Raw genomic sequence first — 240,462 nt, 5'->3', positions numbered from 1 at the left:
AGCCTCAGGACCCACGCCACCAGGTTTAAGAACAGTTACTAACCCTCAACCAGCAGGTTCCTGAACCAGAGGGAATAGCTTCATTTCACTCATCTTCATTTGCCCCATCACTGAACTGTTCCCACAACCTATGGACTCATTTTCAACGTCTTTTCATCTCATGTTCTTGAAATTTATTGTTTATTTGTTTATTATTATTTTTTTCTCTTCCTTTTTGAACTTGCACAGTTTGTTGTCCATCCTGTTGGTGTGGTCTCTCATTAATCCTATTATGGTTATTGGATTTATTGATTATGTCTGCAAGAAAATGAACCTCAAGTTTGTATATAGTGACATATATGTACTTTGAAAATTTACTTTGATCTTTGACCTTTGATTAATCCAAGCCCCACACACCAACAGATACCCAAAGGTTTCTTCACCCGAACTTGTCAACAGCTCCCCCTCCCCCATTCCCAAACCTGGAGTTAATTTGCTATTTGCTGCTGATGTTCTCCTCTTGCAGACAATGCTTAGTCTCACGTCCATCAGTTTCCTGTTTCTCTCTTTAGCCAGCAGCCATATTCAGCAGAGATGCCCAAGTGCAGCGGACTGGTGCAATCCTCTACAGTAAAGTCTGCCAGCTCCCTAACTCACTGTTCTGCATAGGTTCCCTGCCAGCAGGCACTGGCTTCGTGCCAGAAATGAAGATCAGCCCTTTTGCTTCCAGTATTCCATGTGGACTTCTCGGATTGATAAAAAGGAGAGCCATTCCACAATCTTGTCCTCCTACAAGAAACACATCACTGGAACTCATGAGTGTTACTGTTCGTTTTTTTTTGTTTGATACTTTGAGTGGATGGAAATATCATGATATATGTGCTCAGACCCTTTAGTAATATCATGATATATGTGCTCAGACCCTTAAGGTACCCTTAAGTACCTTATGTGAGCACTGTTTCCGGCTGGGAGCATGTAAATACAGAATAAACAGTAATATGTTGATAAATAACTGTAGCATAACAAGATTAAGCTTTAATATCAGATGCAGAGATTAATATTTTTCAAATGGCAAGACCTCCTTATCAGATTTGCTCACCTGTATAATTTATATAAGACATAATAAGATCATAAGATATGGGAGCAGAATCAGGCTGTTCAGCCTGCTCTGCCATTACACCATGGCTGATTTATTATCCCCCTCAAACACATCCTCCTACCTTCTCCCTGTAACCTTTGATGTCCTGACTTCTGCTTTAAATATACTCAGTAACTTGGTCTCCATAGCTGCCTGTGGCAATGAATTCCACAGATACACTCGCTCTGGGTAAAGAAACTCCTACTCATCTCTGTTCTAAGTATTCACGAGAATGAAAGGGTTAGCGTATGAGGCGGGTTTGATGACTCTGGGCCTGTACTCGCTGGAGTTTATAAGAATGATTTGGATCTCATTGAAGCCTCTCAAATACTGAAAGGTCGGGATAGAGTGGATGTAGGGAGGATGTTTCCTATAGAGAGATGTTATAAGGAGCCTAAAACTGCTCACAATACACCAAGTGTAGTCTGACCAGTGCCTTATAAAGTCTCGGCATTATTTCCTTGCTCTTATATTCTAGTCCTCTCAGAATGAATGCTAAACTTGCATTTGCCTTCCTCACCACTGACTCAATCTGCAAGTTAACCTTTCAGTTTATAAGCCAGTAAAAGTGTTATCTGCATCCTGGCAAATAAGTGAACAGTATTCCATCATTGGATAGATACAGTTGTAGAACACTGCAGCTGCCAATATTTTAAAAAATGCGCAGAATTTTCTTTAGGGCTACCTTTCACTTAGTAGACTTTTTTAAGTACTTCTTTTCCCACAGCAACAGAAATGCAACTCATAAATCACAAGCTGAATGTAATTGAGTATTTATATATTACAGAGTAGATAGTAAATATCAATCTCCATAAACAAATTTGGTTAAAATAATGTCTACAATCTAGTTTTGACTACATTTTATTTTAGTTATGCAATTATTCCACTGGGACCGGGAAATTATCAAAGAAAAACATCTACTTTGCATGGCCCAATGGAATACATTTTTATTGGAAATTCTGGCATTTTTCATTTAGGGCAGTCATTTTCCAATGCTTTTTAACATTGAACTAGTAAATTTAAAACACCCCAATATTTCTAATTTTCCAATAATTAATTTTCAGCTGAATTTAAACAAACTCTACCTACCTTATCTGGTTTTGGGTTTAAACAAACATCTCAACAATACTGTGTTCAATATCTTTCCAATACATATACTTTTCACAATGTGAAAACCAGATTTTTTATTTTCCATGCCATCATGAAAAATGCCTGAGAGTCATAGTTTTGTGTATTTTTGAAATCCTGGCATTGCCAGCAAGGTCAACATCTCTGGCCTTTTCCCAATGATAGAACCAATCTCAGACTGGCTCCTTTTTTATTGAGAGAGGATTCCCGCAAATTTAATTCCATACCGATACTTTTCTCTTGTTTAAAGCAATACCACAGCACGTGCTTTGTAAGCCGGGGCTGTACGTCAGTGCTGATGAACAACAAGTTGTAGAGAATATGTCATCCTGTAGCATTATAGATGATCTGCTTCATCTGGACCCAAATGAGGTGTGAAATTTCTTGACTGGCAGGTGTGATGCCCATCCAGTGTCAGATTTTGCTCCTTTCAATCATTCCATTTCATTACGTCAACCCAGCACTTTGAATTCCTTTCTAGGAATAAGCTTAATTAAGCACCAAAAAAAGCAAAAACTACCAGTGCCTAAATATATCAACTTTTTTTTGGGGAAGTTCGGTCTGCCTTTGGACCCCCAAATTTATTACACATGGCCGTCTCTGGGTTCAGTCTTCAGCTGGAAGTCTAAATCACTACACCTCTACAATCCACTCCCATAGGCCAATTCCTTCCATTCATTTGAAATGAGCAGCTCTTCCTGCCCCAGTTTTAACCTGGAACAGGCACTCAGAAGATGGGTTCCACCCAACTAGATAGCTGAGAAGAACAAAGCATTGGCTTTGTGGTCCTAAGCCAGAATGAGCCATCAAGACAGCTGAGTCAAAATGTGATTAAGTCCCATTGGGAAATTCATCAGAAGCACTCCTGCTTTGAAACAATAAAAACTGAAAATTCAGGAATAACTCATTTGCTGAGGCAGTATCTGTAAAAAGAGAAACTTTTAACTCGTCAGGTCCAAAAACCTTTGTCAGAACCATGAAAAAAACAAGTTATGCTTAACAGCAGAGAAGGTTGGGAAGGAATGGGTGGACAAAAAGAAACATCCCTGACAGGCTGTGACAAAGTGGATAGAGGTGCATTTCAAAACCCATTGTACGACTTTGTTTGTGTTATGAACTGTAAAAGGTAAAGCTGAGGGACACTATAACAGAGAATTGTGTCAAAAATGATGACAGGCAGAAATAGACAGTTCTTATACAGACATAAAGAAAGGATAAGTTACCTAAAGGTATATATTTGATATTGAGTCTGGTGATCTGCAATGCACCCAGACAGAAGACAAGGTGTTGTTCTTCAAACTCACATTGGGCCTTTTTGTAGTGTTGCAGGAAGCCACAGACAGATGCATCACAGTGAGAATAGGGTCAGAAATTAAAGTGGTGGGCAGCCAGAGGTTCAAGGTCACACTAGTGATCTCTGGACAAAGTGATCACCTTTGGTTTCTCCATTGCAGTGGAGCAGACTACATTATACCTTAGAGCAGACTTGACGAAGTGCATCTGATCACCGCTGCTCCTGGAAAGACTGCTTGTATGGTAAAAAGGGAGAACATGAAAGCTTAGTCACCCAGGCATCTCCCATGCCCTTGATTTCTACCATGAAGAAGAGCAAGCACTGGGGGCTCATAAGAACACACCTAGCTGTGGGACACCTTCCAGGTTGAACACCATCCTGACTTGGAAAAGTTTTTGAATGTCAAGGGTTGGTGGTTTCTTTCATTCAAGATGATAACATGCTGCAGGATACTAAATCACTGGACAGAACCTCTAGCCATGGTATTATGAAGCAGATCCAATTGAGCTTTTTGCCAATGATGTTGATAATCAGAAATTAGTGATTGGAATACACCCTTGATCTTGATATTGGAGATCATGGGTTTGGAAGATGCTGACAGAGTACAACATCACTGGTCTAAGCTTTGGAAACTGGTAGACTAGGGCAGCATCCAAGCAGGGGACTGCAAAAGAATTCTGCATTGCCAATGCTATGATTGGCACTAATTACTGCTGAATTGATCACAGCATGCTCCACTGTATTATCTCTTCTGCAAGATCAATGTTAAAGCTCCCATGAACCACACAAAGCTGGTTTGTCTCAAATAATCTGTAAATAATACAGAAGCTATAAAATTATCCACAACATATTGGCTGCCCTGGAATTCACCAAAATTGGCATCTGTGAGGAGATTCTTGGCACCTATAACAAGAAGGACCAGGAGTAGTTTAATGAGAATAACCTGGAGATCTAGGAGATAATTAACTACAAGCATAAAATATTCCTGGATTAGAATTTCCATCTTCCTCAAGGGGGAACAAATAGCTTTCCCTGGCACCTGAGGGAAGAAATCCAGTAGAAAACTGAGAACCTATTAAGTGAATTGAAAGCATGCAGGAGGCTCAGCAAATAAGCAGCAGTATTAAAATGCCTAATTCAATGCTGTAAAAGCCAACTGCATCCCAAACTGCAACAATATAGTCTTGTTTGCGATGACACTACGTTGATTGACCTAATCTTGGTGTCAAGATCTCTGAGGATCTACCCTGGTCCCAACGTATTGATGCAGTTATAAAGAAGGCAAGACAGTAGCTATACTTCATTAGGAGTTTGAAGAGATTTGGTATGTCAACAAATACACTCAAAAACTTACACAGTTCTGCCGTGGAGAGCACTCTGACAGGCTGCATCACTGTCTGGTATGGAGGGGCTACTGCACTGCAAGAAGCTACAGAGGGTTGTAAATTTAGTCGGCTCCATCTTGGGTACTAGCCTACAAAGTACCCAGGACATCTTCAAGGAATGGTATCTCAGAAAGGCAGCATCCATTATTGAGGACCTCCAGCACACAAGGCATGCCCTTTTCTCTCTGTTGCCACTGGATAGGAGGTACAGAAGCCTAAAGGCACACAGTCAGTGATTTAGGAATAGCTTCTTCCCCTCTGTCATTCAATTGCTAAATGGAGATTGAACCCTTGGACACTACCTCACTTTTTTATATATAGTATTTCTGTTGTTTGCTCAATTTTAATCTGTTCAATATACATATACTGTAATTGGTTTAGTTATTTATCTATTATTATTATTTTATTTTGTTTTTTTTCTTCTGTATTATGTATTGCATTGAACTGCTGCTGCTAAGTTAACAAATTTCACTTCACATGCCGGCGGTAATAAACCTGATTCTGATCTCAAACAAGATCAAAGTGGCCTACAGGGAAGAAATCATCTCTCTGACAAAGTGGTGTCAAGAAAGCAATATCGCAAAAACAAACGAACTACTTGTGGATTACAGGAGGAATGGAGACAGGCTCACCCCTATTGATGTCAATAGACCTGGGGTTGAGAGGGTGAACAGCTTTAAGTTCCTCAGCATCCACATCACCGAGGATCTCATGTGGTCTGTACACACCAGCTGTGTGGTGAAAAAGGCACAACAGCGCCTCTTTCACCCTCAGACGGTTGAGGAAGTTTGGTATGGGCCCCTAAATCCTAAGAACTTTCTTCAGGGGCACAATTGAGAGCATCCTGACTGACTGCATCACTGCCTGGTATGGAAACTGTACCTCCCTTAATCATAGGATTCTCCAGAGAGTGGTGCAGACAGCCCAGTGCATCTGTAGTTGTGAACTTCCTATGATTCGGGATATTTTCAAAGAAAGGTGTGAAAAAAGGGCCCAAAGGATCATTGGGGACCTGAGTCACCCCAACCTCAATCTATTCCAACTACTACCATCCAGGAAGCAGTACTGCAGCATAAAATCCAGGACCAACAGGCTCCAGGACAGCTTCTTCCACCAGGCCATCAGACTGATTTACTCATGCTGATTTGAGTGTATTTCTATGTTACATTGACTGTTCTATTTGTTATAAATTACTATGATTACACATTGCACACTTAGACAGCAACGTAACGTAAAGATTTTCATTCCTCATGTATGTGAAGAATGTAAGAAATAAAGTTAATTCAATTCATTTCAATCCAAAGCACCCAAAGCTCAGCCTTGGAGAGCCAGGGTAAGGGGTGAACATCTCATCAACAGTGAGGCAACCAACACATAATGGAAGGAAGACTTCAAAGTCTCGTCAACTATGACTGCACGTTGACCTAAGTGCCCTGCACTCTGCTGAACAGAAACCTCTTTGGGTCAGCCTTCCTACTGCTCTTGACTGATAAGAACTCAAGAAAGCAACATCTTAGCTCAAAAGTAACAGAGTTGCAGGAGCAGATGGCAACCATGTCAACACTGTAAATGTCGGCAGTAAAGAGCTTCAGCGTCAAAGTCCTCTAATGAATATCAAGGCTCATTTGGAGCCTGTTGGTGAGCCATATTGTTTGCATTCTGATGTTAAAGTAAAACAATGGCACAGACAGTAAAGCTACTGCCACACAGCTCTAACTCTGATGTCTGGTGCTCTCTGCGTGGAACCTGAACCTTCTCCCTGTGACCATGTAAGTTTCTTCTGGACATTAGAGTTTTATTTTTCACATGTACATTGAAACATACAGTGAAAACCATCGCTGTTTTAGAGCCAACGATCAGCACAGTCCAAGGATTTTGCCAGCAAGTATCACCATGATTCGGGTGCCAACATAACATGCCCACAACTCAGTAACGCAAACCTGCATGTCTTTGGAATGTAGGAGGAAACCAGAGCACCCGGAAGAAACTCACACAGAAAGGGGGCGAATGTACAAATTCCTTACTGACAGCAGCAGGAATTGAACCCTGATCTGTGATTGCTGGTGCTGAAAAGCATTTGCGTTAGCTGTTACACTACCAAGCTATCCAGAACGGCCCAGATATGTGTGGCTTGGTTGGTTAATTGGCCACTGTAAAGTTCCCCTTTTGTAGGGTTGAGTGCAGGATTCAGGGGAAGTAGATGAAAGCATGGGGAGAATAATCTGACAATGCTGTAGATGGGTACTTGATGGTTGGCGTAAGCTCTGTGGGCCAAAGTACCTACTTCAATGCTCTCTGAGTGTCTGTCAAAGCAAACATTCTATTCTGAGTTCTACCATGAGAAGAGACAACCAGAGTAGAAGTAAGTTAGTCATATTCAATCATGAGAGACTGCCTAAGAATAAGAAGGTTAATAAACTAGACTGTGGTTTGGTGATAAAACTAGATGAGGTCTACTTGTTAAAAGGGACCTTTCTTTCATTCCAATGTTAAATGTACCAAAGGTGTCCCTATAAATCTGCAATTGAACTCTGCAATAATTGTCAAATGTTAACTGCAGAATTGCTGAAGATATGCTTCTCTGGTGAGATTTGTTAGAGTAGAATTTCCCTCTTTCAATCTGCATCTGCTGCTGGCTTATCCAAAACTAAAGGATCTTGTTATTACCAGTAACCAGTAATACCTACCACAAAGAACAGAGAACAAAATGTTTCAGTATTTCATTAGCAACTTTTAAGATAACAGGCATCTGTGGCTACAGATAATGGCTCAGCAGTTCCATCATTGGTAGATTTCTTTGTGCCGTGCATTGGAATTACATCAATCACATTCTGACTGTCAGCAGCCCACTGTCTGAACTGTTTCTGAGGCTCTTTGAACATACGATGTGTTTGTGCACAGAGGCTGTCATATGGTGCCAACAAATGGCATAGTTCTCAGACACTTTGACTTGCAAATTACTTGAATTGTGTCTATAATGGGAGTAAGCATTGTAATGGGTGTTTTCATGTGTCTTTACAAAACCTGTAAATGATAACTGTATTTTATTCTGAGCAATGCCCTTCTGTTGATCCAAAGAGTGAAACACAACAGTCTGAACTTAGTTGTTATTGCATCAGCATCATAATATAAATATGGTGACTTTTTTACATTTATATTTTTGATCAGGGTTGGCAGTTGTAAAAATAAACTCCAGATATAATGAGCATTTTATGTATTTTTATTGCTTTGAGGCTAGTTTTGTAATTAAGGAAATTTCTAATCAGTTTTGGATCAGTGGATTGGAGGTGGAGAGGGTCAGCAGCATTAAATTCCTCAGTGTTATGATTTCAGGGAATCTGTCCTGGGTCCTGCACGTAAACAAAAGCATGAGGAAAGTATGGCAGTACCTCTACTTCTTTACAAGTTTGTGAAGATTTGGCATATCTTAAAAAACTTAGATGTGTAGTGGAGAGTATATTGACTGGGTTGCATCACGGTCTGGTATGGAAACACCAATGTCCTTGAATGGAAAAATCCTACTAAAAGTAGTGAATATGGCCTGGTCCATCATGGGTAAAGCCCTCCCCACCTCACAGCACATGAACATGGAGTGCTGTTGCAGGAAAGCAACATTCATCATCAAGGACCCCCACTACCCAGACCACGCTCTCTTCTCGCCACTGCCATCAGGAAGAAGGTACAGGAGACTTAAGATCCACACCACCAGGTTCAGGAATAGTTATTACTTCTCAACCATCAAGCTCTTGAACCAATGATGATATCTTCCCACACCCCATCACTGAAATGTTCTCACAACCTATAGATTCATTTTCAGGGCTTCTTCATCTCACGCTCTAGATATTTATTGCTTATTTTTTTCCTTTTGTACTTGCACAGATTGTTGTCTTTTGCACACTGATTGTTTCAGAATCGGAATCAGATTTAATATCACCAGCATATGTCATGAAATTTGTTAAGTTTACAGCACGCTTTGAAAGGGAGAATACAACTACAGCTGTGAAGATCCCTGCTGCACCTGATGACCCTGTAATCTCTGTCTCAGATGCCAATGTTAGGCTGTTTTTAAAGAGAGTGAACCCTTGCAAGACAGAAGGTCCCGATGGAGTACCTGGTAAGGCTCTGAAAACCTGTGCCAACCAACTAGCGGGAGTATTCAAAGGCATTTTCAACCTCTCACTGCTACAGGCAGAAGTTCTCACTTGTTTCAAAAAGGCAACAATTATACCAGTGCCTAAGAAAAATAAAGTGAGCTGCCTTAATGACTATCACCCGGTAGCATTCACATCAACAGTGATAAAATGCTTTGAGAGGTTGGTCATGACTAGACTGAACTCCTGTCTCAGCAAGGACCTGGACCCATTGCAACTTGTCTATCGCCACAATAGGTCAATGGCAGACGCAATTTCAATGGCTCTCCACACAGCTTTAGACCACCTAGACAACACAAACACCTACGTCAGGATGCTGTTCATCGACTATAGTTCAGTATTTAATACCATCATTCCCACAATCCTGATTGAGAAGTTGCAGAACCTGGGCCTCTGTACCTCCTTCTGCAATTGGATTCTCAGCTTCCTAACCAGAGGACCACAATCTGTGTGGATTGGTGTTAACATACCCTCCTTTATATACACATGACTGTGTGGCTAGGCATAGCTCAAATGCCATCTATAATTTTGCTGACAATACAACCACTATTAGTAGAAACTCAGGTAGTGATGAGAGGGTGTACAGGAGTGAGATATGCCAACTAGTGGAGTGGTGTCGCAGCGACAACCTGGCACTCAACGTCAGTAAGACAGAAGAACTGATTGTGGACTTCAGGAAGGGTAAGACGAAGGAACACATACCAATCCTCATAGAGGGATCAGAAGTGGAGAGAGTGAGCAGCTTCAAGTTCCTGGGTGTCAAGATCTCTGAGGATCTAACCTGGCCCCAACATATCGATGCAGTTTTCAAGAAGGCAGGACAGCAGCTATACTGTATTAGGAGTTTGAAGAGATTTGGCTTGTCAACAAATACACTCAAAAGCTTCTATATTTATACCATGGAGAGCATTCTGACAGGCTGCATCCCTGTCTGATATGGAGGAGCTACTGTACAGGACGGAAGGAAACTGCAAAAGGTTGTAAGTCTAGTCAGCTCCATCTTGGGCACTAGCCTACAAAGTACCCAGGACATCTTTAGGGAGTGATGTCTCAGAAAGGCAGCATCCATTATTAAAGACCTCCAGCACCCAGAGCATGCCCTTTTCTCATTATTACCATCAAGTAGGAGGTACAGAAGCCTGAAGGCACACACTCAGTGATTCAGGAACAGATTCTTCCCCTCTGCCATCTGATTCCTAAATGGACATTGAAGCTTTGGACACTACCTCACTTTTTTTAATATACAGTATTTCTGTTTTTACACAGTTTTAAAGATCTATTCAATATATGTAATTGATTTACTTGTTTATTTATTATTATTTTTCTCTCTCTCTCTCTCTCTCTGCTAGATTACATATTGCATTGAACTGCTGCTGCTAAGTTAACAAATTACACATCACATGCCGGTGATAATAAACCTGATTCTGATTCTGATTCAGCAGTACAATGAAATACATATAAATAAATATAAAGAAAAATTAGTTACAATAAGTATATGTGTATATATATAAAGAAGTGAGGTAGTGTTCATGGGTAAAAATGTCCATTTAGAAATCAGATGGCAGAGGGGAAGAAGCCATTCCTGAATCACTGAGAGTGTTCCTTCAGGCTTCTTTACCTCCTTCCTAATGGTAACAGTGTGAAGGGGGCATGTCCTGGATGGTGGGGTTCCTTAATCATGGATAGCACCATTCCTTGAAGATGTCTTCAATACTATGAAGGCTGGTTCCCATGACAGAGTTGACTAATTTTACAAGTTTCTGCAATTTATTTTGATCTTGTGCAGTAGTCCCCTGATACCAGACGATGGTGCAGACAGTCAGAATGCTCTTTATGGTACATTTGTAGAACTTTTTGAGTGTTTTTGTTGACAAACCAAATCTCCTTGAACTCCTAATGAACTATAGCTACTGACTTTATTTGTCTGTCCTGTGGAGTACCATCTTTCATTGATTCCATTATGTTTCTTGGATTTACTGAGTATGCCTGCAAGAAAATGAATCTCAGGATTGTATATTGGTGACATATATGCACTTTGATAATAAACTTACTTTGAACTTTTGAATTTTGAAATTTGTTGAACAAATGAATCTACTCAACTGCACATAATAAAACTTCAATCTATTGAGTATATGGAGTACATAAATATTAATTCCATCTTTCAAAGTGTTGCATTCTAAAAAAAAAGCCTTATTCTACAGGGTATAGGTTTAATATCATATGAGTTGAATCTACACTCCAGGACATGAACATAACCTGGTAGACATGTTTGTGTTGTACCATGAGAATGCTGCACGTATGGAATACCTGCCTTCAGGATAAGATGCTAAACCAATTCTGTCTTTTGGTTCAGTTGGATGTAAAGATCCCAAAATTCCTTGTTAATAGTCCCCTTAAACTAAAACATAAATCAAATCACAGGCTGTACAAGAACTTAGAACATAGATAGATCAGTAAATCTCTTTTGTGCTTACCCTCTCTTAGCTTAATTATCCTGACGCTATCTGGAAGGAGTCTGTACATGCACCCCATAACCGTCTGAGTTTCCTCCAGGTGATCCAGTTGCCTCCCACAGTCCAAAGATGTACCGGTTGATAAGTTAATTGATCCATTGTTAAATGCCCCGTGATCATGCTAGGGTTAAATCAAGGGATTGCTGGGCAACATGGCTCAAAGGGCCAGAAGGGCCTATTCAGCACTGTATCTCAATAAATAAAAAATTAAATAAACATGCCCTCCAGGACTAGAGACTTGAATCCTGGGAAAAACATTTAGTAGGTAGAATAAAGATTTAATAGCCTGTACCAAGATTTGTACAAGTTGCCTACATAACACAGTGTGAATTTCGGAAGTGATTAATTGGCTATTAACTCCTTTCAGGTGCCTTAGAAATTTGGTAAGGTGCAAGCATTATCTTTCACATAACCTGTTTAATTCAGGTCTCATCTTCCTAATAAAGAGGAACGAAACAAAGTTCTAATAGAAATAATGGAAGAGTTATTATCAGGTCTGAGATAGCATTCCTCCCTGAATTAACTGTTATTCAGAAGTGGGTGTAAGTATTTTTGGATGTCCTGAGGATGTGATTAATGTCATATAGATGTATGTTTTAACTTTTGTTTCTTAACAATACTGATTCATTGGTTCCAGCCTAAGATATATATAGTCTTAAAAATTACTGTTTCTGCACTGTTGAAGACTTAATTGAACATTGCTTAGAGCTGTCAAAGTTGTTAAGCCAGGATTGTTGATTCTCCTAAATTTACTTTTTCCTACAGCTGTGCAAAAATCTACATTTTAACACCTACACAGTAGACAGGCCAAGTAAAATATCAGAACCAATAATCCAAGCTAAAAGCAAGCATTTAAGAAGTCATAAATACAGAAAGAAAGCTTTCCTTTTTGAATAGAACTTTGGGATTAAGGGTAATTTACTTCCATTTTCTCTTTGGGGCCTGAGGTAGCTGGTGACTCCTCCATAGATTGGACAGGAAGTGCTTTTAATGTGCTCAAGTTATGATGTAAGATGTTGCATTTCTGCTGCTTATATACAGGGCTTCAATGTGCTCATTTTGAATGCTTTCACGGCTCTTGTTAACATCCCAAATACACCTTCTTAGTGCCATCTATAGGTAAGACCATTAATACAGGAGCAGAATTAGGACATTTGGCACATTGAATCTGCTCTGTCATTTCATTATGGCTGATTCATTTTCCCTCTCAACCCCATTCTCCTGCCTTACTCCTGTAACCTTCATGCCCTGACTAATAAAGAATATATTGACCTTCACCTTAAATACACCCAATGACCTGGCCTCCACGACCACCTGTGGCAACAGATTCACCACTCACTGGCTAAAGAAATTCCTCCTGATCTCCATTCTAGATGGACATCCCTCTGTTCTGAGACTATGCCCTCTGGTCCTAACTCCTCCACCATATGAAACATCCTCTCCACAACCACTCTACCTAGATCTTTCAACATTCAATAGATTTCTAAGTTCCAGCAAGTACGGGCTCAGAGCTTTCAAACACTCCTTGTATGATAACTCTTTCATTCCTGGAATCATTTTCATGAACCTCCTCTGAAACATCTCCAATGTCAGCACATTCTTTCTTAGATAAGGGCCCCAAAACTGCTCACAATACTCCAAGGGAGATCTCACCAGTGCCTTACAAAACATCACATTACATCCTTGCTCTTAAATTCTAGTCCTCTCAAAAAGAATGCTAACATTGCATTTGCCTTCCCTACCATTGACTCAACCTGCACGATAACCTTTAGGAAATCCTGCACAATGACAGCAAAGTCCCTTTGCACCTCAGATTATTGGATTTCCTGCCCACTTAGAAAATTGTTCATGCTTTTGTTTCTTTTTCCAAAGTCCATGACCATACACTTCCCGACACTCTATTCCATCTATCACTTCTTTGCCTATTTTCCTAATGTCTAAGTCCTTCTGCAGCCACCCTGCTTCCTCAACACTACCTGCCCCTCCACCTATCTTTGTATAATCCACAAATGTGGTCTCATAGCCATCAATTCTATCATCCAAATCATTGACATATAACATAAACAGAAGGCATCCCAATACTATCCCCTGTGGAGTAGTATCCACTACTCACTAGCAGCCAACCTGAAAAGGCCCCCTTTATTCCCATTCTTTTCCTCCAGCCAATCAGCCAATCCTCTATCCATGCTAACATCTTTCCTGTAATTCCATGGTCTCTTATCTTGCTGTGCAGCCTCATATATGGCATCTTGTCAAAGGCTTTCTGAAAATCCAAATACACAATATCCACTGATTTTCCTTTGCCTGTCATTTCCTCGAAGACTTCCAACAGATTTGATAGGCCTCCACAATCTCCCCAGACAGCTGTAAGAATGCTACAATATAATCTATCTGGTCTAGGTGACTTAATCATCTTCAGACCTTTCAACTTCCTGCTTCTTCTCCCTTGTAATAGCAATTGCACTCACTTCTGCCCTGACACTCTTGAAATTCCAGCATACTGTTTGTGTCTTCCTCAGTGAAGACTGATATAAAATACCTATTCAGTCCATCCACCATCTCCTTGTCACTAATTACTACCTCACTAGCATCATTTTCCAGTGGTCCGATATCTACTCTTGCCTCTCTTTTAGCCTTTATATACCTGAAACAAACTTTGGGTAAATGTTCAATATTTTTGACTAGCTTACTTTCATATTGCATCTTTTCACTTTCTGTGGCTTTTTAGTTGCCTTCTGGCGGTTTTTAAACATTTCCCAATCCTCTAATGCCCAACTATTTTTACTCTGTTATAAACACTCTGTTTTGCTTTTATATTGTTTTGGACTTCCCTAGTCAGCCACAGTCGCATCATCCTGTCCTAAGAATACTTCTTTGGGATGTTTCTATCTTGTGCCTTCAAAATTTCTCCCAGAAACTCCAGCCGTAGCTGTTCTGCTGTCATCCCTGCTGGTGTCCTCTTCCAATCAACTTTGGCCAGCACCTTTCTCATGCTTTTATAATTCTCTTTACTCAATTGTAATACTGACCTTAGTCTCTCCCTCCCAAATTGCTGAGTGAAGTCCATCATATCATTGTCTCCTAAGGGTTCCTTTGCCTTAAGCTTCTTAATGAAATCCTGTTCATTACACAACACCTAATCTAAAACAACCTTTCCCTGAGTGGGCTCAATCAAAAGCTGCTCTAAAAAGCCATCTCATAGGCATTCTACAAATTCCCTTTCTTGGAATTCAGCACTGATATGATTTTCCAAACCAACCTGCATATTGAAATCCCATATGATTACCATAATATTGCCCTTTTGACATGCGTTTTCTATCTCCCATTGTAAATTGTAGCCCACATCCTGGCTATTGTTCAGAAGCCTCTATGTAAATTCCATCTTTTTACTCTTAAACTTTCTTAACTCTACCCACAAGGATTGTACATCTTCCTATCCCATATCATTTCCTTTTAGGATTAGATTTCATTTTTTACCAACAGAGTCACCTCATCCCCTCCGCCTACCTACCTAACCTGTCAATACAATGTGTATCCTTGAATGTTAAAGTCCCAGTCATGATCTTCTTTCAACCATGACATAGCCCATGTCATACCTACCAATCTCTAACTGCCCTGCAAGATCATCTACTTTATTCTGTATATTGCATGAACACCTTCAGCCCTGTATTCCTCACCTTTTTAGATTTAGTCGCCATGTTACAATGTAGCTTAGCCTGCAGACTGCAATTCTGCCCTGTCATCTGCCTTTCCTTCCTGAGAATCTCACTGCACACTGTATCTAATTGTATACCAACTGCCCTATCCTCAGCCCTATCACACTGGCTCTCCATCCCCTGCCAGTTTACTTTAAACCTTCCCCAACACGAGCAAACCTGCAGCAAGGATATTGGTCCCCCTTGGATTCAGGTGTGACCCGTCCCTTTTGTACAAGTCATACCTTCTCCAGAAGAGATTCCAATGATCAAGAAATCTGAAATCTGATTAATCTGCCAAATCATCCTATTCTTCCCCTTACTGGCACATGGCACAAACAGTAAGCCAGAGATTACTACCCTGGAGGTCCTGCTGTTCAGCTTTCTGCTACCTCCCTAAATTCTCTCTTCAGGATCTCCTCCTTTTTCCTACCTATGTCATTGATACCAATATGTGCCAAGACTTCTGGCTGCTCACCATCCCCCTTTAGAATGCTGTTCTGGTCTCAGAAGCAGAAATGTACACAGGGTTGCTACTGCCTGGTACAGCTTGTGTTTTATGCCAGGGATCTGAGATCTTGGTCTTCACATACCCTTCTGCACACAGGCTGTGTTAGCAGATGAAATACAATGATGAATTTCTTCACCAATGTCTTTCTTCACCAAGAGGTAGGCCCGGAGGTGATGGGAAGTGGCTCTACATTTTCCAGGATCTTGCCATGAACTTTTTTTTTCACTGTTCGCTGTTTGTTTTATGGATGTTAAGTGCAAGGCCCATTATGGCATATGCTTCAGAGGAAAGCATCAATGGTGATTTAGAGATTAATCTCAAAGTCTGTGCAATGTAAATGTTGTCTGTGCATTCAGGAGTTTCTTCATTGAAGATTGATCAGTTTTCAATGAGTTTTGAAGATTAGCTCTACCCCAGTATAAAATGTATACTGTACACTAAAACAAAATAAGCTACTTATTGAAAAAAACTTAATAATTGCAACCAGGCAGATAAATGAAATTTGGATATATAATAAGTGTCAGAAGATGTATTGGAAGAAGTCAAAAACAGGAAATGCTTTATGAAATGTGTAACCAAATTCATTTCTTCATCAGCCTGCTTTAGAAATGCTTAATGTAAAGGCGTGGATGTAGGAAGGCTGATTGCAGCGTTAAGGTCAATTGGAGATGAGTCGGTATTAATTAAAAAGTGATCAGGTTATAAAATATTCCAAAGTAGTTTAATTCACAACTACCTGCATCAGTTTTGCATGCAAAAGGAGCCTTGTTCTATTCACAATATTATTTTTTGGTATTTGAGAGATCTGCAGTCCTTTTCATCGTGAATTCTTGAATGCAGAAGGACTCACTGCTATTTTTGTACAAGTTCACATCTCAAAATACACTAATGACTGAGAAGGTTTAGAAACTCTACCTTGCTGATGATTGGAAAAGAATTATGGGGCGAGTCCGGTGCACAGATTAAGTGGCATTGGATTCCCAAAGCTGGACAGAACAATTTAGCCCTGCACTGATGCATGGTTATGTTAATTTACACTGCAAATTCTTCCACAGCTAAATAATTTGCCAAACCTATAGAATTTTGCTTCCGGTAGAAATGGTAGAGGCAGGTTCGATTTTGTCACTTTAAAAAAAAATTGGATAGGTATATGGACAGGAAAGGATTGGAGGGTTATGGGCTGAGTGCAGGTCGGTGGGACTAGGTGAGAGTAAGCGTTCAGCACATACCAGAAGGGCAGAGATGGCCTGTTTCCGTGCTGTAATTGTTATATGGTTATATCATTATAATAAGCACATGGACAACACTATTTACTGATCTGGAAAAACAAAGCAAATTTTACTTGCACTGCAGTCTGTCATGGAATAGAGGTTCTTATATGGTTTCTGCTTCAGAACCTGATACTGATCGTGGAAAAACAGATCTATCTCAAGCATATTGGTACTGTAGCTTTTAGCTACAGGCACTGAGACATGGAATGGAGACAACCTGAGGTATGGAGTCAATGTCATTACTATGACTTGAAATTGTCCTGCCTGCCTACTTGTCAGGTACAAATAAGGAAGGAAACGAATATTTCCCTTTCTTGTCAAAAACAAAACAATAACCAAGGGAAGAGGATGTAGGCCAACCATATAAAATACAGATTTTAATTCCCCACTGAGAATTAGGGTACTTTTATGAAATCCCAGAAAAAGATAAGAGTAGATAGTTATTTGAAAAGCATGCAGGAATGCTTGAAGATGATTTGTAAACTAGCTTTCTAGAGAATGTAATTGAAACCACTATATAATGTTGGAACTCTGACATTCATGGCAACCAATTCTGAGAGATGTAGATGCATAATTTTGATTGGACATTTTAGAAGCGATTTTATTGTTCATTGTTTGATCTTTTGTTTCTTTCATCATTTTGATTCTTTGGCCTGAGTGGCATGGATTTTATTTATTTGGCAATATGGCGTGGAACAGGCCCTTCCAGCCCAATGAGCTGCACCACCTGTTAAACCGCCTATTTAACCCTCGCCTAATCCCAGGAATATTTACAATGACCAATTAATCTGCTAACTGGTAGTCTTTGGACTGTGGGAACATCCAGAGGAAACACCTGTTGTTCATGAGGAGAGCATACAAACTCCTTATAGGCAGCGCTGGAATTGAACTCCAAACTCCGGAGCATCCCGAAGTGTAATAGCCCTAACCACTATGCTACCAACTTTTGCAGAGAGAAGTTCTACACAGTGTGATAGATAAACATTCACATTCCACTTCATGTGAAGTTGTTGGTGGTGTTGCACGTTACTTCCCAATTTTCTGAGCTACCAACTCTTTAGTACTACTGTTGTTATACCAGTTTTGCCGATGTCCACAGAAATTGCATGCACCCAACTTTGTTTCACCTCACCTAACAATTAAATCTAAATCTAATAAATCTAAACCTTCGCCTCTTCTTGGACACTCCACTCTGGTTTTCTGCCTGCTCTGGATCTTTCCACCGCTAACTGTCAATGTGACATCGACTGTCTTGACTTCAGCACTCCGCTCTCTTCTTCATACCTTACTCCCTCTGAATTACACCCATGCTGACCTCATCAACATCATCAACTTTGCCTCCAACTTCCACCCTGCCCTTAAATTCAGTTGGTCCATCTCTCTCCTCTTTCTCCATTGCTCTTTCTCCGTCTGTGGAGATTGTGCACCAATAACTGTCTACTGATACCTTTTATAAACATTCCAACTCCCACAGCATGAACGTCGATTTCTCCAACTTCCAGTAATTTTTTCCCCTCCCACTTCCTTTCCTTTAGTTCCCCACTCTGCCCCCATTACCTCTTCTCCTCACCTCCCCTGATGACCCTCTCCTCCTCTTTCTCGTTTGGTCCACTCTCCTCTCTTATCAGATTCTTTCTTCTTCAGCTTTTTACATTTCCAACACACCTGGCTTCACCTATTACCTTCTAGCTATCCTCCTTCCCCTCCCCTTGTCTTACCTTTGTTTATTCTGGTGTCTTCCCCCTTTGCTTCCAATCTTGATGGCTGGTCTCAGTCTGAAATGTCGACTGTTTATTTATTTCTAAAGCTGCTGAGTGACCTGCTGAGTTCCTCATTACTTTGGTTCATTCAAGAATGTTTATTTATTTAATTAGTCATTGATTCTAATTCTCCTGATTTATTCATCACATTTTGAGCATTGCTATACATGTTATCTTTCTTTTGCTCATATGAAAATATATTTGTTCAAGCAAATACTTTGCCTTTTCACCCTTCTTCTAATTTGATGTTTCTCCTGCACTTTCATACAGCATGCTGCTTTCAGGAGTATAATCAAAATTCTAATAGAAGTTCCATTTTTCAAAACAGAAGCAGGTTATTATCAAAGCTGTGTTACGGTTGTTTTTAATATCTACTTCAGTTCTTGGGTCTAAAACCACTTTTAATTTATTTATGTTCTCTAGTGTTGCTGGAAAATAGTACAGTTGTCAATACTGCAACAGTATTTTGACAGAAATACAGTATCTACACTACTGAACTAATCTATAGAGAGATATTGTTGTACAAAATGACTTTACCTCCTTGAGAAAGAATCTCTCCATTAAGTGACAAGCAACCCATTCTTATTGCCAGTCCAAAAACATTGCAGCTAGGACAAGTTTGTTATAATAAATATTAATAAACATTTAAAGAATCATTCAGAACATACTATGAGCATTCTGAATGTCTAGGAGAAGCAGCTAACAAGATTTTAATATTTGGGGCATATGGGTACATTTAAATTCTTTAGAACAACTACTTCAGTTTTCAACAAAACAGGATTGCAACCAGACACACGAAACAAATTGATTTTATGAAAAAGTATAAACATGAATTAATGATTGACAGTTGTTCAATGGCTTCAGTTTTTGGATACAATTTGAACATTCACAGTTTGTTGACATAATTCAACGGGCTATGTGCCTTTTATTCAAGTCATGTATACAATAATGTACATCTTCCTTCGATTAGATTGGAAAACTAAACAGTTTATCCTATTTTACTGTTGTTGTTGTAGTAGTAGTATCTTATGTGTTGAAATACATTTTATGTGCAGTGAAAATGCCATCTTAGCAGTACAGAGTGAGGAAGAGTACTTCTTCAAATTAGCCAAAACAGCTTGCACAGTGTTGATATTTAGCATGAAAAAGAAGTATTATGCTAAATATTTTGCTCTATAAACTTCATCCCAATCTGTTATATTTTCTCTAATTTATCCTTGCAATGCAAAATTTAAAACTTGGTTTATACAATGATAATGTCTGACAGTAATCTTTGGACTTTAAATCCTGTCTGTCATCTTCTTCATTACAGAAACTTGCCCATCTCCTCTCATCTAATCTGATTCTACTTCCCTCATTTGTCATCATTCCTTACAGGAAATTCTTCTGGGCGAGTCCCCATACTATTAGAAAACAAATAGGAACTGCCGAAATGCAGTTCAAAAAAGAATATGTTTGACAAACTAATCAGTTTTTTTGAGAACCTGATAGATATGGTGAATGAAGAAGTAACAAAATACACAGATTTTCAGATAAGGCACTTCACAAAAGAAGAATAGGGGGCAAAAAATCAAGGGAAGATTCAAGTACTTTTATTTTCAAAGAATGTATAAATTATACAGCCTTGAGATTTGTTTGCCCACAGGTAGATACAAAGCAAGAAACCAATTAAGAAAAAAAGTAATTTTTAAAAAATTAGACCAACACCCAATGTGCAAGAGAAAGGAAAAAGTGCTAACAATTGAAAAGAACGACAGGGAAGTACTGAATAAGAAGCTGTTTAGATGGGCAAAATCAGATAACTGGACTACAAGGTAGGTTCACAAGGCAGGTGGGAAGTGATTCTGGTCTCTAACACACTTTCTTTTCTAAAGCTGCTCCACTTCATTCTGTTTAATGAGCAGAGAGTTGTGTAGAAAGTTAGATTAGTAAATAGTAAATCATCCTGAGAGCCGAAGGAAACTGCAGTGAAATACAAATATTATGGTTGTGCAAAGCCCAAAGATTTCCAGGGTTTTTTTTCTCAATAGTTTTCCCTCTGTCAAAAGATCAGAAGGTTGCACAGGCTTGAAACTCTCGAGCAATGAAGCAGTCTGTGTTTGCATGCAGCACAGTTCAATAGTTCTGTCGAAGTAACTGTCATTGCCAATAATAAAAATCTAAAATAACTGGGCTCAGAAAACTCTTACAACTCAAATATTCTTTTTTTATTATTTTACCCGTGCAAAAAGAGAACAAAGTGAGCCCCCGTCGTTCTGAAATCCAAACAGAAAACCTCTGTTTTTATACAGAATTGGCTTATCAGTTACGGATATTGATCATTGTTAATTGTATATGTTTGATTCCTTACTTGCAAGATCAATCACCATTCACAATAGAGGTGCTAAAATCAGTTGAAATTAGAGAGGACAGCTGATGATATTTTTAAGTTAGTAAATATAGTTGCTGGCTATGTTTCACATCCTTCATCTGTCTCCTACACCCCTGTTGTGTAGAGGCACTTTGAGGAAGATCTTGCTGGAAAAGTCTCACTAGTGAGGCTGTAGTAAGCAGAGGTGTGTTTGGCAATCTCACTACAACTGCCCCAAGCTATCACTGTCTTACGCTTCTACACTCCTTTTTCTTTGTCCTGTAGAGGAGACACAAATCTTACTGATTTTCAATAATGCAGTCTCCAAAACTCTGTTTCATCAGGGTCAATTGGCTGTTGATATCAGGGAAGTACAGGCAACGTTTCTGGCTAATAATGGAACAAGTAAAACCTCTCTTAGACAAAAGAAAGTCTAGTGCTAGTTCATTTTGAGCGGTGGGCGGAGTGGGCACAGAGAGGATTGCAGCATTTTGACCGTAAGGTCATTAATGGCCTAACTCTTGTCATGTAGCACTACAGTTGTTTCAGTAGCCAAGTTCTCCATCAGTACTGAGACCATTTTAATGCTTTTATGAGCCACTGGCAGGTTCTCAGAACAGGAGCACTGCAATCCAGAAACACTGAAGTCTCCATAGTCCTTTGACGGCAGCCTCACACAGTGGGATGTAGAGAGAGAGAGTGGATAGGTGGTACATCTATGGTGCTACATAGGCCAGATAACAACAACCCCTCCATGGATTCGGTACAGATCAAGATCCCGTTTTGGAATGGGTGTCCCTAGCAGCTGGTGATAGGCCTGTCAGCCACATAGACAGTAAATACTGTTAACGGAAGTCAGAGAGTCACCAGTAGTATAGTATAGACATTGCATGTACTGTTACCCAAGTCTAGTCCTGTCCCTTGACGGTTACGGTAACATAATTCACCCTTTTCCCAATGTAGCAGCTTCATGCAATTGTTGGAAGTAGACGGATAGATGGATGCTGACCCTCAAAACAGTTGCTTTGGCAAGAATCATTCCCATGGGCAGTGCAATTTTGTGCTCCCTTACAGTTCTAGTTTTATTGCCAAAGTATGACACAGAATCAAACTCCCTTATTCAAGGGTAGAAACACATTGGCTAGCTACCTTCTGAATATATAGACCACATCCAACTACCAGACTGGTTAGTACGCAATGCATGTTCATAACTAAGGCAAAGAGAAGTGTTAGGAGTATCAGTGGCATGAAATATTTCTGCATTTAGGTGGAAAATGCATGTCCAGATAACCAAAATTGTATAATACATATTGGTTACTTGAGGTGGCAGACAACAAAGGTCAAGAGTTCAGTCCACCATCAACGCTCTTCAGGCCACCTGTTCCCTGGTCCAGTAGCACGACTGGCTTAACCGCATCAGCTTTCCTTGGACATTTAAAGCAGTGTATGTGGTCAGCAGCACTTGGAATGGATCTTCCAGTGTGGCTCCAGGCAGTTCTTTCACCATTACCCAATCTCCCAGCTGGTAAGTTGTGCAGCCAGTCAGCATGATCTTCTGGGCTTCAAGTAGCTGTTGGTAGAAACTTGTGTTAGTGCTATACAATAATGCAACAGGCTTTTGTAACACCTGTGTAGCATTTGTCTTTTCTTCTGTTACTGGTCGCCACCGTCGTTATGAGAAAATGAAATGACATAGTAATACACCAGGTGCTAGTAGGTCATCAGAAGCTCTAGGCATCGGAAGGAGACAGTGAGTAGAAAACACACACTTCTGGAAGTAAGTTTTGTTTTTTTTAAAAAAAACGAAAAATACAAAATATCTATATGAGTAAGAACAATTCAAAATTTCAACATTCTGTTTTTATATATATATACACAGTTTAACTTCTTTCATAACAATTCTCCAACAAGTTAATCTCATTCAGTAACATCACAGTCTTTGAAACAAATAATCAGTTCTTGCAGAAAATCAAATTCAGATCATTCGAATGAAAATAAACTTAAACATCCAATTGTATTAAATCCTCTACATCATTAAATATTTTGTTCCTGCGCTGGTTCTTCTATCTTGGGTAGCTCATTGTCTTGTTTCTTGTTTTGTTGGATGAAATAGTTGATCAACCACGGAAAGTCAATTCACAACCTTATTCAAAAAAAAAACATGACCAAATCCCTTGGTGTGATCTAACGGAACTAATTCCCGGTTACACGGTAGAGATCTTGGACCCTCGTCTCGGCCAATATTGCCTCGTTGCAGCTGCTACTTGTTATAGCTGTAGTTTAATAGATCTTTTATTGATATCAACTGTCTTCCAGGGGTTTCACACTGGGGTTTTAAAGTAAGTAGGGTTGATATACTAACTACTAATTCCAATTTTAACAGTTATATATTTAGTTAGTAATATTTTGCTGCATTTCTCTTGCTTATCCATGCCTGCCCCAGTCAAGTCTCATTCTCGCATAGCATCCCCCACCCCACCAAGTTTTTTTTTAAATTCGATAAACCTCGTGTTCATCTCTCCACAGGTGGAACATTCTAACTTTACACTTGTGGGTTTAATTAACCTGGGTTACACTTTTGCTCATAATATGGATGTTCACTTGTTTAATTAAAAAGAGAGGGTGATTTGTAAGTGCATGGGATGTCTCAAAATTATCTCATAAGGAGATGGGTCTTTACACAGTTTGGAGCGTAGCACATTGTTACGAAAGCTAGTGGATGTGAATATCCACTAAAATTTTCCACTATTTTCCCAGTATCTGATCAGGAGGAAAAACCATCACAGAAATATTATACAGTATACGGTCTTACATCAGGTGGCATTTCACAATGAACACATCCAAAATGCTGGAGGAACTTTGCAGGCCAGGCAGCATCTATGGAAAACAGTACAGTTGACATTTTGGGCTGATGCCCTTCAGCAGGACTGGAGAAAAAGATGAGGAAGTAAAGTAAAAGGGTGGGGGGAGAGGAGGGAGAAACACAAAGAGATAGGTGAAGGGGGGAAGAGTGAAGTAAAGAGTTGGGAAGTTGGTGGGTGAAAGAGATACAGGGCTGGAGAAGAGGGAATCTAAAAGGAGAGGACAAAAGGCCATGGAAGAAAGTCAAGTCAAGTTTATTCTCATTTTGACCATAAACCGCTGGTACAGTACACAATAAAAATGAAACAACATTCCTCCAGGACCCTGAAGAAAAAGGGGGAGGAGCACCAGAGGGAGGCAATGGTTAGGGAAGGAGATAAGAGGAGATAGGGAAATGGGAATGGGGAATAGAGAAGTGGGGGAGCATTACTGGAAGTTTGAGAAATCGATGTTCATGCCATTAGGTTGGAGGCTACCCAAACGGAATATAAGGTGTTGTTCCTCCAACCTGAGTATGTCCTCATTGCAACTGTAGAGGAGGCCATGAATAGAAATGTCAGGAAGGGAAGTGGAATTAAAATGGTGGCCATTGGGAGGTCCTTCTTTTTCTGGCAGAAGGGTCACCCAATCTACATTCACAATGGGCAGAATTAAAATTGTACAAGTTCTTAAGTACAACTCAGGAACAGATTATTTAAAATACACTGCAAAGTCTATGGGGCTGGCGGTGCTGGAGGCAGAAAATTATCATAGTTGCCTTGGCTCGAGGACATTTTTGAACCCAGTGACCAAACTGTCTGAAGGCAAAAATATACACTTTGCAGACATTTCCATGTTTACGCTTACTGTGCCCACCATCCCATTTCCATGTTTGTTGGATCAAAGAGCTGTAAATCCATACATTTAGAATAATATTATCTAAACTACTACACTGTTCAAAACAAAAATAGGCAGTCACAAGTGGGTCACATGGCCCATGTGTATATAAAACAGGTCATGTTAAAACCCGCTGGTAACGATTGTCCAAAATTTGGTCACTGTCAATTTCATTAAATATAAAACAAAGTTATGAGTTAAAATAACATCCAGAGAGTTCTCTTGGAGCACTAGATGGAGTAAGGTGCATTTTGGCTTTGCTCCATTCATCTTTCAATTTTTTTACCACCCTTTCACTATCTATATTAAAGTGTTTATAACACTTTTATATGCCTGAACGTTGATTTTTAATCACTGGAAATGGATACCAGAGGACAAAAGGCATCAGCCGAAGCCAAGGAACCTGGAAATGGAAGTGGAAGGAAAGAAAGTGATTCTAAACAACTTAAACAGTCTCCATTCACTTTGGAGGTTATGTCAAAGCTCCTGGATGATAAATTCGATTAAAAAATTTCTACTTTGGAAGTATTGTTAAAGGAGATCGAAAGTAAACTGGAAGAGTAAACATGTAAGTGGGAGAGAGAAAAAAAACAGCAGCAAATTTCTGAACTCAATGAAGCTGGAAGACAGAGAAATCATGAACTGGACGCATTGGAAAAGAAATTAACTTCGACAACTCAAACACTGGAACAGTATAAACTCAAGATTATTGACCTGGAAAGTCGCAGTCATAGACAGAACCTGCGAATAATAGGACTCCGTGAAGATGTGGAGAGTGGTAACCTTATTTAAATTCTTTTCTCAATTTTTAATGGACGTGTTCGGCTCTGAAGCTCTCTCTAGTACCCCTATACTTGATTGTACCCACTGTGCTTTAAGAGCAAAACCTCCTAAAGGGTTGAAGTCTCGACTTGTTATACTCCGATTCCACAATGTGCATACCAAGGAGCATTTAATTCAAATTGCCCATCAGAAAGGGGTTATTGAACAAGGAAACCTCAAGTTTCATCTGGATGAAGACTACTGTCCCGAGATAATGCAAGAAAGATCACTTTTTAAACCAGTGATGTCCAAGCTTTATCAAAGAAAGTTTTAACCAGCTCTGCTATTTCCAGCTCGTTTAAGGGTTGTTCTGCCTGATAAATCACGTAAATGGTTTAAATCCATGGAAGAAGTTCATCAATTCTTTGAGGATCAACGTTCGATCTCAGCTGTCTAATAAATTTACTGTTTCTTCATGTCTGTATTCATCTGGTTTATAAGTTAATAACCAGTTCATAGATCTAGACTTTTAAAGTTTGAAGATTTTTGCCCTTGGTTTGATAACACTCGTACTCTGTTTTGGAGTATGGATGTTTATCATGCTTCTATGTTAAAGTTCCTTTTTTTTCTTTATTATCTTATTTTATTATCTTCAGTTGTTCATTTTTGAAAATAATTAAGAATCTGATCTGGTGATTGATTGTTTTTTTCCCCCTGAAATATTAATAAGATTGTATTCTGTTTCACTTTTCAAGATCTTGTCTTTCAAAATGTTTTACAAATGGCTGTTTTTTTTTAACATTTGTTTGGTGTTTTTTTTATGGCATTCTTTTTTCAACGTTTTGACTATGGGTGGTACTTTGCATTTTTTTTTCAATTTTGGAGATTTGCCTTCAAGGGAGTTGGGGGTAGGGGAATTTCTAGTTAGCTTTTTGGCTGTCTAGAAATTTTTTCGGGCTTTTGTGAGTGGGGGGGGGGCTATTTTTAGTTTAGTTTTTTTTTCATCTGGGATTATCTGAAACTACAAATATGTCTGAATTGTCGTAACTTCCAGTTCCCCTTTAAACTTTTTTCCATCTTCCTGATTTATGAGTTTCCTATGAGTAAGGTTAACCCTTTACATACCATATGGTTTATTCAAATAAAATGGATAATATTATTAACTTTGTCTCATGGAGTATGAATGGTTTGAATCATCTGATTAAATGGAAGAAGATTTTTAAAGTTTTTCATAGATTGAATGCTCAGATTATCTTTGCCCAGGAAACTCATGTGAAGAAAGAGGATAAACAGCATTTCTTTAGGTTTTGGAAAGGACAATGATTTCACACCAACTCACAAGCTAACATGAAAGAAGTCTCTATTTTTATGGACTCCTCGATTTCATTTGTTCATTATGAAACTATCTCAGACCTGAATAGTAGATTTCTATTAATTACTGGTTTACTTTATAACCAAAAAGCTGTTATGGTTAATATCTATACACCAAATGCTGACTATCCTGAATTCTTTAAGCATCTATTTGCATCTCTTCCTAATTAAAATGAATATACGTTGATAATGAGCGGAGAGCTTAACTGTTGCCTGAATCTCTTGATGGACAGGTCTGCGTCCAAACAGGTACTTCCAAATAAATCTGCTATTTTTATTAATTCCTTTTTGGTTGACTCCGGAATTTTAGAAATTTGGAGGTTTTTACATCTTAATGATAAAGGGTACTCATTCTTTTCTTATGTATATCATAATTACTCTAGAATTGACTACTTTTTTATCGACTCTCGATTAGTCCTGTCTGTTACTGCCTGTGAGTATGATGCAGTCGTCATTTCTGATCATGCGCCCTTAAAACTATCAATCAAATTAACTGATATAACTTATAGCGCTAGACAATGGTGGTTCAATTCTACTCTCCTTCAGGACTTAAACTTTGTTAACTTTATTAAAGAACAGATTGCCTTTTTCTTTTCAACCAACTTTAGGGAAGAAATTTCCAGTGAGATATTATAGGATACTTTTAAAATATACATCCATGGGCAAATTATTTTATATTTTGCTGAATTGGAAAAAAAAGTTAACAATGAAATACGTATATTGGTTAATAAGATTAAAGAAACTGATAAAAAAATATTCTGCTGCTCCTAGTCTGGAACTTTATAAAAAGAGAGTTGAACTTCAGATGCAACACAGTTTGTTATTAACACCCCCAATTGAAAATCAATTACTTAAAACTGTCAATTTTATATATGTTGAGGAATCAGGTAAATTACTGGCCAACCAAATGAAAGTTGCTTCGGGTAAACGTCAGATTATTAAAGTTCGTAAATGGGACGGTATTTTGACGGTTGACCATGAAGAAATTAATAAATATTTTCAAGAATTCTATGCCTCTTTATACCAATCAGAATTTCCTGATTATTGCATGAATTTTTAAGGAAATTGAATATTCTGAAATTACCACTTAATGAAAGTTTAGCATTAGATGCACTCATCATGGAAGAAGAAATAAAGAAAGTCATTTCTTCAATGAATTCTGGTAAAGCACCTGATTTGGATGGGTATACAGTAGAATTTTTAAAATCTTTTTCAAATCTACTTTCTCCTTGGTTATGTAGAATTTTAAGTATGTCTTATTTGTTGGCAAATTACCACAATCCTTTTATGAAGCATCTATTTCTTTAATTCCTAAAAAAGGTAATGACCCCACTGAATGTGCATCATACAGACCTATATCCTTGTTGAATGTGGACTCCAAAAACTTTTCCAAAATATTGGCAATTAGATTTGAAAATGTATTGCCACAAATTGTCTCTGATGACCAGACAGGATTGATTAAAAATTGTTATTCATATTTTAATGTCAGGAGGTTAATGAACATTGTATATACTTCTTCATCTAAAACTCCAGAATGTGTTATTTTGTTTGACACTGAGAAGGCATTTGATAGAGTTGAATGGGAATATTTATTTAACATGCTTAAGAAATGTAATTTTAGCCCAAAATTCAAATCTTGGATTAAATTGATATACACCTTTGGCTTCTGTACTTATCAATAATCAGAGATCCCCCTGTTTCAGGCTTTTTCGAGGTACTAGACAGGCCTATTCTTTAAGTCCTTTACTATTTGATTTTTGCCTTGGAGCCCTTGGCAATCGCTCTTCGTGATTCACCCAATATATTTGGCATTATTCATGGGAATGGGATGCATAAATTATCACTATATGCAGATGACCTGTTACTATATATCTCTAACCCAGAGAAATACATCCCTGCAGTAATATCTCTACTTGCTCAGTTTAGTAGTTTTTTTCTAGTTATAAATTGAATCTTAATAAGAGTGAGCTTTTCCCATTAAATATGCAAGTTCCAATCTATAGACAATCACCATTCAGACTGGTTATTGATTACTTATTTGGGTGTTAAAATTACTAAGAAGCATAAAGTTAACTTTTTACCCATAATTGATCATGTTAAACAACTGCTTACTAAATGGTCCCCATTGTCCTTATCATTGATTGGTAAAGTTAATGCTATTAAGATGATTATTTTATCTAAATTTCTGTATCTATTTCAGACGGTACCAATCTTCATTTCTAAATTCTTTTTTGATATTATTAATTCTAAAATTTCTTTTTATATATATAGCAGAATAAAAATCCTAAGTTAAGTAAGAAATATTTACAGGAATCAAAAAAGGATGGCAGTTTGGCAATGCCAAACTTAAGATTCTATTATTGGGCAATTAATATTCGATATTTAATGTTATGGACACAAGATCTGGATGAAATTCAATGTCCACGATGGGTGAACCTCGAGTGCGAGTCTGTACAGGGGTTCTCATTGCCTTCTATTATAGGGGCTTTGCTTCCCTTTGCACTTACTAAACTGAATAAACAAATGACTAATCCAATAACTAAATATACAATACGAAAATGGTTTCAATTTTGTAAATTTTTTGGATTGAATAAATTTATCCTATCAAGTCCTATTATATCTAATTTTTTCTTCCAACCATCCAGAACTGATCAAGCTTTTCTTTTATGGAAAATGAAGGGAATAACATATTTTTGTGATTTATTCATGGATAACTGTCTCATGTCTTTTGAACAGTTGTCTAATAAAAATAATTTGCCTAGATCACATTTTTTTCAGATATTTACAAATTAGAAACTTCCTGAATGTTATTTTACCTACTTTTCCGATATCACATCAAAGTGAAATTACAGAAAAAAAGTTAGGTTTAAACCCCTATCAGAAGAGCTTAATAGCAATTTATGATCTGATTACGAAAATACGTCTAGGTACACCTGATAAAGTTAAGAATGAGTGGGAAAGAGAACTTCAGCTATCTTTACCTATAGAGAAATGGAAGAAAATTCTCCAACTAGTTAACACTTCTTCAATGTGTGCTAGACACACTTTGATACTACTTAAGGTGGTTCATAGTGCCCATATGTCTAAGGATAAGTTAGCTCGTTTTTATTGCCATATAAATCCTGTCTGTGACAAATGTAATTCTGAGATAGCTTCCTTGACACATATGTTCTGGTCTTGCCCTCTTTTGAAAATATATTGGAAAGACATTTTTTATATTATTTCAGCAGTTTTGCGTATTGATTTACAACCTCATCCTATTACTGCAATTTTTGGATTACCAGTGATGGACTCTAGTCAATTATCCCCTTCAGCTTGCCGTTCGATTGCATTTGTTACATTAATAGCCAGAAGATCCATTTTATTTAAATGGAAAGATTCTAATCCCCCAAATACATTTTAACGATTTTCCCAAACTATAAACATGTTTAAACTTGGAAAAAATTAGGAGTGGCACAATCGACCCTTCGGTTAAATTTGAAGAAACTTGGAGACAATTTATTCAACATTTTCATATGATGTAAGCTGACCTTTTCTGAATCCTTCTCAATCATTTTTTGTTCGTGTATAGAGGAGCGGAGTTAATGACAAATAATGATTTTAACTGATGAAACATGGCAGCCCAGCTTTTGTTTTGTTTTTATTTTGTTTTTTTTTAGTTTAGGGGGACTTTTTTTTCATGTTCAACCATTAAGAGATTGGGAGGCTTAGATTACACATGTTACTCGGAGTCTGTGTCTGTATACGTTAACAGTTAGTAATGTAATCGCCATCTCTTTGTATCATTATCATTGTTATGTTTATCTATTCAAAACTTAATAAAAAAGATTGAGAAAGAAAATAATATTCAAATTATATACGATAATTATGGCAATACCTTTAAAACAATGTACAATATTGCCTAGAGGCTATAGTGGAGCAGCCCAGGAAGACTCACACAAGGATTATCCTCTTTCCCTTTAACAGCTGTTTAAACAGACATTACATCCTGTGATGTAATTGGTTTTGACAATATTGTAAAACACTCACAATTTTATTTAACTCTCTCATCTCATGCACATATCAACCTTTAACCTAGGTCGTAACTTACTTACAATAACATTTCCTAAGAAGGGTGTACCCACACGTAGAGTTAATCCAGATATTTTTGAAAAAAAAATTACACACGTGTTCAATGTCAGTAAGATGAAAGAGCTGATTATGGACTTCAGGAAGGGTAAGACGAAGGAACACAAACCAATCCTCACAGAGGGATCAGAAGTGGAGAGAGAGCAGTTTCAATTTCCTGGGTGTCAAGATCTCTGAGGATCTCACCTAGTCACAACATATCGATGTAGTTATAAAGAAGGCAAGACAGCAGCTATACTTTATTTGGAGTTTAAAGAGATTTGGCATGTCAACAAATACATTCAAAAATTTATATAGTTGTACCATGGAGAGCATTCTGACAGGCTGCATCACTGTCTGGTAAGGAGGGGCTACTGCACAGGACCGAAAGAAGCTGCAGAGGGTTGTAAATCTAGTCAGCTCCATCTTGGGTCCTAGCCTACAAAGTACCCAGGACATCTTCACGAAGCGGTGTCTCAGAAAGGCAGCGTCCATTATTAAAGACCTCCAACACCCAGGCATGCCCTTTTCTCACTGTTACCATCAGGTAGGAGGTACAGAAGCCTAAAGGCACACACTCAGCGATTCAGGAACAGCTGCTTTCCCTCCACCATCCGATTCCTAAATGGACATTGAACCTTTAGACACCACTTCACTTTTTTTTAATACACAGTATTTCTGTTTTAGCACATTTTTTAAAATCTGTTCAATATACACAATTGATTTACTTGTTTATTATTATTATTTCTCTCTGCCAGATTATGTATTGTATTGAACTGCTGCTGCAAGAAATTTCACGTCACATCCCAGTGATAATAAACCTGATTCTCATTCATTTACATACAACACAGACAAAGTACTGGAGGAACTCAGCAAGCCAGGCAACGTCTATGGAAAAGAGTACAGTTGACATTTCAGGCCAAGACCCTTCAGCAGGACTGGAGAAAAAAGGATGAGGTGTAGATTTAAAAGGTGGGAGGAGGGGAGAGAGAAGCACAAGGTGATTGGTGAAACCTGGAGGGGGAGGGATGAATCAAAGAGGTGGGAAGTTGATTGGTGAAAGAGGTACAGGACTAGAGAAGCGGGAGTCCAATCGGAGAGAGCAGAAGGCCATGGAAGAAAGGAAAGGGGGGAGGAGCACCAGAGGGTGTCGATGGGTGAGCAGGGAGATAACATGAGAGAGGGAAAAGGGGGTGGGGAATTGTGAAGGGGGAGGGGGGCATTACCAGAAGTTGAGAAATCGATGCTCATGCCATCAGGTTGGGGCTATGCACACAGAATATAATGTGTTGTTCCTCCAATCTAAGTGTGACCATCACATCAGTAGAGGAGGCCATGGATTGACATATCAGAATGGGAACGGGAAGTGGAATTAAAATGGGTGGCCACTGGGAGATCCCGCTTTCTCTGGCGGACAGAGCATAGGTGCTTGCCAAAATGGTCTCCCAGTCTATGTCAGGTGGCCTCCTGTATATCAGTAAGACTTGCCAAAAGAAGGGGGATCCCCCAGAGGCCACCATTTTAATTCCACTTCCCATTCTGATATGTTAATCCGTAGCTTCCTCTACTGTCCCAATGAGACCACACTCAATTTGGAGGAATAACACCTTATATTCCGTCTGGGTAACCTCCAACCTGATGGCATGAACATCGATTTCTCAAAGTTGTGGTAATGACCCCTCCCCCTTTCCTTCACCATTCCCCATCCCCTTTTCCCTCTCTCATCTTATCTCCTTGCCTGCCCATCATGCTCCTCCCACTTTTCTTTCTTCCATTGCCTTCTGTTCTCTCCTATTGGACTCCTCCTTCGCCAGCCCAGTATCTCTTTCACCAATCAACTTACCAGCTCTTTACTTGATCCTTCCCCTCCCAGTTTCACCTATCACCTTGAGTTTCTCTCTCCTCTCCCCCACCTTCTAAATCTAATCCTCATTTTTTCTTCTCCAGTTCTGCCGAAGGGTCTCGGCCCAAAACATGGCTGTACTCTTCCATAGATGCTGCCTGGCCTGTTGAGTTCCTCTAGCATTTGTGTGTGTGTGCTTGGATTTCCAGCATCTGCAGATTTTCTCTTGTTTCTGATAATCATTTACATAAATGTCTCCTGCCCGACACTTCTTGTCGCCGATCAACAGTGAGGGGAACATTTTCTTAGAGCTCCTACTAGATCAGTTCAAGGTACATTTAAACCAACATTTTGCTTGTCCCCTTGGTACCTCCAAATCCTGTAGTGCTATTAGGAACCGCCGGCCTCACCAGGTACTCGAGACATCACCTGCCGTGGGCTTTATTGGCACCGTGCTGGGAAAGGCAAATTGTGCTAATTGTTTCTTTTCAAACATGGAGATAGTTTTATCCTTTGCCCATTCTTTCTGTGTATTTTCTTTCTTTAACTTTTGCTCACTTTTTCTCTTTTTTACAGGATTCATTTGACCATTTTTGCATTTCACATCTACATTGAACAGTGACAGACAACCATACAGTCTTCTCACATTTGCCTTTATCTAACAACGTTTGCAGACACTCACTTTGATTCATAATGTACCAACATGCATGCCACCAGAGTCCTTTAGAGGTCCAGAACAGGGGACTTCCACTCGACAGTTCACGCAGACACACACACATTTTGGATATTTCTAACACACTTACCGAATTTTCCTGTGCTTCGAGCAGAACCCCAACCCAGCCCATGGCAACACTCGTGTTTTTAAAACAAAACGCCGCAGCTTTCCTGTGTCAGTGACTAAGGTAGTGTACCTTGAATGCTCCACACTGAAGGGAATTTCCGTTCCTGTGGCAGACTCAGTCCCTTGCTCAAATATGAACAGCCTAGGATTTAGGATGTTTGGCTACCAGGCTTGAATTGCTTTCTCCCATGTAATGAAGCCAAGCGTTAGCCATCTCGGATCCTCCAAGTAACTGTTGTCACCGAAAACAAAAACTAAAGTAACTGGACTCAGAACTCACACACTCTTACGACTCAAGCATCCTTTTTTTAAAAAAATACTTGTGCACAAGGAAAACATCAGAGGCTGTGGTGAACTACATATACCTGTCTGGACTGCTCCTGTGGCTCCTCCCACAGACCCCTGTATAAAGGTGTTTGAGGCCTGAGCCCGGCCTCATTCTCCAGGATGTAGTGTTGTTCATTCTTCCAGTCAATAAAAGCCGATATCTTGCTTCTTACGTCTCAGAGTGAGTTATTGATGGTGCATCAGAGGCCCCTGGTCACCCACGCGTTTCGGAAGTCAACAGAAGACCACTATGTTTGTACAGAATTGGTGTATCAGTTACGGATATTGATCATTGTAAATTGTGTATGTTTGAATTCCTTACTCACAAGATCAATCACCATTCACAACAGAGGTCAATCAAAATTCAAGTGGACAGTCAATGATGTTTTGAAGTTAGTAAGAACAATAGAGCTTTTTTTGTTGGGTACGTTGTTGGCAATCAGGGCCGCCCCAATAATAGATTCAGAGACAATTTGAAATCATACATCAATTGGGCAGACCTCCAGCCTCGACAGCTTGAGGCGTCCGCAGCCGACAGGGCTGCGTGGTTCGCCCTGACCAGAAAAGCTGCATCTGACTTTGAGGATGACCGAAATCAGCGCCTTGCAGCAGCACGAGACCGACGCCACGTAGCTGTGTATGCACCTGTTCCAACAACCGCCATTCCATGACCAGCCTGCAATCGGATGTGTTCCTCGGCCTTCAGCCTCCGAAGCCACATGCGTATCCACAGATGACTGCACAATGTTTAGTCTTCCTCGAACCCCGAGAGACAACCACCATGTTTCACATCCTTCCATTATCTGTGTCCAGCACCTATTGTGTAGAGACACTATGTTTTAGGAAGACCTTTCTGGAAAAGTCACTACTGAAGCCTCACTCGTTTGGCTTGAGAGCATACTGCCATATTCTACCCAGTCTATCCCATCTGTAGAAAGCAGAGGCATCTGGGGGGGGGGGGGGGGGGGGGGAGGAGGAGCTCATTTCTAAGGTCTTGTTTGACTGCCACTGCCCCAGGTTATTATTGTCTTACTGCAACATTCACCCCACCAGACATGCCAACAATAACCAATACCCGCAGGAGCATAAAATCAAAACACAAAATGCTGGCAGAACTCAGCATCTATGGGAGAAGGTACTGATGACGTTTCGGGCCGAAGCCCTTCATCAGGAGCATAAAATCATTTGTTTTTGACATGCATTGTCATTAACCTTGATGTGCACCCACCATGAACAACTCTCATGTAGTACCCTTTCTGAAATTGCTCATGTACATGGCTGCCCCTAAATAATAAAACTATAAACTGTTGAATATGAAATATTGAAAAGCCCAAACGCACCATGGGATTATCTTCTCCACAAAGACTGCTGCTTCATGAAGGCAGCGCACCATCACATTTTCAAGGGCAATTAGGGTATGGCATGAAATGCTGGCTCTGCTAGTGAAAACTACATCCTAAAATGTAAAACAATATGGTGGTGAGATATGAAAAATATCAGTGGTGATCAGGACTATGTAGGCCACATTATCTCAGCCCACCTTTTATCTGGACTGGCAGGGCTGTCGATGTCCATCAGGGTCGGGGGGCGAGGCAATCTTTCCCCCATCACCCATCTCACCTTGCCCTGAGGGTCTGCACGTAGGCCAGTTCCTTATTCCACAAAGGTGTCTCCCAAGACAATGGCTATTTCCAAGGCTTTTGTCTTGTTGAGCGACCAGCCCATGTTCCAAACCGTAAGGCTCTCTCTCTCTCTCTCTCTCTCTCTCTCTCTGGCGATTCTCACAAAGGAGGGGGCTGAGGTCATAACAGTAGGCCACATTATCTTAAGCAATTATTACATGTAGCATTATTTATTTCAGTGCCATGTTTGCAAAGTGGTTATTTGTAGAGTGGAACTCAGCTTCAACACTTTCAGGGTCAGATCACATCATTCTGGACGTACTGTTGCAAACTGTGCTTGTGCTGGTAGTATGACTTTGTCAAAGTGGTATTTTGTCATTTCCCACACAAGTCTCTTTAGAGCCCATTGCTCTTGCCTTCCTAATTCTGGCCTTAGCACCCCATCCACCAATCACCTTCGACTACAAATCTTGCTAAGATTCTGGTCCCATTCATTGTTATCCCGTTAGTTTTGCTGCAGTTCCCGTCACCCAATCGCACTCAGCTCTTACTTTGACCATTTCCGGACTCTGCCCCAATGCTGAAAGGTACCTAGCTCAACCACACCTCCCCAATCCAATTCCCAACTAAGGTCCCAAAGCATCGAACCAGGCACCCACTGGATTGTTGACTAAGACAGGCATCTGAGCCCTGACACCTGACAGAAGGTCTGCTGAACTGCTAAACCATGACCATCACTTCCTCCCTCACGTGCAGCTTCACTTGCTTCTGGACCTGCCAGGGGCTTTCTTTTGTGTAATCGCCAAAGGATGGACTGTGGAAAGGCACGTTCTGTGGTATATAAAACCTTAGATCTTATGTAATCCTAAATTTTAGTTGGGACATGAATGAAGCAATATTGATGCACTAGGCCATAACCCTTAAGTCTAGCTTCTCCATCACCAATTAATTTCTTGGACATAGTTTCTTAAAAGAAGGTAATAACTATACCTTAAATAGCGGGTGGGGATTTTATCTGGTGATATGGGTTAAGGGATTGCTTTATTGGCAGCTTGAAAATACATTAAAACACCTCATACAGCTCAGGAAATGTAACACTGCACTGGCTCTCTTAGCAAAAGTTATATTTGTTGTAATGAGCAAACAATTTTTAAACTATAGTAAAACCACAAATAGATCTTTTGTGCTCAGTTGTTGGCATTACACAATTGGAAGTACTGCAGTGTTGATGAATAGAGAAGCAAAAGAAGAGGCAGATAAAGGGAAATAACTTTTGTACATCTTTTGGATTTTTAGAAGATGTTCAAAAGTATGCTTATTAAGAGGCTTAACATGAAACTGACATAGCAAGGTAATTAAAGGAAAGATGCTACATTGTAAGCAGCAGCAAGGAAATGGATAATAGTGGCGTTAAGTTGTAGATTTGCATGGCACAAAAATGGGCTCTTTGACCCATTAAGCCTGTGTTGAACTTATTGCCATCTTCTCTAATCCCATTTCCTGTATGAGGTCTGATACAATCAAAGATCTGCTACTCTCTATATTGGCAAGATTTGGATAGTTGTACACAAGTTTTCTAGGTTGGAATTTCCCTTATTTTCTATTTTGAACATAAAAGAAATAGGAACTGATACAGCCAAAGCTAACGTTGCAAGACATAACCATCTCTGAAATTGAATATAGAAATTTTTGGGAGGACGGAAAACCAGTTCTTCAAGTAGATTGACAAGTTGTGTGATTGCCAATTCCAGCTATAGAATGAACATTAAATATTACTGTTTGTCTATTTAAATGTCTGTTGGTGATTAAGCAGTCGTGCCACTTAATACAATTCAGCTAGCATTACTTCAACAAGAGGTACCACTCAAGATACTCTAAGCTAAAACTAATAGCTGAAATGGAAATAAGAAGCTTAAATATTTTGAAAATACCAAAAAGTGAAATAAAGAATACAAACACAAGTTCAAAAATTTATTCTGGATCCAATATCCTTTCATGTCTGTTAGAGACATTCTGAACAGTTTGACTTTATTTGTTGGTATTAGTGTGACACTTTCAACTGTACTCTGAATACATTGATGGAATTACAAAGAAGACACTAGAGCAGTAGTATTTCATTGTAAATATATCACCAAAGACACTAGCAAATTCTACTGATGTCCCATGGAGAGCATTCTAACTGGTTTCATCACCGCCTGTAATGGTGGGGCCACTGCACAGGATCAGAAATAAAGCTGCAGCAAGTTATAAACTCAGCTAGTTCCATCATGGGCACCAGCCTCCTCAGCATCCAGGACACCTTCAAAAGGTGATGCCACAAAAAGGCAGCATCCATCATTAAGGACCCCAACACCCAGGACATGCCCTCTTCTCATTGCTACCATTGAGGAGATACAGGAGCCAAAAGGCATACACTCAACGTTTCAGGAACAGTTTATTCCCCTCCACCATCAGATTTGTGAATAGACAATGAACCCATAAACACTGTCTCAGTATTTTATTTTCCCTGCCTTTTTGCACTACTTATTTAATTTATTTTAAATATGTACAGTACTTCTTATTATAATTATAGTTTTTATTACTATGTATTACAATGTACTGCTGCTGCAAGACAAGGAATTTCATAACATACTCTAAGCCAGTGACATTAAACCTGATTCTGATTCTGATTAAATTAAACAGGAAATCATTGAAATACAGAAATAGCAAGATGCAGTCACTAAATAAAAAGTTAAATGAAGACTTTTGATGTTCTCTGCCTGTGTAAATCCTTTTTTATATGTATTTTTAAACTCTTCTCTCACTGAGCCCTTATTATGTTGTCTCTGTTTTGCAATGTACATACATTAATTCCTATAAAATGCACTGGCGTTTCCACTGAAATAACTCTTCTTTGTGACTTGTTTAAAACAGGGAGCTCAGTGCATGGTTGTGTTTACACAGACTGATAATTCATATATTGGCTCTTGAATACTAGAGCAAAATGGCACAATTGTTTCAAATCAAGTTGTACAGCCTAATTCATACAGTAGTTACGATCATAGATCAAATAAGAAGAATAGTTTATTTTTCCTTACGTATTTTTCAGTACATGGGTGTCTCAAACCCTGTCCTTCTTGCTGACAGAGGTCACAAGTGTGGGAGAAGCTGCTGGGATCACCGAGGCATAACTGCAGTTTGAAATTTGTAGGTTCAGCAGTTGCAGCCAGATTGCAACAGCAGAGAATTAATGTTTTGGATGGTAATCACATCTGGCAAGTGGAGTTAAATGCGAGAAAATGTGACGTTGAAGGAAGATTGATAAAGCAGGTAGTTATTTAAATGGACAAAACAATAACACAAAGGCATTTGAGGATCACAGAAAGTAAGTACACAGGTACAAGGGGTAATCAGGAAGGCTCAGAAAATGCTGGCTTCTATTTGAAAGGGGCTGGAGTATTAAGTAGAGTAATATTATCATGCTATACAAGGCATTAATGAGATCATATCTAAAATAGTACAAACAGCTGTGGTCCTTTTATTTAAGGGTTATTTAAGAAAACAGATTTAGAATTTTAATCAGTATGAGAAGCATCGGCAAAGGCTAGGAAAGTGGTCTTTGGGGAACATTTATCTTATTGAATAGCTTGAGAATGTGAATATTGTACAGCTGTTTCTGATTCTATTTCTTACATCTTATGTAAATACTATCTAACTCAGAATAAATAGGCTGATTTAAAAAATGTGGGACTGCAACAAATAACCATTATTTAAGTTTTCAATACTTTATTATTTCCAATAAACTATTAAAGCAATACTGTATTTGTGCAGGTTATTCAAAAAATTCAAACTATAATTTGCGTCTGAGAATGTGCACCCTGAAAGAAAACTCCTGTATACAGCTGACAGGCACTTAAGGTATATGATAACAACCACTAGAATACCAAAACAGGATAATTTTTCACCTAAAGTCCTTAGCACGTCACGTGTTAATTGGAAACACATCAAATTCCATTTTGATTGAAAATACATTTGAATAAGTACAAAATTATTGATGTAATTTATCTGATTTAAGTCTTCTTAATATATAATTTTCTAGACAACTGTGTTTTTATTTGCCTTATTTCAGCTATTCCTGGTAAATAGTGTACCTCTGCAAATTAATAACCATTCATCATTTTATAAGTTGCAATAGATTGCAAGTCCTTGGGGACGTTTATAATTGTCACGTTTATAATTAATAATGTTTCATGGGTTCTGTGTGGTGCACTATCAGGTTATGTTCATGAAGTAAATTAGTAATGAAGATCCTATTAACTTGATTGGAAAGTCAATAATAATGTTTTAAAGTGGAAGCAACCATCTACATTAAAAAGAACTGTGCCACTACTTCCAGTATCAATTTTAATTTAGGTATGGTTCACTGTTACCCAACTGATCAAAATTGTGCCATTTTAGAGATGTGCATTTCAAAGGTTCATTTTATTAACAAAGTATACAACTCTGAAATTCCTCCTCTCCAGATAGCTATGAAAGCAAGAAGGAAAAGAAAGGCAGAATGATCATCAAACCCCCCCAATCCCCCCTCCGGCACACAAAAATGAACAAAAACTGAACAGACACATCAACCCCCAAATCCCTCCTCCTGCACAAAGAAACAAACAAAAATGGAACAGGCACATTGACCCCCAAATCCCCATCCGCACACAAAAAGAATAGAAAGATCAGGCAAAAAACACAGAATATAAAAGAGTATAAGATTGAAAAAAAATCTATAGTCCAAGTCCATACGCAAAACGCAGAAAACCTGGGTAATATTTTCCAGGCACAGCAGCAGGCTCTCCCCTCTTCGGTAGTGTAGCAGAGCGATCCTCAGTGATCAAAAGGCAGGCAGCCAGTGCTCACCTTCTGCATTCACCTTGATGTTTCAATCTCACACTTCGCTTTAATCGGCGCACAATGGGAGCTTTACTTGGCGAAATAGAGTCAAACGTCAGCTTGTGCCCCATCCTGCGGCCTGCCTGCCAGGTGGTTCGCACACCAGGGAGACTGCAGAGCGCTGAAGCACCCAAACCATCTCCAAACTTCCGCACTTGCCTTGATGTTTCAATCTCCCTTGTCGCTTTAATAGGCGGACAAAGGAAGCTTTAATTTTAAAAAATAATAATTTAGAAGATGAAGGAGTAGAAATTTGTCCTTACCATTTAAGTTATATGTGAAATGCATTTAAAATCTTCTGTTTATTTCATGCTGCTCAAGAAATTTCATTTTGTTGCAGTCAGAAAAATAAGCAAGATACAAGGGGTAATTGATATCTAAGATATCAATTTAGCCTAAGGTAGAAGGAGTCAATTTTAGAAAACCTAGCACATTTATTTTTCAACATAGTCCCCTCCTACATTTACACACTTAGTCCAGCGGTCATGGAGCACACGGATCTTGGACCTCCAGAAAGTGTCCACAACATGGTTGATAACAAATCTCCTTCTACCTTAGGCCACGAACTTATCAATCACTCCTGATGAGTTATTAACTTCAAACTTTCCGCATAATCACTCGAAGAGTTGAACTGCATGTGCATGTAACAAGAGCTGTATAACTTATCTCCTTCTACCGTAGGCCATGAACTTATCAATCACCCCTGCTGTGGACACTTTCTGGAGGTCCAAGATCCATATGCTCCACGACCACTGGACTAAGCGTGTACATGTAGGAGGGGACTATATTGAAAAATAAATGTGCTAGGTTTTCTAAAATTGATTCCTTCTATCTAAGGCCACAAACATATCAATCACTCCTTGTACACAAGCTAAAAACTGCATACTTGGTCCACGTGACTGAGCGCAAGTTTTAACCCACGTCTTTTTAGACCAAGTTGCCTTTTATTTCAAAATTGATTGGACCATCAATTTTATTGAGAACTTGGCTTTATTTGTAGAATTTAAGTAAGTGGTAAAGGCATGTGCAATAACGATCATCTTGCTCCTCCCCAAAATAAACCAAACAAGCCACTGAGCAAGTATAATTGCCAAAAAAACCAAAGTTCACAATGTTTGTCAGAATTGCAGAGTGGTTAGCAACATGTAGATTTTATTTTAAAATCCTGGTGTCCCTAAAATGTTTTGGTAGTACATCTTCTTGAGCTGGAAATGCATTATAAGCAGTAATAAAGAAAAAAGGACTCAAGCCCATGATTCATTTTGTTTGGAGAATTTAGAAATAATAATAATTGTGTTCCACTTAACCTTTCTGTGCTCTTAGAGTGAAATGTGATTTCACTATTGGTGCTTAGACAATCTCCAAATATACTGTACATGCATCAAGACAATATGAATTTAATTTTATTCTTGATTTCTTCCAGAAACAAATCTGACAGATCCATGACATGCATGAATCAACATTGTTAAAGATCAATGAAAAGGTTGCAACTAAATACAATAATAATAATAATAATATATAAATAAAGGAAAATAGTCCATGACATGTTATATGCAAATAAATGCAGGCAACCCAGCACTATGGCTATTTTGGCAATGGAAATTCATTCTTATAGAATTCACAAATCATTATCCAGGTACTTGTGATATGAATTTACATGAAATAAAAGTTAATAAATAAACCCAACTCTTTTTTATTTGCATTTCTTGACACCTGATAACACAGATAACAGAGCTTCACATTAGAAAAAAATTCCACAATACCACCGTTTCCTGGGTACACAATCGCATCCCCTCCCATTCCATAATACGGAATTGGCCTGCACATTGCATTAAGAATTCACAAAAAGCAAATGGCATTGTCTTAATCCTTAATATCACACCATTTCGATCACACCAATACAGTGCACTCAAACAGCTGGCTCCATAAGTGAACTGATCAGATGTCAATCAGGAAGGCTGCATTCAAAGGCTCTGGAACATCAAATGCTGATACCCATACTTCATGCTAATAGGACATAATATTTGTCTATAAAAATTAGCACAAACTAATTTAATGAATTATTTCCCTCCACAATTCTATTTAATCACTCTAGATTAATACTTAGAAATACTTACCTGTGTTAAGATAATTAACTGAGCATCTCAATGGAAGTTAAAAAAACAACTTGCTGATTCTGTTCTGCAGGCATGCCATTCTGCAGGAGCTCATCCTGCAACTATTTGCCGTGTAAGGAAGCTGCATAGCACCATCAACTGTGCGTGAATGGTATGGCAGTGTCATGGGCTCAGAAACCTGGACTAATCACCAAAAGACATGAGCCAACCTTGGTATCAGGAACTGAATTCAGTTTTACACCTGGTAAAATTTTGATCAAGCTAGCCAACAAACCATAGGGATGTAAAATTCAGTTAGTTTAATCATTCTGGGAGAAAGAAAACCCGGAGTTTGCTACCTTTAACCTATATGCAACCATTCCAGTTACAGTAGTCTGCTCTTAATATTGTAGTTACAATGGGTTCTACTTTACCTATTTTCTAACTTGGCCAACCACATAATTCCACTGAATTATATCAATTTAAGAAGATCAGCTCCACCACCTCTCAGAATATCTAGGGAACAAAATAACTACCGTTCTAACCAGCAATATCTAAATATTTGTATTTTTTCCATATATTGCATTCAAATCAGGCTGTTATTTGATTGTACTCCAATAACACTCTGTAGGATGACACTCTAAAACTGACAATATGATACTTTGTGGAAGATCTGCTTTGCCAGTTTGGATGATTGAAAGGTGTTAAAATTATTAATAACTCAATTTAAAGGTAACTGGCAAGAACATTACCGTTTGGCTATTATTTCTCCCTTCACTCACAACAAAAGCAGAATAAGCAGTCATTTATCCCAATGATAGTCCTGGGACTACAGTGTACATACATCACCTACTGCAACATGAACACTTAAATACTCTTATGATAAAAAAAACTCGATTGGGATACCTTCTGAGGTCATGAAAAGTTTTGTATAATAAATCCAAGGTCTTTTTTGAATCTGATACCCTTCTGAGCTAGGATAAGATGACATACATCAGGTGGTTCACTCACCCACTCAGATATTAGGACAGCTGTTAAACAATTCTTGAGATTTTTCTGCTAAGGAGCTTTCAACAATATCATTCCCTCTTAATAATTTAACAAACAACAATACACAGCCATTGTGATTCACAAGAACTGGGAATAATTTTTCATACTTAGGACAAATTGACGATAGCTTACTTCATATAAACAAAAGATGAAACAGGCATTGCAAAGGAAATAATTTGTTTACCGCCTGACATTTTTCAGCATTGTGACATGTGAAATACATCAATTCAATGCAGCTTTTGCTATGTTGCTCAAGTTTAGAAGGAAGAATTTTAAACACCATTTTCTATTGCTTGCATTAATTTATCATGAGTTCTATTTTTGATTTAAAATTGGACATTCCTCATTGTATTGCACAACACTTCTACACTTGAAATGTGACAGATCATTTGATTTTACATTGCCAGTACTTGGAATTTAATTAATTTCAGAGAAATTATAGAAAAGAAAATGTTCTAAAATTTCTGGTCCAATATTAGACCATAAGACATAGGAGCAGAATTAGGCCATTCAGCCCATCAAACCTGCTCTACCATTCAGTCATGGCTGATATATTTTCCCTTGCTACTCCATTCCCCTGCCTTCTCCCACACCATTATTAATCAAGAACCTATCAACCTCTGCCTTAAATATTTCCATTGACTTGGCCTCTACAGCTGCCTAGAGCAATGAATTCCAGATTAATCACCCTCTGTCAAGAGAAATTCCTCCTCTTCTCTGTTCTAATGAGACATCTTTCTATTCTGAGGCTCTGCCCTTTGGTCCTAGACTCTCCTACTATTGGAGATACTCTCTCTCTGTCCGCTCCATCAAAGCCTTTCAATATTCTGCAGATTTTATTGTCAATCTTGGAGTAGATTTTACCCAGAAGTAAATTTCTGGGATATTGAAAATCTGAAATAATAATAGTAAACATTAAAAATATTTTAATTTTTGCTTGTGGATGTTGTCTAAGTGGACTTCAGAAAGGCATTTGTCAAAGCCCCTTAGATCATTCAGAAGGTTATTGGTGATGTCCTAAATGAGAAGTGGCCAAGCTGAACCTGATGTTGGGATATGAGCCCATCCAGATGGCCGACCTTGCATTGGGAGAACAGTTAGGGAACAGAGATCACAACTCCTTGAGCTTTAAGATAGTTACAGATAGGGATAAATGTGGATCTTATAGGAGAGTATTAAATTGGGGCAGGGCAGAATATTAGTGTATTAGGTAGGAACTAGGGCAAGTTAATTGGGAAAAGCTGGTTTTTGGACAAGGCAACACCTGGAATGTGTAGGGTACGCACAGAGTGTACACTAGTAAGGAAGGACGAGGATGGCAAGGTAAGGGAGCTTTGGATCTCCAGAGAGAGGTGTGAATTTAGTTAAGCAAAAGGAAATGTGTGTAAGGTTTAGGAAGCAAAATCAAGCAGAGCCCTTGAGGATTATTTTAAAAAGTCAGAAAAGAACTCAAGCAGGGAACTAGGAAAGCCAGATGAAGCCATAAAAAGTCCTTGGTGTTGCAATATGTATCCATCTTACTTCTGGATGTTGTCTACATCGATTTTTAGAAAAGCATTTGACAAAGTCCCTCATAAGAGAATGTTCATTGAAAGCCATTCACCCATGCCAGCTAGGAATTAGCCCATTTAATGAGCACTGCTACCTCTTCCACCAGCTGCCATTTAGCTGATGATATCACGGCACTGGTACAGTATAAATCTTGTGCATGCTAGCAAATAATATTAAACTGGATAGTAAAAGTTTTTTCAAGTATGATAGAAATAAAAGAGAAATGAGAGTGGATATAGGACCACTGGAAAATGAGGCAGGAGAAATAATAATAGGGGACAAGGAGATGACAGATGAACTAATTGAGTATTTACATCAGTCTGTGGAAGACACTAACAGTACGCCTGATGTTGTAGTGTGTGAGGGAAGAGAAGCGGGAGCAGTTACTATTACAAGGGAGAAGGTGCTCAAAAAACTGAAAGACCTAAAGGTGCATAAATCACCCGGACCAGAGAAACTGCACTGTAGGGTTCTGAAAGAGGTAACATTAGAAATTTTGGTGGCATTAGAAATGATCTTTCAAGAATCATTGGACTTCTGGTATGGTGCCAGAGGACTGGAAAATTGCAAATGTCACTCCACTCTTTAAGAAAGGAGAACAGCAGCAGAAAGGAATTTATAGATCAGTTAGCCTGACCTCAGTGGTTGGGAAGATGTTAGAGTCAACTAAGGATGAGGTGATGGAATGGTTGGTGACACAGGACAAGATAGTACAAAATCAGCATGGTTTCCTTCAGGGAAAATCCTGCCTGACGAACCTGCTGGAATTCTTTGAGGCGATTACAAGTAGGATAGATAAAGGGGATTGTGATGGACATGGACTGTGCCTTTAAAAGAGAGAGCGAGAAACTGATTACAGTACTGCTGCCTGCTTCTGGGTTGCTATGGCGAGAGAGATGGAGTTATATGATGGACAGTTGATGTTTACAGACGCTTCGCAGCGTGTTTATTTAAGCAAGGTCAGATGACTCTCTCGCAGACACACAGGGTGAAACACTGGTTCAGGTGACCGGTCAACGAAAAGGGAGCCAGTGACAGAAAAGTCACTGGGTGAAAGTTTCGAGTGCCCACAACGGTGGGTTGAGGATAAATCAGGGATATCGATCAGTGGCTATCACTGTGTGTGGAAGGGCTGACCCTGTGGTGGGTTTACCCTTGCCTGTGTGGTCGTTTTCCCTTGAAGACAGTACCCTTTGTGATAAGCTACGTTTGGCTAACTCAAGAGTGGATTCAGAGTCCGACAACGGAAGACCAACGGCAGCTGTTTATTCGTTCTTCTCCTATTGTGGATTTCACCTCGGCTTACAGACACCTCTCTGTCACCCCCACCAACTCCGTGCATTGAACTGAACTTTCTTACATTACCATTGTAAGACTTTAAAACTTGCCACTCAAGCTTGAACGAGTCTGGGAATTACATTCACCCACATATATATGCATAACACTGCTAACTTTAGATTTACCTGGTTTAAGTCACGATATTAAGTAGTTACTAATAAATAGTGGTTTTTAATATCAAAACCAGACACCAGGTGTATTCTATTGCTTCTGGTTCTTTTAAATCATTGCGTGTACGTAACAGGATGCAGTGGATGTTGTATACTTGGACCTTCAGAAGGCCTTTGACAAGGTGCCACACATGAGGCTGCGTACCAAGATAAGAGTCCATGGTATTGCAGTAAAGTTACTGACATGGTTAGAGCATTGGTTGATTGGTAGGAGGCAGTGAATGGGAATAAAAGGTTCCTTTTTCTGGTTGGCTGCCAGTGACTAGTGGTGTTCCACAGGGGTCGGTATTGGGACTACTTCTTTTTATGCTGTATATAAATGATTTAGATGATGGAATAGATGGTCTTGTTGCCAAGGTTGCAAATGATACAAAGATTGGTGGAGGGGCAATGTTGAGGAAACTGGTAGGCTGCAGAAGGACTTAGACAGATAGGAGAATGGGCAAGAAAATGGCAAATGAAATACAATGTTGGAAAACGCATGGTCGTGCACTTTGGTAGTGGAAATAAACGTGTGGACTATTTTCTAAATGGGGAGCAAATCCAGGAATCTGAGATGCAGAGGGACTTGGGACTCCTTGTGCAGAACACCCTGAAGGTTAAATTGCAGATTGAGTTGGTGGTGAGGAAGGCAAATTCCATGTTAGCATTCATTTCAGGAGGTCTAGCTTACAAGAGCAAGGATGTGATGCTGAGGCTTTATAAGGCACTGGTGAAGCCTCACCATGAGTATTAGGAACAGTTTTGGGCCCCTCAGCTTAGAAAAGATGTGCTGGCATTGGAGAGGGTCCAGAGGAGGTTCACAAGGATGATTCCAAGAATAAAAGGGTTATCTTACAAGGAACATTTAATGGCTCTGGGTCTGTACTCACTGGAATTTAGAAGGATGAGGGGGGATCTCATTGAAGCCTTTTGAATGTTGAAAGGCCTAGACAGAGTAGATGTGGAAAGGATGTTTCCCATTGTGGGAGAGTCTAGGACAAAAAGGCACAGCCTCAGGATAGAGGGGCACCCTTTCAAAACTGAGATGCGGAGAAATTTCTTTAACCAAAGGGCGGTGAATTCGTGGAATTTGTTGCCACATGCAGCTGTGATGGCCAGGTCGTTGGGTATATTCCAGGCAGAGATTGATAGGTTCTTGATTGAACATGACATCAAAGGTTACAGGGAAAAGGCCGGGAACTGGAGTTGAGGAGGAAATTAAGAAAAAGGATCAACCAGAGCAGACTCAATGGGCCAGATGGCCTAATTCTGCTCCTATGTCTTAAAGTCTTATGGTCTTATACCAAGATGTTGCTGGTGAACCACAGTGATGTAATGCGGGCTGCTTACAAAACTCCTAAATATACCCCTTCTGAATAGCTCTCACTGCAATCTGCAGCCTGCAATTTCCCTTTAAACAATGTATTTTTGAACCATCTTAATTAACTGGCGATTTCATAATCTTTTGAAGGACTCAGCAGACTTGACTCCCAAGCAGGTACACCTTCTTTAATTGGATGAAGCTATGTTGCGATAGCCAAAAGAGAGGGAGGAGGGGAGGACTGCAAGCCAGGCTGAAATGCCAAGCAGTGAAAGTTCCTCTAACCAGCATCTTGTTAGCAAATTTCCAGGCACTGGAGAACAGGACTGAGGACCCTGTTTTCAATTCTGAAAAGAGGAATTGCCGTGTTCTGTGTTTCAGAGACATGACTCACTCCGAACACACCAAATTTGGTGATCAGACCCGAGGGCTTCTCGATGCACAGGATGGACTGAATTGTTGATTCAGCGATGGCAAAAGGCATGGGGGGTGGGAGATTGGTATATGTTTGATGACGAACTCTGTGGCACTCAGACATAGTGGTTTTGGACTTGTCGCGCTCGTTTCCCCGAATGTCTGAGGATTAAGTGCCGACCATTCTATTTACCAAGAGATTTCTCCTCCATAATCCTGACCACAGTGTACATTTTGCCAGATGCCGATGACAACTAGGCACTCAATATATCACCAAACAAGAAACTGCCCATCCTGACACAATTAAAATCATAGTCAAGGACATTCAGTCAGGCTTATTTGAAGAAATCTCTGCCAAATATCATCAGCATATAATCTGCAGCACCAGGGGTCCCAACACACTAGACCACTGCTAAACTATGATTAGGAATGCCTACTGTTCCATGCCTAGACCACACTTCAGGAAATCTGATCACTTGGCTACCTTCTCCTTCCTGCAGGGGTTAAAAAGCAAGGCTCCAAAGATAAGATCAACAAAGAGGTGGCTGAGGGAGGCAGAAGAGTGTCTAAAGGATCACTTTGAGTTGGTGGGCAGGGCTGTGTTCAAGGTCACATCAGTGGATCTGAAAGAATGCACGGCAGTTGTCACAGCCTTTATTAAAACAATCACGGATGAGCGTGCCCCACAAAATCATTCAGAGTCTTACCCAACCAGAAGCCCTGCACGTCATGAGATCCACAACCTGCTGAAGGCCAGATCAGACACATTCAGGTCTGGTGACCAAATAAGATACAAGCTGTCCAGGTACGATCTCCAGAAAGCCATCGCATGTGCAATGTGGTGATTCCAGACCAAACCTGAGTCAGTAGGAAATGCTCGACAGCAGTAGCAAGGCTTGAATGCTATTACCTTTTACAAAGTGGAACCAAGTGACATAGGGAACAATAAGGCTTTGGTCCCGGATAAGCTCAGTGCCTTCTAGGCTCAGGTTGTCACCATGGTTTAGATATGGCCCAAGTGCGGAGTGAGAGACACTGAAGCAGGTCAATAGTTTACAGACTTTAATTCAAAAAAGGAAAAGTAAAACAACAAATGCTAGGCCAAACAGGGCCGTTAACTAAAACTCTCAAAAGGGAAACTTACTCTACTTCTTTAAAAGTTTGGGAAGATTTGGCACGACACTGAAACTTTGACAAACTTCTACAGATACGTGGTGGAGAGTTTATTGATTGGTATCATGCCTGGTATGGAAACACCAACACCCTTGTACAGAAAATTCTGCAAGTAGTGGATACAGACCAGTCTATCATGGGTAAAGCCTCCCCACCATTCGGCACGTCTACACGGAGTTGTCGCAGGAAAGCAGCATTCATCATCAGGCACCCCTACCACCTAGGTTACGCGCTCTTCTCACTGCTGCCATTAGGAAGAAGGGACAGGGACCTCAGCACCCACACCACCAGGTTTGGGAATAGTTATTAACCCTCAACCATCAGGCTCTTGAACCAGTAGGATAACTTCACTCAACTTTACTCGCTCCCATCACTTTATTCCCACAATCAATGGATTCACCTTCAAGGACTTTTCATCTCATGTTCTTGATATATATTGCTTATTTATTTATTTACTTGTTTGTTTATTTTTCTCTTTTGTATTTGCATCTTGTTGTCCTTTGCACTTTGGTTGTTTGTCTGTCCTGTTGGGTGTGATCTTCCCTTGATTCTATTGTTCCTTCGATTTCCTGTATACGTCCACAAGAAAATGAATCTTAGGGTTGTATATGCTGACATATATGTACTGCAAATTTACGTTGATCTTAGACTGAGAAAGAGAAGAAATTGCACTCTATGTTTGAAGGTAGCCACCCCAGCCTGAATTGGGAGTGAACACAAATGTGCTGGGCCCTTTCAGTGGTAGTGCCAATGATCGAAAGGACAGTCTGGGAGGGGTGCCACTAGGACAAGATCCTTGGAGCTGTTTGAATAGAAATCACCCCAAACCCTTCTGTAGATCAACCAAAGAGACTGAGAGACTGATTTTTCAGGTCATTCTGATAATTATCCGTTATGGAAACCTGAAACAAAGTTACCTTGCTGTGACCTTGCTCCAGAGTAACTACCCACAGCCACTACTGATAGCTTTAGTTATCGGAGATTGAAGGGGCGAAGATAAGAATGTGATCAAAGTATCACGGCCAGTAAAGAAAGTGGCAACAAGCACGACTGGCACAGCTGCAGTTTAAAGACTGGTTGAAATCGACAAGACAAATATGCCCAAGAAGAGGATGTGATCAATTTCTGGAATGTTTTATTGCACCCCTGCACAGTCTTGTAGATAGAAATTAAGGATGTTAGATAGTATGTATGTGGTACCCAAAGGGTCATGATCAGTTAGTACCAGAATCTGAATCCCGTTTAATATCACCAGCATATGTCATGAATTGGGGAAGGGATCTGAAGTGAAGGGCATTTTCACTGCCCTACTTAATTAGATCCTCCTTAAGGTCAGGCCTTCCTGGGGCAATTTCTGTCCATGGGCCAAGAGCAGGATATGTTAGGGAGTATTCTGGAGTTATGTGTACAGTATATAGCAGATATTAATTCAAGAAAGAACCAGTCTTCAGTTCTTAATGTAGATAGTAAAATGCAAGTAAATTGAAGTTAAAAGCACAACTTTGCAAGATGGTGGCAATAAGATGTTTGCATATACATCAGACAAATGCTACGCCAATGGTGCAGTAGAAGGTTGCTGGACTATTGCAGTACACTGGGCAGCAAATGGCGGGCTGATAATTCTGGGTACCATAGTGTTATGTTTTGTATGTAGCAAAGTGGGGCATCCACAGGGATTACACTAGCCTTCGGACTGAGTGTCACAGTGTCTCCTATTTCGAGGGATGGAATGTTACCTGTTCATCAAAGGCCACCCCCACATACTAGGTGGGGATTGACCCCTCCCACCAGCTGCATTTAGCTGTTGATGTCACAGTGCCAGTGGAGTATGACGTCTTGCACACAGGAATCACATGATCTCTTCTGCTCTCTGGCTCTCCACGGAGCAGGTCACAGATAGTGTTCCAAACGTAATGTCACGGTGTTGCAGTAACACAGCACCTGAGTGCACACTTTAGTTAAGCTTTTATAAATGGACGTAACTTGAATGGGAACCGAATTTTAGGGTTAGTCTTTTTCTGTAGATAAATGGGTCACTTATCTACCGGTGTTGACTGTCCTCTGCCCCACTTACTGAACTCACAAACCTGATTTCACACAACACTTGGCAAGTAGAATTAAAGGGAATCCTCAGGCATTCTATACTCAATCCAGAGCAAGATGATAACTCGGGACTGGGTGGGACCACTCAAGGATAAAGGAGGGATCATGTGCATGGAGGCGGAGGATGTGGGTGACATCCTAAATGAGTATTTGCATCAGTATTTACCAAGTTGAATGATATGGAGGACAAAGAGATATGTATGGAGCAGCCCAATATGCTAGGGCAATTTGAGATAGAGTGCTGGGTCTCTTAAACAACAGTAAGGCAGATTGGTCCCCAGTGACTGATGGGATATAGCCTGGCTTATTGAGTGAGACAAGAGATCTGATTACTGGAGCCTTGGCCAATATCCTTGTGTCCTCCCTAGCCTCAGGTTAGGTCCCAGAGGACCAATGAGGAGCAAACATTGTTCCATTATTCAAGAAGGTAAATAAGGGTAATTCTGGAAACTATAGACCAGTAAGTCTCACATAAGTTGTCGGGAAGTTACTGGAGAGAATTCTTAAGGATAGAATTTAAGAGCATATGGAAAACCATGGCCTAATTAGGGACAGTCAGCATGGTTTTGTGAAAGGCATATCTTGTCTCAATAACTGAGTGTTTCAAAGTGATGAACATGATTGATGAAGGTAGAGATGTGAATGTTATCTACATAGATTTTAGTAAGACATTTGACAAAGTCCCTCATGGGAGGCTCATCCAGAAGATTAAGATACAAGGGATCCTGGTAAATTGGCCATTTGCATTGAGGATTGGCTTGCCTATTGAAGACAGAGGAAAGTGCTCGATTGGATTAACTCTGGCTGGAGGTCTCCAGTATGTGTTGTTCCACAGGAATCCAAACTAGGACCTCTGCTTTTTGCAATATCTATTAATGACCTGGATTAAAACCCAAGCACAAAAGATTCTGCCAATGCTGAAAATTCAGAGCAACACACACAAAATGCTGGAGAAGCTCAGAAGGTCAGGCAGCATCTATGGAAATGAATAAACAGTAGACATTTTGAACTGAGACATGTCATCAGGACAGGAAAGGAAGGAGAAAGGTGCCACAATCAAAAGGTCTAGAAGCAGAAAGAGGACAATCTAAATGGTGATAGGTGAAGCCAGGTGGTGGGAGAAGTGGGTGTGCAGTAAGAAGCTGGGAGGTGACAGCTGGAAAAGGTAAAGGGCTGGAGAAGAAGGAATTTGATAGGAGAGGAGAGTGGACATTAGGAAAAAGGGGAGGAGGAGGAGCACTAGGGGGAAGTGATAGGCAGGGGAGGAGAAGTGGAAGCAAAAAAGATTACCAGGTGTTAGAGAAATTGATGTACCTGCCATCAGCTTGCAGGCTACCTAGACAGAATATGAGGTGTTGCTCCTCCACCCAGAGAATTCCCTCATCATGGCAGAAGAGGAGGCCATGGCCCAACATGTCGGAATAGGAATGGGGATAGGAATTAAAATGGTTGGCCACCAGATATTCTACTTTCTGCAGATGAAGTAGAGGTGATCAACAAAGAGGTTTCCCAATCTGTATCGGGTCTCACCAATGTAGAGAAGGCTGCATCAGGAGCACTGGATACGGCTGACAACCCCAATAGATTCATAGGTAAAGTATTGCCTCACCTGGAAGGATAGTTTGGAGCCCTGAATGGGGGTGAATGGGCAGGTGTAGCATTTCTGTCACTTTCAGGGATAGGTGCCAGGAGGGAGGTTGGTGGGGAGAGATGAATAAACAAGGGAATCACAGAGGGAGTGATCCCTTCAGAAGGTGGAGATTGGGGGAGGAGGTAAAAATGTGTTTGGTGGTAGGAGCCTAATGAAGATGGTGGAAATTGCAGAGAATGATGTGTTGGATGTGAAGGCTCTTGGGGTGGTAGGTGAGGACAAGAGGAACTCTGTCCCTGTTAAGGTGGCAGAAGGATAGGGTGAGGGCAGATGTCCAGGAAATGGAGGAGATGTGGATGTGGTCAGCATCAATGGTGGAGGAAGGAGGACATCTCTGATGTCCTGGAAAGAAAAATGTAGGTGTGTGGACTATTAAATTTGCAGATGATACAAAGATCGTTGGTATTGTGGAATTTGTAGAAGTTTGACAAAGAATACAACGGGATCTACTGTAGATCAGTTGCAGATATGGACAGACAGTTGCAGTTTGGTGCAGTTTAACCTAACCAAATGTGAAGTATTGCACTTAGGGAGATCAAATGTAAGAAACAGTACACTATTAATGGCAAGACCCTTAACAGAATTGAAATGCAGTCCAAGTTCATCGATCCCTGACACTGGCTACACGGGTTGAGTTGTAAATCAGGCATATATCATGCTTGCTTTAATCAGTTGAGGAACCATGGTTCAAGAGTCAGAAAGATAAGTTGAGGCTTTACGAAACTCTAGTTTGGCTGAACTACACTCAGTCTGGTCGCCCCATTGTAGGAAGAATGTGGAGGGTTTGGAGAGTGCGCAGGAAAGGTTTACCAGGATGTTGCCTGGATTAGACGATATGAAGAGTTTGGACAAACTCGGATTGTTTTCTCTAGAGCAAAGGAGGCTAAGGGGAGATCTGATTACAAGCGGCATATATTGAATGAACAGCCGGTATCTTTTTCCCAGGTAAGTTGTTTTTTTTTACACAGAATGTGATGGGTGTCTAGGCTGCACTGACCTGGGTGGTGGTGGAAGCAATTATGACAAAGATGTTCAAGAGGTTCTGAGGCAAATAGATGTGCAGGACATACAAGGATGTCGACATCAGATCAGATAGTTGGGCATTTTAGTTAATTTGGCACAATATTGTAGACTGGAGGCACTTCTCTTGTGCTGTACTGTTCTATATTTAGCAGGCCAGTGAAACAGTGAATCGGATTCCTTTTTGATGTGATGTTCAAAGATGAACCAGTCTGCTTCACAGACATATTCTTAGATCATGATATTTATTCCCCAAAACAAAGGTAAAATGTTAAATAATCTAATGTAATAAAATAAATTTAATACAGTCTCTGATAGTAAATCAGCAGGTTCAACAAAACCCTGGATGATCTAATTTAATGAAGGACCTTTCAGCTGCATTTATAATGGAACACGAATTTGGTTGATTATTGAAGTCACTGAAATGATACAATGCAGCTAAAATATGGATCCTAACTGTAAAGACCTTTCTGCTCTAAACAAGCTTTCACCAGCGACCAATCGGCATTTGAGATTGACTAGCAAGAGCAAATTAAAGGAAGGCTTTAAGACCATCAGACACAGGAGCAGAATTAGGCCATTCTAGCACGTCTGATCCCGGATCCCACTCAAGCCCATACACCTGTCTTCGTGCCATAACTTTTGATGCCCTGACCGATCAGGAAACTATCAATTTTTGATTTAAATATACCGATGCTACTGGCCTCCACAGCTGTCTGTAGCAAAGCATTCCACAGATTCACCACACTCTGGCTAAAAAAAATTCCTCCTTACCTCTGTTCTAAAGGGTCACCCCTCAATTTTGGGGCTGTGCCCTCCAGTTCTGGGCACCCCTACCATAGGAAACATCCTCTTCACATCCACCTTAACTAGCCCTTTCAACATTCGGTAAGTTTCAATGAGATCCCCCTACATTCTTCTAAATTCCAGTGAGTACAGGCTCAAAGCTGCCAAACACTCCTCATATATTAACCCCTCCATTCCTGGAATCATCCTCATGAGCCTCCTCTGGACTCTCTCCATGACAGCACATCATTTCTGAGATAAGGGGCTCAAAACTGTTGACAATACTCCAAGTGTGGCCTGACTAGTGTCTTATAAAGCCTCAGCATTATCTCCTTGCTTCATATTCTATTCCGCTTGAAATAAATGACAACATTACATTTGCCTTGTTACCACAGACTCAACCTGTAAATTAACTTTCTGGGAGTCTTGCACAAGGACTCCGAAGTCCTTTGACATCTCTAATGTTTGAATTTTCTCTCCATCTAGATAATAGTCTGCATTTTTATTCCTTTTACCAAAAAGAATTGTCATACATTTCCTAACACTGTACTCCATCTGCCACCTTTTGCCCACTCCTCCAATTTATCTTAGTCTTGCTGTAATCACATTGCTTCTTCAGCACTACCTATGCCTCCACCTATCTTCATAGCATCTGCAAACTTTGACATAAAGCCATCAATTTCATTATCTAAATCATTGATAAAGAATGTGAAAAGTAATGATCCCAATGCTGACCCCTGAGGAACACCACTGGTCACTGGACGCCAAACAGAAAAGGCCCCCTTTATTCCCACTCGCTGCCTCATTCCTGTCAGCCATTCCTTTATCCATGCCAGTATCTTTCCTGTAATGTCATGGGATTTTATCTTGTTAAACAGACTCATGTGTGGCACCTTATCAAATGCCTTCTGAAAATCCAAGTAAATGATATCCACTGCCTGTCCTTTGTCCACCCTGTTTATTACTGCCTTGAAGAACTCTAACAGATTTGTCAGGCAAGATTTCCCTTTACAGAAACCATGCTGACTTTGACTTATTTTATCATTAGAACCATAGAACATTACAGCACAGAAACAGGCCTTTTGGCCCTTCTTGGCTGTGCCAAACCATTTTCCTGCCTTGTCCCACTGACCTGCACCTGGCCCATATCCCTCCATACACCTCTCATCCGTGTACCTGTCCAAGTTTTTCTTAAATGTTAAAAGTGAGCCCGCATTTACCACTTCATCTGGCAGCTCATTCCACACTCCCACCACTCTCTGTGTGAAGAAGACCCCTCTAATGTTCCCTTTAAAATTTTCCCCCTTCACCCTTAACACATGTCCTCTGGTTTGTTTTCTCCCCTAGCCTCAGTGGAAAAAGCCTGCTTGCATTCACTCTATCTATACCCATCATAATTTTATATACCTCTATCAAGTCTCCCCTCATTCTTCTACGCTCCAGGGAATAAAGTTCTAACCTATTCAACCTTTCTCTGTAACTAAGTTTCTCAAGTCCCAGCAACATCCTTGTAAACCTTCTCTGCACTCTTTCAACCTTATTAATATCCTTCCTGCAATTCGGTGACCAAAACTGTACAGAATACTCCAAATTCGGCCTCACCAATGCCTTATACAACCTCACCATAACTTTCCAACTCTTATACTCAATAATTTGATTTATAATGGCCAATGTACCAAAAGTTCTCTTTACTACCCTATCTACCTGTGACAGCACTTTTAGGGAATTTTGTATCTGTATTCCTAGATCCCTCTGTTCTACTGCACTCCTCAGTGTCCTACCATTTACCTTGTATGTTCTACCTTGGTTTGTCCTTCCAAAGTGCAATACCTCACACTTGTCTGTATTAAACTCCATCTGCCATTTTTCAGCCCATTTTTCCAGCTGGTCCAGATCCCTCTGTAAGCTTTGAAAACCTTCCTCACTGTCCACTACACCTCCAATCTTTGTATCACCAGCAAATTTGCTGATTCAAATTAGTCTCCAAGTACCCTAAAACCTCATCCTTACTAATGGACTCCAACACTTTCCCAACCACTGAGGTTGGGCTAACTGGCCTATAATTTCCTTTCTTTTTTAATCACTAATTTTTTATTGCAGCACCAACAAATTACATTCAATACAACCAGCTGCCGATTACATTTTGACTGTTTAACCCAACCACCCCCCAACCCTCATCGCCATCCCCCCTCCACCCCTCATCCCCATTCCCCTCTCCACCCCTCATCCCCATCCCCCTCTCCACCCCTCCCCCCTCCATCCCTCTCTCTCCACCAACCAACTGAATAGTAGTGCATACACAGACAGAGCATTCCTATTTTAACAGAAGATCTTCTAAGTTAGATATTAAATCTGTCCACATTAAGATTGTGTTTGGTCGTGCATCATTTACTCTTGCTGATGATAATGTCCAAAAAGCTCTGAAGCCAGTGAGTACTTAAAATATCACGAGGAGGTTTCCAACGCTGGACTGCAATCTTCTTAGCTGCAGTCAGGCCTGCCAGCCAGATTTTGTGTGTTTTTTCCGTAAGGGAAAGGTGGGAGTCATCATTTAGAAGATGTCAGCGGGGTCCATTGGTAATTGTACTCCCTTTAGTTCTGTAAGAGTACTGATAACCTTCCCCCACAAACCAAAAACCCCTGGACCAGTCCCATTTGATGTCCCATATGCCCTATGACAAAATTTCAAGTGTATATATTGATGATTTGGGTTTTTCAAAGCATTGGCAGCATTATCCCAAATTACATCCCAGTCTAAGTCTTGTCCCAATTCAGATATGTCCCTATCCCAGGCTTTCATTCCTGATGTGGGCAAATAATTCTGGGAGTTTAATTTATCATAGATATATGACACTATCTGTCTTGGAGCACTCTGTATCCAACTTAAAATGGGATGGTCCTTTAAATCTGACCCCCAGGGAACCCTGTAAGCTTTACAAGCTGATCTTACTCTAAAGTAAAGAGAGTGTTTATCAATATTATATTGAGGTACCAGTTCTTGAAGGCTAAGGATAGTACTTGTCCCATTAATATCTTGAAGAGTAGTAATACCTTTCTCCTCCCAAGTTCTGTTAGTGAATAGTTTCCCCCCAGACAGAAGATAATTATTGTTCCATGATGGAGATGATTTGCACGTATGCCTTTAAATTTTAGGAATTTTTCTGCTGCTCGAAACACTTGTAGCATATGGGTTAAAATTGGACTGTAATACAAATCACATTTTTTGGTAGACATACCTATAAGGAGAAAGTCCTTCAACCTTATTGGTGCTATTAGCTCTTGTTCTATATTTTTCCATGACAAAACTTTATTCTCCTCCATCCAATAGCTAAGACTTTTTATTTAAATGCTCAGTGATACAATTTAAAATTTGGGCATGCCAATCCCCCATCCGACTTTGAATTGTAGAGCTAACCACTTTATATTGGGTCATTTACCATTCCAAACATAACATTGTTATAAGGAGTCCAATTTTTGCCAATATCCTGCTGGAGGCACAAGTGGGATCATTGAGCTGATAAAATTAATGCAGGGTAAGATGTTCATTTTAATGACTGATATACGGGCTGGGACTGATGCTGGCAGGTGTCTCCATCTATAAATATCTTCTTCTCTTATAATTTCCTTTCTTTTGACTTCCTCCATTCTTAAAGAGTGGATTGACATTTGAAAATTTCCAGTCCTCCAGAACGATGCCAGAATCAAGTGATTCTTGAAAAATCATAACCAATGCATTCATTATCTCTTCATCAACCTCTTTCAGAACTCTGGGATGTGGTCCATCTGGTCCAGGTGACTTATCCACCATAAGACCTTTGAGTTTGCCTCACACTTTTTCCTTTGTAATAGCAATGGCACTCGCTCCTGCTCCCTGACACTTATAGAAACTTTGGCACATAGCTAATGTCTTCCACTGTGAAGAATGATGCCAGGTTCTCAAGTTCATCTGCCATTTCTTTGTCCCCCATTACTACCTCACCAGTATCATTTTCCAGTGGTTCAATATCAACTCTCACCCCTCTTTTACTCTTTATATAACTAAAAAGTTATATAAAGTATAACTTTAGTATCCTGCTTTATATTATTGGCTAATTTGCCCTCAAATTTCATTTTTTCCCTTCTTATGGCTTTTTAGTTGCCTTTTGTTGGATTTTTAAAACTTCCCAATCATCCAACTTCTTGCTCACTTTTGCTGCCTTATATGCCCTTTCCTTGGCTTTTATGCAGCTCTTAACTTCCTTTGTCAGCCTGGTTACCTGCCTCTGCCATTTGAGAACTTCCTCCTCTGTGGGACATTAGAATTCACAAGAATTCAGAAGGGATGACCTCTTGGAAACCTATTGAATGGTGAAAGGCCTCAGTGGAGTGGAACTGGAGAGGGCATTTCCTTCGGGGGAAAGTCTAAGACCAGAGGACACAGCCTCAGAATAGAGGGGTGTCCTTAAAATGGAGATGAGGAGGCATTTCTTCAGCCAGGGAGTGGTGAATCTGCAGAATTTGTTGCCACAGGCAGCTGTCGAGGCCAAGTCATTGGGTATATTTAATGGTCAATATAAATTCTTGATTAGTCAGGGCATGAAGGGATACAGGGAGAAGTCAGGTGACTGGGGTTAAGAGGAAAATTGGATCAGTCATGATGAAATAGCAGAGCAGACTCAATGGGCCAAATGGCTTAATTCTGCTCCTATATTTTATGGTTTTATAGTCTTATTGCTAATTTAATGAAGATATTTTCTGACATACACCAATAAGTACCATATATGATTTTTCCTAACGTTTTGACCACTCTAATATAAATAATATTAATATTGTTAATATTACAAATTCTTAAAATTAAATACATACAGTTAGAACACTAATGATATAATTTTCCCAAGATTAATATAGTCTTATGAATTTACAATTGCTGAAATACAACAGGGCATGCATTGCATAAGACCATGTGCTGATAGCTCCCTCTACTGTACATATGTATCAACTGCAGCCACAGTTTCACAATAGAAACAAATCAAACGTGTAATCAAATTGCCCTCTACTGACAAAGAAATTCCATTGCAAGTGTTCAGCTTCCACTGAATTTACTGAAGACACTGTTCCTCTAAAATTAAGATGATTAACTTTGAGTCCTCTGACCATACCAGCCGAAACCAAAGGAAGCAATCACATAGGAAAACCACCACTGCAGCTTCCCCTCTCAGTACCACGTAAAATCAAGATTTATTTGTCATAAGTACATCAAACATACAGTGAAATGTGCCATTTGCGTCAACAACCATTGTACATGAGGGTATGCTGGGAGCAGCTCATAAGTGTCACCACAGATTCAGGTGTCAACATAGCATGCTCACAATGCTCACAGAACAACACAAAACACACATAGCAGAGCACAACAAGCAACAAAACAACAAAAGCAAAACAAGTTCATATTGCTCCCTCCCAACCATGTGCATACAGAGTCCTCTAAGACAGACCTCCACCCTCCAGCAGATTCGGAGGTTGGACATGGACACTCAGACATTGGGCCTTCAACTACCCCAGCGAATGTGAAGAGATTCACAGATCCCAGGCTCCATTCAATGAAGTCTTAAGTTCCAGATGTCCGGTTCAACCCTTGGGCCTCGGTCCTAAGAATCAACCTAGAAACCAGTGACCACCGAACACCAGACCTCAAACTGCAGATCCAACTGACCATCCTGACCAGTTCATTCTCACCCAGTTAGCTGAAGTTGCATGGAAATAGTTATAAAAGTATAAAAAGAACCAAATACCATTTAACTGAGCAACAAAATATGTATTAAATGAAATACAGAACAGTTTAGAAAACCAGCGATACTATTACAGTATGATAAAACTGTGTACTAGTTCCTATAGTTACAAATGGAGGAATTCATCTGTGTATTCTGCCATGTTCTTTTGATTGACTGCAAATGAACAAAATCAGCCCAGTGCAGGTTGCTGATTGTCTGTCATATCCAACAGTGACAGGAGACCTGTCTGGTAGAGTTTTTCAAGTGGAAAAGTCATTGTACTGAGACAGTTCCACGCTCTTGAACTTGGAAGTCCAAGTCCAGTGCTATGAGCAGTCGGCACAAACTGGGGACCTCCTTAGTTGCAGTGGATGACCATGACTACTGAGCCTTGTCATGCCCTTTGCTCTCCATGAGGCATTGCAGAATTACCCTCCTGGCCATTGGAGCTCATTGTTGATCTCATCTGCCCAGTTCTCCAGAGCTGACTTCACATGCTAGGATAGAGATGTCCCTATCTCACCAGGGTACGAGGCCCACTGGCCACCCTCAGCAGGCTCAGCCCTCCTGTCGAAGGAGTGCACCCGATGTGGCCGTGGTTACGTGAAACAGCTATTAGGAGCTGAGTGTCTGGTGGGAACGAACATGAGTGAGCTCCCCCAGGATGTACACAAGCCCCTTCATCAGATGTGCTACCCCTCCCTGAATGTTTGAAAGCACTGTGAGCAAAACAGTTCTGATTTGTCTTACTGCTTGTTTCTCAGCAACTACCGGTGACAAAATCACAGTTTTTTGCGTACAATTGAATTGATTTTATTTCTTACATCCTTCATATCTATATATGAGGAGTAAAACTCTTAATGTTATGTCTCCATCTAAATGTGCAATGTGCAATTTATAGTAATTTATAATAAATAGTACGTACAACAGGACAGTCAATATAACACAAAAATAAATGTGTCAGGATGAATTAATCAGTCTGATGGCCTGGTGGAGGAAGCTGTCCCGGAGCCCGTTGATCCTAGCATTTATGCTGCGGTACCGTTTCCCGGATGGTAGTAGCTGGAACAGTTTGTGGTTGGGATGACTCGGGTCCCCAATAATCCTTCAGGTCCTTTTTACACACCTGTCTTTATATATGTCCTGAATAGTGGGAAGTTCACATCTACAGATGCACTGGGATGTCCACACCACTCTCTGCAGAGTCCTGCGATTGAGGGAGGTTCAGTTCCCATGCCAGGCAGTGATGCAGCTAGTCAGGATGCTCTCAGTTGTGCCCCTGCTGAAAGTTCTTAGGATCTGGAGGCCCAGACCAAACTTCTTCAACCGTCTGAGGTGAAAGAAGCGTTGTTGTGTCTTTTTCACCACACAGCTGGTATGTACAAACCACGTAAGATCCTCAGTGATGTTTATTCTGAGGAACTTAAAGCTGTTCACCCTCTCTGCCCCAGGTCCATTGATGTCAATAGGGGTTAGCCTGTCTCCATTCCTCCTGTAGTCCCCAACCAGCTCCTGACACAACCTATTTAAAAACCGCTTGCCCAAAGCACGCTGTAGTGTCTAACAAGTGTACGTGACTAGCGCTAGTTAGAAACTTTTCAACAATAATCTCTTGTGCCAATTGAGCAGCAGAGTTTTCCAAATAAAGAAAGGGAGTCCTGGCTATTTTCTCCATTAGTTTTTGTTCTTTAAGAGTTGTCCCAATTAACCAGCTGCCTCAATTAACCGATGGTTTAATTAACCGGAATCTACTATAATCAATTTTGTAACAGTGCCAGCTTCTCCCCAGTTAAATAACAGAATTTTCATTTAATTGTCATGAAGGCTTCATTGATAATTTCTTGGTGATCGTATAAATTGCTGAGTCAAAAGAATCACCTTGAAACCCTACAGTTTTTCTATTTGGGCACCAAATTTATTTCCCTGTTTCTAACTAGTTTAAACAAAAACATATGTCCATTGTTCTTTTATTAGACTTCAGATAGTGAAGTCTTCTAACTGATTGCTGATTTGAGAGGATGCGTATAAAATACTTACCCAAAAATTCTGACTTAAAACAAGTTTACTGTTCTCAAAAAGTAAATAGAAATAGATAATTATATTATTACAGTTCATGGTCCTAAATGGTACACTCCTTGCTTTTACAAAGCAAGATAAGTTTGTGCCTATATCTAAGTTACTTGCAAAACAATACTATCAGATCATAAACACTCTGTGGCCACCTAATTAGGTAGACTGCACATTAATGCAAACATCTAATCAGCTAATCATGTGGCAGCGACTCAATGCATAAAAGCATGCAGGCATGGTGAAGAGGTTCAGTTGCTGTTCAGACCAAACATCAGAATGGGGAAAAAATATGGTCTAGTGACTATAGCTGTGGAATGATTGCTGGTGCCAGATGGGATGGTTTGAGTATCTCGGAAAGAGCTGAGCTCCTGAGACTTTCATGCACAACAGTCTCTAGATTGTACAGAGAATGGTATAAAAACAAAAAAAAAACATCCAGAGTGTCAGTTCCATGGGCAAAATGCCTTGCTCATGAGAGATGTCAGAGGAGACTTGTTCAAACTGGCAGGGAGGTGACAGGAACTCAAATAACAATACATTACAATAGTAGTGTGCAAAAGAACATCTCTGATCATCTATATGCACTGTTTGATGACAAACTTGAACATGTCAAAGCTTGAAGTAGATGGGCTTCAGTGACAGAAGACCATGAACATACAGAGATACACTCAGTGGCCACTTTATTAGGAGTACCTGAAATGCATATCATATTACAAACAACATACACACCAGCACTAATCCCTGCAGCACACCACCTGCTACAGGCTTCCAGTTAGAAGAACACCCATTGACTAATATTCTTTGCTTCTCATTACCAAGCCAATTCTGGGTCCACTTTTCCAACATTCCTTGGATTCCTTGTCTCCGAATACTTGGACCAACTTATCATGTAGGACTTTATCAAAAACCTTACAAAAGCACAAGTAGACCACATCCACTATGCTGCCTTCAATAAATTTTTTAGTTATGTTCTGAAAAAAAATAATCATATTTGTGAGGGATGATCTCCCCTGTCTCTCCGAGTGGAAAGAAATCCTGTCCCTCAGACCCTTCTCCAACAAACGATTAAACTCTTCTCAGGTTTCCATCCGGGTACAGGTATCGATTATAATTGACGTTTTGATGAAAAATTCCACCATATTCATTAGGGATGATGCACCTGGGCATGTCTAGTCCAGTGGTATTTATACCCCCATAGTCCATCCCTCCTGATTGGTTAGAACTCATCCAAACAGGTTTCTACTTCGTCACCTTGTTTACAATCGAATTCCAGTTCTTACTTAGAATGAGACCTTCATCTCTGTTAAAATTCTTTTCCTCTAGTTATATTTCAAAGGTTTCCCTTACCAAGCGGTCTCAGAAGCCATTGGTGTGGCAAGATAGTTAAGGTAACTATTTAACAACCATGCTGTCCCCCTTTGTTGGGGGTTGTGAGCATTTCATCATGAATTTGACTAACTTCATTAAAATATAACCAACATTCAGCTGAACCTGGAGGAAATAATGGTCAGTTTTGAGCTGCTGTCCCTGTTCACAAGAGTTCCCATTAAGGACAGCTTGGTCGTCCTGCAGTCAAGGATTGAGAAGGGTACCACTGACCTTTTTGAACACACTCTTACATCAATGTTTTTTCTCTATAAGGGGAACTACTATGAACAAATGGATGGAGTGGCCACAGGTTCACCCGTGTCAGTAACTATTGCTAATTTCTACATGGAGGACTTTGAGGAGACGGCTCTGAGTTCAGTGTCCTTATGCCCCAAATGCTTTCTCAGATATATCAATGACACATTCATAGTGTGGCCTCATAGACTTCAGGCACTCCAACAGTTCCACAACTATCAGACCAGAATACATCCAAACATTCAATTTATGATAGAGATAGAGAAGAATGGTTGCCTCCAGTTCCTGGACATTCTAATATGACGGAAACCAAATGGAAGCCTCAGACATGGTGTCTAAGAGAAACTCACTCACACTGACTTATGCAATAACAGCCACCATCAAACCTCCCAACTTAGTGCCGTTCTTTCTGCTTTGATTAACCGTGCAAAAACCATGTTGGACCTGGAGAGTCTCCTCAAGGAAATCAGATGATTAAGCATGATGTTCCTACAGAATGGCTACAAGGTGAAGGAAATCAATTGGACCCTTAAAAGGGCTGAGAGAAAAACCAGGAAATTAACAACGAGGAGGAACCCATCCCTATCGCCTGTCTTCCTTATATTTCCATAGTTCCTGGCAGGATCACCAGGATCCTGAGGAAATACTGGATTAATACCATCCACAAACTCATAAGGAAGTTCAAATCACAGCTTATGTTTTGTTCACCACAGGCTTGGAGGTGCCAGAAATGGCCAGGAGTGAAAATGAAACAATTTCACTACCTTAACAAGTTAGGAACTATAAATAATTTGAAGATATCAAAAATCATCTTGAATGTTGTAACAAAAAAGAAGATTTGAAGGATGCAATCATTGATGGCATTGCTTGGAGGCTGTCCATTATCTACATTCAGAATTGGCTTGCAGAAAGCAGAGGGTCATGGTGGAGGGAGTACATTCAGATTGGAGGGTTGTGACTAATGGTGTCCCACAAGGATCGGTTCTGGGACCCCTACTTTTCATGATTTTTATTAACGACCTGGATGTGGGGGTAGAAGGGTGGGTTGGTAAGTTTGCAGACAACCACAAAGGTTGGTGATGTTGTGGATAGTGTAGAGGATTGTCAAAGATTGCAGAGAGACATTGATAGGATGCAGAAGTTGGCTGAGAAGTGTCAGATGGAGTTCAACCCAGAGAAGTGTGAAGTGGTACACTTCAGAAGGACAAACTCCAAGGCAGAGTACAATGTAAATGGCAGGATACTTGGAAGTGTGGAGGAGCAGAGGGATCTGGGGGTACATGTCCACAGATCCCTGAAAGTTGCCTCAGGGTAGTTATGAAAGCTTATGGAGTGTTAGCTTTCATAAATCAAGGGATAGAGTTTAAGAGTCACAAGGTAATGATGCAGCTCTATAAAACTCTGGTTAGGTCACACTTGGAGTATTGTATCCAGTTCTGGTCACCTCACTATAGGAAGGATGTGGAAGCATTGGAAAGGGTACAGAGGAGATTTACCAGGATGCTGCCTGGTTTAGAGAGTATGGATTATGATCAGAGATTAAGGGAGCTAGGGCTTTACTCTTTGGAGAGAAGGAGGATGAGAGGAGACATGATAGAGGTGTACTAGATACTAAGAGGAGTAGACAGAGTGGACAGCCAGCACCTCTTCCCCAGGGCACCACTGCTCAATACAAGAGGACGTGGCTTTAAGGTAAGGGGTGGGAAGTTCAAGGGGGATATTACAGGAAGGTTTTTTACTCAGAGACTGGTTGGTGCGTGGAATGCACTACCTGAGTCAGTGGTGGAGGCAGATACACTAGTGAAATTTAAGAGACTACTAGACAGGTATATGGAGGAATGTAAGGTGGGGGGTTATATGGGATATATGTGGTTATATCCACCCCCATATCAGACAGTGATGCAACCTGTCAGAATGCTCTCGATGGTACATCTATAGAAGTTGTTGAGTGTTTTTATTGACATACCAAATCTCTTCAAACTCCTAATGAAGTATAGTCGCTGTCTTGCCTTCTTTATAACTGTATTGATATGTTGGGACCAGATTAGGAACTCAGAGACCTTGACCTCAGGAACGTGAAACTGCTCACTCCCTCCACTTCAGATCCCTCTATGAGGATTGGTATGTGTTCCTTCATCTTACCCTTCCAGAAGTCCACAATCAGCTCTTTCGTCTTACTGCCTACTCCACTAGTTGGCATATCTCACTCCTGTACACCCTCTCATCACTATCTGAGATTCTACCAACAATCAGCAAATTTATGGATGGTATTTGTGCTATGCCTAGCCACACAGTTATGTGTATAGAGAGTAGAGCAGTGGGCTAAGCACACACCCCTGAGGTGCACCAGTGTCGATTGTCAGCGAGGAGGAGCTGTTATCACCAATCTCCACAGATTGTGATCTTCCCATTGGGAAGTCAAGGATACAGTTGCAGAAGGAGGTACAGGGGCCCAGATTCTGTAACTTCTCAATCAGTATTGTGTTAATGATGGTATTAAATACTGGTCCCGGTGTGTCCCAATAAATCATAATCCATTGTGCTTCCTTCTTTTCTGTGATCAAACCTTCAATATCCTTCTTTAACTTATCATCTTTGCTTCTTACCTTACATGAATCTACTTGCAATCTTGAACTCTTTACCTTGCTCTAAACTGCCTCCCACTTATCAGATGCTGTTTTCCTCCTGAGCAGCTGCTCCCTGTCTTCTTCTGCCAGGTCCGGACTTACACTATTAAAAATTTACCTATACCCAGTTTAGGACACTACCTCTGGGACCAATCTTATCTTTTTCAAGATTACCTTGAAGCTTGCCAAGCTATGGTCACTGTTCCTGAAGTGTCTGCAAAAACACTTGTTTCACTTGCTCATTCTCATTCCTTAAGGTCTAGTATAGTGCCACCTACAGTAGGACTCTCTACGTACTGCTTAAAAAATACATTTTATTTACACCCCATGACTAAGGAATCCCAATGAATGTAGGGATAATTACAATTCCCCACAATTACAACCCTATTACTTTTATATCTTTCTACCTATATATTATTCTTCCTATATATGCTAACTTTTGGGAAACTTTGATGAGAATATAGGTAGACTGATTAGTAAGCTTGCAGATGCATGAAAATTTATGCAGTTGTAGATAGCAAAGAAGTTGTCTAAAGATACAGTGGGACATAGATCAGATGGAAAGTTTGGCAGAGTGGAGGCAAGTGCAATTTAATCCAAACAACTGTGAGGTAGTGCACCTTCGGAAGTCAAATTTTTTGTTAAAGAGTATATAGACTAAACATCAGGGAACTTAGAAACACTAATATACAAAAGGATCTTGGGGTGGAAGTCCGCAGCTCACTAAAAATGTTGACAGGTGCATAGGGTAATAGAAAAACACATTTGGCATATATTCGTTCATACTCTGAGGCATCAAGTTTAAGAGTTGGGATGTCATGTTGCAGCTTTACAAAAATATTGGTTGAAACATTTGGGAGCATTGTGTACAGTTCTGGTTGTCACTCTGCAGGAAGGATATTGTAGCAATAGAGAGAGTGCAAAAAGGAATCGCCAGATATTGCCTGGAATGTAGGGCTGAAGAGACATTAGATAGGCTTGGTTTATTCCTACTGGAACACAGAAAGCTTGTGGTAATTTTATGAAGGTTTAATTATGGAAGGCTTAGATAGGATTAATAGTGAGAGTCTTTGTCCCAAGACATGGGAGTGAAGAACTGAAGGGCACATGTTTAAGGTGAGAAATTTAAAGGAGACAGAACATGGTACAGCACTGGAACTAGCCCTATGACCCACAATATTGTGCTGAACTACTTAAACTAGAAATTAAACGCCTAGCTAAATTCATTCTTTCTGCTGCACAATGTCCATATCTCTCCAGTATATGGATTGAGAAGTACATTTTTCACACAAATATTGATGATATTCTGGGACAAAACAGCTGGATGAAACAACGTGAGGAAGTGGTAGAGGCAAGAACAATTACAAATTTTAAAAGGAATTTGCACTGGTAGTTAAACAGGAAAGGCACATGGGCCTAATTCAGGCAAACGGATTAGCACAGACAGGCATTCTGGTTGGCCTGAAAGAGGTGGGCCAAAGGAGTCCATCTCTGTGCTGTACAACTCTAATATTTTATGCATATTGGCAGTAAGTCACATCAACTGTTCTCTCAATAACCAGCAATGCAGAAACATTCACAGAAATACAATTGTTTTCATTATTGTGCCATTAATTTGTATCAACAAAATATCTATTTTGGAATAGCATAAAAATGGTCATGAAATCTTTTAGTCGGGTAGGTAGGTTTACTTCACTATTGGTGAAAAGCAAGCCGCTGGAAACTGGCTTCAGATTGATGGTGATTTAAGTGCCAGACCAAATTGAGGCAGCGAGGTCCTGGCCCCAGAGCACATCAAAGTGACAGAACCCGATGTTTGGACAACGATTTAAGTGCCGGGCCAGATTGAAAAGGTCAGGGTGTCAGGGCCTGAGGCATAGGGTGGGCCAGTTCAGCTTCGCACAGAAACTGAGGCTGTGCTTCATGTCTGTGAACAGACTCTCTTTTGAAATCTTCAGTTCTGAATGCTATTTGCTTGTTTTAATTTGCATGATTTGGTTTTTTTTAATACTCTGCACATTGGGTGTTTGATGGTCTTTTTTAAAATGAGTTCTTTTGGGTTTCTTTGTTTTGTGGCTGACTGTAAAGAGACAGATCTCAAGGTTGTATCATATATACATACTTTGCCAATAAGTGTATTTTGAACTTTCAACTGTGCATTTAGGTGCCAGTATTTCATTAATGCCATAGCAGAAGGCAAGAAGTTGAGGCACCTTGCTTTGTGAAATTATGATCGTAGTTTGTTCATCTTTAAAAATAGCATCTCTTACTTCTTACTGAAGTGGGTTGGTACCATAGGGATAGAAAAGCAATGAAAGTGCATTTTTGCTTTTAGGAGCAAATATCTCCTCACCAGCCCATAGCAAGGCGAGGGCCTAATACTATCCTATGATCACAGATGATCACAAACTCCTTTGATGAGCAGCAAAATTGAATCCAGATGTTGAGAGTCTATGAGCAACAGTTAGCAGTTGACAGATTTATTACTAAGGACAGTGACTCCAATTTTATTTTGTAATTTTAAAAGCACAGGGGATATTTATTTACATATGACAATAATGTACCGGGTCATTTCAAGACAGGCATAAGTCACTCCATCAGCATGATGTATTCCTTTTTTTAAATAAAGATATTTATAAAGCACATAAGTTACAATCTTTTGATCCAATTTCAGTCATCAAGTCATTAAAAGAATCTGCATATGCAAATGGGTCATCTTTTATGTGAAATATGACAGAAATTAAACTTATGTTCAGGTGATTTGCAACTGCAAATTCTCATTCCAATTTCCCAATGAGTGTGACTTCAACAGGAATAGAACACAAACACATACAACAGTCACAAAACACTTTTTATACACAAAAATCCATGTCAATAGGTCTAATATTTGGACAAAAGTGTACAACAGCACCTTTCATAGAAAGTCTCTCACTCCAAAAGCACATTTTCAACTAAATTTGGAATGGTTTTTAACATGAAAGTAATAATTTTGGTGCAGCATTTCTTATTCTATTTATATAGACTGGATATGCTCTTTGTCATTTACAATCACAATGCAAAATTAATTACCTTAATATACTCCAATCACAAACAAGAAAATCTGCAGATGCTGGAAATCTGAGAGACACACACTGAATGCTGGAGGAACTCAGCAGGCCAGGAAGCACCTATGGAAAACAGTATGTCAACTGAAAGCAAATTTACAGCTGTGCCATATTCTTTTCATTTCTTGATGATTGATTTAGCTGTACTCCAAGGGATATGCAAGTACTTGGGAATTTTCTTGTATCCGTCTCCTGACTTGTGCTTTTCAATAACCCTTTCATGGAGTTGCTTAGAGTGTTCTTTTGTCTTCATGGTGTAGTTATTGCCTGGATACTGACTCACCAGCAGTTGGACCTTCCAGATACAGGTGTATTTTGACTACACTCAATTGAAACACCTTGACTGCACACAGGTCTCCAAAAAACAGATCTCAATTTAACTAATTATGTGACTTCTAAAACCAATTGGCTGCACCAGTGATGATTTGGTGGGTCATATTAAAGGGGGGGGGGTGAATACTTATGCAATCAATTATTTTGTGTTTTATATTTGTAATTAATTTAGATCACTTTGTTGAGATCTGTTTTCACTCTGACATGAAAAGTCTTTTCCTGTTGACCAGTGTCAAAAAAGCCAAATTAATCCCACTGTAATTCAATGTTTTAAAACAATAAAACATTAAAACTGAATACTTTTGATAGGCACTGTAAATGTAAAAGCAATCCTATAAACAACAGTGTACAAGCAACTGTTACATACACATACTGATTGCTTCATTTATTAAGCAAGGCATACCATATTTAATCAGCCTCTCGTTTTCTCAATAAGCTGTAACTTTAAAGTTTAATTTCACTCTTTTCCAAAATTGAGAAATTAGTAATAATTCTGGCTTACTTCATCTGTGAAACAAAAGATTTGTAAACAACCAGGTCAAGAATAAATATACTGCATTGAAGAAAAATAAAATCTAGTGTTAATATATATCTTTAACAATAGTAAAATATATCAAAATGCCTTGTCAGACAAAACCTGCCTCATGTATCTTAAAGAAAGAAACGGAGGCAAAAGAACAATATTGTTTAGGAATATGATTCCAGAGTGACAGCTGAAAGTAAATCAGCATATGGTGTTTTTATTTAAATCAGATTAATGAAAGGAATAAAAAAGAGCACAGTATTTGGAGAATTGTGTGGCTGAAGTACAGTGTATTAAAATAACAACAAGATAAAACTAAGAAAAAGAGGATCACCTGAAACCTGGTTTGTTCTCTCAACGAGGTCTATCTGACATTACTTCAACACCACTTGCTAGCCTAATATCCATATCTGTTCTTGCCTTATTTCCAATAAATCTATCAGACTGAACTTTGCACATATTCAGTAATTAAGCAGACACAGCCTTTGCAGTTTGACCATTACTAACCTTCTCAGTGAAGAATTTTCTCTTAATATCAGCCCCACATTGACATTTTGTTCAGAAGAAAAAAGTTGCAGGGATAAACTCAATGGCAACAGCCAAATATTTTGGAAGCAAGAAATATTTAAGAAACAATAATCAGCAACATACTTAAAAGCCATCTGAACCTCCACCTTACCTCCATCCTGTCAATGGATTGATTAGGGGAAGTCAGCATGAATTTAATGCAAGTCAAATTTAAGTAACTTAGAAGCGTGGGTCAATATAACTGAAATGGAAAATAAGTGACCTTAGTGAAGAAAGATGGTCAGAAGATCATCTTCAGTAACAGCTAGGGAATAAAACTGATTCTACCTCACATAAAGCATATGCCATAAAGAGGGATAGATTCGGTAGTAAGTGAAAGAAATTTATGAAAGGGACAAAAGAAAGTGGCTTTGGTCGTCTCAGTCTTTAGATTGATGGAATTCTTGCTGTAACAATTGAGAATACTGGGAGTGGACGGATCGAGAGTGCTAAGCAAGATTGAAATGTTGTTAATTTTTTGCGGCAGAGCACAATGCTAATATGTTCTTTACAGTAACCAAGATATGGAAATATCTTTGAACTCGTGGAGAAAATAGATTAATTATTAAACAGTTTTTAAAGTGTGTATACTTGAATATTTATAATGCATGAGGATGAGATACATAGAAAGCAACTATTTGAAAATGAGGATATACCATCACAAAAAAATTAGAGAAGGGCTGTAATATCTGATTTAGTTCACATTTAAGAATTCTGAAATTAAGTGGTTGAAATCCAGGATTCAAGACAAGGAGCAAGGGCGAGAACAGGAAGGTTTTAAAACAAAGAGTCTCATGGCTGATGAGTTTCATTTTGCAGGGCTGAGAGTGAAAGCAAGAAAAATATTAAAACAGCATTTCTCATCAGCTTATTGGCTAATTGGACAGCAGCTGTCAATGAAAGGAAGGAAACCTTCAACTGAGTAACCCAATGTCAGTGTGATGCATTGGATGGAGACCCTTAAGCTTCCTCCTTCAATGACTCAGACTAATTACTTAGTGAGCTTGCAGCTGAGACTTAAATGAGGTTACTGATAACATAGTAATTGTCAAAAAACACCAGATTACAACTAAAGGATGCAGGATCAAGTGCGTTGTAGGGGGTATGAGAGGAGTGGCAGTTGGTGATGTTGGGAAATAGTGTAGGTTCGGCTAGGGGGAGGATCTGGAAAAGGAACTGGAAATGGAGGGTACAAGAGACTGCCAGTTGCCAGGAAGAGGTTGGGATGAAGTTGAATGTAGATCTGGAAAAAGGAAAAGTGATGGAGAGAAAGGATGGGATTTTTTTTTAAAAGGAAGAAGTCAAGGTATTAATTACATTTGACCCAGAACAGCCTTCTTCCATCAATCCCTTTAAATTTACTAGAGAACTGAAATTTTCTATAGGGGATATAGATTGTGCTTGTACTTTAACAGGAGGTAATGTGTTATAATCAGTTGTAAGGATAAGAAACTGTGAGAAGTTTTCACATTTGAAGACATTACTTGGCAAAAAGTATCAATGCTGCCTAATGAAAATAAAGGTATTAGGGGTGTTATAACAGGTGTTCTGGTGGAGATTTCTATAGAAGAGGTTAAATCTCATTTATTGGGAGGCAAGATTAAGGAGGTAAAGAGATTGCAAGTAGTTAGAAGTGGAGAAAGGGTGGAAAGTTTATCTGCCTTGATTTATTTTGATGAGGTGAGGCTCCCTGATAGAGTTAGTTTAGGATATGTTAGTTATAATGTATGAGCTTATATTCCACCTCTGCTTAGATGTTTTAAATGTCAGAGATTTGGGCATGTTGTGGTAGTATGTCAAGGGAAACTAAGATGTAGTAAGTATAGTGGAGAACATAAGTATGAATATTGTGAAGAAGGTGTAAAATTTAACTGTTGTAATTGCAGAGGAGAACATAGTGTAGCTTAAAAATGATGTGAAGTGCTTAAGAAGGCAGCTGAAGTTCAACAGGTGAAAGTACGGTTAGGTCTGTCTTATGCAGAGGCCTTGCAAAAAGTTAAACAGGATGTTGATAAAGTATTACCAGTCAGAGAGCAGGCTGTGAAGTAAGTGAATATATGTCAACACCAAGGTTCTCTTACTAAGGATACTTTACAAGCTGATAAAATGAAGTTTGTAACGTGTATAATGGATGTGGTGAATTGTACTGCTCAGTCATCCAGTTATACTGAGAAAAGTAAAATTATTATGAAAACTGCTGAAAGCTATCTTGATATAACTGGTGTTATGTAGGAAGCTGTAAGTGAGGTTCTGATAGGTGGGGGCATCTGCATTTCAGTCTACTTATGAAGGTACAGAATGGGGTTAAGAAATTGCAGTTGAATGTGAGAAGCCTGATTTCTAGAGATCAAGACGTAATAAGTTTATTTCTGATTGATTAACTCCTCCCAATGTTTTATATATATATTTGTTATAAAGTTTATGTAGTTCTAGCTCACTTTGGGCTGTATGGTGTGATTTTGACATACGCAGTTCACTGTGGGGTTGTTTGCGAAATGATGGTAATGGTTCGATATGTAGAAGAGTTTTTAGATATTTCCCATTTTGTGTGCCTTAATGATGGGAGGGGCACAAGATTTAGTCTTCATAATATTTCTGAAACTGCTATAGATTTAACTTTAGTTTCAAACATTCTGGCTGACGTGAATGAGTGGGATGTCATGAGAGATGAATCATTGGGGAGTGATCATTTTCCTATGATTATTAGCTTGGGTTTGGATTTATACAGGGGACAGGAGCCCACTTTTAGGAGGTGGATTTTTGGTAAAGCAAATTGGGAGAAGTTTAAGGTTTTATGTGATAGACATTTGTCAAGGCTCAATGTTGAGGACAATGTGAAAGTCTGTAATGAAAGTTTATGTCACATTTTTCATCAAACTGTTGGAAGTGTTTCCTATTAAATGGGGCATTAATAGGGGAAATGTTGTACCATGGTGACTGAGGAGTGTGCAGAGGCAGTTACAGAGAGAATAAGGTATTTAGGAAAGTTAAGAAGTATCACTCTCCAAGTGACCTTATTAAGTTTAAAAAGGCACAGGTCATGGTGAGGAAAGTGGTGAAGATTACAATAAAAGTTTACTGTAAGTCATATTGTGATAGTATTGGAAGGAATATTAAACTTGAAGATGTTTGGGGAATGATTAAGAAAATGGAAGGGATTAGTATGGATAACATTCCAGTATTGATTAAAGAAGGTTGTATGATTGTTACTGAAATACAGAAGGTTGAGCTACTGGCTAGGTTATATGCTGTAACTCATAATCAAGATAATTTAAGTGAAGAGGTTTAAAGGTGTAGGGATAAGATTTTAAGTCAGTACCCCGATGTGTTGGAAGCCAGCTGCAGCAATGATAGTATTAGTGATGCAGAGTTTTCTTTGTGTGAATTTAAGAAGGCTATTAATAGTACAGGTCAGATGTCTCCAGGAAAGGATAATGTATGTTATTGTATAGTTAACCATATGACTCTTGAGATAATATTAGAATCTTTAGATCATATTTGGAGGTTAGCCCATCTTCCCTCCTCATGAAAAATGGCAGTAGTAGTGCCTATTTTAAAACCTGGGAAACCCTCGTCAGATTCTTCTACTTGTAGACCAATATCAATGTCTGATTTGCGTAAACTTTTGGAACATATGGTAATAGAGCAGTTGAATTATATTTTGAAAAACAGAGGTGATATAGTGTTTTATCAGAGTGGATTTTCGAAGGGTAGAATGAAATTGGATTCAGTTTTGTGTTTGGAAGATGATATTAGTTAAAGCACAGGTAAATTAAGAAGTTGTAATAGCAGGTTTTTTATATTGGAAAAGCATATATTATGGAGGACGGTCTTTTGATTAAGTTAGAAGTGAGAGGAAGGTTGTATAATTTTTTCTGAGTTTTTTTTTATTTGGAACGGTCTATCCAGGTAAGGGTGGGTAAGGTATATTTGGGCTTCTGTGAGATAGAGAATGGGACCCCACAAGGCAAAATTTGTAACCCTTTATTGTTTAATATTATGATTAATGATATTTTCTCTGAGATAGGTACTGGTGTGGGTAAATTACTTTTAGCAGATGATGGAGCTTTATAGATTAGAGGTAGAAATTTCAATTTAACTATACATAGGATGAAATTAGTGATTAATAAGTTTGAACAGTGGGCAAATAGATGGGGATTTAAGCTTTCAGTTGCTAAAACACAAGTTATCTGTTTTACAAAGAGAATCAATAGACCTGCACTTGATATGAAATGATATGGTCAAACTCATGAGGTATCCGTGGTAAGAAACATGGAAGCACCGTATCAGTAAAGTTATTAATAAATGTAAAGGAGCATTAAATATCCTTGGGTGTCTATGTGGGTATTCTAGTGGTGCTACATGAAAATCTTTGTTGACCATTTGTATTTGTTTAATTAGATCTGTGCTTGATAATAGCTGTGTGGCTTATTGATCAGCTTTATCTTCAAATTTAAAATGTCTGGATGTGATACAAGCACAGGCTTTTAGACTGTGTTGTGGTGCAGTAAAGTCATCTCCTATTTCAGCTTTACTGGTTGAAATTGGACAATTATCCTTACAGTTGCAGAGGATGAAGTTAATGTTAACAAATGGGATTAATTTGAGGGATCAAAGAAATAATCATCCTGTTAAATTCAAATTACAATTTAATTAATGTACGTGTATGATTATGAATATAGGATACTGTGATTGCAAGTGTGATTAAATATAATGTATTCATTACTGTACTATCTTTCATAATATATATACTCATGTACTCTGTATTCTTCTATGTGAAAATTAATAAAAATATTGAAAAAAGAAAGTATGTTGGAGGACTGTTGGGAACATCACAAGGAGAGTGTCTTTAGTTTTGGGTGGCTGGGTTCTTAAAACGCTAGGAATATGGATTTGCTGAATTACATAATCTGTCCCAATGTGGCGTTTTCGGTAACTCCACCTTAGCTTTTTCCAATGACTTTAGGTTGCACGATTTAATGAAGTTTAAGGATTCTGATATGCCTGAAAGTTTGTTGGTTCATCAATATGTTAAGGAAAATAATTATGATACGTTACCACTTTAACTGATGGATCAAAAGATACCTGGGAATGTTGGAGTGGCTGTTTTTATGGCAGAATTACACGTGACAATAAAGGAACATCTTACTAACCATTCATCAGCAGAATTGGTTGCCATTGTTTGGGGCTTACAATGGGTGGAGGAAATTTGTCTTTGTAAAGTTGTAATTTGTTCAGGTTATTTTTTGGTTTTGATTAGTCTAAAAACAGGTTATTCTGGTGGTAGGTCAAATTTACTCTTGGAAGCTGTTCGGACTTTATTTCATATTCAAAGTATTGGTTTACTTGTCTTTTTCTTGTGGGTCCCTGCACTGCACATAGAGGTGTTGAGGGAAATGAGCCAGCTGATTGTTTAGCCAGAAAAGCAGTTAAAAGTTCATCTGTTGATATAGGCCTTCCAATTAGCAAATCAGAAGCTAAGGGGTCGGTGGGGTTAGGAATTAGGGGATTATGGCAAGATTTGTGGGATAATGGGCATAAGGGGAGACACCTTTACAGAAAACTGGTGGGTTGATAGGAGAAGGGGATAAAACAAGAACGGAAGGAATTGTATTGACTCAACTTCAAACTGGGCATACAATGGTTGATTATTCCTTGTATCTTGTTGGAAACCATCACTCTGGGGTGGGTAGGTTTTGTCATCATTATGAAACAGTTGAACACATTCTTTTACAATGTGAAGCATATAAGGTTGAAAGAAATCAAATGCAGGCTACACTACTATTTTTGGGGGTTGACAATTTTCATTTATAAACTTTATTAAGTTATGGAAATGACTTTAATTCACAGTATTGTCTTTCATTATTTACAATCAATGTAGCTTTTTCAGATCATTGTTTTAATTTGATAAAGAACTAGTAATGTATGGATCCATTTCTTTTAGAGCAATGACATACCCCCCTTAACACAGTGTATTGATCTGTTGTCTGTGCATGCACATTGTTCCCTCCCCAAAGAAAAATGGCATCAGATATTTCAAGTCAGTTCCTCACCACCCAGCAACAAATAGGTTAGCTGAATGGTTTATCCAAACCTTCAAGAAGTCCATTAAAGCAATGACAAGGAGGACGTTTCTCTACAGCACTAAGTGGACAACTTATTTTTTGTGAATCGGAACTCTGTTCGTGCGACAACAAATCAAACACCTGCAATGTTGTTCATGAGCAGGAATCTCAGGTCTCTCCTTGACATCCTGAAACCAGATCTGCAGAGGGAAGTACAGAATAAACAGTTCAGCCAGTGGTCAAGTGAAACAGCAAGCAGCTTTGAGATTGGGCAGGTAGGCCAAGAAAACAAGTGGATACCCAGTAGGATAGCAACAAGAACTGGACCACTGATGTACACAGTAAATGTTAGAGATCAGACATGGAGATGTCATGTGGACCAGATACTGGATGCTCAACTGAAAAACACACCTGAGTCAACTGGATCCAACAAGACAGACACATTGCAGTCACTGGACTCACCTCTCAGTGATGATCATGTCACTGACAGCAAATAACACTGGAAACTGAGAACGTTGTCTTAGATAAGATACCCACCAAACCTGATGCCACTCCACAGGTCCAGAGGCACTATCCTGATAGAAACACAGTGCCACCCAAAATACTGAGCTTTTGGAACTGCGAAGTTAGTTATGGACTGTTATTGTGAAGGCATGTTTATTTGGAATATGGATTTATGAAAGGGAAATTGTATATGTGTGTGTATATATATATATATATATATATATATATATATACATAGTACATTCAGTTTTATGTTGCATTAATCTAAAGGGAGAGGAAGTGTAATATATGGATCTATTTCTTTTAGACCAAAAACATCCCCCCCTTAGCATTATATATTGATTTGTTGTCTACGCATGCACGTTGTTCCCTCTCTCATTGCAACGTGAACATGCCAGTGTGTGCATTTTTACTTGATATATACAGTATACCTGGGCGCAGACACAGCAAGCTAGTAAGAATTTTATTTTCCCATTCTCTACACCACACTCCAGTCCAGTTGGTGGCAGTAATGCACCGTAAGTTGGATTGCCAACAGTCATTAAAAGTCAGAAGAAGGTGTGTTGTATTTGTATGATATGGTAGCTGATGGACTCATTGTGATTCATGGTGACCACATCTGCAACAAATGTTGGTTTGAGGAACTTGGGCTCAGAGTTGATGACCTGGAAGCTAAGTTTCAAACACTGATGGATCACGGAGGAGGAGATTTACCTGGACACTGTTTCAGGAGGCAGTCACACCCTTTAGATCCAGTCTGTGAGAACAGGAGGGTGTGACTGCATATGAGGTAGGTGCAGGGATCCAAGAGGTGATGCTGGAGTAGCTGCAGCCCTTGAGCTTATCCAACAGGTCAGAGATTCTTGTCAAGATGTACAAACAAGCTGGATGAACTCAGCAGGTTGGGCAGCATCCGTTGAAATGAGCAGGTATATGAGGTACCGTCTGGGTAGCCTCCAGCCCCTTGGTATGAACATCGAACTCTCCAACTTCCGGTAATTCCCTTCCTCTCCCTTCCACCATCCCACTTTCACTCTGCCTCCTCCTCTAGCTGCCTATCACCTCTCTCATGATTCTGCCTTCTTCTACTACCCAATAGTGCTTTCCCCTTTCATTCCTTCTTCACCTCTCCGGCCTATCCCCTTCCTCAACCCTTGATCTTTCCTCTGATTGGTTTTTCACCTGGCACCTTCCACCCTCCCCTTACCTTCTTTATAGGGCCCCTGCCCCCTCCTTCTTCAGTCCTGACGAAGGGTCTCGGCCCGAAACGTTGACTACTCATTTCAATGGATGCTGCCCGACCTGCTGAGTTCATCCAGCTTATTTGTACATCTTGATTTGACCACAGCATCTGCAGTATACTTTATGTTCAGAGATTCTTGTTCCTTGTGGATACAGGAGGAAGGAAGGGAGGGGAATGCAAGAAGGATGAGCAGCCTAATCATGGCAATGTGATTTAGGGAGCCATTCAAAAGGAGGAGGAAGGGGGAGAGGGAAGAGGGGGAGAGCGAGGGGGGGAGAGATTTTATTTATATATATATATATATATATACATATATATATGTATCTCAATGTGGTTGTAATAGGGAACAGAATTGTATAGACACAGTTCTCTGTTGCAAAGATTGAAAGACTGGACGGCTGTATTGCCTGCTTGGTGCCCAGGTTTGGGATGACTCGTCTGACCTGCAGAGGAATTTGAATCCAGTTGTTGTCGTCCATGTAGGTACCAACGATATAAGCAGAACAAGGAAAGAGGTTATGCAGAGGGATTATGAGCAGTTATGGACTACATTTAAAAAAGAACAAAAAAAGGTAATAACTTTAGATTGTTGCCCAAGCCATGCACATATTGACACAGATTAAGAGTTAAATCTGTGGCTCAAAGATTAGTGTGGGAGAAGTGGAGTTGAATTCTTGTGACATTAGTGCAGTCATGTCTGAAAGAAGGCAATAGCTGTGAACTAAACATCCAAGGTTACACATCCTTGGGGAAGAAAAGGCATTGGGCAGATGGGGTGAGATGGCTCTATTAGTATAAAATGAAATTAAATCCTTATCAAAAGGTGTCATAGGATCAGACGATGCAGAATCCTTGTTGATAGAGTCAGTAAACTACATAGATAAAAAGACCCTGAATGAAAGTGATATACAGGCCTCCAAATAGTAGCCAAGATGTGAGTATAAATTACAACAGGAGAAAGGCAATATTACAGTGATCATCAGGGACCTAATAAATATGTAGTCCAGGAAAAACCAGTTTGGTCGTGAATCCCAAGGAAAGAAATTTGTAGAATATCAACCAATATAGGTTTTAGAACAGCTTGTGGCTCAGCAAATGAGGGTATTTTTTATTACAGTTGAGTAAAAGTAACAACAGAGGCATGAAAGAAGAGCTGTCCAAAGTTGATTGGAAGGGCAGGCAAGGTCCCAGAGGACTGGTGAGTGGCTAATGTTGTACCTCTATTCAAGAAGGGAACAAGGGAAAATCCTGGGACCTGTAGACCTGTGAGTCTCATGTCAATTGTAGGGAAATTGCTGGAGAAAATTGTTAGAGTTAGGATATATGAGCATTTGGAAACCCATGGTCTAATTAGGAAGAGCTAGTATATCCTTGAGTGGGGCAGGTCGTGCCTTACCAACTTGATTGTGTTTTTTGACAAGGTGATGAGAGAGATTGACGAGGGTAGGGCAACGGATGTTGTCTACATGATTTCATTAAGGCATTTGATAAAGTCCCTCATGGGAGGCTAACCCAGAAGGTTAAAATGGCTGGATTCAGAACTGGCTTGCGCGTAGAAGACAGAGGGTGGTGATTCAAGGGTCTTATTTGTGCAAGAGGTCTGTATTTAATAGTATTCCACAGGAACCAGTGCCAGGAGGCATATTTGAGTTTGGGACATTGAGTGAGTTTTATGTGTGAATTTTGGAGAGCCATCTATGCTTCTGAGAGAAATTGGAAATACTTTATCCGCCTGGATTATGCAATGACTGGTTGAAGTCACAAGATAAAGGAGGTAAGAAAATGAACAGTCCCAATCAAATGTAGTGCATGGAAATTATGATGCTGGAATGGGAGATGATAAAATTGCTAATATGTAAATGGAAGAAATAATGTATTAATGTAGCAGCTTTTATAATCTTATTATATCATAATATACTGTATATATAGGTAATTAAATATTTCTTGAAGCATAATCATGTAACTGAAGCTCATGTGGTATCATAACTGACATCTCCTGACAACCAAATACCAGCATTTTACTTTGTACAGTTTTTCCAGTTTTATATACAAATACTTTGCTTTTCAGTAAAGAACGTTTCACCCAACCATAACAGTTACAAGTGCAAACATAAAACTCCAATTATTACAAAGACTTTCAGAATAATATACTGGAATTGGACAATGTCAATGCATGATGAAGAACTGTGACATCTAAATGCCTGATTGTGATGGTCTTATCCAAAATCAGAAATATCAGTACGTTACTCCCTTCTGTGCCTGAGTGATTGGAAGAACCAAATGCTCTTTATTGAAAGATTTTTGCTCAAAAGATTTTTCTAATTTCAGAGACTCCATTAACATAGCGCACTAAATACAGAACTTCAGCAAAAACACCTAGGAATAATTGGAATATGAAATTATAATGGTGAAAGGATGAGGGGAATGAGAAAACAGAGGAGGCTTGTGGATTAGTTGGAATAAATGGGTGGTAGCTGTACTCTATCAACTAATTCAAATACAAGGTCATTTGATTTGGCTAGGGTTCTCATAAACTCCTGAAATAATCTTCTAAGTATTGATGGTGTAATAAAAGTTTTAAACTGCAGAGAATACAATTTTTGTTTATATTTAGTTTTTCATAGACAAAAACTATTTTATTTTCGAAGTTTACCCTCAGTTCACACTCCCACTAGCCCAAGCCCTTGTCAATAAGCAAGAGCTCCTAATACACGGCTTTGAGGAGAGCTGTAGTCACGTGTATTGTTAACCATAATGTAGCTTGTCAGATGGATAAGGAGGATCCCAAGTACTTTAAAACAAGTTTATTTGCCTTCATCAACATTTGCCAATCTACCAGTAACACCAGGATAGTGTAGCAGTTAGCACGACGCTATTACAGCTCAGGGCATCGGAGTTTGGAGTTCAATTTAATGACATCTGTAAGAAGCCCATACATCCTCCCCATGGGCTTTCTACATGTGCTCCACTTTCCTCCCACAGTCCAAATACTAGTTAGTAGGTTCTTTGGTCATTGTAAATTGTCCTGTGATTAGGTTAAATCGGGAGTTGTCAGGGTTGCTGAGTGGCACAGCCTGAAGGGCAAAAGGGCCTATTCTGCGCTGCATCTCCAAATAAATCCAAATAAAACAGATTGGGTAGAAATGTATGTGCACCTAATGAAAGATGCGATGTGCACAAGTGAAACTCTGCTTCTAAAATTCTATTTAATTGATGTCAGTGATGCCCAGTTTCAGAATGGAGTGCAATGCACATACAATATTACTACATTATGTGTTGGCATATGAATTGTGAATTTTATGAAAGGTTGCTTTAAGGCAGGTCCTTTCAAGATGCACTAGTTTCAATCACTCACAATATGTCAATATTGCTGGCAATCCTGACATTTGTTGCCTATCCCTACTTCCTCTTCAATTCAGTAGCTTGATGAGTGATTTCAGAGCAAATAAGAGCCAACCACGTTGTGCTGGCTGAGGAGTCACCACAGGCCAGTTGTGAACAGTTGATTTTGTTCCATTAGATACTAATGAACCAAATGGGCTTTTAACAGCAATCCAAAAGTTACCTGGTCACTGTTACTAATATGCATTTTTTTCCATTCTGGATTATTTAACTAAAGTGCCCTACTTAACCAACATGAAAGGAGAAGGTAGTTTTCTGTGTGGACCACTATGAGCTGATTTTTTAAATTCATTTATGAGATGTGGGCATTGCCAGCTAGGCCAGCATTTATTGCCCATCCCTAGTTGCCCTTCAGAAGGTGGTGATGAGATGCCTTCTTGAACCACTGCTGTCCCTGAGGTGTAAGTACACCCACAGTGCAGTTAGGGAGGGAATTTTGACCCAGCGACAATGAAGGAACAGCGATATGTTTCCAAGTCAGGATGGTGAGTGACTTGGAGGGGATTTCCAAGTGGTGGTGTTCCCAGGTATCTGCTCTTCTCGTACTTCATGACGGTGGTGGCCGTGGGTCTGGAAGGTGCTTCCTTAGGAACTTTAGTGTGTTGTTGCACTGCACTTTGTAGATAGGGCACAATTGTTCATTCATGGTGGAGGGATTGGATGCTTGTGGAAGGGGTACCAATCAAGTGGCTGCCTTATGCTGGGGTGTCAAGCTTCTCAAGTGTTGATGGAGCTGCACTCATCCAGGCGAGTGGCGAGTATTCCATTACTCTCCTGACCTGAGCCTTGTAGATGGTGGACAGGCTTTGGGGAGTCAGAGGTGAGTTACATGCTGCAGGATTCCTAGCCTTTGACCTGCTCTGTTAGCCACAGTGTTTATATAGCTAGACCTGCTCAGTTTCCTGTCAATGGTAACCCCCAGGATGTTGATAGTAGGGGATTCAGTGATGGTGATGTCACTGAATGTCAAGGGATGATGGTTAGAACCTCTCTTGTTGGAGATGGCCATTGCCTGGAAATTGCGTGACTTGAATGTTACTTGTCACTTGTCAGCCTAAGCCTGGATATTGTCCAGGTCCTGCTGCACTTGGGTATTGTGGTGAACTACATATACCTGTCTGGACACGGCCCCCCTGCTGACTGCTCCTGTGGCTCATCCCACTGACCGTGGCTCCTCCCACAGACCCCGGTATAAAGGCAATTGGGGCCTGAGCCCTGCCTCTCAGTCTCCAGGATGTAGCATGGTGGTCAATTGTTGCTTGTTCTTTCTTCCAGTCAATAAAAGCCGATATCTCGCCTCACATCTCAGAGAGTTATTGATGGTGCATCAGGTATGAACTGCCTCACTATCTGACGAGACACAAATGGTGTGAACATTGTGTAGTCATCTGCAAACATCCCCCCGCTGACCTTTTTATGGAAGGAGGGTCATTGATGAAACTGCTGAAGATGGTTGGTCCTAGGACACTTCCCTGAGGAACTCCTACAGTGATGTCCTGAGGATTAAAAATATATCAACATTTGTTAAATCTTCATAAAGCTATGCAAAAATAATATTGGGTGACTTTAGCAGTTTTGACACAGAAAAAGTCAGAAGTAATGTTTATGGTTGCATCTTAATAATGCCTTAAAACTGATCCCCAGATCAGAACATTTCTTATCCACTGAGTTACATCTTCGAATATTGAATAAACAGCTAATACAAACAAAAATATGCTCTGAACATTGTAAATTGGAAATAAGGTTGGAAAATACTAGGAAAAACTCTGCAGATCAAGCAGGATCCAAGGAAAGAGAAAGGCAGAGTTAATGTTTCAGACTGGTAAGGTTTTGAATGATAGTATACTCTGATGCTAGGTCAATGATTTAGGATGTTAATTCTTTTCCTGCACTCTTCCCCCTTCATCCGAGAAAAGCTATGCTGGCTAAGTATTGCCAGCATTTTCTGTTTTTATTCCGGGCATATAAATTGGGCGGAAAATAGCTTTGGTTAAATTTCTGATCTTGACAAATCCAGAGGTGTGAGATAAGAGGGATGCTAACCAAGTTGCTTCTAGGGAAGTGTTGTAAAATAGAACAGTGGTGAATCAATGGGAAGATTGGAGTAATGATGATTGTAGAATGTACTCTTACAGGACAAATATGGTGTGCATCAAAATACAAATCTGATTTTAACAATCAGACTGGGTATTGAGCACATCTAAATTGGAGTGTAAAGCATCTAAATAGAACTTGCATTACCAGCAAGTGAGCAGCACAGCACATGCTGGCTCTGATTCACAGCTCCAGCAATACTGACCTCTGGTGGTCATTTTGTGTAGAGTTTGCATGTCTGGCAGATCACATAGATTTCCCTGAATAACCTCCCAAATTTCTTACAACACACACAAAATGCTGGTGGAACACAGCAGGCCAGGCAGCATCTATCCTTTCAGTTAGTCCTGACGGAGGGTCTTGGCCTGATGCACCATCAATAACTCTCTCAGAGACGTGAAGGCGAGATATCGGCTTTTATTGACTGGAAGAAAGAACAAGCAGTAGTTGACCACCATACTACATCCTGGAGACTGAGGGCCGGGCTCAGGCCTCAATCGCCTTTATACCAGGGTCTATGGGAGGAGCCATGGTCAGTGGGAGGGGCCACAGGAGCAGTCAGCAGGGGGCGTGTCCAGACAGGTATATGTAGTTCACCACATGGCCCGAAACGTCGACAGTGCTTCTCCTTAAAGATGCTGCCTGGCCTGCTGTGTTCCACCAGCATTTTGTGTGTGTTGTTTGAATTTCCAGCATCTGAAGATTTCCTTATGTTTGCTCCCAAACTTCTTAGTAGGTTAAAGTGTTTACTGTAAATTACCCCTGCATGATAAGAGAATCAGTGTGGGGAGAAGGAGAAATGGGGAGGATTGTATGATCAATGGGGTTCAATGGGACCAATGGCCTTCACTTATAAGATAAGGAAATATAAGAAACTGCGAGCGTGTCAAATAAATCTAATGCCAACGCCATTTTAATATGTGAATGCCAGCTGTTCACCCACTCACTTGGCTAACTGCACATAAGGTCCACAAGGGCAGTGCAAGTTAATCAGCTTTTATTAGCTTTACTTAAAGCCGGGGCGGAACTTTAAAACAAAGTTGCAAGCCTTGCAAAGTAAGTCTGGAACGTGCTTTTTTTTTCAGCTACCTAACATGCTCAAGCTTAGACAGTGGGTATTTATGAAACAATGGCAAGAAAACCAGTCAATAAATTGGCCACAGCAATTGTACTGATTACATGGCATGAGAGTAGAAAGTTGGGGGTTTGAGATGTATTCCAGAAAGCACTACAGCTGCTTTACCAGGTAATAATTGAAGCATGGCAGACAGCTGCAAAAGGCAAATGTTAAAAGAAATAAGAAAGATTTGTAGAAGACTAGTAGAAATGAAGGAACTGACAAAACTATAGTTTGAATTTAATAAAGGTAAGGACATCCACAGTCGATTCTAACTCCGCACTTGATATAAATTTAGTGATAGCAACTCCTGAGTGACACTGGGTAACTGTTGCTGCTTTGTACTTCTAAAGACAGACAGAGGCTTCAGAAATTTCTAAAACGCACAGCTGCTTTTCAGTGATGTGCATGAGCCTGATTATCTTTCTTAGAAAGTCACCCTGTCAATGAGAAGAAATAATGTTTCTTGGCAGTGTTATAAGGAGGTCAGAAATTATTTCTCGACAGGACTTCTGCCAATTTGCAGACTCTAAATTATCTCAGGAAAGACAAGTTACACCATTTTATACTGTATTTAGAAAGAACTATAAAACCATTGGAGATTATATTTTAAGTCTACAGCTAATCTGGAAATAGAAATATCCTACAATGTTATGAGCTCTTCTTCAAATGAATAAGACAAATTGTAAAATAAAACTCTTATTAATTATAAGTTGCTGCTTCTAAAAGCTAAATAGAACAGTATAAAATAGTAAAATTATATATTCCTAGCACTCAAAAATCATGTATATTTAAGTCTTGATTGCAATAGCTTTGCTAAATAATTTGCTTTTCATGAGAAATCATATTCTTTGATCAATAGAGCTATTTTCAAAACTATTGCAATTCCATCAGACTACAGGAAATGGGTTCACAGAATTTTATATCAATTTAATAACTCCATAACCATTATTTTTTCAATTCCAACAAACTCTTCTTTCCTTTTTTCTTGCTGTTCCTGCCACCAAGCTAAACCAAATTTCATCTTTCCAAATCTGTTCCTCTTTACTAAGTCTTATGCCTATTAACCTAAATCCTGTCCTTATAATTTCTTATCCAACACAATCCCAGGCTCAAATTCTCCCTGAAATGTGACACAATCAACAGCAGCCCCTTTCATTGTATTTGCTTGTAGGCTTGCAATGTAGAATTGCCTTCAATGTCTTTTCAAATTTACCTAGAAGTCCAAAGAAATGCTGAGAAAAGTAAAGGCTTATCTGAAGGCTGACATAAATGAAACTGAAGGAATATCAGACCACCTATCAAGGCCAAAGCCTGCAGCATTCACTTCCTGATGTGCAATCTCTTTGCCAACGAAGAAGGTAAAGAAGTGTGCTTATGTGTTTCGCAGCCAACACTTCGTAAATTTGTAGGTTATTAGCAGAATACGCAGAGGAGTTAGACAGCTGACCTCAGAATGATTCAGCTATTATTTAGCATCTGTAATTGGTTCTGTAGAATTTGTTGAGTTAAAGTAATTTTAGGTATGAAACTCCAAATCTTTATTTCTCCCTCCTTTGGTGATTTCTTCAGTATGTCTGTAGAATGGTAATCTGAGTATCTTTATCAAATATATTAGAACTTGGATTTGCAAAATTTGACTGCAACTGGAGCAGTAAAATGTAAAAGGTCACAGGAGTAAAAAATACTAAAGCAATCAGACTGATGCATTCACTTTACATAAGATCGAGGGACATGAGATTTAACAAAATTAATCCAATTTCAGCCAATACTGGAACATGAATGTAGCTGGGACCAGCAAATTCAAGACATCACACAAGCTAAGTACAATCATTACCACAGATGAGCTCGCCAGTTCAAGGCTAAGCAAGCTAAGGTTTTGCTCTTCAGAGCGAAGGAGAATGAGAGGCGGCTTGATGGAGTTCTATAAGATTATGAGAGGCATAGATAGACTAGACAGCCAGTACCTTTTCAAGGACAACAATGACCAATACAAGAGAGTATCTGTTTAAGATGGATAGAGGAAAGCTGGGGGAGATGTCAGAGGTAAGTTTTGTCACACAGAGAGTGGTAAGTACCTGGAACCCACTGCTGGAAGGGGTGATACAATAGCAATATATAAGAGACTCTTGGATAGGCACATGGATGCAAGAAAAATGGTGGTTTACGAGCTGTGTAGAAGGAAAGCATTAGACTATTCGTGCAGGAGGTTACAATAGGGCCAGTATTAGAGTGGGAGGCTTTGGCTCAACATGCTTGGACAAGCACAGGTGGCGGTTCTAAGCAGGTTTGTACTAAATTGTATTTCTCTCTTTCTTTGCCTATTTGCATATAGTTAGTGTGCTGAGAATGGGTCCAGATTCGGAGGTATGTTCTTTTTGTGATATCTGAGAACTCGGGGAGACCTTCAGTCCCCCTGATATCTACACCTGCATAACTGCATCAATATGCAGCTCCTCAGAGACCCTGTTAAGGAAATGGAGCTGCAACTTGATGACCTTCAGGCTCATATGGGAGAATGAGGAGGTGGCAGATAGGAGATAGTCACCCCTAAGTTGCAGGAGGCAGGTAACTGGGTGATGGTCAGGAGAGGAACAAGGGGATGGGAAATGGAGGCAGCCAGTGCAGAGTACCCCTGTGGCTGTTCTAGGTATACCGATTTGAATACTGTTGGGGTGGGAGGGGGAGAAACCTACCAGGGGAAGCCATAGTAACTAGGTCTCTGGCATTCAGCCTGGCTCTGGCACAGAAGGGAAGGTAGGAGGAGTGCAGTACTGATAGGAATTCCATAGTTAGAGGAACAGACAGGAGACTCTGTGGGCATGTGGTATGCTGCCTCACAAGTGCCAAGGTCAGGGATGACTCTGACTAGATCCACAACATTTTACAGGCAGAGGGTGAGCAGCCAGAAGTCATGCTACAAATTGGCACCAATGACATAGGTAGGAAAAGGGCGTCCTGTGAAGAGAATATAGGGAGTTGGGTAGAAAGCTGAAAAGCAGGACCCCCAGGGTAGTAATCCCTGGATTGCTTCTTGTGCCACGTGCCAATGAGGGCAAGAATAGGATGATTTAGCAGATGAATGTGTGGCTGAGGAATTGTTGCAGGGGGCAGCATTTCAGATTTCTGGACAATTGCGAAATCTTCTGGAAAAGGTATGATCTGTGCAAAGAGGACAGATTACACCTAAACCCAAAGGAGACCAATATCCTTGAGGCCAAGTTTGCTAGAGCAGTTGGAGAGCATTTAAACAAAGTTGGCAGGGGGATAGGAACTGGAGTGAGAGGTCTGAGGATGGCACAGTTGGTAAACAAGTAGATGGACTGTGAGGAAGGACTGGCAGAAATAGGGAAAAACTGGAGTCAGTAGGATGAATTGATGTGTAACGTGGTGGGTAAAATTGAAAAGGGTGATGAATACATGACTGTAAGTGTTATCTTTGAATGCATGTAGTACACAGAGTAAGATAGATGATCTTGTAGCACAATTACAAGCCAATAAAGATTGGCTTGTACAACATTGTGGGCATCACTGAGTCGTGGCTGAAAGAAAATCATAGTTGGGAGCTTAACATCAAAGGATACACATTGTATCAAAAGGGCAGGCAGGTAGACAGGGGGAGGTGGGGTGGCTTTGTTGATTTAAGAAAAAAGAAATCAAATCCTTAGAATAAGGTAATATAGGGTCAGAAGATGTAGAATCCCTGTGGGTAGATTTGTGAAACTTGCAAGGGTAAAAAGATCCTAATGGGAGTTGTATACAGGTCCCAAAGAGTAGCCAGGACGTGGGGTATAAATTTCAATGGGAAATAAAAAAGTTATGTAATAAAGGCAATGTTACAATAGTCATTGGTGATTTCAATGTGCAGACAGATTGGAAAAAATCAGGTTGGTGCTGGGTTCCAAGACAGAATTTGTAGAATGACTACAAGGTGGCTTTTAAAAGAAAAATAGCTTGTGGTTGAGCCCACTAAGGGAAAGGCAATTCTGAGTTATGCGACACTTTACCTGTGAGTCTGTTGGGGTCATGTACTATGTTGGGTGGTTCCAGTGTGGCCTCTAGTACATATATCAGTGAGACCCGACGTAGATTGGGAGACTGATTCGCCGAGCATCTATACTCCGTCCACCAGAACATCAATTTCTCAAACTTCCAGTAATGCCTGCCCACCCCCCACCACACCTTCACCATTTCCCATCCCCTTGTCCCTCTCTCATGTTATTTCCTTGCCCACCCATTGCCTCCCTCTGGTGCTTCTCCCCCTACCAAACCCCGCCCCTTTCTTCTTTCTTCCATGGCCATGGCCTCTGTCTCTTTCACCAATTAACTTCCTAACTCTTTGCTTCATACCTCCCCCTCCAAGTTTCACCTATCGCCTGGCATCTCTCTGTCCCCTCCCCTTCCTTTCAAATCTACTCCTCAGCATTTTTCTCCAGTCCTACCGAAGGGTTTCAGCCCGAAACATTGACTGTACTTTTTTTCATAGATGCTGCCTGGCCTGCTGCATTCCTTCAGCATTTTGTGTGTGTTGAATTAAGCATTGTGATTTGATTAGGGAGATTAAGGTAATGAAAACTATTAGGAGGCAGTGACCATAATATGATGGAATTCCTCCTGCAGTTAGAGAGGTAGAAGATCAAATCAGACGTATCATTATTACAGTGGAGTATAGGGTATCACAGAGGCATGAGAGAGGAACTGGCCAAAGTTGATTGGAAGGGGAACTAGCAGAGATGACAGCACAACAGCAATGGCTGGAGTTTCTGGGAGTAATTCAGAAAGTGCAGGATAGATCCATCCTAAAGTTTAATGAGTATTTTAAAGGGAGGATGGCAAACAATTGAAGTTGAAGACAGAATAAAAGCAAATGAGAGGGCAAATAATAGAGCAAATGTTTATGGGAAGTTAAAGGATTGGGAAACTTTAAAAACCAACAGAAGGCAACTTTTTAAAAAAAAAATCCCTTAGGAAAGATGAAATACGTAGGTAAGCAAACCAATAATTTAAAAGGATAACAAATCCTTTTCAGATATATGAAGAGTGAAGGAGTGGCAATAGTGGATATCGGACCACTGGAAAATGATGCTGGAGAGATAGCAATACAGGACCAAAAAATGGTAGACAAACTTAATAAGTATTTTGCATCAGTCTTCACTGCAGGAGACACTAAAAGAATGCCAGAAATTCAAGAGTGTGAAGTGGCAGAAGTGTAGTTGCTATCACTAAGGAGAAGGTGCTTGGGAAACCATCAGCTATTTAGTTAGTTCAGTCACCTGTACCAGATGGACTACATCCCAAGGTTATAAAAGAGGTAGTTGAAGAGATTGTGGAGGCAAGAGATTGTGGTAATGTTCTTTCAAGAATGACTAAATTCTGAAATGGTCTGCAAGACTGGAAAATTGCAAATATCACTCCACTCTTTAGGAAAGGAGGGTGGCAGAAGAAAGGAAATTATATGTCAGTTAGCCTCACTTCAATGGTTGTGAAAATGTTGGAGTCCATTATTAAGGATGAGGTTTCAGGGTACTTGGAGGCACATGGTTTCCTTAAAGGGAAATCTTGCCTGACAAACCTGTTGGAATTCTTGGAGGAAGTAACAGGCAGGATAGACAAAGGAGAGTCAATGGATTTTTCGAAGGCTTTTGACAAGGTGAACCACATGAGGCTTCCTAACAAGATAAGACCGCATGGTACTACAGGGAAGATACTAGCATAAATAGGAGATTTCCTGACTGGCAGGAGGCAAATAAAGGGCCTTTTTCTGGTTGGCTGCCAGTAACTAGTGCTGATCCACAGGGGTCAGCGTTACAACTGCTTCTTTTCACATTGCATGTCAATGATTTGGATGAAGGAATTCATGGCTTTGAGGCCAAGTTTGTAGACAAGGTAGAGATGCAGGTAGTGTTGAAGAAGCAGGGAGTCTGCAGGAGGATTTAGACAAATTGGGAGATGAAATATAGTGAAGGGAAGTATATGGTCATACACTTTGGTAGAAGGAATAAAGGCATAGACTGCTTTCTGAACAGGGAGAACATTCAAAAATCAGAGCTGTAAAGGGACTTGCAAGTCCCAGTGCAGGATTCCCTAAAGGTTAACTTGCAGTTTCAGTTGGTGGGAAGGAAGGCAAATGTACTGTTAGCATTCATTTTGAGAGGACTAGAATACAAAAGCAAGGATGAAATATGAAGGTAAGCTAGCCAATGATACAAAACAGGATATCAAAAGTTTTTCAGATATATGAAGAGCTGCGGCTTTATAAGGAATTGATCAGACCACACTTGGAGTATTGTGAGTAATTTTGGGCCCCTTATCTATGAAAGGAAGTATTGACATTGGAGAGGGTCCAGAAGAGGTTCATGAGAATGATTCCAGGAATGTAAGGGTTAATGTATGGGTAGCATTTGATGGCTCTTAGCCTGCACTCATTTGGAGTTTAGAAGAATAATGGGGGAGAGGGAGAATCTCATTGAAACCTATTAAATATATTGAAAGACCTGGATAAAGTGGATGTGGAGAAGATGTTTCCTATAGTGGGTGAGTCCAGGACCAGAGGGCACAGCATCAGAATATAGGGACATCCATTTTAGAACAGAGATGAGGAGAAATTTCTTTAGCTGTATTCAGGTTAATTGGGACTTAATAGGGAACAATACATTTTGGCCCAATTAAACAGCTGCCCCAATTAGCCAACACTACATGGAGAGTTATTAAGGTATAAAAAAGACGAACTACCATTTAACTGAGTAAAAAATTATGTAATTAAATGAAACACAGAACAAATTAGAACACTACCAATACATCTAAAGTATTATAAAACAGAATATTAGCTCTTAATAGTTATCAACGGAGGAATTGTATACTGCCGTATTCTTTAGATTGGATGTAAATAAATAAAATCAGTGCAGATACCTAGTGCAGATAATGGACTGCCTTCATGCAATCTTTTCGACAACTTTATTCTCCAAATCTCCATTTTCACTGTAACATTCAAAATAATTGTCGATGCCTTCAAGTTCTTTGTAATTCCTAAATAGTTCAAGTAGTGAAATCATTTCATTTCTACTCGCAACCATTTCAGGCATCTCCAACCCTTTGCGCTTGAAACTATAGTGAGCAAAACAGTTCCGAATTGTCTGTTTATTTTTCACTAACTATCAGTTGCAAAACTCTCTGTAATTTCTACACAAACACACACAACTGATACTACTTGAAAACTTTTCTAAGTACAGTATAATGTTAACAACCATACAAGTGCACATAATTGACGCGAGTTAGAAACTGTTTGGCAACAGTCCTTACTCCCAATTAAGTGGCATTGTGTCCCAAAATAAATGAAGGAAATTCCGGCTATTTTCTTGATCAGTTTCACTTCTCTCACAGTTATCCCAGATAAGTGGCTGTCCCAATCAATCGGTAACCCAATTAACAGGAATCCATCTATCCATTAGCATGTCAGTAATTAATAATGAAATACAAAGTGGCAAGATTGGTAGATGGGTTATTTGTACATATAAGTAATTTATATTTCCTTTGTAAAGTAACCTATCAGACTTCCTTTAAATTATGTATAGTTTATTTACCACACACAAAACAGGAAAGGTCATAAACTCTACTTTAATCACAATTCTTCAGGAGCAGCATGTTGGTGAGTATTTCTCTAAACAATATGCTTCTCATGTTCATTGTCCTTCTAACATTTCACCTTTGGAAACAGGAGTACCTGCATAAAAAGGCTAACGATGATCTTCACTAGCTGACACAAAGATTTACATAGGTATACAAAAAAATGAATCAACTATCACCATATAGCTTTCATTAGAATTCCCTTGTCTTATCAAATACCTACAGTACAACATTATTTGGTGAAAGTCTATTGTGCCTCACTCAAAAGATTGTGGGCTTCTAGAATCCACTGAAGAAGACAGACATAAATAAAGATGACTGAGATATGAAGATATAAATGTGATTATCTTCAGAAATATCGAATTATTTTCACAGTCTTATGTTATCTGCTTTGGGACCATGCTCTCAAAGATCTGCAGAAAAGTGGACAGACATGTGTTATGATTAAACATGATTAAAATTTGGTCTTCAAGTTTGCCCAAGGAGTTCTTGGGCAGCTTGTATTCAGCTAAACAAAGCAGCATTCCTCCAGGGCCAAGGTGTAAAACACAGTACGTACAGTCGCACAGAGCACATATAGTTATGATAGCACATACTGCCACAAAGTAATATTAGCACAAGTCCCTGAGTGACATGACCTGAAAATTAATAATGAATGGGATGTTGTCCAGCAGCCACGTTTCTGCAATAACAAGCATGTAGCAGTTCCTTATCTGCCGATATGTGGTGAAAGCATTCTAGCTTGTCTTCCAGGTAGTGAACACTAGACAACGGTGCCAATGGAACAGCCATCTCCCAATCCAACACAGATTAACCTGCTGCGCCTCTGTTCTCTCCTCACCACCTGAATATGTTCAAGTAGGCTCAACAATGCCCGCAATTTTGGCCAGAGAAATCTAAATAGCTACGGTCAGTTAAATTTTCTGATTGATCAACCTTTTATGACATTTTTCATTAAGTTCCATGATATGATTTTGCCATGAAATTGCTGAGAACCATTTATCATTTAAGGTAATCAAGTTTGCATGTACATTTGTGTCATTGGGTCTGTTATCACAATTTAACTTGAGGGATAGATCATTTCAAGTTAATGTATGGTACTGAAAAGCAGACATTCAGCCTTCTAATACAAGTTGATCTTACTCATACACCTTGTGTTTTCAAATCTTCCACCAAATTTCCACAAAGAGGATTTATTTTAAGAACATTTTAATTAATTATGACAATAATTATGGTTAAATAATTATGACAATAGCTTGGGAGAAATCAAGGAAAAAAATGCAAAGCAGTCAAAATTGACCACAAAAACATCTTATTTCTCGAGGGCCAAAGTTCATAGCCCAAAAATTCAATATCTCAAAAATCCAATATCCCATTAAAATTTGCTAAAATGACATAGTGCCCCTTGTGCATTATTATGTTATTTTATACAAGGACTTGTGTACTTAAGGGACAAAGCTCACACCTCTTTTCCTCCACTAGCACTTGTTAAACGTGAATAAATTCAGGCCCACTGCATAACACCTGACCCCAACCACATCTGAGAAGTGGAGGGACAGTTTGGGGCCCTGAATGGTGGTGAGGGAGGAGGTGAAGGAGCACTTGTCTCACTTGCAGAAGTAAGTGCCAGGAGGGAGATCAGTGGAGAGGAATGAATCAACAAGGGAATCACAGAGAGTGAACCCTGTGGAAAGTTGAGAGTGGGGAAAGGTAAGGCTATGTTTGATGGTAGGATCCCTTTGAAGCCGGCAGATGTTAAGGAGAATGATGTGCTGTAACTATAGTGGAAGAGATAGGTTTGAGGTGCTGCTTGATCTAGACCACAGATCTTCAGTATTACAGCTAGGGTGTTGTCTGCACATGTAGCCTTTAATGTACACCATGTTTTCATTCATTTCTTAGTAGTACATAAGATGACCCAAACCGATTGAAGGCAGGTTTCTGTGATGGTAGGGATCTCGGGAGGAGGCCGAGGTAGAGAATCCACTCAGCATGTCTGTCTGAGCATGGTTTCAAATGCTTCAGCCTTTTTTTTAACACTCATATTCTGGGTACTGCTGTCACTGAGGATGGGAATGTTCCTGGATAACACTATTGTGGTCATAAATACATGCAGCAGCAACAACTGTAACATGTAAAAATATACTCTTATAATTTTGTATCACAGCATCATCATTAAGGAGTCTAAGACAAAAAAGAAAATTGCCAGCCTACATTTACACCACCATCTTGAAATATGTAAAAATAATTCATTAACTGTTGAAACCAAGTAACTGAAGATATCAATGCTGAGTACATAACACTTATCAAACTGGCCATCAGAAATTAGTTTTTAAAAACTAGGTATTTAATTGCAACACGAGTGAATCTGCAGATGCTGGAAATAAATAAAAACACAAAATGTTGGCAGAACTCAGCAGGCCAAACAGCATCTATGGGAGGAGGTAGTGACGACGTTTCGGGTCGAAACCCTTCATCCGGAGTGAAGTAGCATGGGATGGTTGAGGGGGGATAAGAAGTGGAAGGAGGGATGAAGTAGAGAGCTGGGAAGTGATAGGCTGGAGGGAAGTGGGCTAGGGGGGAATGTGGAGAATTATGGGAAATAAAAGAGAAAGAAAGGTAGGGCTGGGGGGAGATTATAGTGAGGGGGGGGGGAAAGAGAGAGAAAGAGAACCAGACTAAAATAATAGATAGGGATGGGGTAAGGGGGGGGTCAGGAGTATCAACAGAGGTCTGTGAGTTGAATGTTCATGCCGGCAGGAAGGAGGCTACCTAGGCAGGAGATAAGGTATTGATCCATCGACCTGTGTGTGGCCTCATCTTGACGGTAGAGGAGGCCATGGACAGACATGTCGGAGTGGGAGTGGTCTGTGGAATTGAAGTGTGTGGCCACAGGGAGATCCCGCCACTGCTGGAGGACTGAGCGTCAGTGTTCGGCGAAATGGTCTCCCAGTCTGCAGCGGGTCTCCCCAATGTATAAATGGCCACATCGGGAGCACCGGATACAGTATATCACCCCAGCTGACTCGCAGGTGAAGTGGTGCCTCACCTGAAAGGACTGTCTGGGGCCTGGGATGGTGGTGAGGGAAGAAGTGTGGGGGCAGGTGTAGCACTTCTTCCATTTGCAGGGATGAGTGCCCGGAGCGAGGTCGGTGGGGAGGGATGGGGGGGATGAATGGACAAGGGAGTCGCGTAGGGAGCGATCCCTGCGGAAAGCTGAGAGTGGGAGCGAGGGGAAGATGTGGCTGGTGGTGGGATCCCGTAGGAGGTGGCAGAAGTTACGGAGGATTATACGTTGGATCTGTAGGCTGGTAGGGTGATAGGTGAGGACCAGGGGGACTCTATCCCTGGTGGGCTGGCGGGAGGATGGGGTGAGGGCAGAGGTGTGTGAAATACAGGAGATGCGATGGAGAGCAGAGTTGATAGTGGATGAAGGGAAGCCCCTTTCTTTAAAACAGGAAGACATCTCCTTTGTCCAAGAATGAAAGGCCTCATCCTGAGAGCAGATGTGGTGGAGGCGGAGGAATTGAGAGAAAGGGATAGCATTTTTGCAGGAGACAGGGTGGGAGGAGGAATAGTCTAGTTAGAGTCTAGGTTTTTCATTGCAACGTTCTATGTGACTTCAAAACAAAATACTAATAGAAGTGAATTACTTTCCATTTTCTGCATTAAAAGGAATTCTTTGTGAAAACTAGTGATGAGCTTTTAAAACCCTTCCCTTACACTCTGAACCTTCTGATGATTCGCCTGGTTGAGCATTTTTCTGAATTCAAACTGAAAGTCAAAAACAGAGCAACATCTGATATTAGCAGAAGTAAATTGTTCAAGCTGCTAAAGTCCAGGAAGATGGTGCAGCACTCACTGCCATAGTTACTATAGAATGTGGTTTCTGCTGTACTGTCTCATATGTCAGATTTGGCTCAGTTGGTGTCTGTACAATAGTTTCTGTGGGTTACCTTTTTGTTATTGCACACAAAGGCAGTCCGATTGATGTGGAGCTAGAACAGAACATCCTTTAATGAAGGCTGTAACTAAAGTGAACTTCAGAATGTGGAGACAACAATGTAAAAGGCTCGTACCACGTAACACAAATCATTTCTTAAAGGTACCCTATTTCCCCTTTGAAAAAGAAAGCTTATATTAACTGATACATTAAGTTGTTAAGCAGTAGGTTAACTGGTTATATTAATATAGTCACAAATTCAACCACTTATGAACTTTCTCAATTTGTGGACTCCTTGTTCACTGAACCCTTCACTATAAGTTGGACTTAACACCCCTGTACGGTGCAATCCACTTGATTGCTTTTTCTGTTAGGCCTCTGGTGCAACAAGTTTCAAATCCTGTTCTGTAATTGTTGCCTCAAATAATCACTTTAATGACTTTGACTATATTGCATGACCTGTTCACAACTAATTGTCCCCACAAGACTTAAGAAAGAATCTGATAACTTTTATCAATAATACAAATTAAACAATGTATTTGATCCACTACTGAATACATGATAAGAACAGAAGGGCCAGAATTGTGGGGCACGATTGGCTGAGACAACTAGGATGTGATTGGAGATCCATCCACCATTTACATGCCACATTCCCTGCCAACTGAAAGCAAATTAGGAAAGAAACTGGATGTGCCACAGCAGTGTTCAAGGATGGCACTGGAAAGCTCAAACATATCAAGGGTAAAATAGTGTTAAATGAAAATGCCACACCCAAGTTTTACAAAGTCCATTCAGTTCCTTATACCATCTGTGATAAAGTGGTTAGTGAGCTAATCTCATGGAGGCTGAAGGAATTTTTTCCAAGGTTGGGTGGCAATACCAGTGGTCCCAATAGCCAAGAAGAATGGGTCTATCAGGATTTGTGGTGATTTTAAGGTCACCATCAACCCAGGACTGAAAATAGATCAATACCCTCTGCCCAGGAAATCTTGTAAATCTTCCTGGAGGAAAACATTTCAGCAAAGTGGACTTAGCTGAGGCCCACCTACAGGTGAAAATGGTGAAGAGTATAAAGTATTTCTCACCATAAACACTCAAAGGGCTTTATCCCTGTAATAAGCTTATTTTTGGAGTAGCATCTGTACCTGAACTCTGCAAGAAAGCTACGGACCAGCTGCTGCAAGGCTGCTCAAGCACTCAGTGTTAGCTGGATGACATCATTGCCACTGGTGGGGATGACAAGGAATATTTCCTAAATCTCAATACAGTGTTAAAAACATTAGAAAATTATGGGCTCAGAGCGCAATGCAACAAGTGTGAATTCTTTATATCAAGCATTACTTACTGTGGCCACACTATTGACACACAAGGATGACACAAGTCTGCTGAGAAAATTCAAGCAGTGGTGGATGCTCCAAGGCCAAAGAACATGTCGGAGTTGCAGTCCTTTTTAAGATTTGTCAACCACTATAACAGGTTCCTGCCAAACATAGACAGTGGTCAGTGAGTGAGCGTGCCAGTGAAGGAGTGGAGATTTGAGGCTTTGACTCGAGAGGCTTCGACAAGAAGAGGCGGAGGACGAGCTTCACTCCAAGTGAGGTAAGGCCGGGTAAGTTCCTTTCAAAGGAGAAAGTTTCAAAAGTTGAGGCAAGTATTGGATAGGTCATGGCAGCTGAGATCGGCCCCGTGGTTTGTTCATCCTGCAGCATTTGGGAAATCAGGGATACTTCCAGTGTCCCTGACGACTATGTGTGCAGGAAGTGTGTCCAGATGCAGCTTCTGGCAGACCGCATTGAGCGTATGGAGCTGCGATTGGATTCATACTGGAGCATCCACGATGCTGAGAAAGTCGTGAATAGCGCATTTAGTGAGTTGGCCACACCGCAGGTAAAGGCTACACAGGCAGAAAGGGAAGGGGTGGCCACTAGACAGCGTAGCAGTAGGCAGGTAGTGCAGGAGTCCCCTGAGGTCATCCCCCTCCTAAACAGATATACTGTTTTGGATACTGTTGGGGGAGATGTCCCATCAGGGGAAGGCAGCAGCAGCCGAGTTCATTGCACCATGGGTGGCTCTGTGGCACAGGAGGGAAGGAAAAGGAGTGGGAGAACTATAGTGATAGGGGATTCAATTGTAAGGGGAATAGATAGGCGTTTCTGCAGCCGCAAACGAGACTCCAGGATGGTACGCTGCCTCCCTGGTGCAAGGGTCAAGAATGTCTCTGAGCGGCTGCAGGACATTCTGGAATGGGAGGGTGAACAGCCAGTGGTTGTGGTGCACATAGGTACCAATGATATAGGTAAAAAACGGGATGAGGTCCTACAAGGTGAATTTAGGGAGTTAGGAGATAAACTAAAAAGTAGGACCACAAAGGTAATAATCTCTGGATTACTACCAGTGCCACGTGCTAGTCAGAGTAGAAATAGGAGGATATTTCAGATGAATACGTGGCTTGAAAAATGGTGCAAGGGGGAGAGATTCAAATTTCTGGAGCATTGGAACCAGTTCTGGGGGAGGTGGGACCAGTATAAACAGGACGGTCTGCACCTGGGCTGGACTGGAACCAATGTCCTTGGGGGAGCGTTTGCTACTGCTGTTCAGGAGGCTTTAAACTAATGTGGCAGGGGGATAGGAACAAGTGCAGAGAGACAGAGGGGTGTAAAATGAGGGTAGAAGCAAAAAGTAGTAAGGTGAAAAGTAGAAGTGGCAGGCAGGCAAATACAGGGCAAAAAGCAAAAAGGGCCACTTTTCAACATAATTGTATAAGGGCGAAGAGTGTTGTAAAAACAAGCCTGAAGGCTTTGTGTGTCAATGCGAGGAGCATTCGTAACAAGGTGGATGAACTGAATGTGCAGATAGTTATTAATGAATATGATATAGTTGGGATCACAGAGACATGGCTCCAGGGTGACCAAGGATGGGAGCTCAACATCCAGGGATATTCAATATTCAGGAGGGATAGACAGGAAAGAAAAGGAGGTGGGGTAGCGTTGCTAGTTAGAGAGGAGATTAATGCAATAGAAAGGAAGGACATTAGTCTGGAGGATGTGGAATTGATATGGGTAGAGCTGCATAACACTAAGGGGCAGAAAATGCTGGTGGGAGTTGTGTACAGGCCACCTAACAGTAGTAGTGAGGTTGGGGATGGCATTAAACAGGAAATTAGAAATGCGTGCAATAAAGGAACAGTAATTATAATGGGTGACTTCAATCTACACATAGATTGGGTGAACCAAATTGGTAAGGGTGCTGAGGAAGAGGATTTCTTGGAATGTATGCGGGATGGTTTTCTGAACCAACATATTGAGGAACCAACTAGAGAGCAGGCCATTTTAGACTGGGTATTGAGCAATGAGGAGGGGTTAGTTAGCAATCTTGTCGTGCGAGGCCCCTTGGGTAAGAGTGACCATAATATGGTGGAATTCTTCATTAAGATGGAGAGTGACATGGTTAATTCAGAAACAAAGGTTCTGAACTTAAAGAAGGGTAACTTTGCAGGTATGAGACGTGAATTAGCTAAGATAAACTGGCAAATGATACTTAAAGGGTTGACGGTGGATATGTAATGGCAAGCATTTAAAGATCGCAGGGATGAACTACAACAATTGTTCATCCCAGTTTGGCAAAAGAATAAACCAGGGAAGGTATTGCACCCGTGGCTGACAAGGGAAATTAGAGATAGTATCAAGTCCAAAGAACAAACATATAAATTAGCAAAAAAAAGCGGCACACCTGAGGAATGGGAGAAATTCAGAGACCAGCAGAGGAGGACAAAGGGCTTAATTAGGAAAGGGAAAAAAGATTATGAGAGAAAGCTGGCAGGGAACATAAAAACCGACTGTAAAAGCTTTTATAGATACGTGAAAAGAAAAAGATTGTTCAAGACAAATGTAGGTCCTTTACAGTCAGAAACAGGTGAATTGATCATAGGGAACAAAGACATGGCAGACCAATTGAATAACTACTTTGGTTCTGTCTTCACTAAGGAGGACATAAATAATCTTCCGGAAATAGTAAGGGACCGAGGGTCTAGTGAGATGGAGGAACTGAGGGAAATACATGTTAGTAGGGAATTGGTATTAGGTAAATTGAAGGGATTAAAGGCAGATAAATCCCCAGGGCCAGATGGTCTGCATCCCAGTGTGCTTAAAGAAGTAGCCCAAGAAATAGTGGATGCATTAGTGATAATTTTTCAGAACTCCTTAGATTCTGGATTAGTTCCTGAGGATTGGAGGGTGGCTAATGTAACCCCACTCTTTAAAAAAGGAGGGAGAGAGAAACCGGGGAATTATAGACCAGTTAGTCTGACATCGGTGGTGGGGAAAATGCTAGAGTCGGTTATCAAAGATGTAATAACAGCACATTTGGAAAGAGGTGAAATCATCGAACAAAGTCAGCATGGATTTGTGAAAGGAAAATCATGTTTGACAAATCTTATAGAATTTTTTGAAGATGTAACTAGTAGAGTGGATGGGGAGAGCCAGTGGATGTGGTATATTTAGATTTTCAAAAGGCTTTTGACAAGGTCCCACACAGGAGATTAGTGTGCAAACTTAAAGCACACGGTATTGGGGGTATGGTATTGATGTGGATAGAGAATTGGTTGGCAGACAGGAAACAAAGAGTGGGAGTAAACGAGACCTTTTCAGAATGGCAGGCAGTGACTAGTGGGGTACCGCAAGGCTCAGTGCTGGGACCCCAGTTGTTTACAATATATATTAATGATTTAGACAAGGGAATTAAATGCAGCATCTCCAAGTTTGCGGATGACACGAAGCTGGGCGGTGGTGTTAGCTGTGAGGAGGATGCTAAGAGGATGCAGGGTGACTTGGATAGGTTAGGTGAGTGGGCAAATTCATGGCAGATGCAATTTAATGTGGATAAATGTGAGGTTATCCACTTTGGTTGCAAGAACAGGAAAACAGATTATTATCTGAACAGTGGCCGATTAGAAAAAGGGGAGATGCAACGAGACCTGGGTGTCATTGTACACCAGTCATTGAAGGTGGGCATGCAGGTACAGCAGGCGGTGAAAAAGGCAAATGGTATGTTGCCATTCATAGCAAAAGGATTTGAGAACAGGAGCAGGGAGGTTCTACTGCAGTTGTACAAGGCCTTGGTGAGACCGCACCTAGAATATTGTGTGCAGTTTTGGTCCCCTAATCTGAGGAAAGACATTCTTGCCATAGAGGGAGTACAGAGAAGGTTCACCAGATTGATTCCTGGGATGGCAGGACTTTCATATGAAGAAAGACTGGATCGACTAGGCTTATACTCACTGGAATTTAGAAGACTGAGCGGGGATCTTATTGAAACGTATAAAATTCTAAAGGGATTGGACAGGCTAGATGCAGGAAGATTATTTCCGATGGGGAAGTCCAGAATGAAGGGTCACAGTTTAAGGATAAAGGGGAAGCCTTTTAGGACCGAGGTGAGGAAAAACTTCTTCACACAGAGAGTGGTGAATCTGTGGAATTCTCTGCCACAGGAAACAGTTGAGGCCAGTTCATTGGCTATATTTAAGAGGAAGTTAGATATGGCCCTTGTGGCTAAAGGGATCAGGGGGTATCGAGAGAAAGCAGGTACAGGGTTCTGAGTTGGATGATCAACCATGATCATACTGAATGGCGGTGTAGGCTCGAAGGGCCGAATGGCCTATGCCTGCACCTATTTTCTATGTTTCTATACTGTGCTTCACCCCTTGAACTCATTATTGCAAATCGGTTGGAAACTGCAATGGATAGCGCAGTGTGAGGTGGCTTTCAAAAAGCTAAAAGAAATGATGGCATCAGATACTATATTCGCACATTATGATCCATGTCATCCAATGAAGCTTGCCAGTGGCACCTTGCCTTATGGTACAGGTGCAGTCAGGTCACATGTTATGAGTGATGGAAGAGAATACCCCGTAACTTTTGCATCACATTCCCTTACCTCTGCAGAGAAAAAATTGCACAGATTGACAGAGGGGCCTTGAGTCTGATTTGAGATGTAAATGTTTCAACCAGTACCTGTATGGGAGAGAGTTTACCCTCATTACTGATCATCAACCACTGGTGTCCATTTTCAATCCGTAGAAGCAGCATGAAGAATGCAGAGCTGGGCTCTGTTTCCTGGAGGACACAGTTACAAGATCGAGAACAGTTAATCATCGAAATGCTGATGGATTGTCCTGTTCACCTTTGGAAAAGGGGAAAACCAGGAAATTTTACAAAGAAGTGACACCTCTCTTGACGTATTCTCCCTAACACAAATCGGAAGTCTTCCTATTATGGCAGAGATGATCCAAAGGGAAACCAGGAAAGACCCCTCACTGTCTCAGGTCTACATGGCCACCCAACATGGCTGGAATGTGCAGCAGAAATCCCAGTTCCACCATTTTTACCAGCACCCAGAAAAGCTTGCCCTTGACAGTGGTTGCCTTAAGTGAGGATTGAGAGTTGTACCATCCAAGCCGAGAGCTAAAGTGTTGGAGAAGCCACATGCTGATCATCTCCAAGCTCAAAGTTCTAAGTTCTAAATATATTTCTTATCGAAGTATGTATACTATGTACAAACCTGAAACTTGTATCCTCACAGGAAGCCACAAAACAATGAAACCCAATAGAATCCACTAAAAGGGCCATTAAACACCAAATGGGCAGTAAAAAACAAATCGTGCAAAACAATAAAAGTAAGCAAATAACATTCGGAACTGAAGTTCATGAAAGTGAGTTTACAGCTATGAAGCCAGTCATCACGGCAGCCATTCCCGGAGCCCATTAGTTGCGAGTCACAGCCTCAGTTTGGCACAGAGACGAGTAAACCTGATGGAGTACTGAGCTGAACACTGGCACGTCCCGCTCCTCCAGCCCCGACAACCTGACCATTTCAATCTGGAGGCCTGGTTTAGATCAGCAGATCGAGCAGCTTGCCATGCACTGTTCAGGATGCCAACACACCCGGAAGATGCCAAGAGCAGTGCCTCACCGTCCCTGAGAATGGCCTGACAGAGGATTCGTGTGAACTTTGCTGGACTATTCATGGGCAGAACTTTCTTGTAGTGGTGGATGCAGCTACAAAGTGGCCAGAAGTATTCTCAATAGCCTCCACCCAATCTCCAAAGGTGTAGGCAGGACAAACAGCTGAGACAAGTTGAAGCCTCCTCAAACAAGGAAGTTCAATGTTTTACATCTGGACAACCAGTCTACAGAGGTGATCAAAAGTGAGCACTTGGAAAGATTAAGTCAGAACTGTACCACTCTCCTACACAGTGGAAATGACATCTGATATCATATGGAGATAACATATTGAGGAGAGCAGAGTCAATTGTTAGAGAAAAAAGATTGCTACCACTGTCAAAACCACTTCCTGCAGTCCCAGAGTTAACTCCCACAACCACCACAAAGAGGATCCCAGACCTGAGATTGTTTCACAGCCACAAGCCTCACCTGCTAAGCAGAGTGATCCCCCTTGTCAGGAAAGTGTGTGCGTGTGCGTGTGCGTGTGCGGGTGCGCGTGCTTGTGAGGCTCCAATGTCCAGCCAAACTGAGGAGGAATCCCTGCAAACCCAGTCAACCCCATAAGATAAAAAGGAATTTAATTGATATTTTTTGATGACTGGAAAATCCAGACCCCCTAGACTACTAGGAAGCTGTAACTTAGACATTTTAAAAGACAGTCTTTTTTGTTTCTTTCAGATAAGAGATTTTATACAGAAAAAAAATCATTGTTAACTGATTTCTATAGATCTGACATAGAAAAGAGGGTGTTTTGTTCTAAGGGTGAATCTCCATCAGTATTTTTTACACCATCCTGAGGGAATGTTCTTGTGGAGAGGATGAGCAGCTGAGAAGGGTCTGGCAGGGAGAACTGGGAGTAGAAATTACAGCTGAAACATGGGAACACATCTGTGATAATGCAAAGAAAATTTCAGTTTGTAATAGAACTGCATTGCAACTCAAAATTCTGCGTAGAGCCCATCTGACTCCAGATCGTCTCTCGAAATTTAAGATGGGGATTTTTCCAATGTGTTCTAAATGTAAAGGAAATACTGGAACTCTTACCCATTGTTTTTGGACTCGTCTCAAACTTCAGGCATACTGAAGTGATATTTTGGGTGAAATGGAAAACATTCTGAAGATGGAGCTTGAACTGGACCCAGTGTCTTTTCTCTTAGGCCTACCCAGCAATCATATTATTAATGCACATCAGAAAAAAACTTTTTAACATCCTGACTTTTTGTGCGAGAAAGAACATTTCACTTTGTTGGATATCTGATAAGGCCCCTGGACTTTCTGGTTGGCGTAAATTAATCATGGAATACATTTCTTTGGACTTTTTAACATGTGTGGTACACTCAAAAACAAAAAGTTTTCAAAAAACATGGCAACCTTTTCTACAATATGTAGATGTCAACCTGTCTGCTATGGTAATAAGGGCTTTTGTATAGCATGTGGTGGTGATGTCTATATTTTGATGGAAGTGTTCTGATAGCTGATACCTGTGGGGGAAGAAATGTAAATGTACTTGGAAATTGAAAGTTCTGTTAAGCTGAGCAAAGAAAAAAATTGAAATAAATAAATAAAATTTAAAATGTATGTGTATGTATATGAGTGTGTGTGTGTGGGTCTCTCTCTCTCTCTCTCTATATATATATATATATATATATGTATGTGTGTATGCATTTGTGTGTGTGTGTGTAGATGTGTATGTGTGTGTGCATATGTGTGTATATGTGATTACGTGTGTATACGTGTCTGTGTGTATGTGTATGTGCATATGTATGTATATGACTATGTGTATATATGTATGTGTGTGCATGTATGTGTTTATGTATGTATGTGTGTTTATGTATGTGTATGTATGTGTGTGTATATGTGTATGTATATACACATGCATATGTAAAAGTAAATGCATTGTATACATCATGATGCTATAACACGTGGCTTAAAGTAAAATATGAACTAAGACTCGCATCATTCAGACACCTATCTTTTAATACAATTTGTTTTTATGTATTGAAGTTACAAAACATAACAATCTCTAATTGTTTCATAAAGCTATCCATCATTGTGACTCTATTTTCACACTACCTTTAATCCTGACTCACAAGCAGTTGATGCTAAATCTCAACTCTTTCCTCCTAACAGATTTTGAGTCGAGAACTCCTCTCTTTGGACTTCCCCATCCTGAATTTTCTTCTTGATATTCAATAATTTCATTTATATTTTGCTCCATTGCATTTCATCCTAGCCATGCTGGATTGAGCTGACCTTGAGCTGAGCTGAGCTGTCCATGTCTAGTACACATCATCAGATTTTCACACCTTCAAATTGTCTTCACATCCTCAATGTACCCAACTCAATTTGGGCTTGTTTCAGTCCATTTAGCAATTCTGTAATTAGAAGTCTTTAAGAGAGTGAAATCTTCCTCAGATCTTACTCAGTCTTCACTAAATAGCCTTTGCAAGACATGGTCAAAATTGCATTACCTGTGTCAAGTCTTACCTTCTTTATGGACAATTCTGATGATACAAATGAAATCCTAAACCTTTGTGAACTGATTATAATGTTATCTAAATAAGTGACAGACATTTCCTCTGAGCTGTCTGCATTCAAAGTCTGTGAATAATCACATTGTCCAAGACATCCAAGTCATTGTCGAAGTGATTTAGGATGAGAGAGCCAAGTTTTAAAGGGAGCAATACACACAAAATGCTGGAGGAACTCAGTAGGTCAGGCAGTATCTAAGAAATGGAATAAACAGTCAATGTTTTGGCTGGTACCCTTCATCAGGACTGGAACCTGAGGGACAACTTTACTATACAGAGGGTGGTGTGTAGGTAGAATGAGCAGACAAAGGAAGAGATAGTGACAGGTACAATTATAATGTTTAAAAGGCATAAAAACAGGTAATGGATAGGAAATGCATAAAGGGATATGGACCAAATTGAGGTAAATAGCTGGCACTGACAAGCTGGGCCTAAAGGTTTGTTTCCTGAATCTGACTATGACTCTACGATGCCCTTGACCCAGCTATTCACAACGTCCCAGACGCTGGGCTGAGGTTTTTTTCCTTCATCAGGATATCACCAGCCGATTCTATTTTTTGACTTGTTATTTTGTGTTGCTGGTCTATTTCTAACCTCAAGATTGCCTCTGTTGTCTTTTCTGTAATTGATCCTATTTGTCTTATTATTTTGCTACAATCATGATATATGCCTACTTTACTGGTTAAGCAGTATTTACTGCCTGTTACCAAAGAGTAAACACCACAAATCCATGACTCTTAAAGTAACCTTCAATATGCTCTTTTTATCTTAATGTCTAATTCACTATTGTCATTTTACTGGCCCATAATTTGATGTGCAAATGATCCAACAGTATCACAGTTAGGAATGCTTGCTTTGAGCTGTTCAAATGTTTGCATTATTACATCGCAACTTGCTGCAAATGCCAGCTGATAACATTGCAGTGAAGGAGAAAAGCATCCAGCTTCTGAGGTGAATAGGCCAAGAAATTGCAGCTTGTAGGTAATAAGACTGAAATGTGCAAATTAGGATGGGTGAATTCAGTGTTGGATTAAGTACAGAAAAAAAGAGGTTAAGAAAGATGTTTTAAAAGAAAAAGAGAGATAGAAAGTAAAATGGTTTAAAATTAAACACAAGCAATGCCAACAGAGCTTGATCAATGTGGAAAAGTTGCTAAATATACTGTAGGTTCCATGCAAAGAACATTAAAATTTATTTCCACAACCTCAAGACAGCCACAATTAATTAACTAATGAAGCATTTAATTTGTAGACAATGTTGGAAAGTAGGCAATGTGGCAATCAAGTTGCACCAAGCAGGATCCAGAGAATAGCAATGCAATATTAACAATTTGTACTACAGATGTTGATTGACCACTGCTACACTACCATCACGAACACATACCTTTCCATCCCTACAATGGGAAATCTGACCCTTTAGAACAGAGGTAAGGAGGAATTTTTTTAGCCAGAGAGTAGTAAATCTGTGGAATACTCTGCTACAGACAGCGGTGGAAGACAAGTCTGTATGTACATTTAAGGCAGAAGTTGATCTTTTCCTGATCAGTCAGGGCATCAAAGGATATGGCGAGAAGGCAGGTGTATGGGGTTGAATGGGATCCAGGATCAGCCACGATGGAATGGCGGAGCAGACTCGATGGGCTGAATGGCTTAATTCTGCTCCCATGTCTTACGGTCCAATTACAGCTCCAATGCCAGATTCACTTGCTGACAACACCATTGTTGTTGGCTGAATCAAAGGCAGAGACAAATCGGCATATAGGAGGGAGAATGAAACTGGCTGAATGGTGCCACAATAACCTTTCACTCAACATCAGCAAAACCAGAGACCTGATTATTGGCTACAGGAGGAGGAAACCAGAGGCGCATGAAGCAGTCTTCATCAGGGTTCTGGAGGTGGAGGGTGTCAGTAACTTTATATTCCTTGGCGTTATCATTTCAGAGGACCTGCCCTCGGACCAGCACATATATGCCATTACAAAGGAAGCAGGGCAGTGCCTCTACTTTCTTAGACATTTGTGCAGATTCAGCACAATGAAGAGTATTCTGACAGATTGCATCACAACCTGCAACAAGTATTGATACAGCCCAGTCCACCACAGCAAAAGTGTTCCCCACCACTGAGTACATCTACCGCGAGCACTGTCACTAGAAAGCAGCATCCATCATCGAGCACCCCATCATCCAGGCCATGCTCTCTTTTCACTGCTGCCATCAGGAAGGAAATAACAGGAGCTTTGTTCTCATACCCCCAGGTACAGCAGCAGTTATTACCCTTCAACCATCAGGCTCCTGATCCAGGTGGACAACTTCACTCATTTCGACACTGAACTACATCACAACCTATGGTCTCATTTGCAAGGACTCTACAACTCATATTTCCAATATTATTTATGCATATATGTATTTATTTTTTATTGTTTTTTTAATTGCACAGTTTGCTTACTCACATTGGTTGTTTGTCTGTCTTTGTGTGTGGTTTTCATTGATTCTATTGTGTTTCTTTGTATCTACTGTGAATGTCTGCAAGAAAATGAATCTTGGAGTAATAGGTGGTGACATATCCATACTTTGATAATAAATTTACTTTGAACATTGATTGAAGGACCAATATTGGCAAACAAATCCATTTGACATGACAGTTTATTGTTTAACCTCTCTTTTGAAACATTACTTCTGTGCTGCTCTGTCAGCCTATACTTTGCACTTAAGTATCTGCAGTAAGGGCTTGTATCCATAAATTTCTCACTCACAGGCATGAATTTTACTAAAGGCTATTTTATGTTGCAACATTCAACAATCCAAAGTAGCTATAATCATGAAGTTTTAATCCAAAATAGATATTAATACCTTGCAACAATGGTAAATGGCACACCAAAGACATCTTTGCCTTTATCACCTCCAAATTTGACCATCGTTTTTATTTTGGTTGGACACAATATTCTCCTCCATAAACTTCAACTTATCCAAAATACCTCAGACAGACCGAGTTTTCTATTCATTGTTTCATGCATTTAAATCTTCACCAGTTAATGTTTTTTTGTGTTTCACTTCCCACGTGTTCTGCATGCTTTATCCTGCAAGTTTTCTGCTGATCTTAAACATTCTACACCCTACTAACCTGTATTTGATTATATTTATTGCAATTTAGCAGGTTTCTCTAATAACTTTATAGTTTCCTACTTGGACAATAATGTCTACCTCAGGCTGTTTTATTATTATGGTTGCTATTCGAATACCAATGGAAAAAATAATTATTATTCTAATGCTCATCTTTTTTTTTCTGGAGGCCATATTTAGTAATTCTATCCAATGAATAAAACCTTGCATGCCTATATTTGCTTATTCCCTAACCATTATTATTTCTATGATTCAATTATTAATTCTAATAACCTTTCCCGTGGACAGCTCAATTTATTTGTTTGCCAAGATTAATTTACCCACTGTTTATCATATATCTTTCCACTTTAGCCTTTTCCTTCTTCCTCCTGTGAGACGTTCCTTCCGTTTTTCCAAGATCCACGCGAAGTGCTCGACGCGAACACTCCCACGAAGTTAATTTACTAACCATTATGCTATTTGAATTCAGGTCGTTCAGCTGATTTTAAAAGTGTAATTGTTAGTCGTTTTTCAAGATATATATATTTGTTTCCTTGTGATAAAAACCTCTTATTTAAGTAGCCTTGACAACTTCGATTTTGTAAGACTCCCTCCCAAGCGGTCCACAGCATTGTTTGTAACCGCATATTTCTATAATTGTGATGGCAAATGTTATTTGAGAAACTGAACATTCATGAAATGGAGGGAGGGTCATTTCATACAATGCGGTGATGACATGGATATGTTAAAGTGGATAAATTATCTACAGAAACTATGAAGCGTATTAACATCAGACGTCAACTGCTTCGCCACCTCAACCCGCTTGAACCGCAAAAAAATCTCTTATAACCCGTTAATGTCGGAAAGTGCATATTTTACAGATTTTAGATATCGGCCTGCAGAATTTCCGCGAGCCTTTTCACATTTACAACTCAAAATCAGCGAAAGCATCATACAATTTTCCAGTAAGACACTGTAGGGTGAAGAACACTGAACTGCAAATTTAACAACATTCCCCTCAACGCAGATGATCGAGACTTTTTGCGAGAATACTGCAGTTATTTTCCATTACAATCGGGACTCGCCGACAACGTTCTCGACAAAAACAAAACATAGAACCCAACGTTGTGGCAAGTGAACAAAACAAAAGCTCTCCTTATAAGTAACCTTCTAAGAGGATATCCATCAGCTCTTCTGAAACATCGATTCCTGCTGGAAGTTCCGGGGCCATACAGTACGTTGCCCTGACGTACTGGAGATCCTGTTGGACGCAGGAGAACGTGATGTCGTGAGACGAGCCGCTTTCTCTTTCCCTCACCATCGATTGTGCCAAGGTGGCAGCACTCTGATCAGGCCTTTTTAATAAAACTGCACTTCACTGTTCGGCCATCACAGTTCTGGCAGGTAATCACACCTACAGAATATTTTGCAAAGTCCGCAAGCAGAAAAGCTTCAAGGTAAGATCGTAGCACTCCTGTTTATTATTTTAATGTTTTTTTTCCCATCTCAAGTGAGCATGGTAGATTTTCAACATTTTAAAAGACGTTAATGGTGTCAATAATATTGCTAGCTCAGTTTTGGGTTGCGAAAGTCCCATCCTATTGGTGGAAGGAGCTTTTGCTTTAATAAAAAGCCTGCAATTATTTTGGTGTTAATAAATTGTGCTCAGATCAGCAGACTGTCCATTTATAAAATATCGCACTGAAATTTAGAAAAACTGGTTTTAATCTATCTTTGTGCAATTGTTTTAATTTAAAGGCTATTTTCAACTATTTGATTTCAGCTTTTAATAAAGTATACGCTATAAAATATTCAGAAAACATACTCCAGAAAGGTTAGTTATTTATATTCTAAGCCTTGGTTATGCTTTTCTGATGCTATCAGTTTTGGCCTTGAGTTGCGAAATTGCTTGTCTTCTTATCTCTAAGAATTAAAGAGCAATTTAATTGTTATATATTAAAGTTCCTTATTTTGTCAACAGTGTATATTATTGATAAACTTACTTACGATATATTAATTCAGCGCTTGTGTTAGGTGTCCGACAAAGACGCAAATAATTAATATTTACGTCAGAATTTTTTCCCTGAAACTTGTAAAAGTGTTCTGAAATACATATATATTTTACACTGATTTGCTAGTTAGAAGAAAAATAATCTAAAAAAGATGAAGCGAAATGTTGTTGCAGCTGCAATAGAAAAGCGTACTAAACACTCTGTTATCGTTGTTTTGAGACTTAAAGACAGGTGACAAAAGCAATTTCAATGGCATCTTTTGTTTAATAGGTACGAATTGTAGAGGACTACAAAGTTATTTTCGTAGATGTTCTCTGACTGTGACGGGTTTTGGTTACAATTCCAGCACTACTTGCTACAATCATTCCACAAATCATGATGTTAATTTTTTAATGTACGTTGTGGCAAAGGTGTACAGTTCCGTTTGCACATTTCTCAAGCGACATTGAGAAATCTATCTTGCTAAGTACTATACCAACTAGAAAAGAAATTCCCAAGCTGAAGGACGTGTTCAATGGGTCTCTTAATGAAAGAGGGATACCTTTCCCAAAGGAGGACCGGGCAAAAATTGGGAGTCTTGGTATGTGGACGAGCCAAAAGCAATCACTTATCAAATGTCCAATGTAAAAAAAAATGTTACATCTAGAAAAGTAACTAGTCTTATTTATCTAGAGGCTTGAAAACAAAGCATTTTGTTTTGTTATCTTGGAAATTATCAAAAAGCTTAATTCTCGCAAACGTTTGCAAATAATCTGCCTTGAAAGAAATTACACACTTTTAGATGCACTATTCATTAAATTATGAGTTCTGTTGAATTTTGTATTTGATTGCTTAACTAAAACAGTACCATAATTCAGGTGGCACGGTGGAATGTTATAAACAATCCAAGTACTGTATCATTTTAAATCACTTTAATGTGTTTGTGCATACAATCAATGAGGGGCTCGCCATAAGATAAACGCCTAAATGAAATGAGGGACGATTCATCTTAAAACAATTTTCCTTACTCTTTTCAGCCTTCGTTGAATATCTGAATGCTTCGCGAAAGAAAGAATTTTGTGTCTGTAAAAGCGGCCACAGTGTCTTAACTCAATTAGTGGTTTAAAAATGAACTAAATTTTCGCTCTTGTTGAAACTCAGATTTCTCATCAGAGTCAAATTTATAAAAGAAAACAATTTGGCGGTTTTGCTATGGGAACATTGTTGTGGAACACAACTTTTTCAAGTGCTTATTGAGCCCCAATTTCAAGTGAATTTTCGACAACATTTTCATACTAAAGCGTGATTAGAGCTTTGGGATTTGGGAAAATTTTGGTAGGATGTTTTATTTGATGTATATGTCATAATGTTACAAAAACACTAATCGATGTGAAAGACTGTGGCATTCTGATACCGTGTTGTTTATTGCAAGATTCTGACTACTATTTGTTAACAGAAGGGAAATGGATATTTTCAGAATAAAGGTGGCAAATTAAATCTTTTTTTAGTATTTACCAATAGTGAGTTTTTAAAGGATAAAATGTTGTTGTTCGAAGTAAATATTGGCATTCAATGAAAAAGTAAACTGAGTTATGATCAATCGTGTCTTAAAGTGAAGATATATATAAAGCGAAATAAATTAATTCGTTTCAACACACCCCAAATGCTGGGGGAGCTCAGCAAGCCAGGCAGCATCTGTGGAAATGAGTAAGTAGTCGAAGGGCCGAGAGTCTTCATCAAAACTGGAAAGAAAGGGGAAAATACCAGAATAAAAAAGGTGGGAGAGGGGAAGGAGTACAAGCTAGAAGGTGAAAGGTGAAACCAGGTGGGTGGAAAAGGTAAAGGTCTGGAGAGAACGAATCTAATAGGAGAGGAGAGTGGACTATGGGAGAAAGGGAACGGGGGGGGGGGGGACACAGGGGGAGGTGATGGGGCAGCTGAAGAGAAGTAAGAGGCCAGAATGGGGATAGAAAAAGAGTGAAGGGGAGGAGAAAAATTACAGGAAGGAGATATCGATATTCACACAGTCAGGTTGGAGACTACCCAGAAGGAAGACGAGGCGTTGATCCTCCACCCTCAGCTTGGCATCACGTAGACCGACAAGTCGGAACGGGAATGGAGATAGGAATAAAATGATTGGCCGCCGGGAAATTCCGCTTTTGGCGGATGGAGCGGAGGTGCTCGACATAACTTCGTTATAAAGAGAAGCTAAAATTGAACTTTCTTGCATTGCAAACATATTTAACTTAGAATAATTCAATTCCACGCGAATTTGTATTATGTTTAATTTAACAAATGACCGGCGGAGTTCAGCACATTTTAAAAATGTATTTACAATCTCAATCCGATGTGAAATTTATGAGTAAATGTGAAATCGTAATCCTTATCATTGATATTAACCTTTTCCGCAATCCTTATTGAGTGCTGATTGTTTCCTAGAAATCGGAAATGTTTCCGATTTCAGAAGCTTCCCACAACACCGCGATCGCTCTGTTTCCCAACACCACATCCTTTTTCTTTGTCGTATTTGGTTTCCATTTACACAAATGTAATGAGTCCAACTAGAAGCTGTACAAGCTACAATATAACGGATGAAATAAAGGGCATCTATTGAATCTAGCTTGCACCAATTTTAATTCAGAAACTACTCAAGGGAAAGACTGTGAATATAATAACCACGTATTCAATGTTCTCCAAGAAAATAATGTCATATAATTTCATTTTCATAGTCGAAAAAATAACTCATTGCAAAATGCTGTGCGAGTTTGCAACTTTTAATGAATTTGTAATTACATTCTTCCGAATCACTTCTTTCGAATTTAATATTCTTAGCTACTGATCTCTTTACGTGAAGGTCTAAAATGTATCGACTTTCATTTGCGTTTTAAACTGTACAAACAGATGGTAAAACGCAAATGGTGATGGAGTTTGGAACAATCATTTACATTTTGAGATTTTTCGATTTTGTCGGACATGTCTGCAGATTTATGGTGAGCGTTGGATTTGTTAGTTGATCAGTGACGTTTACAGTTGATCAAATATAATAGGAAATGTACGAAATAGTGAAAAATATTAAAACATATCGAAATCTCAAAACTTTTTATCATTATATATAATTTTAACGAACAGCGTGTAAACATTGCTAAACGGACAATAAAGTCGCTAACGTATCTATTTGTTTTGGTAACACACCGTTCGTTTTCATTTATCCATGATGAACATTTTCTATCAAAACTTGATTGAAAAAGGCAGATACGCAAACTGTTCTGAACATGGCTTGTCAATATACATAAAACTACAATTTTGATCAAAAGTTCATAGACCTAAAACGTTAACTGTTTCTCTCTCTCCCCAGGCTCGCTATTGCACAGATTTTTCTGTTTTATTTTACTTGAAAATAAAATTACTCATTTTTAACCCTGAGGTCAGAAAACTGTCAGTCTTTCGTTTACGTAAACAGTCAAGTATCAGACTAAAGTAACTTTTTGATCACAGGTTAGAAATATTTCAGATTAAACGTTAAAGTAAATTGCAGATTAAAATGTTAAACCATTTTAAACAAACGGATTGATTGTAACAAAACATGAAAAGCGTCAAATTCCGACTTTTTGGTAGTTTTCCAGTTTGCAATAAAAGTAATGGTTTTTACCATAGATTAATTCGAAATAAACAAAATGTTTCATAAGCAAAATACAACAGCGATTAAAAGAGCTACTGAAATGCAACGAATTCCATTACTTTAAGTAATTTATTTATTTGCTGTATTATATGAATGTAATAGGTTTACGGATTCATTAGGGAATGCAGCCATTTTGGTTATCAATTGTTGTTATTTATATGCATCGTTAGAACATTGTTCCATTACCTATAGTATACTGTTTATATTTCGATATTTGCTGAGTTTAAATGTTCTCTCAAAATTGACTTAATTGTCAGGTAATAAATACCTATACAAAATTAACATATTATGATATTATTGCGGGAGACTTTTAATAGCAGTGAAGAATTACCTATGGCAGAAAAATCTGATGACTAAAAATCCTGAGTGTAATCGAACGGGAGCGAAATCTGTTCCCATCACTTTCCCCATATTATCGATGTTCAATGTCTCACTTTGTCGAGGGCAGACATCAGCTGCTTTCTGCGATACTTGAGCAGTTCGAGACAGACCGCGAGGTCGGCAGGTTGTAAGGGAACTGGTGATTGGCGGGCTGCGCGGTGTTCTGGAAACCTTGTCCAATGAGGAAGCCTCTAACGAAATGCCTCTTGCCTTGCTGCAGTCTCGCGAGATCGCCGGCTGCTGGGAGTTTGGAAGAAGGCTACCATCATGGCGGATAGAGACAGTGGAAGCGAGCAAGGGGCGGCCAGCTCGAGCTTGCAACAGCTGCAGCAGGAGACGCAGGAATTGGCTTCCAAGAGGGTGGACATTCAGAATAAGCGCTTCTACCTGGACGTGAAGCAGAATGTGAAAGGCCGATTCCTGAAGATAGCAGAGGTGGGAGCGGGAGGCAATAAAAGTCGTCTAACTCTCTCCATGTCTGTTGCTGTGGAGTTCCGCGACTACCTGGGAGATTTCATCGAACATTACGCACAGCTCGGCCCCAGCAACCCGGACATGCAGACAGATGAGCCGAGGCGAGCTCTGAAAAGTGAATTCTTGGTGCGGGAAAACCGCAAGTATTACATGGATTTAAAAGAGAATCAACGGGGCCGGTTCCTACGGATTCGTCAGACCGTAAACCGGGGACATGGCCTTGGTTCCCAGGGTCAAACTATCGCCCTCCCCGCTCAGGGGCTGATTGAATTCCGTGATGCACTCGCTAAACTAATCGACGATTATGGCATCGAAGAGGAACCAACTGAGCTGCCCGAAGGGACATCGCTCACTGTGGACAACAAGCGATTTTTCTTTGACGTTGGGTCAAACAAGTATGGCGTTTTTATGAGAGTAAGTGAGGTGAAACCATCGTACCGCAATTCTATCACGATACCCTATAAAGTGTGGGCCAAGTTTGGAAATACTTTCAGTAAATACGCAGAGGAAATGAAGAAAATACAGGAGAAACAGCGGGAGAAAAGGTCTGAACAGCAAGAGGAAGCTCCCGGAGATGATGGGGAGGAAGACTGATATAACTGTAATTAAAAACTCTTCCTGTAAAACTGTAACTGTTTAACTCCGAGGGAGCACCACCCACCAAACCTCCACAACTGACAGTTCGACTTGTCACCCATCGCTGGATGTTCGTCCACTTATCAACCGTGTAAACCGTAAGCAGCTGCTAAGTAATAACATTATGAACTGTGTTTCCTACTTGATAAAAAAAAACTGAGTGTTTATTTCCCTGATTAACCAAGACTTTTGTACACGTTCAAGCTATTAAAAGTGTTTGCAATCGTCAGATAATATGCTGAATTATAATGAAATAAGTCCTTTTCATGTGAGCTAACATTTGACTTAGCACAAAATGAGAGATATTTTAGAAGAACACGTAAATAATATTTTTAGTTTTCTCATTTTGTTACCAAATTTCAAACATTATACGGAGGTTATAGTATATTTGGCACCCTATATACCTGTGATTAGAGATGTGTATATATGAGGGCTAGGCATGCTGTGTGTCTGAGCTTTGTTAAATGTAATGCAGAAGTCTGTAGAGTTAAAAGGTACATAGGTTTATTCATGCAAGGTAAAACTATTAAGAAGTGCTCTCTTTTATACAATATGCATTGCATCTGGACCTTAAACATAAAACTGGTCAGTGGAACTTCTGTGAACATGAAGCAAATTATTAAAAAAGGCATTTAAATGAAAACTGCAAAGTTGTTTGATTTTTACAGACAAATGTTAACCTATGATTAACAAAGCAAGTAGCACATTTTAAGTTAGGTTATGATAATTTTGCTCTTAACTGTGAATGTGAGTTTCTGGTATTTAATGTATTTAGATTAGTTGTCAAATTATATGCATTCTATCAGATGGTACATAATTAACAATTGATAGGGAACTTTTAATGTGAGTGCATTCATGTAGCAAGCTATTGCCTAAATTACTGTTGCCTGTAAAGAGAGGAAATTGCATTTATTTGCTTTGTAGGGGGAAGGGGTCAACTTAACTTAAGTGGAAATCTGAGTGAGTGACATGTCAATTTATGGGGGCCAACTCTTCCAGATTACATTTCCCGTTTGGTTAATGTTGTATTTTAGAACATTCTAAAGGCACAGATTATTCTGCACTTTATAGCATCACAGTATTAACATATATAAATATAAATATATATATAATTTGGTATGTTTTCCTTTTTGTAGTACAACCTATCAAAATGTTTTACATGTCTTACTTATTGCTAGTGACTGTTGCATTCATGTGAATTATCTGTTGCTGGCAAGTTTGAAAGTATTACATTCTAGATCATTAATCACTGTAAAAGTCATGTTTCATTCTTTCTGGGCTTTCCCCAGCTTTTTTTTCTGTAGTTCTTCAGTCAGTTGTGACCTTGTCATTTGGGATTATGTAGAGATAAAATTCTTTGTTATATAGTTTAGACTTTGGCTTTCGTGTGGTTTGTTTCTAGAATTCTACAACCATTGTGGTAACGTTTTTAGGATTCTGCTATTCTGTCGTGAGTAAAGCAAGGGCTGCTTTGTTCTAAACTTGTAACCAATAAATCCAGGCTCCAGTCATTTAAATTGGAGCCACACCTTGGATAAGTTTTAAAACCTTCCTGAATATTTGTACAGTATAATACTGTATATACATAGGGTATTAAATATTACCATTACACACATTCAAATTTCATGGTTTAACTGAAGTTTAGCCATTTATTGTAGATATTTGATAGTTGTGAACCTAGATATTTCTCATCCACCACTTGATAGTTATATGATTCAACACATGGCAATGTGTCATCAAGTAATTTTTATTGTAACATTTGATGCATCATTTTTGTATTTTTTTATAATACTGAATTTAACAGACATTGCCAGTACTTGCCCAGCCAGTTGCCTTTTACTACTTGCAAAAACAATTAGGTGCTACTGTAATTTGAGACATGTTATTCATGTAGCACAACATTTTAGCAGCACTGTTGTAACTAGTGTGGAATTGGGCAATAAATATTGCTAACCCTGTCACTGTTCTGTTATATAAATATTAAAAATTGAATATCAGATTTTGCAGAGGTTTACTTTAAAATTTATTTATATTGCCTCTGTATATAAATGCATAATTCATTGAATATGCATATTGATGAGGCATCCAACTTTATTAATGGATTTTCATCCCCATCACTTCATTCTTCTGTCATTTTGATTTATCCAATCCTACTGCCAAACAAGGCAAAGTAATTCATACCAGATTGATAGATTCAAGCAGGTTGAGCCTTAATTTGAAAACAATTGCAGCAGCCAAGATTAGAAATGCAATCAAATGTAAATTTACTTTAATCAAGATTGTAAAAGCAGTTAATAACTGTATAAGCTCATAAATCCAATTCTAAATAGCTGAAGTCCTTATTTTAGATAATTCACAAACTGTAATAATTATTATGGCAGCCCTTGTTTTAAGTTGTGAGCTGAAATCTGCCCCGCCTCCACTCATATTGTATGTGATTTTGAATTTGTGGGCTTGCCAGTTTGCTTCAAGTGCCAGCAGCTTTGCAGTGCAGCAGTTCAAAGACACATTGGCTTTAATCAGGCCAAGACGGTTGGTACTGGCTTGAATAGTGTTCACTGAAAGCCACTCTGCCTTGTCTGAATACCACTATATTCTTAGTGGAAATAAACATAAAATATGGCTATTTTCATATAAACAGCGATAACCAATATGGCTCATAAATGTTCCACAAAATGGCTTTTCTGAGACTGAAGTCTGTACAGACTTTTAGAATAGGACTATCTGTTTGAAAACAACCTTGTAGTTTGCAGTGCATTTGACTTGCAGCCAAGCCGCTAGAGTTGGCCTCAATTGTGCATAAAAGTTGAGTAGAATCCTGCTGCATTAATAGCTGTCATTTTGCAAGATGCCACAGATTCAAAAGGTGTCGTGATGCAAATTCAGTAGATGAGTGATGTGCAATAACTGAGATTCTTAAATATTAATTTTATACTTTCTCTTTTACCCATTTTCCTTTTGCAAGCCTTATTGATGTACACTCGTTAAAATTCTAAAGTTTGAACTGAATTTCCATCTTTACCGACTTCTTTGAAGAAAAGCACTTTTATTATTCAAGAAAAATTCTTGTGCATAAGCAAAATGTTTTTTTGGCAAGAATTCAAATTTGGAATTAATTTTCTGTTTAACATTATTTCAGTAGGAGCCAATTAAAAGAAAACCAAAAAATAGTATGGTAGTAAGTTTCTTTGCTTTAAGTTTGAAGTCTCAGTTTGTAAAACTTGCTAAATGTCAAAATGTGATACCATTATCTTTGCGGTCTGTTTCAAAAGTTTTACCTAAAATATTTGACTGATTTACTGCCATTTAATATCAATTAAGCATGGTGCTGATTTAATTTTTAATTGTCAGAAATGAAGTTAATTTTAGAAGTTTTAGAAATATTTTTTGTTGTATTTTCACAATCCTAATAAATTCCTTTTGAGAATCTTTGGTGGTAGACTATTTTGTTGGAATATACTATTAAGATGGATTGCCAGTAACTGTTTAGATTGCCTCAATGTAATGTAGGGATACTATAACATTGATGTTTGCTTGCTTACTTTGGATACTTAAGTTTCCCAATACATATTGGCTTTATTGGAGGATTTGTTTTATAAGACAGCATTGACAACATTTTAAGGTTAATATTTTACAGGATTTTCTTTGTATAAAATGTGTAGCTTTCCTTTTAGAATTTTTGTTGTCCTCTTTATAATTTATGAAGTATAAATTCTGATTCTGAAAAAGTGCCATATCACTTATTTTTAAAACAGAAGAGTTGCACAGCCCAAAAAACAGATGCCAGTTATCTTTGGACTTTTGTTTACAGGGCAAGTGATTATCGGTTTAATCTACCTGATAAATTGCCGAATTTTGCAGATTCGTGCCTCATTTTACTTGGATTATATGATCAGTTTTAAGAAGTTGAATTTATTCATTTGACCATAACTTGAAGATTGGTTTGTTCATCATCGTTTTCGTTGTGTTTAATAAAACTGCGGAACTTGCCTAGGTGAAAATGGAAAAAATAATTAACTATTTGATAGAGAATTTGAGCATCAAATTCTTTCCTTTTTCTATGTGAAGATGTAAACAGCTGTCACAATAAACATGCACATTTTGGAGCACTTGTGGAAGAGGAAGGATTAATGAATTTTTTACTTATTAATTTGAGAAAAATTTTGGAAGACAATTTTAACTATAACTGCAATACAGAAAAATGGCATATGCAGTGTAGTGTTTCACTCTTTAATCAGATATGAAAGCTCAGATTGCAGTTACTTACATCCCACAAAATCTAACAATTTAAATGTCAAACTTTGAAGGAAACACATTTAGACTGAGCATTCTTACTGAGTCTTGAGTCATTTAAAACCTCCCCGTTGCCATGCCCACTCTGTCTCTGTGCTTGAGATTTTGATAACTAGAATATCATAAGTTTACATCTGATTTTAAAGAGCTCCTTATATATCATCAAATTGCAAAGTGCAGAATGTGATACCATTAATACAGCAATAATAAACTGATGACAACAAATGAGATTAATGCTAATGCTGGGTAACACGTACAAAATGCTGGAGGAACAGTAAGTCAGGCAGCATCTATGGAAAGGAATTAGTAAGCAGTCAATGCTTCAAGCTGAGACCCTTCCTTCATCAGCAGCATATCTTGTGCTCATACTATTGCTATAATTTTCCTAAAGTTTTACGTTAGTTTCGATCCTCAAGGGTATTAACCTTCTAATGCAGTTACTTAAGTGGGACAAGTTTCAATCAGTGAAATATGAAATATAAGCATGCATCATAATTGACAGAAGTTTTGTACTCTTATGAGACTCACTCTAAAATTAAAGACTTCTCAATTTGGAATAGTTTTTTTTTATTCTTTGTAATAGCAACGTATCATGACTTGCCAAGTTTAAATTGGACAATAGATATACATTGTTAATTGATCATAGTTAACTTGAAATTGGCAGTTCATTTTTAAAAGTAGTATGATCAACAATGCAACATAGTTATAATATTTGTTTTCTCTATCAATGGTGCAAAACAACCATCAGTCTGCCTCACTTGTAAACTGGCTGTGAAGTTGATTAATTTTGTATTTCTGCAGATTGAGCAACCCAGTGCCCTCTACTAAAGAGGCAGGAAAGACAAATTTGTACAAAGCATGATTTAATGACTTGTGCCTGAAATTGAGCATTTGAATTATTACAGAATCTTGTAATTTTATTCTTTTGATCACTTTTTTTCTAGTAGCACGTACTGCTTTGTTGCAGGGTAAATATGCAAATGAATCATGAGAGCACATTTTAGATTTCTACACTATGCAGTTTTCCAACCTAGGCAGTTAGGGGATCTTTTTCCTGGCCTGTCTTAACTGTGTTTTCCCCAATCCACCAAGATAATGGTAAAGTTCTATTTTATTGATGTGACCAATATAATCAGTACAGTGTTATGCTGTCGTATAGGCCTGCTATGTTTGTGAGGAGGAGGGGGAAAGTTCTATATTACATGGATATTTCAATATATTTACCTGATTTAAAAATTACATGTCCTTTTTCCATCAATTTTTGTTATATTTTCCTATCACATTAAGCCATAGGTTTGAATAGTTGCTAGTATTATTTTTGGGTTCTTCACTTGTGTTCACTCTGTTATTCTTTCAGTTGTACTGTTTCTCCCAGTTACATAATAGAGGCACAGAAATGGCACTGACTATCAAACACATGATTACATTAATCCTGCATTAATCCCATGTTTTGCTGCCCACCCCCCAGTTCTCATCTTGGAGTAATTTACAGTCAAAGTAAGCAAAAATCATCGCATCTTTGGGATATGCAAGTAAAATGGAGCACCCAGAGGAAACCTCATGGTCACAGAGAACATTTAAGTTCCACACTGGCAGCACCTGAGGTCAGGAATAAATCCAAGTCTCTGGTGCATCCTTACTAGTTTTGATCATTTTAAGGATGTGATGCTTTAACATACAGCTAGTGATTATATTTACTGAGTTGTTATTATTATGCATTGAGAATTTCACCAAGATACGGAGTGTGGCATTAAATAACTCCAGCAATTTGCTTGAGGCCGCAGAGTATCTGTGTGCAAATAATTACAAATTCAGGTTTTACTTTTATCGTATAATTTGCTTCCTCTTTGACCTTCAATCAGTCCCCTTCCTTGTGGTAGTTGTAACAAATTGGGAATTCCATATTCTACCCAGGTGATCATACTTTTCATTATATTATAATTCTATTTACTTAATTGTATTTCTTTTATATCTTTATGAAATATTTATAATTAAATTATTTGAAGATTTCAGGCAATCTGAGGTAATTAGCTAACTTGCAATACAAATATAGCATCTTCAGGTCTGATAACAATACATTTTCATTCTCTGACATGATCTGATCAGTGAATGATTTTTTGATATAAATCAGAAATTATTTTTGCAATTAAAAGTTTAAGGGATATGAGCTTGATATGAACTGATATGTCCAGTTTTGTTTTTTATTCCATATATTGATCCTGACATTTTGAAACCTAGCAATCTAATACAGCACAATGTCTTAAATTTCTGCAAATGGCCTCTAGAGATGCAAAAAAGATGTACACCCAGTACCCACTTTATTTGGTACCTTCTGTACCTAATAAAGTAGCCACTGAGTGTACATTCATGGTCTTCTTCTATAACCCATCCATTTCATGGTTTGACATGTGGTGCATTCAGATTTGCTTTTCTGCTCTTCTGCTCTTATAATGCATGGTTATTTCAGTTACCATCACCTTCCTGTCAGTTTAAACCAGTTTGTGCATTCTCCTCTGACCTCTCGTTAACAAAGCATTTTCACGCTGGATGATTTTTTTCTGTTCTGCGCATTCCTCTTTAAACTCTAGAGATTGTTGTGCATGAAAATCTTTGTAGATCAGCCATTTCTGAGACACTCAAGCCACCCCGCCTGACACCAACAAACTTTCCATGGTCAAAGGCACTTGGATCTCATTTCTTTCCCTTTCTGATGTTTGGTCTGAACAACAACTGAACTTTGCCATGCTTTAATGCATTGAGCTGCTGCCAAGTGATTGATTAGATATTTGGTTTAACAAGTAGCTGTACCTAATAATGTGTCCACTGAGTGTAGTTCACTTTTCCTAAGCATTAGGAATCCTCTATTCAGATACAGCTCAGGGCACTTGCAGAGCAAAACCTCCATTATGAAACCAGAAAAATATTTTTTCTACATGATCATTGTCAACTTTTCCACATTTAACCATAATGATCTTAATATTCAGATTGGCGATTAGTTCAAGCTTTGAGTTGGGTCCTGAGATTTGTCGACAAATGGCTGATGCACAGAACTGAACAGCAAAATGGCTAATCAAAAAACAAAAAAAAAACTGGAATTCTGAAATAATAAGCAAAAATGCTCAGCAGCTTCTACCAGTTTATAAACTTGAAAGCTTTATTTGCTCCACAGGTGTTGTTTAACCTGAGCAGTTTCTGTTTTGTTTGAAGAAGATTTGTGAACGTGAGTTATCCTAAAACATATGTCCCTGGGGAGTGTAGAAACTGTAGATCGCATTTTAATCTTTGGATTATTGACTATATATTAGGCTTTTAAGTAATCTACTGAATGTATCGTATCAAAGTGCTTGCATACTTAATTTGCATGTTTGTAACAGTTGACTAAACCAGAAGTGCCACATTACATTTAGAAGTCAGGTTAATAATCATACAAGAATGTTGTCAGTCAACTGAAGAAAATAAACTTTAAAATAATTATACCAAGTTGCATTCTCAATGTATTGCTATTTTCTTAATAGTTCAAATTATTTTGCACTTGGGTAAAACCTGCATTAAGTGAGAGGAAATAAAAGCTTGTATTAATGCTGTTTAATCCCCAACATAGGGGAGAGGACTTCACAGCCAGTGAGACATTTATAAAGCGTTGTTTCATGTGAGGGCAAAAATGGCAACTTTGCACAGCAAGCACTCATGAAAGCTAAATAAATTGCTGCTAAAGCTATTCTAGGCCTGTGGAAACACTAAGGTGTTTGTGGCTGAGAGAGAAAAAATAATGGGGCATTAGAAATTCTTTTGTTTCTAGTTCTATGATATGTTTTAATTACAAATTAGGATTTTAAGCATGATTTTAGGGAGGGAAGCAGAAGAGAGGAAATTATAGGCCAGTTAGCCTGACTTGAGTGGCTGGAAAGATGGAGTCATCTTTAAGGATGAGGTTTCAGAGTACTTGGAGGCCAAAGTCTGCATGGTTTTCTAAAGGGGAAATTTTGCCTGACAAATGTGTTGGAATTTATTGAGGTAATAACAGGCAGGATAGACAAAGGAGAGTCAGTTTTATTTGGGTTTTCAGAAAGCCTTGACAAGGTGCTGCACAGGAGACTGCTCAACAAGATAAGAGCCCACGGTATTAATAGGAAAGATACCAGCATGGATAGAGCATTAGCTGACTGGCAGGAGGCAAAGAGTGGGAATAAAGGAGGCCTTTTCTGGTTGACTGCTGGTGTGCTACAAGGGGCAGTGTTGAGATTGCTTCTTTTCACATTGTATGTCAATGATTTGGATGAAGGAATTGATGGCTTTGTGGCCAAGCTTGCAATTGATATGAAGATGGACAAAGAGACAGGTGGTGTTGAAGCAGGGAGGCTGAAGAAGGATTTAGACAGATTGGGGAATGGTCAAAGCAGTGGCAGGTGAAATATAGCTTAGGGAAATGTACTGTCATGCACTTTGGTAGAAGGAATAAAGGTGTCGACTATTTTCAAAATGGGGAGAGAATTCAAAAGTCATACATTCAAAGGGACTTGGGAGTCCTTGTGCAGGAGTTCCCAACTTGGGGTCCATGGACCCCTTGCTTAATAGTATTGGTCCATTGCACAAAAAAGGTTGGAAACCCCTGCCCTAAAGGTTAACTTGCAGGTTCAGATGGTGGCAAGGAATGGTGGTTAATCTATGGAATTCATTGCTACAGAGGGCTGTGCAAGCCAAATCATTGGATATATTTAAGGTGGAGGTTGATTGGATCTTAATTAATCAGGGTGTCAAAAGTTATGGGGAAAATGGGTTGAGAAGGAAAATAAATCAGCCATGATGGAATAGTGGAGCAGACTCAATGGGTTGAATAACCTAATTCTGCTCCCAGTTCTTATGGCCCTATAATGGTTATAGCCTAAATTTAATTACATAGATAAAAGATAAGGTGAGCATGATTACTTTATAAAAGTACGGTAATTAATCAACCTTTCTTAAATGGAATATTAGGAATGTGTGAATCTTACCCTATTGACTGGAAAGGAAGAATAGATCTGGAATGGATTTATAAAAATAGGACATTACAAGGAGCTTCTGAGTGTGAGAAAACATTTAGAATTGCTTAATATTTTTGTATTCCTGATTTGATGTTTTTTGATAGGAAAGGAATGCATCTTTAGAAGATGCATACCTCGATTAGATAAACCAGGAGTATAAAGCAAATGAAACTTTAATACGCTTTTACCAGAATCAGAGACAGTTTAAATTCAAATATTCTGCATTCACTGATTTTCAGAATTTGTTTTATTCTAGAATGAGATGGTATTCCATAATGGAGTTCCAATTAATGCAGCTCACAATTGACAATTAAGTCAATCCATTAATCTTGCTTTGTGGTGAAGATATAGTAAGTCTCCTTGTATAGTATTTTTGAATGTGAAAATCAAGTTGCACTTAAGACTTTGTCATAGAGATTAATATGTTCTTATTGCTTTTAATATATAAAGTAGAGGAGAAAGCACTGTTATATTTGTATATAACACTGAAGTCTGTCTAGAAGTGGTTAGTTATGTACTCTATCATGGAAAACACTAATTTTGCCAAGAACTTGGCAAGAGACTGTACTAGGTAGTAAGTTGTATGGGGTGATTCTTGCTTTCAGGTTTGTATCCCAGAAGGGAGAATAGAGTTGAAGGACGCTAGAGTACAAGGTTGTCTGTGGTCATTTATCCCTTAAGGCCAGAAAGATCGGCTTTTATTCCTTGGAAAACAAAATCTATTCTGTTTGACTATTAGTCTTGAAGCTTCATGCAAGTGGAACCCTTTTTTCACCTTTCCCATGACATTTTTCAAAACAAAATAATATTTATAAAGTTACCTCCAGTCTTACAATTTTGAACTGACACTCGGACTGTTCTATCTTTCCTGATAGATTAAAGCTCTCTGATCCAATATGTTTTGTACCTTCAGTGTTTTTATTATTTCATTGCTTTTTATAGTAACCTTTCAGTGGTTTAATCAGGAGTCTGGAACTTGTCTGCTTACCTTCTGGAAATGAACATCAGTACTTGTATCCTATGCCCCAGCTAACAGCAAGCATTTGACATGCCTCCTTCACCAACCTATCTACTGTACCTGTGCTACTATCTTTTGGGGACCTTTGGACTTATATACCAAGACCCTCTTGTTACTTTTTGCATTTCTAATGTCTTGTCTATGTGTACCCACCACCCTAAGTTCCCATTTCTCCTTCAATTTTTTCCCAAGGAGCATGTCTTATCTCCTTGCCAAAATAAACTCCAGACAATTTCTTATTGGTTATTTGAAAGCTGTGTCCACTCGAAGTAATTTGTGTCTCACATATTTCACTACAGTCCATGTCATTTGCAAATTATGAGATTGTACTTCCAATTCCCTTTTTAAATTGTTCATTTAACTGTTGAATGAGACAAATGTCCTACACCAATCATTGTGAGACACCAGCTCCCACCCTTTTCCATCTGAGTAATAACTAATGAACATTCATTCTGTTCTTATTTGCAGTCAGCATGCTATTCATTGTGTCGCTTATGCTTGGAACCACATATTCCATTCTAAGCCATGAGTCTGTTTCCCAGAAGCAAGTAAATAACAACAGAAATCTGATCATCGGTTTTGTAGGGATCCACCTTAACATACACTGGCATATTCTCAAGATTTAAGTGAAGCTCTTTGGTGAGCAAGTAATATTTTCTACCACATTGAATGTGAGAAAATTAACTCGAAGTACAATTTAAAATTTACCCTTCCCAAAGTATAGGTTTTCCTTGAACAAACCTAGAACAATGACATTCAAGTACGTCATAATTTGATCTAACTATTGGCTTGTGTAGTATTTGTTGTAAAATCCATATACCGTAATATTAGAATAGCTTGTTAAGTAAGCCTAGTGATAAAGCTGCTATGATCCACTCTGTTTCAACTAAGGAATGACTTGTTGTCAAGGAAACTGATATGCATGAATTCTATTTCTTCAGCCTTGCTTTCCTGAATGCTATTTTTCTCTCCTAACTTTTGGAGTCAATTTGTGTGATGGGAAAGAGAGAGGGATGGAAAGAGCAGAATTTGACCATGTTGTAAGTTGATAGTTACCTAGGAAATATAGCTGAGATTGTTCCCAGTTATGTGCTGCAGTACAAATAAACCTGTTGGGAATGATGTGAGATAATGGTTGATGTTACAGCGTAGATTCAAATAAAACATAAGCATCACCATTAATAATATGCTGTTGCATGATGTTTTAACACATTACAGATAATATAATACAGAGTGCCTCACTCTCCCCCCCCCCCCCCCCAATCATTTTGCCCTGGATTGTTTCTAAAGCTTTTACTGCTTAACTGCCTTCTGGCCTTGAACATCTCTGCATGGGGCAAAGTTTCTTCCCATCTACTCTATTAATGCCTTAAATAATGTATGTTTGTATGAGGTTCTTCACCATCCTGCCCCCAACTCCTTTGCTCTGAAGAAAACAAACCCAGCCCATCAAGTCTTATCTCATAACTGAAAAATTCCATCCCAGGTGACATCCGGGTGATTCTCTTAACGCACTCTCTCCAAGGCAATCACATCCTTCCTATTGTCTGTCAAACTGAACTGAAATACGATATTCCAGCCACAGCTTGACTGATATTTTCCAACATCTTACCAAGACTATTTTTGTATTCCATGTGCCAGTTAATAAAGGTATTGTTGGGGATCTTTGAACTCAGTTGCCTCTAAAGTTTCTTTGTTCCTCAGCGTTCTTTAGACCCAACCACGCTTGGAATAGGTCCTATCCCTTATTAGACCTCCCCAAAATGCATCACTTTACATTTATTGTGATCAAGTTTTGTCTGCCTTTGCTCTGTCCAATTTATCAGCTGATCATTTTCATTCCGTAGGCAAAGGCTATCTCCCACACTATCAACAATTTTCAAATCATCTGCAAATTTACTAATTATTCTTCCTACATGGGCATTAATGTATATAACAAACAACAAAGGTCCCAGCACCAATCCCTGTAAGTCACAAGACTTCCTGTCAGAAAAGCAACCCTCCACCATCTTTTTCTGTCTCCTATTTTCATGCTAATTTTGGATCCAACTTGCCTTGGACTGCGTGGTCATGGTCTCTGGCCTTTTCCCTAACCATTCACATTGGAACTTATTAAAGGCATTAATGAAGTCCATGTAAACCACTGTTATCATCAATATATTTATTACTTCAAAATCCATCTGAACTAAATTAGTCAGACAGTATCTCCCATCAACAAGTCCTTGATCAATCCATCCCTTTTAGTTTAGATTAGCTTGTTCTTCAAGATTTTTTCCAGAAATCTCCCTACCACTGATATTAGATGTATCATTAGTATTTTTATTTCAAATATTTCATGAGGATAAGACATGAGAGAATAGGACCAATCAAATATGACAGTGGAAAAGTGTGTATGGAACCGGAGGAGATGGCAGAGGTACTTAATGAATACTTTGCTTCAGTATTCACTACGGAAAAGGATCTTGGCGATTGTAGGGATGATTTGCAGCGGTCCGAAAAGCTTGAGCATGTAGATATTAAGGAAGAGGATGTGCTGGAGCTTTTGGAAAGCATCAAGTTGGATAAGTGACCGGGACTGGACAGGATGTACCCCGGGCTACTGTGGGAAGTGAGGAAGGAGATTGCTGAGCCTCTGATGATGATCTTTGAATCATCAATGAGGATGGGGGAGGATCCGGAGGATTGGAGGGTTGTGGATTTTGTTCCCTTATTCAAGAATAGGAGTAGGGATAGCCCAGAAATTATAGACCAGTGAGTCTTACTTCAGTGCTTGGTAAGTTGATGGAGAAGATCCTGAGAGGCAAGATTTATGAACATTTGGAGAGGCATAATATGATTAGAAATAGTCAGCCTGGCTTTGTCAAAGGCAGGTCGTGCCTTACGAGCCTGATTGAATTTTTTGAGGATGTGACTAAGTACATCGGTATAGGTAGATGAAGTGTATATGGATTTCATCAAGGCATTTAACAAGGTACCCCATACAAGGTTTATTAAGAAAGTAAGGAGGCATGGGATCCAAGGGGACTTTGCTTTGTGGATCCAGAACTGGCTTGCCCACAGAAGGCAAAGAGTGGTTCTAGACAGGTCATATTCTGCATGGAGGCCAGTGACCAGTGGTGTGCCTCAGGGAGCTGTTCTGGGACCCCCACTCTTCATGATTTTTATAAATGACCTGGGTGAGGAAGTGGGGAGATGGGTTAGTAAATTTGCTGATGACACAAAGGTTGGGGATGTTGTGGATAGTGTGGAGGACTGTCTGAGGTTACAGTGGGACATTGATAGGATGCAAAACTAGGCTGAGAAGTGGCAAATGGAGTTCAACCCAGATAAGCGTGAGGTGGTTCATTTTGGTAGGTCAAATATGATGGCAGAATGTAGTATTAATGGCAAGACTCGTGGCAGTGTGGAGGATCAGAGGGATCTTGGGGTCCGAGTCCATTGGACACTCAAAGCTGCTACGCAGGTCGACTCTGTGGTTAAGAAGGCATACGGTGCATTGACCTTCATCAATTGTGGGTTTGATTTTGAGAGCTGAGAGGTAATGTTGCAGCTATATAGGACCCTGGTCAGACCCTACTTGGAGCACCGTGCTCAATTCTGGTCACCTCACTACAGGAAGGATGTGGAAACCATAGAAAGGGTACAGAAGAGATTTACAAGGATGTTGCCTGGATTGGGGAGCATGCTTTATGAGAATAGGTTGAGTGAACTCGGCCTTTTCCTCTTTGGAGCAACGGAGGATGAGAGGTGACCTGATAGAGGTGTACAAGATAATGAGAGGCATTGATTGGCTAGTCAGAGGCTTTTTCCCAGGGCTGAAATGGCTAGCACGAGAGGGCATAGTTTTAACGTGCTTGGAAGTAGGTACAGAGGGGATGTGAGGGATACGTTTTTTACTCAGAGTGGTGAGTGCGTGGAATGGGCTGCCGGCGGTGGTGGTGTAGGCAGAAACAATAGGGTCTTTTAAGAGACTCCTGGATGGATACATGAAGCTTAGAAAAATAGAAGGCTATGGGTAAGCCTAGGTAGTTCTAATGTAAGGACATGTTTGGCACAGCTGTGTGGGCTGAAGGGCTGTAGGCTTTCTATGTTTCTATATTATTTTGTGTAAATTGAAAGGTTTTTCCAATATTTAAACTGCCCATCATAGGTATATGGCATCAAAATGTTTTAATAAAGATTATTATTTGGTAAGTAATATTTTGGATATAGTCTAGAATACAGTTGTCATATTGCAATATCACCAAAGAAGTTAGTGTACAACTTGATCTTTTTCATCTGAAGTCCCCTCCAGTGCTGTAGTTTCAAAGCGTACTGCTTCAATGTAACATACTCCTTGTGTTGCTGACAACTTTGGCAGTTAGTGTGATGCTATTACAGCTCAAGGCATCGAAGTTTGGAGTTCAGGTCTGGCACTGTGTAAGAAGTTTGTTCGTTCTTCCCCGAGCATGTGAATTTTTTCCAGGTATGCCTGTTTCCTCCCGCAGTCCAAAGACGTACACACCGGTTGGTAGGTTAATTGGTAATCGTAAATTGTCCTGTGATTAGGCTGATGTTAAATAGGTGGATTGCTGGGTGGTGTGGCTTGTTGGCTGGAAAGGCCTGTTCCGCAATGTATCTGTAGATGAATAAGTGAATAAATAAATAAAAACTAGGCTGGCGTCATACTTATTGCAAGTACAATCGTTCTAGTTGCTGGAGGCAGTGTACCTCAGGCCCAGGACATTACTGCAGGGGCTCTTCAGAGAAGTTCTGTCAAGCAGCTGCTTTATCGATGATCTTACTTTCATTTTTGTCACAAAGCAGTGATCTAGAAATTAAATAATACAAAAGTAAAACATCATTTGACAAAATATTGGAATCCATTTTTAAGGTACTGGTACAGGCTACTTAAGCTATAGTATGATTTGGGAGAGTCAACATGCTTATAAGAAAGGAAAATCATGTTTGGCAAATCTGAATTTTCTGAGAGAAGTGATGAGCAGTATAGTTAAAAGGAAGTAGTAGATCCAGATTTTGAAAAGTCTTTGCTGGAGGAAATATGAATAGAGAATTGATTAAAGTACAGAAAACAGTAGGAGTAAACAGGTCTTTTTCAGGTTAGCAGGCTGTTACTCGTGGAATGATATTGTAATTAGTATGGGCTCCTAATCCATTCTCAGGCTATTAGTAATTTAAGAAAAATGCAGTGTGTCTGCTTAGGGTTTAGATATTAACAAGGAGCGCAAGAAAATGGTAGATCGAGTATAATATGGTTAGGAGAATAGAAAAGTGATAGTATTTTAACACTGCAAAATTAGGGAAAAGTAGTGCACACAGAGATCTTCATGTGCTGATAATCAGTGAATTGTAAAAATGACTGAATACAGCTGGCAAGGCAAAGACATTTATTGCAACCGACTTGGAGTACACAAGTTGGAAAGTTTTGCTGTAATTGTGTAGGGTTTTTGCAAGATTCTACCTGGAATATGCAGTTCTGATGTCCACACACAAGAAAAGATGCTTGGAGTCAGTCCAACGTTGATTTGTGACGTGAGGGGTTGCTCTGAGAAGAGAATGGGTGAAGTTAGCAAATAGTCACTGGAGTTTGGAAGATTGAATAATGGTTTAATTGGATTGTACAAGATACTAGGAGGGATTGATGAAATGCCACACAGATGCTGAAAGGCTGCTTCATCAAGTGGGAACATCCTGTACCAGGGGTATAATCTTTACATAAGGTTATCCAGTTTGGTCTGAAACAAGCTTTTTTCCTCAGTGTATGTAAAGTTTCAGAATTTTTTATCTTCATGTGAACCTTCAGTCACTAGTTTGTCATTGAGTTTTGGACAGTATGGAGTTTAGATGGGAAAGTAGAGGAGGTACAGAATCAGCTATGAGCTGACTGAATGGAGAATAAGTTTCAGGAACCTGTGACTAAATCAATCAGAACAGATCATCCTGATAGATGGCACAGTGATAATCTGTAAAGAGGGAATGGTCTTGAATGTCCTTAAATTGGATTCTAGATCTTTACAAGTCTCACAATGGTAGGTCATAGTTGGATAAGGAAACCTTCTGCTGTATACCACTTAGTGCTTTCCCTGAGTTCAGCATACGGCCCTCTTCTCAGTACTACCATCAAGGCGTAGGTACAAAAGTCTGAAGAACTATACTTAATGTGTATATATATAATGTACATCTTTTCCTCTGCCATCCGATTTCTGAACAGTCCATGAACTAATGGACATTGCCTCGCAATTCCTCCTTTTCACTGTTTATTTTTATTGTAACTTGCAGGGATTTTTTTGTCTCGCACTGTACTGCTGTCACAAAACAATTTTCACGACAACCTAATTTTGAATCTATGAATCCCAATGATAGCAAAAGCCATAGTTGGGTATGGTCGATGTTTTAAGTGTTTATAATACTTCTCAGCTAAAGATTGCCAGTAGTTCATTTGTATTGGTCTTTCAGTATTCAGTATTGTAGAAGCTAGTCTTCAGCTAATTCAAATAATTCCCCATGGGAACACTGAATGTAGCAAAGGCTATAGAATTTAACACTGTTGCATATTGTGTGGAGTAAGAACTTCAGCAGAGAAGTATGATTAAGTGTTTTTATTGAGTCATGTTAGTAATGGTACACGTTGGGGAACTTGCAATGTAGAAGCTATGAACAGGGCCCACTGAGACAAAAGACAGGCACACTCAAAATGAGAGTGCCTCCCACACATAGGAGGCCTGTAGGTATGTAACAGACACCATCCGGGGTGTACTGCAGGTGAATCTTGAAGCTAAATGTGCTCTTATACAATTAAGATACTGCCAAACACCCAGTAATATGTTGATTTGTCCTGGTATATTCTACCCATAAAAAGCATGCAAATAAAGTACTGTCCTATCAGTTCTAATCTTCAGCAAAGTGGTGGAAGCTGCCTAAGAAAGTGTTTTTAAACTTAACATCATTAAATCTGCCTACTAGTGCTTATGTTGGTTTGTACTTTAGCTTAGTACTCATCATCTCCAGACAAATTTACAGCCTTGGTCCAAACATGGACACAAGAGCTGAGTTTCAGCAGTGAGGCAGAATTGTCTATTTTTATAGTCAAATTATGCCTTGGCATTGTATCCGATTAAGGTTTCTGTGTACAATGGAAGGAAATAGGAAGCCAGTGCGTTCTCTATTCTAGCTCAGGTTTACACAAAAGATAATGGTGAGGTTATTGGGGGTCAATCATTTGAGCTGTAGCAATATTAATTCAGCATTTCCATAGGGCAATATCCAAAGTGCAACTTTCCATGTCATTTTCCATATTAGTAAGGTCAGAAGTATGTATGTAATTATATTTAACTCCACATGTGATTTTTTTTTTTTTAAACACTTTTCAGTAGGACCTTGATAACATTCAGCCATAGTCTGGTAAGTGGCAAATATTATTAACATGGAATAGCCATTTCCAACCTGAGAGAATCTAACAACCTATATTTGACACATAGTGAGATTACCATCACCAGGATCTTTATCTTCAACAAGATGGCATTCAACATTGACCTGAAATAACTAGGCCAGGCAAGTAAATATTATGGTAGGAAGTATAGAAAAGTGAGTATGAATTTCATAGGTTTCATGAGTTTCCTTTTAATGTAGCAGCATATTGAAATTAGAATACATCAGTGATGGTTCCAAAGTGGGAACTCATTTGCCAACTGTATTGTGGGACTACAATAATTCATGAAGCTTCACCATCACCTTTCACCATCTCCAGTCACGTGGGGAACAAGGGTCAAGTCAAGTCACTTTTATTGTCATTTCGACCATAACTGCTGGTACAGTACATAGTAAAAATGAGACAATGTTTTTTCAGGACCATGGTGTTACATGACACAGTACATAAACTAGACTACAGACCTACCCAGGACTGCATAAAGTGCACAAAACAGTGCAGGCATTACAGTAAATGATAAACAAGACAATAGGGCAGTAAGTTGGCATCAGTCCAGGCTTTGGGTATTGAGGAGTCTGATAGCTTGGGGAAAGAAACTGTTACATAGTCTGGTTGTGAGAGCCCAAATGCTTCAGTGCCTTTTCCCAGATGGCAGGAGGGAGAAGAGTTTGTATGAGGGGTGCGTGGGGTCCTACATAATGCTGTTTGCTTTGTGGATGCAACATGTAGTGTAAATGTCCATAATGGCGGGAAAAGAGACCCCGATGATCTTCTCAGCTGACCTCACTATCTGCTGCAGGGTCTTGTGATCCGAGATGGTGCAATTTCTGAACCAGGCAGTGATGGAGCTGCTCAGGATGCTCTCAATACAACCCCTGTAGAATGTGATGACGATGGGGGGTGGGAGATGGACTTTCCTCAGCCTTTGCAGAAAGTAGAGATGCTGTTGGTCTTTCTTCGCTATGGAGCTGGTGTTGAGGGTCCAGGTGAGATTCTCTGCCAGGTGAACACCAAGAAATTTGGTGCTCTTAACTATCTCTACCGAGGAGCCGTCGATGTTCAATGGGAAGTGATTGCTCTGTGCCCTCCTGAAGTCAACCACCATCTCTTTTGTTCACATTAAGAGACAGGTTGTTGGCTGTGCACCAGTCCGTTAGCTACTGCACCTCTTCCCTGTAAGCTGACTGGTCGTTCTTGCTGATGAGACCCACCACGGTCATGTCATCGGTGAACTTGATGATGTGGTTTGAGCTATGTGTTGCAGCACAGTCGTGGGTCAGCCGAGTGAACAGCAGTGGACTGAGCACACAGCCCTGGGGGGGCCCCCGTGCTCAGTGTAATAGTGTTGGAGATGCTGCTCCCAATCCAGACTGACTGAGGTCTCCCAGTCAGGAAGTCTAGGATCCAGTTGCAGAGGGAGGTGTTCAGGCCCAGTAGGCTCAGCTTTCCAGGTGGTAGTTTTGCCCAGTTCCTGAAAGTAAGCTAAAAAGTGAGTACATTGGTGGATGATTGAACAGGGTAATTGCAGATATAGGTAGAAAATTGGCAAATGACATTGTGGTACACATGCCAACTAGGCATCTGGTATGCATTGGGTTAACCTGTGACATTCAATGGCATTTTTTATCAACAGAAACTGCATTGTAGTTACAAGAACAGGTCAGAAAATGGATAATGGGTACACATAATTCAGATCCAAACTTGAATCTTTTCAGCAATCCAAGTAATAATCTCCTTTTGCCTTGATAAATATACCGGTAATGGAGGCCATCTGTTGGTCATGGTTGACTATGGATATTGCATCATAGTAGCTATCTACGTGATATGCAAGCCGGAAAGCAAACCAGGGTAGTATAATATGGAAAACAAGCTGTTGCCCATGAAGCAGGCATCACTCCACGCAGCTGATGAATGCAAAGTAACAGCAGAGACTGGTAGGTTGGCAGCAGCAGCATCGCAGGAGTTGCCAGTCAACATTGAAATCAAGGACTGCCTTAGGGACTCTAGCTCCGGGTTTTTCCTTGAGGTTTATTCCTGAAGCCTTCCCCTTAAGTAGGTATAGCTGCAAGGCAATGGAGTTTTAAGATCAGAGTTTTCTTTCTCCTAGATGAGCTGCCAACCACAGCTGATGAACCCCATCTGCACAAAGTGAGTGGTTTTAAGGTGCCAGTAACCCATCTTTACCTCTTCTGTCAGAAGATACAGTTCCTCTGGGCTTAGTAGCTAAGCTACATGTAAAGGCCAAGAGCTGAACTTAGTTGTATTTGAGATGCATACCATTAGGAGCATTTAATTGGTGGTGGGAGCTTATCCCCACTAAATCCCCTGGCTCTGACAACTTTAAGGAACCATACCTCTAATAGCACTCAGAATTCTTGTAGGATATTGTAATGTGCATGATTAGTATCCATTTCAATCCCTTCACCATCAAATCACTGTGGTTGTATCATGTAGCATCAATAAATATACTGTAGCAGCTTGGTAAAGTGTGTTATTCTAAGTCTTTTACCAAAAACTGGAAGGACCGGAACTGAACAAGCTTGGGCGCACTGAAAATATCCTTCTACATTGCAGACTTCCTGACTTTGAAATACAGTATATTACCCATGTTGTCAATAACCCCAACTTGTGGAGTTTCCCAAGTTATAGCAAAGTGAATGATTTTGACTGGAAGTACATTGGCAGTTCATGAAGCTGGCAGTGGCATCTTCAAGGGCAATTAAGAATGACAGGGCAAGAATTTAATGCTCAGTGAACCCATATCCCATGAGTGATATTTTTTTAAAGAAAAGGGCTCTCGTGCATTTTCATTTAGACAGCCATTGTCTTGTCTGTAAATTTAAACAGCATTTGCCAGCAGGGTGTTCAGTGCATTTGACTCAACCATAATTTGGCTTCAATGTAAAGGAATTAAGTTGCTGAACTCAACTGTGTAATAACTGATTCAAAGGCAGAAGCCTAGAGGAAGGTGGATTGGAATTCAGTGCAAGGACATCAAAGAAGGAAGATGTCTACACAATAGGTGATCTTAAGTTTTCATTTTTGTATGCTTGTGCTAGTAGTAGAATTATCCTTCTCCAAGAAAGAGGCAGTTTGTTTGTAATTATACAATACTGAACTAGATAATGTTTTTGAATATTTTTCATATTGACATATTTGGAATATTTGTATTATTGATATACAGAATGGAACACTTTGGAGTTTTGTAATTGCCCTAGATTGCAGAGTAAGCTTTAATTTTATAAGTGTGTGGGCCATCATCATGTGTTACCCTGTGTGTAATGCACTTACTAACAAATGTGATGGTGTGATGTCAAGAACAAACTCTTAAGTACTAATTATTGGTGTTTTAAATATATACACATGTATATCTGATGATTCATGTGATATTTAGAATAAGGGTTTTAGCACAGAATGATCATTTATAACATTTATACCTTACTGTATTTTCAGCTATGAACAATCTGGATAAATTCATATCTACTAGGATAACTGAGATTCTTATATTTATAGGCTCAAATCCAATAAAATCAAATATTTATGGGAAAAAAATTGTTTGAAGAACTCCTTATTTGTGAGGCAAAATGTATCTGCAGAACTTGTTTCTCTCTCAAATCATTATAAAATTATTGAGGAGGAGAACTTTGGATTCTAATTAAAATGTGACAAGAGAAGCTGTATCTAAAGCATTAATTGTGTTGGTGAGAATTGAGTTTATTTTAAATAGCACTTGAATGACCTGTAAGGAAGCAGTGAGGCCATCATAAGTGTAGATAGAGATGGCTTTGAGATGTTAACCCATTAGCATTTTCCAGTGTATGGTAATTTCTTTGTAACTGGAACATTGTATACCTACCCAACTGCAGTCAGGCTGTGAGATGTTCAACATTAGTTTTATTATCAAAATACATATATGTCACCATAGACACCCTGAGGTTCATTTTCTTGTGGGCATACTCAACAAATCGAAAGAATAATAACTATAACAGCATCAATGAAAGACCACCCAACTCGGGCATTCAACCAGAGTGCAGAGGACAACAAATTATGCAAATACAAGAGTCCTTGAAAGTGAGTCCATTGGTTGTGAGAACATTTCAATGATGGGGAAAGTGATGTTAACCCTTTTGGTTCAAGAGCCTGATGGTTGAGGGGTGGTGGTGCAGCATTAACCAAACATGAAGATTTGTTGATACTGTATAGCAAAATTCTATAATACCTTTGTGGTGATTTTTTTATTGTAAGGAATGTCAAGTTGCTATGGATGAAGTTGAAACAATTTCTGATATTTTGTTAGAATGCCCAACGACAGGATGAAGTGATGACACAGTGTGGTATCTTAATCAAGCATAATCTCCCAATGCAGGAAAATTAAAATTGAAGATTATACAATTTCAAATGGAACACGCATTTGTGGTTTGTAAAGACTCTATTAAACTTCAGTGGGTGAAAATATCATCAGCTAAGCTGCACTGGTGCCAGATGCAGCTTGATTTATATAGCTATTTATACAATTATTGAAACTGGTTTTGAGTGCCAAATGATTTGAATGACTGGATATTACTGGGTTAGAAGATTGTTTACCAATCTGTCACAATCTAGGTGTATCAATTGTAATCTGAGTAAATGTGTCTGAGCTGTTGAAAAATATATGAAAATGTTCAAATTGATTTAGATAAGATTAGCAAAAGCGCTGTATGAGACAATTATTTTATCTGCTGCAAATGGACATAAGGTTGATCAACATTAGCTTGTTTTATATGAACTTTGTATTAGAATTTGACATCATTTCTATGTTCCATACACTTTCAACATTAAGAAGCACGTTATAATATTAACATAATTAATCAGTCAATAACCCATAATGAAATATTGAAACAGAAAACCTGGAAGTGGCAAACAATGTTTTAAAATAAAAGTTTTCTAGTTATTTAAAATGCAATCAAATGAATTGAGTTAATGAAATTTAGAGGTGAGCCTTGATAAACTGAATAGACATTCTCATGCTTGAGGTTTTATTGCAACCACCCTAGCAAGGCACCATGATTCATCCATTACTCTAAGCTGGATAAAGCTGGGTATTTAGAATTACAGCAGGTTACAGCCAACAGAATACGTTTGATGGCAGGTAAGAGTTGTGGAATTTTATAGAATTCTGCAGTTCTCATGAAGAACCAGTTTTGTGCAGAAGAACTAGAACTTCAGAATACACGAGGAAATCTGCAGATGCTGGAAATTCAAACAACGCACACAAAATGCTGGTGGAACACAGCAGGCCAGGCAGCATCTATAAGGAGAAGCACTGTCGATGTTTCGGGCCAAGACGTCGACAGTGCTTCTCCTTATAGATGCTGCCTGGCCTGCTGTGTTCCACCAGCATTTTGTGTGTGTTGACTTCAGAATACAGGTACTTGTAATTAAGATGGGAATTTAGATTAAAAGGATTCAATGGTGTTCCACTGATTTTCAAAGAATTAAGATGCAGAAACATAGAAAGAATGTACTTCCTGTTATAAGGCTGTGGAGAATTTGCTAGCATTTTCTTTGCAGTGTTGGAGGTGGTCAGAGATGCTGGATGGATTAGATATGATGTATATTATATCTATTAAAAGGCAGAATCTAAATGAGATTGTTCTAGAATTTAATTCTCTTTTCTGAGTTGAATTGAAAGAAGAAATTTGTAAATTTTGAGCACACTAATTTGTATAACTAAATATCTTTGCAAGTGAAAGTAAACAAGAGCACTCTCCTAAATTATAAACAGGTTAGCTTATCTGTCCAGATGGTTATCATTTTGTTTTCACAATTACTCGTTTAGAAGATTCTTAATTATTGAATAATGTAAAGTAAGTGGTGGAGGTTGCACAAAAGTCTGAAGCACTTGTATCCAGAAATGCCAAGCGGGTGAAGCATTTCTGCTTCTGAAAGTCTTCAGAGAAGCCAGTCATCAGTTAATTTAACTTCACATGATATTATGGAAAGTCCTGAGTACACTGGAAAGCCTATAGTTCCATCAGCACCAAGCAGTAATGTTGATTGCTTGTGCTCCAGAAATAGCCATGCTTTCAGTTTTATGTACAGCAGAAACACAAAGTGTGGAGAATTTTCCACAAGTAATTTGGCTACTACCAACAGGACAAATCCAACCTGGCTAATTGCCATCTCTCACCATATTTTATCTGCAGACTAATGGAAAGGATCACTAAAAATGGTATAAAGGGGTACTTAAAATGGGCATCAGTAGACCAGTTCTTATGTTCTCCCATTGCTGCTGAGCTTCGGACCTCATTACAGAATTAACCCAAGCATGCTGCACTTTGAATAGTTAGAATAACATCAAAAGATCATTTGATTTCATTACAGCAGCAAGAGGCCCAAGTAAAATTAAGTCAATGGGAATCACAGAAATACCATCTGGGTGAATAATATATATTAATTATTTAATTGATTGAATTTGTTTATTTTTTATTATTTATTCTCTGTCTCGCTATTCCTCTCTACCTCCTGGTCCATTGGGTCTGTGCCGCCCAATAATACCCATCTGACCAATTAACCTACTAACCCAAACATCTTTGGAATGTGGGAGAAAACCAGAGGACCCAGAGGAAACCCATGTGGTCACGGAGAGACTATACAAACTACTTGAAGATAATGCTGGAAATGTAGAGTAAAAATGGTTGCAGTTATTAAGGTCAATTATTTCTTCTCAGTCCCAGGACCCTTGGAGGAATTTCAGGGCTATGTCATTTAGATTCAACTATCTTTAGAAGCCACAGCAATGACTTGTTTGGCACCTTCCCATTTAAAAATGACCAGTTCAGAGAATGTTTGCTGATTGCATGGTGTTCAGTTCAAAGTGTAGAACACCATACTCACGTAATAATATAGGATGATTGGCCAACCTGACGAATTGGGGTGATATAACATGTACCATTCACACTGGGCAAGTGACTAGCAATGACCATCTTGAACAAGAGGAAATCTAAACATCTTTTGATATTCCAGGACTGGCTGTGCCTTTAGCCATGATTTTTCCAATGCAGCTGTAGCACTCAGTATGTATTTAACAGAGGGTACAGAAAGAATAATTGCCCATTTTCTTTACATCAATATCCTGGATTTTACCATTCACTAGAAACCTGGTCTGGTATGCATTATGACAATAGGAGCATGTTAGACACTTTATGCTCTATGGCTTGACTCTCCTGAAGTTTTTCCTTCAGAACATAAGCCCAAAAGACATTGGAGAAGAACTAGGTCATTCAGCCTATCAGCCTGCTCTGCCATTCTATCATGACCTATTTATTATCCCTCTCAACCCCATTCTCCTGCCTTCTCCCCACAACCGTTGATGCCCTTACTAATCAAGAACCTATCAACTTCTGATTTAAATAAACCCAATAACTTAGCCTCCACAGCCATCTGTGGCGTGAATTCCACAGATTCATCACACTCTCCTTCTCTATTTTAAAGGGACGACCTTCTATTCTGAGACTGTACCCTCTATCTAGGCCTTTCAATATTCAATAGGTTTCAATAAGATTCTCCCCCCCCCCCCAAATCCAGAGCCACCAAATACTACTCATACATTAACTTCTGTACCCTGTCTAATGCCAGCATTACATTTCTTAGATAAGGGGCCCAAAACTGCTCACAATACTTCAACTGCTGCCTTGTCTTATTTTGTTCTCCTTTAAAATTGTGAACTGGATATGACATTAAACAATCTTGAATTTTGAATGAGAGTTTGCTCCTTCAAACTGAGTTTGGCCTCAACATGGCAGTAGAGGAGGCCACGGACAGACATGGAATTGGAAAGTTGTATTGAAATAGGTGACCACCAGGAGATCCTACCTTTTGTGGTGGATGGGATAAAGATACTTGACAAAGCAGTCCCACAATATTTGGCAGGTCTCCTCGATGTTGGGGAGGTTGCACCAATGCAATAGATGAACTCAACGGACTCGAAAGCGAGTGCACCTCACTTGGAAGAACTGTTTGGGGCCCCGAGCAGTGGTGAGGGAGGAAGTATAGGGGCAGGTTTAGCACTTGTCACAGTCACAGGGAAATTTTCTGTTGTTTCTAATTTCATCAACCATCAATTTTCCCTTGTGCTGTAGAATGTGTAGAAGGCATCTGAGAGTTACACCATGTAATATATCTGAATTTCTGTTTTCTGCCCAAACATATTTATCTAGTTTCCTAAATTATTCTAATTAAGCTATTTGTTCAAAGGAAAATGTCAGTATTGGAGGTCAACCCGCCCTGGTCTTCTGCCTGCTCTGGACCTTCTCTTTGCCAACTGCTGACGGGACATTAACCATCTAGACTTCAATAATTCAACCTCACTCCTTCCGAACACTTGGCTCTCCACCCCTTCCACACTAATCCTAACTGCACCATCAAACTCGCAGATAAGGGAGGTGCAGTAGTAGATTAGCATACTGACCTGTACCTTGCTGAGGTCCAGTGCCAACTCCCAGACACCTCACTTACCCCTCAAACTTGACCCCACTAAGGAACATCAGGCCATTGTCTCCCACACCATCACCAACCTTATTAACTTTGGGGATCTGCCATCCACCGCCACCAACCTTATAGTTCCTGCACCACACCTCCCATTTCTACCTCCTACCCAACATCCACAAACCTGCTTGTCCAGGTAGACCCATTGTTTCAGCTTGTTCCTGCCCCACTGAACTCATATCATCATACCTCAACTCTTTATTTTCCCCTCCTGGTTCAGTCCCTTCCTACCTACATCCTTGACACCTCACATGTTCTTGATCTCTTCAAGGATTTCAGGTTCCCTGGCCCCATCAACTTATTTTCACGATGGATGTCCAGTCCCTATACACCTCCATCCCCCACCAGGAAGGCCTCAAGGCTCTCCATATTTTTTCTGGACACCAGACCTAACCAGTTCCCCTCCACCACCACTCTCCTCTGTCTAGCAGAAATTGTCCTCACCCTCAATAATTTCTCCTTTGGCTCCTCCCACTTCCTTCAAACAAAAGGGGTAGCCATGAACATTCACATAGGTCCAGTTATGCCTGCCTGTTTGTCAGCTACGTGTAACAGTCTGTGTTCCAAGCCTACATTGGTGACTGTCCTGCACTTTCCCTGTGCTACATCAACAACTGCATTAGTGCTGCTTCCTGCACCCATGCTGAACTCATTGATTTCATCCACTTTGCCTCCAGCTTCTACCATGCCATCAAATTCACTGGGCCCATTTCTGACACTTCCTTTCCCATTCTCGATTTCACTGTCTCTATCTCCAGAGACAGCTTATTCACCAATGTCTATTACAAACCCATGGACACTTATGGCTACCTGGACTGTACCTCATTCCACCTTACCACTTGTAAAAACGCCATCCCCTTCTCTCAGTTCCTCTGACTCCACTGCATCTTCTCTCAGGATAAGTCTTTTCATTCTAGAACAAAGGGGATGTCCTCCTTTTTCAAAGAAAGGGGCTTCCCTCCTTCCACCACCAATGCTGCCCTCAACTGCATCTCTTCCATTTCACGCATGTCTGCTCTTACCCCATCCTCCTGCCGCTGTACCAGGGATAGGGTTCCTCTTGTCCTCACCTACCACCCCACCAGCCTCCACATCCAGCATATAATTCTCCAAAACTTCCGCCGCCTCCAATGGAACCCCACCACCAAGCACAACTTTCCCTCCTGCTCACTTCCTGCTTTCCACCGGGATCGTAACTTAAGCGACCCCCTTGTCCATTTATCCCTCCCCACTGATCTCCCTCCTGGCATTTATCCTTGCAAGCAGAACAGGTGCTACACCTGCCCCTATACCACCTCCCTCACTACCATTCACAGCCCTAACCAATCCTTCCAAGTGAGGTGACACATCACCTGTGAGTCTGTTGGGGTCATATACTGTGTTTGGTGCTTGCGGTGTGGCCTCCTGTATATCAGTGAAACTCAATGTAGATTGGGAGACTGCTTCGCTGAGCACCTACGTTCCATCCACCAGAAAAAGCAGGATATCTAATGGCCACCCATTATAGTTCCACTTCCCATTCCCATTCCGAAATATCCATCCATGGTCTCTTCCACTGTCATGTTGAGGGCATTGCTCCAACCCCCCCCCCCTTTTTCCTTCCATGGCCTTATGTCTCTTCTACCAATCAACTTCCTAGCTTTTTACTTCATCCCTCCCCTTGCAATTTTCATCTGTCACCTAGTGTTTCTCTCTCCCCCCCCCCCCCCCAACCTTTTAAATCTGCTCCGAGCTTTTTTTCCCCCAGTTCTGCCGAAGGCTTTCAGCCCGAAGCTTCGACTGTACTTTTTCCAATAGATGCTGCCTGGGCTGCTGAGTTCCTCCAGCATTTTGTGTGTGTTGCTTGGAGATCATGATGCCTCATTTTAAAAAGATGTTAAAACACTTCTTACAGATTTAGTACATGGTGGGAAAGCCCAGCAAGTGATATAAATTACTGAGGAAGAAAGCTTAAGATTTATTTCATTCCTTTCCTGATGCCTAGATATGTAACAGACCCTAAAGAGAATCAGCTCACTCTTGTGAAATAGATGTTTTGTTTTCCCCAATTTCGGAGCTCACGCTTTAATGGCTTTTTAGTGTATTTTTACATAAATATTCTTACTTTGCTCCCGTGTTGCTGAAAATGTTCAACCATTTCTTCAAGATTCTGCCGAATTTATGAAAAGGAGCCCCAGCAGTTTTATCTGAAGATCCTCAGAGATTTTTTTTTTGTGTGAAAATGGAACTGGTTCACTATATTAAGCAGCATATCCAAGCCACAGAACATTTCTGCAGTCTCTTCCCTGAAGAACACCAACAGTACATTATTGTTCTCAGACTGAAATGTATCAAGGGCTAAGGGTCAGTCCTCTGTGGTCCTCAATGAAGAACACGGGGGGACAAAAAGACTACTTTGATGTTAGTTGGAACTGTAGTATTGTTCACACTGTCTAAGGAAAGCTTTACCAACCCTACTAAACTACTTCATCAGTCAACCATAGAGATGCAGTTAAGTCAAAAACAGGAAACCCCATAATATAAATAGCATCTGTAGATTCAGGACTGACTATTGGGTTAGGTGAAAAATAATTCTAAAATATTGCTGCTTAGTCATCACAGTAAAGAAACAAAATTTGACTTAGTTTTGAGCTGTCAGCCAAAATATAGTACATTTTCCCTGCCCCCCCCCCCCTTTCATTTGGAAGATTCTAAAGATATGTCTCCATAATACACTGAGTCAAATCATTTCATGATAGATGATTTCAAAGAAGGGTGATATTCATCCATGAACTTTCCAGATCAATGCCTTTGGCTTTGGATCTGTTTCAGTGAAACAATTCCAAATAAAATGATGGATTCCAGAGGACACAGAGAACTTGTAATGTTGTGTGTAGTCCACATATTTTGAGTGAGCTGAGATGACTTAAGTCAGGGACCTAACTGGATTTATGAGTGTTAGTTGGGGAAACTGTAGATCCAGGGTCAGCAGTCCTCTTGATGACACTTTTCTGATCAAGGTTGGAACAACAATAGAAGACTTGATAGCTATGTTGCAGCATTATGCAGTACCAGGGATGCCTCCAACATCTGTTGAGGTAACTGCAATACCAAGTATTACCAGGGTTTTGAGGCAAGTAATGGAAGGACATTTGTCCTTGGAAAGTACAAGGCAATTTTCAACTTGATTTCATTGGTTTGAAACAGTCGATGGTACAACCAGTTACAGTTTCCTCTAGTGTTAGATGAATCTCTCTGACCTGGAGTGTTTGTGCTTCATTTTAGGTTTGGACTGAAGACAGACGCCTGGTGAGTTCAGGTGCGTCCGGCAAAAACTTCTTGTGTCCACAACAGAATGTGCAATATTTGAAGCCTGGTCTATGAATGTAGTGGAGTACTTTTAATTGGAAAAAAAACACAACACAAAAACAGAGGATCCAAAACTTCACAAGTTGGAATAATCAGATTCCAAGGCAGAAAAGATTTAGGACTGTTCGTACTGAGAAAGTAAAAGCTTCCAACTGAAAAGGAAAAGAAAACTGAAAATTTGAGAATGGAATAACATGTAACTTTATAATACAAAACTCTTGGACAAATTGTCCCATTTGCCATTGTAAAATGACAATATAAACTATTGCCTGATAAATTAAAAAATACAAAATTTTCCAGTGCCATGCATTTCATTGCAAAATGTGCAATTCTGCTGCCCTTCAAAACTTTATTAAGATATTGCTTACTGTAAATATTCCATATAATATGATAATGGAACAGAATCAATTGTTTTAATAAGCATAAGTGTGAAAAATTTGGGCAAAGCAAAAAGTATTTTTTTAAAAACATCCTTATGCTTTTCAAAATGGAGTAATGAAAAATTGTTTGGATATCTCATTGCTTTCTCGTGTACTAATTGTATTTCTTTCATATTGAGGACCCTCTGATTGATCTGTGAACACCAACAAACCTGTCTTTTATTTTACATAAGATGTGCACCACCATTAGTTAGGTTGGATTCATGTTTATTTTCCTCTGTTATCAGTAAATGAATAACTTTACTTTTAGGTTGCCATATTTACAGTTTTTGAATCCTGGTTGTATATTAAGTCCGTCGATGGCAGGAAATCTGTAAGGGAGTTTTTAAAGTGGAAAGGCCGTTGCAGCTGAGCAGTTCCACTCTCTCGGCCTCTGAAGTCCGGGTCCAGTAGTACGAACAAGCGTCACAAACTGGAGACTTCCTTGGTTGCAGTGGATGACTATGATGTCTTCTGTGCCTTGTCATGCACTTCACCTTCCTGTACCACCTTCCTGCCTGTTGGATCTCACTGTAGATCTCATCTGTCCAATCCACTGGAGCTGACGTCGGGTGTTAGGACAGGCATGTCCCTATTTCACTGGGGTATGAGGCCACCAGCTACCTTCACCTGATTTAGCCTGCCTGTTGAAGCGGTGTACTTGGGCGTGGCCTAGTTGCATGCAAATGGCTACTTGGAGCACAGATGAGAGCAGAGCATCCGATGGGGACTAAAGCTGAGTGAGCTGCTGTCAGAATGGCCATGACAAGCCCCTTCAGTAGAGGTGCTGCCCCCTCCCTGGAAACCCCATAGACCCCATTTACAACTTTCAGAAAATTACTGCAGATTGCATTTGAGACTGCAGGTGTACTGGGAAAATCAAGTTGATAGCGGACCCCAACAATAGGAATTTGTGGAATGTCGCTGAGATAGCTTTTTAGAGCAGCTCAGTTCAAGTTCAAGTTTGTCATTCAATCCTGCCTGAATACAGCTAAATGAAACAGTGTTAAGGCTGATTTATACTTGTGCGTCACATCTACGCCATAGGTACCACGTACCCTATGCCATACCCTACATTGTAGGGTGACGTGCAGCTCCCCAAAAAAGTAACTCGCGTGTCGCGGCAACGCAGACCACAACAACTGTGATTGGTCTGCTTGGTAGCATCGCATTTCCTTCTACGCATTTCTGGTTGCTGCTTCTCTGCCACGTCTGTACACCGATGCAAAATAGATTAACCAAATCGTTAAATCTACCTGCCGACATGTGAAAATGTTTGAAATGTATTTCCTCGTCTATGTCTCTCACGAAGAAACTCAATGCAGTGGCATAGAAACCCCACCGCCAGCTAGCGTTTTGGCGCACACCAACGCATGCTTGCTATGGCGTAGAGCCTACGTAGAAGTGAAAATCGGGGCTACGGCGAAGCCTGTATGCACAAGTATAAATCAGCCTTTACTCCAGGGCCAAGATGCTGAACAGCACCAACAGTCACACACAGCAAATATAGCACATATATCATTAAAAATAATCCAAGACCCTGAGTCTATGAATGTTGCAGCAGTCTGCAGTCAAACACAATAAGCTTGTGGCTTATGGTAGAGCCCAGCAGAGAACAATCAATTCTTGGTTTAATTTTATATAATGAGGCAAACTTGATTACAGAGTTTAAGGAGAATGAACCATTAGGAGACATTGACCATAATATGATATAATTCATCCTGCAGATCGAGAGGGAGATGCTGGGATCAGATATAACAGTACTGCAGAGGAACTGGGGAGGAGCAGGTCAGAATTGCTTGGGAGTGGACTCTATAGGGAAAGACAGTGGAGCAGCATTGGCAGGAGTTCCTGGAAGCAGCTCAGGAGACAGTAAAATTCCATCCCTAAGAAGCAACAGCATCCTAAGGGGAGGATGAGATGACCGTAGTTGTCAAGGGCAGCATAAAAACAAAAGAGAAGGCATACAATATGATAAAGATTAGTGAGAAGTCAGGGAAGTCAAGAGAGGACAACTAAGAAACAACAAAGGGAGGAAGAAGATAAAATATGAGGGCAAACAAGAGAGAATCAGTAGATGCTGGAAATCCGAGCAACTCAGCAGGCCAGGCAGCATGGAAAACCAGCTGATTTCGGCTCATTTCAGGCTGAAACATCGACTGTACTCTTTTCCATAGATGCTGCCTGGCCTGCTGAATTCCTCCAGCATTTTGAAATATGAGAGAAAACTAGGCAATAATATTAAAGAAAATTGCAACAGTGTTTTTTAGGTACATAAGGGCTAGGAGCAAGGGAAGAGTGGACATTGGAATGCTGGAAAAGCAGCAATGGAGAACAAAGAAACAGAGGAGGACTGAATAGGTCTTTGCACCAGTCTTCACAGTGAAAGACATGAGTAACATGCCAGAAGTTCAGGAAAGTCAGGATGGCAGAGGTGAGTATAGAGGCAAATACTAGCTTGGTTAGAAGAATGGCATAAAAGAATGGGGATAACGAGGTCCTTTTCAGGAGTTCCACAGGGATCAGTATTGGGACAACAACTTTTCACTTTATATCAGTGATCCGAATGAAGTTTCTGGGCATTGGTGCCAAGTTTGCAGGCAATATCAAAATAGGCAGAGAAACAGATGAGTTGCGGAGGAAGGGAGTCTGCAGAAGAACTTGGACAGGTTTGGAAAGTGGGCAAAGAAGTGGCAGATGGAATATAGCGTAGGAAAGTTTGGGGTTATATACTTCGGTTGGAAGAATAATGGCATAGGTTATTTTCTAAGTGGGGATAGAATTTAGAAATCAGACATGCCAAGGGACTTCTGAGTCCTAATTCGGGATTCCCTTAAGATTCACATGCAGGTTGGATTGGCAGGAAGGAAAGTCAATGCAATGTTAGCATTCATTTTGAGAGGATCAGAGTATAAAAGTAAGGATATACTGCTGTGGCTTTGTAAGACATTGGTGAAACAATATTTAGAACAAGGAAAGAAGTGCTCGAGAGGATCCAGAGAAGTTCATAGAAAAACTTGGGAATGAAAGACTTATGAGGAACATTTGATTGCTCTGGGCCTGTATATAATGGAGTTCAGAAAAGTGAGGGATTTTGTTGAAGCCTACAATATTGAAAGGCCTAGGTAGAGTGGATGTGGAGAGGATGCTTTAATTAGTAGGAGTGTAGGATATGAGACACTGCCTCAGAATAAGAGAATGTCCCTTTAGAACTAAGATGAAAGGGTATTTCTTCACCCAGAAAGTAGTGTATCTGCATAATTCATAGCTCCTTGACTCATATGGAGGCCAAGTCATTGGGAGTATTGGATTGATAAGTTCTTGATTGGTAAGAGGGTTGATATTTATGGGGAGTATGCAGGAGAATGGAATTGATATATATATTTTTTAAAACAGCCTTGATTGAATGGCAGAGCAGACTCAATGGGCCGGATGGCATAATTTTTCACTTGTATCTTGCATCTTGTAGACTTATTTAGACAGTACATGGATAGGAAAGGAACAGAGGAATGTGGACCAAACGCAGGCTAATGGGACCAGCAAAGACAACTACCTGCCAAAGGGTGTGTTTCTCTAAACTCAGTGGTATTTTGTTAGAGACTAACTAAATTTCTCAGCTCCTGGAGTCTGTCTGACTGCTTAAGATAGTTGGCTACCTCTAATTTGATGTATTACTAGACATAATGTATATTAACATTGGCAGCAGAATGTTTAAAAAGGCATTGTGTTACAAGTTTGCAGAGCTATCAAACCTCTGGTATTTCTTTTCATTTGTTCCTCCTAAGGATGTTGGCTCTATCCTAAAGTATACTACTATCATTGCCAGATGTTCTAATTTTCTCTAAACTCACTCAAGATTCATGTAAAAGTTTTGATATTATTTCTGAAAACTATTCAAGTACATTGGACACCATAGCTGAGCCCAATTAGGTTCTCACCCAACAGCATCCATTTTTGCATTTTCAGTATGGATGCAAAATGTTTGTGAAGAGTAAGAATTACAGCTGATTTTCCCACAATCATATATTTCATTATTAAATGCACTTTGCAACCCATCATTAACATCAATCACCCTTGGGGTACAAAATTCAGAAGATTCCCTAACCTCTTAGTGAAAAAATCCCTCTTCAATTCAGTCAAAAATGGCAGATGCTTTATCCCATGATGATATCCCCAGGATCTGTGGTCCTCAGCCTGAGGAAACAGCTTCTTAGTATTTATCCTGCCAGTCCTTCACATGATCTCTTTCAGCTGTTGTTCTTCTAAACTCTAGAAATTATAACAATTCTTCTTGATCTCATCTCAGTGCAAAGTACTTATCCAATCCATCACCTGAAATTGTTTCGTTTTCTCCAAGGCTTTCTGGAGTGCAAAGAGCAAATCTGCACATGGAACTAGTAACCAAAGTCCTATACATCTGCAGCAAATTTGTAACTCAGCCCACTTCCTATAAATCTCATTATATCATTTGGCTTCCTAATAGCTCACCATATCTGCATTTCAGTGTTCCATGGAAAACTTCAATCTTCCACAACAGCAACGTTTGATAGCTTTTCAGCATTTAAGCATATATTTTTATGTACTTTTTACCATGTGAATAACTGCAACTTTCCAATGTTATAGCCACTCTAGCCACTGCCTTTGCATCCTCCTCAAAGCTTGCTTTCCCCCTAACCTTTCTCATGTTAGAAAATTTGCTTTGTCATTAATTTAGCCGATAAATAACAGTCTTGTGCAGTGCAGTAATTACTGTGCCAAGGCGCCGGTAACACTTAGCAAACTGAAAATGACAAGTTTACTCTAACTTTGTCCTTATTTCTCTATAAACACCAGTATAGTTTCCCATTCTCATAAACTCTTACTTTGGATGTAACTTCTATGTGGCCACTATTTAAAAACACAATTTTGCTGTCTTCACTAACTCCTGTTTATCTGCATTAATTATTTTTTTTTTTTTTAATTTCCTTTGAAACCATGTTCAGGCAGACAAATCATGAACTTGGATATGCCCTAATATGACTCTTTAAAAAAAAACAAACACACCTTTTGATTTCCTACAACAATTGTCAGGACTAACTGATCCCCATTTCTTTCTCTTCCTTCCCTCATCCTTGAACAGCAGTTTACATTTGTGCAATATACACAAAGTACTGGAGGAACTCGGGTCAGGCAGTATCTATGGAGACAATAGAGGGAGATTGGCATTTCAAGCCGAGACCCTTCATCAGGACTGGAAAGGAAGTGGAAAGAAGCCGGATAAGATCAGTGGTGAGAGGGGAAGTAGTACAAGCTGGCAGGTGATAGGTGAGACCAGGTGAGCAGGATGGAGAGTTGGTGGGGAAGGGGGTTATGAAGAAAATGGAAAATGATAGATAGAAGATATAAAGGATTAAAAAAGGAGGAATCTGATCGGGAAGGACAGTGAACCATGAACAAAAAGGATGGAGGGTGGCACCAGAGGAAGGTGATGTGCATGGAAAGGGAAGGGCTGAAAAGGGAATCAGAATGGGAAATGGAAAAAGAGAGAAAGGGGAGAGTGGAGATATTACCAGAAGTTAGAGAATTTGATGTTCATGCCATCGGGTTGGAGGTTCCCCAAACAGAATATGGGGTATTGTTCTTCCAATTTGAGTGTGGCCTCATTATAGCAGTAGAAGAGGCCGTGGACCAAATATCAGAATGGGAAGTAGAATTAATGCATGGTCACTGGGAAATACTGCCTTTTTTGGCAGACAAAAGCTGTTTAGACTCCAAATGGTGATGAGGGAAGAGATGTAGGGGCAGGTATAGCACTTGTCCTGCTTGAAGGAATAAGTGGCAGGAGGACGGGGTGAGGGCAGATGTGTGGGAAATGGAAGAGATACTGGTGAAGGTAGCACCAATCTCTTTCTGGCTTCTTTGCCCTTCCTTTCCAGTCCTGATGAAGGGTCTCAGCCCAAAACGTCGACTGTTTATCATCCTTCATATATGTTAACTGACTTGCTAAGTTTGTCCAGTACTTTGTGTTGCTCAAGATTTCAAGCATCTCCAGTATCTCTTGTGTAAGTGAGTGTTACATTTGTTGTTTTAATGCACTATTTCTGCAGCCATCTCATTTCAAACTCTTGGATCTGAATTCCAGGGGATGTATTAAGTCCAATGAATGCTTCAGTACTTTATCTTAATAACATTAATTGCTTTTAATTACTCACCTCATTTGAAGTATTGTTTCTCTACCATTTCTGGTACAGTAGTTGTATTTTTGATGACATATTAAATATTTGCTTGATGTCTCAACTATAGCTCTGTTCTGCTCTGTAGTTTATTCTCCTCTCATCCTCCATTTCTGTATCATTTTCTGTTGATACTCTTCCTTTACACTGTATACCCTTTTTTTTGTTTACAACTTGGTTTTATTATTTCAAACTGTTCTACCTTCATTGCAATTTCCTTTTTTTAAAGTCAGGCTTTTAAAAATCCAACAAAGCATGACTTCTATGCCCTAATCCTCTGTTTTATACTCCTGGTGATGTTGTATTAGATTAAAAAGAGATTTACAACTCCATCGATGGCCACAGATCATTTTTTTCATTAGGGATTTTATTTCTCATGGTGAAGTATATTCACCGAGGATAATAACATATTTCTTTAAAAGTCTATTATTTCCTATCTGTTGTCATACTTTTAAATCTACTTTCCCAACTTGTGTTGACCGACTGATTCTTCAGAGTTGTACAATTGGCTATCAGTTTAAAAACCATCATTACTTTTTTGATGCAAGTACATTACCCTCAAAACTAATCTGTCAAATAAAATCATAGTGCTGAAAAGCTCTTTATTATAAGATTCTCTTTAACTTTCTTTAATAATATAAGACAATATTTAACATTCCTTGGTTAGTTCCACTATCTTTTCAGAAGATTGTCTGAAATGTTGCCAAAGACCCAAATTGAAATCAACACGTTTTAGACAAACGTGCGGCAAAGACAATATCTCTCTGTTACTGCCTTGTTCCATAGAGCTTATTCATTTATTTATTTATTTATTGAAATACAATGTGGAGTAGGCCCTTCTGAGCTTCTGAGCCTTTGAGCTGTGCTGCCCGGCAACCCCCAATTTAACCCTGGCCTAATCACAGGACAATTTACAATGACCAATTAACCTGCAAACCGGTATGTTTTTGGACTGTGGGAGGAAACCTATGCAGTTACGGGAAGAACATACAAACTCCTTACAGACAGTGGCAAGTATTGAACCTGAGTCGTTGGTACTGTGAAGTGTTGTGGAAACCACTGCACTACATTTCCGGCCTTCCCAGAACTTTGGTTATTTAATAACTTGGAAAAATGGTAGTACCATGTAAGTGTACCAAAATTCCATGTATAAGATCTGTGCTTCATGCAGGTTAAATGAATACTCCCTCAGTTTGTCTGTAAAAATTTAACATGAAATACAGTTTTAGCAATGGACTGGACTAATGGATATGGAAAATGTGGTCCAGATTAACATGCAACTACTTAACTGAAATTGCTTGATGCTGCTGCTGGATCCCCCCAGAACGAAGTGTTTTGTGATTTAGAGCAAATCATTGCTCAATTTATGGAATGCAAATATTTAAAAAACATTTAAACATTAAATGTTGGAGTATCCATAAAACTGGGTGGCTTTGATATTAATTTTAAATATTTGAAGCATTAACTTGAGCTAGATTTACCTCATTATTTTAAAGAAAGATACAGAGATCATTACTTTCCATTTCATAGATCAGAGCCTTGTAATGTCTACTTTCCATTATTCTGATTCTGATCTGATTAGCCAGCTCACTCTTGTTACCTTTGTTATTATTTTTAAAATTTAGGACCCTAGATTTGGTTTGAACTACTGCATTTTCCATTTCAGGAAGGATTCTATACTTCTTCCCTAAAAGGCACTACAAAACAGGATTAATTAACACATTCTCATTGTGCAGGATTCGATCTGTTCTCTTGTTAGATCCTTGATGTACTGTTTTTTAAATCATCCTTTACACACGTCAGAAATTCATTTTCCATACTGAGGTGCCATTTGCTAAGCTTGTTATACTTTGACCTGTCTATATGTATGTTAAAGTCATCCATGATGATCTTCGAGTATCCTTATTACATTCATCTCTACTGTTCATTTTGACTGCCAAACCTCTAGAAACTTGCATTGACTTGAAAGCAGTACAGGTTCATCAAGATGATTCCTTAGAATGCAAGGTTAAATTATGAAGTCAGTTATATCCCATGAGAGTTGAGTTATATTCCCTGGAATTTGGAAGATTGAATGGTGATGAAAAATAAGCTAATTAATATAGTTATTTGAATCAATAAGGAGAGCCTACTTCCTCTGGTGCTAGAATCCATAACAATGAGGTATTAGAGCATAGACTATTTAGGGAAGAATCCAGAAATTGCAGTTTTCTTGTAAAGGGTGCTGAAAACTTGAAAATTGTTTTGTGACTTCTCCACTTCTGAGAAGGGAGTCATTTTGGATGTTTTTGGACTAAAGCTAATAGGTGTTTTCTAGGTAAAGAATACTAATGGGTTATGGAACAACCAATATGAATTTGAGTTCTAGATAATTCTGACCTAACTGAGTTGTTGAAAAGGTTTGAAGGGCTAGATGAACTCCTGTTCCTTTGCAAGTGATGACTGGTGATTTTAAAAGTTGATCATACTGTGTACAGTATAATAGAGAAATTGCACACACTTGTTAATTAATGATTTAAAGAATATATTGTGCTTAAACAAAATGTAATTCTGATTTAGTTTCTCTTAAGTTTGAACTGACATATGCTGAATACTGTTGCAGTGCATTATTTTTGTTTTGTCTTTGCAATTTGTTCGGCAATTTACTCATTAAGTGAAAATTGATATGTTTTTAAAGTAACAAAATTAATTTCGTCATTATTTCAAAGTTCATGGTGCATTTATTATCAAAGTATGAATGCAGTATCAACTCTGAGACTGAATAATTTTATGTGCAGTTTTGACCTATTTAAAACTATTCATTTGTTCAACACTCCGTAGAAATATGTAAATTAACTTGATAAATGTACCAAATTTAAGCTCTCAAATTTATTGCTATGTCCTTTAATCTAAGTGTTGTTCAGTCATGATACAAAATGATAAGACTATTTATTGGTGGCAGTCTTTTGGGAATAATATAAGATGGCAGCATTTTCTTCTTGAAAAATGGACTTTTGTAACTTTTGTTTTATTCCTTATGAAAATATAATCAATAAATAATATTTTAAGTCTTTAAGTGAAAAATAATCTTATAGCAAAGGCACGAGGGCTTTGGGTGGTTGAAGGATTTGATAAACTCACTTTTGTTTCAACAAACTTTTTTTTAACTTTAGTAGGTCAGCTACTCGCTTTAAATTCTACGATGAACAAAATGAACAAAGTAAAATTCACTATCCTCCAAAGAAAAGCAAAAAATTTAGTTTGGATACTCTAAAGCAGAGGACAGAAATAGCCAAAAGAATGGTGACTGATGTTTGAGTGAATAAGTTCAGGGAAGTGTTAGAATTAGTGAAATACATGCCTGGGGAGCTGAAGGTGGTTATCAAGAAAGAGGGAATTAAAATAATAAAATTTTAAGATTTGAGGTATTGAAATGGGAGATTGTGTAGGGTGAACAGGATTTGGAGTGATTCTAAAAATAAGCAGGGACATTTTGATGGATGTCAAATTTACAAGGAATAGAAAATAGAAGGCCAACCGTGACAACACCAGAAAACGTGATAAGCAAGAAAAATGATCATAGAAACAATTTATGGAAGAGATGAAAAATGGGCATAACCAGATAGGGGGAGGTTTAGATCTGGTGGGTAAGGTCTGTGGGTAGTATGCAGATGAACCAGGAGGAAGAGAGGTGAAAATGGGAGGAGCAAAGGTGGATTGGAACGGGGGGGGGGGGGGTGGTAGAGGAAAAACAGTGGAGATGAGGAGTATTTTAACTTGGATAGAATATGAGGTGGTATTCTTCTAGTTTGCATTTGCCTTCATTCTGCCAGTGAAGAAGGTTGAAACTGGGCAAGTTGGTGTTGGAATTAGGAGATCCTTTTGGGAGGTCAGCATAGCCAATGTGGACAGAACAGGTGCTCTGCACACCAGTCACCTTGTCTGCACATAGTCTTGATGATGGAGAGGATGCCATGTCAGGGTCACCAAATGCAGTAGTTGAGGTTGGAGCAGCTGGATATGCATCTATGCCTCATCTGGAAGTGCTGTTTCAGTTCTTGGGTAGTGGTGATGAGAGAAGTGGAGAAGGGGCCCTTGCAGTTGCAGGTGAAATTGCCTGGGCTGAAATAAAGTTTGATGGGGATGAATTAGTAAACCAAGAAAGGATGGAGAGAGTTGTCCCTGTGAAAGGTAGAACGGGGTGAGAAAAGGAAGGTGTGGCTAGAAGTTGGATCCTGTTTCAGCTAGTAAAAATGCTTTGCTACATAGAGAAGCTTGTAGAGTGAAAGATGAGGATGAGGGGAAGTCTTGCCTCTTTTGGAGGGAGTGGGTGAGTGCACAAGTAAGGGGAACAGAGAGAATTACAGAGAGGGATCTATCCACAAAGCCACATTTCCTGAGATAGGTGGACACTTCAGATGCTCTGGAATGGAAAGCCTCATCTTGAGAGCAGATATGGTGGAGACAGAGGAACTGGGAGAAATGGGAGAGAATACTGCATCCACAGCTGAAACTAATAACACAAGTGCATGACTAAAAACAACATCAAGTTATCATAAGTTGTATCGAGTCCAGAAGGCTGCAACTTGCAGATGGAAGGTGAAGTGTCATTTGCCAAGCTTGCTTTGGCTTTCTTTGTAGCAGTGTAGGAAGAGCACAGACCAACAGGCAGTGTGGAAGTGAGATGAAGAATGAAAGTGACAGGCAACAGGAACCTTGAGTCTTAACCAAATCATTAGAAAGAGGTGACATGCCTCTCTCATCCACATGTACTGGTTCTGTCCTAGTTTGGAGAAATTCTGGAAAGATGTCTTCACTACATTATCGGGTATTCTGAATCAGCACCTAGAACCTAACCCCTTAATTGTTCTGTTCGGTTTTTGGGGCGAGACAGATTTATGTCTGGGTCCGACCAAATACCGAATACTATCCTTTGCCTCTCTCCTGGTGAGACGCTTGATCCTCCTTAGATGGAGAGATGTTGCCCCGCCCACTCATGCGCAATGGCTTAGCGACATTATGACCTGCTTGGACCTCGAAAAAATTCATTATTCAGTTCTTAATTCGGATCTAAAGTTCCATAAGGTCTGGGGACCTTTTATCGAGTACTTTCATAACCTTCCTCTTGACTAGGGTTTTTTTTTCTTCTTTTCGGTCCCTTGCTTTCAGCTCCCTTTTTTTCTGGTAGCAGGCATTATTATCCTCTGTTGCTAAGTGTATTCACAGTCTGGCGGTTTGACTGTCTGGACTTATACTCTTTATACTATGTGGTGGTTGGTCTGGAGTTGTTTTTTTCTTGTGTTGTGGGGCTTGGGGAGGACACTAAGCTCACTTGTCTTTAATTTAGGTGCTTTTTTGTTAAATTCTCTTCCTTTGTAGCATATTGTTATTGTATGCTTAATCTTGCACTGTATTAATGCTCCCCATTGGGATTTGGGGTTTTTAATTTTGTAAAATGTTTTGAAAAACTAATAAAAAAAATTTTTTTTTAAAAGAAAGAGGTGACATAGGGTCAGAAGGTGTTGAATCATTGTGGATAGAGCTAAGGAACTGCAAGGGTAAAACGTCTCTGATCGGAATAGTATACAGACTCCCTAAACAGTAAGAATGCAGCCTACAAATTACAATGGGAGTCAGAAAATGCATGCCAAAAAGGCAATGTTACAATAGTCATGAGGGTTTCATTATGCAGGTAGATTGGGAAAATCAGGTTGGTGCTGGATTACAGGGGGTGGAATTTCTAGAGTGCCCACAAGATGGCTTTTTAGAGCAGCTCATGGTTGAGCCCACCAGAGGGTCAGTTATTCTGGATTGAGTGTTGTGCAATGAAACAGAATTGATTAAATTAACCTTAAGGTTAAAAAAGACCCTTAGAGGCAAGTGATCATAATATGATCAAATTCACCCTGAAATTTGAGAAGAAACTGAAGACAGATGTATAAGTATTACAGTGGAGTAAAGGGTCTGGCCACAATTGATTGGAAAAGAACACTGGCATGGATGACAGCAGAGCAGCAGTAGCAGGAATTTCTTGAAGCAATTTGGAAGGCATGTGATATACATTCTAAAGAGGAAGAAGTATTCTAAAGGAAAGATGACTCACCTGTGGCTAACAAGTGAAGTCAAAGCCAACATGAAAGCCAAAGACAGGGCATATAATAGAGCAAAAATTAGTGGGAAGTTAGAGGATTGGGAAGCTTTCAATACCCAACAGAAGTCAACTAGAAAGTCATTAAGAAGGCAAAGATGGAAAACAAAAGTAAGCTAGCCAATAGTATTAAAGAGGATATCAAAAGTTTCTTCAGATACATAAAGCGTAAAACAGAGGCGAGAGTGGATATTGGACCACTGGAAAACGATGCTGGAGAGTTAGTAATGGAGGGCAACAAAATAGCAGCTGAGGTGCCAGCTATCAGGTCATGAAATATGAGAAGTTACCATAACTAGATATGGTTCTTAGGAAACTGAAAGGACTGAAGGTACATATGTCACTGGGTCAGATTGTATATACCCCAGGATTCTGAAAGTGGTGGCTGAAGAGATTGTGGAGGCATTAGTAATGATCTTTAAAGATTCACTAGATTCTGGAATGGTTCTGGAAGACTGGAAAATTGCAAATGTCACTCCACTCTTCAAGAAGGGAGAGAAGCAGAAGAAAGAAACTATAGGCCAGTTAATCTGACCTCAGTGGTTGGAAAGATGTTGGAATTGATTATTAAGGATGAGGTCTCAGGGTAATTGGAGGCACATGATAAAAATAGGTCACAGTTAGCAAGGTTTCCTCAAGGGAAAATCTTGCCTGACACATCTGTTGGAATTCTTTGTAGATATAACAAGCAGGATAGACAAATGAGAATCAGTTGATGTTATGTACTTGGATTTTCAGAAGGTCTTTGACAAGGTGCCACACATAGGGCTGCTTAACAAGCTACAAGCCCATGGTATTGTAGAAAAGATTCTAGCATGGATAAAGCAGTGGCTGGTTGGCAGGAAGCAGAGGTGGAAATAAAGGGAGCCTTTACTGGCTGACTGCTGATGACTAATGGTTTTCCACAGGGGTCTGTGTTGAGATTGATTCTTTTTACATTATATGCCAATGATTTGGGTGATGGAATTGATGGCTTCGTTGCAAAGTTTGCAGATGAAATGAAGATAAATGAAGGGGCAGGTATTTTTGAGGAAGTAGAGAGTCTACAGAAGGAAAGACAGATTAGGGGAATGGTCAAAGAAATGACAAATGGAATGCAGTGTCAGGAAGTGTATGGTCATATACTTTGGTAGAAGAAATGAAAGGGTTAACTATTTTTTAAATGGAGAGAAAATACAAGAAACTGAGGTCTTTGTGCAGGTTAAGTCTGTGGTGAGGAAGGCAAATGCAATGTTAGAATTCATTTCAAGAGGACTAGAATATAAAAGCAAGGATGTAATGTTGAGACTTTACAAAGCATTGGTAAGGCTTCACTTGGATATTGTGAGCAGTTTTGGGTCCCATATCTTAGAAAGGATGTACTGAAACTGGAGAGGGTTCAAAGGTGGTTCATGAAAATGATTTCAGGATTGAATGGCTTGTCATGTGAAGAATATTTGACTGCTCTGGGCCTGTATTCACTGGAATTCGGAAGCATGAGGGACAACTTCATTGAAACCTATTGAGTGGTGAAAGACCTTGATAGAATGAATGTGGAGAGGATGTTTTTATGGTGGGAGAGTCTTAGACCAGAGAACACAGTCTTAAAATAGAAGGGTGTCCTTTTGAAACGGAGATGGAGAATTTCTTGAGCCAGGGAGTGGTAAATCTGTGGAATTTTTTTCCACAGACAGCTGTGGAGTCCAAATCTTTATGTGTATTTAAGGCAGAGGTTGATGTTTGTTAATTGGTCAGGGCATGAAGGAATACGTAGAAAAGCTGGGTGATTAGGGCTGAGAGGAAGATTGGATCAGCCATGGTGCAACGGCAGAGCAGATCTGATGGGTCAAATGGCCTAATGCTGCTCCTATATCTTATGGTCTTATGATCTAACCAAATGCAATGCATTTGGCTTCTCCAAAACAGGGCAGACCATATTGTGAAGAAGTGTTAACTGAATCATTACTTCACCTGAAAGGACTGTTTGGGTCCTTTGATAGAGAGGAAAGAGGTGAAAGGATAAATATTTTATCTGTAGTTCCAAAATAAAGTGCTGTAAGAAGCTGAAGGTGGGGCGAGGTGGGGTGGTGGATGGGAATTGATGGCAATGGGAAAGTGAACCAGGGAGTCACAAAGGAATCAGTCTCTGTAAGAACTGAAAGGAGAGGGAAGGTGTGCCTGATGATGGAGGTTCTTTGAAGGTGCTAGAAATTGTGAATGATCCGTTGAATGTGGGGGCGTGTGGGGTAAAAACGAGGATCAGGCTCCTGAAAGCTTACGCCTGACCTTTGTGATAGAGAGGTCAGTTCGCCCGACCATGACTACACTACCTGCATAAAGTGGGTTTGATGACTTTGTCTGAGTTGGTTCTTAGCGAATGGAGCAGTGCAAGTCCAGGAAGGGATAGGTTCGAGCCCGAGACAGGAGTGGGAAAATCCAAGATGTTAAACTGACAGTTAGCAATAATTTTAAATTATTTTTATATTAATTTTCTAGTTAAACTGTAACCTACTCATAAGTGAAAAGGGTAATTTCTTCACGCCCAGGATGTATCTGTCTACTTGCAGCTCTACGCAAATTATTGCCCTGAACCATATTATTTTGACGAACACGAGAAAATCTTCAGATACTGGAAATCCAGGCTAGACTCAAAATGCTGGAGGAACTCAGTAGGCAGGCAGCCTCTATGGAAAAGAGTAAACAGCCGATGTTTCGGGGCGAGACCCTTCATCGGGACATCAGGACAATGCAAAACTATCATCTTGTTTTGACGTATAGTGTGTCTGTTGATTGTGCTGTTTGAATTTATTGGTGGTTGTCTGTTCCACCACTGGAAACGAGAAATATATGCACAGGTTTATAGAACTATGAACTGCCTCTAGGTTTAGAACGAAAGGAGTGGCAAGAATACCTTTTAGTTATCAATGCCAGAGTTTGGAATAACTTTTCACTCTCCGGGAATAAGTTAAACGAGTTGGTGAGAAAATGCTATCACGGGAAAACAAATGACTTCTGGTTTGATCATGAACTAAGGATTGGGGACATCAAAGAGAAAAAAAATTATTTGGTAAGAGATCTGTGATCTGAGTTAATTTAAAAAGATCGGTGGGAAATCTGTCAAACCGAATGCAGAGAGCAAAATAAATATACACGGCTAAGAGACTAGACAAACGATCGAATTTAAAGGCGAAATGTATATTATGAAGATGAATATGTATTAATACATTTAAAATTGTATAATGTATTCATGCTAATAGGTAAAAGTATTGTTAGATAAATAAACGAAATCTAGCAGATAGGTTCATAGGAAAGTATCTCATGAAAAATTAGTTAGAAAACAATATCCAGTGTCAATTCTAAAAGCAAATTCAGCAAATAACGCAGAGAAAATGTGTGATTCGGGAAATTGGTGGGTAGGTTATGTAGCGTTATAACCCCCGACTTGTCTCCGTATATTAACGTGAATAGAAGCCCATTTGAAAGCTAGGGAAGTGAAGTAAATGGTGACTGCAGATCTGCCGGAAAGGTAGTGTCCGTTCTAGTTTAATTGATACCATAGTCACGAGCATAAACGATAAATTTAGATTTATGGTCTCCGCCCGAAACGTCGACATTCATTTTCATAGATGCTGTCAGATCTACTGAGTTGCTCCAGCATTTTGTACGTGTTGCCCTCGATTTCCAGGATTCGCAGAGTTTCTTGTATTAATAAACATAGGGGTCTGACATTCAGGCTAATATGCCGACTCTGCCATTCAAGAAGATCAAAGCCGAGTCCTGCGTCTTACCTGTATCCTCTGATTCCATTTGTAACGAAAATTTTGTCAGTTTTCGTTATTAATCTGAATGATTTCGACTCAGAAAGCCTCTTAGAAAATTTCAAAGTCACTGTCCTCCGAATGAAGAATTTTCTTCCTGTCTTTCAGTTGAATGGCTGTCTCCTTATCCCCACCTCAGATTCTAGCTAAGGGAAACAATAACTCTGTTATCTACCCTCCGAAGCCCCTCGAGTATTCGTACAATGCAATAAGATCCTTCATATTTCTAAACTCCAAAAAGCACAGAGCCAGCTTGCTTGAATTCTCTTCTCAAATCATTAATCCACCGTCCCAAGGAGCAATACGCCATCTACTTCAAATATTTCCTCAAGGTAGTGAAATCACGCCTGTTCACAGTATTCCAGGTTAGTATTGAACTGGGTTTGGCACAGGAAGCACAACCTTTGAACGTGATCACCCAGGTTTGACAGCACTAATGATAAACGTTAGAGTCGCCTGGAATGTATAAACTCGGGGCTGAGTAGTCGGGTGGTAACTGGAGCAAAAAAAAAAGGGAAAAATGTTTCTAGTAAAGAGATGGAGGGGATTACATGTATGGCTCCCTCAAAGTCGGAGTGCTAATAAAAAAGCTGTAAAAGGCTAATCATTTTTTGATTTAAATAACTTATTTATGTCGATTGGCTGTAACTGTCTGGCGTACGGGTTTTTAATCGGAAAAGGCCAAGTGATTCCTTTTGTTCGTGTTTCCTCCTGGATGGATGATCTAATTAAGCAAGGGACAAATTAATTCATTTTACAAAATGGATATTCGCTGCCAGACTTCTGGCTGCGCCGAGTCTTTTTGCAGGCACGAATGGGAGCACAGTTGTCCAGTTTAAATCGCTAATCATAGCTACATTAGTTTAACTACATTCTTCATGTTGAAGTAAATGACTTTATCAATAACGCATTTGTTTAAACGCTTTCTTGGTCATGGCTTCTAGGTTTTTGCACCGCGCTTTGAAATGGCACTTCGCTCTCCTCGGTATGTTGCTAAAAGTGATGACTCGCCCATTTACTTGACCTTGTCTTTCACTGAATTCTGCCGATTACTCCGATTCTCTAAACGGAATATAATTATAGCTTGTATCTCCTGACAACTTGCGGCTATTTCCATGATTCTGAAGTCTAGTATTTTTATCAGTGTTAAACCTTAATTCAGCCGTTAACAAATAAATAGTAACTATTGCAGGAATTCACACAAGCAGAAGTGCGGTCGCATCTGGGAATGCTGATTAGCTACTGGTGTGGTGTGAGTAATGGACAATACTGAGATGTGCCACACTTGGAATACAATACAAAGGGGATATTTGTGTAACCTAATTATAGAAATTTATTAACCTTTGAGCAACCATTCAGCATCAGTTCATCAGGCACATGAAGTATAGTTTATAGCAGAAAAACAGAATTAATTACAGTTGGATCAAAGTATATTATGAGAGTTGAGCAAGCTTTTGAAAATGTTGATGTTATACCATTTATTTTTGGCCACTTGGTCATCCTTCAATTTAATTTTTCCACTGAAACATCATCTCTAAAGTTTACAGCCTCTTAACTCTTCTTTCCTGCTTTCAAGATGCTACCTAAAAAATACCAGCTGCTGACAAAGTATAGGTCACGCACCTAATATCCCGTAATGTAGCTATTGTCAGATTTTACTTGATACTTATCCTATTAAAAGTTACTTGTACTGTTTTATTAAATGGGTGCATAAATACAAGCTTATTGACTGAACAAAAGGATTAAGGCGACTTCATTGTAAAGATCTAGAACTAAGCAATTATCATTTTAGTTACCACTACTAGGAGGATGAGGAAAGATGCCTTTGTTCTAAGAGTTTTCGCAATGACTGCACTTTGGTAAAGCAAGTTACTGAGGTAGAAAATTTTGTTTTACCGTATAAGGAAAATCAAAAATATTTGAGATGGAGGAGTATGAAAGGCAGGATATTGCAATTATTTTCACATTTCTTGTGTAGACATGAAGATACCTTTATGTGCTGACATCTTTTGAGTTTTTATGATTTTATACTTAAAAGGTCAGATGATTTAAACAATCTTTAATGACTTTAAAATGGCCTTTAATTAGCATATAATCTTACCATAATAGTGGTGAGCAGTAATGTATGACTCATAGAGAATACTCACATAATTTCATAGTTTAACCTCCAATTTTACACAATGTTTATTGTATGATTAAGATGACTAAAGCACTTTAAGTACTTAAAAGCAAAGTAACATAAACTTTACCCTTAATATAATTTTGACCATTTAAAAATAATTGTTCAAAATAAAGGATATAAAACAAGCTAAAGATTACATGTTGTAGAAATACTGAAATGGTAATTATCCATTGTATCTGACAATGACAGAAACCTGTGCAGGAAGTTTTTAAAGTGGAAAGGCCATTGCACTGGGGTAGTTCCACTCTCTTGACCTCAGAAGTCCAGGTCCAGTGGTACGAACAAGCATCACAAACCAGGGTCTTCCTTGGTTACAGTGGATGACCATGACATCTTCTGTGCCCTTTGCTCTCCATGGAGTGTTGCAGTACTGCTTTCCTGGCTGTCAGATCTCACTGTAGATCCGATCCACTCAGTCCACTGGAGCTAACATCGCATACTAGGACAGATGTGCCCTATCTCACTGGGGTATGAGGCCACAGGCTACCCTCACCTGATTTAGCTAGCCTGTTAAAGCAGTGTACTGGAATGTGTCCACTGTCACATACAAACAGCTACTTGGAGCCACGAGTGAGAGCTGAGTGTTCACTGGGGACTAAAAGTGAGTGAGCTGCCCCGAAATGTACACAACAAGCCCTTTTACCAGAGATGCTACATTTCCCGGACACCCCATGCACCCTAAATACTATGAGAAATATTACCATTCAGTATAATTGAGCAAATGCTGTGCATGCTCAGCAAAAGGTTAATATTTCAGGCCTGAGGCTAAATTACCATCCAGAATTACTTCCTTTTTTCACTAATGCTGTATGACTTAATTCAGTGGATTCTCACTTCATTACTTTTCATTTCAGAATGCCAGTAATTTAATGCATTTTGAGAGCACTGGAGAATGAAGGAAGTTTATGAAACTTAGTTGGAGATATGAAATTTGTTTGCCTAATTTAGTTTTACACTGCAGCAAGTTGAACGTCTACCCAAACATAGATTGGTTTTAAAATACTTAAATATTAATACAAATGGAATTACCAAAATATTACTAGTCTTTCACGGCTGGTTAGAAACTATTAAACACATTTAATTTAAAGACAATTCAAGACCATTTTTTTGCATGTTTCAGAAATGTAGGTTTGAGTTACTCATAATAAAAAATAATTCTTCAGGTTCCCAAGAATGAAGGGAAAAGATAATGTCTTGTGGAGACATGCTAGATAATCCCAATTTAGTGTTGAAGGTAAGTACCGAGATTTTACTGAAATCCACTCAAGATATCACGACAAAATGTTATACAAATAATTCTAATGTAAATGTGGCACACTCAATAAATATCCACATCAGTAGGATTTTTAACCTACAAATACAATGTATTACAATGTAATGCTGATATCATTTAAAATCAGCATTTAACCAAAGCTAATTTGTGCATATGTGCCCACAGAAAATGTATATGATATAGTTGTACCAACCTGACTTGGGATCTATAGGTCCACTTTGACAGATGAAAATCAAATTTGAAAATAAATTTGATGAAAAATGTAAGAAAAATTTTATGAATTATATTATCTAGAAAAAATCATATCATGTCGATTTGGTTGCAATCTTTCATGGTGGAATAATTATTTTGAAAAATAGTAACAAATCAATATTAAATCTTGTTATTTAAATGTATAATTTACTGAAAATTTAATTCCAGCTCTTTACCTCCAAATAAATTTGGGTAAAAGTACATTCTTACATTTTACTGAATACATACAACATATTAAAATAAATCACTCAATGTATGCTCTATGTATCAAAATATACTTGAATTTTCAATAGTGAGTATAATGGTGGATATAGTTTCCTTAAAATTCTTATGAACATTCTGTTTTCACAGAAAAAGCACAAATTTCAGTAAGTTCAATGATATTAATTATTCTCAATCCCATGTAATAAAATGGAATCTAACTCAATCACCATAAACAAATAGTTCTAATTTCAAGCAGATACAATCTCAACATAAATAAAAATTTCAGGATCCTACCCAATAAATGTAGAATTCAATTAATATAAATTAATAGTTGTGTTGGTTCAGCATCCATATAATTCTTTTCTGTATCTTAAAGATGTATTGGTCGTTAATTGGTTACTGTTTTTCCACTGTTCCTGTTCTGCATCACTTTCCTGCTTTTGCTCCATACCTCTCAATACCCCCAATATCTAAACATTAAATATTTAATGTTAAGTACTTAGCCCAAAATGCACTAGCCACACAAATTTAGTACTATTTATTAATGAAAAGCTTCTTTGTTTGTTTTGATCATTTCAATCTCTTCCCTGATGTATAACATAGGTAGAAGTGTGTAAGTTCAACACTCCAGAAACAGTAGGAGGCAGATGATCAGAATAATTGCTCAAGCCAGCAACTATCTGTACAGTGTAAGCATCATCTGACTGCTGTTTAGATGGTTGCTAGTGACCAGTCTAGTACATCATGTGCAAATCATTATGTCAGAAGTATTGCCTACAGCTGCTGAACAGAAGTTTAATATTTCCACTGGGATGTGTTTGACTGATTACATGCCAAAATAAAGTCCTCTTTAAAGAGAGTCAAGTTTCCTGCAGAAAAGTGGTAGACATTTCATAACTAAATACTTGCATGATATACCTGTACTTACATTGCATCTAAAACATGGTCTATTAAAAATATAGCTAAAAGGGTTACTAGTCATATCTACTCTCAAGGTCATCCAGACACCACCTGACATGGAGTCTACATGTCAGAAGGAATGTTCTTTATAGATGAATACCACCCAAGGTATATGATTTGAAAACATTTAGCGTAGTTTTTTATAAAAATATGCTGTGCGGTTTTAATATTTTACATGATAGTCACGCATATGCTAAATGTATGCACGTTAAACACAGTTATATCACCAATCTAATCTGATTTGCAGGAACCAAAAATGGCAGGATCTTTGCTAAAGTTGTGTAGGTGGAGTTGGAGCATTATTGGGAGAGTTGGTGCAATGGTGTAAGGTACTGAGAAATATTATTAAAATACATAACATCTTTGACAAATGATGGTTGTTATAGGAAAGGATTTGCATTACAGGTAATTACCTAATTCTGATTCTGCCTTCTGTTGTAGTATCCATAAAATTCATTTCATGTTGTGACTTAAAAAACATATAATCCTTAGTGCAGACAATTGCTATTATAACTGTAATTGTTTTATCATCTTAGTCTGCACTATCAGTGTATTTTGCTGTTGGCACAATAACTGCAAAATTCAGCATATGTATGCCAGTTGTGGATGTACCCAGTAAGAGTATTTAAAAAGATCGCAGCATGTCAAAGTGATGACAGAACTGAAACAAACATTGTGTAGAATTTGTAAAGCTATGTCACATCTGTTCCTTTCTTGCATTGGTCCAATCTGAACAATAAGACCATTAGATTCAGGAGCAGAACTAGGCCATTTGGCTCATCATCTGCTCCACCATTTCATCATGATCCATTTCCCCCTCAAAGCCCATTTCTTGCCTTCTCCAGTATTCCTTCTGGCCCTGACTAATCAATAGTATATCAGTCTTTCCCTTAACCATACCCAGTGACTTGGCCTCTACAGCCATCTGTGGCAACAAATTCCACAGATTCACCACTCTCTGACTAAAGAAATTCCTTCCTACCTCCATTCTAAATAGATGTCCCTCTATTCTGAGGCTGTATCCTCTGCTATTAGACTCCCTCACCAGAGGAAACATTCTCTCCGTATCCACTCCATTGAGACCTTTCAACATACGACCGGTTTCAATGAGATTCCCCCCCCCCCCCCCCCCATTTTTCTTAATTCCAGTGAGTACAGGCTGAGAGCCATCAAATGCTCCTCATAAGACAAGCCTTTAATCCTCCTTTGAACCCTCTCTAATGTCAGCACATCCTTTCCTAGATAACAGGCCCAAAACTGCTCACAATACTCAAGTGCCCTATAAATCCTTACATTATATCCTTGCTTAAGTATTCCAATCCTCTCAAAATTAATACTAACATTGTATTTGCTTTCTTCACCACCAACTCAACCTGCATGAGAATACTCAAGTCCCCTTGCACCACAGATTTTTGAAATTTCTCTCCATTTAGAGAGTAGCCTTCACTTTTACTTCTACCAAAGCGTTTGACCTTATACTTCCTGACACTGTATTCCATCTGCAACTCTTTCACCCATTCTCCTAATCTGACTTCTGTAGACTCACTGCCTCCTCAACACTACCTGCCCCTCCACCTATATTCACATCATCTGCAAATGTGGTCACAAAGCTATCAATTTTATCATCCAAATCATTGACATATAATGTAAAAGGAAGTGGTCCCTAAACAGACCCTGTGGAACACCACTAGTTATTGCCAGTCAGCCTGAACAGGCTCCCTTTGTTCCCACTCTTTGCCTCCTGTCAATCAGCCAATGCTCTATCCATGCCAGTGTCTTTTCTGTAATGCCATGGGCTCTTAACTTGTCAAGCAGCCTCATGTGTGGCAACTTGTCAAAGGCCTTCTGATAATCCCAGTCCACAACATCTACCAATTCCCTTTTGTCTATCCTGCTTGATATTTATTCAAAGAATTCCAACAGATCTGTCAGGCAAAATTTTCCTTTAAGGATACCCTGCTGACTTCGACCTATTTTATTGTGTACCTCCAAATATCCCCAAACCACATCCTTAACAATCGACTCTAACACCTTTCCAATCACTGAGGTCAGACTAACAGGTCTATAATTTCCTTTCTTCTTTCTTTCTCCCTACTTCAAAAGTGGAGTTACATTTGCAATTTTCCAGTCCTCCAGAACCATGCCAGAATCTATTGGTTCTTGAAAAATCATTACTTATACTTCCCCCCAATCTTTTCAGCCACTTCTTTCAGATCTCTGGGGTGTAGACCATCTGGTCCAGGTGACTTATCTACCTTCAGACTTTTCAGTTTCCCAAGCACCTTCTCCCCAGCAATGGCAACTTCACCCATTTCTGCCCCCTGACACTCTCAAACGCCCGGCTTATTGCTAATGTCTTCCACAGTGAAGACTAATGCAAAATACCTATTCAGTCCATCTGCCATTTGCTCGTCCCCCATTACTACCCTTCCAGCATCATTTTCCAGCAGGCTGATATCTACTCTCACCTCTCTTTTACACTTTATAGATTAAAAGAAACTTTTGATGTCCACTTTAATATTATTGGCTACCTTACCTTCATATTCCATCTTTTCCTCCTTTATGACTTTTTTAGTTGCCTTCTGTTGGGTTTAAAAAATTCCCGTTAATTTTTGCTCTATTAAGTAAGTGCCCTTTCTTTGCCTTTTATATTGGTTTTGACTTTTCTTCTCAGCCACAGTTGTGTCATCCCACCTTTAGAATATTACTACTTCTTTGGGAAGTATTGATCCTGTGCCTTCCAAATTGGTCCCAGAGACTCCAGCCATTACTGCTCTGCCATCATCCCTGCTAGTGTTCCCTTCCAATCAATTTCAGCCAGCTCCTCTTTCATGTCTCTGTAATTGTCATTATTCCACTGTAGTACCGATACATCTGACTTTAGCTTCTCCTTCGCGGATTGAAGGGCAAATTCTATTATATTATGATCACTGGGCCCAAAGGGTTCCTTTATCTTAAGCTTCCTAATCAATCCTAGTTCATTGCACAAAACCCAATCAGAATAGCTGATCCTAGTGAACTCAACCATGAGCTACTCCAAATAGGCATTCTACAAATTCCCCCTTTTAGAATCCAGCACCAACTTGATTTTCCCAATCTTACTTGCATATTGAAATCCCCTCGTGACTATCATAACATTGCTTTTTTGACATGCATTTTCTATCTCCCATAGACCAAATCTTTGCTATACAACTGTATACAACTCCCATTTGGGTCTTTTTACCCTTGCAGCTTCTTAGCTCTACCCACAATGGTTCTACATCTTGCAATCCAATGTCACTTTTTAATGATTTAATTTTGTTTTTTTTACCAACAGAGCCACCCCACCCCTCTGCCTACCTGCCTGTCCTTTCAATATAATGTGTATCTTTGGACATTATGCTCCCAACGATGATCTTATAGCCACGATTCAGTGATGCCCACAATGTCATACATGGCAGTCTGTATGACTAAGAGATTGAGGTGACTACATTTTTAAAACCGAGTACAAAATACAAGACCAAAAGAAGGTATAGTTTTATGTAAATTTGAGAGGTAAGTGCAATGGTACCATGACAAATGAAAGCCAAAAGATAAAAATCGAAGTGAATAACTACCATAAAGTAAGTATAGAGCAGATAATGGCAACTCGAGTCTGTAGAATGCAGTGATTTGTGGACTGATCTTGGTTAAACATGAGCTACTGCAGCTCAAAAGCATTGAGATAGAGCATGAGTTAAAATATTCTGATGCATCAAGGAAAGCAATGGAATTTAATATCCTGGTACATAAGTTACTAAAATCTAGGGCATAAAGGTAAAATAATCAAAAAAAACACAGATACTAGTCTTTTAAGAGATCCAAAAAGGTTAAGATTTTGTTGGAAGAGCCTTTACAAACTCCCATTTGAAGTTTGCACTTCAATCTTCTCACCAAAGCGATTGGAGTGTATTCTATCATACTCCAGATTTGTTCTTTGTACATAGTAGAAAAACTGAATGAAATTTTGAGGTAAGTTCCTTGGTACAGTATAGTCTTTGACCTATTCCTGTTTTACATAGCTGGTCCAAGTAAGTCCCTCATAATGAGGAAGCAGGGTCCCTTGGTTTCTAATAATTTGTTCTCTAATAATTAATACTCATTCATCCCTGCATTCTTTTAAAATTAAAATATGCAATCCACCAGACCCAGGGTTTATAGTCTGCATTTGATTAGTTATTTAATATTTCTCCTCATAATTTTGTATGTACTTTGTATCATGTCTGAGTTGCTTAACCCCCTGGTAAATACCAAAGTAATTATTTAATATTTATGTCATTTTATCAACTCTGCTCAATCCTGGCAGCCTCTGTATGGCTCTTTTTCTTTTGCTGCTATGCACTACTTTTTTTTTTGTTTATTTAATGCAATCTGGCCGTTGTGTGAGTGTGCCAGTGTAAAAGTCTGAAGTCTGAGGCTTTGACTCAAAGGGCTTCAGCAAAGAGGCACAGGTGAGTAGCAGGTAAGAATAGATAAGTTATTTTAATAGAAGTTAATGAAAAATATAGCAATTACAATTAAATAAAGTGGGGATGCAGATCAAATGATCTGTTGTAGCTGCATGATGTGGGAAATGCTGGACAGACACTGTTGTGGTTCCTGGTGAGCACATCTGCAGCAACAGTTTGTTGCTCAAGGAACTCAGACTCAAAGTTGATGACCTGGAATCTGAGGTTGCAAGGGAATGGGAACCACTGTGCTAGTGGGGTGGTTGTAGAGATAAATGTTGTTAAGGCCAAATACAAAGTCAGGTAACAAAAATTTGAGCATGGTGGGGCTACCAGGAAGCAAAAGGAAGACTAATGTTCTAAGTTGGGTATATTTCAATGTAATAACTATAATATGAAAGGCAGATGAGCTCAGGGCATGAATCAACACATGGAACTATGACATTGCAGCCATTAGCATCACTTGGTTGCAGGAAGGGCAGGACTGGCAGTTCAATATTCCAGGGTTGTTCTGTTGTTTTAGTTGTGATGGGGGGCGGGGTTGCTGTTACTAGTCAGGGATAATATCACAGCAGTGCTCAGTCAGGACAGATTAGAGAACTCAATTGGTGAGGGTTTGTGGGTGGAACTGAGGAATAAGAAAGGTATGACCATGTTAATGGGGTTACATTATAAGCCACCCAACAGTCTATGGGATTTAGAGGAACAAATTTGTAGAGAGATTACAGACTGTTGCAAGAAACATAGGGTTGCGATAGTACATAGTTGAATTTAATATTCCATATTTTGACTGGGTCTCCCATACTGTCAAAGGACTCGATGTGATAGAGTTTGTGAAATATGTTCAGGAGAGTTTCCTTCATCAGAGTTTCCTTCCAAAGAGAGAATGCACAATACTTGATCCCCTATTAGAGAATGAGACAGGGCAGGTGACAGAAATTTGTGTAGGGGAACCCTTTGCATCTTGTGATCATAATGACATTAGTTTCAAGGTAATTATAGAAAAAGGATAGGCCTGGTCCTCGGGTTGAGATTCTAAGTTGGAGAAAGGATCTGGCAAGTGTGGATTGGGACAAGTTGTTTGCTGGCAAAGTTGTATATGGTAAGTGGGAGGCCTTTTGAAGAGAAATTTTGAGAGTACAAAGCTTGTATGTGCCTGTCAGAACAAAAGGTAAGGATAACAGGTTTACAGAACTTTAGTTTTCAAGAAATATTGAGGCCCTGGTAAGAAAAATAAGGTGCATAACAGGTGGGAACAAATGAGATACTTATGGAGTGAATGAAATGCAAGAGAACAAATTAAAATCAGGAGGGCTAAAAGAAGACATGAGGTTGCCCCAGCAGACAAGGTCAAGGATGATCCTAAGGAATTCTGCAGATATGTTAAGAACAAAAGCATTTCAAGGGACAAAATTGGTGCTCTAGAACATCAGAATGGTAATCTACATATGGAGTCAAAGGAGATGAGGGAGATCTTAAATTGATTTTTTTTGCATCGTATTTATTCAGGAGATGGACTCAGAGTCTATAGAAATGAAGCAAAACAGCAGCTAGGTCATGGGCATACAGATTACAGAGGAAGAGGTATTCGCTGTCTTCAGACAAACCATGGTGGATGAATCCCTGGAGCCTGACAACGTGTAACCTTGCACTCTGTAGAAATTACAGGGGCCCTAGCAGAGATATTTAAATCACCCTTAACAACAGGAAAGGTGCCTGTGGATTGGAAGATAGCTAATTAGCTAATGTTGTTCTGTGTGTTTAAGAAAGGCTGTAAGAATAAACCAGGAAATCAAATACCAGTCAGCTTGGTATCATAAGAGCATAAGACACAGGAGCAGAAACAGGCCATTTGGGCTATCAAGTCTGCTCCATCAGTCAATCATCACTGATCCTTTTCTCCCCAACTCTGCCCTTTTCCCTGCCTTCTCCCTGTAACCTTGGTGATGCCTTGTCCAACCAGGAACCAAGCTGTGCCTCAAATACACCCAACAACCTGGTCTCCATTGTTTTAAATGGACGCCCCTCTATCCTGAGGCTGTGCCCTCTTGTCCTAGACTCTGCCATCACAGGAAACATTCTTTCGATATCCACTCTGTCTAGACCTTTCAACATTAGAAAGATTTCAATGAGATCCCCCCCCCCCAAATCCTTCTAAATTACAGTGAGTAGAGACCCAGAGCCATCAAATGTTCCTTGTGTGATAACCCTTTCATTCCTGGAATCATCCTTGCAAACCTCCTCTGAACCTTCTCCAATGACAGCACATCTTTTCTTAGCTGAGAAGCCCAAAATGGTTCACTATACTCAAGTGAACCTCAGATGGGACCTTTTAAAGCCTCAACATGACATCCCTGCTCTTGTATTCTTGAAATAAGTATCAGTAGGGGTAAGTTATTGGAAGGTATTCTAACATACCAGATATGAGTATTTGGACTGACAGATTGATTATGGATAGTCAGCATGGCAGGTTGTGTCTAACCAATCTTACAGAATTTTTCAAGGATGTTACCAGGAAAGTTGATGAAAGCAAGGCAGTGGGTGTTGTGTACATGGAGTTCAGCAAGGCATTTGACAAGTTCCCACATGAGAGGTTGGTTAAGAAGGTTCAGTCACTTAGCTTTCAGATTGAGGTAGCAAATTGGATAAATATTAGCTCTATGGGAGTAGCCAGAAAGTGGTAGAATTTAGTTGCCTCACTGACTGGAGGTCTGTGAATAGTGAAGTGCCACAGGGATCAGTGCTGGGTCCATTGTTGTTTGTCATCTATATCAACAATCTGGATGATGATGTGCACCACTGGATCAGCAGATTTGTGGATGACATCAAGACTGAGGGTGTCGTGGACAATGGGGAAGACTATCAAAGCTTGTAGCAGGATCTCGACCAGATGGAAAAATAGGCTGAAAATGGCAGATGGAATTTAATGCAGTCAAGCCCTTTGTGAGAACCAGCCAGGGTAGGTCTTATACCATGAGCGATAGGGCACTGAGGAGTGTGGTACAACAATGGGACTACAGATCAATAATGCATTGAAAGTGGTGTCTCAGGTATATAGTGCCATTAAGAAAGCCTTTGGCACATTGGTCTACATTGATCAAAGTACTGAGTATAAGAGTTGGAATGTTATGTTGAAGTTGTATAAGATATAGGTGAGGACTAATTTGGAGTATTGTGTGCAATTTTTGTCACCTACCTACAGGAAAGATATAAATAATGTTGCAAGAGTACAAAGAAAATTTACCAGTATGTTGCTGGGTCTGGAGAACCTGAGGTATAAGGAAAGATTGCATAGGTTAGAACTTTATCCCTAAAACATAGAAGATTCAGGGGAGATTTCATTAAGGTATACACAATTATGAGGGGTATAGATAGGGTAAATGAGGTTAGGTGAGACTAAAACTAGAGATCATGGGTTAAGGGTGCAGGGTGAATGTTTAAGAGGAGCATGAAGGGGAACTTCATCTCTCAGAGGGTAGTGAGAGTATGGAATGAACTACCAGCGCAAGTGGTGGATGCAATTTTGATATTAATGTTTAAGACAAGTTTGGATAGATACATGGATGGGATGGGTATGAAGGGCCATTGTCTGGGTGCAGGTCAATGGGACCAGACAGTTTAAATGGTTTGGCATGGACAAGATGGGCTAAATGGCCTGGTTTCTGTGCTGGAGATTTCTATTGCTCTATGACTGTGATGTTACATGGGCACTTCTTCAGGAGGCAGTCACACCCATTAGATTAACTACTACGTATTTGGTCTGTGGCTAGGGACAAAAGGATGTGACTGTGAGTGAGGCAAGTAGAGGGATACAAGAGATGTTGCTGGAGGAGCCCCAGCTCTTGAGCTTGCCCAATAAGTCTGAGATTGTTGCTCCCTGTGAGGGTGAGAGTGGGGGCTGTAGAAAGGGCAAGCAACTGAACCATGGTACCGTGGTTCAAGGGGGAGAAAAGAGAAGTGTTGTGGTAATTGGGGATAATAAATATGAAGGGAATAGACATAACTTTCTGTCACAAGGATCAAGGCTGGGTCAACTGTCTGTTGCCTGGCTTCAGGACATGTCATCTGACCTGCAGAGGAATTTTGAGTAGGAGGAGAAAGATCTAGTTGTCATGGTCCACGTAGGTACAAACGACATAGGTACAAAGAACAATGAAACAGGTTCTTTTGAGGTAAAATGAGCAATTAGGGTCTTAATTAAAACACTGAATCAAAAAGATGATCATCTGTGGATTGTTAACTAAGCCACTTGAAAATTGGCACAGGGTTAATAAAATCAGAGCTAAATGCATGGCTCAGAGGTTGATGTGGGAGAAGTAGATTTCAATTCGTGGGATACTGGCACCGGTATTGTGGAAGCAAGGAGAGGTTTCAGTGAGACCTGAAGCATGCTAGGACCAGGGTCCTGGTGAATCTCATAACTGAGGCTGTGTGTAGGGTTTTAAACTAAATAGCAGCTTGGAAAAGTATGGATAAAGTAAAAGGGAAGGAGAATGCAGGACAGATAAATAAAATCTCCAGAATACAGAAAAAGACAAAGATTCAAAAAGGGTAAGATTATAACTTTAGGCAGCATATAGGCAAAATTGAAAAGAAGGGTGGTGAATTCAGGACTGAAGGGGGTATATTTGAATGCACACAGGTAGATGATCTTTTAGCACAGAAAAAATTGGTAGGTATGATGTTGTGGGTATCACAGAGTGGTTGAAAGAATATCACAACTGTGACCTAAACACCCAAGGATACACATCATATTGAAAGGACAAGCAGGTGAACAGCTGGGGTAGTAGTGATTCAGTTAGTAAAAAAAAATTAAATCAAATCCTTAGAAAAAAAAAAGTAACATTAGATTAGAAGATATAGAATCCTTGTTGGTAGAGCTAAGAAAGTGCAAGGGTAAAAAGATCCTGATGGAAACTATATACAGACCTCATCCAGGATATGGGTGCAAATTACAAAGGGAGACTGAAAAGTCATGTTAAAAGGGCGATGCTATAATTGTCATGAGGGATTTCAATATGCAGGTAGATTGAAAAATTCAGGTTGGTGCTGGATCTCAAAAGAAGGAAATTGTTTTATGCTTTTGAGATAGCTTTTTATATGTTCATAGAGCCCATATGTCTAAATCTAAACTATCTCGATTCTACCCTAGCATTAGTCCGCTCTGTGATAAATGCAAGAGGGGCGTGGCCTCTCTCATCCATATGTACTGGTTCTGTCCTAGCTTGGAGAAATTCTGGAAAGATGTCTTCACTACATTATCAGGTATTCTGAATCAGTACCTAGAACCAAACCCCTTAATTGCTCTGTTTGGTTTTTGGGGCGAGACAGATTTATGTCTGGGTCTGACCAAATGCCGAATACTATCCTTTGCCTCTCTCCTGGCGAGACGCTTGATCCTCCTTAGATGGAGAGATGTTGCCCCGCCCACTCATGCGCAATGGCTTAACGACATTATGGCCTGCTTGGACCTCGAAAAAATTCATTATTCAGTTCTTAATTCGGATCTAAAGTTCCATAAGGTCTGGGGACCTTTTATCGAGTACTTTCATAACCTTCCTCTTGACTAGGGTTTTTTTTTAACTTAACAGAGAGCTGCTGAAAAGAAGCGAAGCGATTATCAATGAAAAGATCTTCAAAATGAAAAATGCCCTTCCTATACCAAACATGGAATGCTGAATCGTACGTAGCAGGTAAAAAAAGGTGATTATGTGCGACAGGGCTAGAAACGGAAAACCTCTGGAAACCATAGCATTTCCTGAACTGAGCCCATATACGCAAAGTGTGTCTAACAAGAGGATTAGCTATTGATCTGGGCAGACTACTAGGGAGTGCAGAGCCAAGAAGTGCAGAGATAGATAATTCTTTAGTGGAGCTCAACTCCATTGCCACCCAGTTAGGGCACTCTGGTTGGCCGTGGAAGAAAGACCAAAAGGTAGCACAATGTATATTAGCTGCCCAATAATATAAACGAAAGTTAGGTAAAGCCATGCCACCCTCTTTTTTAGATTTTTGGAGATGGATTTTATTAATTCTAGAGCGCTTATTCTGCCACAGATATGACAAAATAATAGAGTCTAAGGAATCAAAAAAAGATTTAGGAATAAAAATTGGGATAGATTGAAATAAGTATAAAAATTTGGGGAGTACATACATTTTAACAACATTAATACGACCTACCAAAGACATAGATAGAGGTGACCATTGTACCAGACTCTGTTTTATAGCATATGAAAGATTGGCAAAGTTTTCACGAAAGAGATCTTTAAACTTCCTTGTGACTGTAATTCCAAGATAAGTAAATTGATTATGGACTACTTTAAAAGGGAGATCACGAAATGTTAGTTCTTGTGCTTCTTTATTAATTGGGAAAAGTTCACTCTTATGTAAATTAAGTTTATAGCCAGAGATCTGGCTAAACTGGTCAAGAAGTGAAAACATTAGAGGTAAGGATGTAGACGGATTTGAGAGAAAGAGTAATAAGTCATCAGCACAGAGAAAAACTTTATGCTCAACACCCCCTCTCCAAATCCCGGTCAATTCAGGACAGTTTCGAAATGCTATCGCCAGAGGTTCTATAGCCAAATCAAAGAGAAAGGGACTTAAGGGGCATCCCTGATGGGTGCCACGTTTGAGATTAAATACCTGGGATTTCTGAAAATTAGTTAAAACAGAAGCAGTAGGACACAGGTACAGCAATTTGATCCAAGAGATGAAACTTTGGCCGAGGTCAAATTTTTCTAAGACTGCAAAAAGGTAGTTCCACTCTATACGATCAAATGCTTTCTCCGCATCGAGGGAAATAACACATTCAGGAATCCCAGTTGGAGGTGAGTATAAGATATTAAATAAATACCGAATGCTAAAAAAAGGGAGACGGTTTTTAATAAAGCCTGTTTGGTCATCAGAGATAATGGAGGGAATAACAGTTTCTAATCTATGAGCCAAAACTTTAGCTAAGATCTTTACATCAACATTGAGCAGAGAGATCGGCCTATACAAGGAACACTCTGTTGGGTCTTTGCCCTTTTTTAAAAGAAGAATAATAGATGCCTCATTGAAAGAGGGTGGCAATTTGCCATAATTAAACGAGTCAGATAATACTGAAAGTAACTGAGGAGTAAGAAGTGAAGAGAATGATTTATAAAATTCTACAGGGAACCCATCAGGTCCAGGAGATTTCCCTGAGGACAGTGCAGAAATTGCAAAAGATATTTCTTCTGATGATATAGGCGCATTGAGTTTGGCTTTGAAATCAGATGAAAGTGAGGGGATATTCAGATTCTGTAAAAATTGATCAACAGAGATATTGTCATTCAGAGATTCAGAGGAATAAAGCCGAGAATGAAAATTTTTAAATGCGTCATTAATTTCTAAATGATCCGATGTAAAGTCTCCGTTCTCCTTCCGGATCTTTGTAATATGTTGTTTGGCTTTGGAACGCCTCAGCTGATTGGCTAGGAATTTACCAGACTTATCCCCATGAATGTAAAAGTGACTCTTGCTTTCGAGAAGTTGGCGTTTGACAGGTTGAGTGAACAGAAGGTTAAATTTAGTTTGGAGTTCAACGTGCTTCTTGTATAATTCAGGGTTCTTAGTTTGGGCATATATTTGATCCAATTCTTTAATCTGGTTAATGAGGTCTAATCGATATGCACGGGATCTTCTGTTGAGATTTGCTGTGTAAGAGATTATTTGACCCCTCAGATATGCTTTCATGGCATCCCAGACAATCTGGGATGGCATTTCAGGTGATGTATTAGTGTTAAAATAAAAGGTTATCTGATCCTTAATAAATTTTTAAAAATCATCATCCGATAATAAAGTTGAATCAAACCGCCAGTGTTTATTCCTCTGAGGGAGACCAGGGAAGTTCAGAGAGAGAGTAATTGGGGCATGGTCAGAAATCAGTATACTATGATAGTCACAAGAGTGGGCAAATGGAATAAGTTGGTTATCGAGTAAGAAATAGTCAATTCTAGTGAAGGTATGGTGAACATTTGAGAAAAAAGAATAATCTCTCTCCGTAGGATGAAGGAAACGCCATATATCAGAGATACCAAAATTAGAGAGAAACGATTGGATAGCTAAGGCAGATTTAGTAGGTGATCTGGTAACAGAGGACAATCGATCCAGATTAGGATCCAACCAACAGTTGAAGTCACCACCCAGTATAAGAGAGTATGAGTTTAAGTCTGGTAGTGAGGAAAAAAACCGTTCAAAGAAGTTAACGTCATCAAAGTTGGGGGCATACAGGTTTGCTAGTGCAACTTTAGTGTTATATAGTTTACCAGAAACAATAATAAAATGGCCATTTGTATCAGATATTTTATTATGGAGTTCAAAAGGAATATTTGAGTTAATAAGAATGGAGACTCCCCTAGCTTTAGCGGCAAAGGATGAATGAAAATGTTGACCCGCCCACTTTGACAGAAGCCGGGAGTTCACAAAACAACGAATATGAGTTTCTTGAAGGAAAGCAATGTCAGCTTTGAGTTGTTTGATATGTGAGAATACCTTCCTCCTTTTAACAGGGTGATTCAATCCCTTTACATTCCAGCTCACAAATTTAAGTGCACTAGCCATGATCAATTACTAATGCATAAAAGGCAGCAGGCATATAAAAAGTCAAGCAGTACTTTAGCAGTCTGGGAGCAGAGATGTAAACATAGATTCGTAAAATCAAAACATATACATGGCCTGAGCAATAAAGAGAAACAATAAATACAGTGAGTGATGTTGGAACTGGAAAACCCACCCCACCCACACAACCCAAAACTAGACGGCTACCAAAACAAGTAGCTAGCTCTACCAAAAAAATTAACCCAAATACAACTTCCAGATCTGTGTCATTAACAGCAGTTCCGTATAAATACTATAGCAAATAGTAACTAGTTTATGCACTAGAAAACATAATTACAGATTAGAACACCTTCTGCAGGGATATAAAACTTAATACAGAGAAAATTGGAAGAAAACCAAAACTAACCTACCCGCGAAAAATTATAGAAGAATAAAGTAAGAGAAAGGGGGGAAAAAAGGTAAAAAAAAGAGAGGAAGGGGAAAATTATAAATTCAAGACGAGTATTTATCAACCATTTACAGAGGAGAGAAAAAAATTCAGAGATTAGAAAAAAGGGGTGAAGAAAAGGAAAAAAAAAGTATAAAAAAAAGAAAAATAAATCTGCAATTAAACTGCGAACCAACAAACAGGGAGGCCTTCACTAAAGACTTCGAACCTCCAAAACAAGTTAGAGTTAGTTGCAGAACTCTGTAGGTAAAGTTATACAAGAATAAAAATAGATTACACACACACCAAATCCAGGGAGAGATTGTCAACAGCCCTTAGAGTTTCAATGAATAATGTCTGAGTGATTCAAGTAAGGTCTGAGTCCAGAAAAAGTAATTTTACTACGAGAAGTACTTATCCACCATTTTAGGAGGTCCGATCGGGTTCCGAAGATGACTGGATAGCCGGAAGACTTGCCACAAATGCTTCAGCTTCCTTCACTGATTTAAACCACTTGTATTTTCCAGTGTTAAGCTTGATTCGTAGATTGGCAGGAGTATGAAGAGAGGGTTTAAAACCACGATCAAAAAGCACTTTCATTGCGCCTTTAAACTCAGCGCGCATCTTTAAGGTCTGGGGTGCAAAATCTTCCACAAAGCGAATGGTTGTATCCTGGAAAGTAAAAGAACCTCTGCGACGTGCCTCCACAATCAGACTGTGTTTTACCTGGTATTGATGGAAACACAAGATTACTGGTCGCGGACGGGAGCCCAGAATTCCGGGGGAACGCAGACCCTGTGTGCCCGTTCGAGCTCAGGCGGATTCGGAAGCAAATCTTTTCCGAATATCACACAGAGAAACTCGGCGAAAAACTTCACTGTTTATCCCTGATCGGTGGCCTCTGGCAATCCAAGAATTCTAAGATTGCCACGTCTGCTGCGATTTTCAAGATCCACCATTTTGGAAAGGAGTTTTTTACACTTTTCCTCTAAGCTGGAACAGAGAGTCTCCAAGAATCGAACACGACTTTCTAAATCTTCAGAAGTCGAATCGATGCAAGATAAGTGTTCAGCATGTTTGTCCACTTTATCGTTGATCCGATCCAGTTTGTCTTCCAATTGTTCGAAAGCGGTTTTGAATTCCTTTAAAATTTCGTCTCGGAGCTGTCCGAGCGCAGCCAGGGTCTCGTCTGAGAGAGCCGTAGCTTCCTTTCTCCCGGATTTAGAACTCTTGCTAGACATCGTAAGTTAGATGTGTTCACAGGCAAGTAAGAGATACCGAAAAAGTTCCCAACTAAGGTTTAAAAAATGGAGACATTTAGTGCAAAGATAGCGACAGTAACGGAACAAAAGTTCGGAGCAGCTAAGCAATCGCCATCTTACCGGAAGTCTGCTAGTCTTTTTTAAATTCTAGATTTTACATCCAGGAGGGTTTCTTAAATCAAAATGTAGTAGCTCCAACAGGAGGGGCTGTACTGGAAACAGTGTTGGGTAATGAGCCTGAGCAGGTGAGTGACCTTTCAAAGGGTGAGCAGTTGGAGAACAATGGTCATAACTCCTTAAGTTTGAAGATAGCTATAAATAAGGAAGTATCTTGCCGGAGAGTATTAAATTGAAGCATGGCAAATTATGAGACCATTAGGCAGGAACTAAGAGGAGTTGTTTTTGGGCAAGTCCACCAACTGATATGCAGGGGGGTATTGAAACAACTGCTGAGAGTACAGGATGGGTATGTTCCATCCAGAAGAAAGGACAAGGAAGGCAAGGTAGGAGAACCTTGGATGTTAAGGGAAGTGAGGAATTTAGTCAAGAAGAAAAAGGACAAAATATATAAAGCCCTTGGGGGTTATAAAGAAGCTAGGAAAGAACTCAAGAAGGAAATCAGAAAAGCCAGGAGGGGCCGTGAAAAGTCCTATGTAATTAGGATGAAAGAGAATCCCAAGGTATTATAAGAGAGAGGGTAGGGAGAGGGTAGCACCACTTGAGGATAAAGAGGTGCTTAAATGTAGGTGAAGTCCTAAATGACGGTTTTACATGAGTATTTACCAAGGAGAAGGATGTGGAGGATAGAGTGATCAATGCCAAGTGTATTCATAATTAATATACTAGGGCATTTTGAGGTAAAGGAGACAATAATGTTGGGTCTTCTAAAGAGCATTAAGGTAGATAAGCCCCCAGGATCTGATGGGATATACTCCAGGTTATTGAGTGAGGGAAAAGATGGGATTGCTGGGTCCTTGACCAATATCTTGTCCTCTCTAGCTGCAGCTAAAGTCCCAGAGGACTAGCAAGTAGCTAATGTTGTTCCATTATTCAAGAAAGGAACCAGGGATAATCCTGAAAACTATAAATCAGTGTGTCTCACATCAGTGGTAGGAAAGTTGATGGAGAGAATGCTTATAGATAGGATTTATGAGCATTTGGAAAACCATGGCATAATTAGGGAAAGCCAGCATGGCTTTGTGCAGGGCAAATCATGTCTTACAAACGATTGAGTTTTTTGACAAGGTGACGAGTGTGATTGATGAAAGAAGCGCTGTGGATGTTATCTATATTGAAGATTAAAGATGCATGGGATCAGATCCAGTGATGAATTGGCTGTTTAGATTTAGAGCTGGTTTGCCCATAAAAGACAAATGGTCATGGTCAGTAGGACTTATTTGAGCTGGAGGTCTGTGATTAGGGGTGTTCTTCAGGGATCTGTACTGGGACTTCTGCTGTTTGTGATGGACCTGGATGAAATTGTAGATTAATTTGCAGGTGACACAAAGATTAGTGTTGTTACAAATAGCATATAAGATTGGCAACGAATACAGTGGGATATAGATCAGTTCAGTTGTGGGTGGAACAATGCCAGATGGAGTTTACTCTGGCCAAGTGTGATGTGCTGCCCCTTGGCAGGTCAGATGTATAGAGGCAGTACACTGTTGAGGGCAAGGTCCCTAACAATTCTGAGGAGTAGAGAGATCTTGTGGTCCACGTTCATACTGTTGAATCCTTAAAGTGGCTACACAGATTGACAGGGTGTTTAAACAGGCATATGGCATCCTTGCCTTTTTTAGTCAAGGTATTGAGTTCAAAACTCAGGAAGTTATGTTGCAGCTTTATAAAGCTGATTTGACGCATCAGGAGTATTGAATATAGATCTGGTCGCCCCATTATAGGAAGGATGTTGAGGCGTTGGAGAGGGTGCAGAAGAGGTTTACCCAGATTAGGGAGCATGTGCTATAATGAGAGGTTGGGCAGACTTGGGTTGTTTTCTCTGGAATGCAAGAGTCTGAGGGGAGATCATCAGAGGTTTATAAGATTGAGAGGAGATTATGACAGTATCCTTTTCCTAAAGTTGAAATATCTAATATCAGAGGACATACATTTAAGGGGAGAGCAGGTAAATTCAAAGAAGATGTGAAGGGCAAGTTTTTGACACCACAGGTGGGTGCTTGGAATGTGCTGCCTGTGGTGGGGGTGGAGGGAAATACAGTACATTGGGGATTTTTAAAAGACGGCATCTAAATTTTAATCTCAAATCTGAGCAACTTCCTCAGATCTCTGCACCCACCATATACTTCCTGTAGTGTGCTAATTTGAACTTCACAGTGCAGTGGCTGTGGCCTTTGTGTAAAACTTTGTTTTACATATAACTTGCATTCTGAGGCTTGTTGGCAAAAGTCAAGTACTTTATATGACTTATCTGGTATATTAGGGATGAATAGCGATACACTCCAAGTTTCCTTTGTGCTTCAAAGAATCCCACTAGTTACCATGCAATCAACACACACAGTTCCTTGTCTTAATAAGGTGCATTACTCCACACTTCTTCGGACAGAACTACATTCTTAAAGTGGAGGTCATCACGTTATAGTGTGCTTTATTAGCACCATAATTGAGGTAATGTCTGGAACAGAATTACTCTTTTGTGATTTTCAAACTAAGTTACCTAAGAAGAATGAGATTACAAAATTTAGATTACAGCACATCCACCAGGGCCACAAGCCCTCCCAAGAGTGTTGTTTTTCTGTCGTTTTATGAACATTAGGACCTTTGAGGCCCAGCCAGGAGACTATTTAGGAATATATGCGCTGCGTCTGATGACGTGCCCGGTGCGGAGTAAGCTAGATGCTGAACCCATTGATTTCTCAGTTTGTGAGCTGGTATTCTAGCAGCCGAAATCTGAGTGTCAGCAAAATCACTGTTACTGATCGATGCGACGTCAATGGAGAAACGAGTTCCTTTCGCCTCTGGTTCCCTCGCGCACCGCTCAGTTTTTGGTTTTCTTTGGACTGCTTCTTGCAATTTCTCGTAGCGGAGCTCCTAACGCAAAATAAAGATGCTCAACTACAGAGAACTGAAGTTCGATAAAACGCAGGAGTAGTTACACATGCCACGTGACCCACAGACGCCTATTTGGAGTGTCAAGTACGTGCAAGTTTGTTTCCTGTACTTCAATACCACCTTGACAACGGCCTGGTTCACCGTTTAATCGCTCTTCTCTTTTGCACTACTCTCCAAAACATTTTGGGGTTTTATGTACCAGAGTTTACGTTTTACCCTGTTTATTTCTACCTTTTCTATCAGGACATGTTGCCTAATAATTGATTAGCACTCTGACCTGACATGACTCCCGTTTACAATCGAATCTATACCATACGACAAATGATTGAATCGTGGCCCAAGGTCTCTAAATGAAGAATCGGGAACGATCTGAAAATAATTTGCCAATGGAGATTACACCTTGTCCATTTGCAACCCGGACGTCCCTTTCGTTACAACGATATTATGATGCGCCAAAATTAATGCTAGACCTGACTAGGATTTTAAACGGATCTGAAACCCACTCTTGTCCATCGATGTTACTCGCGTGCATCTCGGGAACTCTGGCCACGCACGTAAGTTTAATGCAGACTGTGATTTATAGAAATACGCAGTTTTCTACGTAGCTTACGTTTGTGTTGTAGGTAAATCACTTCTAACATGGCCTTGGTTTTCTTTTCAATCGCTATTGCCGCTGCCATTAACCTTATTTAACCCGATGCCGGGAAATGGATGATTACAGAAGTTTCAGACCCGTAAAATAAGAACAACTATGGATGAAACTGGTGTTGACAATGTGTCCATCCCGCGATTTCTGCTCATTTTATGTCACGATCCCGTACTACAACATGCTGAGCTGCAATCTCAGGCTGCCCGCAGTGCTCGTCGTCATTTTTGAGCCAATATTTGTCCATTTTGTATGTCTTTTCCGTGGTAGACTCCATCTTGTGGATATTTTTTGTTTTTCACTCAGTGCAATTGTAGTAACGAGCGATCACATTCCGACTCCGACAGAAGTGAGGGCCCCCGCGACCAGGACTGCGGGGTAGCAGCGCCTCCGACCGCGGCACCTGCCCGCCGCGGCATATTAACAAAATGGGAATTGCTTTAGGTCCTGAAGAAATAAGAAACCATGTCAATATGGTGGGTGGTGGGTGGTGGGTGGTGGGTGGGGGGGGGGGAAGAAACAAAAAATATTTCAAGCGTCTGTTTTGTCATCCTCGATATCGTTTTAATTATATTCCCATTTAAATGTGGCGTGATTGAACGCGACTTTGGGACAGGCTGTGGATTTCGATTTTAGATTTTGTTATTTTCGATTCAAACAATAAGGGTTACTTCCCGTGAACAAGAACCTTGAAATATTAAAATGACATAATCCTACTGTAAATGCTTTAGTAAGGTTTAACTGTTTCATATGGCGTTCAAATCAAGGGAACAACATTGCCTCTGCTTAATTATTTGTATATTTCTATGCCTACCAAACCACGTTAAATACCCTAGAAAATATAGCTTGTTACTTTGGCAAGGATTAGATGGATAATCGGCAAGTACGAAATGCTTCGCTATGTTAAATTGAAATTGGGGGTGGCGGGATGGTCTGGGAAGAGATGCAAATAAAACGGACCGCTAAAAAAATACTTGGTAGTGAAAGAGTCGTACATGGGGGCGGATGCAATTCTGTGTGAACATATTGCCGTTGTTTATCTTATTCGTCAAAAGGGTTACACTATTCACAGATTTGGGAATGATATTAGTAACTGGAGAATCTGTCAAAGTAATCAGTTTGCCAAAGGGTTTCCACGGTCGTTGTCCTCTTCTCCAATAGAAACTTGCTTTTTTATACATTTAATCGGAATCTATGAGAAAGGAACTGCGTTTACCACGCATCAGGCAACATGGAATGTCTGTGAGGTTAACGAAACTCTTCACTGAACTGGTTCCGTCAGGGATTTGTAGTTTTAGCCAGAGTGATTTTGATTTGCATAAGGATATCTCAGTGGGGAAAAAATCAGAATCAGGTATATGATCACTGTCTTGTACGACTTGAAGTTAGTTATTTTCTGGGAGCTAGACAATAATAAAGATTAAAATTACTCGAAATTGCAAATGAAGTGAAGAGGGGAAGCAGCGTTCATGGATTAATGGACCGTTCAGGAATCTGATGGCGGAGGAGAAGAAGCTGTTATTTCAGTATAAATAGCTATATTCGTACTAAATCACAAATAGTAAAATAGAATCTCAGGACGCACATTATTTCCGGCGGTATTCTGTCGCGGCAGAAATGGCTGCAATTTTCCCGCTCGGTCTCCTTTTCTTCTAGCGGGGAGCTCTGGCGTTTGGTGAATCAAGGGTTAATAACGGCGGCTTTCTTCATCATTTTGAAGCTAAGTAAGGATGAAGGCATTGGTGGCAGGCCGGATTATTTTTTGTGCGAACACCTTCTTCTCCGCAGACTGCGCAATGATAAACCCATCATCCAAAATCTGCTGAACGAACGAGGATCGGCGGCAATTCCTGGGAAGCCAGAGGCGAACCTAAGCAGTTTTAAAGTAGTCTGTTCTGTGAAACTTCTTTTTTACTATCACCCTTCTTGCTTGCCATCCGAATCTAAAGGCCTAGCTTTTGATTGAAATCAATAACTTCCGATGTACGTGTTCAGTTACCACGAGGTACCCGTCAATTGCTTAACTTCTGAGGGCCCTTGGCCGTATCAATCAATAGGACACGAAAATGCAGAGGACGATTCAAAACTGGTGGCACCCCATCTGTTCAAGCTGTTTATTTATCAAATATCTGAGCTACTGTATCATCTTAGCTGCTATTGTCAGTGTGACGAGCGAGAATCTCTGTCAGCAGGTTTAAAGATAACCCATCAGCAATTACTATTTAAAAACGTTTGCTAATTTCCAATACCAAAATGTTCTTGTAGAGCAGAATTATTGTTGGTAATTATCACACAGTTTCACAGGAATATACAACGCACTTTAAAAGTCTAATATACAATATCATTTTTTTTTCCTAAATGCTTTCTTACTGTTTTGAATGTTAACTTGATTTTATACATTTTGGAATTTCTTAATCTATTGCTTTATCCTTTTAGTCATTGCAAGAATTGACCATTTAGAGTTGTTAGCTAGTTTGTATTAACTATTTTCTCTCATTGTATTAATCAATGTGTTATGACCTATTTGTTTTAGTGCCCCTCCTGTTAAGAGAAAATTGCAATGTTTATTAAATAGCCCTGACCTTCTATCCAAAAGCGTAGCGGAGTCTTCCGCATCCAATAGTATGCTGAGCTCGCTACGAGAGTAAGGTACAAAGAAAAAACACCCTAACTGCCTGGAAGACGATCATAAACGGTAGCAGAATTTCTGCATTCATGGGAGGGCACTATAGCAAAAATAATGTGCATACAATCTATGACGACCAACAGTGAGAGGGCAGTGCTCTTTGCTCATAGCTACTTTCGGTTAGTTTTGCACCCATGGTTTGCAGCCGTCCTGAAGAAAGGTCTCTGCCCGAAACGTCGGCTGTTTATTCATTTCCATAGATGTTCCCTGACCTCCAGCAGTTTGTACGTGTGTTACTATATGTGAAATCTCGAGTTGATATGTTACTTTTGCGAGAGAACTGGAGATACTTCGGCAATTATGTCAATTCAACTTGATGCTTGGTGGCCGCCACGTGAATTGTACGCATATTATTTCGTTTAGATTATGAAGTTTGATTTCACTATTTTTTGTGGTTTTGCATTAACATTTGTCGAGAATTTTCAAGAAGGATTTGACTGCCCCTATCGAAGTGATGGGGTGGGGACGCGTGGTTTGCACGAGTTAATGCAACTCTGCGCAGTTGTAACAAAACATGTAGGTTTTCATTATAACTCAGAATAACAGCCATTTAACAACCAATAAAGAGTAGAATAAATCAATATTCAAGCACCTACCATTATCCATTGAGTCTTATTAGCTGGAAACTGCATTGTAAAAGGGATTACTTCTATCTGACCCAAATCAGTTTTCTTTTGGTTTTTGGGTTCCTGTTCTATGTAAAAGTGATATCTTTAATCTGGGAGGCCAAATGAATAGCAGACCTATACTCGGAATTCTGGATCAGAATGGTCCAACATAGACCAATCTAAACCAATCACTCTGAATACAGACTGGGCACAATCCCACTCTGGTTCTTCTTTTTTGTACTTCATGGCTCTGTGCTGAATAACACCATAATTTTTTAATTGAATTGGGGGATCTAATTCAACACTTACGAGCTTCCACATTCATATGAAATTCACTATTGCCTTCTGTGTGCAAAGACAGTTTTTGGTAGTTTGAGGAAAAGAGTACAGGCTGCGCCAAGGCGAGGGTTACATTAAATTCACAATTACCTTGTAAGCTCAAGCACTGAGGACTTTACTATCCAGCACCACCTTGATTAGGGAATCATTTCTTTAATTTGGACAATTGACCAGGTTACTCCCCTGAGAAGTATGTGGGGTGGAAACCAGAGTATCATAAAATATAGAAAGCAGACTCCCAAAAATCTGAATTTAAAACACAAAATGCTGGAAATACCAGAACTTTGTGCAGCATTTGTAGTGAGAGAACAAAGTTAATTATTCAGGACAATGACCTTTCATCAGAACTGAGTGAAGTTAGAATTAAGCTAACAGTTCCAGAAGAATGGACGAAGTGTGGCGAGACAACAGGGAAAGTCTGTGATTGAATGACATGTGTTGGTGGAGCTGGCTAAAAGAAAATGGAAAAAGTTGTCTGGAGGAGATATAAATAAATGGGAATGAAATCTAAAATGCCAGAAAACGAGGGAGGCAAAAATACTGAATGTTGGAAATGTAAGGTACAGAACTGGAATGGCTGATGAAAACTGTTGGAGAATTCAACAGAAAGCTGTTGAATTTGATGCTGAATGCCTGGCTGGGCAGTAAGTTGAAAGGAGTTCATCAATCTGTCTGGTTTTCCCCATGAGGAAGACCATATTGTAAGCACCAAATGTAATATATTAAATTGGTTGAAGTATGAGTGAGTCTGCATCTGCTTGGTATACTTAGGTACTGGATGACAAAAGGAAAAGATAATAGAACAGGCATAGCATGTACTAAGGTTGCATGTGAAGGAGAGTAGATATGATGTTGATGGAAGTATGAACTGCAAGGCTGTAAAGGAGTGTAGAGGTGATGTCAATGGAAGTGTGGACTATAGTGCTGTGAATAGAACAGCCCTTATGAATGCTGAAATGAGCATTCAGTGAAGTGCTGTCTGGAGGCGGCATTAAGCTGGAGTCTGATCTCTTGATTGGTCTGGTGGAGGATAAGGGGAAAGCTTTAATTCTCATTGGAGGAGAGGGGCTGTATGAGAAATGGAGCAGCAGTGATTGAGAGCTCCATCAGCCATGGTGAATAGTTAACCAGGGTTAATGAAAAAGAAATAAATATTGGAGTGCAGCAGAACTATTCAGAAGCAAATCTACATCTGTTTTACAGATCTGTTAGCCTGGTTCTGAAAGTTTTCAGTTGGTCAGTGAAACGTTAGATCATGCTTTATGGCACATGAAGGTTCAAGTAGTGGATGTTATTTCAGGTGTAGTTCCAGAAGGTCTCTTAAGAGACTGTTAGTGAAACAAAAAAGAAGCTTTTGCCATGTATATTTGCATGCTTGATGAATCTTGTGTATTCTCTAGATTTATTAATGATTACCATAATGGAATAGAAAATGGATGAAGTATTGGAGCTAGACTGAAGAATACAAGTGAAAACAGATAGAAGATTAAACAATTGCACTAATAGAGCTTACAGTGTATTTGGACACAGAAAATAACACTTAAAAATAATACATAAAAATAAATAGTGAAAAGCTATAACAGAGGAAATCTGAATAAATTTTAAAGTCTAAATGCAGCAGGAACTGAAAATTATTAAAAAGACCAATGGAATTTTTAGTCATGTAGATATAATAGGATCTTTTAAGAAACTCTCAGATAGGTACATGGAGCTTAGAAAAATAGAGGGCTATGTGCTAGGGAAATTCTAGGCAGTCTCTAGAGTAGGTTACATGGTCGGCACAACATTATAGGCCAAAGGGCCTCTAATGTGCTGTAAATTTCTATGTTCTGTGTTCATTCTTATCCTCCTAATATTATTGGACTCAGATCATGCTGGGCACTATACCTTGAAGGATATATTGCCCTTGAACGGGTCTGTATGTGTCTCCAGCAGTTTGTTTTTTATCACGATGCTACTTGGCAATATCATTGTATTCCATGGACTGAGGGGTGGTTTGTTTGATGTTTCCAGGATATTCAGGGAAATGATGTGGTAGGTACAAATTACTGTAACTGGTTTGTGTCTAGGACTTGGGCATTGTACTGTATTGAAAAATCAGTCTCAGCAATGAAGACAGGAAACAGTTCCATTGCAATTGATGCCAAGTTATTAATTTTAAAATTTAGAATGATATATTTTCATTAACCAAAATAATTGAAGCTTCCAAAGCAAATGCACCAAATTGGGTTGGGTGATATATTAGTCATGATCTCATTATAGTGCATGCAGTCTCACTCTGTTATTTGGGCTGCAATCATACTGGACCTGGTCTTTTTATCCTCACCAGTTCCTAAAGATCTAGGCATTGTTGGCAAGCCCAGCTTTTGTAGCTCACCCTTAGTTACACATCAACTGAGTGCATTGCAAGACCATTTCACAGTGAGTATTTATTTGTGTGCTGTAGAGAAGGACGTCAGTGAAACTCACGGATTTTGATGGTGGTCCTGACTTTGTTTTTAAGTTCCGGGTTATAAATCTAAATTTAAATTCCATAATTGTTGTTTGGACTCTGACCTCTGGATTATTTGTCCTGTTCTTTTTATTACTAGTTGAACGATTTAACCATTGTGCCTCGACTGTAGAGTTGACATTGATGCTCCTCTCCACCAACCTATAAGAACATATCATGCTTGCTTAAGTGGAATTTGCTGGACCTTCAATTCTTGGACACTTCTGCAAGGTCCCAGAATTGAGCTTCAAGCAGTATATGGCTGAGACCTTGCTTCTAGAACACTCATCTTCCAGCTTGTCCTCTTTCCCCTCCCCCCACCCTCTTATTCTGGCAGCTTCCACCTTCCTTTCCAGTCCTGACGAAGAGTCTCATCCCGAAACATCAACTGTTAATTCTTTCCATAGAAGCTGCCGGACCTGCTGAATTTCAGCAGCATTTTGTGTGTGTGTTGCCAGGAATACCCCTACCAGCCTTTGATGGAAGGCAAGTCTGAGAAAGGACCTTTGCTTTGTGTGAAAGCTATCAATGAACTTAATTAATGTCATTGACATTCAAAGATACTTAAAGCCTATTAATATTGCTGTAAATAATTAAAATTTCCACTAAAGAGAGAGGAATGAATTAGAAGCAGATAATGAGTTAAAGATCATTAAAACAAAAATAAAATCACTTTAAAAGATAATTTACTTCACCTATTTTGCAGGCTTAGAATCTCATTCACAGGAGTGGAGTCTCTGATTCCACACCAGGACTAATATGACACAGAATCAGAGATGCAGATCCTCCAACTTAGTATCACAGCACTCTAGCAAGACGTGGCACTGTCATTGGACTCCACATGGCACCCAGGTAAATGACAAGGTTCAGTGGTACCTATAACCTATCAACCAACTTGCTTAACCTCAGTTTGTCTCTAAAATCTCCCCAGCAAATTAGCGAAGATATTAATGTAATTTAGTGTGTTGATATTTTCACCAACAGATGGCACCATCTCATTTAGGATTCAGTGATGCTACATTAACTATTAGAAGGTACGGTTGAAAATATAAAAGATTCTGTATTAATTTCCAGAGGAATTCTTTCGTTGTTCTCTGGATGGGGAGGTCACTGCCATGATCATGTTTATTGCCTTTCCCTAGGTTCTCTGAGAAGGCGTTGGTGGGCACTGAGCTGCTGCAGTCTTTGCAATAATAGTTCCCTACGCTTGTGCTAAATAGGGAATAGATTGATCTTTAGTCCAATAACAACAGATAATAAATTACATCCAAGTCAAAAGCTGGAACACATGGTTGGAGAGAGAGATACTCAGAATAAAGCTGCTCCTTATGTTCAAAATCACAGAGTTGTCAGGTATGATTCAAATATATTGCGATTGTTTCTGAAGATTCATAGTCAGTTGTTGCATTTTTTGAATAATGTACTTTGTGGCCATTAATTATGTCTCTAGTTATTTTGAATCACAGGAAATGTGGATGGAAGTCAGAAACAGGAAGGGGCCAATAACTCTGCTGGGTGTTTTTTATAGACGCCCCCCCCCCCACCAATAGTAACAGAAACATTGAGGAGCAGGTGCGGAGGCAGATTCTGGAATGGTGCAATAATCATAGGGTTGATATGATGGGTGTTTTTAACTTTCCTAGTATGGACTGGCATCTCCTTAGAACAAGGAGTTTAAATGAAGTGGAGTTTGTTAGGTGTGTTCAGGAAGGTTTCCTGACACAATATGTAGATAAGCCAACTGGAGGAGAGGCTGTACTTGATCTGGTATTGGGGAATGAACCTGGTAAGGTGTCAGGTCTCTCAGTGGGAGAACATTTTGGAGGTAGTGATCACAATTCTATCTCCTTTATCATAGCACTGGAGAGGGATAGGAGCAGACTGTTTGTGTCAATACTTAATTGGAGTGGAGGAAATATGATGCCACTAGGCAGGAACTTGGGAACATAAATTGGGAGCAGATATTCTCAGGGAAATGCATGGGAGAAATGTGGCAAATGTTCAGGGAACATTTGCATGGCATTTTGCATAGGTGTGTTCCATTGAGGCAGGGAAAGAATGGTAGGGTAAAAGAACCATAGTGTACAAAGGATATAGAAAATCTAGTTGAAGAGAAAAGCTTATGAAAGGTTCAAGAAGCTACGTACTGTCAGAGCTCTAGAAAATTACAAGGGTGCCAGAAAGGGGCTCAAGAATGAAATTAGGAGAGCTAGAAGGGGCCATGAGAAGGGCTTGGTGAGCAGGATTAAGGAAAACCCCAAAGCATTCTACAGGTATGCAAAGAACAAGAGGATGAGCCGTGTGAGAATAGGACCAATCAGGAGCGAGAGTGGAAACAAGTGCATGGAGGCAGAGAAGGTAGCGGAGGTACTTAATGAATACTTTGCTTCAGTATTCACCAGTGAAAAGGACATATAGCAGAGTGAAATGCTTGAATGTATAAACATTAAGAAAGAGGATGTGCTGGAGCTTTTAAGAAGTATTAAGTTAGATAAGTCGATGGAACCGGACAAGATATACCCCAGGCTACTGTGGGAGGTGAGGGAGGAGATTGCGGAACCTCTTGCGATGATCTTTGCATCATCAATAGGGACGGAAGAAGTACCAGGGATTGGAAGGTTGCAGACGTTGTTCCCTTGTTCTAGAAAGGGAGTAGAGATAACCCAGGAAATTATAGACCAGTAAGTCTTACTTCAGTGGTGGGCAAGTTGTTGGAGAAGATCCTAAGAGGTAGGATCTATGAGCATTTGGAGAGACACAATCTGATTAGGAATAGTCAGCATTGGTTTGTTAAGGGCAGGACATGCCATGCAAACCTGATTGAATTCTTTGAGGATGTAACAAAACACATTGATAAAGGTAGAGCAGTCGATGTATTATATATGGATTCCATTCCCTTGCAAGGCTCATTCAGAAAGTAATGAGGCATGGGATCCAAGGAGACCTTGCTTTGTGGACCCAGAATTGGCTTGACCACAGAAGACAAAGGGTGGTTGTAGATGGTTCGTATTCTGGACGAGGACGGTGACCAGTGGTGTTCCGCAGGGATCTGCTCTGGGACCCCTACCCTTAGTGATTTTTGTAAATTGCCTGAATGAGTAAGTAGAAGGGTGGGTTAGTAAGTTTGCTGATGACACAAAAGTTTGGAGTGTTGTGGATAGTCTAGAAGGTTGTCAGAGGTTACAGTGGGACATCAATAGGATGCAGAACTGAGCTGAGAAGTGGCAGATGGCATTCAACCCAGATAAGTGTAAAGTGGTTCATTTCAGTAGATCAAAATTGAAGGCAAAATATAATATTAATGGTAAGGTTCTTGGCAGTCTTGACTGGTTGAGAAACAGGGACACCTAGGGGTTCATGTCCATAGGACGCTCAAAGCTGCTGTGCAGGTTGACAGTATTGTTAACAAGGCATATGGTGTGATGGCCTTCAACCATAGGATTGAATTCAAGAGCTGTGAGGTAATGTTACAGCAATATCAGACCCTAATTAGACCTCACTTGGAGTACTGTGTTGAGTTCTGGTCACCTCACTGCAGGAAGAATGTGGACACTGTAGAGAGAGTGCAGAGGAGATTTACAAGGATGTTGCCTGGATTGGAGAGCACGCTTTATGAGAATAGGTTGAGTGAACTTTGCCTTTACTCCTTGGAGCAATGGAGGTTGAGAGGTGACCTGATAGAGGTATACAGAATAAGATGATGAGAGGCATTGATCATGTGGATACCCAGAGGCTTTTTCCCACTGCTGAAATGGCTAACATGAGGGGGCATCGTTTTAAGCTGCTTGGAAGTGGTACAAGGGGGATGTCAGAGGTAAATTTTTCACACACAGAGAAGTGAGTGCATGGAATGCACTGTAGTGATAATGGTAGAGACGGATCCAATAGGGTCTCTTAAGAGACTCTTAGATAGGTACATGGAGCTTAGAAAAATGGAGGACTATGTTAGTAGGGAATTTCTAGGCAGTTTCTAGAGTAGGTCACATGGCGCAACATTGTGGGCTGAAGGGCCTGTAATGTGCTGTAGATTTTTATGTTCTATGTTTTCTTTGGATTTATTTTCTGTAAATAATTGCCCCAAACATGTGTGTCCCTTCAGTGGCAAGTCAGATCCTGTCTTTTGACAGTTAAGCTCTGTATTCCCGTTTACAACCAAATGGCAAAATTCGGTCTCTGCAAAGTCTACCCGTTCTTAGTGTGTGCCTAGAACATAATGTATTCATCGATGGGGTTTGAAGAAAATTATCAAGTTAAGATTAATTTTGAATTAAATGTTGTTGCCATGTTTGACTAGCTAGATATTGCTCAAGACCTGGGTCATGAGGGTGACAGGATAAGAGGCAGAAACTGCCTTGCTTGTGCAAGCTGACAACACACAGATATAGATCATGCTAACAATGAAGTATTGTTAATCTTTTTCTGAGATTTTGTAGCAAGTAGCAAATAAAGGAACTAACTGTAGACATGAATCTCTAGTTTTGTGTATCACACGGGAACTTTAGTAAACTTGCTGATACCTAACAAGTGCTTTGGAAATTGCTGACTAAGTATGTTTAGCTGTTGGCTATTGCCCAAAATTTACTGTATAAATTTGAGTTGTAAGCTGACATTGTTGGAGTCATAAGACAATGGCTCCCTGTGATCATGTGATTAAAGGGTTAACCGTATACCGAGGTCTGTGTCTTTATTTCTGTTCCCTAATAAAGTAAAGTCTCTCATAGTGAGTGGCGACAAAATTATTTTTTGGTAAATCAGGGTAAATTCTTTGACAATCGGTAAGAAACACTGGTACATGTTGGGAAATAGTTATTTCAGATTCCTAAACCAGGCCACAAATTCCTGTACCAGAGCCAAGATGGCAGTGCGACGCAGCTTGCAGTGGCCACTCTGGAGCTCATATGTTATTTGTTTTATTTGTTAAGCGGGGTGCCATGCGCAATCCTAATCTGATGAAAAACGGACGTGGGAGCACGGAGGAACATCTGGAAATCTCCAGGAAGGCCTTCTTCATTGCTGCTGCTGCAGTGAGGTCCGGGTCTCTGCTGGGAAGAACAGGCCCCCAGTCCTCGGGGTCGCGTTGCCGGTGGCTGTTGGCGGGGGTGTCTTAATATGCTCGGCAGAGGACGGTGCTTGGAGAGGCTGTGCCGGAGAGCGCCGTGGGTGTCCATAGCAGGGGTATTCACTTCTGCCGTCTGCGTGGAATGACAAGTCAATCAGGACCCTGAGGACTTGTGGAAACTGTGTGGTAGTTTCTTTCAAACTTATAGTCTTTTAACATCTTTGGACTATTTTTACTGTGCCCATGATCTGTTTTTTTTTATCAATTATGCTATTGTTTGCACTGTTGTAACTATATGTTGTAACTATGTGGTTTTGTGCAGGTCTTGTATCTTTAGTTTTCGGTCTTGTTTTGTCTGGTGGATTTGGAGCTCCTTTCCGGGGAATGCGCTAAGATGGTAGCACGATATTAATACGCAGCAGCCTCTCTGGACTCTGGATTGGGGTTTGCCAAACGTTATGTGGATTTTCTGGTGTAGTCTGTTTTGTCATGTGCTTTTGTGATATCATTCTGGAGGAACGTTGTCTCATATTTTAACTGCATTGCATTTGTGGTTTCTAAATGACAATAAACTGAATCTGAATTATATACTTATCCAACTTGTACAATTCTAGCTACAATAATGTTACTAATGTAAAAAGATTTAAATATAAGTCAATACATGGAGTAAAAATGATTAAACACAGTAGTTGTCAGGATCCGACAGAGGTTCTGCTAAGAATATGTATTTTGTGAGACCAGTCTATCTCAATGTTGCAGTTTTGTTCTTTTATTTATTTTTACATTGTATTTGCATTCCTAAATTACTGTTTAGCCCAGGGTTTCTCAACTGGGGTTCCGCGAGAGATTGTGATTTTAAAAAAACATGAATTTGAACTTTACATGATGCTACCACCCGCTGTGGTGAGCAAGTGACCAAGCAGCCCTGTTACCAATTTCATTAGAGGTCTCTCGGCCCAGTATGGCAGTGCGCAGTAAGACTGTGTTTATTTGTTTGAGTCCATTCTCAGTTTTTGACACAAGATAGGGGAAACCGTTGATAATTGGTGAGTGCTGTATTGCACTGAGGGGAGGAGGATAGGCTGATGAAGAGCATGAAGTGTGTTTTCTGAGCATTGAATGGATTCACCCAATTTGGGCTGTAATGTCAGCCTCTCCCTCCCAAATTACCTCCCTCAAATTAGCCTACTTACCAGACACTTTTCATCATATGAACTGGTTGGAAAAGTCTCTGCGAGGCCCTGGAGAAAAAGTTTTGACTTCAAGTGACAAGATTCTTGGATTTAAAAGGTAACTGAATCTTTGAAAAAATAATGTTGCGAAAGGAAATCTGAAATGTTTCCACTGCTATTGGGCTTGAGAGTGAGGAATGATATCAGAAAGTCTAGAATCTTATTGAAAACCACCTCAAAGAACTGCAGAACAAAACTGAACAGTGTTTTTCCTCCTTTTCAACACGTGTATGACTGGGTGAGGGACCCTTTCTCTGAATCTTTTGCTCAGCCTGAAAACTTGACTTTGAGAGAAGAGGGAGAACTTTGTGAGCTGCACTCTCGTCTTGCACTCACGATGAGATTTACTGACAAGTTCTTGATTTCTGTGAAAGAAGAGTGTCCTGCTATTCACAGGAAAGCAATGAACATTTTGCTGCAGTTTTCAACTTCTTACATGTGCGAGCAAGTTTTTTCTTGTGTAACAAGCATCAAGAGCAAGGATGGAAATCATCTTGTTTCAGTTGAAATCTGTGTATGCTTATCTCAAGTTCAACCCAGAATTGAGTATTTTTGCAACAAAAGGCAAGCACACTTTCACAGGCTAGGCCTATATTTGAGTCTGATTACATCACTTAGTAAGAAAATGTTTTTTCAAAGTCTTGTACAAAAATTGTCCTAGGCTATATTTTTATTCATATTGCTTTGGCTTATGGTCTTCAGTAACTTTACTATTCTACATTGTCAATAAATGATCATGTAAATAGCATTAATTAAAATCAATTTACAACCTTTATTTAAGTTAAATCTACCAAGCCTATCTTTAGAAAAATTAAATCCCATTTTGGCTTAAGCCAGTTATTTAACAAAAAATTATTATTTTTGTCTTATGAGTTCTCAGAATTTATTAAAGAGAAAGAAAGATTAATTTCAAGAATGGTAAGCTATGCTTAACTACCTATTTTTTTCAAGGAAGGTTGGCTAAAACTTCATTCTCTACTCAAAAGAGCATTGACAATTATTTTTAGATTATTATATTTACAACTTTCTGATCATGCTAATGTACCATGAGCCGTGGCTATAATAATGTTTACACAGGTGTTCCTCCAAGGCAAAAGGGTTGAGAAAGGCTGTTAATATACCCTCATGTCTAGTACGATAGAACTGTTCTATGTTCATTTGTTAAAATATGAACCAAATAATTGTGAATGTCAACTTGCTAGCACAGTAAAGTAGTATCAGTTAAAGTAAATATTATAATAATCTGGCATACTCTGTACCACTGGGTTGTATTTATGAACCCCAAGATATCCATCTGAAAAGGGGTGTCAGGTTTTCTTTCAGGTGGGTTAGGTTAATTATCTATAAAGAGGATAATTCTTATGGGTAACTAACCTAATGCTCAGCAGGTCCAGTAGCATCAAAGGAGAGACAAACAAAGCTGCTGTTTCAGGTTGTTAACCTTCATTTCTAGATTAGGATAGGAACATGGCTTATCCACAAAATAAGTAGCATGTCAATGGAAAAGTTTACTCTTTACATGCCTGAACAAAGTATGGTATCATACATAGTTTCAATAGAAGGCGTGATCTGTAATTCAATCACCACACAGCATAGCATATCCAGTCATTACCTGGAAAAGGTGGATGGAATTCCAGCAAAGCAATGATATGGGCCCAGGAGAAGTGCTGCTCTTCCCAGCAATAACTGAATTGAATTCCCAAAGAATTAATTACACATTCAGGTGAACAAAATATATTTTGTTTTATTCAAAGTTTAAAGTAAATTTATTATCAAAGTACATGTATATCACCATATACTACCCTGAGAACCATTTTCTTTTAGGGCTTCACAGTAAAACAAGGAAATACAATAGAATCAATGAAAAACTACACATGAAGACTGATAAACAGCCAATGTACAAAAGAAGACAAACTATACAAATAAGAAAACAAATAAAAATAAATATATAATATTGAGTACATGAGTTGCAGGGTCCTTGAAAGTGAGTCCAAAGATTGAGGGAACAGTACAGTGAATGGAGCGAGTGAAGTCGAATGAAGATATTCACTCTGCTTCAAGAGCCTGATGATTGAAGGGTAATAACTGCTCCTGAACCTGGTGGTTTGGGACCTCAGGCACCCGTACCTCTCTCCCAATGGCAGCAGCAACAAGAGAGTATGGATCGGATGGTGGTGATCCTTGATGATGGATGCTGCTTTCTTGAGGCAACACTCCTTGTGGATGTGCTCATTGGTGGGGAGGTTTTTTTCCTGTGATGGACTGGGCTATCCACTGATTTTTATAGGCTTATCTGTTCTTGGGCATTGGTGCTTTTATACTAGGTCACGATACAACCAGTCAGAATATTCTCTACTGTTCGTCTATGGAAATTTTAAATGACATGCTGAATCTGCGCAAACTTCTTTAAAAAATTGACGAGGCGCTGTCATACCTTCTTTAATAATGGCACTTGCATGCTGGTCCCAAGACTGATCCTCTGAAATGATAACACCAAGGAGTTGAAAGTTTCTTGCCCTTTCCACCTTCAGATCTCCTAATGAGTACTGGCTCACGGACCTCCGGTTTCCTCTTCCTATAGTATTGGGTTTGCTGTCCGTTGTTACGTATCCCGTAACTGGGTCACTTACCAGCAAAGATAGAGAGGTCCGTTGAAGTCTGATGGTACTATTTTTTAAAGTATTTATTGATAACGGGGCACAAAAATAAGATTAATGCAAACATACAGATAATATACGTTGTCAGTACTAAATCTAAAAGCGCGGGTATAATAATAATCAATAAGAAATAGCTCTATCGTTGTCTAGGGGATAATGTATTGTCCGATGGAAATATAACAGTCACTGTTAGTTCGTTCAAGCTGCAGCGTTTTGGGTTTAAGAGAGAGACAGTTTTAAACTTGCCCAGGTCTTTTATGATGCCAATCCTTTGAGTCGGGGGAGTTGAGTTCCCCGTTGCTAGCTAAATGCCGTTTTCCGCAACGGAACTGAATGCACGTGGCCTCCTTCAAATGGCTTCCCGCTATTACGGGATCGCTAGCGTTTCTTCTGGTGCGTCTGAGGGGCTGTTCCTACAGACCCTCTTTTATCCTGACTCGCAGGGTCATAGATGTCAATCAGGTTGGGGTGTTGCAATCTCTTTCTCACCCAGCCCACTTTGCCTGAGGGCATTCACGTAGTATAGTATTTCAATCCACAAATGTGTCTCCAAGAGACAATGGCCATGTCCCGTAGCTTTACATCGCCGGGGAACGAGGCATTCTGCACGTCTCTCTCTCATTTCCTGGGTCCCCTGACCCAACCCAATAGTGATCTTGCGATTCTCACAAAGGAGGGGGCTGCAGGCATAACACTGTGAAGTTTTAAACTCAAACACATCAAGCTCTGTCGGGCATAAATAGCCACAAGTACTCTCGCTGAAGGGAGATTATGTTGTAACTCCCAATCTTCAAAAATAAATTTACTTCCCTGTTTATTCTGCATGGTGAGTTTAGCTGTCATAACTCATTATTCAAGTGGTGGGTCCCCTCTCTCTACCAAGGTGAAGATACTTTCAGGTGACAAAGTAATTTAAAACACAATTCATTTATTTTCAGTGATACACATTTAAATCCAAACAACACTCTTAAAACACATTTAAACTCAGAGGATTTCTATCTTAAATATTTCCCAATTACAAACCATCTCTAAAACACAAAGCACAGAAGTATTTCTTAACCATAAAGGATAAAGGCTTTCCAAAATACAGATACAATTCCTTTAAATTAAAAAGACATACCCATGATGCAGATGAACAAGTCATCCATTACAGAAACTGAATTTGGAGTAATGGATTCTCATCAGCCCATGTTTAATAAATCTTTCTTCTTATGTTCCTTGCCCTATTCCTAATAAGCCTGAACTGCCTTTATACCCTTTCTCTTCCATCTGGATGACTTCATAAGCATACCTTATTTCCTCAGATATCTTTTTAACCCAGAGACTAAAGGCATTTTCAGAAGCATAAATCTCAGCTTAATGTTCAGTCAACAATTAATGCTGTGAAGTTAACTTCCTTGAGATGTTATCCATCTGTTCTGCAAGCTTCCTTGAACTAAACAATTTTAAGAGTCATCTTGTTGGTTTGAAACAAGCCATATTAAACAACCCATGGTTTTATATTACACCTGGAGCAATAATAAAGCAGAAGTAGTGAGCTATCATCTGCTTCTACACAGAGTGTCCACCTAAAAACAGAGCTTGTTTGCAAACTGTTCTGAGAACAATACTTTTTAACTTAAAACAGATTACTGTATTTCATTTACCTCTTAAGTACTGAAGACTGACTTCCATTTACGACCATAAGTTAAACAAACCATTAGTTGGAAGTTTACTTACAATCGTTAATCATCTTAAAAGTGGCAACTACGTATAAGAGGCAAGCCTACCAAAAAGCTAAGAAGTGAATGTCCATCACAGTAGTCAATAATCAGACGTTTGGTTTTGCTGTTGATATAGAGTGAGAGATTGTTGCTGTGACACCGTTCAACCAGATTTTTAATCTCCCTCCCGTATGCTGATACATTACCACCTTTGATTCAGCCAACAACAGTGGTTAAATACTGGAGTTAAGTACTGGAACTATACTTGCCCTCATAGTCATAAGTATAAAGCAAGTACAGCGGGGTCGGGGAGCTAAGCACACAACCCAATGGTACACCTGTGCTTGTGACTGTGGAGGAGACGTTATTGCAAATCCAGACTAACTGGAGTCTGCAAGTGAGGAACTTGAGGATCTAGTTGCACAAGGAGGCATCAAGGCCTAGGCCATGCAGTTTATTGATAGGTTTTGAAGGGATGATATGTTGAAAGCTGAGCTGTAGTCAATGAAGAGCATCCTGAGGTGTGCATCTTTACTGTCCAAATATTCTAGGGCTGAGTGAAGAGCCAATGGAATAGCATCTGCTGTTGGCCTGTTATGATGCTAGGCAAATTGGAGTGGATCCAAGTCATTCCTCAGGCAGGACTTGATTTGTTTCATGACCAGCCTCTCAAGGCACTTTGTCACAGTGAATGTAAGTGCTACTGGATGATAATCATTGGGGCAGATTATCAGGTTCTTCTTGGGCACACACATGATTAAAGCCTAGTGGGTACCTCAGACTGCTGAAGCAAGAGGTTAAAAAGTGTCAGTAAGCACTCTAGTGAGTTGATTAGCACAGGTCTCCAGTACTCAACCAGTTATACCGTCTGGGCCAGATGCTTTCTATGGGTTAACCTCTTGTTGGATGCTCTCACATCGGCCTCAGAGACTGAGATCATATTGTCATCAGAGACTGTGGGAGTTTGTGAAGGTGCCTTCAAGTTCTTTCAGTCAAAGTGAGTACAAAAGGCATTGAACTCATCTGGGAGTGAAACTTTGTTGCTGCATATGCTGCTTGGTTTTGCTTTGTAGGAGATAATAGACTTCATGCCCTGCCACTGCTGTCAAGCATCCTTCTGTGATTCAAGTTCTTGATTGTCATATTAGCATTGAGCTCTTATTAATTGCCACAAGAAGGTGGTGGTTTGTCTCCTCATTGAATTTTCAGGACTCCTTTGCTGTGGGGTGGAAAGCTCTCAAGGTTTTAATATGGTGATAATGAAGGAACATCAGTATATTTACAAATTGGAATCATGTACTAATTGAAAAGAAAAAAAATTGTTTTGGCATGAGTTTGTGGCCTCACCACGAAATAATGACATTCCATTTATTATTGTTATGCTATCTATAAAAACCATGACTCCTTTCCCCTTTCACTTGGTTCTGGTTTGAAATGGGTTGCAAATGACAAAATCTGAATTAATCAAAAGTCAAGAACAGACATTGAGTTCCAACTCAAGGCACAATAGCTGAGCTAAGTAGGAGATAGCAGAAGATTAGAAACAATCCAGGAGTTGGTATATGATACAAAATATTGGCACGTCTTTAAAGAAGAGAGTAATCAATGCTTCAGAGACGGTGTATGCTTGCCACTGCCACCCCTGGGAACTAACAATGATCACAGTTTTGTGAATTAGGATAAAAGCTGTTGAAAATGCTAACGTTCCTTTTTTATGATGCTGATAATCTTTTGAGTAAATAAAAACCCAAAAATCACTTAAACTACAAATCTATCGCCGGAAATAAAGAGTTTTAATTGGAAATCTCAAACTTAAATATGAACCTCAACATTTCTGACAACATTGCTTGAACTATCATCGATGTACATCACCAATAGTTGCAAAGACTTAGGGAAGTATTCTAATAATATTGCAAACAAAACCACCTTTGAAAATTATGGCTGAAAGGAGCCCACAGACTTGGAGTTAACCAGAGACTTATTATTTGCAGGTACAGTGTAGATCTAGTAAAGCTCATATCATGCCATGAAGATTTCAGAAGCAAGTTTAAGACAAGTATTTTAATATACATCTTCAGTTTTTCAGAATGTGCATGTTGCTGGTAAGGCCAGCATTTATTGTCCATCCCCAAATGGTCTTGAAAAAGTGATAATGGGTAATCGCAATGCTTCTGATGAAAGGACTCCCATGATGGGAAAAGAGTTCCAGGACTTGCCTCCAGCAATAATGGAGAAACAGTAGTATATACACAAGTCAGGACTTGTAGGTAACTTGAGAATAATGCAATGACATTTGTCTTTCTTCGTGGTAAAGGTGGTAGTTTTGGAAAAGCCTCTGGGTAACAGCAGTGTATTTTGTAAATGGCATAAGCTGCAGACTCAGTGCACAGGTACCAGAGTGGGAAATGTTTAGGCTTGTCATTGAGGTATCAATCAAATTGGCTGCTTTGTCCTGGATGCATCAACCTTATTGAGTTTTCCTGGAGCTTCATTCATTGAGATAAGTGTAGAGTACCTCAATGTGCTCCCACCATATGTATACAGTGACCAGGTTTAGGATGTCAGGAGATGAATTCAGTTTCTTCATGATACCTGGCCTTATATCTGCTTTCATATCAACAGTATTTGTGGCTAGTCTAAATGAGTTTCTGGTCATATGGTATCTCCCAGTATGGTAATGTCATTGAGTGTAAGGGTAATGTGTAGACTCTCTCTCTTAGTGGATATGATTGATCATTGGTACTAAAGTTGCAAAATCTTTATTTTTTTATATTTGTTTAGAGATACAGCACTAAACAGGCCTTCCCAGCCCAACGAGCCACGCTGTCCATAACCCACCTAATACTCGCCTAATCACAAGTGTATTTACAATAACCAATTAACTTACTAATCAGTATGTCTTTGGACTGTGGGAGGAAACCAGAGCACCCAGAGGAAACCCACGTGCTCACAGGGAGAATATACTAACTCCTTACAGGAGGCACCTGAATTGAACTCCAGAACCCTCCAAGCTGCAATAGCATCATGCTAACCACTATGCTACCATATAGCAACTGAATACAGTGGCAAAGTTTAGGATGTCAGCAGATGATTCAGTTTCTCTGTGACCTGATCTTGGATATGCTTTCATATAGACAGTTGTTATGTGGCTGATTTAGCCAAATTTCCAATCATACAGCATTCCCCAGAATACTATATGTCATTGAATGTAAGGGTAGGTAAAGTGACTCCCTCTTATTGGATATGATTGAGTATTGCTTGGCACTAAAATCATTGGGTATTATTTGTCATGTATGAGCACATACCTTTGAAGGAATGTAGGCCTTCATGTATTTCAAGATCTGCTTAATTTTCTGAAGAATTGTGGTTAGAAGTGATTGTGCATTTATCAGCAAACAATCCTGTTTCTAATCTTTTAAAAGAGAGGACAATCATTGACAAAGCAGGTGGAAATGCTTGCATGCAGGACAGCAATATGAGAGACTGGATTGATGGACTTCCAACAACCACAACAGTCTTCCTTTGTGCAGAGTATAACTCCAATCATTGGAGTATTTTCCCATTGATTTCTGTTGACTTCAGGTTTACCAGAACTCCTTGATACCATGTGCAGTCAGGTGCTAATTTAATGTTAGTCGACTTAGGGCTAGTCACTGTCAACCCACTGTTAGAGTTCAGCTCTTCAATCCACACTTCATCCAAAGTCATGTTGAAGTCTGAGGCCAAGAGGTCCTGGTGAAACCCAAATGGAACTTTGATGAACTCGTTATTGGCGAGCAAGTGCTCCTTCATAGCACTTCCAAGTGGTACCTTCGGTTGCTTTCTTAATGGTTGAAAATAGAATGAGAGGGCAGCAGTTACCCAGGTTTTATTTGTCCTCACCTCTGTGGACAGGTATGCTTAGGCAGTTGTTCCATTGTTGTGGAGATGCCAGTGTTGTATTTATAAAGGAACAGCTTAGTAGGGTGGATGGTTTGTCTGGAGCACAAGTTTCAATAGTGCATCTGGAATGTTGTTTGGACCCAGAGAATGGTTTCTGTGATTACAGGGATCTCAGGAGAAAGCTGAGATGGATCATCCACTTGGACATGTGCCCAAGACAAACATTGGGAATTCATGATGGTGCCCACAATTAATGGGGAACATAGTAGAGGTGGCAATATTATCAGCTTATAATCTACAAACTATAGCTATGATAAAAGCAGAAAATTGTTTTTTAAAAAAGGACAACAAAGAAGTCAGGCAAAATTTATGAAGAGGGAAACATTTCAAATAATTTTAGCCAAATTTGCATGTGGAGCTGGGCTGCCTTTTTTTGCATGTTGCCCAATATGATTCTTGAGTGACTTCAGTGGAAATTAAAATTGGGCAAGGTGTAAAATCAGCTCTGCATCTGATCCTATTAGTTCTCCAATAGGTGATTTGGCTTGATGTTACTCGCATTGTGAAAACATTTCAAATTGGTGACCTTTTGTCAGAACTGAACAATGAGATGAAGGAACAGTTTTTAAGCTGGGATCAGGGAAAGAGGAGGAAGGAAAAGAAATGAGAGATCTGTGATTGTGTAGATTGCCACATATAATTACCGTAGTTGATAATGTGCTGATTGTACAAAGTTAAGGAAAGAGAAGATGAAACAAATTATAAAATCAAAAGGTGTATCCAGAGGAATGTATATAGCAGCAGACAAACAGAGCATGATGGAGCCTTAAAGGCCTAGAAAATGTGTTAGTTTATTAGAACCTACTTTCTGTTCCACAGACAGCAACCTGTAAGTGTTATGGGGCTTGGGATTCCCTTGTAGGTACATGCATGTACTGAAATCCCAAACTTTCTATCAGGTGTTTGTTAGTGCTTTTCAGATACGTAGACAAGCAGAAAGACTTTCCATATAGTTTGTTCATCATAACAATAGACAATAGGTGCAGAAGTAGACCATTCGTCCCCTCGAGCCTGCACCGCCATTTTGAGATCATGGCTGATCAACTACTATCAATACCCGGTTCCTGCCTTGTCCCCATATCCCTTGATTGCCCTATCCATAAGATACCTATCTAGCTCCTTCTTGAAAGCATCCAGAGAATTGGCCTCCACTGCCTTCTGAGGCAGTGCATTCCAGACCCCCACAACTCTCTGGGCGAAGAAGTTCTTCCTTAACTCTGTCCTAAATGACCTACCCCTTATTCTCAAACCATGCCCTCTGGTACTGGACTCTCCCAGCATCTAGAACATATTTCCTGCCTCTATCTTGTCCAATCCCTTAATAATCTTATATGTTTCAATCAGATCCCCTCTCAATCTCCTTAATTCCAGCGTGTACAAGCCCAGTCTCTCTAACCTCTCTGTGTAAGACAGTCCAGACATCCCAGGAATTAACCTCGTGAATCTACGCTGCACTTCCTCTACAGCCAGGATGTCCTTCCTTAACCCTGGAGACCAAAACTGTACACAGTACTCCAGGTGTGGTCTCACCAGGGCTCTGTACAAATGCAAGAGGATTTCCTTGCTCTTGTACTCAATTCCCTTTGTAATAAAGGCCAATATTCCATTAGCCTTCTTCACTGCCTGCTGCACTTGCTCATTCACCTTCAGTGACTGATGAACAAGGACTCCGAGATCTCTTTGTATTACTCCCTTACCCAACTCTACACCGTTCAGATAATAATCTGCCTTCCTGTTCTTACTCCCAAAGTGGACAAACAAGTGGTTTATCAGTGCATTGTTATGCAGATCTAATTTGATGAGTCTGTTTTTATTTACTCCACATTGACCTTAAAAAATGAGCACACACAACCTCAACAGAGAGATATTTATTTGATATATACAGTATCTTCATATTTATTGATTAGGAATGGCGATCATGGTTTCAAGTAAAGTACCTTAATGCTGAATGAGAACAATTGCAATTGCCAGGTTTAGGTTTTTTTCCCCCAAGATGAGCAGACCTAACAAATTTCAGCATTTTGATTCATTTCAAATATCATAGTTTGATTGTTTTTTATATTCTACATGTTCTTAACTTTTGGGAATATTCTGTTCGTTTTTTTCCCATCTTGGCAATTTGTCTATATATGTTTTTTAATAATGTTTTCTACTTAGCTCAACTGCATAATTATTAACACTTTATTTTCAGCCAGGTACATTAACAGACATTTACCCATGATCCAGACGGGATCCATGTTATTTTTTTCTTTCATTGATTCAAACTTGACCTAACCCCAAAGAAATTCCTCATCTTTCCCTTTCACATGCATTGAACAAACTTCTATGCATTTCCAGATCTTTGATTTGCTTTGAACTTGTTCTGTGTTATGAATATTTTGAGCAGCTGGGTTTAATTGGTATTATCTCCTGAGTCAGAAGCTTACTAGTTCAAGTTTATAACACAGTGGCACAATAATAGAGCAAGTCTCATGCTTTGGAGGTGACATCAAAATTAAAGCTTTATCTAGTTTTTAACCTCTGCAGTACAAACCTCATTCTACTGAAGTGGAAGTTGCTGCAATTAAATTTGGGAATTATTGTTTATTCTTAAATAATTTTAACACATTAAAATCCTGCTAGTTTTTACAAAGAGGAAATTGACATCTGTCAATCTTTCAATAGGACTGCCGTTTTGATTTCTTGCCGGAATATCCATAGTAAGAGTTTGATTTAAATTCAGAGACTTCCTTGGAAACTCTTCAAGATTTCCTTTAACAGTTCTCATTAACTTTGGTGTAAATACAGTTTAATTTTATTAAGGAAATATGCCATTTGTTTATCAATATGTTGTGTATGGATGGGCTATGAGAATCTTCAGCAAAATAATTCTGTTGTTAAAAATACAATATTTTAGAATGAATAGCAAGGGATCAAAATAAACAAGTTCAAAGAGTATTTTAAATCTGTATATAGTCTTTGTGAGATGACATTGAGAATGCTGTGTATACTCTTCATCTTTGTACTTTCAAAAGAAGTTCAGAAGGAGGGACTTTATTGTTGATTCCAGAAAGTAGAGAAGTGTTCGATGAAAAAAGATGAGCTACCTTTATTTTATTTTTGTCTTTTTAAAAACTGGAAGATTCAGAGAAAGTGATACAAATGTTTAAAATTATGAAAAAGTAGACCAATTGCATCCTGGCATCCTTTCTAATTGTACAACATTTAAGCATAACACATAAATTACATCAAAAGGAAACTAAGAAATGCAGAAAAAAAACTGTTTTATTGAAAAAGATTTATAGAAGGAATGGAACAATCTCTTCCAAGTGAGTGAGATTTTAGAGTTGTACTGTTCACTGTGAATAGGTAGATGGACAGTAGAAAGATCTTACCATGTTAGATAGATTACAGGCATTTAAGAAACTCTAGATAGGTTTAGGGTTGATAGAAAAATGGATGGCTATGTAGGAGGGAAGAGTTAGGTTAAAAGGTTAGCATAAGATAATGAGCCAAACGACCTGTTGTATGTTCTGTCTTTGAAACTGTAATTCTGCATTTGCCTCTATGATTGGGATAATAACTGCAATTCACAATTCATTCAAAGTCCTTCATTGGATGTAATGCATGGTCACTATGAGAAGAAAAGAGCAAAAATATACTTATAGATAAAAACAAAATACTGGAAATACCGAGAAGATTGACTGAATTTGTGGAGAAATAAAATTAATGTTTCACGCTGATGCCCTTATCAGAGTGGAATGTAATAACTTCATTGACCTTACAGTCAAACCTAAACCTAACCCTAATGCATGGATCCTGCCAGAATACAGTCAGCTGAATCACAGAGCAGAGCAGCCTCCCAAAGTATAGAAAGTTACAGCTAATCATATAGTGAGCACAGCGATGTTCTGTGGCACTTTTGTTTCGTACTCCAAAGTCAATCTAGTTGGGGGAATAATAATTGTTTCATATTGTGTGAAGCACATTTATTCACTTAAAATTTTCTTCATAGATTTACCTGGTAATGCTTTCTATTCTACAAATCCTGTAACTGCAAGATCTCTACAACTGCAGCAGTCAATGAACCTAATGTATGTCTCCTGCAGAGAAAACAATGCATATTGCCAGGATGCCAGGGAATTACAGAGCACTGGAGGAGAAACTATACGAATTGGTCAAATATAAAAACACTGGGGTATAGTGGTTTTCCCCCCACTGAAGTGGTTGGGACTGCAACCAGAGGTCAAGGGTTAAGGGTGAAAGGTGAAAAGTTTAAGGGGAACATGAGGGGAAACTTCACTAAAAGGGACATGAGTGTGTAGGATGAGCTGCCAGCACGTGGTTCATGGAAAATAGGGGTATGGAGGGCTATAGCCCCAGTACAATTCAATGGGATTAGGCAATATAAATGGTTCGGCACAGTCTAGATGGATTGATGGGTCTGTTTCTGTAATTTACTTCTCTATGACTCTAACACTGCTTATTAAGCCAAAATATTGCTCCAGCAAGCCAAGGTTAATGGTATGTTTTTCTTCCAGGATCAAGAGTCGGGCCAGTGGAAGAGCAGATTGACAGTCCTCTGAGTAAAGAAAATTCCTTCCATCTCAATTCTAATTGGTTGACCCATTATCCGGAGATTGTGCTGTAGCTCATATTCTCCGAACTGAGGAATCTGATTCTCAGTACTATTTGATCACCGTACATTCTAACAGACTTTGTAAACATGGACAATCTTGCCTTTATAGGGCATACATAAATCAATCTAATGAACTTATATTCCAAAACTTCTGAGCAAGTCTATCCTTCTTTATGTAGAGAAATCACATCACACAAACCCTCTACAGAGTCACTGAGGGATATGGTGATGTCTTGATTATGTCAGAACTTTTTATTTGTCACCATTGTAAGCAGAACATTATTCCTCAAGAAATAGTTGGCATGGACACCTTCCGCTTCTGGCAGTTATGCATAATATTGATTCCTGTAAGAAGTATGCTCATAACAGAGTAGGGCTGTCCCTTTTTATCCAAGGACTGAGGCAAGAGAGAGTACCCATTTTCATCCCAAGAGTCTGATCATATTTTGCAGCTGCTGTTGACTTTTCAGTCAAAAGTAATCTTCAGTTGGCACATGGGTAGAGTGGAGAAAATCCTATGGCGTGTGTGTGTGAGAAACAAGGAGCAGTTCTGAAAGTAGAATATTTAATGCAGGAGTTTGCTTGTCATTGATTCTCTTGGATTAGCATAAGAAATTGGTTATTTTTGGATGCTGAGGCTTGAGATCAGTGTGATGACTGGCAGTTAAAAGCAAGTGTTTTGCTTCATTGGAAGAAGTCAGTGAGTGGAGACAGATTTCATACAGGTGATATTGGTTTGTTTAAGTATCACAGTATCCTGGCAGAATCTGTTTTAGCTGTCGGGCAGCAATTGAAACTGAATGTATTCCTAGTCCAAGAAGTCTCTTCGTCATTAGCATTGCCGACACATTTTATTGGTGAAAGTCAGAAATGATGATGAAATTGGATTTAATTCCTGCTCCAGTCTGAAAATGATCATTACTTTTGCTAGCAGGAGAACTGACTCACAGCTTGGGCTTCATCTGAAAAATTTTCATGAGCTATGGATGCCTGTTCAGTCTTCTCATGCAATTCATTAATTTTCTCAGGAAATTTTGGGCTGGATGTGATTCCCAAAGAACCTCTCAGATTGATTTGGGGATTTGAATTTGTGAGATGCAAGTGGAAGCCAGTTGTACCACATAGTGATGTTCTGGAATCTCAGTGGAATCTCTGGAATGGGTGGAATTATATACGGTTAGATTAGTAGTGATTATGAAGCTGAGAAAAGCATCTGACCCCTGACATAATTGATTGGTGTGTAAATATCTAATATAGTGTTATTCTACAGCATTGACTTTCGGCACCTTGACAACCATGAAGTATCAGAATCCGAATCAAGTTTATTATCACAGAAATATGTTGTGAAATTTGTTGTACAGCAGTAAAGGGCAAGACAAAAATCACTGTTGGTTACAAAGTTAAATAATTCAAAAAGACTAATAACTAGATAGTGTTCATGAGTTCATGGACTATTCAGAAATCTGTTGGTGGAGGGGAAGAAGTTATTTTTAAAATACCGAGCGTGAGTCTGCAGCCTCCTGTATCTCCTCCCCAATGGTGAAGAGGACATGTCCTGGATGATGAGGGTATTTAATGATGGATGCCACATTCTTGAGTCACTGCCTCTCGGAGATGTTCTCAGTGGCAGGGAAGGTTGTGCCTGTGTTGGAACCCTCTGCAGCTTCTTGTGATCCTGTGCATTTGAAGCTCTGTACCCGGCTGTGATGCAGCCAGTCAGAATGCTCTCCACGGTGCCTCTGCTGAAAATTGCCAGTCTTTTGTGACATTCTAAATCTCCTCAAACTTCTAGTGAAATATAACCACTGGCATACCTTCTTTGTGATTGCTTCAATCTTCACTGACAATCCAGCACAGGGGTGTCTCAAAGATGCATGCCTAGCCCACTGCTCTGTACACTCATGACTGTGCGGCTAGGCACAGCTCAAATGTTATCTGTGAATTCACAGGTGACGCTGCTGTTGGCTGAATTTCAGATAGCTGCAAGGAGGCGTAAAAGAATCAGAATAAGTTTATTATAACTGACGTACATTGTGAAATTTGTTTTATGGCAGCAATACAGTGCACTGCATAAAAATTACTTTCATTTACAATAAGAAATGCATAAAAATAAAAAGTGCTAAAAGTAAGAGCAAAATAGTGAGGTTGGGATCATGGGATTATGGACCATTCAGTAATCTGATAGCTGAAGGGAAGAAGCTGTTCCTAAAACGTTGAGTGGACATCTTTAGGCTCCTGTCTGACAATAGTAATGAGAAGAGGGCATGTCCGGAATGGTTAGTGTCCTTAATGATGGATACCGCTGCCTTGAAGCAACACTATCAGCTGCTTGAGTGGTGTCACAACAATTAAAAAAAACGCTTCTTATAATTCAGGATTAAAATTTTCTCTATCATTTTATTACAAGGGAAGATTGTAAATGCAATCAATGAGCTTCCTCTTTGAAAAATCTCAACTTTTCATCACAGCTCTCATAAAAGAAATAAGATTAGACATAGTAAGGTCATTCACATGAACAGTGCAGTTTTGTAGATAGATTGGTTGTAATAACCTTCACAGCTATCAGTAAAGCTGTTACACTTGCAAGATGTCATTCTAAATCTGTTCACAGCTGTTAACATGGGTTTATCAAAATCTGTCGACTGAACCTATTTGCTTCATATTAATTTCTGATGGTCACCCTGTTCAAGCTTATTTTTAGACTAGGCGACACTTCATTTGTTGGTTTGTTTTTCTTCTTTAGCATGTTTGTGGTTATGAAAGAACTGCTGCAAAAACACTGATTTATCTTAAAATGACACTGTAGCCATCAATCTGATTGAGGAATGCTTTGTGTCCATATGCAGTTCAACTCTGTCCCAAATTTAATAGAAGTGTTCTGTGTTCTAGAGAACAAAGTGTTGTTTTTAAGTTAAACCTTTAAACTGCTGAGCAACATTTTTTGTTTAGCTTCTTGTCCTAAACAGGAGCCAGTCTTCAGTGCTTACTGTAAATAGCAAGCAGTAATCAGTTTGAAATTAAAAGAACAGCTTTGTAAACAAGCACTTCCTATAGAGCAGACTTGCTAGCCCACCACACTTGGGCTTACTGCTTAAGAGGTGCATTGTAAGACAATGAACCATAGAACACTACAGCACAGTACAGGCCCTTCAGCCCTCCATGTTGTGCTGACCCATATAATCCTTAAAAATGCTAAACCCACACTACCCCATAACCTTCCATTTTTCTTTCATCCATGTGCCTGTCCAAGAGGCTCTTAAATACCTTTAATGTTTTAGCCTCCACCACCATCCGTGGCAAGTCATTCCAGGCACTCACAACCCTCTGTGTTTAAAAAAAAAACTTACCCCTGATGTCTCCCCTAAACTTCCCTCCCTTAATTTTGTACATATGCCCTCTGGTGTTTGCTATTGGTGCCCTGGGAAACAGGTACTGACTATCCACCCTATCTATGCCTCTCATAATCTTGTAGACCTCTATCAAGTCCCCTCTCATTCTTCTACGCCCCAAAAAGAAAAATCATTTAAATTATTTAATTTGGCTAGTTCCAGACTAGACAACACTGGCTGGGTTATTTAGTTTAAGGAAACTTGCAGACCAAATTAATATTATCATTTAGCACATCAAATAGCTAATCTGTTAATAGTTGGAAGAATTGTGTACACAGGGAGTCAGCTTCACAGCATTTTAGACCATTTGTGTTAAAAGGCATCTGAAAAAATATCGCATGTGTGTGAGGTCACCCAAGTGACAGAGAAACAGTATAACTGTAAAGTTCAGTCCAGGCTTTTTAGAAATAGTCCAGGAACATCAAGAAGAATGACAGAAGTACGGGGTGAACTAGAATCCATTCCTCTGCTTTCAATTTCTGTGACAGGTGACTGGTTCATTTGTGACAAACGGTTATGTCTTTTTAGCTTATAGGAACTGTACCCTTCAGTTTTAGAAATGTTGTAATTTCTAAGAATTTCATAAGAAAACCTCTGAGTTTTATATCTGTTTTAAGGATTATGTCTGTTTTTAAACATGTATCACTAAAAATAAATGAACTGTGTTTAAATGCCTTTGTTAGCTGGAAGTATCTCCTCTTTGATAGGGAGGGGAGACCCATTACTCAAATAGTTGCTACTAGCAGCTAAAATCACTATGGAGTATAAACTGGGAAGTGAACTAGTCTTTGAAGATTGGGTAGTTACAGTATAACCTCCTTTTAGTCAAGGTATCTGTGGCTATCTATATCGTCCGATAGGGCTGAAGGTCTTTGTTTGAGTCAGAACTTCAAGGTCAGCAAACACAATACCATCACGCAAAGAGTAAAGTTACATTGAAACACAGTGTCACAAACAAAAGTTATCAAACATAAATGATTTCCAAGAACACTTTCATTGTTTTTAGTGGTCAGGTCAGATTTTACCACATGTGTTCTTCATCCTTACAGGCTACTTTAGTATTTTGGGGATTATCCGTGATAGTATTGACATGACAGGCATCTTCATTTGAACTTAAATGTTTCCACATCTCATTAGCATAAATTCTACACTGTTAAGGGCACTTTATCATTGCCTGGATCAGCATCTTGGTTTTGCCCTAGTTAATGCTATTTTAGCGGTGAGTACTTTGGTAGGGTTATGCTCAGGGAGATGCATGATCTATTTAATCTGGAGGAAGAATGTGACTGGTGGTGATCAATTGGCCAGAGTGATTGACCAGCCATTTCGTGGACATCTTATTTGAAATTTTGAACTGAGGTTTAATCTTTAGTAGTATGCAAACCAATTAGAATTTGCCTATCTGTATATCTGAGCCATGTTCTAATAATGGCGCTACTGAGAGATATACCGAGATTGCAAATTAGATAAGGTATCCATATGTAAAGTTTGGAACCCAGTGCAGAGCTCGCAAATGTGATATGCCAATTGCAATCAAAAGAAAATTCTTTGAAAAACATCACAGGACCTAACTAGTCTATCTCAAGTGAATTGTTTGCCCATTGTGAAGATAGCTGAAATTGTATTATTACCTAATATCTGCATCTTTCTTGCTGAAAGTGATTTGAAGATTTAGGTTGCAGTTAACAGTAGGAGTCTACTATGAGAGGAATTGACTTAAATCCAGGGAAATAATGCTGCAGCTATCTAAGACATTTGTGAAGCTGCATCTGGAGAACTGTGAACTCTTTGTCTCCTTATTTAAGAATACCTGCTAAGGTATTGGAAGCAATTCAGAAAAAGGTTTATTAGCTCAATATCTGGAATGGGCAGGTTCATTTTTGAGGTAGATTGGACAGGCAAAGTTTGTAAAAGGTGTCTGTCTGCTGGAGTTTAGAAAGTGAAAGGAGTCTTAACTGAAACCTGATGGGTGGAACAAACAAGGGGTTGTCTATTTAAGGCAGAGATTGGAGTGGTCAATGTTCCAATCTCTTTCTTAAAGGAAGTGGAATGTACAGTTTTTTTGAAGTAGTCAAATGTTACCAAATATGCAGAAATGTGGAATTGAAATCACAATCTAGTTGGCTGTGACCTTATGAATTGCAGGTCATGCTTGAGGGATTGAGTGCCCACTCTTGTTCCTAGTTTATCAATTCATAAGTTTGTATGTTCAATTCCTCAATAACAAATTTCATGAAACATGCTGGTGATAATAAACCTGATTCTGATTCTGAGTACTGCAAGGCATCCCAGACCTGAACTTCTTTGGCCCAGATTTTCCAATAGCAATGGTGACAAAACTCTCAGCATTTGCTGTCATTGCAGGATAAAAGTGGCACTAAGTTCTAGAGGTTGCAGATGAGTGGTTAAACTTGTGACCAGATACTGCAATCAGTAGTTTCCTTGTCAAAAAGGTCAATTAAACACAAAGCTCAGGGTCAGCCGCTGACTGAAATCTTGACATTGTCAGGCCTATTAGCTAAGCAAGAAGCATGATTACACCTCTCATCATAAATGGTTAATAGAGAATAACTGAGCACTCTTTATAGTGCAAGGTTGTCCTTCCATCCAATAACAGCAATAGAATGTGGTCCAGTTTAAATGGACCTTGTCAATTTTGATAAGGTGAAGCTAACCTAGTTTTAGAATGCCACTGATGTAGCGGAGGTCTGATTAGAACAACTTCAAACATCCTTGCTTTTTTTGATTTGCCTTTCAAGAACAAGTACTAGTCAGTGGAATTTTTAAATAAATTTAGCTTCCTATAAAGACCAATTAATTGTAATCACAAGAAATTCTGCAGATGCTGGAAATCCAAAGCAACGCACACAAAATGCAGGTCAGGCAGCATCTATGGAAATGAACAAACAGTTGACATTTTGAGCCGAGACTTTTCTTTGGGACTGAAAAGGAAAGGGGAAGATGCCAGAATAAAAAGACGGCAGGAGGGCAAGGAGGGTAGCTAGAAGGAGATAGGTAAAGCCAGGTGGGTGGGAAAGGTAAAGGACTGGAGATGAAGGAATCTGATAGGAAAGGAAAGTGGACCATAGCAGAAAGTGGGGGGGGGAGGTTGGCAGATGAGAAGTAGTAAGAAGCCAGAGTGGGTATTAGAAGAGGCAAAGGGAGGGGAAAATTGTTTTATCAGAAGGAGAAATCGATACTCAGGCCATCAGGTTGGAGGCTACCCAGACGGAATGTAAAGTGGCGCTCCTCCACACTGAAGGTAGCCTCATCATTGACACAAGAGGAAGCCATCAACTGACATGTCAGAACAGGAATGGGAATTGGAATTAAAATGTTGATTCCCACTTTCCATTTTTGGTGCTTGAGCGTGGAGGTGCTTGACGAAGTGTTCTCCCAGTTCACAACAGGTTTCAGCAGTGTAGAAGTGGCTGCATCGGTAGCACCGAATACAATAAACAACTTCTGCGGATTCGCAGGTGACATGTTGCCTCACTTGGGAGGACTGTTTGGAGCCTTGAATGGAGGTGCAGGAGGAGATGAACGGGCAATCATGGCACTTTGGCCACTTGCAGGGATAAGTGCCAGGAAGGACAACTGGACAAGGGAATCAGAGAGGGAGCGAGCCCTGAAGAAAGCGGAGAGCTGGGTGGGGGTGGTTAAAGGTGTGTAGATATGTTTGGTGGTAGGATACTGTTGAAGGTGGCAGAAGTTGCGGAGAATGATGTGCTGAATGCAGAGGCTCATGGGGTGGTAAGTGAAGACAAGAGGAACTCTATCACTGTTAAGGCAGAGAGAAGATGGGGTGAGTGTGGATGTCCAGAAGGTGGAGGTAATGTGAGTGGTGGAAGGGGAACCCCATTTTTTGAAGAAGAAGAAAAAGAATAATATCCCTGATGTCCTGGAAAGGAAAGCACCTTCCTGGGGACAGCTGTGCCAGAGACAGAAACTCAGAAAAGGAAATAGCAATTTTAGAGGAGACAGGGTGGGAAAAGGTATAGTTAAGGTAGCCCTGGGAATCGGTAAGTTTATAAAAGATGTTAGTAGACAGTTTGTCTCCAGAGATGGAGACAAATTGAGAAAGGGGAGAGAGGTGCCAGAAGTTATAACAATTTAAGGGCAGGGTGGAAGTTGGAGGCAAAGTTGATGAAATCGATGAGCTCAGCATGGATGCATAAAGCAGCACCAAGGCAGTCGTTAATGTCGCGGAGGAAGAATTGGGGAGCATTACCGGGGAAGGCTTGGAACATGGACAGTCCTGTGTAGCCAACGAAAAGGCAGGCATAGCTGTGGACCACGTAAATGCCCATGGCTTGACCCTTTGAGTCTGGAGAAAGTGGGAGGAGCGAAGGAGAAATTGTTGAGAGTGAGGACCAGTTCTGCAAGACCAGGGAGGGGGAAGGGAATTGGTCGGTTCTTTTGACAAAGAAGCGGAGAGCTTTAAGTCTTTCTTGATGGGGGATAGGTTTGGAGAGTAATTGTTCAATGATGCTTGAAATAAATATTTCCATCCAGTTTTAGAGATTTTTTTCTACAATCTTTCAAAGGTCAAAATTTATGGAGAGTTGTTAATATTTATTGTCATGGGCAAAATTATTAAGAATTTTTCCAGTAATTATTTCACTTAATTTTAATAAATGAGTTATGGAAAACCAAATGTATTGTTGGATTTATGTAAATACAATTGAAATTCTAGCTTTGATTCTACTCTCTCAGATTAGCCTAAGTTTTTGATTCCAATATTCAATTTTGAATAAGCAAAGCTTATTAAAAGTACAGAAGCAAAAGCCTGAATAGATACCGTAAGTAGGGATATGATTGCCTTAACATGTATGAAGCAAAACTACAGTATCATTGTTTTGCGGAAGACTGATGTCTGATAATTTTAAAAATAGTTGAGTCAAAAGTAACAAAAAACTTGAGAAACGTAAAGATAAAAAAAATTTTAATAGTTTGAACAAAATGAAGGGAGTTTTATAAAAAAAAGGAAGATTGCAGTTCATTTGAGAGGAGTAAAATGCTACAATAATTCCATATACAAATAACTTACAACAGTAATGTTAATAATGATAAATGTGTAACACATTAGCCAGAAGGAATGCAAATAACATCAAATGAATCAGTTGTTTTACCTATTGAAGGTATTATGAGGATTTTGATTCAGATTTAAGAGGATACTGCCAGAACCCAAGGTTTTGAGTTATGAGGAGAGGTTGGACAGGCTAGGTGTAGAAAATCATGAGGAGGAGACAGAGTGCATTGCTTTAAGGTGGGAGGTTAAAGATTTACAAGGGATTTAAATGCAGAGGGTGGTGCATATATGGAATAAACTATTAGAGGAGTGGTTAAAATAGATAAATAACAACATTTAAAAGACATTTGGATAAGAGGGGTTTAGAGGGATAGGAGACCGACTTGATCAGCATGCTGAGTAGGGTCAACGTGCTTATTTCAATGATGTATTACTCTATAACCTCATTTAATGGTTCTCAACCTGTTTTGTACAAGAACTTATTTGATAACTTTGTGATTCAACCAAGGCCCAAAGAATATTTTCAGTAGAAAACACGTATTTTGGGCACAACTTTAAAGGTAAATACTACCAGTTAAATGGAATACTTGAAAATTTGTAAAGACAGAAATCAACTTTGAGGGAAAATCACTGGCAACATTTCCAACATTTAGTTTTCTATTCCCTCCAAGGGACGGACATCTTTCTAAAAGTGACTGCATTCCAGTCTGACCCCGGAAGAGCTGCTTCAGTTCATTCTCTGAAAAGTATTTTCAGAAGTTTGTGTACAATTTACTTAAACAATTGCTGATTTTATTTTCACGTTTCGCAGCTAAGGGAATTTTACTTCCATTTTGTTGCAGAGAGACAACGAAAATCTCATCATTTGAATCTTATGGGTCCATAGAGAAAGTTGTTTTTTGAATGTTCAATGTAAAGGATGTGTTAAAATAGTTTAGCTAATCAAATACATTTGTGAGATATGTAAAATAAGCCAAATGTTGAATTTTCTGCCTGATGGCACTGTATGCTTCAACTCACTTAATTTCATATTAACAGTACAGCATATTTTTCAGTATATTAAGTAAGTTTCCATTTTGTGAAGTAGATGTACATCTACACTGCCAACTTCCTGACACACAATTTGATCAATTTTTTTGTATAATTAACAACTTTGATAGTAACTTTGAAGGTTTTGTGAAGACAGGTAACATTCTTTAACTAATAAGATCATCCTGAGAAAAGTGTTTTAGCATGTGAATTTGAAATAATTCTTTGAGCTGGTTCCCCTACATTGAATTAGCTTCACCTATTATAGGATCTACAGTTCAACACAGCTCAAACCCACCAAAGCCCCATATTCAAAATGTGCATCAGCAATTATTGTGAAAGTACTTGCATTAATAAGTCTTGCAAATCACCTTTCCATAAATGCTACATCAGAAAAGATGTGCATCATTAGATTCACCAGATTTAAGAGCCAATCCATTGTTTACAATTTGATATGTTCTGGGATATTATAGACAATAGACAATAGGTGCAGAAGTAGACCATTCGGCCCCTCGAGCCTGCACCGCCATTTTGAGATCATGGCTGATCAATTCCTATCAATACCCGGTTCCTGCCTTGTCCCCATATCCCTTGATTCCCCTATCCATAAGATACCTATCTAGCTCCTTCTTGAAAGCATCCAGAGAATTGGCCTCCACTACCTTCCGAGGCAGTGCATTCCAGACCCCCACAACTCTCTGGGAGAAGAGGTTTTTCCTTAACTCTGTCCTAAATGACCTACCCCTTATTCTCAAACCATGCCCTCTGGTACTGGACTCTCCCAGCATCTGGAACATATTTCCTGCCTCTATCTTGTCCAATCCCTTAATAATCTTATATGTTTCAATCAGATCCCCTCTCAATCTCCTTAATTCCAGCGTGTACAAGCCCAGTATCTCTAACCTCTCTGCGTAAGACAGTCCAGACATCCCAGGAATTAACCTCGTGAATCTACGCTGCACTTCCTCTACAGCCAGGATGCCCTTCCTTAACCCTGGAGACCAAACCTGTACACAGTACTCCAGGTGTGGTCTCACCAGGGCTCTGTACAAATGCAAGAGGATTTCCTTGCTCTTGTACTCAATTCCCTTTGTAATAAAGGCCAACATTCCATTAGCCTTCTTCACTGCCTGCTGCACTTGCTCATTCACCTTCAGTGACTGATGAACAAGGACTCCGAGATCTCTTTGTATTACTCCCTTACCCAACTCTATACCGTTCAGATAATAATCTGCCTTCCTGTTCTTACTCCCAAAGTGGATAACCTCACAATTATTCACATTAAACGCCATCTGCCAAGTATCTGCCCACTCACCCAGCCTATCCAAGTCACCCTGAATTCTCCTAACATCCTCATCATATGTCACACTGCCACCCAGCTTAGTATCATCAGCAAATTTGCTGATGTTATTTTCTATGCCTTCATCCAAATCGTTAACGTAAATGGTAAACAGCTGTGGTCCCAATACCGAGCCCTGTGGCACCCCACTAGTCACCACCTGCCATTCCGAGAAACACCCATTCACTGCTACCCTTTGCTTTCTATCTGCCAACCAGTTTTCTATCCATGTCAATGTCTTCCCCCCGATGCCCTGAGCTTTGATTTTACCCACCAGTCTTCTATGTGGGACCTTATCAAATGCCTTCTGAAAATCGAGGTACACTACATCCACTGGATCTCCCTTGTCTAACTTCCTGGTTACATCCTCGAAAAACTCCCAACAGATTAGTCAAGCATGATTTACCCTTGGTAAATCCATGCTGGCTCGGCCCAATCCTATCACTGCTATCTAGATATGCCACTATTTCATCCTTAATAATGGACTCTAGCATCTTTCCCACCACCGATGTCAGGCTGACAGGTCAATAGTTCTCTGTTTTCTCCCTCCCTCCTTTCTTAAAAAGTGGGATAACATTAGCCATTCTCCAATCCTCAGGAACTGATCCTGAATCTAAGGAACATTGGAAAATGATTACCAATGCATCCGCAATTTCCAGGGCCACCTCCTTTAGTACCCTAGGGTGCAGACCATCTGGACCTGGGGATTTGTCAGCCTTCAGTCCCATCAGTCTTCTCATCACCGTTTCCTTCCGAATGTCAATCTGTTTCATTTCCTCTGTTACCCTGTTAAAAGATGTAATAGGCTGGAGGTGACTTCAGCTGACTTCCCCATAATTTCAGAGCATGCATCGAGAGCAGATCATTTGACTAAACATACAATAGGCAACAAGAGCTGCACAGTGCTTTCTCATGAATAGTACAGTGCATGTGCATTCAAATCTGTGGCTTCCAAATGCCAGCTTTCTGTTTGGAAATATCAACAGGTTATATTTACAGAAGGAGTCTGTAAATGACAGTGTAATTTTAATATTTTATAATGTAGATTGCTTTTGATGCTTGACAAATTAGAACCCCAGTTTTAAGCCAATATTTTTGTTTGCTCAGACTGTAATTGTAATATCACAAGAATTTGCAGCTCAAAGAACAATTTGAAAAGTTTTCTAATTCACCAGTTTAAGAATTCATGTTGTAATTAATGTGCATACTCTTCCCTGGAACTTTGTAGGACCAATATTTTCTAAAAACTAATGAATGTAACACTTATTTTAAGTTGGACCTGAAACTTCATATTCATAAAAACTTTCATTTTAATAAGCAAAAGCAGTTATTACATTCAGTATATCAAAAAGCATGCACAATATGATCTATTATCTAACACTTTCATGTATATTTGTGAACTATGATTGATTTGCTGCCTTTAGGATTAAAAAAAAGTTTACACTATTTCAATGGCACAGCCAACTGATATTATTTCATTGAAAAATGGAGTAAATGCAGTTAGAATAGTTCAACCTGACACCAAAGCATTGGAGATCTAATTAAAATTACAATCCCTAGTGGACTAATACTTGAAATATATATAATCTGATATCATCACTGCCATTATGTGCCGTGTTGTTTGACGTGGGAGATTGTGGTCTTTCCATGAACAAGATTATTGGCAAATCTTTCTGTAGAAGTGATTTGTCATTGCCTTCTTCTGGGCAGTGTCTTTACTGGGTTTTCACAAATTAAACCGTGTTAAAGAAAAGCTGTAACAACTCATTTATTGTACTCCAAACACTTAACGCAGAACATTTTCACCAATTACATTAACCAGGATATACACCAGCTATTCATACGACCATTCAGCGCCTGCTTGCTCCCTGGCTTGATGTGACCCTGATCGGGTGACTAAGCAGGTGCTACACCTTGCCCAAGGGTGACCTGCAGGCTAGTGGAGGGAAGGAGCGTCTTACACCTCCTTTGGTAGAGACATAACTCCACCCCGCCACCTAATAATCTTGATATAAAAATTCTAAATGAAGCTATGTTATATAAAATTGCTAAACACAAACGATTCTGCAGATGCTGGAAATCCAGAGCAAAACACGCAAAGTCCTGAAGGAACTCAGCAGTTCAGACAGCATCTTTGGAGACGATTAACATTTGACATTTTGGGTTGAGCCACTTCATCAAGATCGGTGTGTTTGTGTTTGTTATACAGAACTGCACACTTACAAGATTTTGAGGTGGTATCTGAATTGAAGTATCCTGTGAATTTAGATATTTGGCCAGTTAATCTTTACTTGATAAATGACAAAATTTACATATCACATCATCATAGCCAGAAAATGAATGGTATCTTTAATAATCATGATAATCACTGACATTGTAAATTGTTTATAGAATGGAGATTCCTTTTTTAAAACTGAGCATATCATTCAACCTGGCAAAGATTCAGTCAGATATTATATTTGTAGCTAATTTTGTTTCTTAGTAAAGACAAAAGAACGGCAGTTGCTGGAATCTGAAACAACAAACAAGATGCTGGAGGAGCTCAGCTCAGCCCAAATCCAGATCTGGATGAAGGGTGCTGACCCAAAATATCAACTGTCCACTTTCCTCCTCAAATGATTCCTAACCCACTAAGTTCCTCCAGCATCTTGTTTGTTGGTGATTTGTTTTACAGTCTGCTGACTAGTTACTGATGGAAATTTTTTTAAAAGGCTGAGAAAGTAGGCGAATGCACATTCTAAATATCACATGGGTGAAAACGAAGCACAGGCAGTTTCCAGGAACCTCTCTTTACCCTGTTTCCAGTTAACATGCAGCAATAATAGCTCTGGGAAAATTTTGGGAAGACATAACTTCCCACACTCTGGCCTCTTAGAGGTTATTTCTTTCTTTAGACTTCAGTATTTTGTGTAGTTTAATTCCCATATGATAAAAGATGCATTGTGTTTAAGAGGGTCAGCCAAAAAGTCACATATTTTCATTAAAAAATAAGTAGGTCTTTCTGAAGCCACAGATCTATTTCCAGTTTGTGTGAATAAAAATGACATTCTTTACCTAAAATGGAAATGCTGCATCTACAAACACAAAATTCACAGATCATCAAACCTCAGCATTGCTCATAACACATTCTAACCAAATAACGTGCTTTTTTATTGCAAAATGCACATCACAACATTAAAGCAATATTGTGAATGGTGGAGTATTGTAGTTCCAGTATTGCTAGATACCTGTGCATCCAAGTCCTAGGTTGTTCACTTCAATTTCAATATATAAGATTAACTACGAGGCTCTTCAGCTGTCAAAAATATAATGATAGCCTCTTTTCCACTCAACACTTTCTTTTCACCATGTGCCTAAATATAGCTAATGTTTTTACTGTAGTTCGTGACCACAATGTTAGAAAGTAAAAAAGAAATGAAGAAAAGCTCTGCAGACGTAATAAATATCTCAACTTGGAAAATACACACTGGCCTAACTTCTCTCTCATTGGGTGTAAATAGTAATCTCATGTGGTTGCTTTCATTAAATGCTTTACGGATATTAACACCTGGGTCCCTTGTGAATGCTGTTGTTTCCTGCAGAAATCTAACTTACTGGCAAGGGAATGAAAGTTACCTGAACACATGCATGCAGCTTTAAACAACACAATTGTCCTGGAACGGTGCAACTGTAGCCAGAGAGCTGAAGTGTGGATACTCCCTTTGACGTCTGGAGGAGCACCCTGATCCTCTAAGCCCCACTATATTGGATTACTTTTTACCTGTCCTTGAGTGATTTTGAAATTCCTAAGCAATTCATCTTATGGAATTTTCCAGTTGAACTAAAATGAATTACATCAGTTTCTGATGTATGCCTTCAGACAACAATCTGCAATTATTGTGGGTTTAGTGGGAAGCTAATCTAGTGCTATTAAAATAAACATTGGTCAGATTGATGGAGATATGGAGCTGCTTGAATTGTTTCTTGTAGACTGAAGTAAAATTCTCCCCAGTGCCGGGTAGTGATAAATTGTATTACTTCTCATCAAGTTGACCAATTACACAAGTGTAGTTCTCTGTATTACAAAGGTTTCAAAAAATACTTATTTATAAAGTACACTGAGATATGCTTGGAATATGAAATGTACTTCAAATGTATCTTCCCCTTTTCAACCTTTACAGTGCACTTTTTAAAAAATGTCTTTCTGATATATGATTGGAATCGCATGGATAATCTTTATGTAGGAAATCAGGCTGAGAAATACAATTGCAAAACTTAATGAACAGCACTTGGAAAACCTCAGAACAAAATACAATATTATTTTTAAAAATTGCTAACATACTCTCCTAATTGCTGTTTTAAGTCTCAAGGCTGCAGATGGAGTGTATTAACAAGTAAATTCAGCCCATTAGCTCAATTGCTTGCATTCTCGACTAAAAGTTCTGGGTTCAAGCCAAGATATGACTCAAAGGAGAGAATGTTACCTGCTAGTTAAAGTCACAGAAGCCCTGAACCATATCGCCTGTATCATTTTAGGCAGAGCCTACTAACATTTGCCATAAGACATAGTAATAGAATTAGGCCATCTGGTCCGTGGTCTGCTGCACCATTCCATCATGACTGGTTTATTATCCTTCTCCATCTCACTCTCCTGTCTTCCTCCTGTAATCTTCGACACCTTTACTAGTCAAGAAGCCATCAACCTCCACTTTAAGTATACCCAATGACTTGACCTCCATAGTTCTCTGTGGCCATGACCGCCACAGATTCACCACCTGTCTGGCTAAAGAAATTCCTCCTCTTCTCTGCTCTAAAAGGGCATGCTTGTATTCTGAAGTTGTGTGTTCTCTGGTTCTAGACCCCCCCCCCCCCACAAAGGGAAAAATCCTCTCCATGACCAATCTTTCAATATATATACTCTATGGGCTTTTCGATATTTGATAGGTTTCAATGAAATCCCTCTTCATTCTTCTAAACTCCAGCGAGTGCAGGCCAGAGATTAAAAACACTGTTCATGTGTTAACCCTTTCATTCCCAGGATCATTCTTGTGAACCTTCTCTGGACCCTCTCCAATGCCAGCACATCCTTTATTGGATAAAGAGCCTAAAACTGCTCATCATATTCCAAGTGTGATCTGACCAAGGCTTTATAGGAGCATAGAAAACATACAACACAATACAGGCCCTTTGGCTCACAAAGCTCTGCCAAACACGTACCTACCTTATAACTATCTAGGCTTTGCCCATAGCCCTCTGTTTTTCTAAGCTCCATGTAGCCATCCAGGAGCCTCTTTAAAAACTTAATCATTTCTGCCTCCACCACCACCACCGGCAGCGCATTCCACACACTCACCACGCTCTGTGTAAAAAACTTACCCCTGACATCTCCTCTGTACCTACTTCCAAGCACCTTAAAACTGTGCCCTCTCATGCTAGCTATTTCAGCCCTGGGGAAAAGCCTCTGACTATCCACATGATCAATGTCTCTCATTATCTAGTACACCTCTATCAGGTCACCTTTCATCCTGCGTCGCTCAAAGCAGAAAAGGCTGAGTTCACTCAACCTATTCCCATAAGGCATGCTCCCCAATCCAGGCGACATCCTTGTAAATATCCCCTGCACCCTTTCTATGGTTTCCATGTCCTTCCTGTAGTGAGGCAACCAGAACTGAGCACAGTACTCCAAGTGGAATCTGACCAGGGTCCTATGTAGCTGCAACATTATCTCAGCCCTTAAACTCAATCCCACAATTGATGAAGGCCAATGCACCGTATGCCTTCTTAACCACAGAGTCAACCTGCGTAGCTGCTTTGAGTGTCCTATGGACTCAGACTCCAAGATCCCTCTGATCCTCCACACTGCCAAGAGTCTTACCATTAATGCTATATTCTGTCATCATATTTGACCTACCAAAATGAACCACCTCATACTTATCTGGGTTGAACTCCATCTGCCACTTCTCAGCCCAGTTTTGCGTCCCATCAATGTCCCACTGTAACCTCTGACAGACCTCCACATTCTCCACAGCACCCCCAACTTTTGTGTCATCAGCAAATTTACTAACTCATCCCTCCACTTCCTCATACAGGTCATTTATAAAAATCACAAAGAGTAGGGGTCCCAGAACAGATCCCTGAGGCACTCCAATGGTGACTGACCTCCATGCAGAATATGACCCATCTACAAACACTCTTTGCTTTCTGTAGGCAAGCCAGCTCTGGATTCACAAAACAATGCCCCCTTGGGTCCCATGCCTCCTTACTTTCTCAATAAACCTTGCATGGGGTACCTTGTCAAATGCCTTGCTGAAATCCATATACACTATATCTACTGCTCTACCTTCATCAATGTGTTTAGTCACATCCTCAAAAAATTCAATCAGGCTCGTAAGGCACGACCTGCCTTTGACAAAGCCATGCTGACTATTTCTAATCATATTATGCCTCTCCAAATGTTCATAAATCCTGCCTCTTAGGATCTTCTCCATCAACTTACCAACCACTGAAGTAAGACTCACTGGTCTATAATTTCCTGGGCTATCTCTACTCTCTTTCTTGAATAAAGGAACAACATCTGCCACCCTCCAATCCTCCGGAACCTCTCCCGTCGCTTCCCACAGTAGTCTAGGGTACATCCCATCTGGTCTCGGTATGCAACTTGATGCTTTCCAAAAGCTCCAGCACATCCCCTTTCTTAATATTTACATGCTCAAGCTTTTCTGTCCACTGCAAGTCATCCCTACAATCGCCAAGATCCTTTTCCATAGTGAATACTGAAGCAAAGCATTCATTATGGAGCTCTGCTATTTCCTCTGGTTCCATACACACTTTTCCATTGTCACACTTGATTGATCCTACTCTCTCATATCTTATCCTCTTGTTCTTCACATACTGTACTTGTAGAATGCCTTGGGGTTTTCCTTAATCCTGTCTGCCAAGGCCTTCTCATGGCCCCTTCTGGCTCTCCTAATTTCATTCTTAAGCTCTTTCCTGCTGGCCTTATAATCTTCTGTCATTACCTAGTTTTTTGAAGCTTTCGTAAACTTTTCTTCTTGACTAGACTTACAACAGCCTTTGTACACCACAGATCTTGTACCCTATCATCCTTTTTCATGTCTCATTGGAACATACTCTCTCAGAACTCCACGCAAATATCCCCTGAACCTTTGCCACATTTCTTCTGTATGTTTCCCTGAGAACATCTGTTTCCAGTTTACGCTTCCAAGTTCCTACCTGATGGCCTCGTTTTTCCCCTTACTCCAATTAAACATTTCCCTCACTTGTCGGTTCCTATCCCTCTCCAGTGCTATGGTAAAGGAGATAGAATTGTGATCACTATTTCCAAAATGCTCTCCCACTGAGAGACCCAACACCTGACCAGGTTCATTTCCCAATACCAGATCAAGTACAGCCTCTCCTCTTGTAGGCTTATCTACATATTGTGTCAAGAACCCTTCCTGAACACACCTAACAAACTCTACCCCATCTAAACGCCTCACTCTAGGGAGATGCCAATCAATATTTGGGAAATTGAAATCTCCCAACACAACAACCCTCTTATTATTATTCCTTTCCAGTATCTGTCTCCCTATCTGCTCCTCAATGTCCCTGTTACTATTGGGTGGTCTATAAAAAAACACCCAGTAGAGTTATTGACCCCTTCCTATTCCTAACTTCCACCCACAGAGACTCCGTAGACAATCTCTCCATGACATCCACCTTTTCTGCAGTTGTGACACTATTTCTGATCAACAGTGCCACACCCCCACCTCTTTTGCCTCCCTCCCTGTCCTTTCTGAAACATCTAATGTCTGACACTTGAAGTAGCCATTCCTGCCCCTGCACCATCTAAGTTTCTGTAATGGCCACAACATCATAGCTTCAAGTTCTGATCCATGCTCTAAGCTCATCCGCTTTATTCATGATACTCCTCACATTAAAATAGACACATCTCAAACCATCGGACTGAGCGCATCCCTTCTCTATCACCTACCTATCCGCCCTTTCGCTCTGTCTCCAAGCTTTCTCTATTTGTAAGTTAACCTTCCTTTCCACTGTCACTTCAGTTCCATTCCCAGCCCCCAGCAATTCTAGTTTAAACTCTCCCCAATAGACTTAGCAAACCTTCCCGCCAGGATATTGGTCCCTCTTGGATTCAAGTGCAACCCGTCCTTTTTGTACAGATCACACCTGCCCCAGAAGAGGTCTCAATGATCCAGAAATCTGAATCCCTGCCCCCTGCTCCAACCCCTCAGCCACGCATTTATCCTCCACCTCATTCTATTCCTATTCTCACTGTCATGTGGCGCAGGTAGTAATCCTGAGATTACGACCCTTGAGGTCCCTGTAGTCTTTTTTGAGGACTTCCTCCCTTTTCCTACCTATGTCATCGGTACCAATATGTACCACGACCTCTGGCTGTTCCCCTTCTCACTTCAAGATATTGTGGACACAATCAGAAACATCCCGGACCCTGGCACCTGGGAGGCAAACTGCCGTCTACGTTTCTTTCCTGCATCCACAGATTAATCTATCTGACCACCTAACTTTACAGTCCCCTATCACTGCTATCATACTCTTCCTTTCCCTACCCATCTGAGCCACAGGGCCAGACTCTGTGCAGGAGGCACTGTTGCTTCCCCCAAAAGTACTCAAGCAGGAATATTTATTGTTAAGGGGGACAGCCACTGGGGTACTCTCTAGTACCTGCTTCTTGCCCTTCCCTCTTCTGACTGTTACCCACTCCTCTGTTTCCTGTGGTCCCGAGGTGTCTACCTGCCTATAGCTCCTCTCTATCACCTCCTCACTCTCCCTGACCAGACGAAGGTCATTGAGCTGCAGCTCGACACACCTGGTGCAGGTGTGGTTGTCCAGGAGGCCGGGAGTCTCCAGGACCTCCCACATCTGACACCAAGCACAGAAAGACGACCTCACACACATACTTTGTCTTTATTTTAAACAGATAACCTACCTGGCCTCAACCCTTTATTGCCAGAGCCTTCCTACACTGTCACTCTCTACTCCGTCGCCCGCTCCTCCGATGCCAAACTCTGTAAATCTGTCTTCCTTTTAAACTCTTCCCACTGTTCTCACTGGCCAACCTCCATGCCCTTGCGCAGTTGTGCCCCGTTCAAACCGCTGAAGAAGCAGCAGATTTAAACTTTTGTTTTTTTTTTCTTCCAGTGCTCTTGCAATTAATGCAGATATTCCATTTGCCTTTCATACAACTGACTCAACATGCAAGTTAACCTCAGAATCAGAATATGGGTTCATTGTCCATTCAGAAATATGATTGCAGTTGGAAAGAAGCTATTCCTAAAATGTTGAATGTGTATCTTTAGTTTCCTCCTCCTTGATGGTAGCAATGAGAAGAGGGCATGCCCTGGGTGAGGAGAGTCCTTCATGATGATGCCAACTTTTTGAGACATCACCTTTAGAAGATATCCTCGATGCTGGGGAGGCAAGTGTCCATGTTGTAGATGGCTGAATTTGCAACATTCTGCAGCTTATTCTGATCCTGTGCAGTCGCCTCTCCATACCGGCCAGTGATGCAAACAGTTGGAAAGTACATCTGTCGAAATTTGGGAAAGTCTTTGGCGATATACCAAATCTCCTCAAACTCTGTCGTGCCTTCTTTGTAATTGTATCAATATGTTAGGCTTTGGATAGATCTTCAGAGATATTGTCACTCAGAAACTTTAAACTGCTCACCCTTTCCACTGCTGATCGCTCAATGAGGACTGTTGTGTGTTCCCTCAACTTCGCCATCTCAAGTCCACAATCAATTCCTTGGTCTTATTGACATTGAGTGCAAGGTGGTTGTTGTGGCACCATTCAACCAGCTGATCTATCACAATCTTCAATGCTTCCTCAGCACCATCTGAAATTCTACCACCTAATTTGTAGATGACATTTGAGATGGCTGGCCACACAACCATGGCTGTAGAGGGAGTAGAGCAGTTGGCTAAGTATGCATTCTTGAGGTGCTCCTGTGTTGATTACCATCAAGGAGGAGATGTTATTTCCAGTCTGTACTGACTATAGTCTCCCAATGAGGAAGTCAAGGATCCAATTGCAGAGGGAGATATAGAGGCCCAGGTTTTGGAGCTCATTGATTAAAACTGAAGGTATGATGGTGTTGAATGCTGAGCCATAGTCAATGAACATCAGCCTAATGTAGATACTGCTATTGTTCAGGTAATCCAAGGCTGAGTGGAGAGCCAGTGAAATTTCATCTGCTATAGATCTATTATGGCAATAAGGAAATTACATTGGGTCCAGGTCCTTGCTCAGGCAGGAGTTGATTCTGGCCATAACCAAGCCCTTAAAGCACTTCATCACAATAGATGTGAACGTGACTGGATGATAGTCATTGAGACAGCCTACCCTTCTTTTCTTGGTCACTGGTATGATTGTCGTCCTTTGGAAGCTGGTGGGAACCTCCCAGGCAGAAGTGAGAGACTGAAGATGCCCCTGAATGCTCCCGCCAGTTGGTTGACACAGGTTTTCAGTGGCCTACAGGTGCACCATCAGTGCCTGACACCCTGTGAGGGTTCACCCTCCAGAATGATGTTCTGATGTTGGCCTCCAAGACAGAGTCTACAGGTTCACCAGATGCTGCAGGGATTAGCACAGGTGACATTTTAATCTCCCTTCCAAGCCATGCATAAAAGGTGTTTAGCTCATCTGGGAGTTAAGCATCCGTTTAAGGAATTCTGCACTAGTACTCCCACATCCCTTTGCTCCCCAGATGCAAATTCTCCATTTGCAGTTCAATGTCTCATATGGAACTTAATGGAAGGTCCTGAATACATAGCAAAGAATTCATCTCCTTCTCTTTCAGTGGAGTTCAGTAGAGAGCATTGATTTGATCATAGGTTCTTCCATATTTGGAGCAACAATAGATAGCATGCATGGAATGCTATCTTGTAAAGAAAGCCAGGCCGGATTCACTGCAGGAAATAACGACATAACGACAGTCAGAAAATCATGTTGGTCAAAATCAGAAGCTCAGAAAACTCATGGTTTTTTCATTCTTAGTTGTCTATCAGCCTAGTGACTCAACCAGTAAGGGGGATAAAGGTCTTTGCCTGATTTCTTTATCGCTAATTCTTTCCTTTCAAGTAGTGCTGAGCCTACACACAGCATGAGAAACAATGCAACCCGTACCATAATGCAGGTGGCTATGCTGGTACCCCTGCAAATGTCTGAACCAATCTGACAATGAAACTCATGCTTCACCATTGCCTATTGCACCTTCCAGAAACCGGTCATTATGCAACCATATCACTTCCCTGCTGTCCTTCAACAACCGAAGATAAGAAAACTATGCAAGAAGGAGAACAAGATGAGAGACTCTCTGAACTGAACCACTATTTCAAATGTGGACCCTGTTCGACTAATTAAGAGCTAGGTAGATAGATAGATAGATAGATAGATAGATAGATAGATACTTTATTCATCCCCATGGGGAAATTCAACTTTTTTCCAATGTCCCATACACTTGTTGTAGCAAAACTAATTACATACAATACTTAATTCAGTAAAAAAAATATGATATGCATCTAAATCACTATCTCAAAAAGCATTAATAATAGCTTTTAAAAAGTTCTTAAGTCCTGGCGGTTGAATTGTAAAGCCTAATGGCATTGGGGAGTATTGACCTCTTCATCCTGTCTGAGGAGCATTGCATCGATAGTAACCTGTCGCTGAAACTGCTTCTCTGTCTCTGGATGGTGCTATGTAGAGGATGTTCAGAGTTTTCCATAATTGACCATAGCCTACTCAGCGCCCTTTGCTCAGCTACCGATGTTAAACTCTCCAGTACTTTGCCCACGACAGAGCCCGCCTTCCTTACCAGCTTATTAAGACGTGAGGCGTCCCTCTTCTTAATGCTTCCTCCCCAACACGCCACCACAAAGAAGAGGGCGCTCTCCACAACTGACCTATAGAACATCTTCAGCATCTCACTACAGACATTGAATGACGCCAACCTTCTAAGGAAGTACAGTCGACTCTGTGCCTTCCTGCACAAGGCATCTGTGTTGGCAGTCCAGTCTAGCTTCTCGTCTAACTGTACTCCCAGATACCTGTAGGTCTTAACCTGCTCCACACATTCTCCATTAATGATCACTGGCTCCAAATGAGGCCTAGATCTCCTAAAGTCCACCACCATCTCCTTGGTCTTGGTGATATTGAGACGCAGGTAGTTTGAGTTGCACCATATCACAAAGTCCTGTATCAGTTTCCTATACTCCTCCTCCTGTCCATTCCTGACACACCCCACTATGGCCGTGTCATCAGCGAACTTCTGCACATGGCAGGACTCCGAGTTATATTGGAAGTCTGATGTGTACAGGGTGAACAGGACCGGAGAGAGTACGGTTCCCTGCGGCGCTCCTGTGCTGCTGACCACCGTGTCAGACCTACAGTCTCCCAACCGCACATACTGAGGTCTATCTGTCAAGTAGTCCACTATCCAATCCACCATGTGAGAGTCTACTCCCATCTCCGTTAGTTTGTGCCTTAAGATCTTGGGCTGGATGGTGTTAAAGGCACTAGAGAAGTCAAGGAATGTAATCCTCACAGCACAACTGGCCCCATCTAGGTGAGAGAGTGATTTGTGCAGCAAATACTGTGTCGTGCTGGTGATCACCGTCTCCAAAAAGAATCTCCTGACTGTTGCCTCTGACAAGTCATGGAACTGCCATTATCCAGTCTGCCCAAAATGTCGACTGGTTATCCCCTCCATAGACAGAACCCGGCCTTCTGAGTTCCTCCAGCATTTTGTGTGTTACTCTGGATTTCTAGCATCTGCAGAATCTCTTGCATTTGCAATTTATGTTACCTTATGTCTGTTGCAAATTTCTTTCAGCATAAATCATGAATAGAGGGATCAAGCAGCCAAACCTGTGATTTACTAGTCACTGTCAGCAAAGCATCTGCATCAGGCTTCGATTTGTCTTTGGCTGTTCTACTGTTCTCATCTTCTCGGGCGAATGGAAGGCTATTTCATAGGCTGTAGTAGCAGCAGCAGACATGAGAAGGGCTTTGCAGAGAATCAACCCTTGTAAGGCAGCCAGGCCAGACAACCTCCCAGGCTGTCTTAGGAAGTTTACACGCCAGCTCACTGACATCTTCACAGGCATTTTCAACACTTCACTTATCCAGGCTGCTGTCCCCACGTGCTTTAAATCATCCCTCTACCAAAGAACTCTTCAGCTTCAGAACTAAACAACTACTGGCCGGTGGCACTGACACCAATCATCATGAAGTGCTTTGAATGGCTGATCATGGCACATATCAAAAACTCCATTCCTGCCACATTGGACCCTCACCAATATACTTAACGACACAACCGCTCTACAACAGATGCACCTGGCCCTGACAAACCTAGAAAACAAGGACACTTATGTTAGAATGTGGTTTCTGGATTTCAGTTCAGCATTCAACACTATTGTCCCACAGACCCTGTTGAACAAACTCCTGCTCCTCAGTCTAAGTACACCACTGTGCAACTGTGTGTAGGACTTCCTAACAAATGTACCTCCGATAGTCAGAATGCAGAAATATTCCTCCCTCCCTATCACCTATTGGCTGATTGGCAGGAGGCAGTGAGTGGGAATAAAAGGATCCTTTTCTGGTTGGCTGCCAGTGACTAGTGGTGTTCCGCGGGGGTTGGTGTTGGGACCATTTCTTTTTATGAAGTATATAAATGATTTAGCTGATGGAATAGATGGCTTTGTTGCCAAGTTTGCAGAAGATACAGTACAAAGATTGGCGGATGGGCAGGTAGTGTTGAGGAAACAGGATGCAGAAGGACTTAGACAGATTGGGAGAATGGGCAAGAAAGTGGTAAATGAAATACAATGTTGGAAAATGCATGGTCATGCACTTTGGTAGTAGAAATAAATGTGTGGACTATTTTCTAAACAGGGAGAAAATTCAAAATTCTGATATGCAAAGGGACTTGGGCAGAACAACCTGCAGGTAGAGTTAGTGGTGAGGAAGGCAAATTCCATGTTAGTATTCATTTCAAGAGGTCTAGAATATAAGAGCAAGGATGTGATGCTGAGGCTTTATAAGGTACTGGTGAGACCTCACCTTGAGTATTGTGAACAGTTTTGGGCTCCTCATCTTAGAAATGATGTGCTGGCATTGGAGAGGATCCAGAGGAGGTTCACAAGGATGATTCCAGGAATGAAAGGGTTATCATACGAGGAACGTTTGATGGCTCTGGGTCTGTACTTGCTGGAATTCAGAAGGATTGGAGGGGGGGGGATCTCACTGAAAACTTTCCAGTGTTGAAAGGCCTACACAGTGTAGATGTGGAAAGGATGTTTCCCATGGTGGGAGAATCTAGGACAAGAGGGCACAGCCTCAGGGTAGGGGGGGGTTCTTTCAAAACAGAGATGTGGAGACATTTCTTTAGCCAAAGGGTGATGAATTTGTGGGATTTGTTGCCATGTGCAGCTGTGGAGGCCAGGTCATTGGGTGTATTTAAGCCAGAGGTTGATACGTTCTTGATTGAACTTGGCATCATAGGTTACAGGGAGAAGGCCGGGAACTGGGTTTGAGGAGGAGGAAAAAAAAGATCAGCCATGATTGAATGGCGGAGCAGGCTCAATGGGCCAGATGGCCTAATTCTGCTCCTATGTCTTATGGTGTCACGGTGTCACCACATTCCACCTTTGCGCCAACTCGAGGCACCAACTCCGGTGCCTCCGAATAGCAAACAGCAGCACAGTCTCCACCCAGGTCAGCTCTTCCAAACCCAATCCGGTTTCCCCTGCAGCCCGGTGGCATGGCTCAAGTCCCCAGGCCTGGCGGCTTACCCACAGGACGAGGAAGAGCTCAAGGCCTGGTGCCAGGCAAATAACCTCTTCCTTAATGTCAACAAGACAAAGGAGATGGCTTTTACACAAGCTTCTGGGAGTGCACATCACATAGAAGCATCGATACCCACAGTCCCATTCAGGGATGCAAGTAGGAGGTATTTGTATGGGCTGCTGCTGCTCCACACCCTCCACTTCCTTGCCCTTGTCCACCATCCCGACACGCCATGGCGTTCGGTCTTTCCACCCGGAGGTGAGGAGAGTCCCCACTGGAAGTCCCTTTATGAGGGGGTTCTTCCCATGCACCTGGGGGATCTCAGCTGGAGGGTGCTGCAATCAGTTTTTTAGTTTGTACATGGATCTCCCACCTGCATGCCACTTCTGCGGGCTGGAGGAGACCGTGTACCACATGTACATGGAGTGTGCGAGGCTGCAGCCTCTTTTTGCGTATTTGCGTGGGCTGCTTCTCGCCTTCTGGCTGCATTTTAGCCCCACCCTATTTGTATATGGTCATCCAGTAAGGAAGGGGGCATGGAGGGATGAGGATGTCCTAGTCAACTTGCTCCTGGGGCTGGCAAAATCCGCCATCCGAGGGTCTTGGAAACGGGTGGCGGGAGGATCTCCCCCAGCAGACTGCCTCGCAATGTTTAGAGGGTATGTTCATGCCCAGGTAAATATTGAAAAAGAACACACGCAGTCCACGGCGACCTTAGAGGAGTTTCGAGACCGTTGGGCTCCGCGGGGTGTAAATGCCATCATGGATAGAGATGGCAACATTTTGGTGTAATGTCTATTGTGTATTTGTAGTGAAGTAATTGTGTTTGCCACTGTTTTGTATATATTGTATAGCACCGATATTTGTAATAAAGGATTTTGTAATAATAAAAAAAAGCAACACCTTTTGTTATGGAAACTGTTCTGCGGCAGACAGGAATGCTGTACAACAGGTAGTCAAAATCAGCCTACCTGCCATCTGCCATCAAGGACAAATACACAGAAAGGTGCCAAAAAAGAGCCAGTAGCATCATGAAGGATCCCAGCCACCCTGTCCATGGACTGTTTGTCCCACTCCCATCAAGAAGAAGGCTGTGTAGCATCCAGACCAGACTCAAAATCAGTTACCTTTCCCAAGCAACACCACCACCCACTAACTCCACCATTACTTTATTATTTCCTTTCAATCACCTTACATACTGCCTTACATCACTTTATGGGCATACAATCAATCTTTGTATATAAATTATGTATTTACATGTCTTGTTTTTTTTTCAGTTAGTGTGTTCTTTATATTTTGTGGGGTTTTTTGTGCTGCATCAGGTCCAGAATACCGATTGTTCTGTTCTCCATTACACTTGTTTACAGGAAATGACTGAGTCTTAAATGGAAATCTCGAGCAATGCTGTGATCTGGAGCTCACCTTAACTGTTCAGCCTCACCATCGGCACCAACAGTTTGGAATAATAATGACTTATTTATAGAGCACTTCTTGTACAAACAATGTGTTTTACAACAGGATAAAGTGCAAACATAAAAATAAAAGTCAAAATGACGTTGGCTAAATAGGTTTCGACCTGGCATTTAAAATTGTCAACAGAGTCTTCATTCCTTATAGTGTTAGGTATTGAGTTCCACAGTTTAGGAGCATAGTTCAAAAAAGCTGACCTGCCAATTTTCTTTTGAGGGAGTTTTAAATTTAAGGGACTGCTGGAAGAAGACCTGAGAGAGCTTGAGCAGGATTATAAAATGAAAGAGATCCTGCGATGTACTCCAGGCCCAGACCACTGAAAGCTTTAAAACAAGTGAAGAAAAGAAAAGAGGAAGCCAATGCACAAACAAGGAAAATCTGCTGAGCTGGAAATCTGAGCACCACGCACAAAATACTGGAGGAACTCAGCAGGCCAGGCAGCATCTATGGAAAAAGTACAGTCAATGTTCCCGGCCGAAACCCATTGGCAGGACCAAAGCATAGTAGTGAGGATGAGAGTAATATGTGCCTCATCCTGGTTTTCATTAAAAGTCTAGCAGCAGCGCTTTGAATGAGTTTATTTATTTCATTTAGCGATACAGCATAAAACAGGCCCTTCCAGCCCTTCGAGTCATGTCACCCAGCAGTCCCCTGATTTAATGCTAGCCTAATCACGGGACAATTTTATAATGACTAATTAACCTACCAACTGGTATGTCTTTGGACTGTTGGAGGAAGCCCAAGTGGTTACACGGAGAACATACAAACTCCTTACAGGCAGCAACGGGAATTGAACCTGTGTCGTTTGTACCATACCG

At 39.8% G+C, this 240,462-nt stretch overlaps 1 protein-coding gene and 1 long non-coding RNA gene across 4 annotated transcripts; one reads left to right on the top strand and one right to left on the bottom strand.

Annotated features, from left to right (window-relative positions):
* Positions 1–77,809: 77,809 nt before the first annotated feature.
* Positions 77,810–111,835, bottom strand: LOC140739342 (uncharacterized). Its single transcript, XR_012101608.1, has 3 exons — positions 111,738–111,835; positions 84,577–84,662; positions 77,810–78,217 (listed from the first exon to the last, which is right to left on the bottom strand). It is a non-coding gene; the product is annotated as an uncharacterized lncRNA (long non-coding RNA).
* A 41-nt stretch (positions 111,836–111,876) lies between these two features.
* LOC140739341 (transcriptional activator protein Pur-alpha-like) lies at positions 111,877–212,715 on the top strand. 3 transcript variants are annotated; one of them, XR_012101607.1, is made up of 3 exons: positions 111,877–112,027; positions 116,842–117,829; positions 212,480–212,715. XR_012101607.1 is itself a non-coding variant. In XM_073067556.1 (2 exons), exon 2 carries the CDS (start codon positions 116,889–116,891, stop codon positions 117,687–117,689), a length of 801 nt encoding a protein of 266 aa, XP_072923657.1. In that variant the 5' UTR covers positions 111,877–112,027; positions 116,842–116,888; the 3' UTR covers positions 117,690–121,158. The 3 variants fall into 3 exon arrangements, 1 of the variants encoding a protein (XP_072923657.1); XR_012101606.1 differs by lacking the exon at positions 212,480–212,715 and adding an exon at positions 147,280–148,006; XM_073067556.1 differs by lacking the exon at positions 212,480–212,715 and having other exon boundaries at positions 116,842–121,158.
* Positions 212,716–240,462: the final 27,747 nt, after the last annotated feature.

The sequence above is a fragment of the Hemitrygon akajei genome, chromosome 15, assembly GCF_048418815.1.
Source record: "Hemitrygon akajei chromosome 15, sHemAka1.3, whole genome shotgun sequence".
Classification (NCBI taxonomy): domain Eukaryota; kingdom Metazoa; phylum Chordata; class Chondrichthyes; order Myliobatiformes; family Dasyatidae; genus Hemitrygon; species Hemitrygon akajei.
This window is presented reverse-complemented; position numbering and strand designations above follow the sequence as displayed.

Coding starts and splice junctions, on each gene's coding strand:
- LOC140739341 (XM_073067556.1), top strand. CDS start 116,889: ATGGCGGATAGAGACAGTGGAAGCGAGCAAGGGGCGGCCAGCTCGAGC.